Here is a 288,358-nt window from a genome sequence, read left to right on the forward strand (position 1 = left end):
GAGCACTCACTCTTTGCCTTTGTACAATGGCACTATGCAAGCATTCCGCCAATCCTCAGGCACCTCACCATGAATCATCTTTCTTTCTTTCATACTATTCGCCATTTCCCCCATTAGCGAGGTAGCGTTAAGAACAGAGGACTGGGCCTTTGAGGGAATATCCTCACCTGGCCCCCTTCTCGGTTCCTTCTTTTGGAAAATTAAAAAAAAAAAAAAGAGATACATACATTAAATAACCATACCAACCAGTCAACAATACATGTATGAGATACATACATTAAATAACCTTACCAACCAGTCAACAATACAGTCACCCCCTTTTTTAATAAATTTCACTGCAATACCGTCCAAACCCGCTGCCTTGCCGGCTTTTATCTTCAACAAAGCTTTTACTACCTCTTCTCTGTTTACCAAATCATTTTCCTTAACACTCTCACTTTGCACACCACCTCAACGAAAACACCCTATATCTGCCATTCTATCATCAAACACATTTAACAAACCTTCAAAATACTCACTCCATCTCCTTCTCACATCACCACTACTTGTTATCACCTCCACATTAGCCCCCTTCACCGAAGTTCCCATGTCTTACGCACTTTATTCACCTCCTCCCAAAACATCTTTTTATTCTCCCTAAAATTTAATGATACTCTCTCACCCCAACTCTCATTTGCCCTCTTTTTCACCTCGTGCACCTTTCTCTTGACCTTCTGCCTCTTTCTTTTATACATCTCCCACTCATTTGCATAATTTCCCCGCAAAAATCGTCCAAATGCCTCTCTCTTCTCTTTCACTAATAATCTTACTTCTTCATCTCACCACTCACTACACTCTCTAATCTGTCCACCTCCCATGCTTCTCATGCCACAAGCATTTGTGACAGAGCAAAATAAATAAAATAAAATAAAAATAAAAATAAATATATATATATATATATATATATATATATATATATATATATATATATATATATATATATATATATATATATATATGTATATGTATATTATCCCTGAGGATAGGGGATTAAGAATACTTCCCATGTATTCCCTGCGTGTCGTAGAAGGCGACTAAAAGGGGAGGGAGCGGGGGGCTGGAAATCCTCCCCTCTCGTTTTTATTTTAATTTTCCAAAAGAAGGAACAGAGGGGGCCAGGTGAGGATATTCCAAAAAAGGCCCAGTCCTCTGTTCTTAACACTACCTCGCTAATGCGGGAAATGGCAAATAGTTAAAAAAAAGAAAAAAAAAAAAAAAAATATATATATATATATATATATATATATATATATATATATATATATATATATATATATATATATATATATATGTAGGTTTGCGGCAGGGGTGTGTGATGTCTCCATGGTTGTTTAATTTGTTTATGGATGGGGTTGTTAGGAAGGTGAATGCAAGAGTTTTGGAAAGAGGGGCAAGGATGAAGTCTGTTGGGGATGAGAGAGCTTGGGAAGTGAGTCAGTTGTTGTTCGCTGATGATACAGCGCTGGTGGCTGATTCATGTGAGAAACTGCAGAAGCTGGTGACTGAGTTTGGTAAAGTGTGTGAAAGAAGAAAGTTAAGAGTAAATGTGAATAAGAGCAAGGTTATTAGGTACAGTAGGGTTGAGGGTCAAGTCAATTGGGAGGTGAGTTTGAATGGAGAAAAACTGGAGGAAGTGAAGTGTTTTAGATATCTGGGAGTGGATCTGGCAGCGGATGGAAACATGGAAGCGGAAGTGGATCATAGGGTGGGGGAGGGGGCGAAAATTCTGGGAGCCTTGAAAGAATGTGTGGAAGTCGAGAACATTATCTCGGAAAGCAAAAATGGGTATGTTTGAAGGAATAGTGGTTCCAACAATGTTGTATGGTTGCGAGGCGTGGACTATGGATAGAGTTGTGCGCAGGAGGATGGTTGTGCTGGAAATGAGATGTTTGAGGACAATGTGTGGTGTGAGGTGGTTTGATCGAGTAAGTAACGTAAGGGTAAGAGAGATGTGTGGAAATAAAAAGAGCGTGGTTGAGAGAGCAGAAGAGGGTGTTTTGAAATGGTTTGGTCACATGGAGAGAATGAGTGAGGAAAGATTGACCAAGAGGATATATGTGTCGGAGGTGGAGGGAACGAGGAGAAGAGGGAGACCAAATTGGAGGTGGAAAGATGGAGTGAAAAAGATTTTGTGTGAATGGGGCCTGAACATGCAGGAGGGTGAAAGGAGGGCAAGGAATAGAGTGAATTGGAGCGATGTGGTATACCGGGGTTGACGTGCTGTCAGTGGATTGAATCAAGGCATGTGAAGTGTCTGGGGTAAACCATGGAAAGCTGTGTAGGTATGTATATTTGCGTGTGTGGAAGTATGTATATACATGTGTATGGGGGTGGGTTGGGCCATTTCTTTCGTCTGTTTCCTTGCGCTACCTCGCAAACGCGGGAGACAGCGACAAAGCAAAAAAAAATATATATATATATATATATATATATATATATATATATATATATATATATATATATATATATATATATATATATATATATTTTCCAAAAGAAGGAACAGAAAATTGGGCCAGGTGAGGGTATTCCCTCAAAGGCCCAGTCCTCTGTTCTTAACGCTACCTCGCTAATGCGGGAAATGGCAAATAGTTTGAAAGAAAGAAAGATATATATATATACATATATACATATATATACATATATATTTTTTTTTTTTCATACTATTCGCCATTTCCCGCATTAGCGAGGTAGCGTTAAGAACAGAGGACTGGGCCTTTGAGGGAATATCCTCATATGGCCCCCTTCTCTGTTCCTTCTTTTGGAAAATTTAAAAAAAAATGAGAGGGGAGGATTTCCAGCCCCCCGCTCCCTTCCCTTTTAGTCGCCTTCTACGACATGCAGGGAATATATATATATATATATATATATATATATATATATATATATATATATATATATATATATATATAAATAACTTTTCTTTCTTTCTTTCAAACTATTCGCCATTTCCCGCATTAGCGAGGTAGCGTTAAGAACAGAGGACTGGGCCTTGAGGGAATACCCTCACCTGGCCCAATTCTCTGTTCCTTCTTTTGGAAAATTAAAAAAAAAAAGAGAGGGGAGGATTTCCAGCCCCCCGCTCCCTCCCCTTTTAGTCGCCTTCTACGACACGCAGGGAATACGTGGGAAGTATTCTTTCTCCCCTATCCCCAGGGATATATATATATATATATATATATATATATATATATATTATTATTATACTTTGTCACTGTCTCCCACATTAGCGAGGTAGTGCAAGGAAACAGACGAAAGAATGGCCCAACCCACCCACATACACATGTATATACATATACGTCCACACACGCACATATACATACCTATACATCTCAACGTATACATATCTATACACATACAGACAATTGCATGTATACACATGTACATAATTCATACTGTCTGCCCTTATTCATCCCCATCGCCACCCCACCACACATGAAATGACAACCCCTTTCCCTGGCATGTGTGCAAGGTAGTGCTAGGAAAAGACAACAAAAGCCACATTCGTTCACACTCAGTCTCTAGCTGTCATGTATAATGCATTGAAACCACAGCTCCCTTTCCACATCCAGGCCCCACAAAACTTTCCATGGTTTACCCAAGATGCTTGATATGCCCTGGTTCAATCCATTGACATCACGTCAGCCCAGGTATACCACATCGTTCCAATTCACTCTATTCCTTGCATGCCTTTTACCCTCCTGCATGTTCAGGCCCCGATCGCTCAAAATCTTTTTCACTCCATCTTTCCACCTCCAATTTGGTCTTCCACTTCTCCTCATTCCCTCTACCTCTAACACATACATCCTCTTTGTAAATCTTTCCTCAATCATTCTCTCCATGTGACCAAACCATTTCAAAACACCCTCTTTTGCTCTCTCAAAACACTCTTTTTATTACCACACATCTCTCTTACCCTTTCATTACTTACTCGATCAAACCACCTCACACCATATATTGTCCTCAAACATCTCATTTCCAAAACATCCACCCTCCTCCGCACAACTCTATAGCCCACGCTTCGCAACCATATAACATTGTTGGAACCACTATTCCTTCAAACATACCCATTTTTGCTTTCCGAGATAATGTTCCCGCCTTCCACACATTTTTCAACACTCACTAAACTTTCACCCCCTCCCCCACCCTGTGACTCACTTCTGCTTCCATGGTTCCATCCATTGGCAAATCCACATCCAGATATCTAAAACTTCACTTCCTCCAATTTTTCTCCATTCAAACTTACCTCCTAATTAACTTGCCCCTCAACCCTACTGAACGTAATAACCTTGCTCTTATTCACATTTACTCTCAGCTTCCTTCTTTCTCACACTTTACCAAAGTCAGTCACCAACTTCTGCAGTTTCTCACGCGAATCGGCTACCAGCACTGTATCTTCAGCGAACAACAACTGACTCACTTCCCAAGCCCTCTCATCCACAACAGACTACACACTTGCTCCTCTCCAAAATTCTTACATTCACCTCCATAACTACCCCATCCATACACAACTTATACAACCATGGAAACATCATGCACCCCTGCCGCAAACCGATATTCACTGGGAACCAATCACTTTCCTCTTCCTACTCGTACACATGCCTTACATTCTCAATAAAATCTTTTCTCTGCTTCCAGCAACTTACCTCCCACACCATATACTCTTAATACCTTCCATAAAGCAGGTATGTACATACATGTGTATGTGGGTGGGTTGGGCCACTCTTTCGCCTGTTTCCTTGCACTACCTCACTAACGCGGGAGACAGCGACAAAGCATAATAAATAAATAATTAAACCTTCCACAGAGCATCTCTTATCAATCTTATCATGCCTTCTCCAGATCCATAAATGCTACAAACAAATCCATCTGTTTTTCTAAGTATTTCTCACATACATTCCTCAAAGCAAACACCTGATCCACATATCCTCTACCACTTCTGAAACCACACTGCTCCTCCCTAATCTGATGCTCTGTACATGCCTTCACCCTCTCAATCAATACCCTCCCATATAATTTCCCTGGAATACTCAACATGCTTATACCTCTGTCATTTGCACACTAACCTTTATCCCCTTTGCCTTTGTACAATGACACTATGCATGCATTTCACCAATCCTCAGGCACTTCACCATGAACCATACATACAGTGAATATCCACACCAACCAGTCAACAATATAGTCACCCCCGTTTTTATCAAATTCTACTGCAATACCATCCAAATCTACTGCCTTGCCAGCTTTCATCTACCAAAGCATTCTCCCTGACCCTCTCACTTCACGCACCAACTCGACCAAAACACACTATATCTGCCACTCTATCATCAAACACATCCAACAAGCCTTCAAAGTACTCACTCCATCTCCCTCTCACTTCACCACTACTTGTTATCACCTCCTCATTAGCCCCCTTCACTGAAGTTCCCATTTGTTCCAGTGTCTTACACACTTTATTTACCTCCTTCCAAAACATCTTTTTATTCTCCCTAAAATTTAACAATACTCTCTCACCCCAACTCTCATTTGCCCTTTTTCACCTCTTGCACCTTTCTCTTGACCTCTTGCCTCTTTCTTTTACACATCTCCCAGTCATTCGCACTATTTCCCTGCAAAAATCATCCAAATGCCTCCCTTCTCTTTCACTAACAATCTTGATTCTTCATCCTACCACTCACTACCCTTTGTAATCTGTCCACCTCCCACCTTTCTCATGCCACAGGCATCTTCTGTGCAAGCCATCACTGCTTCCCTAAATACATCCAATTTCTCCCCCACTCCCCTTATGTCATTTGCTCTCACCTTTTTCCACTTTGTACTCAATCTCTCTTGACACTTCTTCACACAAGTCTCCTTTCCAAGCTCACTTACTCTCACCACTCTCTTCACCCCAACATTCCCTCTTCTTTTCTGAAAACCTCTACAAATCTTCACCTTTGCCTATACAAGATAATGATCAGACATCCCTCCAGTTGCCTCTCTCAGCACATTAACTTCCAAAAGTCTCTCTTTCACGCGCCTATCAATTAATATGTAATCCAATAACACTCTCTGGCCATCTCTCCAACTTACATATGTATACTTATGTTTATCTCTCTTCTAAAACCAGGTATTCCCAATCACCAGTCCTATTTCAGCACACAAATATACAAGCTCTTTACCATTTCCATTTACAACACTGATCACCCCATGTACACCCATTATACCCTCAACTGCCAATTTACTCACCTTTGCATTCAAATCACCCATCACTATAACCCAGTCTCGTGCATCAAAGCTGCTAACACACTCACTCAGCTGCTCCCAAAACACTTGCCTCTCATGATCTTTCTTCTCATGACCAGGTGCATAGGCACCAATAATCACCCATCTCTCTCCATCCACTTTCAGTTTTACCAATATCAATCTAGAGTTTACTTTCTTACACTCTATCACATACTCCCACAACCCCTGCTTCAGGAGTAGTGCTACTCCTTCCTTTGCTCTTGTCCTCTCACCAACCCCTGACTTTACTCCCAAGACATTCCCAAAACACTCTTCCCCTTTAGCCTTGAGCTTCGTTTCACTCAGAGCCAAAACATCCAGGTTCCTTTCCTCAAACATACTATCTATCTCTCCTTTTTTCTCATCTTAGTTATATCCACACACATTTAGACACCCCAATCTGGGCCTTCGAGGAGGCTGAGCACTCTCCGCATGACTCCTTCTCCTGTTTTCCCTTTTAGAAAGTTAAAATACAAGGAGGGGAGGGTTTCTAGGCCCCGCTCCCGTCCTCTTTAATTGCCTTCTATGACACATAGGGAATGCATGGGTAGTATTTCTCCTCTATGCAAAGGGAGAATATATACATAAATACCCATACATGCACATATACATACATATACATATCAACATATACATACATACATACATATACATATATACACATGTACATATTCATACTTGCTGGCCTTCATCCATTCCTGTTGTCACCCTGCTCCACAGGAAACAGCATCACTACCCTTAGCTTCAGCAAGGTAGTGCCAGGAAAAAGACAAAAAAGGCCACATGCATGCACACTCAGTCTCTAGCTGTCACATGTAATGCACTGAAATCCCTGCACCCTATCCACATCCAGGACCCAGACCTTTCCATGGTTTACTCCAGAAGTTTCACATGCCCTGGTCCAGTCCAATGACAGCACGTCAACTCCGGTATACCATATCGTTCCAATTCACTGTATTCCTTGCACACCTCTCACCCTCCTAAATGTTTAGGCCCCGATCACTCAAAACCTTTTCACTCCATCATTCCACCTCCAATTTGGTCTCCCATTTCTCCTTGTTCCCTTCACCTCTGCCACATATATCCTGTGTCAATCTTTCCTCACTCATTCTTTCCATATGTCCAAACCATTTCAACACATCTTCTTTTGCTCTCTCAACCACACTCTTTTTATTTCCACACATCTCTCTTACCCTTTCATTACTTACTTGATCAAACCACCTCACACCACATACTGTCTTAAAACATTTCATTTCCAACGCATCCATCATCCTCCATAACCTTGTCTCACGACCAATATAACACTGTTGGAACTACTATTCCTTCAAACATACCCATTTTTGCTCTGAGATAACGTTCTCTCCTTCCACACATTCTTCATCACTCCCAGAACCTTCTCCACCTCCTACACCTTGTGACTCACTTCTGCTTCCATGATTCCATTCACTGGTAGGTCCAATCCAAGATATCTAAAATACTTCACTTACTCTAATTTTCCTCCATTTATACTTACATCCCAAGCAACCTGTCCCTCAACCCTATTGAACCTAATAACTTTGCTCTTATTCACAATTACTCTTAACTTTCTCCTTTCACACACTTCTCTAAACTCTGTCGTCAAATTCTGCAGTTTCTCACTTGAATCAGTCACTAGAGCTGTATCATCAGCAAACAACAACTGACACTTCCCAGGTCCTCTCATTCCCAACAGACTTCATACTCACCCCTCTCTCCAAAACTTTTGTTATAACCTCCCTAACCACCCCATCCATAAACAAATTAAACAACCATGGGGACATCACACACCCCCGCCACAGACTGACATTCACTGGGAACCAATCACTCTCCTCTCTTCCTACTCATACACATGCCTTACATCCTTGGTAAAAACACCATATACTCTTAATACCTTCCACAAAGCATCTCTATCAACCCTACCATATGCCTTCTCCAGATCCATAAATGCTATATACAAATCCATCTGCTTTTTCAAGTATTTCTCACACACATTCTTAAAAACAAACACCTGATCCACACATCCCATACCACTTCTGAAACCACACTGCTCTTTCCCAATCTGAAGCTCTGTACTTTCCCTCATCCTTTCAACCAATGCCCTCCCATATAATTTCCCAGGAATACTCAACAAACTTATGCCCCTGTAGTCTGAACACTCATCTTTATCCCTTTTGCCTTTGTACAATGGCACTATGCATGCATTCCACCAATGCTCAGGCACTTCATCATGATCCATATATACAATGAATATCCTTACCAACCAATCAACAACACAGTCACCCCATTTTTTAATAAGTTCTACTGCAATACCATCCAAACCTGCTGCCTTGCTGGATTTCATCCTCTGCAAAGCTTTTACAACTTCTCTCTTAACCAAACCATTCTCCCTGAGACCCTTTCACTTTGTACACCACCCTGACCAAAACACTCCATATCTGCCACTCTATCATCAAACACATTCAACAAACATTGAAAATACTCACTCCATCTCCTTCTCACTTCATCACTACTTGTTCTTACTTCCCCACTTGCTCCCTTCACCGATGTTTCCATTTGTTCTCGTCTTACATATATCATTTACCTCCTTCCAAAACATCTTTTATTCTCCCTAGACTTAATTTATACTTTCTCACCCCAAGTCTCATTTGCCCTCTTTTTCAACCCCTGCACCTTTCTCTTGACATCCTGCAACTTTCTTTTATACCTCTCCCAGTCATTTGCACCCCTTCCTTGCAAAAATTATCCAAATTCCTCTGTTTTCTCCTTCACTAACAACTTTCCATCATCCCACCACTCACTACCCTTTTTAATGTGCCCACTTTCCACCTCTCTCATGCTACATGCATCTTTTGTATAAGCCATCATATAATTCATCCCATTTCTCATCCACTCCCCTCATGTCATTTGCTCTCACATTTTGTTATTCTACACTCAATCTTTCCAGGTAATTCCTCACATAAGACTCCTTTCCAAACTCACTTACTCTCACCACACTCTTCTCCCCAACATTACATATCATACATAATTGCTGTTTCCCGCATCAGCGAGGTAGTGCCAGCAAACAAACAAAGAATGGCCCATCCACTCATATACACATATACATAAATGCCCATAGATGCACATAAACATATACATATATAAAAAAGTACATATTCATATTTGTATGCCTTCATCCATTCCTGGCACTATCCTGCCCCACAGGAAACAGTATCGCTACCCCCTGCTTCAGCAGGGTAGTGCCAGAAAAACAAACAAAAAGGCCACATTTGTTCACACTCAGTCTCTAGCTGTCATGTGTAATGCACTGAAACCACAGCTCCCTATCCACATCCAGGCCCCACAGATGCTTCACATGCCCTGGGTCAATTCAATGACAGTACGTCAACCCCAGTATACCACATCGTTCCAATTCATTACATTCTCCTTGTACCCTTCACCTCTGACACATATATCCTCTTTGTCAATCTTTCTTCACTCATTTTCTCCATATGTCCAAATCATTTTAACACACCCTCTTCTGCTCTCTTAACCACACTCTTTTCATTTCCACACATCTCTCTTACCCTTTTATTACTTAATCAAACCACCTCACACCACATATTGTCCTCAAACATTTCATGTCCAACACATCCACCCTCCTCCATACAACCCTATTTATAGCCCGTGCCTCGCGACCACATAACATTGTTGAATCTACTATTCCTTCAAACATACCTGTATTTGCTCTCTGAGATAACATTCTCTCCTTCCACATATTCCTCATTACTCCCAAAACCTTCGCTCCCTCCCTAACCCTGTGACTCACTTCCGCTTCCATGGTTCCATTCACTGTTTAGTCCACTCCTAGATATCTAAAACACCTCACTTCTTCCAATTTTTCTCCATTCAAACTTACATCCCAATTTCCTTGTCCCTCAACCCTACTGAACCTGATAACCTTGCTCTTTTTTTACATTTACTCTCAACTTTCTCCTTTCCTACAATTTTCCAAACTCAGTGACCAAATTTTGCAGTTTCTCACTCGAATCAGCCACTAGAGCTGTATCCTTGGTGAACAGCAACTGACTCACTTCCCAGGCCCTCTCATCCCCAACTGATTGCATACTCATCCCTCTCTCCAAAACTCTCGCATTTACGTCTCTAACAACCCCATCCATAAACAAATTCAGTAATCATGGGGACATCACACACTCATGCCACAGACTGACATTCACTAAGAACCAAACACTTCCTCTCTTCCTACTCGTTCACATGCCTTATATGCTTGGTAAAAAGTTTTTACTGCTTCTAGCAACTTAGATCCCTCACCATATACTCTTAAGACCTTCCACAAAGCATCTCTATCAACACTATCATATGCCTTCTCCAGATCCATAAATGCTACATACAAATCCATCTGCTTTTCTAAGTATTTTTCACATATTCTTCAAAGCAAACACCTGATCCACACATCCTATAATACTTCGGAAACCACACTGCTCTTCCCCAATCTGATGCCCTGTACATGCCTCTCAATCAATACCCTCCCATATAATTTCCCAGGAATACTCAACAAACTTATGCCTCTGTAGTTTGAACACTCACCTTTATCCCCTTTGCCATTGTACAATGGCACTGTGCATGCATTCCACCAATCCTCAGGCACTTCACCATGATCCATACATACAGTGAATATCCTTACTAACCAATCAACAACACAGTGTGTGTCACAGAAGGCGACTAAAAGGGGTGGGAGCAGGGGTCTGGCAATCCTAGATAGATAGATATGTATGAGTGTATGCTTTATGTTTAATGTGACAGATGATAGGGTGGTGCATATGGTGCATTTTGAACAAGGTAATATATGGAGTAAGTGTCCTAGTGACTGCTTTGGTGAAAAGAACGGAGGTAGTTAAAACTGTACCTGAATCATGAAACTAAGCTGCAGGGAATGGTCACCAGTCATGGACATATTGTATTCACTGTTGAGGAAAGAAAAACATGGGAAGATTTAAGAACACTTTTGAAGTTCCTCAATGGATCTCATGATGATGATATGGAACAATTTCTTGAAAGGGAAGGAGCTATACAACTAGATGGTATTACCAAAAACTCAGCAAGAGAGAGTCAGAATAAATAAAATACTTGTAAGTATTAGGTCAGCAGGTGATCAGAATGAAATACTTGTAAAGTATTAGGTCAGCAGGTGATCAGAATAAGTACAGTGAAGTAGTGAATATGGAGAGACATGAGGTTTAGAAAATTGTATGACAAAATAAAGAGATTGATAAATGAGGCCCCATGAGTGCAAAACTCCTTATCTGTAAGCAAAAATTGATAAAATCTTTTATTTAACCATCCACACACAAAAAACATCTAACTTTTAATTGCATTCAAAATTTATATTGTGCAAATCACTATACAGGTTCACAAGTTATTTCAGCTCTGTAATAACAATCCTACATATACAGCACTATCCCAGCTTGATCACCCTCTTTAAACAATACAATCAGCTATTTTCTACCTTCTTCCACCATCCATGAATTAAAATTTACATATTATAAAATAAATGGAATAAAAGATTATGTGAATAAATTATATCCCTATGTCATTCATTTACAAAAAGAATTGTGCATGAAGCATGAGTGCTTATCAGACCTATATATGCATAAAAAATATACTGATACCTGCCCCAAACACAAAAGAAAAAAGTGATTGAAGAGCACAGTTTCTTACTTAATATAAGCTTGAGATTTAAAGAATTTGGTGTCTGTATTCCAGAAACACAAGTTATCTACACCCTAGAATGGACCTGATAACAAATATCATTCATTAAAACAGTATCTGTGATTTAATAAAACAATGCAGATGCATCTTTGGTGAGAATAATGTCATACAGACCAACATCTACAACACTTTATGTACATCAAGTGCTTTCGTTCCATCACAAAAGTATGCAGACAAAGACCAGTGATTCAATCTTAAGTTCTATAAGTATGTTTCTGCAATAAACATTCATCTACAGTGAATAAACAGGATTATTTTTTTCCACCAATAACAATGTTCTTTGTCTTCTTCTTTTTTCCAACACCAGTGACAAATTTAATTTGTTTTTCTGGTTCACATGGTGTTTTCTCAGGGGTTGTCCAAACTGGCCTAAAACGCAGTTGTGAAGCATCTCGCCGCATGTCTGGCTGATCAAAGTGAATATCACAGTCATTGTTTTCAGTAATTTCATCACAAATGTTACCCACTGTTATGGTTACCTGACTGGTAGCACTGGTATCACAAGACTCACTACTGATCTTATCTGAGCTTATAGTAAGGTCTGATTTCAAATATTTAGATACTTGTTTACTTTTATTCTCATTGATTTCTGGATTTACCTTTTCTAAATTATCTTCTGAAGCACATGGTCTTGATTCATTATTCAAACAAGGTTCAATGTCAGTTTTATCTTGCATTACATTGCTCTCTGTTTCAACTGTTTTTTTTCTCCATGGCCCATTGATAGTCCTTCCCTCCGGCATTTTGTATTTAGGTTCAAAAGTATTGGATGGTTTACGAATAATCCAAACAGGAGTATTTTCTTGATTTTCCCTTGCATGAGAGCTTTTCGTAGGTCCTCGCTGTAATAAAGTGTCAAACAAACTTCGATGTGGATTCTGTTGGTCATCCATGAAGGTTCCAAACCGGTGGGGATTGTTTGGGGCAAATATATGATTTTCATGAAGAAAATCCTGAAATAAACAAAGTTCATCATTGAGTAAGACATGCATACTGTACATTGATATACCATGGATGTATTATGTATAAAATGATGGGGTAATGCACAACATTACATCTAATAAGAATGCACATGCTGGTACAAAATCAATAAATACAAAGAGGATATGGAGTTTTGGATCTTAATTTATGAAGATGATAATAGTGACAAATTGACAACTACCATACAGGAGCTATAAAAAAAGGGCAAAGAAATCTGAAATAGTTTAAATGAAGTCTGTTAATGAACAATAAAAAATTAGATTGAAGTGATTATGTTTAAGAGGAGGTTTTAAAGTATGAATTATGGTTGGATGGACAAGTGATGAGATTAAGAGTTTAAATATGTTCTAACAGTTATGGACATGACAGTAAATATAGATATTGCTAGTGTTGACATTCAGTTTGCTGGAGATTTAAATATATTAGTGAGGATGTACTGGATAATGAACTTTACTATGTGGCAGGTACCAGATTTACTGGATTGTTGCAAATTATCCAGTCAAGATAATCTGGCATGATAGCTCAATCTGATGTACTTGTACTGCATACAATACCTTCAGTTATATCATAACTGAAATAAAGTGGAAGAATACTACAGAGAGAGAAATAGTAAAAGAATGCATGGAATATGAATGGGAGGCATGTAAGGACAAGAATAAGTGGAGACACTTTTGCCATGACCACCCCCTTGATGGAAGTTCCTGAAGAGAATGTGTCAGAGATATAGATGAATAGATAGGTAAGCAAACTTCAAAAGGAGCACTTTAATAAAAAAAAACATACATACTGATGGTAAATTAGTTTTTACTGCTCTACTCCTACTAACTAACTGGTTTTGGTTGAACCGTGATACCTAACAAAACAAACAAATTCTATCATAGTGGTAGATTACAAAGAATTTCCAACTTTGCAATTGAGTTTTCCTTAGTGAAATAAGCACAAAGTTTCAACATCTGTTTAAGATTTTCAAAAAAAGAAAAAAAAAAAGACAAGAAAAGAAATATATGGTTTCATTTTCCAGTCTAAGCAAAGCATCATGCAATAAGTATTTTGTTGCACTGCATATTTCAATATCTGTAATATGGAGAATAAGAAGCGATGAGCTTTTCATGTTAAATTTGGCCATGAATTATTTTTGCTCTTCTAAATAAAGTACCATGGGTCTGCTGAATCTTCAGAAAATGCAATTTTCTGTCATTATGCAACATGAATAATTCTGTAGAGTGTATATTTCACAATTTCATCCATTACAAATACTCCTTATTTTTTTATTATACTTTTCACCAAACCACTTTCCATGACTCTCACTTCACCTACCTCCCAGTCCAAAACATCCTACATTTGACATCCTATCATGAAACATTCAACAGCCCTTCAAAATGCTCACTCCATCTCCTCTTCACTTCATTTCTGCCTATTATTTCTTCCCCATTTACCTCCTTCACATATGTTCCCATTTGTTCTCATTTTTCTCACACTATTAACCTCCCTCCTAAGCATTTTCTTATTCCTCCTTAAGTTTGATGATACTCAATAATCCCAACTCTAATTTGCCCTCATTTTTAGCTCCAGTACCTTCCTCTTAACCTTCTGTTACTTTCTCTTGTACATCTCCCAATCACTTGCACTTCTTCCCAGCAAATAATGCCCATATATCTCTCTTTTCACTTTCACATGCAACTTAAATTGATCATCCTTCCACTTATTATCCTTTCTCATCTGTCCACCATCCACCTCAAACTTGCCACACTCTTCTCTCACACATGTAAACAATGCTTCCCTAAACAACTATTCCTTGTCCGCTTCCCTCACTTCGCCTAATCTCACCTTTTGCCATTCTCCACTCAACCTCTCCTGATGTCCCTTCTACCAAGACTCTTTTCCAAGCTCACATAATTTCACTACTCTCTTCCAACCCATATCATTTCCACTCTTCTTAAAGCCTCTACAAATCTTCAGACAGGCCTCGACCAAGTAATAATCAGACATCCTCTGCGGACCCTCTCAAAACATTCAGGTCCAAGAGTCTCTCCTGTGCACATCTATCAATTAGTACATACTCTAATAACATCATTTCCATCATATTCATGTCCATACTTAAGTAGGTATCTTTTAAATCATGTATTCTTAATCACTAGACCTTTTTTAGCACAAAACTCCAAAAGTTCTTGCCCATTCTCATTCATAACACTAATTACTTAATGCCCCTCAATTATAACCTTATCTGACACAATACCCTCCCTAGCATTCAAATCACCCATAACAAATGCCTGATCCCTTGCATCAGAACTGCTGACACACTTAATAAGCTCCCTCCAACCACTTACTTCTTAAAGTCTCTCTCTCTCTCTCTTTCTCTCTCTCTCTCTCTCTCTCTCTCTCTGTATACATATACATTTTTTCATACATATTCACCTTATCCTGCATTAGCAAGGTAGCGTTAAGAACAGAGGAGTGAGCCTTAGAGGGTATATCCTTAATTGGCCCACCTCTCCGTTCCTTCTTTAGGAAAATCATAAACAGGCGGGGAGAATTTCCAGCCCCCCGCTCCCTCCCCTTTTAGTCGCCTTCTACGACACGCAGGGAATACATTGGAAGTTTTCTTTGTGAGGTGGTTTCATTGAGTAAGTAATGAAAGGGTAAGAGAGGTGTGTGGTAATAAAAAGAGTGTGGTTGAGAGAGCAGAAGAGGGTGTTTTGAAATGATTTGGTCACATGGAGAGAATGAGTAAGGAAAGATTGACAAAGAGGATATATGTGTCAGAGGTGGAGGGAACAAGGAGTGGGACACCAATTGGAGGTGGAAAGATGGAGTGAAAAAGATTTTGAGTGATCAGGGCCTAAACATGCAGGAGGGTGAAAGGCATGCAAGGAATAGAGTGAATTGGAAAGATGTGGTATACCAGGGTCGACATGCTGTCAATGGATTGAACTAGGGCATGTGAAGCGTCTGGGGTAAACCATGGAAAGTTTTGTAGGGCATGGATGTGGAAGGGAGATGTGGTTTCGGTGCATTATACATGAAAGCTAGAGACTGAATGTGATAGAATGTGGCCTTTGTTGTCTTTTCCTAGCGCTACCTCGCACACATGCAGGGGGAGGGGGTTGTCATCTCATGTGTGGCAGGGTGGCGAGGGGAATGAATAGGGGCAGACAGTATGAATTATGTACATGTGTATATATGTATATGTCAGTGTGTGTACATATATGTATACGTTGAGATGTATAGGCATGTATATGTGCGTGTGTGGACGTGTATATACATGTGTATGTGGGTGGGTTAGGCCATCCTTTCGTCTGTTTCCTTGTGTTACCTAGCTAACGTGGGAGACAGCGACAAAGTATAATAAAAAAATTTTTTTTTTTTTTTTTGCTTTGTCGCTGTCTCCCGCGTTTGCGAGGTAGCGCAAGGAAACAGACGAAAGAAATGGCCCAACCCACCCCCATACACATGTGTATACATACGTCCACACACGCAAATATACATACCTACACAGCTTTCCATGGTTTACCCCAGACGCTTCACATGCCCTGATTCAATCCACTGACAGCATGTCAACCCCGGTATACCACATCGATCCAATTCACTCTATTCCTTGCCCTCCTTTCACCCTCCTGCATGTTCAGGCCCCGATCACACAAAATCTTTTTCACTCCATCTTTCCACCTCCAATTTGGTCTCCCACTTCTCCTCGTTCCCTCCACCTCCGACACATATATCCTCTTGGTCAATCTTTCCTTACTCATTCTCTCCATGTGCCCAAACCATTTCAAAACACCCTCTTCTGCTCTCTCAACCACGCTCTTTTTATTTCCACACATCTCTCTTACCCTTACGTTACTTACTCGATCAAACCACCTCACACCACACATTGTCCTCAAAATATATAATATAATATATATGTGGGAGGCAAGTTGTTAGAAGCAGTGAAAAGTTTTTATAGAGGATGTAAGGCATGTGTATGAGTAGGAACAGAGGAAAGTGATTGGTTCTCCGTGAATGTTGGTTTGCGGCTGGGGTGTGTGATGTCTCTATGGTTGTTTGATTTGTTTATGAATGGGGTTGTTAGGAAGATGAATGCAAGAGTTTTGGAGAGAGGGGCAAGTATGAAGTCTGTTGTGGATGAGAGAGCTTGGGAAGTGGGTCAGTTGTTGTTCGCTGATGATACAGCACTGGTGGCTGATTTGGGTGAGAAACTGCAGAAGTTGGTGACTGAGTTTGGTAAAGTGTGTGAAAGAAGAAAGCTGAGAGCAAATGTGAATAAGAGCAAGGTTATTAGGAACAGTAGGGTTGAGGGACAAGTTAATTAGGAGGTAAGTTTGAATGGAGAAAAACTGGAGGAAGTGAAGTGTTTTAGATATCTGGGAGTGAATTTGGCAGCGGATGGAACCATGGAAGCAGAAGTGAGTCACAGGGTGGGGGTTGGGGGTGACAGTTCTGGGAGCATTGAAAAATGTGTGGAAGGTGAGAACATTATCTCTGAAAGCAAAAATGGGTATGTTTGAAGGAATAAAGGTTCCAACAATGCTACATAGTTGCAAGGCATGGTCTACAGATAGAGTTGTGCGGAGGAGGGTGGATGTGTTGGAAATGAGATGTTTGGGGACATGTGAAGTGAGGTGGTTTGATCGAATAAGTAATGAAAGGGTAAGAGAGATGTGTGGTGATAAAAAGAGTGTGGTTGAAAGAGCAGAAGAGGGTGTTTTGAAATGGTTTGGTGACATGGAAAGAATGAGTGAGGAAAGATTGACAAAGAGGATAAATGCGTCAGAGGTGGAGGGAATGAGAAGTGGGTTACCAAATTGGAGTGAAAAAGATTTTGAGAGATCGGGGCCTGAACATGCAGGAGGATGAAAGGCATGCAAGGAATAGAGTGAATTGGAATGATGTGGTCTACTGGGGTCAACGTGCTGTCAATGGATTGAACCGGGGCATGTGAAGCGGTTGGGGTAAACCACACATCTCTCTTACCCTAAGATCACTTACTCAATCAAACTACCTCACACCACATATTGTCCTCAAACATTTCATTTCCATCACATCCACCCTCCTCCTTACAACCCTATCTATGCCCATGCCTCACAACCATATAACATTGTTGGAACTACTATTCCTTCAACCATACCCTTTTTTTCATAAATTCCCCATTTCCCCGCATCAACAAGGTAGCGTTAAGAACAAAGGACTGAGCCTTATAGGGAATATCCTCACTTGGCCCCCTTCTCTGTTCCTTCTTTTGGTAAAGTAAAAACAGGAGGGGAGGATTTCCAGTCCCTCGCTTCGTCCCCTATTAGTTGCCTTCTATGATACACAGGGAATACGTGGGAAGTATTCTTTCTCCCCTATCCTTAGGGATAATATATATGTAAGAACAGACGTCTGGGGTAAACCATGGAAAGTTGTGTGGGGCCTGGATGTGGAAAGGGAGCTGTGGTTTCGGGCATTATTGCGTGACAGCTGGAGACTGAGTGTGAACGAATGGGGCCTTTGTTGTCTTTTTCTAGTGCTACCTCGCACAAATGAGGGGGGAGGGGGATGGTATTCCATGTGTGGCGAGGTGGTGATGGGAATGAATAGGGGCAGACAGTGTGAATTGTGTGCATGGGTATATATGTATGTGTCTGTGTGTGTATATATATGTGTACACTGAGATGTATAGGTATGTATATTTGCGTGTGTGGGCATGTGTGTGTGTACACTGTGTATGGGGGTGGGTTTGGCCATTTCTTTCGTCTGTTTCCTTGTGCTACCTCGCAAACGCGGGAGACAGCGACAAAGCAAAATAAATAAATAAATAAAAGAACAGACGAAATTCAGTTCCAACTGACAAATCTGAAAAATTTTAATCTTTTAACTCAATACCATTAACATCTCTAAAAATGTTTTCTTTTAATGATAAATACTGTGGGTCAACATATTTTGAGGTATTTGTAAACTAGTCATGTAAAACTTAATCATGGCACTGCAATATACAATTCAATTTGTATCCCACTCACAAGAAAAATATGTTCATTGGTGAGCAATATTACCCCATTATTCACCGCACCGTAAGTAAGGGTTTCAATATATTTGGAGGAAAAACTACATGTACTCATGGGAGTTCAGATAATGCAAGGAGTGATGTTGAGTGCACTTTCCTATCCCTCTCAGCATCTTTTAGTATGTTTTCATTCAGTAAAGTCAAAATTACAATGTGAGCATGGAATTACATATATGGGTGGTAATCTATGCTGCTCAGGTACAGTACAGTCAATTCATAAGGGTGAGACTGAGAGAGTGTTTGGTAAGGAATGTAACCTCCCTTACAACATAAGTTTAAGTGGCTTGATTTACAAATGATTTGACTTACAACAAAATTTCTGGAACAAAACCCCACTGTCAGTTGAGGCCCTAGTGTAGTCTGTACCTGGATATTCATACTGTTTACTGACTTTTCATGATTCAGAAAATTCTCTAACCCAACTCCAGTGTGGTCCTGAGGTTGCTGAATTATAGAGGTTCAACCTGTACACAGATGAAATGATAGTTTGCCGTAATTTTTCATGATACACACATGAAGATCATGTATTATTGGGTGTGGCATGTCACTGTCCTTGATACACTTTTACAGTAACTAAGTTCTACTACTTTTAACTATATCTCTGACACCTGTTCCAACTGAAACTCCCTCAAACGGGTGGCCATGGTAACAGATTCTCCATAACTAAAGAACTCTAGTGCCACTTTTTAGCCTTTAGTGCCTGACCCTTAACAGGCCACTGGCAGAGGGCAAGTCTAGCACAGTGTTTGCAAAGACTCTTATCTAATGTTCCTTATGGCAACTTCTGTCTTATGCTCCTAACTACTGCTTCTACCTAATGTTTCTACCTAATAATCCTGCCTAAATGTTCCTACCTACTACTTCTATTTACTGCTCCTACCATTTTGCCCAAAGGCAAGGCTAGTGCATAGTGATCACTGCATGAAAATCTAGAGTTACAAAGAATGAGCTGCATGATTCAAGTGTTGTTGTTAAGTATTACATATGAAAAGGAGAGACTGTATGTTGTGGACAGGGTGCCATTAGTCCAAATGTCAGTGAGGCAGAAAAAAGACAGATAACTGGGTCAGAGGAGCATAACTTGACAACAACTTAAGTCACTAACTCTCCTGATATCCAGGCAGATAGCACTGGTAATATATCTCCCTGGTCATTGGCTGCCTACCAACTACTACCTACAAGAGTACATGCTGTTTCCTGTGGGGTGGGATGGCACCAGGAATGGATGAAGGCAAGCAAGTATGAATATGTATATGTGTAAAAATGCATATGTATGTGTATGTATATGTTGATATGTAAATGTACGTGTATGTGCATGTATGGATATATGTGGATGGGTCTTCCTTAATTTGTTTCATGGCGCTATCTCCCTGACGCAGGAAACAGCAATCGAGTATAATAACAATATCATATACATGTACATACATGCATGTAAACATGAAACACTTACTGTTCCAACAACAAATGTATCAAAATTAGTGATAGGGATGATTTTTGCAATATCCTTTGAATCACTTTTCCAAGAAATTAATTACTGGTGATAAAATTGCAGTTCTCTATAAGTGCAAAGTTTAGTGTTAAGTGAAGATATTGTTTTTATGGGTAAAGATAAGAAATACCACTGAAAATTTCCCAAATATCTACTTGACACTACATTGCTCTGAAAATACTATAGTGATGAATAATATGTATAAAAGGAATACAGCAGTAGCATTGATTCAATAAAAAGTGAGGAGAAAAAGAAATTATGATTAACTTTGGGATAAGTATACAATATTACCATACAATATATAACAAAGTTTGGTAAAAATATTTTGTGGGTAATTTTCTGGCTATTTCCAGGACAATTTCTCAAAACTAGGAAAACAATTATGTCCAACATAACCCTCACCAACATCATACCGACTGGAACTGGGTTGTATGCAAAGAATTAGGTTAATGTCACGTAGGAAGCACACAAACAATACACTTAAGCTCCTCATTTTCAACAAATCTATGAAGCATGAATCACTCTTATCACCATGAAAAATGACCAAAGAAAAATAATGAAAAACTGCCATATGTCCTTTCTGTACCACAAAATACATAAACACTAAACCACAGCAACCAAACAAAGATAAGCACATGAAACATAAAATACTTTAAAAATAACTTACATTACCGATTGGCTCTGGGGCTTGATCACATTCAATCTCATCCTCCTAAATATATACATAAAAACAAATATCAAAATTTGTCATGCAATATTCAGAGAGTTCAAACCTTCACTACTAAAAATTCAACTAACAAAGTACATGGTCTGCATGGAGAATGTATAATCATACCACAAAACTATGAGTGAATTAAATGTTAGCATATTAAGCAAATGTACTGTATGTGAGGATTTAGAAGTGCTTGCAATTTCATGCTTCAATATGCTAGCATATCTATGGCCCTATGATAAAAAGGGCATGAAAATATTACATATGAAGTGAAAGGGACATTACTTGAATAAGAAAAAAAATGATATTATACATATCTATATTAATAAATGATAAACCACACCCAAATTTTGATGCTAAATTACTATAAACAATCTTTCCTAAATTACACTTCATGCCTAAGCATAATTTGGTATCAAATGAATAAATAATAATACTAAGTATAACTGTAAAGAACATAGATGGTAGCTGGTTCTCAGAAAGATGAATAAACCCTTTCTGCACATGAAATGGCTCACAGATTTTCCCATACCATGCAGGTACCTTGCTTTTATTGTTTTAAACTTGGCAATAAACAATCTACCCATTTAAGAGAAAACAAACCAGCCATAATTTGCTAACCACACTGACCAAATTTCATGCTCTTTCACTCAAATTTTACAATTCACTTATGGTTCATGACAAAAATATCCATAGAATTTTACTGAATTGTTAGATCATACAAACTGTGTTGTGAACAGTATACAACAATGACAGTGGTTTTGAAACAGCACATGGAATGTCTACAGATTTACTCTGTAAATGTCTGCATGCCTCCTCCACCCCAATCTCAGACCAGCCAAAAAACAAGTTGATTTTAGTTTGTTAAATCTCTGTTTCATAATTTTGTAGGTATATTTCATATTCATGGTATTGAACGAATGTAATATGAGCTTCTACTGGCTATTAGAAATGCTGGTTTGCTTTTGCGGATGAAATGTAAACAATGGTGCAATACCACTTCTCCCCCACTTTCACCTGAGCAAAGTTTGCATGTAAGCAATATCATATTCTATCTACATCTGTTCTTTCACTGTTTCTCAGTTACAGTGTATTTTACAATTTCTTAAGGTTATCTTGTCAATATTCAAACCCGTATTTACTGTTTCCCCAAATGCAATGGGGGAGGAGGTAGGAGGAACCCATGGCTGCACAGAATGGGTTAATCACATTCTGCTAATGCAACAAGAAATAATCCAATTAAACTATGATAAAACAACTCTTCCATTAAAAAAAGAATGTTAAGATAAATCTGAAACAGTATGGCAAAAAAAGATTCCTATGCAGCTTCAAAATATTATATATTCTAAACACAAGGGATTACACCATACATGAGTTCTAAAAAGCTAATACAGCAAGACATTGATATGCCCACACACACAGAAGGGTACATGAAAGACAAATGTAAAAGAGATAGCAAAGTAGCAATATAATTGGCTCTCTTAATAGTTTAAAGTTTCAAGAAATAAAAGAGGATGGCTCCAAGTATTACATTTCACCCACTCTACAACTTCACAATTCATTCCTCTTGCATTCCCTGCCATATCAAATATCTCACAGACCCCTACGTTACTTTCTTCATTCCATCAAGTCATTGTGCATGGAAATATATAATATAAAAAATGCTGTGGTGGAGAGATTTTGAGCTGGATGCCTTTAAAAATCGGAGACTCAAAATTCATTATGCAAAAAATTGGTGTCTTTGTACTAAAACTGGGACACAACTACCCTTGGAGTGGAAAAATTGGCAGAGATTATAGATGGAAATCCTACAGCAAAGAGGAGAAATAGCTCTGGACAATTGGGTTTCAGAAAGATGATGATCTCAGGAAGAAGTATACAGATGGTGTTCTATGGAGGGAAGGTTATATGTAAGACTGCTGATGCTGAAGAAATGAAGAGACAATGAACCAGGTCTAGGAGATGTGTCCGAATAAGTGGGGTGAGTCCTCGTAGCCTGATGGTGGTGAAGTGGTCCCTGGTAACCATTCAGCCCTACTTGACCGGTGATGCTGTTCCAATTTGGTGTTGAAAAACTGTGTGACCATGAATTTTTGGTTATAATAATTACAAAAAACATGAGAAAACAGCATGGAGATGTAAAAGTTACAATTTATCAACAGCATGAGACTGTGAATTTACTGCCCATAAGGCACATACAGATGTGGCAAAGAGATAAAAGACAGCAACCTAAGGGGCTAGGGAAGGGGAACATAATAAGTACAGCAGTGCTGACTCACTGCACTGCCAATGATATCCCTCCCAATATCCAAGCAGTAGTACCTCCCTGGTCAGTGGTTGTCTAACACTTACAACTAATATTTGTTCTGAATCGTCAAAACTTCTTCAGATAAAAACTACCGTGAAAATTATGAGGATTCTGTCCTCCATTTATTTTTCTCATTACATACTGCTTGAAAGGTCCATCAGCTGCCAGTAATTCTAAAAGTTTCAGGATGTCTTTCAATATACAGCCTCCTCTCCTTCATCTTCCCTTTCTCTTCTTGTCATTGTGCAACCACAGAGAAAAGCTAACTTTAAATTAATTTCCTTTGTAAATTTAACCTCAGTAATGCCAGGAGAATCTGCTGCAGTTGCCATATGCAACTCCATACAAAAATTCTGACACTCATCACATGTACTTTTGCATAGCACTCCCTCTATCTTCATTCTTTATGCTAGTAATTTAAGAAATCTACTTTCTGGTCTAATTCAATATTCATTTTTTTGCTTTTTGGCTGTTTTCTTCATTTTAGAATTACTTATTTATATTTTGCTTTGTCGCTGTCACCCACATTTGTGAGGTAGCGCAAGGAAACAGACGAAAGAAATGGCCCAACCCACCCCCATACACATGTATGTACATACACGTCCACACACGCAAATATACATACATACACATCTCAATGTACACATATATACACACACACAGACATATACATATATACACATGTACATAATTCATACTGTCTGCCTTTATTTATTACCATCGCCACACATGGAATAACATCCCCCTCTCCCCTCATGTGTGCGAGGTAGCGCTAGAAAAAGAGAACAAAGGCCCTATTCGTTCACACTCAGTCTCTAGCTGTCATGTAATAATGCCCGAAACCACAGCTCCCTTTCCACATCCAGGCCCCACACAACTTTCCATGGTTTACCCCAGACGCTTCACATGCCCTGATTCAATCCACTGACAGCACATCGACCCCGGTATACCACATCGATCCAATTCACTCTATTCCTTGCCCGCCTTTCACCCTCCTGCATGTTCAGGCCCCGATCACTCAAAATCTTTTTCACTCCATCTTTCCACCTCCACTTTGGTCTCCCACTTCTCCTCGTTCCCTCCACCTCCGACACATATATCCTCTTAGTCAATCTTTCCTCACTCATTCTCTCCATGTGACCAAACCATTTCAATACACCCTCTTCTGCTCTCTCAACCACGCTCTTTCTATTTCCACATATCTCTCTTACCCTTACATTACTTACTCGATCAAACCACCTCACACCACATATTGTCCTCAAACATCTCATTTCCAGCACATCCACCCTCCTGTGCACAACTCTATCCATAGCCCATGCCTCGCAACCATACAACATTGTTGGAACCACTATTCCTTCAAACATACCCATTTTTGCTTTCCGAGATAATGTTCTCGACTTCCAAACATTCTTCAAGGCTCCCAGGATTTTCGCCCCCTCCCCCACCCTATGATTCACTTCCGCTTCCATGGTTCCATCCGCTGCCAGATCCACTCCCAGATATCAAAAACACTTTACTTCCTCCAGTTTTTCTCCATTCAAACTTACCTCCCAGTTGACTTGACCCTCAACCCTACTGTACCTAATAACCTTGCTCTTATTCACATCTAAATTCACATTATAGAATTGTCTTATCTAATAGATATTCTTTAGTGTTTTTCATGTACAAGTTACACTTTCTTGTCTCACTCTTGATACAACCCATCTCCGCAAAATTACAAACATTGATTGAACATATCACAAAACCCCTCATGCCCTAGTTGCAATGTCCGTATATAAGATTTTGAGCACTTACTCCTAAATTGTCCTGCACTCACTTCACACAGAAATGCATGCATCAGGACACTCTTTGATATCTATCCCCCCCCCCAAAAAAGACACATCTGTCTTCCTGAGCGATGCATGATCTCCAGTGAAGGGGCTCCTTGGGTAGGAACATAAGGCAAGGTATTTTTCATGGGATGAAAGTTCTCTCCTTGCTTTACAATCATCTAGCTACTACATTCAATTATAAATACAACCTTTACAGGTTTTCCCTAAGTTGTGATTAAACAATCACATTCTTTTTGTTCCTTAATTCCACATACTATACTACTTCCCCAATTTCTATCACTTCAAAGTAGAATTCTTATATTTTCTTCATTCTCATCCCTGTTCAAACTCAGTGCAGTCCTCATACAGTCCAATAATATAATTATCAACAATCTAAATGTGTCCTCTTCCCATCTTTCTACCTCCTGCAAAGATGGCTAACTCCTGAACTTCATCTAAAGTGACTGAATATTTTAGGGTCTCACAGAAAGTTCAATAATTGCTCACCTGCATGCACTGATAATGGTTAGCAACACCTTCAGAGTGAATATAATATTCTCTATTACCTTTATATGCTATACCCTTTGTTCTACTTTAACACTGTCCCTTCACTCTTGTTCTTTAGCTCTAGCTGATACTGGTATAGCTGTCTTTGTACTCTTTTAATTTGCACCAGCATTTATCCTTTGTGTCTGATTTTTAACCCAATACAATCACTTGCAAACAAAGATGGAAATGAAATCTTATAGAGATGTATGTGATCAAGGTCTTCAACTATGTAAACAATGAAGAAAAGAGTTAATCTTAACAACTACACTTTGCAGGGGCATTTTACATCAAATCATGAAAAAGAACTAACCTGAGTAAAGTTGTAGTGATCATCATAGTACTTGTTGAAAATTGGCTCACTCTTGACACATTGCATTGCAAACCATGTATGATGCAGTAGCTTCGGAAATCGTTCAGTCCAGTAAGCAACGTACTCATCTGGAATACGGCCAAATACAAGTCGAGCCTCCTCCTTTAGCTCACGGTAATGATTCCTCTGTAATATGAGAGATATGTTGGAAATTATTACTTATTACAGTTAATGAATCTGTTCTATCAGTATGGTAAAATGGTGTGGAAAATGACTATCAAAAATCACATGATTATCTGTTTGGTCAAAAAATATGGCACGTGTCACAGAAAAGAGTTAACAGCCAGTTAAATGAAAGATGGTGTTGGATTTATTCCGAAATGCAGTAGCTGTCTGAAAAGGAGTTTATTCTTTTATTCATCTAAAATTGCCCGAGGATCCCCTTTCTAAAACAGTCCTGGTGTTACTCCAGGAACCCTTTTCCAGGAGCTCCTGCAACTCCAAGGCTATACTACCTCCAGTAGTAGTTAAACAATGGACTCTTCAGGAATTATTTCTGGACAAGAATGTACTACCTTTCACCAACAGATAATGATACAGCTTCACTGAAGGTCACTTTTCACTCAAGGCAAAACCACAAGCAGGTGGAGTCCACTAACACCAAAACTTTCCTCCAAATTAACTTGTCCCTCAACCCTACTGACCCTAATAACCTTGCTCTTATTCACATTTACTCTCAGCTTTCTTCTTTCACACACTTTACCAAACTCAGTCACCAACTTCTGCAGTTTCTCACCTGAATCAGCCACCAGCGATGTGTCATCAGCGAACAACAACTGCCTCACTTCCTAAGCCCTCTCATCCACAACAGACTGCATAGTTGCCCCTCTCTCCAAAACTCCTGCATTCACCTCCCTAACAACCCCATCCATAAACAACTTAAACAACCATGGAGACATCACGCACTGCTGCTGCAAACTGACTTTCACTGGGAACCAATTTCTTTCCTCTCTTCCTACTCATACACAAGCCTTACATCCTTGATAAAAACTTTTCACTGCTTCTAGCAACTCACCTCCCACTCCATATACTCTTAATACCTTCCACAGAGCATCTCTATCAACTCTATCATATGCCTTCTCCAGATCCATAAATGCTACATACAAATCCATTTGCTTTTCTAAGTATTTCTCTCATACATTCTTCATAGCAAATACCTGATCCACACATCCTCTACCACTTCTGAAAGCACACTGCTCTTCCCCAATCTGATGCTCTGTACATGCTTTCACCCTCTCAATCTATACCCTCCCATATAATTTCCCAAGAATACTCAACAAACTTATGCCTCTGTAATTTGAACACTCACCTTTATCCCCTCTGCCTTTGCACAATGGCACTATGCATGCATTTCGCCAATCCTCAAGCACTTCACTATGATTCATACCTACAATGAATATCTTTACCAACCAATCAACAATACAGTCACCCTCTTTTTTGATAAAGTCCACTGCAATACCATCCATACCCGCCACTTTGATGGCTTCATCTTCCACAAAGCTTTCACTACCTCTTCTCTGTTCACCACACCATTTTCCCTGACCCTCTCACTTCGCACACCACCTCAACCAAAACAACCTAAATCTACCATTCTATCATCAAACACATTCAACAAACCTTCAAAATATTTATTCCATCTCCTCACTTCATCAGTACTTACAATTACCTCTCGATTCGCCCCCTTCACCGATGTTCCCATTTGTTCTCTTGTCTTATGCACTTTATTTACCTCCTTCCAAAACATCTTTTTATTCTCCCTAAAATTTCATGATACTCTCTTACCCTAACTTTCATTTCCCTCTTTTTCACCTCTTGCACCTTTCTCTTGACCTGCCACTTTCTATTATACATTTCCCAGTCATTTGCACTACTTCCCTACAAAAATCGTCCAAACGCCTCTCTCTTCTCTTTCACTAACAACCTTACTTCTTCATCCCACCACTCACTACCCTTTCTAATCTACCAATCTCCCACCTTTCTCATGCATCTTTTGCACAAGCTATCACAGTATCTCACGCATCTTTTGCGCAAGTTATCACAGCTTCCCTAAATACATCCCATTCCTCTCCCACTCCCCCTCACATCATTTACTCTCACCTTTTGCCATTCTATGATCAATCTCTCCTGGTATTTCCTCACACAAGTCTCCTTTCCAAGCTCACTTACTCTCACCACTATGTTCTCCCCAACATTCTCTCTTCTCTGAAAACCTCTACAAATCTTCACCTTCGCTTCTACAAGACAGTGATCAGACATCCCTCCAGCTGCCCCCTCAGAACATCTACATCCAAAATCTCTCTTTTACATGCTTATCAATTAACACATAATCCAATAAATCCCCTTTGACCATCTCTCCTACTCACATATGTATACTTACGTATATCTCTTTCTAAACCACGTATTCCCAATCACCAGTCCTTTTTCAGCAAACAAATCCACAAGCTCTTCACCATTTCCATTTACAACACTGAACACCCTATGCACACCAGTTATATCCTAAACCGCTAAATTACTCACCTTCGCATTCAAATCACCCATCACTATAACCCGGTCTCGTGCATCAAAGCTGCTAACACACTCACTCAGCTGCTCCCAAAACACTTGCCTCTCATGATCTTTCTTCTCATGACCAGGTGCATAGGCACTTCCTAATCACTAACTTGATATTTCTACATCTTTCTTGCTGTGATGCTTTCTGATATAAAATGTTACTCCTTGTGCTTTCTAAATGCTACCATGCATATATCATTTTGTATCTTTCTCTTCACCTTTCTAGGTTGTAGAGTTAAAGCTTAATCAAACTCACATGGTAGTTTATATGCTTCAGACCATTAATTTTACTTGTGAAATATTTCTGTATTCCTTCCAACTTGTTTCTTTCCATCTGTCTAACTGGAGACCATACAACACAACAGTATTCTAACCTCTTATAATCATGCTGAATACCTTCATCTGTAGCTTTCTGACTCTTGCTGTGAAAGTTTTCATTACCATACCACTCATTCTTTGGCTCAAAAAATATTACCTTCTCAATATGGTCTTTTATTTTCAAGTTTCTCCTTTATAATAACCCCTTGAGCTTTGACTTTTTTGGTCAAAGAACTCTGAAATATTTGTCATGCATGACCTCTTTTTCCTGAATCAAAGCTGCTACTCTCTTGGTAGTTTCTCCTTGACAAGTAAGCATTCATTTGAATTAATTAATCATCTTTTCCTGTATTTTACAGACCACACTTGCACAAAGATCGGTTCGTACCTTAGTGCAATCTCTCAATTTAAGAGCAGATGTGTTGAATGCATGGTGAATAACATAATGCAACTAGTTGAAGCTTGAGATTATACAAAGAAATAAAGGTAAAGTGAAAATTATCATAAAATTGCCAACGTTTTTCAGACTTTGGATCTTTGATAATAGTAGTGATCATTGCATATGGTACAAAACCATGAAATGCCTACTAATTCTGATTATCCTTATAAAGAATTAATTCACATAAAACATAAAAATGGAGAATCATTACACAGAGTATTTCAAGCAGAAATACTGCCTAATGTAGTATTAATTCCATACTTTCAGTCCCAACATGCAGCATGATCCGAGATATATAATTCAACTCCTTTTGGAACAAAAACCTAATTCAGGTACACCACCGAATTTCCGGCAATTGATGGTTCAGCACGTCATTTAGTCGAGACAAAATTATGTGAGGGAACTTGAAATTACTGCAGCCACCAGACTAGTTTAATGGGCGGCCCCAGACATCGTTGTGTGTAGGGCATGCTTATTTACATTCTTTACACTGCACTCGGTGGTGATACCGCAATTCTGTGAGATTTTTAGCTTATTTTGCTTAAATTCAACCCTAGCTATGGCTTCTAAGACATATGAGAGTGTCAGTCATAGTGTCAAATATCAACACCAATCCATATCGATCCAAGATAAAGTAGAACTGTTGAAAAAATGGACTGTGGTGTTTTGGTGCGTAAACTGTATGACATCTACAGTATTGGTTCATCATGATATAAAAAAGCAAAGGGAGAAAATATTGAAATTCTATACAGACCTCGATTCCAAGCAAATGACGATTAGAAAAACTATGAAAGATGGTAAAGAGTACTGAGTACGATCGAGTGATGATGAAATGGTCTCGACAGCATCGGAGTGATGGAGTGGCCTTGTCAGGTTGCATGATAATGAACCAGGCTAAATTGTTCCATAAAGAACTTGAATTACAACATGAGCATGACTACAGTGAAGGATGGCTTCAAAGATCAAGAAGCATCATGGAATTTCCACAAATAAAGTGTGCGGAGAAAAGTGGTCTGCAAAACATGGCGGAGCTGCCAAGTATGTGGATGAATTTGTGAAACTCGTAGCTGACGAGCACCTCAGTCCTGAGCAGGTGTTTAATGCAGATGAAAACGCGTTATTCTGGCGATGCACACCTAGGAAAACACTACCAACATAAGAAGAAGATGCCACAGGATTCAATCTAAGGACAGACTTACCATCTTAGGTTGCTCAAACATTTAATATTTGTTTAATTTAAATTTTCAGTAGTCCATGGTATACTTTAGACACATGGGAGATGTATAATTAGAGGGTTAGAGGTGTTTTGATGAATTATTATTACATGACCACAGTTGATGCAACAAAATGGTTAATCCGGCAAAGCTTTGGAACCAAGAGTACTGGAAAATCGGTGGTGTACCTATAATATGTAAAAAGCTGAGTTATGAGGATTCAAAGAACACCACTCTAACCCATGAATTAAACATGATACATAGTAACCAACTAAGTCTGCAGTAACAAATGAAAAGATATTTACATATAGAATTCTCATTTGAACAGAGGATAAGCAAGACTGTAACTTCCACACCAAATGCTTTTCCTTTTACAGAAGCTAATGACAAAATTGATCAAACTATAAAGTTTGATTTTATTAAAAGCATGTTTCATGACTGAAGAAACTATATATGATGACAGTGTCTGTTTGATACACATACACTAACTCCCTGCCCTACCTACATGTACACGCAGTTATTGTCAATGTAAACAAAAAGAAAAAATACAACTCTCTGTCTAGGGATGATTCTTAACACATGCTGCTCAATCAGTATTTGTCTGTTGCTGAGAGATAAATGATACACAAAATAATAGCAAAAGAAAATAAAAAAAATCAACAAAATTAAAGTCTATGAACAAATAATGAAAAATATCCTCTTTTACCTTATTCCTAAGGGCACGGAGCAAATCTCTTACAGAGCGTCCCTTGTAGTCTCGAAACCTGCGCAGGTCTTCAGCTATGGTAGGATGCATGTGTTGTCTCCAGTCTCCAAGTACAACATCCACACCACCACGCTCTAGGTTCATTACAATCATACTGTCTCCACCTTCTTTCTCTACACGGTCACTAACATCCTTTAAAAATGAATGAGTAAAATTAACTAATGGATACAAATAAATTTCTGTTGTGGTTTTAAAAATTTCTGATACATAGTAAAAATTTTGAAAATTGATACCAATGATAAAGCTGTTATTTTCTCTCTGAAGTTGAATGACATGTTATCTCCACTTAACAACTGATTCTAAGAAAGAAAAGCTAAATAATGAAGTCTTGCTCATAAATGACCAATCACTTCCTTATTTCTTAGAATTCAACCCAGAAAACCTTGCACAGCTGTGCTTACTGGCACAGTCTGATGTGATTAGTAAGGTCCAGCTTGTTTTAATCAGGTACAACAAAGTAAAAGGGTAGACCTACAAAAAGAAGCAGAAAAGGAAAGTAAGCAAGTGGCATCATTATGGAAGGTCATATCTATTTATCTTTTTATTTATTTTGCTTTGTCACTATCTCCCGTGTTAGCAAGATAGCGCAAGGAAACAGACGAAAGAAATGGCCCAACCCACCCACATACACATGTATATACATACATGTCCACACACACAAATATACATACCTATACATCTCAACGTATACATATATATACATACACAGACATATCCATATATACACATGTACATAATTCATACTGTCTGCCCTTATTCATTCCCATCGCCACCCTGCCACACATGAAATACCAACCCCCTACCCCCAAATGTGCGCGAGGTAGTGCTAGTAAAAGACAACAAAGGCCACATTCATTCACACTCAGTCTCTAGCTGTCGTGTAATAATGTACCGAAACCACAGCTCCCTTTCCACATCCAGGCCCCAAAGAACTTTCCATGGTTTACCCCAGATGCTTCACATGCCCTGGTTCAATCCATTAATAGCACGTGGACCCCGGGATACCACATCGTTCCAATTCACTCTATTCCTTGCACGCCTTTCACCCTCCTGCATGTTCAGGTCTCGATCACTCAAAATCTTTTTCACTCCATCTTTCCACCTCCAATTTGGTCTCCCACTTCTCCTTGTTCCCTTCACCTCCGACACATATATCCTCTTGGTCAATCTTTCCTCACTCATTCTCTCCATGTGACCAAACCATTTCAAAACACCCTCCTCTGCTCTCTCAACCACACTCTTTTTACCACCACACATCTCTCTTACCCTTTCATTACTTACTCAATCAAACCACCTCACACCTTATATTGTCCTCAAACATCTCATTTCCAGCATATCCACCCTCCTGAAAGGGAGGATGAATAATTGGGTTGACTGTGGGCCGATTGTTGCAGCCAGGATTCAAGCCTACATGCTTGGCCCTGGGCGGCCCATGAAAGCATCTTAGTCAGGAACACTAACCCCTGTACCACAAAAGTCTAACTGGAATGATCTACCCATTACAGTGGGTGAAAGCAAGACTATAGCTATGTTGAAGAAGAAACTTAAATATTTCAAGTCAAGTTCTCAACTTACTTTAATTGTCACTAAGTCACTTTGATAGTTTGTAGGTTTTTCTCTTTGAATTATCTGTATGCCCTCTAACTTTCACCACACTAATCTATGAGTTTCTTACATTATCACATCCTAAGCAAAGTGACAGAAAGGGCAATATACTCCTGGAGATTACTCTTACCTGAAAGAAGGTAAGCACCTTCTCAGGGCTCCAGTAAAAAGGATGTTTAAGAATAGCTGATGTGGGTGGGCGCTCAGAAGGTTTGCTACTCAACATCCTCTCAATCAGTGTCCTGCAGATTGCATCCTTCTCTTCATGTAAATCATTAAGTCTGAAATGGAAGTGCCATTCACGTAGGAGAAACTTTTAACTAATAAAGCATCATAAAATAAAAATATTCTGTTAATAAAAGCTGATATAGTTATATGAAAAATAGAAATCTAAAAGTTGATAATGGTTCCTACAGTGAACTTGCTGGGATTCTCTGTCCTAACTTTTACAGACTAACATGAGAACCACTGAGGAGATCATCCTAACACTATCCAACACCTCTGACAAGTGTGACCCAAAGGGCACCATGCTCCCAGCTTAGAAGGAAATTCTCTGCGGACACAATTTGCGTCGATAATTGTCTGTTGATGTTTACCCCTTATCTCTCAAGCAAGGAGGGTGCAAGGTGTAGCAGAGCGCCTTTAGCAAATCTTTGAGCTCTGACTCTCAGTGTCCGCTAGGCTGAGAGGTCTGGGCTTATCTTTATTACCAGTTATTCTGACCTTTCAAAGAACAAACCAACACTGTGGTAATGAAATACATTGCAAGTCTATGAAATTTGCATGGATAAAACAGATCACAGAAATCAATAATAATAACAGAGATTAATTCACAATAACTTAATTATGCTAAGATTCAAACCAAGTTATGGCAGAGTAAAACCTTAGAAAAGTTGTTTTTCTCAATTCTAAATATAACAATATGTAATCATAAGACAAAGGACATGTCTGAAAACACTTAGCATGGAATGACTGTCATTCAAATGAGCTCACAATCACAACATTTAAATAATGACTAATGGAATCCATGAAAGCCAGTGTAAAGATATAACTTAAGCAAAACCCACAGCATTTTGTTGTCTCACAGACAAATTATTTAACTTTTCTTTGTCAAAAAATGCCTTGAAATATTCTGTTCTAGTTTTTGCTTTGCCTTGTACAAATACTCATTTCTCTTTCTGTTCTGTCATTAACAAATCAGCGCGGTGATGCCAGGAACAGACAAAGAAATGGCCTCTTCCACTAACATCCATTTTCTAGCTATCATCTACATGCTTTGCATCCAGAGCTCCCTCTCCACAACCAAGCCCCAAAGACCTTTCTATGGCTTTCCCAAAGCACTTCATATGCCCTACCTTAGCCATGTGAGAGCACGTCTTCTTCTGTAAACTACATTGCTCCTAACTACCTATCTATATCTCTAACACCCAATCCGTCTGGGAACTCCCTCAAGGGGATTGCCAGGGTAGAAGAGCCTCCATAACTGTTGAACTCCAGTGCTGCTTCTTATCCTTTAGTGCCTTACCATCAACAGGTCATCAGGCAAGGGCAACTCTAGCACAGTGTTTTCAGAGGCTCTTACATAATGTTCCTTCCAAGTTCTTCTACCTCATGTTCCAACCTACTATTTCTACCTAATACTCCCAGCTAATTGCTACAATTCACTATATCCCTTCAATGCCTCACACCTTTGTGCATGTTGAGTCCCCTAAGAAATCAAAGCATCTTTCACTCCATCTTTTCACCTTCTCCTTGGTTTCCCCCTCTTCCTTGTTCCTTCCCTTTCCAACATGTATAGCCTCTTAGTCATCCTTTCCTCACTCATTGTCTACATGTGTCCAAACCATTTCAGCTAACCCTCTTTGACTCTCTCATACATACTCCTCTTACTACCACACCCTTCTCTTACAATATCATTTCTTATTTGATCAACCCTCCTTACACCACATGCTGTCCTCACACATTTCATTTCCAACACATTCACCCTATTCTTTACACTTACGTCAAAAGCTCATGCCTCACATCAATATTGCATAAACAGGACTTCTGTACCATCAAAAAAACACTTAAAGACCTCTGCCCCTCACCCACCCTATGGCTAAGTTCAGCTCCCAAGGCTCCATTTGCAGCCATATCCACTTGCCGGTATCTAAAACTACACTTCAAGTCTTTCCATTCAAATTCACTCTCCACACAACCTGTCTCTTTTAACTGCTAAACCTAATCACCTTACTTTTATTCAAATTTACTCTCAACTTTCTCCTTTCACACATTCTACCAAACTAAAACACCAGCTTCTGCAGTTTCTCACTTAAATTTGCCAACAGTGCCATATCATCAGCATAGACAACTGACTCACCTTACAGGCCCTCTTACCCCCAACAGACTGCATACCTACACCTTCCTCCAAAACCTTTGCATTCATCTCCCTCACCAATACATCTAACAAATTAAACAGCCAAAGAATAATCACACTCCCCTGCCACAGACCAACCTTCATCTGTAACTCTCACCCTCTGCACACCTTACTCTCTTGATAGAAGCTTTCCTTCCACACCATTCATCTCTATCAACGCTATCATGTGCTTTCTCTAGCTCCATAAATGCCACTCACTTATCCTTCTGTCTCCCCAAGTATTTCTCATACACATTCTTCATAGCAAACACCTGATCCACACAACCTCTGCCACTCCTGGAGCCACACAGTTCCTCCCCAGCTTTCCTTCCACACCATACATTTGTAGCACCCCTTCCACTGAACATCTCTATCAACCCTATCATGTGCTTTCTCTAGCTCTATAAATGCCACTCACTTATCCTTCTGTTTCCCCAAGTATTTCTCATACATGTTCTTCAAAGCAAACACCTGATCCACACAACCTCTACCACTCCTGGAGCCACACAGTTCCTCCCTAGTCTGTTGCACTGTGCATGCCACCACCCTCTTCATCACTTAATAACAATAATTCTATTTACTGTAAATACTCAATAATTATGGATAATTATGAGTGTCAACATGCAAAGTCAATATACATGCATCATCTATGATAATCTATAGATAATTGAGGCAAGTGATATATTATACAACAATGGCAAGAGGATGCTAGTAGCATCTATTGATAATTGGTGGAAACAAAAATCCTCTGGGAATTCAAATGAGGGGTGGAACCACTAAATCCACATATGAAGACCTGAATAACCTGTAGAAGAATCCACAGTTGAGGATCAGAGCAGGGAAAGAGTTCAAGGTGCACACTCAAAATTATATTTCACGGTTCTTTAATAAGGACAAATTGCACAAGGGCGTGTATTGCCACCATAGCTGTCCAGTTTGTTTAGGGATGGGATGATGAGGGAGATAAATGCAAAAGTCTTGGACAGAGAGGCAAGTTTGCAGTCTGTGGGGGAAGAGAATGCCTGGGAAGTGAATCACTTGTTGTTTGCTGAGGATACAGCCCTGGTGGCAGATCTGAGTATGAAACTGCAAAAGATGGTGACAGTTTGGAAGTATGTGTAAATGGGGGAAGTTGAGAGTAAATGTGAATAAAAGCAAGGTTATTAGGTTTAGCAGGGTTGATGGACAGCTTAGATGGGGTGCAAGTAAGAACGGAGAAAACTCGAAGTGAACATGGTAGTGAATGGAACCATGGAAGCGGAAGTGAGTCACTGGGTCGGGGAGGGGACCTAGGTTCTAGGAGTGCTGAAAAAATGTGTGGAAAGAGAGGGCAACAATGGGCATTTGAGGGTATAGTAGTCCCAGCAGTATCATATGGATGTGAGGTATAGGATATAGATAAGGCTGTGCAGGGGAGGGTGGATATGTTTAAAATAAAATGACTGAGGAGGTGATGTGAGAAATGAAAGGGTAAGAAAGATGTGTGGTAACAAAAAGAATGTGGTTGAGAAAACTGAAGGTGTGCTGAAATGGTTTGGACATATGGAGAGAATGAGTGAGGAAAGGTTGACAGAGAGGACATACATGTCAGAAGAGAAGGGAAGGAGAACAGACAGACCAAACTGAAGGTGAAAACATGGGGTGAAGAAGATTTAGAGCAACTGGGGCCTGAACATACAAGAGAGTGAAAGGCATGCACAGGATAGAGTGAATTGAAATGATGTACACTGGGGTCGAAGTGCTGTCAATGGACTGAACCAGGGCATTTGAAACATCCAGGGTAAATCATGGAATGGTACTGTGAGGCCTGGTTGTGGTTTCGGTGCATTACATTTGACAGCTAGAGAATGGCTGTGAGAAGATGTAGCCTTTCTTCATCTGTTCCTGGAGCTACCTCACTAATGTGGGAAACAGCAACAAAGTATGAAAAAACTGCATTCTTAACTGACATATGTAGAAACAAAAAATACGACAGCGCAATGATTTAGAAACACAAGTTCAGAAGTATAATGAGTTCTTTCTCTCTAATTGGGTTTGGTAAGCCATGACAGATATTTCAGACATCTGCTGGTTAGAAACCTCTTAATCCTATCTTACTTTTGAGACGTATGCTTATCACCCTTGTTAATCACTAATTAGATTGTTAACAGCATGGCTTGGAACAGGCCCACTCTCTGTCCAATTAACAACCCCCATCATCTCAGCCAAGACATAACTCATTATTCTTGTAATGGTGACCAATATCAAAGAAAGGTTTGGTGAAAAAGAAAGAAAAGACAGACAGAAAGGAAAACCAGGAAATACCCACAGGACACCATTCAAGAAAGACAGAATTTTTCATACTTAAGAACTTATATTTCTCTTTGGGGTCAGTCTGTCCCTTGAACCATGAAAAGGGAAGGTTAGAAAAATGAATATTTCAAAAAAGGCTAAGTATATCACTACAGGGGGTCCTTCTGCCCTGGCAACTTCAAGGCCAGAGCATAACAACCCTTTATTCCTAGAGCAGGGTACAATTGATGGATATGTTACAGTAACAAGCAAAGACCTCAATGATAAAAACCTCCAAGGCCATCAGTGGAGGTTACATTATTATTACTTCAGAATATACACAAAAAAGGTTCATGAAAATAAGTCACGTGGTCCTAGGCAGAAATGTTCCCAAAGCAGAGAGGCTCTAAGATGCCTATATATTAACATATTTTCCCCTTAGAATCTCCAATGAACATCATTCACCTGATTTTCACCAAACATAAAAAGCAGTTCTTTATGTGCTGTAACACATTACATTTATCTTTGCATCAGTGGTTGTCAAGAGGGATTTCTCATGATGAACCATAGAGGCACTTTAAGGAAAGAGAAAATATTCACTGATTGTAAGAAAAAATGAGCCCTAAGGCTCTCCTGAAGAATCACTAGCCCCAAAATTCAAAGCAAGGCTACTAAAGAACTCTGAAATATAAAACATTTGAACTTAACCTGAATCTTTCACAACAAAATAGAACAGGTTCCAGTCCAACTGCCAAGGCTCTGAAGCAATAAAGAAAACTATTGAGGTAACAATATATGCTTTTCACATCTCATGCTATTCAAGATCTGAAAACTTGCGTGCTTAAATTCCAAGGACCAGATCTTTGACATATGCTCCTGAATAAAATCTGATGGGTTCTATAAAACTTAAGACAAAAGTTAGAAAGGATAACAAGCTGAAAAGAATTCTAGGCCTCAAGTTTTTCAACTACTTTGGGCTATAAACCTCATATCCCCAAATCCTATTTCTTTTTTATGGGGTGGTTAGAGTGGAAGAAGAGGTGGGACAGAGGAAGGCATAATTTGAAATTGAAGAAAAGACTGAAGTGTGTACATGTGTAAGGTGTATGTTTTTGATGCATTCCCTTGATCTTCTAGAAGCATGTTGTTGGTGCCTTGTCTTTATACACCCAGCAGACATGGGGTGTATATGTATTCATATTGAATCTTTGGTTTTTTAAGGAGATTCATTTAGTGAAACTAAACATTGTTCATTGTATACATTAATGGATGACTGGAGCCTCCCTGAGCACTTACAGGTTTCAAGGGAACCAAGGTTGTTCCATGTTTGTACTCTTGTCAAGACCTTGGATGTGTCTATAGTTTGTATCATCAATGCCTTCAAGTCTCTGCCATGCTTTCCAGGCTGCCCCTCTTATGTATAAACCAACTGCTTAAATCAGAGATCATTCATGCAGATCTAAGGTGTTTTCAATGTGTTGTGTATTTTCAATCAATTAGTGGCCTAAATCCAATAAACGTCTATCTACTTATCTTTATCTATTCATTAATTTATACTATAGGCCATTCATCTACACTTTGTCAAGGATATTCTTATGTCTCTTTATATAATTGTATCGTTTATTCCTCACCCTCTAAAGGTGACAACTCTTTCCACTGCAATCACAGTTACTGAGGTTGCTCTTTTGCCTCTTTAGAAGCCATATTGATTAGAGTTATTGTGGTTATTGTTTTCCAAATATCCTCTTAACCTAAGGATCATTATTCTTTCAAAATGTTTCCCATGGACTTCCAAGAGGGATATGGGGCTGTAGTTCTTTGGGTATGTCTGGCATACCTCATTTCAGTATCAGTGTTACACTGGTTTCTTTGAACCTTTGCAGAAAGTATCCTGTGTCTAGCATTGCATTGTACATGTTGAGAAGGCGCTGAAGTCCTTTTCGAAGTAGCAAGCTGATTTGCCTCTATCTATTCTACTTTTTCCCAAGGTTTAGTTCTTGATTTTCTTTGTGGTTGTTCCAGTAAGTGAACTGCGATTGAAAGGTGGTTGTTCAGGGACAGTCAAGTTAAATCTATGGTTAACTGTGGAATGGTTCTTTCTCTGTTCCAAGTTGCCAGTCAGCTACTTCTTTTTTGTGATTTTGGTTGCAGTTTCTGTCGTTTCCCAATTAGCTGGGAACAGATCCCTTCCATCCAGGAGATAAATGGGGGAGAGAGATAACTGGTTAACTGTTCTAATTAAAGATCACGACATCTGCACAAATTATCCAACCTCTCATTCAAATGAAGCTCCTGTTACATGGAATCATTTTTCAGATGTTGCTGCAGAAGCCATGTTCATGAGGCCCTCTGTCCAAGACTAACAAAGTCCCTTGACTGGAAATCCAGTTATTCAGGCAAATGAGGAATCAAACAACTTACAGCTGACTTGCAAGGATGTTTGCTGCTTCTACCAAAAGGCCATATTTCATGACCTGTAGAGAGGATGCCCATTCCACCGAATTAGCCATCCAAACCATTATGTAGAAGAAAATATCAGACTCAAAGGATCCTGGAAGAAATCCTCATGTGCCAGATCCAGGAAAACAACAGTTCATAGAAAATAGTCCCCTGAAGATTCTGAAAAAGGGAATGGAGATGCCTATTCACTCAAAATGTCATCATCTAGCCAGCAGTCTTGTTATGATCCTAAACTGATCTGCACTGCTGATTCTCCTCCAGAAAGTTCCCTAATCAACATTGATTCCTCTCCCGGGAACCAACTGCTGAGGCACATCAGTAGTCCAACTATTCATTCCCTATAGGAAAGAAACAACCAGGCTGGGCAAATCAGCTAATCCAAGCCAAGTAAAAACCTGAATGGAGCAAGGAAGACTTCTGGACAAAGACAAGAACTACTTGGTATCAGTACCAGTATATCAGGCTAGTAAGGTAGGACTGGTCACTTCTGCGATTTTGAATATCTAAAAAATCTGAGGAGAACTCCTTTTTTAGGATATCTTTCTAGTAAGAAATGGTAATATCATGTACAAGCCAAGTTAATTCCTATGAGAACCAAAACTGTTTCTCACAACAGGATAAATCATATGCCTGTAAGCATCCTTAACTCTTAACTCCTTAATGTCTCACCAAGTATTTCTTTCCAACCCATAAGTTTCACATCTTTGTTTATCTAAAAATTATATCTGACTTTACAATTTAAAAGGAATTCATATAACAATAACTTGTCAACTACTTTCTCTCTAATAATATGTGAAGGTTTTGCAGATGTCTCAGCACAGCATGCTAATAAGTGTGTGGGTTTCCAAAACATGTTTTATCATTTATTTTTCCAACACTGAAAAACTGGTTACAAATTTTCATGACATTCTATAAAACATAATACATCTTTTCTTGCTATAATCAATGTGATTCATCGATAATTTTACATAATACCAAAATCATTAAAGCTTGCAAATTTAGCAGCTTCACCAATCAAATGCAGTGCTGTCAAGGTCAGGAAGATGCTGGCAAAACTTGCTCCAGTTCAGTGAAAAACTTTCTCCTGCATCACCTTTGTCAATCTTAAATGCTAAAAGAGTCAGTGTCTATAAATATTTCTCCACATGACCTAAAGACAGATCACTATCATCAAATAATTCAGAATCATCTGCCTAGCCCAATAAATCTGGCTAAATGCCACTCAAATTCCATCCTAAAAAATCAAAATCTGTTCTCATTGACATGTTTGGAGGATGAATGACTGATGGGAAATTATCGTGCACTCCCAACTTAGCTACTGCATAGACTTGGCACTGTGAAACTCAACATTTATCTATCTATCTATCCATCTAAATCTCTGATGCCTGTTACCTTCGGGAACTCCCTCAAGAGGGTGGCCACTGCAAAAGTCACCATAACTGGTGAATTCCAGTGCCACTTCTTTGCCGCTTCACCCATAACATGCCACTAGCAGAGGGAAACTTCAGTGCAGCATTTTCAGAGGCTTCAAACTAATGTTCCTACCAACTATTTCTACCTAATGTGTCTACTAAAGTTCCTTCTTAATGTTCTAATCTACTACTTCTACCTAATGTTACCAGCTAATGTTTCAACTTACTACTACCTAATGTTTCTATCTAATGCCCCTATCTAATGTTCTTACTACTTCTGTCTATTGCTCCAGCCATTTTGCCAAAAGGCAGGGCTAGCACACAGTACTGAATGCATAAAAATCTTGAGTTACAAAGAATGAGTTGTGTGAATAAATGTTATTAAGTGCTATGTATGACAAAGAGAGACTGTAAGTTTGTAGACAGAATGCCAGCAGCCCACATGTCGGAGAAGCAGAAAGAAAAGATAGCTACCTAGGTCAAAGGAGTGCTACTTGACAACCACTAAAGTGCTGCAATATCAATGTGTATACATCCATCTTGTGGTATTGCTCAGCTAACATAAAAATTCACCTGCAGACATTTGGGGTTAAACAGCAGATGACATCAATTGATGTTCAACAGTAAACAGCAGCTAAAATCAACTGATGTTCTAACTTCACAACTCTGTTTAAATTCCTAGCTTCCTAGGATGTATGATTCCATCTCTAGTTCACAGATGTCACCAGCAACCTAATAACACAGCTGGAAATAGTATCACACATCATCCACAAATCATCAGAATGTAACTCTATCATCCTCATAGGTAACCAAATGCACATGCCTACTAACCACATCAATTTCATATTCTCTTGCAGTGTGATCTTTTATGAAATGTTCTTTATCTATTTATGTGAATAATGAAATGTTCTTTATCTATTTATGTGAATAATGCTATGTGTACAAAAGTGGCCAGTACATACATGAATAATACAAATAATATAAGGAAAATTATGAATAAAATAAATGGGGAGGTGATAACAGGTAGTGGTGATGTGAGAAGGAGATGGAGTATTTTGAAGGTTTGTTGAATGTGTTTGATGATAGAGCGGCAGATATAGGGTGTTTTGGTCGAGGTGGTGTGCAAAGTGAGAGGGTTAGGGAGAATGATTTGGCAAACAGAGAAGAGGTAGTAAAAGCTTTGCAGAAGATGAAAGCTGGCAAGGCAGCGGGTTTGGATGGTACTGCGGTAGAATTTATTAAAAAAGGGGATGGCTGTATTGTTGACTGGTTAGTGAGGGTATTCAATGTAAGTATGACTCATGGTGAGGTGCTTGAGGATTGGCAGAATGCTTGCACAGTGCCATTGTACAAAAGCAAAGGGGATAAAAGTCAGTGCTCAAATTACAGAGGTATAAGTTTGTTGAGTATTCCTGGGAAATTTTATGGGAAGGTATTGATTGAGAGGGAGAAAGCATGTACAGAGCATCAGATTGGGGAAGAGCAGTGTGGTTTCAGAAGTGGTAGAGGATGGGTGGATCAGGTGTTTGCTTTGAAGAATGTATGTGAGAAATACTTAGAAAAGCAAATGGATTTGTATGTGTGTTCAGGACTTGTATAAGCTTAACACTATAACCAGTCCAATAAGCTATTAATGAGAGTGACTGCAAAATGTAGGAGGCAGACAAATCTCTAAATACCAAGTTCAACCTATATTTATCAATCTACATATAATCAATCATATTTTTGATAATCTTCAACAAGAAAACATACATTGATTCCAAACATCTGCATTACAATCTCACTTGCACTTTCTCAAAGTCGTTACTTTACATTTTTTCTCTCTACACATGAGTAGATTAACTTCATATAAAAATGCTTTTAATGGCTTCAAGTTCTTCTTTATTAATTCTCAAAATCCAACAGCCCTCTCTTAAGAATGAGCTGTATTTTTATTGTAAAACTGAACTGTTCTTTTACACCACAAAAGAAGTGTAAGCAGTATCATTTCCTCTTAATTTACTTTTCTCAGCACCTTAAAGCTATAAGAAAAATCTACTTCTGTTAAACAAAACTTGCATCAAAAGCTAAGGGCAAGTTTTGGCAAAGCCTTTTAGAGCAGATGGTTCATTTAAAACTGAAGGAACCATGTACAATCATAGAAAGCCAATGTCACACACCAGCAGGATTTAGATAAAAGAAACAAAAGCAACTCCTTACTTGAATATGCCGGATATGATGTTTGACTGCCGATCCAGCACTGCACCAAAGGGATGCTTTCCTTTAGTTAGCATATAGTAGTAGACACAGCCAAGGGAAAATATGTCAACTTTGCAGGTCTGGAAGTAAGTAAGTCATGATAGTTTCTTATTTTAATACTGATTATATTCAACTACACGATAATAAAATTTACAGTAACTTTTAACATTCTGATAATCAAAACGTACTGGCCTTGAAGTGTTGAGCATCATTTCAGGGGCAATCCAACCTTCTGTTCCTGCAATTCCAGATCTTTTGGAAAATGACATCCGACCAGTTTCTAATCGTTTGCATAAACCAAAGTCAGATATCATAGCTCGTACCTGGCCCCGGCTATTTGGCAATGAAAGCAGTACATTATGAGGCTTAATGTCTCGGTGTACTGGAAAGAGAGATAAGTATGTATAACATATATATAAAACATGGTGCAAAAGCAAAATTGGCAGTTTAATTATCACAATCAGGTGGTGACATGAATGAATGTTTAATAATTGTAAGGTTGAGATCATTTCCAAATAAATGTAGAATACGGAAAATCTGCAATCCTCAGGACCATACAATGTTCAGATTTTGGATCTTTATGGATATTCTGAATATGGGCCAGAGATTGTTGTCTGAATACATCATAACCTTAACAAAGAGTTTTCTGGATTCAATACAGGTTCAAAATGACTATTTTCTTTTTATGTCGGCTGAAATGGCACAGGCAACTGAAGCCTTAACCAAGGTCATCTCACCAACATTATTTTGTTGCTATCATTATCATGCCATTTCTCACATCAGTGAGGTAGCACCAGGAAACACGCAAAGAAAGACCCATCCACTCATATACACCTATATATACATATGCACACATACACATACTATGTCTCAACACATGTCCGAGTTCTGTTCTTACCGACCGGTTGGATCTCGAAATGGATGCAAGTTGGACGTATGTCAGCATGGCATGTAGAATTCGTATATCTGCACAGAATTTTTTATCTATTCAATTTCTATCATGATTATCTCTTTTTATTAACCACCTTTATCATATAATTCTGTAGTTTCTTTTTACTTGCATCTAAGATTCTTTGGTTCATATTTCATCATTTATATATTCTATGTTATGTAAGTTCTATTGTGATTATATCATTTCTACTTAACCAGTTTTATGAAGAAATTTTTTTTTCAAATCACTGGTATATTGGAAAAAAATTTTTGGGTATATCTTTTACCTTTTCGGCAGCTCCTTCATCAGCACTTGCTACTTCATCTGTGACTCAAATGTTGGGCAAGCGATATCTCCTTTTAAATCTACTGAACCAACCATGACCTGCAGTGAAGTTCTCTATGTAATCCTTACCCGCTCGCTCCTTCTAAGTCTCAAAAAGACTTCTAGCTTTCACCTGAATTGTTAGCAAACTTGGAGGTACCCATTTCTGAATTCGGTCTTCCGTCCAGGAAAGCAAAGTACGAATATGTACATGTTGATATATGTATGAGACTGTGTATGTGTATGTATATGAATGTATATGTTGATATGTATATGTATGTATATGAGCATATTTAGGAATTTATGTATGTATATGTGTATACATATACATATTGTACAAAGGCAAAGAGGATAAGAGTGAGTGCTCAAATTTCAGAGGTATAAGTTTGTTGAGTATTGCTGGTAAATTATATGGGAGGGTATTGATTGAGAGGGTGAAGGCATGTACAGAGCATCAGATTGGGGAAGAGCAGTGTGGTTTCAGAAGTGGTAGAGGTTGTGTGGATCAGGTGTTTGCTTTGAAGAATGTATGTGAGAAATACTTAGAAAAGCAAATGGATTTGTATGTAGCATTTATGGATCTGGAGAAGGCATATGATAGAGTTGATAGAGATGCTCTGTGGAAGGTATTAAGAATATATGGTGTGGGAGGCAAGTTGTTAGAAGCAGTGAAAAGTTTTTATCGAGGATGTAAGGCATGTGTACATGTAGGAAGAGAGGAAAGTGATTGGTTCTCAGTGAATGTAGGTTTGCGACAGGGGTGTGTGATGTCTCCATGGTTGTTTAATTTGTTTATGGATGGGGTTGTTAGGGAGGTGAATGCAAGAGTTTTGGAAAGAGGGGCAAGTATGCAGTCTGTTGGGGATGAGAGAGCTTGGGAAGTGAGTCAGTTGTTGTTCGCTGATGGTACAGCGCTGGTGGCTGATTCATGTGAGAAACTGCAGAAGCTGGTGACTGAGTTTGGTAAAGTGTGTGAAAGAAGAAAGTTAAGAGTAAATGTGAATAAGAGCAAGGTTATTAGGTACAGTAGGGTTGAGGGTCAAGTCGATTGGGAGGTAAGTTTGAATGGAGAAAAACTGGAGGAAGTAAAGTGTTTTAGATATCTGGGAGTGGATCTGGCAGCGGATGGAACCATGGAAGCGGAAGTGGATCATAGGGTGGGGGAGGGGGCGAAAATCCTGGGAGCCTTGAAGAATGTGTGGAAGTCGAGAACATTATCTCGGAAAGCAAAAATGGGTATGTTTGAAGGAATAGTGGTTCCAACAATGTTGTATCGTTGCAAGGCGTGGGCTATGGATAGAGTTGTGCGCAGGAGGATGGATGTGCTGGAAATGAGATGTTTGAGGACAATGTGTGGTGTGAGGTGGTTTGATCGAGTAAGTAATGTAAGGGTAAGAGAGATGTGTGGAAATAAAAAGAGCGTGGTTGAGAGAGCAGAAGAGGGTGTTTTGAAATGGTTTGGGCACATGGAGAGAATGAGTTAGGAAAGATTGACCAAGAGGATATATGTGTCAGAGGTGGAGGGAACGAGGAGAAGTGGGAGACCAAACTGGAGGTGGAAAGATGGAGTGAAAAAGATTTTGTGTGATCGGGGCCTGAACATGCAGGAGGGTGAAAGGAGGGCAAGGAATAGAGTGAATTGGATCGATGTGGTATACCGGGGTTGACGTGCCGTCAGTGGATTGAATCAGGGCATGTGAAGCGTCTGGGGTAAACCATGGAAAGCTGTGTAGGTATGTATATTTGCATGTGTGGACGTATGTATATACATGTGTATGGGGGTGGGTTGGGCCATTTCTTTCGTCTGTTTCCTTGCGCTACCTTGCAAACGCGGGAGACAGCGACAAAGCAAAAAAAAAAAAAGAAAAAAAAAAAATATATATATATATATATATATATATATATATATATATATATATATCTCCATGTTTATGGATGGGGTTGTTAGGGAGGTAAATGCAAGAGTTTTGGAAAGAGGGGCAAGTATGAAGTCTGTTGGGGATGAGAGAGCTTGGGAAGTGAGTCAGTTGTTGTTCGCTGATGATACAGCGCTGGTGGCTGATTCATGTGAGAAACTGCAGAAGCTGGTGACTGAGTTTGGAAAAGTGTGTGGAAGAAAAAAGTTAAGAGTAAATGTGAATAAGAGCAAGGTTATTAGGTACAGTAGGGTTGAGGGTCAAGTCAATTGGGAGGTGAGTTTGAATGGAGAAAAACTGGAGGAAGTGAAGTGTTTTAGATATCTGGGAGTGGATCTGGCAGCGGATGGAACCATGGAAGCGGAGGTGGATCATAGGGTGGGGGAGGGGGCGAAAATCCTGGGGGCCTTGAAGAATGTGTGGAAGTCGAGAACATTATCTCGGAAAGCAAAAATGGGTATGTTTGAAGGAATAGTGGTTCCAACAATGTTGTATCGTTGCAAGGCGTGGGCTATGGATAGAGTTGTGCGCAGGAGGATGGATGTGCTGGAAATGAGATGTTTGAGGACAATGTGTGGTGTGAGGTGGTTTGATCGAGTGAGCAACGTAAGGGTAAGAGAGATGTGTGGAAATAAAAAGAGCGTGGTTGAGAGAGCAGAAGAGGGTGTTTTGAAGTGGTTTGGGCATATGGAGAGGATGAGTGAGGAAAGATTGACCAAGAGGATATATGTGTTGGAGGTGGAGGGAACAAGGAGAAGAGGGAGACCAAATTGGAGGTGGAAAGATGGAGTGAAAAAGATTTTGTGTGATCGGGGCCTGAACATGCAGGAGGGTGAAAGGAGGGCAAGGAATAGAGTGAATTGGAGCGATGTGGTATACTGGGGTTGACGTGCTGTCAGTGGATTGAATCAAGGCATGTGAAGCGTCTGGGGTAAACCATGGAAAGCTGTGTAGGTATGTATATTTGCGTGTGTGGGCGTATGTATATACATGTGTATGGGGGGGGGTTGGGCCATTTCTTTCGTCTGTTTCCTTGCGCTACCTCGCAAACGTGGGAGACAGCGACAAAGTATAATAAAAAAAATATCTCCATGGTTGTTTAATTTGTTTATGGATGGGGTTGTTAGGGAGGTGAATGCAAGAGTTTTGGAAAGAGGGGCAAGTATGAAGTCTGGTGGGGATGAGAGAGCTTGGGAAGTGAGTCAGTTGTTGTTCGCTGATGATACAGCGCTGGTGGCTGATTCATGTGAGAAACTGCAGAAGCTGGTGACTGAGTTTGGTAAAGTGTGTGAAAGAAAAAAGTTAAGAGTAAATGTGAATAAGAGCAAGGTAATTACGTACAGTAGGGTTGAGGGTCAAGTCAATTGGGAGGTAAGTTTGAATGGAGAAAAACTGGAGGAAGTAAAGTGTTTTAGATATCTAGTAATGGATCTGGCAACGGATGGAACCATGGAAGCGGAAGTGGATCATAGGGTGGGGGAGGGGGCGAAAATCCTGGGAGCCTTGAAGAATGTGTGGAAGTCGAGAATATTATCTCGGAAAGCAAAAATGGGTATGTTTGAAGGAATAGTGGTTCCAACAATGTTGTATGGTTGCGAGGCGTGGGCTATGGATAGAGTTGTGCGCAGGAGGATGGATGTGCTGGAAATGAGATGTTTGAGGACAATGTGTGGTGTGAGGTGGTTTGATCGAGTAAGTAACGTAAGGGTATGAGAGATGTGTGGAAATAAAAAGAGCGTGGTTGAGAGAGCAGAAGAGGGTGTTTTTAAATGGTTTGGGCACATGGAGAGAATGAGTGAGGAAAGATTGACCAAGAGGATATATGTGTCAGAGGTGGAGGGAACGAGGAGAAGTGGGAGACCAAATTGGAGGTGGAAAGATGGAGTGAAAAAGATTTTGTGTGATCAGGGCCTGAACATGCAGGAGGGTGAAAGGAGGGCAAGGAATAGAGTGAATTGGATCGATGTGGTATACCGGGGTTGACGTGCTGTCAGTGGATTGAACAGGGCATGTGAAGCGTCTGGGGTAAACCATGGAAAGCTGTGTAGGTATGTATATTTGCGTGTGTGGACGTATGTATATACATGTGTATGGGGGTGGGTTGGGCCATTTCTTTCATCTGTTTCCTTGCGCTACCTCGCAAACGCGGGAGACAGCGACAAAGCAAAAAAAAAAAAAAAAAAAAAAAATATATATTCATCTATCAATTTTGCTTTGTCGCTGTCTCCTGCGTTAGCGAGGTAGCGCAAGGAAACAGACGAAAGAATGGCCCAACCCACCCACATACACATGTATATACATACACATCCACACAAGCAAATATACATACCTATACATCTAAACGTATACATATATATACACACACAGACATCTACATATATACACATGTTCATAATTCATACTGTCTGTCTTTATTCATTCCCACTGCCATCCCGCCACACATGAAATAACAACCCCCTCCTATGAGTCCATGGGGAAAATGAAACATGATAAGTTACCAAGTGCACTTTCGTGTAATAATCACATCATCAGGGGAGACACGAGAGAAATATAAGTCAGTTAATATACATCGAAGAGACAAAGCTAGGATGCCATTTGGTAAACATGCAATTGTCCAAGACATACAACAAGCATTCATAAACTTATCATTTTACAAATTTTATCAACAATAAAGTTATCTAATTTATATAGACCATCACTAATATTAAGATTATAATTCTTTGTGTAACTAATAATAGAAGATTCAATGATATTTCTCGTGGTAATAGAGTTAGAGTTAATAACTGAGATGGCATTACTCCAGTTAATAAAATGACCATAGTTTTTAATGTGATTAAACGAGGCATTTGATTCTTGTCCCGTTCTTATACTATATTCATGTTGCTTAAGTCTAACAGAAAGATCCTTACCAGTCTGCCCAACATAAAATTTATCACAATTTCCACATGGCACTTTATAGATGCATCCAAGAGAATTTTACAGTGAATTCCTGATTAAGATATTCTTTAACTTTCTAAAAGGGGAAACAGAAGAAGGAGTTACACGGGAAGTGCTTGTCCTCCGTAAAGGCTCAGATTGGGGTGTCTAAATGTGTGTGGACCTAACCAAGATGAGAAAAAAGGAGAGATAGGTAGTATGTTTGAGGAAAGGAACCTGGATGTTTTGGCTCTGAGTGAAATGAAGCTCAAGGGTAAAGGGGAAGAGTGGTTTGGGAATGTCTTGGGAGTAAAGTCAGGGGTTAGTGAGAGGATGAGAACAAGGGAAGGAGTAGCACTACTCCTGAAACAGGTGTGGTGGAAGTATGTGATTGAGTGTAAGAATGTAAACTCTAGATTGATATGGGTAAAACTGAAAGTGGATGGAGAGAGATGGGTGATTATTGGTGCACTTGCACCTGGGCAGCTGAGTGAGTGTGTTATTACTTCTGATGCATGAGACCGAGTTATAGTGATGGGTGATTTGAATGCAAAGGTGAGTAATGTGGCAGTTGAGGGAATAACTGTTGTACATGGGGTGTTCAGTGTTGTAAATGGAAATGATGAGGAGCTTGTAGATTTATGTGCAGAAAAAGAACTGGTAATTGGGAATAACTGGTTTAAAAAGAGAGATATACATAAGTATACGTATGTACGTAGGAGAGATGGCCAGAGAGCGTTATTGGATTATGTGATAATTGATAGGTGCATGAAAGAGAGACTTTTGGATGTTAATGTGCTGAGAGGTGCAACGGGAGGGATGTCTGATCATTATCTTGTGGAGGCGAAGGTGAAGATTTGTAGAGGTTTTCAGAAAAGAAGAGAGAATGTTGGGGTGAAAAGAATGGTGAGAGTAAGTGAGCTTGGGAAGGAGACTTGTGTGAGGAAGTACCAGGAGAGACTGAGTACAGAATGGAAAAAGGTGAGAACAAAGGACATAAGGGGAGTGAGGGAGGAATGGGATGTATTTAGGGAAGCAGTGATGGATTGCGCAAAAGATGCTTGTGGCATGAGAAGTGTGGGAGGTGGGCAGATTAGAAAGGGTAGTGAGTGGTGGGATGAAGAAGTAAGATTATTAGTGAAAGAGAAGAGAGAGGCATTTGGACGTGTTTTGCAGGGAAATAATGCAAATGAGTGGGAGATGTATAAAAGAAAGAGGCAGGAGGTCAAAAGAAAGGTGCAAGAGGTGAAAAAGAGGGCAAATGATAATTGGGGTGAGAGAGTATCATTAAATTTTAGGGAGAATAAAAAAAATGTTTTGGAAGGAGATAAATAAAGTGCGTAAGATGTGGGAACAAATGGGAACTTCAGTGAAGGCTAATGGGGAGGTGATAACAAGTAGTGGTGATGAGGAGATGGAGTAAGTATTTTGAAGGTTTGTTGAATGTGTTTGATGATAGAGTGGCAGATATATGGCATTTTGGCTGGGGTGGTGTGCAAAGTGAGAGGTTCAGGGAAAATGATTTGGTAAACACAGAGAGGTAGTAAAAACTTTGCAGAAGATGAAAGCCGGCAAGGCAGCAGTTTTGGATGGTACTGCAGTGGAATTTATTAAAAAAGGGAGTGACTGTATTGTTGACTGGTTGGTAAGGTTATTCAATGTATGTATGACTCATGGTGAGGTGCCTGAGGATTGGCAGAATGCTTGCATACTGCCATTGTACAAAGGCAAAGGGGATAAAAGTGAGTACTCAAATTACAGAGGTATAAGTCTCACTGAGTATTCCTGGGGAATAATATGGGAGGGTATTGATTGAGAGGGTGAAGACAAGTACAGAGCATCAGAGTGGGGAACAGCAGTGTGGTTTCAGAAGTGGTAGAGGATGTGTGGATCAAGTGTCTGCTTTGAAGAATGTATGTGAGAAATACTTAGAAAAGCAAATGGATTTGTATGTAGCATTTATGGATCTAGAGAAGGCATATGATAGAGTTGATAGAGATGCTCTGTGGAAAGTATTAAGAATATATGGTGTGGGAAGCAAGTTGTTAGAAGCAGTGAAAAAGTTTTTATCGAGGATGTAAGGCATGTGTACGTGTAGGAAAAGAGGAAAGTGACTGGTTCTCAGTGAATGTAGGTTTGCGGCAGGGGTGTGTTATGTCTCCATGGTTGTTTAATTTGTTTATGGATGGGGTTGTTAGGGAGTTGAATGCAAGAGTTTTGGAGAGAGGGGAAAGTATGCAGTCTGTTGGGGATGAGAGAGCTTGGGAAGTGAGTCAGTTGTTGTTCGCTGATGATACAGCGCTGGTGGCTGATTCATGTGAGAAACTGCAGAAGCTGGTGACTGAGTTTGGTAAAGTGTGTGAAAAAAGAAAGCTGAGAGTAAATGTAAATAAGAGCAAGGTTATTAGGTGCAGTAGGGGTGAGGGACAAGTCAATTGGGAGGTAAGTTTGAATGAAGAAAAACTGGAGGAAGTGAAGTGTTTTAGATATCTGGGAGTGGATTTGGCAGCGGATGGAACCATGGAAGCGGAAGTGAATCATAGGGTGGGGGAGGCGGCAAAAGTTCTAGGAGCGTTGAAAAATGTGTGGAAGTCGAGAACATTATCTCGGAAAGCAAAAATGGGTATGTTTGAAGGAACAGTGGTTCCAACAATGTTATATGGTTGTGAGGCATGGGCTATAGATAGAGTTGTGCGAAGGAGGGTGGATGTGCTGGAAATGAGATGTTTGAGGACAATATGTGGTGTGAGGTGGTTTGATCAAGTAAGTAATGAAAGGGTAAGAGAGATGTGTGCTAATAAAAAGAATGTGGTTGAGAGAGCAGAAGAGGGTGTACTGAAATGGTTTGGTCACATACAGAGAATGAGTGAGGAAAGATTGACAAAGAGGATAAATGTCACAGGTGGAGGGAACGAGGAGAAGTGGGAGACCAAATTGTAGGTGGAAAGATGGAGTGAAAAAGATTTTGAGTGATCGGGGCCTTAACATGCAGGAGGGTGAAAGGTGTGCAAGGAATAGAGTGAATTGGAGCGATGTGGCATACCAGGGTCGATGTGCTGTCATGGATTGAACCAGGGCAAGTGAAGCATCTGGGGTAAACCATGGAAAGTTCTGTGGGGCCTGGATGTGGAAAAGGTGCTGTGGTTTCGGTGCATTATACATAACAGCTAGATAATGAGTGTGAACGAATGTGGCCTTTGTTGTCTTTTCCTAGCACTACCTTGCGCACATGCGGGGGAGGGGGTTTTCATTTCATGAGTGGTGGGGTGGCGACGGGAATGAATAAGGGCAGACAGTATGAATTATGCACATGTGTATATATGTATATGTCTGTGTGTGTATATATATGTATACATTGAGATATGTGCGTGTGTGGACGTGTATATATATACATGTGTATGTGGGTGGGTTGGGCCTTTCTTTCGTTTGTTTCCTTGTGCTACCTCCCTAACACAGGAGACAGTGACAAAGTATAATAAATAAATATATATAAATATATATATGTGGTGTGAGGTGGTTTGATACAGTAAGTTATGAAAGGCTAAGAGAGAGATGTGTGGTAATAAAAAGAGTGCGGTTGAGAGAGCAGAAGAGGGTGTTTTGAAATGGTTTGGTCACATAGAGAGAATGAGTAAGGAAAGATTGACAAAGAGGATATATGTGTCAGAGGCGGAGGGAACGAGGAGAAGTGGGAGACCAAATTGAAGGTGGAAAGATAGAATGAAAAAGATTTTGAGTGATCGGGGCCTGAACATGCAGGAGGGTGAAAGGCGTGCAAGAAATAGAGTGAATTGGAACGATGTGGCATACCGGGGTCAACGTGCTGTCAATGGATTGAACCAGGGCATGTGAAGCGTCTGCGGTAAAACATGGAAAGTTTTGTGGGGCCTGGATGTGGAAGGAAGGAGAGCTGTGGTTACAGTGCATTATACATGACAGCTAGAGACTGAGTGTGAACAAATGAGGCCTTTGTTGTCTTTTCCTAGCGCTACCTCGTGCACGTGGGGGGAGGGGGCTGGTATTTCATGTGTGGCGGGGTGGCGATGGGAATGAATAAGGGCAGACAGTATGAATTATGTACATGGGTATATATGTATATGTCTGAGTGTGTATATATATATATGTATACGTTATGTATAGGTATGTATATGTGCGTGTGTGGACGTGTATGTATATACATGTGTATGTGGGTGGGTTGGGCCATTCTTTCGTCTGTTTCCTTGCGCTACCTGGCTAACACGGGAGACAGCGACAAAGCATAATAAACAAATATATATAGATGATTTATTTTATATTTATACTTATTATAAGTTTGTTGAGTATTCCTGGTAAATTATATGGGAGGGTATTGATTGAGAGGGTGAAGGCATGCACAGAGCATCAGATTGGGGAAGAGCAGTGTGGTTTCAGAAGTGGTAGAGGTGGTGTGGATCAGGTGTTGGCTTTGAAGAATTATGTGAGAAATACTTAGAAAAGCAAATGGATTTGTATGTAGCATTTATGGATCTGGAGAAGGCATATGATAGAGTTGATGGAGATGCTCTGTGGAAGGTATTAAGAATATATGGTGTGGGTGGCAAGTTGTTAGAAGCAGTGAAAAGTTTTTATCGAGGATGTAAGGCATGTGTACGTGTAGGAAGAGAGGAAAGTGATTGGTTCTCAGTGAATGTAGGTTTGCGGCAGGGGTGTGTGATGTCTCCATGGTTGTTTAATTTGTTTATGGATGGGGTTGTTAGGGAGGTGAATGCAAGAGTTTTGGAAAGAGGGGCAAAAATGAAGTCTGTTGTGGATGAGAGAGCTTGGGAAGTGTCAGTTGTTGTTCGCTGATGATACAGCGCTGGTGGCTGATTCATGTGAGAAACAACAGAAGCTGGTGACTGAGTTTGGTAAAGTGTGTGAAAGAAGAAAGTTAAGAGTAAATGTGAATAAGAGCAAGGTTATTAGGTACAGTAGGGTTGAGGGTCAAGTCAATTGGGAGGTAAGTTTGAATGGAGAAAAACTGGAGGAAGTAAAGTGTTTTAGATATCTGGGAGTGGATCTGGCAGCGGATGGAACCATGGAAGCGGAAGTGAATCATAGGGTGGGGGAGGGGGCGAAAATCCTGGGAGCCTTGAAGAATGTGTGGAAGTCGAGAACATTATCTCGGAAAGCAAAAATGGGCATGTTTGAAGGAATAGTGGTTCCAACAATGTTGTATGGTTGCGAGGCGTGGGCTATGGATAGAGTCGTGCACAGGAGGGTGGATGTGCTGGAAATGAGATGTTTGAGGACAATGTGTGGTGTGAGGTGGTTTGATCGAGCAAGTAATGTAAGAGTAAGAGAGATGTGTGGAAATAAAAAGAGCGTGGTTGAGAGAGCAGAAGAGGGTGTTTTGAAATGGTTTGGTCACATGGAGAGAATGAGTGAGGAAAGATTGACCAAGAGGATATATGTGTCGGAGGTGGAGGGAACGAGGAGAAGTGGGAGACCAAACTGGAGGTGGAAAGATGGAGTGAAAAAGATTTTGAGTGATCGGGGCCTGAACATGCAGGAGGGTGAAAGGCAGGCAAGGAATAGAGTGAATTGGATCGATGTGGTATACCGGGGTTGACGTGCTGTCAGTGGACTGAATCAGGGCATGTGAAGCGTCTGGGGTAAACCATGGAAAGCTGTGTGGGGCCTGGATGTGGAAAGGGAGCTGTGGTTTCGGGCATTATTGCATGACAGCTAGAGACTGAGTGTGAACGAATGGGGCCTTTATTGTCTTTTCCTAGCAATACCCCGCACACATGAGAGGGGAGGGGGATGGTATTCCATGTGTTGCGAGGTGGCGATGGAAATGAATAAAGGCAGACAGTGTGAATTGTGTGCATGGGTATATATGTATGTGTCTGTGTGTGTATATATATGTGTACATTGAGATGTATAGGTATGTATATTTGCGTGTGTGGACGTGTGTGTATATACATGTGTATGGGGGTGGGTTGGGCCATTTCTTTCGTCTGTTTCCTTGCGCTACCTTGCAAACGCGGGAGACAGCGACAAAGCAAAATAAATATATATAAATGCTTATCATACTTTGTCGCTGTCTCCCGCATTAGTGAGGTAGCGCCTGGAAACACATGAAAGAATGGCCCAACCCACCCACATACACATGTATATACATACACCCCCACACACGCACATATACATACCTATACATTCCAGTGCATACATACATATACATACACAAACATATACATATATACACAGGTACATTCATACTTGCTGCCTTCATCCATTCCTGTTACCACCCTACCACACATGAAATGACAACCCCTCCCCCCGCACGTGCATGAGGTAGCACTAGGAAAAGACAACAAAGGCCACATTTGTTCACACTCACTCTCTAGCTGTCATGTGTAATGCACCAAAACCACAGCTCCCTTTCCACATCCAGGCCCCACAGAACTTTCCATGGTTTACCCCAGACGCCTCACATGCCCTGGTTCAATCCACTGACAGCATGTCGACCATGGTATACCACATCATTCCAATTGACTCTATTCCTTGCACACCTTTCACCGTCCTCTATGTTCAGGCCCCAATTGCTCAAAATCTTTTTCAATCCGTCATTCCACCTCCAATTTGGTCACCCACTTCTCCTCGTTCCATCCACCTCTGACACATATATCCTCTTTGTCAATCGTTCCTCATTCTCTCTATGTGACCAAACCATTTCAATACACCCTCCTCTGCTCTCTCAACCACACTCTTTTTATTACCACACATCTCTCGTACCCTTTCCTTACTTATTATATCAAACCACCTCACACCACATATTGTCCTCAAACATCTCATTTCCAACACATCCACCCTCCTCCACACAACCCTATCTATAGCCCACGCCTTGCAACCATATAGCATTGTTGGAACGACTATTCCTTCAAAGGTATCCATTTTTGCTCTCTAAGATAATGTTCTCGCCTTCCACACATTCTTCAACGCTCCCAGATACTTCGCCCTCTCTCCCACCCTGTGACTCACTTCCGCTTCCATGGTTCCATCTGCTGCTAAATCCACTCCCAGATATCTAACCACTTCACTTTCTTCCTGATCTAGGTACCCCTTTAGAAAAAGTGTTATGCTGATTATCAATAGTAAGAAACTTAACCACATTTCCATCTTACTATATCAGCTTAATTCAATTAATGTAAGACACACAAAAATGAAACAAAACTAAATTTGATTTACCAATATCAAGGTGGTGTAGATGCTGCAACCCTGATGTAGCTTGGTTAAGAATCGTGAGGATACTGATGTCTGCCTTATACCTGCCTTGAATGAAGTCCTCCAAAGTAGCACTACACAATTCCAATGCAATGTAACGAAACTGACGGCACTTTTTGAGAAGAAAAAATTTTACTTTCAAAATAAATCTTTAGAGTTTTAGAACAATATATTCAAAACATAAATCTTTCAAGTACAATTTCAAACAAATATGATATTCATTCTTTATACAAATTAGAAAATGATACAGAAAAGGATAAAGTATAACGCAGTGTAATACCATCATACCTGCTCAGTGCAGAAGTATCTGATGACATTCGCATGTTGATCACTCTGTCGGAGAAGATCAACTTCACGGTCAGCGATGGAAAAACAATCAGGAAGTACTCGTTTGACAGCCACAGCACGTCCATCAAATGTACCCCTGAAATTCAGTGAAAAATAGTTGCAATTTTGCGCATACAATTTGCTATAAAAAATATCATACAAATTTGAAAGAAGCAAAATATACTTCTGCAAAAATAATTGCAACCATACAAGGAAAAAACTCTTCAGAACTTTTTTGTTATACATTCATAAACTTCAGGTTGTAGAAAGGTTGGCCCAAAATCCCAATGAAGCACTATTGTTAAGCATGTTAAGGGGACTACTATCTCTCACTCGTGGTTCCCTTTTTTGGCCACACTCATAACCCTGCATCAATTAGTAATCAGGTGCACCCCTTTAATTCTTGGCTTTTTTACTTTTCTTTCATACTCGTTCACTGTTTACCGCATTAGTTGAAGAAGCGCTGGGAATAAATGAGGAAACGGACTCATTCACTCACATCCACGCTTTAGCTGCCAAAACCACAGCCCCCATCCATAAACAGGCCCAAGGGACCTTTCCATGGTTTCCCCTAGTTGCTTCATATGCCCTGGTTCAATCCAGAGACATTGCATCACATTCCCCTTTCATTTCATGCCATCTTGTGCATACCGTACATCCTTTTGCATGTTATGACCCAAACATGCAATACATTTTCCACTTCATCTTTCTTAAATTTGATTTCCCTTTTCTCCTTGTCCCCTCCACTTCTAATACATATAATCTCTTTGTAAACCTCTCTTCACTCATTCTCTCCATGAGTCCAAACCATTTCAGAACACCCTTTACAGCTCTTTCAACAATGCTCTTCTTACAATAGAATAAATAAAGCAACAGAGAGTGAGGAAGATCCAAGGAAAATTTCAGAGACTTGGATAATATCTGCATATGAGGAGGTGAGAACTTCATGGAATGAAGAATGAAGAAAAAATCTACTAAATTAGTCATGGGATAGTTAACACTATTGTAGTGGTTGTTAAGTTGCACTCCTCTGACCTAGGTAGCTGTCTTTTCTTTCTGCCTCACAAACATGTGGACTACTGGCATTCTGTCCACAACATAAAATCTCTGTGTCTTATGTAACACTTGACAGCACTTGACTCATGCAGCTCATTCTTCATAACTCTACCTTTTCCTGTGGTGAGCACTATGCACTAGCAGTACCCTTTGGAAAAATGGTAGGAGCAGAAGGAAGATGTAGTAGGTAGGTACATTTAGGCAGGATTATTAGGTAGAAACATTAGGTAGAAGTGGTAGGTACAAGCATTAAACAGAATCAGTATTAGGAACATTAGGTAGGAGACTCCATAAACACTGCATTAGACCTGCCCTCTGCCAGTGGCCAATTAAGGGTGAGGCACTAATGGCTGAGATGCAGCACTGGAGTTCTTAAGTTAAGCTGTGGTCACCCCTTTGAGGGAGTCCCAATTGGAACAGGCATCAGAGATACAGACATACATAGGCCTTACAAGAAAAGAAATAATGTGTGATGGAAACATCAAAGATTTGGGAAAAACAATAGGTGAAAACTTGAATTCAAGGAACATATTGAAAAGACAGTGCTTTCAAGCCAAACAGTGAGAGGAATAATATGACGAACATTTGCAACAAGAGACAGACACTTAATGCTGAAAATGTTTAATGTATACATAAGAACTAAACTTGAATACTGCTGTGCCATATGGTGACCACTAAAGCCGACTGAAATAAAAAATATAGAGTACACAGAAACATTTTACAGGTAAAATAACCAGAATGGAACATGAATTTCTATGAACGATTAAAACAGCTAGAGTGTTACAGTTTCAAACATGAGAGGGAGAGATATATGATAATATGTGTTAGCAACAGATAGCAGGAATAAAGAAAATTTTGAACATTTAGATTGGTGATCCTCTACCTGTATGTGCATTAAAGAAAATCAAAAACACTTACTTAAACACAAAGGTACCATCACAGCCTTTGCCAAGCAACTGTTGTGGATCAAATATGATTTTCCCAACGCTAATAGATCCATTGTCCAATTCCTCTGCAACAGCTGTGATGTTTCCTGAGGAGCCTCCTGTGTTGTTAGATCCTTGTGACCACTGGCGCCTTGATGACATCTCTTGTGTCAATCTTGCATAACCTTGAGCCTGAAGAAAAGACAATATTCACTTGAGTAAAGTTCACATGTGAATCCAAAAACAATGCTGAATGCTTCAAGTCATACCATTCCGATGAAGTATTAAAAATCTTCAATATGAAAGACCCATTACAAAGCTTACAATATATCCACTATCTTTCTGAAAGTCAGAGCAAAAGTCACAGTTTCCATGATGAGGAAGAACTTCATAATAAAACAGGATTACTCACTTAGGCAAAATTAGCGGAACCATTTCTTACAACACACAAAGCAGCCAACAAGGAACAGGCAAACATAAACCTCAAACATGGCTTCTTGGTTCAAAGGCAAAACAATGAATATAAAAGAGTAAGTTTTGAAAATAAAAAAATCTCTCCAAGGTGGTGTCCCACAAGCATGAGCAGTACTCTAGGATATTCTCTAAGTTAGGTTCCCTCAACTCTCAATGTTTCTGAAGAGAAAGCATTGGCCTTCCCTATCCTTAACTTTCTACCCACCCAAGGTAGTGGTGGCTTACTCATTTTGGGCCCACCTTCAGCCAATCAGACTCCCTCCTACTCACTCATGGCTGCCTAACAGATAAGAATTCACAGACAAGGAACCTTAACTAAAGAGTGGTTGAAGATGATACAAAAAAAAAGAGAAAAAAAAAGGGAAAGGCAGAGTAAAAAAAAAAAGAAAATAAAAAAATGCTCTCAGACCACCCCTTCAAAGGAGAAATGTATTTCAAAACCTACATTTCCCTCGTCTGTGGTTTGTCCAAACAGAATGAGAGCAAATCAACATAAAAGAGGAGGGTTTACAGAAAAAATTTCAGAATCTCCTCACTTCATCACTACCTGTTATCATATTCCACATACTAAGACATATACATATGTACATATTCATACTTGCTTGCCTTCATCCATTCCAGATGCTACCCTGCCCTCAAGAAACAGCATTGTTACCCCCTGCTTCAGCGAGGTAGCACCAGGAAAACAGACAAACTAGGCCCCACAAACATTTCCATGATTTAACTCAGACGTTTCACATGCCTTGGTTCAGTCCACTGACAGTATGTCGACTGCGGTATACCACACAACGTGTGATGTCCACATGGTTGTTTAATTGTTTATGGATGGGGTGGTTAGTGAGGTAAATGTAAGATTTTTGAAGAGAGGGGCGAGTATGCAGTCTGTTTGGGATGAGAAAGCCTGGGAAATGAGTCAGTTGTTGCTAGCCGATGATAAAGCACTGGTGGCTGATTCAAATGAGAAACTGCATAAGTAGGTGACAGTTTGAAAAAGTGTGTGAAAGGACAAAGTTGAGAGTAAATGTGACTAAGAGCAAGGTTAATAGGTTCAGCAGGGTTGAGGGACAAGTTAGTTGTGAAGAGAAAAATTGGAGGAAGTATTTTACATATCTGAGAATGGACTTAGCAGTGAATGGAACAATGGAAGTGGAAGTGAGTCATAAGGTGGGGAAGGGGGTGAAAGTTCTAGGAGCGGTGAAGAATGTGTGTAAAGAGAGAACATCAACTTGGAGAGCAAAAATTGGTATGTTTGAAGGAATAGTAGCTGCAACAATATTATACGGTTGCGAGGCATACACTATAGATAGGGTTGTACAGAAAAGGTGGATGTTTTGGGAATGAAATGTCTGAGGTCAATATGTGGCGTGAGGCAGTTTGATCTAGTAAGTAATGAAAGGGTAAGAGAGATGTGTGGTAATAAAAAGTGCAGTTGAGAGAGCAGAAGAGGGTGCATTGAAATGGTTTGGACATATGGATAGAACGAGTGAGAAAAGGTCAATGCTGAAATGGTTTGGACATATGGATAGAATGAATGAGAAAAGGTCAACAAAGAGGATATATGTGTCAGAGGTGAAGGGAACAAGGAGAAACAGAAAAACAGATTGGAGGTGGAAGGATGGAGTGAAAAAGATTTTGAGTGATCAGAGCCTGAACATGCAGGAGGGTGAGAGGTGTGCAAGAAACAGAGTGAATTAGAATGATGTGGTTACCAGGGTTGAAGTGCAGTCAGTGGACTGAAACAGGGCATGTGAAACAAGTGAGTTAAACCAGGGAAAAGTCTGTTGGGCAGGGATGTGGATAGAGAATTGTGATTTCCATGCATTACACATGATAGCTAGAGACTGAATGTGAATGAACGTGGCCTTTTTTGTCTGTTTTTCCTGGTGCTACCTCACTGATGCAGGGGATGATGCTGTTTCCTGTGGGGCAGAGTGGTGCCTAAAATGGATGAAGGCAAGCGAGTATGAAGATGTACATGGGTATATATGTTCTATTCTATTTTGCTTTGTCGCTGTCTCCCGTGTTAGCGAGGTAGCGCAGGGAAACAGACGAAAGAATGGCCCAACCCACCCACATACACATGTATATACATACACGTCCACACACGCAAAAATACATACCTATACATCTCAATGTACACATATATATACACACACAGACATATACATATATACACATGTACATAATTCATACTGTTTGCCTTTATTTATTCCCATTGCCACCTCGCCACACATGGAATAACAACCCCCTCCCCCACATGTGTGCGAGCTAGCGCTAGGAAAAGACAACAAAGGCCCCATTCGTTATCACTCAGTCTCTAGCTGTCATGTAATAATGCACCGAAACAACAGCTCCCTTTCCACATCCAGGCCCCACACAACTTTCCATGGTTTACCCCAGACGCTTCACATGCCCTGGTTCAATCCATTGACAGCACATCGACCCCGGTATACCACATTGTTCCAATTCACTCTATTCCTTGCATGCCTTTCACCCTCCTGCATGTTCAGGCCCCGATCACTCAAAATCTTTTTCACTCCATCTTTCCACCTCCAATTTGGTCTCCCACTTCTTCTCGTTCCCTCCACCTCTGACACATATATCCTCTTGGTCAATCTTTCCTCACTCATTCTCTCCATGTGACCAAACCATTTCAAAACACCCTCTTCTGCTCTCTCAACCACACTCTTTTTATTTCCACACATCTCTCCCTGGGGATAGGGGAGAAAGAATACTTCCCACGTATTCCCTGCGTGTCGTAGAAGGCGACTAAAAGGGAAGGGAGCGGGGGGCTGGAAATCCTCCCCTCTCAGTTTTTTTTTTTTTTTTTTTTTTTTTTTTTTTTTAATTTTCCAAAAGAAGGAACAGAGAAGAGGGCCAGGTGAGGATATTCCCTCAAAGGCCCAGTCCTCTGTTCTTAACGCTACCTCGCTATCGCGGGAAATAGCGAATAGTATGAAAAAAAAAAAAAAAAAATCTCTCTTACCCTTACATTACTTACTCGATTGAACCAGAGCATGTGAAGCGTCTGGGATAACCATGGAAAGTTTTGTGGGGCCTGGATGTGGAAGGGGAGCTGTGGTTTCGGTGCATTATACATGATAGCGAAAGACTGAGTGTAAACAAATGTGGCCTTTGTTGTCTTTTTCAAGCACTACCTCACACACGTGTGGGGGAAAGGGTTGTCATTTCATGTGTGGTGCGATGGCGACGGGAATGAATCACGGCGGCAAGTATGAATTATGTACATGTGTATATATGTACATGTCTGTGTATGTATATATATATGTATACATTGAAATGTATAGGTGGGTATATGTGCGTAAGTGAACATGTATGTATATACATGTGTATGTGGGTGGGTTGGGACATTCTTTCGTCTGTTTCCTTGCCTTACCTTGCTAACATGAAAGACAGCGACAAAGTATAATAAATATTTCTTTTTTTTTTTTTTTGCTTTGTTGCTGTCTCCCGCGTTTGCGAGGTAGCGCAAGGAAACAGATGAAAGAAATGGCCCAACCCACCCCCATACACATGTATACACATACGTCCACACACGCAAATATACATACCTACACAGCTTTCCATGGTTTACCCCAGACGCTTCACATGCCCTGATTCAATCCACTGACAGCACGTCAACCCCGGTATACCACATCGATCCAATTCACTCTATTCCTTGCCCTCCTTTCACCCTCCTGCATGTTCAGGCCCCGATCACACAAAATCTTTTTCACTCCATCTTTCCACCTCCAATTTGGTCTCCCTCTTCTCCTCGTTCCCTCCACCTCCGACACATATATCCTCTTGGTCAATCTTTCCTCACTCATTCTCTCCATGTGCCCAAACCATTTCAAAACACCCTCTTCTGCTCTCTCAACCACGCTCTTTTTATTTCCACACATCTCTCTTACCCTTACGTTACTTACTCGATCAAACCACCTCAAACCACACATTGTCCTCAAACATCTCATTTCCAGCACATCCATCCTCCTGCGCACAACTCTATCCATAGCCCACGCCTCGCAACCATACAACATTGTTGGTACCACTATTTCTTCAAACATACCCACTTTTGCTTTCCGAGATAATGTTCTCGACTTCCACACATTCTTCAAGGCTCCCAGAATTTTCGCCCCCTCCCCCACCCTATGATCCACTTCCGCTTCCATGGTTCCATCCGCTGCCAGATCCACTCCCAGATATCTAAAACACTTCACTTCCTCCAGTTTTTCTCCATTCAAACTCACCTCCCAATTGACTTGACCCTCAACCCTACTGTACCTAATAACCTTGCTCTTATTCACATTTACTCTTAACTTTCTTCTTTCACACACTTTACCAAACTCAGTCACCAGCTTCTGCAGTTTCTCACATGAATCAGCCACCAGCGCTGTATCATCAGCGAACAACAACTGACTCACTTCCCAAGCTCTCTCATCCCCAACAAACTTCATACTTGCCCCTCTTTCCAAAACTCTTTCATTCACCTCCCTAACAACCCCATCCATAAACAAATTAAACAACCATGGAGACATCACACACCCCTGCCGCAAACCTACATTCACTGAGAACCAATCACTCTCCTCTCTTCCTACACGTACACATGCCTTACATCCTCGATAAAAACTTTTCACTGCTTCTAACAACTTGCCTCCCACACCATATATTCTTAATACCTTCCACAGAGCATCTCTATCAACTCTATCATATGCCTTCTCCAGATCCATAAATGCTACATACAAATCCATTTGCTTTTCTAAGTATTTCTCACATACATTCTTCAAAGAATACTTGATTGCTGTATCCCGCGTCAGCAAGGCAGAGCCATGAAATAGATGAAGGAAAACATACATATATATACAAGCTCTCCCATACTTATGAATTATGCGACTTACAACCATCCGTACATATGACAGGAAAAAATATGAATTAAAAAATGTAAATATAAAAATAATAAATAAAAAGAGCATGGTTGAGATAGCAGAAGAGGGTGTTTTGAAATGGTTTGGGCACATAAAGAGAATGAGTGAGGAAAGATTGACCAAGAGGATATATGTGTCGGAGGTGGAGGGAACGAGGAGAAGTGGGAGACCAAATTGGAGGTGGAAAGATGGAGTGAAAAAGATTTTGAGTGATCGGGGCCTGAACATGCAGGAGGGTGAAAGGCGGGCAAGGAATAAAGTGAACTGGATCAATGTGGTATATCGGGGTTGACGTGCTGTCAATGGATTGAATCAGGGTATGTGAAGTGTCTGGGGTAAACCATGGAAACCATGGGAATGAATAAAGGCAGACAGTGTGAATTGTGTGCATGTGTATATATGTATGTGCCTGTGTGTGTATATATATGTGTACATTGAGATGTATGGGTATGTATATTTGCGTATGTGGACGTGTATGTATATAAATGTGTATGGGGGTGGGTTGGGCCATTTCTTTCACCTGTTTCCTTGTGCTACCTCGCAAATGCGGGAGACAGCGACAAAGCAAAATAAAAAAAAATGAAAAAAATAATAAAAATAAAAAAGGAGTGATGATTGGGGATACCTGGTTTAAAAAGAGAGATATATATAAGTATATGTATGTATGATTCATGGTGAGGTGCCTGAGAATTGGCGGAATGCGTGCATAGTGCCATTGTATAAAGGCAAGGGGGATAAAAGTGAGTGCTCAAATTACAGAGGTATAGGTTTGTTGAGTATTCCTGGTAAATTATATGGGAGGGTATTGATTGAGAGGGTGAAGGCATGTACAGAGCATCAGATTGGGGAAGAGCAGTGTGGTTTCAGAAGTGGTAGAGGATGTGTGGATCAGGTGTTTGCTTTGAAGAATGTATGTGAGAAATAATTAGAAAAGCAAATGGATTTGTATGTAGCATTTATGGATCTGGAGAAGGCATATGATAGAGTTGACAGAGATGCTCTGTGGAAGGTACTAAGAATATATGGTGTGGGAGGCAAGGTGTTAGAAGCAGAGAAAAGTTTTTATCGAGGATGTAAGGCATGTGTACGTGTAGGAAGAGAGGAAAGTGATTGGTTCTCAGTGAATGTAGGTTTGAGGCAGGGGTGTGTGATGTCTCCATGGTTGTTTAATTTGTTTATGGATGGGGTTGTTAGGGAGGTGAATGCAAGAGTTTTGGAAAGAGGGGCAAGTATGCAGTCTGTTGGGGATGAGAGAGCTTGGGAAGTGAGTCAGTTGTTGTTCGCTGATGATACAGCGCTGGTGGCTGATTCATGTGAGAAACTGCAGAAGCTGGTGACTGAGTTTGGTAAAGTGTGTGAAAGAAGAAAGTTAAGAGTAAATGTGAATAAGAGCAAGGTTATTAGGTACAGTAGGGTTGAGGGTCAAGTCAATTGGGAGGTGAGTTTGAATGGAGAAAAACTGGAGGAAGTGAAGTGTTTTAGATATCTGGGAGTGGATCTGGCAGCGGATGGAACCATGGAAGCGGAAGTGGATCATAGGGTGGGGGAGGGGGCGAAAATTCTGGGAGCCTTGAAGAATGTGTGGAAGTCGAGAACATTATCTCGGAAAGCAAAAATGGGTATGTTTGAAGGAATAGTGGTTCCAACAATGTTGTATGGTTGCGAGGCGTGGGCTATGGATAGAGTTGTGCGCAGGAGGATAGATGTGCTGGAAATGAGATGTTTGAGGACAATGTGTGGTGTGAGGTGGTTTGATCGAGTAAGTAACTTAAGGGTAAGAGAGATGTGTGGAAATAAAAAGAGCGTGGTTGAGAGAGCAGAAGAGGGTGTTTTGAAATGGTTTGGGCACATGGAGAGAATGAGTGAGGAAAGATTGACCAAGAGGATATATGTGTCGGAGGTGGAGGGAACGAGGAGAAGAGGGAGACCAAATTGGAGGTGGAAAGATGGAGTGAAAAAGATTTTGTGTGATTGGGGCCTGAACATGCAGGAGGGTGAAAGGAGGGCAAGGAATAGAGTGAATTGGAGCGATGTGGTATACTGGGGTTGACGTGCTGTCGGTGGATGGAATCAAGGCATGTGAAGCGTCTGGGGTAAACCATGGAAAGCTGTGAAGGTATGTGTATTTGCGTGTGTGGACGCATGTATATACATGTGTATGGGGGTGGGTTGGGCCATTTCTTTCGTCTGTTTCCTTGCGCTACCTCGCAAACGCGGGAGACAGCGGCAAAAAAAAAAAAAAAAATGTGGTTTGAGGTGGTTTGATCGAGTAAGTAATGAAAGGGTAAGAGAGATGTGTGATAATAAAAAGAGTGTGGTTGAGAGAGCAGAAGAGGGTGTTTTGAAATGGTTTGGTCAACATGGAGAGTATCAGTGAGGAAAGATTGACAAAGAGGATATATGTGTCAGAGGTGGAGGGAACGAGGAGAAGTGGGTGACCAAATTGGAGGTGGAAAGATGGAGTGAAAAGGATTTTGAGTGATTGGGGCCTGAACATACAGAAGGGTGAAAGGCGTGCAAGGAATAGAGTGAACTGGAACGATGTGGTATACTGGGGTCGACGTGCTGTCAATGGATTGAACCAGGGCATGTGAAGCGTCTGGGGTAAACCATGGAAAGTTCTGTGGGGCCTGGACGTGGAAAGGGTGCTGTGGTTTCGGTGCATTATACATGACAGCTAGAGACTGAGTGTGAACGAATGTGGCCCTTGTTGTCTTTTCCAAGTGCTAACTTGCACACATGCGGGGGAGGTGGTTGTCATTTCATGTGTGGCGGGGTGGCAACGGGCAAGAATAAGGGCAGACAGTATGAATTATGTACATGTGTATATCTGTATATGTGCGTGTGTGGATGTGTATGTATATACATGTGTATGTGGGTGGGTGGGGCCATTCTTTCATCTGTTTCCTTGTGCTACCTTGCTAACGCGGGAGACAGCGACTAAGTATAATAAATAAATATAAAATAAAAATTACATTTGGTCATACGTCTTTCAATGCTAATGGCTGTGTGCATACAATAGTGACTATCAAACAATATCCAACATTGTGTACGTCACAGTATTTCCCTCTTGTCATGTCCATTTCGAGATCTGACCATTTGGTCAGAAAAGAGCTCGGACATATTTCGAGGAATGGCTGTATACATAAACACACATACAGATGCTCCCCAACATATGTCTGAGTTCGAGTTGTATCTCAAAATGGACTTAAGTTGGACATATGTCAGTATGGCATGTAGAATTCGTACACCTGCGCAGCATTCCTTTATCATACTCGATATCTATCATGACTATCTCGTTTCTTATTACCCAGCTTTATTATATGATTCTGTAGTTTCTTCTTACCTTTATATCTAAGATTCTTTAATCTACGGATTGTTTCAGCCAATCTTTCAATGAACCTTTTGGCAACTCCTTTGTCAGCATTTCCTGCTTTGCCTGTGACTAGAACAATGTGCAACCTATAACTTCTTTTAATCTATTGAAACAACCATGACTTGCTGTAAAGTTCTTATGTAATCCTTGCCCGCTTGCTCCTTCAAAGTCTCAAGAAGACTTCTAACTTTTGCCTGAATTGTTAGTAAGCTTAGTGGTACACGTTTTTAAATTTGAATTTCCATCCAAAGCATCAACAACTTTTCCATTTCATGGATGGGCCCTTGTCGTTGCTTTGCTATTATCATAGACTTCATACTTGCCTAACCCTTCACTGCTTCATATATCATTTCTCTGTCCTTTAAAATTGTGAAGACTGTCGAATGGGACAACTATACATTATGTGCAATCACATTAACTTTTTCTCCTCGTTCATACTGGGTAATTACCTTCATTTTCAATTCCAAATTGATCATCTTCCTCAGCTTCTTCCCAGATCTATCTATATGTTATGGGCTTTTCCTCTAGCTCAGGATCGTCTGATATTCACAAACATATGCACAAAGCCATTAGCACTGGTAGATGTATGACTAATTGTAATTTTCACATTTACTCAAATCATTTAATATATCTTTTTCCGGTCATATGTATGGATGGTCGTAAGTCACGTAGGTCGTAAGTTAGGGAGCATCTGTATGCGCAGATATATATATACAGACATACATATCTGTATACACACATGTATGTATTCATACTTGCTCGCCTTCCTCCATTTCTGGTGCCACCCCACTCCACAGGATACAGCACCGTCAACCACTGATTACCATCTACAATGTTATGAAGTAATGCCAGGAACAAACAATCTAGTCATCATATCCTTTCTCATGTCATCTTCAATACTACTGAATGTACTTACCTGTTTATAAAGAATAATTCCAATTCCTCCGAGGCAAATCATAAAGATAACAATAAGAAAATTGACAATATCAGCAAAGAGCCAAAGCCACACCATTTGCATTACGGCTCCCCACCATCTCAGTATTCTTCCAGAAGTTACAAAGCTTATATTCATCCTCTTCACCTGATCCACTCCATCTGAGGGAAAGAAAAAATATAATCACCATTCTTTATATATAATATCTAATTCATACAAGCATAACCCTGGAGTTCTCCTTGTTCCCTTCACCTCAAGCATATATATCCTCTTTATCAGTCTTTCCTCACTCATTCTCTCCATATGTCCAAACCATTTCAACACACCCTCTTCTGCTCTCTCAACCATACTTTTGATTTCCATCTGTCTTACCCTTTCATTACTTACTCAATCAAACCACCTGACACCACATATTGTCCTCAAACGTTTCATTTCCAACACATCCACCCTCCTCCATACTACCCTCTCCATAGCCCATGCCTTGCAAGTATATAACATTGTTGGAACTACTATTCCTTCAAACATACCCTTTTTTGCTCTCTGAGATTACATTCTCTCCTTCCACACATTCTTCGTTGCTCCAAGAACCTTCTCCCCCCTCCCCCACCTTGTGGCTCACTCCTGCTTCCATGGTTCCATCCACTGCTAAGTCCACTCCCAGATATCTAAAATACTTCACTTCCTCCGATTTTTCTCCATTCAGACTTGCATCCCAATTAACTTTTCCCTCATCCTTACTGAACCTAATAATCTTACTTTTATTCACATTTACTCTCAACTTTCTCCTTTCACATGCTTTTCCAGAGTCAGTCACCAACCTTTGCAGTTTCTCACCCGAATCAGCCACCAGAGCTGATCATCGGCAAATAACAACTGATTCACAAACCTCATCCGCAACAGTCTGCATACTTGCCCCTCTTTCCAAAACCCATGCATTCACTTCCCTATCCACCCCATCCATAAACAAATTCAATAACCATGGGGACATTACACGCCCCTGCTATAAACTGACATTCACTGGGAACCAATCACTCTCCTTTCTTCCTACTCGTACACATACCTTACATCCTTGGTAAAAACATTGCTTCTGGCAACTTACCTCCCACAACTTATACTCATACGACCTTCCACAAAGCATCTCTATCAACCCTATCTGTGTTTTCTCCAGATCCATAAATGCTACATACAAATCCATCTCTTTTTGTAAGTATTTCTCACATACATTCTTCAAAGCAAACACCTATGTCACTTTTGAAACCACACTGCTTTTCCCCAATCTGATGCTCTGTACATGCCTTTACCCTCTCAATCAATACCCTCCCATATGATTTTCCAGGAATATTCAACAAACTTATGCCTTCGTAATTTGAACACTCACTTTTATACCCTTTGCCTTTGTATGGTGGCACTATGCATGCATTCCACCAATCCTCAGACACTTCATCGTGATCCATACATGCATTGAATATCCTTACCAACCAATCAACAGCAGTCAACCCCTTTCTTAATAAATTCCACAGCAATACCATCCAACCCCGCCGTCTTGCTGGCTTTCATTACCTCTTCTCTCTTTATCAAACCTTTCTTCCTGACCAGGAAACAGACAAAGAATGGCCCTTCCACTCATATACACATATATTTACATAAACACCCATACAGGCAGATATATTTACATATACAAATGCATATCAACATATACACATATGCATACGTATACATACACATACACAGACATATATATATGTGGGGCCTGGATGTGGAAAGGGAGCTGTGGTTTCGGTGCATTATTACATGACAGCTAGAGACTGGGTGTGAACGAATGAGGCCTTTGTTGTCTTTTCCTAGCGCTACCTCGCACACATGAGGGGGGGAGGGGGTTGTTATTCCATGTGTGGTGAGGTGGCGATGGGAATAAATAAAGGCAGACAGTATGAATAATGTACATGTGTATATATGTATATGTCTGTGTGTGTATATATATGGGTACATGGAGATGTATAGGTATGTATATTTGCGTGTGTGGACGTGTATGTATATACATGTGTATGTGGGTGGGATGGGCCATTCTTTTGTCTGCTTCCTTGTGCTACCTCGCTAATGCGGGAGACAGCGACAAAGCAAAATAAATAAATAAATGCTTGTGGCATGAGAAGAGTGGGAGGTGGGTTGATTAGAAAGGGTAGTGAGTGGTGGGATGAAGAAGTAAGATTATTAGTGAAAGAGAAGAGAGAGGCATTTGGACGATTTTTGCAGGGAAAAAATGAAATTGAGTGGGAGATGTATAAAAGAAAGAGACAGGAGGTCAAGAGAAAGGTGCAAGAGGTGAAAAAGAGGGCAAATGAGAGTTGGGGTGAGAGAGTATCATTAAATTTTAGGGAGAATAAAAAGATGTTCTGGAAGGAGGTAAATAAAGTGCGTAAGACAAGGGAGCAAATGGGAACTTCAGTGAAGGGCGCAAATGGGGAGGTGATAACAAGTAGTGGTGATGTGAGAAGGAGATGGAGTGAGTATTTTGAAGGGTTGTTGAATGTGTTTGATGATAGAGTGGCAGATATAGGGTGTTTTGGTCGAGGTGGTGTGCAAAGTGAGAGGGTTAGGGAAAATGATTTGGTAAACAGAGAAGAGGTAGTAAAAGCTTTGCGGAAGATGAAAGCCGGCAAGGCAGCAGGTTTGGATGGTATTGCAGTGGAATTTATTAAAAAAGGGGGTGACTGTATTATTGACTCGTTGGTAAGGTTATTTAATGCATGTATGACTCATGGTGAGGTGCCTGAGGATTGGCGGAATGCGTGCATAGTGCCATTGTACAAAGGCAAAGGGGATAAGAGTGAGTGCTCAAATTTCAGAGGTATAAGTTTGTTGAGTATTCCTGGTAAATTATATGGGAGGGTATTGATTGAGAGGGTGAAGGCATGTACAGAGCATCAGATTGGGGAAGTGCAGTGTGGTTTCAGAAGTGGTAGAGGATGTGTGGATCAGGTGTTTGCTTTGAAGAATGTATGTGAGAAGTACTTAGAAAAGCAAATGGATTTGTATGTAGCATTTATGGATCTGAAGAAGGCATATGATAGAGTTGATGGAGATGCTCTGTGGAAGGTATTAAGAATATATGGTGTGGGAGGCAAGTTGTTAGAAGCAGTGAAAAGTTTTTCTTGAGGATGTAAGGCCTGTGTATGTGTAGGAAGGAAGAGAGGAAAGTGATTGGTTCTCAGTGAATGTAGGTTTGCGACAGGGGTGTGTGATGTCTCCATGGTTGTTTAATTTGTTTATGGATGGGGTTGTTAGGGAGGTGAATGCAAGAGTTTTGGAAAGAGGGGCAAAAATGAAGTCTGTTGTGGATGAGAGAGCTTGGGAAGTGAGTCAGTTGTTGTTCGCTGATGATACAGCGCTGGTGGCTGATTCATGTGAGAAACTGTAGAAGCTGGTGACTGAGTTTGGTAAAGTGTGTGAAAGAAGAAAGTTAAGAGTAAATGTGAATAAGAGCAAGGTTATTAGGTACAGTAGGGTTGAGGGTCAAGTCAATTGGGAGGTAAGTTTGAATGGAGAAAAACTGGAGGAAGTAAAGTGATTTAGATATCTGGGAGTGGATCTGGCAGCGGATGGAACCATGGAAGCGGAAGTGGATCATAGGGTGGGGGAGGGGGCAAAAATCCTGGGAGCCTTGAAGAATGTGTGGAAGTCAAGAACATCATCTCGGAAAGCAAAAATGGGCATGTTTGAAGGAATAGTGGTTCCAACAATGTTGTATGGTTGCGAGGCGTGGGCTATGGATAGAGTTGTGCGCAGGAGGGTGGATGTGCTGGAAATGAGATGTTTGAGGACAATGTGTGGTGTGAGGTGGTTTGATTGAGTAAGTAACGTAAGGGTAAGAGGGATGTGTGGAAATAAAAAGAGCGTGGTTGAGAGAGCAGAGGAGGGTGTTTTGAAATGGTTTGGGCACATGGAGAGAATGAGTGAGGAAAGATTGACCAAGAGGATATATGTGTCGGAGGTGGAGGGAACGAGGAGAAGTGGGAGACCAAATTGGAGGTGGAAAGATGGAGTGAAAAAGATTTTGTGTGATCGGGGCCTGAACATGCAGGAGGGTGAAAGGCAGGCAAGGAATAGAGCGAATTGGATCGATGTGGTATACTGGGGTTGACGTGTTGTCAGTGGATTGAATCAGGGCATGTGAAGCGTTTGGGGTAAACCATGGAAAGTTGTGTGGGGCCTGGATGTGGAAAGGGAGCTGTGGTTTCGGGCATTATTGCATGACAGCTAGAGACTGAGTGTGAACGAATGGGGCCTTTGTTGTCTTTTCCTAGTGCTACTGAGTGTGAACGAATGGGGCCTTTGTTGTCTTTTCCTAGCGCTACCTCGCACACATGAGGGGGGAAGGGGATGGTATTCCATGTGTGGCGAGGTGGCGACGGTAATGAATAAAGGCAGACAGTGTGAATTGTGTGCATGGGTATATATGTATGTGTCTGTGTGTGTATATATATGTGTACATTGAGATGTATAGGTATGTATATTTGCGTGTGTGGACGTGTATGTATATACACGTGTATGGGGGTGGGTTGGGCCATTTCTTTCGTCTGTTTCCTTGCGCTACCTCGCAAACGCGGGAAACAGCGACAAAGCAAAATAAATAAATAAATATATTTTTATATATTTATCTAATCTATCATACTTTGTCGCTGTACATATATACATAATTCATAGTCTGCCCTTATTCATTGCTGTCGCCATCCCGCCACATATAAAATAGCCCCTTCCCCACGTATATGCGCGAGGTAGCGCTAGGAAAAGACAACTAAGGTCACATTCGTTCACACTCAGTCTATAGCTGTCATGTATAATGCACCGAAACCACATCTCCCTTTCTACATCCACGCCCCACAAAACTTTCCATGGTTTACCCCAGATGCTTCACATGCCCTGGTTCAATCCATTGACAGCACGTCGACCCCGATATACTACATCGTTCCAATTCACTCTATTCCTTGCACACCTTTCACCCTTCTGCATGTTCAAGCCCCAATCACTCAAAATCCTTTCTATGTGACCAAGCCATTTCAAAACATCCTCTTCTGCTCTCTCAACCACACTCTTTTTATTACCACACATCTCTCTTACCCTATTATCACTTACTGGATCAAACTACCTCACACCACATACTGTCCTCAAACATCTCATTTCCAGCACAGCCACCCTCCTCCGCACAACTGTATCTATAGCCCACGCCTCTCAACCATATAACATTGTTGGAACCACTATTCCTTCAAACATACCCATTTTTGCTTTCCAAGATAACGTTCTCGACTTCCACACATTTTTCAACGCTCCCAGAACTTATGCCCCCTCCCCAACCCTATGATTCACTTCCGCTTTCCTGGTTTCATCCGCTGCTAAATCCACTCCCAGATATGTAAAACACTTCACTTCCTCCAGTTTTTCTCCATTCAAACTTACCTCCCAATTAACTTGTATCTCAACCCTACTGTACCTAATAACCTTGCTCTTATTCACATTTACTCTCAGCTTTCTTCTTTCACACACTTTACCAAACTCAGTCACCAGCTTCTGTAGTTTCTCACATGAATCAGCTACCAGCGCTGTATCATCAGTGAACAACAACTGACTCACTTCCCAAGCTCTCTCATCCCCAACAGACTGCATACTTGCCACTCTCTCCAAAACTCTTGCATTCACCTCCCTAACAACCCCATCCATAAACAAATTAAACAACCATGCAGACATCACACACCCCTGCCGCAAACCAACATTCACTGAGAACCAATCACTTTCCTCTCTTCCTTCCTACACATACACAGGCCTTACATCCTCGAGAAAAACTTTTCACTGCTTCTAACAACTTGCCTCCCACACCATATATTCTTAATACCTTCCACAGAGCATCTCTATCAACTCTTATCATATGCCTTCTCCAGATCCATAAATGCTACATACAAATCCATTTGCTTTTCTGATCCACACATCCCTACCACTTCTGAAACCACACTGCTCTTCCCTAATCTGATGCTCTGTACATGCCTTCACCCTCTCAATCAATACCCTCCCATATAATATCCCAGGAATACTCAACAAACTTACTCTGTAATTTGAGCACTCACTTTTATCCCCCTTGCCTTTGTACAATGGCACTATACAAGCATTCCACCAAATCTCAGGCACCTCACCATGAGTCATACATACATTAAATAATCTTACCAACCAGTACACACGCGTACATATTCAATGTTATATGGTTGCGAGGCGTGGGCTATAGATAGAGTTGTGCAGAGGAGGGTGGATGTGTTGGTAATGAGATGCTTGAGGATAATATGTGGTGTGAGGTGGTTTGATCGAGTAAGTAATGAAAGGGTAAGAGAGATGTGTGGTAATAAAAAGAGTGTGGTTAAGAAAGCAGAAGAGGGTGTTTTGAAATGGTTCGGTCACATGGAGAGAATGAGTGAGGAGGAAAGATTGACAAAGAGGATATATGTGTCAGAGGTGGAGGGAACAAAGAGAAGTGGGAGACCAAATTGGAGGTGGAAGGAAGGAGTGAAAAAGATTTTGAGCAATTGGGGCCTGAATATGCCCTGGTCAATGGCTGCTTTCCAACTATATACATATACACATAAAGGTGTTGCCACACTGCCTACACATGGTTACACAGTAAGTGAAATGTCTCCTTTGGGGATTATATCAATGTCAGTACATGAAGAAAAGTACTGTTCATATAGATAAATGGTATATAGAGGCAGCATCTAATTCAGTCACCAATGCAGTCTGAGTTACCATGAAAATAAATCATTTTTCTATTCTTTTTTTTTTTTGCTTTGTCGCTGTCTCCCGCGTTTGCGAGGTAGCGCAAGGAAACAGACGAAAGAAATGGCCCAACCCACCCCCATACACATGTATATACATACGTCCACACACGCAAATATACATACCTACACAGCTTTCCATGGTTTACCCCAGACACTTCACATGCCTTGATTCAATCCACTGACAGCACGTCAACCCCGGTATACCACATCGATCCAATTCACTCTATTCCTTGCCCTCCTTTCACCCTCCTGCATGTTCAGGCCCCGATCACACAAAATCTTTTTCACTCCATCTTTCCACCTCCAATTTGGTCTCCCTCTTCTCCTCGTTCCCTCCACCTCCAACACATATATCCTCTTGGTCAATCTTTCCTCACTCATTCTCTCCATGTGCCCAAACCATTTCAAAACACCCTCTTCTGCTCTCTCAACCACGCTCTTTTTATTTCCACACATCTCTCTTACCCTTACGTTACTTACTCGATCAAACCACCTCACACCGCACATTGTCCTCAAACATCTCATTTCCAGCACATCCATCCTCCTGCGCACAACTCTATCCATAGCCCACGCCTCGCAACCATACAACATTGTTGGAACCACTATTCCTTCAAACATACCCATTTTTGCTTTCCGAGATAATGTTCTCGACTTACACACATTCTTCAAGGCTCCTAGAACTTTCGCCCCCTCCCCCACCCTATGATCCACTTCCGCTTCCATGGTTCCATCCGCTGCCAGATCCACTCCCAGATATCTAAAACACTTCACTTCCTCCAGTTTTTCTCCATTCAAACTCACCTCCCAATTTACTTGACCCTCAACCCAACTGTACCTAATAACCTTGCTCTTATTCACATTTACTCTTAACTTTCTTCTTTCACACACTTTACCAAACTCAGTCACCAGCTTCTGCAGTGTCTCACATGAATCAGCCACCAGCGCTGTATCATCAGCGAACAACAACTGACTCTATCAAATATGAAATCCATAAAATACAAACCCCATATTATGGTATCATCATCTTCAGAGTGGTTAACAATACTTTTTTGAGGACTTGTTGACTGGCTGTTATTCTTTTCATGAGTGATGCCAAGACGTACATGGTCAGTTATCTTTGCTACATCCTCCGGACTTGCTTTAACTAAATCAGCCTTCATTTTCTCAGGGATCTCATAGTAGCCTGAAATATCAAAGGAAATTTACAATTTTGTTGTTGTTATTACCTCATCTTACATTATAATATGTATCAAGTCTTAACCAGCATCAAATTCATCCTATTCTAAAGCATATCACTAAAGATTTTTCCTAAATATGGTAAAGCAGCTCCCATAAATGAGGGCTTAAGAAAGTGGGTCAAAGAGAGGGATGGGAAAAAATAGTGCTCCTTTAGTGCATGTACTTTAAAACAGTGATTTCAATGCCACAAATAAACTGAAATCTCGATCAAGAGGTTGCTATACCACTTAACAAGAAAAAATATATCATACACCAACTTCACATCAACAGTGATGCCGAAGGCATTATGGACTATATAATAAAATACATAAATTGGAAAAAGGATTAAAAGGTAAGAAGCACAGTTCCTCTGAAAATGTTAGTGTTTGCTCAGGTGCATTTTCATAATACATGCATACATATGTGACCGACAGTTAATGAATATAAGATATTGATAGATTACTTAATCATGGATACCTATGACTTGTTACTCCACTTTATGATATGACCCATATTCTCATACTACATCTTTTTCCTTACAAAGGTCATATTTTCCATTTCATTGTGTTATTCTTTTATTTTTTCTACAATTGTCCTTTCTTCTACAAGTAGTTCCTTACTCCAGACTTCTTTCTGCATATTTTTGAAACAGGTTATCAATTTTTGTGATGGAGAAAATAAAATGATAACCATCTTCTAAAAAAAGATGGAACAGATGATGGAGCCAAGTAGGGAGTGCAAGGAGTGCTCATCCTCTTTGAAGGCTCAGATTAGGGTGTCTATATGTCTGTGGAAGTAAACAAGATGAGAAGTGAGGAGACATAGATAGTGTACTTGAGTTAAAAACCTAAATGTTCTGGCTCTAAGTAAAACAAAGCTCAAGGGCTACTTAATGCTTGCCTGTATCACAGGCTGTGAAAACATAGGGTCTGAGCACACATAGATATTACTGCACATATCGATGTGCTGGCTGTCAATAGGGAGGGTACTTGCAAGGTTATTTGAGTTGCGAGATGAGATAGGCTCCATTCTACAAGAACATGGATCTCCCTTTGCCACATTTTTTAAAAATACTACTTGGCTTGCACAACTGGCATATCTTGTAGACATATGCAGCAAAGTGAATGAGTTAAATTTGTCTTTGCAAGGCAATGATAGAAAACATTCACAACTTATGTGATAAAGTTGGTGGTTTTCAAAAGAAAATAGAATTGTGGAAGAAGATATGCTCAGGGGGAGATTTTATGTGTTTTCCTGTCAAATGCTCATTTTTTCAATAACTGTGGAACATTTGACCAACCATATCTGTGCTTTTAAATCTCACTTTCCAGACATATATGACACATCTGTACAGCTGGATTGGGTTAGAAATCCGTTCCTCCTATCTGAAAATAATATGAAGAAGCTTCCTATCTGCCTTCAGGAAGCACTGTTAGGAGTGTGTTCAGACTGTGGCCTCAAATTGATATGTGTAAGCTCAACCCTCTCATGGTTTTGGAGCTGTGTAAAGAAGGAGCCCCCTGACCTTGGAAAGAAGGCTTTGAAAAACCTGCCCTTTGGGTCTACCTACCTTTGTGAAGCATTTCTTCCAAATGAGTATTATCAAGTCAAAACAGATAAACAAACTAAATGTAAACCTGGAACAAAGTATGATCACTGCAGTAGCCTCTCTACTGCCTGGAATGGCAAAAATTATCAGTGAATATCAACCACAAATTCCACATGGAGCTGTAATTATCAAGCATTTCTATGTTATTTTGTTTGTCTTTTTCCTTTAGTATACAGAATAATAATGTATTGTCCAGCACTCAAATTATGCAAATTTTTAATATGACTTGCATTGTCTTTCCAAATATTGAGTTTAATCAGTTGTGGGGGTACTTAATGGAAGAAGAAGGTAAGAAGGGGTACAATAGGCAAAAAAGTTTGGACAACACTGCTCTATAGGGCTTTGCAAAATCTATACTTTCACTTTGTTTCCCTTTAAACACCATCACTTTACTTTTACTTGCTTTCATCTACAGTCATCTATGCTCACACACATCTTAAAACACATTTACAACTTTCTACAACTCCTCTTCACTCTCAGCAAACATCAAAGTATCATCCACAAACAGGTTTGTCACTAGCCAGTATACCTCACAAACACACTCTATCTCTACACCTGTTTTCCTTAATTTCTTTCATCTCTCTTATCAATCCATCCATAAATAGTTAAAAAGCCACAGTGATATCACACAGCCCTGCATTACACCCACATGTATACCAAAAAATTAATTCAACGCTCCATCCACTTTGTAGAAGGCTTTCACACCAATACAACTAGGCTAAGCAATGCCTATAATGATTATGAATGATGATATTTTGAGAAAAGAATAAGGATATTTTGAGAGATGTGCTGCAAGAGTTAAGCTACTTCTTAGCAAGCCAGCAAGTTAACCAATATTTTTTGATATCCTATTGAGGCCTGAGAATATTTATTACCCTTGATTTCATTCCAACTTATATAGAGTGAACCAACATTTTGTCAAAAATATCTTGCAGAGCTGGAAAATCCATTCCCAATCATGCAAGATGGCATAAGGAGGGACACCTAATTCCCTCTAGAAAAATTGCAGTCCTAACATCTGAAGGCCTGAGAATATCAAAATGAAAAAATTTCAATAAAGCCATCATGAATAAATCAGTAATCACATCAACAGATGAATCCAATTCAATTCTAAGGATTCCACAAAATATAGCCATCAATATCTACTTAGCTTTTGTATTCCTGTGAGTCCACAGGGAAATTTAACACAAGTTCCCAAGAGCACTTTCGTGTAATAATCACATCATCAGGGGTGATACAAGAAATATAATAAGTCAGCTGATATACAACGAAGAGACATAACTAGGACCAAAACTATATTACATACAGACCATGTTCACAGTTTCAGATTGTTCTCTCCATCTACTAATGAGAAAATAAATACTTCAAAGCTAGCTATACTGATGGTATTTCAATCACAAATGGAAGTTAACTAACCAGCTTATCTTTCTGTTGGGACAATGGGAGTTACATGCAAAAGAGGAATCAGGATAAACTCTGAATGGTTCAACATACCAACATATCATAAGTCAGGTCCTCCCTAACCCTTCAGAAATTTCTGGTTAAGAACAAAAGTGCTCTTCAAGGCCAAGTCAAAAAAAAAAAAAAAATTAAAAGTAATCTAAGAATTCCAGAGAGTGTGGAAAAACCTCCTATGTAAAAAATGGCAGGTCACAGCTATTACGAGAAACAAGGGAAGGTAAAGAATAGGAAAGCTTAGTATTGCAGAAAAAGAAGCAAATAAAATAGCCTGCCCTTGAGCTGCCAATGACCATACAATAATCATGCAATGTAGAAACTTCCTGGGCATTACATGGCCTAGTTGATGGTGGGACACATGTAGCCAATTCTCAGATACAGAAACCAGAGGATTATCTACAAAAGTAAAAAGCCCAGAGGCACTGGGTAAGTTGGTTAAGTCTTGAGGTGAGACAGCATGAGCTGATATACTGGGATGCTTTGGACTTCATTCTGTCAGGTATTTTAAGGTACAACTCCCCAAATGTGACATCAGTTTCTTAAGTAGGCATAGCAATATGTGTGATGTACGGTCTCCCAAATAATTCATATGTTATGATGATATCAACTACAGTATGCTTATTGAGAAAATATTCTGGCAAATACTCAAGGTCTACTACATCCTCCTAAGTCTAATGACGCACGAACATTACATGTAACATGCAAATGAAAAACGTACCAAGCAAGAGGACTTCTGAATTCTTCTCTTCTTTTGCATTACCAGTATGTTTCGTATGACGTGAGCCAAGAGTTCCACGGGAGTCAGGAGGTCCTTCTAGTAACAGCTGAGACCCTCTATGCGAAATGGTAGCTGTGTGTGTATCTACTAATGCAGGTACAGCATACACTCCTGAACTGCACTCTCCAATGTAGATCGTAGGACTGTCAGATATCAAAATGTGTGCATTAGCTCTCTCCATAAGCTCAAACAAAAAGAATCAAGCTTTATGATTTTACACTTAATACATCTATCATTCAAAATAAAAGTACAACACTTATTCAAAGCATTATTGAATTGAAATATGGCACTGTAACTTCTGGGAGTGGACTTGGCAGCGGATGGAACCATGGAAGCAGAAGTGAGTCACAGGGTTGGGGAGGGTGGCAAAGGTTCTGGGAACACTGAAGAATGTGTGGAAGGTGAGAATGTTATCTTGGAGAGCAAAAATGGGTATGTTTGAAGGAATAGTGGTTCCAACAATGTTATATGGTTGCAAGGCATGGGCTACAGACAGGGCTGTGCGGAGGAGGGTGGATGTGTTGGAAATGAAATGTTTGAAGACAATATGTGGTGTGAGGTGGTTTGATCAAGTAAGTAATGAAAGGGTAAGAGAGATGTGTAGTAATAAAAAGAGTGTGGTTGAGAGAGCAGAAGAGGATGTGTTGAAATGGTTTGGTCACATGGAGAGAATGAAGATGGAAAGATTAACAAAGAGGATACATGTGTCAGAGGTGGAGGGAACAAGGAGAAGCAGGAGACCAAATTGGAGGTGGAAGGATGGAGTGAAAAAGATTTTGAGCAATCGGGGCCTGAACATGCAGGAGGGTGAAAGGCATGCAAGGAATAAAGTGAATTGGAATAACATGGTATACCAGGGTGGATGTGCTGTCAATGAATTGAACCCGGGCATGTGAAGCGACTGGGGTAAACCATGGAAAGGTCTGTGAGGCCTGGATGTGGAAAGGGAGCTACAGTTTTGGTGCATTACACATGATGGCTGGAGACTGAGTGAACGAATGTGGCCTTTTCTGTCTGTTCCTGGTGTGTGTGTGTGTGTGTGTGTGTGTGTGTGTGTGTGTGTGTGTGTGTGTGTGTGTGTGTGTGTGTGTGTGTGTGCGTGTGTGTGTGTGTGTGTGTGTGTGGCAGGGTGGTAACAGGAATGGATGAAGACAGCAAATATGAATATGAACAAGAGTATATATGTATATGTCTGTGTATGTATATGTATGTATACACTGAAATGTATATGTATGTGTGGTGGGCGATATGTATATACATGTGTATATGGATGGGTTGGGCCATTCCTCATGTGTTTCCTCTCACTATCTCGCTAACGCAGGAGACCGATTAAGCTGAGTTTTTTACCTTCAGTTATCAGTAGAACGGCAAGCAGAATGTCACTAATGCATACTTCCAAGAATCCATGGTCCAGTGCATTCTGGATTACTAACAACATGGAGCATGTGTTTCCAGTAAGTAATTTCAGTAAGTGTTTGTGAAATATTTTACACAGTACTGTAAGCATACGTACTAAAGACATTTAACATTTAAACCAGCAACAGAAACACAATACACTCTGTTATGGTTACAGTAAAAAAAAAAGTCTTCAAAATTGGACCCGCACATTTCTAATATCCATAAAACTCCAGAATCTTAACATCCCTTGGTCCCAAGTATCATGGATTTTCAATATTCCACCAATGATGAAAATAAAGATCACTATCCTTCGTAATCATAAAGGTTCTTTAAAAGGTTCTCTTCAGGCATAGCCTTAGTGCAAATTAATGTATGCCACATATTCTCATTCACCATATTATTCTTTAAGTGAATATCTTTTTTCCTCATTAACTTACAATCTTTACCCCATGTCATCACAGTGCTTTCTTAGAAAACCTCAATTTTTTACAAACATCATCCCTAATGTAAGCATGTGATAACTGGTTCATATATGTGGGAGGACATCCAATGCTCAGAATTCATAGGAAAATAAGATGACTAGTAATGAAAATCTATGGGGACAATTTCCATAAAACACCAATCTATGACACAAAAGAACACACACACAAAGAAAGTTATTTAATAATATAAATGCTGTGTCTTAAATTCAAAGATAAAGGCTCATCAGTTAATCAAAATATCATATCCACTCAGGCCAACATTTAGGTATGGTTAGGAGTTTGTTACCCACTTGATGTGTCAAAGATGGCCAAATATATCCCATAATCATCTAAAGACTGCAAATGGCATTCTGCATCATGAGATGGGGCTTATTCCATGGTCACAGTATTCCTGCACAAATAATCAACACTTTCAACTACCTGTGGTACAGGATGCTAATAATGAATCATACTATGTAATCTTCATGTGCTTTGTAACTAAGTACACTTCAATGTTCACTTTCATCTCAAAGGGAAATAACTTTATCCATAGTGTACCCTCCATAGAACTTACCTACCAGGTCTGAAGTTGTAAGGCAAATCTCTACCAAAACTTATTCTTTTTTCATTTGTCCACGATATATGATGATATCTTAATGGACTTACTTCCCCCTTTTGATACACATTTGATTTCTACTTCAGGCACAACATAGAATTTCCAGCAACTGATGGTTTGGTACCTCCTGTAGCCTGAACAAAATTACGTGAGGGAACTTGAATTTACCACGGCCACCAGACTAGTTTACTGGGTGGCCACAGATGGTGTTGTGTGTAGGGCACGCTTATTTACATTCTTTATGCTGCAATTGATGGCGAAAATACCGCAATTCTGTGAGATTCTTAGCTTATTTTGCTTAAATTTAACCCTAGCTATGGCTTCTAAGACATATGAGAGTGTCAGTCGTGGTGTCAAACTAAACACCGGTCCATATCAATCCAAGATAAAGTAGAGCTGTTGAAAAAAATGGAATGTGGTGTTTCGGTGCATAAGCTGCGTGACATCTACAGTATTTCTTCGTCATCTGTTTATGATATAAAGAAGCACAGGGAGAAAATACTGAAATTCTATGCACACAGCGATTCCAAGAAGCAAATGACGATTAGAAAAACTATGAAAGATGGTAAGAGTACTGAGCACAATCAAGTGATGATGGAATGGTTTCAACAGCATCAGAGTGATGGAGTGGACTTGTAAGGTAGCATATAATGAACTAGGCTAAGTTGTTCCATAAAGAACTTAAATTACAACATGAGCGTAATTATAGTGAAGGATGGCTTCAAAGATGCAAGAAGCGTCATGGAATTTCCACTGATAAAGTGTGCCAAGAAAACCGGTCTGCAAACCACAAAGGAGCTGCCGAGTATGTGGACGAATTTGTGAAACTCGTGGCTGACAAGCACCTCAGTCCTGAGCAGGTGTATAATGTATTTCATTTATCTATCTAATTTACATTTAATATTTGTGTAATTTAAATTTCTAGCAGTCCATGGTATAATTTAGACACATGGGAGATGTATAATTAATGAGTCAGAGGTGTGTTGATGAATTATTATTACGTGACCACAGTTGGTACAGTAAAATTGTTAATCCGGCAAGGCTTTGGAAACAAGATTGCCGGAAAATCTGTGGTGTACCTGTACTTACACTCAGTGCACAAAATTAAAAAAATCTTTTTCCTTTATTTTTCAATTAATCAATATGTGCATAAAAAAGTAGCAAACATTTACAGCATTTTTTTTCTAATGAATTATGAGTTAACCAACCCAAGTTTTGTAAAAGAAATATTTAATGGAATGGCTAATATTAAGTATAAACATTCCCAAAAAAACTTTTCATTATTTACAATTAAGTGCAGAATAATATCAACACCATTCTATTTTACTTTAATATAAAGTAAGATTCAAGCTTTCTTAGTTAAAGAAAAACATATAATTTCTTAGACTGACCAATCCAAAGTATGTTCTATGGCATGCAAATGATTTTCATAACAATTCACTATGAACATTTCCATATGTCGAACTTGAACTTAATGACACCAGTTTCCATCAAAGCCACAAAACTTTTAATTTCCCTTACCAATATATATATATATATATATATATATATATATATATATATATATATATATATATATATATATATTTTTTTTTTTTTTTTATACTTTGTCGCTGTCTCCCGCGTTTGCGAGGTAGCACAAGGATACAGACGAAAGAAATGGCCCAACCCCCCCCATACACATGTATATACATACGTCCACACACGCAAATATACATACCTACACAGCTTTCCATGGTTTACCCCAGACGCTTCACATGCCTTGATTCAATCCACTGACAGCACATCAACCCCGGTATACCACATCACTCCAATTCACTCTATTCCTTGCCCTCCTTTCACCCTCCTGCATGTTCAGGCCCCGATCACACAAAATCTTTTTCACTCCATCTTTCCACCTCCAATTTGGTCTCCCTCTTCTCCTTGCTCCCTCCACCTCCGACACATATATCCTCTTGGTCAATCTTTCCTCACTCATCCTCTCCAGGTGCCCAAACCACTTCAAAACACCCTCTTCTGCTCTCTCAACCATGCTCTTTTTATTTCCACACATCTCTCTCACCCTTACGTTACTCACTCGATCAAACCACCTCACACCACACATTGTCCTCAAACATCTCATTTCCAGCACATCCATCCTCCTGCGCACAACACTATCCATAGCCCACGCCTCGCAACCATACAACATTGTTGGAACCACTATTCCTTCAAACATACCCATTTTTGCTTTCCGAGATATATATATATATATATATTTTCTTTTTTTTCTTTTAAACTATTCGCTATTTCCCGCGTTAGCGAGGTAGCATTAAGAACAGAGGACTGGGCCTTTGAGGGAATACCCTCACCTGGCCCAATTCTCTGTTCCTTCTTTTGGAAAAAAAAAAAAAAAAAAAAAATTGAGAGGGGAGGATCTCCAGCCCCCGCTCCCTCCCCTTTTAGTTGCCTTCTACGACACGCAGGGAATACGTGGGAAGTATTCTTAAGCCCCTATCCCCAGGGATAATATATATATATATATATATATATATATATATATTTTTTTTTTTTTTTTTTGCTTTGTCGCTGTCTCCCGCGTTTGCGAGGTAGCGCAAGGAAACAGACGAAAGAAATGGCCCAACCCACCCCCATAGACATGTATATACATACGTCCACACACTCAAATATACATACCTACACAGCTTTCCATGGTTTACCCCAGACGCTTCACATGCCCCGATTCAATCCACTGACAGCACGTCAACCCCGGTATACCACATCGTTCCAATTCACTCTATTCCTTGCCCTCCTTTCACCCTCCTGCATGTTCAGGCCCCAATCACACAAAATCTTTTTCACTCCATCTTTCCACCTCCAATTTGGTCTCCCTCTTCTCCTCGTTCCCTCCACCTCCGACACATATATCCTCTTGGTCAATCTTTCCTCACTCATTCTCTCCATGTGCCCAAACCATTTCAAAACACCCTCTTCTGCTCTCTCAACCACGCTCTTTTTATTTCCACACATCTCTCTTACCCTTACGTTACTTATTCGATCAAACCACCTCACACCACACATTGTCCTCAAACACATATATATATATATATATATATATATATATATATATATATATATATATATATATATATATATATATATATTATCCCTGGGGATAGGGGATTAAGAATACTTCCCACGTATTCCCTGCGTGTCGTAGAAGGCGACTAAAAGGGGAGGGAGCGGGGGCTGGAAATCCTCCCCTCTCATTTTTTTTTTTTTTTTCCAAAAGAAGGAACAGAGGGGGGCCAGGTGAGGATATTCCAAAAAAGGCCCAGTCCTCTGTTCTTAACGCTACCTCGCTAACGCGGGAAATGGCGAATAGTTTAAAAGAAAAAAAAAAGAAAATATATATATATATATATATATTTTATTTTTATTTTTTCTATTTTGCTTTGTTGGTCTCCCGCGTTTGCTAGGTAGCGCAAGGAAACAGACGAAAGAAATGGCCAAACCCACCCCCATACACAATGTATATACATACATGTCCACACACGCAAATATACATACCTATACATCTCAATGTACACATATATATACACACACAGACACATACATATATACCCATGCACACAATTCACACTGTCTGCCTTTATTCATTCCCATCGCCACCTCGCCACACATGGAATACCATCCCCCTCCCCCCTCATGTGTGCGAGGTAGCACTAGGAAAAGACAACAAAGGCCCCATTCGTTCACACTCAGTCTCTAGCTGTCATGCAATAATGCCCGAAACCACAGCTCCCTTTCCACATCCAGGCCCCACACAACTTTCCATGGTTTACCCCAGACGCTTCACATGCCCTGATTCAATCCTCTGACAGCACGTCAATGCCGGTATACCACATCGATCCAATTCACTCTATTCCTTGCGCGCCTTTCACCCTCCTGCATGTTCAGGCCCCGATCACACAAAATCTTTTTCACTCCATCTTTCCACCTCCAATTTGGTCTCCCTCTTCTCCTCGTTCCCTCCACCTCCGACACATATATCCTCTTGGTCAATCTTTCCTCACTCATTCTCTCCATGTGCCCAAACCATTTTAAAACACCCTCTTCTGCTCTCTCAACCACGCTCTTTTTATTTCCACACATCTCTCTTACCCTTACGTTACTTACTCGATCAAACCACCTCACACCACACATTGTCCTCAAACATCTCATTTCCAGCACATCCATCCTCCTGCACACAACTCTATCCATAGCCCACGCCTCGCAACCATACAACATTGTTGGAACTACTATTCCTTCAAACATACCCATTTTTGCTTTCCGGGATAATGTTCTCGACTTCCACACATTTTTCAAGGCTCCCAAAATTTTCGCCCCCTCCCCCACCCTATGATCCACTTCCGCTTCCATGGTTCCATCCGCTGACAGATCCACTCCCAGATATCTAAAACACTTCACTTCCTCCAGTTTTTCACCATTCAAACTCACCTCCCAATTGACTTGACCCTCAACCCTACTGTACCTAATAACCTTGCTCTTATTCACATTTACTCTTAACTTTCTTCTTCCACACACTTTACCAAACTCCGTCACCAGCTTCTGCAGTTTCTCACATGAATCCGCCACCAGCGCTGTATCATCAGCGAACAACAACTGACTCACTTCCCAAGCTCTCTCATCCCCAACAGACTTCATACTTGCCCCTCTTTCCAAGACTCTTGCATTTACCTCCCTAACAACCCCATCCATAAACAAATTAAACAACCATGGAGACATCACACACCCCTGCCGCAAACCTACATTCACTGAGAACCAATCACTTTCCTCTCTTCCTACACGTACACATGCCTTACATATATATATATATATCTTTCTTTCTTTCTTTCTTTCAAACTATTCGCCATTTCCCGCATTAGCAAGGTAGCGTTAAGAACAGAGGACTGGGCCTTTGAGGGAATATCCTCACCTGGCCCCCTTCTCTGTTCCTTCTTTTGGAAAATTAAGAAAAAAAAAATGAGAGGGGAGGATTTCCAGCCCCCCGTTGGATAATATATATATTATCCCTGGGGATAGGGGATTAAGAATACTTCCCACATATTCCCTGCGTGTCGTAGAAGGCGACTAAAAGGGGAGGGAGCGGGGGGGCTGGAAATCCTCCCCTCTCGTTTTTCTTTTTTTTTTTTTTTTTGATTTTCCAAAGAAGGAACAGAGGGGGCCAGGTGAGGATATTCCCAAAAATGCCCAGTCCTCTGTTCTTAACACTATCTCGCTAAAGCGGGAAATGGCGAATAGTTTAAAAGAAAAGAAAGATATATATATTACATTCAAGGAGGCAGCAAACTCAACACTAAACAGTTCAGTTTCAAGTTTGTCTTCACAAGTAATGCTGTAACACCTTTAATTTCTTAACCTTCATACAATGGTTTTCCCTCTTGAAATTACCTTTTTTTTAATTATTTGTGCTGAATGGGAAGGGAGTACTGTACTATACTTTTGGGGCTCCATCTCTTAAACAATTTCAGCCAACATACATCTAAAATCTATCAATGCTGTTTGCATTAATCATGTCCTCAGTTATCTTATTCCATTCACCCAACACTCAAATACTATCAAGGCACTTCTTTAAATTTTTTTAACGAGATTCCTCCTTAATTTCATGTTGTGTGCTCTGACTGTTCTAACCCTACATCATTCCAAGAACTGTCAACCGTCTACATCTACGTCACAAATATGATTCAAAACTGAAAGATCATCATAAGATCATCCCTCACTCTCCTCTCTTGCAAGGTGAGAAAATCAAAAGCCTCTAGTCATCCCAGGTAACTCTACTCTTAATCTGGTGCCATCTTTGTTCCTGATCATCATCATGCATTACACATGACAGCTAGTGTATGGAAATGAGTGGAGGTGGCCTTTCTTCATCTGTGTCCAGGCACTACCTTGCTGATGCAGGGGTAGTAATCAGATGTGGGGGAGAACAAAATATATAGGCTATCATTCTTTTTCTTTTAAGCATTTGTGTTGCTGCAGGTGAAGTGGGATGGCATCAGGAATGGATGACAGAGAACAAGTATGAATATGACTATAGGATTATGTTTGTCTGGATAAGTATGTATGTATTCATTCATATTCATTTATCATACTTGATCGCTATTTCCCGTGTCAGCGAGGTAGCGCCAGGACACAGACAATGAATGACCCATCCACTCACATACCGTTACGAACATGTGTGTGGGTGCCCACATGTTCGTATATATGTATGGTGTGTCTTTGTGTATGGTGTGCCTTTGTGTAGGGTGTTGTTACTCTTGGCTCGGACCTCACTTCCCTGACCGAGTTTTTTGTCTTAATAATCCTGTTTTGAAGCAGATGTTGACCAGTCCTCCAGCACCTGAACTTTTATCAGTGGCGTCAGGTCAAGTCGTGGGGCCAGCTACTGGGTATGTCATCCCGTAAACTCGCTGCTGTCATGAACAAGGGAACAAAAAGGAGTTTGAACTCATGCAAGAGGAGGGCCGGACCTTAGGATATTCCAACCAATCACAAGTGCTCTTAGTCCCATAGCCAGTCAAGGGTAGCGTTGTACCAGCAGGGCAGACGCTCATCTTTACTTGTAATAAATACCTGACAACCGCTGAGATTCAATTTCTCTCTCTCTATCCCAGCAAGGTAAGTGGTGTCCCCCCTGCTGTAAGCCTGTTACCTAAGTGCAGTGCGCGATACAGACCCTACATTGTTTTGTCTCAGTCATAGCTGAGTATCATAGAGTTGAACTTGTCATAGAAGGGTCTAACTAAGTGTAATGTTATCGAAGAATTTGTCATAAAGGAAAGAGATCTCCTGGTCTGAAATCTTACCTGGAATGTTAACTCATGTTCAATGTTAACTTCATGTTCAATGTTAAACTCATGTTCAGTGTTCACGTAAATGAGTTGTGCCTTTAGTGTGCTTATCTTTGTACACTTCAATTCCTTTCATCATAAGTAGTTGTAACACTGGTCTTTTATTTAATCCCATAACTTTCAGATAGTGTTATCCTGTGTTGTGAAACATAACAAATCTAACGTCCTTGCAAGACAAGGATCAGTATAGTATTTGTAACATATAAATGTTACTGGCGACCTTGCCCGAAAAAGTATTGAGTTCATAACATATATATATATATATATATATATATATATATATATATATATATATATATATATATATATATATATATAAATGCCCATATACACACATACATATTCATATACATATCAACATATACACATACACATACACAAATTTTTTTTCATACAAATTCATCATTTCCCGCATTAGTGAGGTAGCATTAACACCAGAGGAATGAGCCTTAGAGGAAATATCCTCACTTGGCCCCCTTCTCTATTCCTTCTTTTGGAAAATTAAAAACTGAAGGGGAGGATTTTCAGCCCCTAGCTCCCTCCCCTTTTAGTCGCCTACTATGACATGCAAGGAATACATGAGAAGCATTCTTTCTCCCCTATCCCCAGAGATAACGCATACGCAGATATATACATATAAATACATGTACATATTCATATTTGCTTGCCTTCATCCATTACTGGTGCTACCCCGCCCTGCAGGACACAGCATCATCACCCCCTGCTTCCATGAGGTAGTGCCAGGAAAACACTCAGTCTCTACCTGTCATGTGTAATGCACCAAAACCACAGCTCCCTATCCACATCCAGGCCCTGAGGGCCTTTCCATGGTTTACCCCAGACATTTCACATGCCCTGCTTCAGTCCATTAACAGCAGGTTGACCCCAGTGTACCACATCATTCCAATTCACTTGATTTATTGCAAGCCTTTCACCCTCCTGAAGGTTCAGGCCCCGATTGCTCAAAATCTTTTTCACTCCATCCTTCCATCTCCAATTTCGTCTCCTATTTCTCCTAGTTCCCTCCACCTCTAACACATGTATCCTTGATGTCATCATTTCCTTACTCATTCTCCCCATATGTCAAAACCATTTCAACACATCCTCTTCTGCTCTATCAACCACACGTTTTTAATTACCACATATCTCTTTTACCCTTCCACTACCTACTCAATCAAACTACCTCACACCATATTTTGTCCTAAACACTAAATTTCCAACACATCCACCCTCCTCTGCACAACCCTTTCTGCAGCCCAGACCTTGCAACCATGTAATATTTTTGAAACTACAATTCTTTCAAACATACTCATTTTTGCTCTCTGAGATAACGTTCTTTCTTTCCACATATTCTTCACTGCTCCCAGAACCTTCATCTCTTCCCCCATCCTATGACTCACTTCCACTTCCATGGTACCATTTGCTGCCAAGTCCACTCCCAGATATCTAAAAAAGCCTTAACACCTTTTCCTTTGAATACAGGCAGGCTGAGCCTTGGATACTCTAGAAAACTAGAGTATCTCCTTGAGATACTGAAATTTGAAAACTTTTCCCAATTCTGTGTCAATCACAATAGCAGCATCTTCCCTCTGGTTATGATATTGCCACTATGCAAAGCAGTTATGTGGCACTAATGGAAACACATGACTGGAGAGAACATTCAGTTACAACAGCTGTACTTGAAAAGTTTGGAGATAATTCTTTACAGGGCATCATGAACAATATTTCTTTACTAGGCACCATGAACAATATTAAGGGTCTAACCTCAATTTTTTGTGCACTCTAAAAGTTTAAGTTAATGTGAAGTTCCTGATTTTTCAGTCACATAAACTATGTATCATACCTTAGTTTTTTAATGAGAAGGCCATCAGAACCATCTGCAGATTGATGTGTGAGGTGCATAAACTCTTCAGTAAAATGGGTAAGGGTCTGGGGTGCTACGGTCGTCATGGGGACTGTCAACAGCCCACCTGCAAAGACATATCAATGTACATAAAGTAGAATAAATATATTTGTACATTATTGTGTACAGAGACATTCCCATGGCAATTTTGCTCGTTTAATCATATCCCATTTTTAAAAACTTGTATCAAATAAACATACATGCAAACTGGGTGTAAGGAAAAGAAAAGTGATAGTAATAACATATAAAATCATATACAAGTATGGTGGCTTTTGTTAGTATTTTTCTTCATAATTGTTTGTCATATCCAATCTCCAGCTGTTATATATAATGAACCTAAATCAGAGCTCGAGCCCCATATCTACAACCAACCCCACAGACTATTCTGTGGTTTCCCTTGACTGCATCATATGTCCTGGTTCAGCCCACTGACAGCATGTCCTATCCAGTACACAACTATGCTCCAATTCTCTCTATCCCTGCACATCCCACATCCTTTTAAATGTCCAAACCTCAAACCTTCAAAGCATTTCTAACTCCATCCTTCTGACTCCTAGGTCCCCCCTTTTCTTAATTCTCTCCACTTCTGCCATGTATGCTCTCTTAGTCATCCTCTCCTAAATCATCTCTCCATATGTCCAAACTTTTCCAGCACACTCTTCAGTTTTCTCACACATACTCTTCTCACTACCAACTCTCTCTCTTATCTCACAATTTCTGAGCACCCCTCCTCACAACACACAGTGTCTTCAAACATTCATTTCCAACTCATCCACTCTATTATTTACATTTCTGTGTAAGACCCATGCTCTGCATCTATATGGCACCAATAAGACCATTATAATATCAAACATACCCATCTTTGCCCTAGTAGAGAGTGATATCTCTTTTTATAAATTCCTCAATGCACCCAGGATTTATGCCCCTACACCCTCCCTATGGCTCACTTCAGCTCAATCCAATTCAAGGTATTTCTAACACTTACTTCCCTCCAAGTATTCACCATTAAACTCACACTCCAAGTAACCTGTCTGTCTTCACTGCTAAACACTCTCCTAAACTCAGAAACCAGCTTCTGTAGTTTCTCACTCAAACCTGCCACCAGTGTCATTATCAGCAAACAACTGATGCACCTCCAAGGCCCATCTATTCCCATCAGACAGCATACTTGCTCCTCTTCCCAAGACCCTTGCCTTAACCTCCCTTATCACACAATTCATAAAAAACTAAACAGCCATGGTGATATCAAATGGAACCACCCATCCTCTTCTCTTTTAACTCTCACAAATGCCTTACCTTTTTCATAAAAACTTTTCACAGCTTCTACCAGCTTTCCATTCACACATTATATTCACAACATCTTTCACAGAGCATTTCTATCAACCACATCATATGATCTCTTTAGATCCAAATACAAGTCCTGTTTCTCTAAGTGTATCTCAAACACATTCTTCAGAGACAACACCTGATCTATGCTTCCTCCACACTGTTCCTTCCCAGTCTAAAACTCTGCACATGCCACCACCCTTTCAATAACCACACTCCCATACAACTCATCAGATACAACACACTCAACAAACTTACACCTCTGTAATTTGAACACTCACTTTTCTCCCCCTTACCTTTACAGGCAGTCTGTCAATCCTCAGGCACCTTACCATGAGCCAAACATACTTTGATAATTATAACTGACCTGTTAACAACATAATCATCCCCATTTTTAGGAAATCCAGTTGACAATACCATCCACTCTAGCCACTTTGCACACTTCATCTTATGTAAGGTTTTCACCATCTCTTCTCTTCTCATCAAGCCGCTTCCCATGACTCATTTTACATACATCCACATCTAAGACATACCACATCTGCATCCTTTCATCAAAGACATTTGATAACCCCTCAAAATAATCACTTAATCTCTTCACCTCATTTCTGCATGTTACAGCTTCCCTGTTTGTCCCTTTGCTGATTTCCTGATTTGCTCTCTTATTCTTCTCACATTCTTAACTTCCATCCAAAACATTTTCTTATTGTCCCTAAAGTTTGCTGATACTCACTCACCCCTGCAGCTTCCTCTTGACCTCCTGCCACTTTTTCTTGTACACCTCCCAATTACTAACACTCCTTCCCTACATATATATAATGTCCATAATACTCTTTTCCCTTTCACTAGCACCTTAAATCCCTTATCCCACTACTTACTACCCTTTCTCACATGGCTACCTCACACCTTCCTTAAGCCACACACTTTTCTCTCTGGCAGTATTGTCATAAAATATGAACAGTACACCTAATTCCTTTCTTACCTATGCTTTACTAAGCAGCCCTTTAAGTAGTATGACATAATTTTCCAAAACTTATCTCTATAACTAACAGATTCCTATTTTCTGTACCTGTATCAAATAGTGCAGGGGCAATTTTCCTGAAGGTCTCCTCCCTCTCCTCACCAAGCAGTGATTCTGCTTACCAACAATGATGAATCTTTTCTTTGTTTTACATCCTGAATATTTTCAAGATTTTATTGTAGTATGACATAATTCTCTTCCTTTTTTTTCTTCCTCCTATATTATGGATGCCCTCCCTTCCGCCCAACTAAATATCCATATGGCAGCAAATGGATAATATAAATTTCTTTTCCAAAACTAACCACTATAACTGACAGATACCTATTTTCTGTGCCTGTATCAAATAATGCAGGGGCAACTTTCCTAAAGGTCTCCTCCCTCTCCTCACCAAACAGTAATTCTGCTTAACAACAATGATGAATCGTTTCTTTGTTTTACATCCTGAATATTTTGAAGATTTTGATGTTGTATGGCATAAGCCATTCCTCTTTATAATTCTCTTCCTTTTTTTCTTCCTCCTATTATATCATGGATGCCCTTCCTTCTGTCCAACTAAATATCCATATGGCAGTATATGGATGATATAAAAAAATTCCATTTATGCTCTACCTAACCCTGTCCCTCTTCTTTTTCACATATCAATAAACCTCTTTCAATAACTTAAGACACTCACATGCAAAAGTCACTATTCTCCACAGGACTCTCTTTCAGTACTAAGCACATCATGTCTCAATTCATTTCTCTGCAAACTTTTTAACATTTGTTAACTTCATCTCACATCTAATACAACATGGAAAACTACCTCGGTGATAGTTAATGACTAAGATTAGTCACCAATCATTTCTAGTAAATAAGTCAAATTTCATCTCTCATTCTGAGTAACATCATTGCAACTTCTACTCAAAACATTCTAAAGTTACCCATTAACAACGTTCTCAAGTGAAATTAAAAAATATAGTAAGAAAATTAGAACACCCTTTTCTCTCTGAGGCAGTGCGCCATGGCCATAAGAAATGCTATAGGTTATATTACTAGGATAGTGAAAAGTGAGAGTTAGGACCTCCCAACACAAGGTATTTCTATTAAGGAAGGGCCTGCCCTCCCCATCCTTGATTATCAATTCAACCACAAAAGCAACAGCTCATTCATTAAGGCCCATCCTTCACTAAAAACAGAATTCCAATGAGATAAGTGTCATCAATTCACCCACATCTGGCCACTAGACAGCCCAAAATTTGCAGATCACAGGTGTCAACCCAAAAGTACTTATAGTAAAGTAAAAGGATTTCAAAAGAAAAAAAAAGGCAAGGCATGAAAACAACAAAAAATGCTCAAGGGATATAACCTCAAGGAGAAGTTTTCAAAATTCCAAAATCTATATTTCTATCCTCTGTGGTCTATCCCACAAGCATGAGAGCAAACCCAAGTGAAAAAGGAGGGTCTATGTAGAGTGAAACTTTTAGTAAAAAGACGAAACCCAACAGCAAGAACAGATTCTTGAATGGTGATTCTGAGGCATATTGGAATCCATCTCTCCTAAAGGAGAGATCCCCAGAGCCACACAGAGTAGTTCCACATCTAAATTAAGGTACCAACTAACAATGGCAGTAAATGAAAGCCAAAGACCTCTTTTCTTGATTTCCTCCAACAAAAAGTTTCTGAGGATGGCTAAAATGGATGCTACCCTCCATACACCATTGTTCTCAATCATAAAGTCCAAATTAAGCAAAGAAAACGTTCCTTAATCCAAGTAGAGATATTCTTCAATGAAAGGGGTTTCAAGGTTTCAGGGTGCACAAATAAATGGTCCCTCGATAACCTCTGATGAAGTCCAAAATATCTAAAAGATCTATATGGGCGTATGGCATGATGCTCTGTTCATGAAGTCTTCCAAAGATGAATGAGAACTGGACCATTTCTAAATCAAATAGTTTCATTCTTGGCAAAAAATCTGGGGTCTGGGTTTATCTTAATCCACAAGAGATTATCATCAAAGAGAAGACTCCAGTGTGTGGACATAGTGTGTAATTCATTAAGACTCTTCCTATATCTCAAGACTATAAGAAAAAGGTTTCTGGATAAGACATTGAGGAGCCAAATTACCAGAAAAACTATTACAGCACAAAAGTTCTATGACTTTTGAAGGCTCCCACTTAGCCTGTAGTAAAGAAGCAACCAGTCGCCTTAAAAAGAAAAACTGTAGAAGTCTATCCTAAATAGGGCCTGTCAGATTAATAACAAAGCCCAGGAAATGGGTTCTTGAAGGGTGCTCTTACAATAGGGAATGCAGGATTCATTTGTGGAACAAATCCTATTACTCACTAATGGTGATATCATATGTTTAGCAGCAGACTTCAGTACAGCCTTATAAGTCAGGTAAAATGATATACCACCTCAATCCCCATGGTGCTAAGAGTGGAGGGATGCAACTTCTGTTCACTGTCCTTGTGTTCAGTGATACTTTTGTTTGTGCTGTTCCAAGTGATATCTTTCCTCTAAGAAAAGGTTGAAAGTAGTTTGGTTGTACCTATTCACCCTGTGCAACAAAGATAACATATTTACTATCATCTGAAAGATAACTGTCTGGCCTTTCCAGGACCAAGATTGTATATTCAAAACATATGTAGACAAAGTCAGAAATGGAAATACAATACATAGCACACTTATCAGAAAAGTGGCAATGACACATCACATGTGCAAAGGCGTTGGGGAAGATTCTGACTTGATCAACAAACAGATTCTGATTCCAAGATAAAATAATCATATCAAATCAACATACAGATTCTGATTCCTAAATAAATTAATTATAATAGATCAACAGACAGATTCTGATTCGTACATAAAACAGTACTAAAATACCAGTGTCATAAACTTCCCTTCCAGAGGACACCCCACCTCATAGCATACCTGGCCTACTCTTTCTTTTATATATGTTCATCTTTCACACTTCAGTGAGTTTGCATCAGGAACTGAGCCTTCAAAGAAAAATTTCTTGCTTTGCTTCCCATTCTACCCCTTCATTTAGAAAGGGAAAATACAAGAAGGGAGGATTCCTAGTCTCCTGGCTCCTATCCTTCTTAGATGCCTTCTATGAAACCCTGAATATATGTGGGTGGTATTCTTTAAGCACTGTCCCCAGTGATAACTAAGGTAGTGTAAATAACAGAATCCAAAGAATCTATGAAGGTGATACAATGGACATCTTGAATAGCTCAGTCACAAAGTTCCTCCACCTATAAAATCATAAAGTTTAGGGACAACAAATCTTTAACTCTCACTGAAACAATATCCATATAAAATAAATAAATAATAACCACAGTGTCAGTGGCTGCAAACATACACACCGTTGCTTTTAACCTTTAGGACCCAGACCAGTAAGTACTATATGTCCACTCAACCATACAAGCTAACAGCACTTTAAAGGACACAATTTTTTCTTGATTCAAAGAGATCTTTAAAAATCACAACTCACCTTCAGGACCTAGTAGGTACATGGCTACAAGTGGTGAATCAAGCTCAAGAGTCCAAAGTAAAGAGCCTGTCCGTTGGTCCACAGTAAGAATAGAGCCCTCACCAGTAGAAGTATAGTGGACTAAATCTGTGGAAGATCACATGAGTCACATGAGTTCACTATACTTGCACCAAGTTATGCACATCTGTCTAAACAAATGGTTTCGAGATGGACAGAAAGGTAGTCATAATGGGTGATATGAATGCAAAGGTGGGATGTGATGACATTAGCAAAATAGTTGGTACATAGGGTGCCTAGAGTAAATGAGAATGGAAGTTATCTTGTCACTGCCTGCACTGAGAGGGGTTTGTCCCATGAATACATCCTTTTTCAGCACAAGATTCAAAAGCTTACACAGGAGAGAAATGATGGATTGAAGATAAGAGGAAAGGGGTTTGAATGACTATATGGCAATGGATAAAAGGCTGAGAAAGGCTGTGCTAGATACTAGAGTTGTCAGAGGATTCTTTGGAGACAGACTATTTTGCAGTTCTTGATGGGTTGAGGATCTGGAAAATTTGGGGTATAGTGGAAGGAAGAATGGTGAGGTAAAAGTGTTGGTAAGAGAGAAGATGAATCAGAAAGAATCCAAGGAGGAGTATGAAAGGAGGGTGACTGAAAGTTTAGATGGAAGCACAGTAAATATAGGAATGCATTCATGGATGAATAAAGTGTTTAAAATGTTTAGAGAAAGACTGTTAAGAGTTGTAGAATTAGTCTGTATTCCCAGTGATACAATCTCACCAAAGATGACTTTTCACCCATGGCATAATTCCATGCAATCTCCAATCTCTTCCTACATGACCTTCCATTACCTCAAGCAAACCATAAAATGAAGGTCCTTTCATATGCAGATGACCCCCACAATCACATCACAATATCCTGACATCATAGAAGCAACATGGAGCACATAATCAATTGACTATTATGAGAGCTTACTCAGAAGATCATATCTGCATCTCCAAAAGTCTTCAATCACTTTTTAACCCCAGACAAAACTGAATTCAGCTCACAACCTTCAGTTAACTTGAATGAACAATCACTCCCACGGAACAAAACACCAACATTCAGCACACACATGACATTCACTCCCCGCACCAATTACAACACAAAAGCAACACACAAACTAACTACTCTAAGATCTGGACAAAAAAAACGATTCCTTAACAAATGTCAAATAATTCATCCACTCCACTTTAAGCTACACCTCACCTGCTTGGTCTTCTGTTCTCTTAAAAGGAAATATAAAAATGTTGTAAACCACACAAAATAGTGCACTTGCAAAAAATTACAGCTACCTAGCAAGCACAAAGATTCAACAACTACACAATGAAATAAAAATTCTCCTAATACAGTCCCACCTTAACAGCATCAGACCCCTCTCCTCCACCAACCCCCAAGCAAAAATAAAATGCTTACCCCAACCTCACACTTCAGTAACTCTTATACAATGAAAAAAGCTGGAAAGCAGAAAATAAATTAATCTTTAACAAATACATAAATCAGATCTTTCACACCTACCATAGTTTTCAACAGATGAAGTTGTAGTACTTGTAGCATATTCTGAGAAACTAATATTCCACTTATTACCAGTTGAAGCCTCATAAAGTATAATGTTGTATAGAGTCCGGCCAAAGTAGATGGTATTACGTGAAGGTTTTGGGCATTTACGATCCACTGCATCCACTCCTAGTACAAGCTGCTTTTCACCAGAGATGGAATCAACACCTACCCAAGAGTCAATCTTTTTACCTGAAACAGAAATCAATACCTATCATCTTTTGCATAGTTTTTACTACACCTTCTAACAAATCTAAATGTCAAGTAAATTCTGAATAAAGTCTCATGTCCATGAGTCTAAAGTATATAACATATTCAATTTTATACAAGTTCCCCATGTCCCACATTAGGGAGGTACTGCCAGAAACAGACAAAAAAATGGCCTATTTAGCTAACATCCACTCTCTAGCTCTCATGTATGATGCACCAAAACCAGTGCCCACTATCCACAACTAGGTCCCACAGACCTTTCTATGGTTTCTCCTCACCACATCATATGACTAGGTTAAGCCTATTAACATACACCACAATGCTCCAATTTAATCTTTACATCTTTTGCATGTCCGTACATATTCACGCCCTAAGCATTCAGAGCATATTTCACTTCATTCTTCCACCTCCTTCTTGATTCCCCATTTTCTTTGTTTCCTCCACTTCTGAACTGTATACCCTCTTAGTCATCTTTTCCTTACTTATTTCCTCCATATGCCCAGACAATATCAGCACATCCTCTTCAGCTCTCCTGAAAAAAACATTCAGTCTATCAATCCTTATTACCCTTTTCACTATTTTTTTAGCATCTTTCAATTTCAGTTTTGTGGATAATTCGCAAGGACCCACGAAAGCACTATCATGAATATTATTCCATTTCCAAAAGATGCTTCTTTCCTTTGGCTAAATCTATATGGCACCACATTTGGTGGTCTCCTAGAAATTTTCAAATACACTTTAACAACTTCTATACTTCAGCATGTGCAAATGAACTGATGCTCAGTGAAATGGTACTCATATTTCTTGAGCATGCTGCTCAGTTTTACATGCACTGCCAAAGCCCACATGTGGTTGCTGTACTGCACTCACCACTGGATGGTCATCACAAGGGTAATTATTGTGCGCTATTCAAAGCAGGCAGACTTACACTAAAACTGAGGAAAAGCCTTCTTAAAACTTTCAATTTACTAATGGAAATACCACTCTTGACTCTAGACTTGTACTGTCACTTCATCTGTCTCTCAGCCTTGACGGTCACACATATCCAATTTCATGATTACACCAGGACCAATTTCTATGAAAAAGAGTCCTGGTGTTACCCATGACCTTCCAAAAGGTTTCTACACCTCAAGGCTGTAATACATCCAGTAGCTGGAAAATACTCCTTTGGAGTGACAAGTTCACTGACAAGACAGTACTCTAAATGATGCTGCCTCACCAAAGGCAACTTTTCATTCACGGTGTAACCTCAAGTAGGCAGGATTCAGTAACACTGGTTAGAAATACTCTAAACATTTGTTTGTATAAATATGGTTGAATTTTGTGTTGAGGCCGATAGATATTGGGGGCCTGAGGCAAATGTCCCAAAAGCTGTGTGTTACTCTCCTTTTTTTGATTCCTGCCCATATTTCATTCGAAGGCACACTTTTTTAGTATGCTCAGCTGCTATGTCACAATCAACTATAATTAGCATTAGGAAAAATCTTGCTGTGTCAATTATCTATATAATACAAGAGGAGAGGTACGACCATGCTCATCCCATGCATGTGTGCTCACTAGTTTTTGCAACAGCCCTGTTGCCAAGCATGCTCAGCCCAGTTAATTGGTGATTGTCCATAGGGCACAAATGATAATGATAATGATTCAATGGATGATGAACATGATTTTGATCATAAAAGGAAGGTGATCTTGACTGTGATAAAAGAGAAAATTAGAGTGGATGATTCTAGAGCAAGGTGAGGGCAAGCATAAACATACAGATTGTTCAGGACACTATGCAGAGAATAAAGAGTACTGTACAAAAAACTGCAAATTATGTATATATCATCTGAAAATTATGTAATTAAAATGTAATGAGTAATACTTCAAAAAATTATGTATAAGAACCATATATATATAAACCCTCTAGTGCATAGTAAAACAATTTACATAATCATTATATATTATTAACTAAGTATCATGTTACAAGTCTCCAAAGGTGTGAAATGCTTATGTAATTAAGCACATTGATAATCAGGTGCCAGGGTGATAACATAATCTGTCAAATCAGCAGTGATGACACAGACAGTGCACCAGTGCTTCAGTTGCTTGTGCCATCTGGGTAAAAAAAAATGTTTTGTTAAGGACATACCTAGATAAAAAATGCCATCACTTGAGCGGCACGGAGAGTTAGCCACAAGTTGAGGAATGGTGAAAGGCAGTTTCTTAAGTGGCTCATGGCTGCGACCCAAAGTATAACGGTATAATGATCCATCTTGCGGATTTGGGAAGAACTGTGGCCTGTAGAGAAAAATAAAAATTCAAGCTAAGCAAAGTTTCACATTCACTCATAATTCTCATTTCTTACTGCTTCCTATTCTGAACTATTCACTAACAAAATCAGGGTTAGGAACTTTCAACCTTCAGAGCTACCAACATGGAGGCACAAGCCTTCCTCATAGTTTGCTATCCACTCAGTCATGATAGTGGTAGCTTGCCCAATTTGGGCCTGTCAGCCAACAATTGATTAACACACAGATGATGTTACTAACACACCCTTCCCAGCTGCCCAACTGGTACAGGAAAAGGTTTTCAAGAAAAGGGAGGAAATGACAGGACTAGATAAGAGAACGGAAAAAAATGCTCACATGACACCACTTCAAAGAAAACATTCTTCGATTATCAAAACCTAAAAAAGAAGAAGAAGGATTTGGTGAAAAACTTTCATTAAGAAGACTAAACGAAATAGTGAAAACAGATATCTTCAATGGTGATTCAGAAGGACTTTGGAATCATTTTCCATGATGGAGGAACAACCACACCAATACAGGATAGATCCACAACATCTAAACTAAAGCACCCTCTCATAAGGTGACAAAAACCCATTTTCTTGATTTTCTCTAATGAATAGTTGCTAAGAAGGGGCCACATTCCTAATCATGTGGTGTAACATAAAGCTCAGGTTGAGGTAATAAAAAGAGTTTCTAATCCAAATATGGATATTCCTCGACAAATTGGTTTCAATGTTTCACAGTGCATGAAACATAAAAGGTCACTAAAAGAATAAACTAAGCAAAAGGCATGACATTTTCTTCATGAAGTCTTCCAAAAGTTGATGACAACAGTATTCTTTCTTACTTTATCACTTACACAGAAAAAACTAAGTTTTGGGTTTACTTCAACCTACAAGAGATTGTCATTAGAGAGAAGAATCTTGGGTCTGGACACTGCATGTATAATTCACCAACTTTTTTCCCAGAGAAGAAAACTAAAGGAAAAAGAGTTTTCAAAAGAAGACACTGAGGAACAACAATACCAGATAAATGATCAACCTACAAAAGGTCTAGGAACATTTGGAAGCTCCCAATTGGGATTTGCCAGAGAAGCAACCAGTCTCCTCAGAAAGAGAGACAAGAGAAGTTCTTCCTAAATAGAACCTTGTCAGATTAATATCAAACCCTGATTAATATCAAAATCCAGAGATAAAAGTCCTCATAGGAGGCAATAGCATTCCTAGAATTAAATTTGTGAAATACTGCTAAACAAGAACTCCAACATAAGGCTTCCATCCCATCTGTGACATTAGATTCTTGAAAAAGGAGTGAAAGGCTTTCCAGGTTGACTGGTATCATTTCTGAGTAGAACAATGAATGCTGTGTAAATTATCATTTCTTGGCATTCTCTAATCCTCTACCTTTAGAAGTGTTTGTGAAAATCCATGCATGTATATTCTAGAATCCAAGACTATGGGGGTCAGGGTTTTACAAAAAAAAACCTGATAAACCTGAGATATCAACCAAGGAGTATGGCAGAGTTGAAGGAGTCTCTAGCACCAAATTTCTTTGTCCCACTTTAGGGCTGCTAACATTACTAATTCCAAAATCGAATTAGTTTCAGAAAAACTTCTCAAAGATATACGGGGTGTTTAAAATGAATCAGTTCCCAATAATACTAATCCAATCAAAGAGCATCTGTGCAATTAACTCCATAGCTTAACTTGGGGATATAACTATTACTACTAATGAACTGGTTCTGATTACAAAAAAATCCCACCTGTGATGCACTCTTCAGGAAAGGATTCAACTGAAATCCTCCTTCTCTAAAGGTATTTCTACTAACACTGTCTGATCTCACCAAATCATGTGCCCAGAATTACACACCTCTTGGAGATAAGAAGCTTAGATAGAATGGCACTCGATCAAAGCCAGAGAATCTTAAACTCTAGGAGGGTCAAGGACTTTCAAGAGCCTCCGTCTGGCAGGCAGTGGACAGCCACAGTACAGGCATTCAGAAATAAAATTCCACATCCAAGACTCAAAATATTCTGGGAGATAAAAACCATGGGACCAACAGCCCTAGTTTACTGATGTGAAAGGACTTTTGTACCTCCAACCAAGGGCAAGGCCCACACTTACATGATCCTCCAAAGAATGAAAACCCCATCTTCGATTTAATGCACATATCCATACCACCACAGACTTAACTAGAGGTCTCCAAGGCATGGAATCTGGAGGTTTTCTACTTCTGTCTACCAAACTATAGACTGGAGAAATTCCTGGGAAAATGCTCATGGAGATCTCTGCTTTCTGCAAGAAAGAATCTTTACCCAGAAGGTAACCTTTTCAACCTATAGCCTTTGTATGCCACTGCAAAAGGCTATGAAACTTACCATTCACAGAAGTTACTCCATATCAAAACACCAAGGTCTGGAACAGTAAGCCAATTGCACTATCTGTGTGCTTTGGAGCTTTGTTCCTGGAGAGACGAGGACTGCCAGTCAGAGAGTCCCAACCTAATGCTAACCACATAAAGTTCTGGCCTGGATTAAGGTGGGCTTTTTCCTTAGATAATGATAAAAACCACTTTTTGAAAGGTGTTCAGAGCTAGAAGCCCTTCTTTAACACATTCCTCTTTGAAGTTAAAATCACGAAAAAGTCATGAGGGTAAGTAAGATTTAATGCTTCAGACAACATCAGTTTTGGGAGCAGCAGATACTGGTCTAGAAAAAAATTGGATAGGAAGAATGTAGCTTCAGAAGTGGTGGAGGATGTCTGAATCAGGTGTTTGCTTTGAAAAATCTAACTAAGAAACATTTAAGAGAAAGAGAATGATTTGTATGTGGCATGTATGGATCAGGAAAAGCATATGATGGGGATGATAGATGCTTTGTGGGAGGTTGTTACAAATATATGGTGTGGAAAGAAAGCTAACAGAAGCATTGAGGATTTTCTGTAAAGAGAGTAAGCCAAGTGTGTGAGATGTAAAAGAGGAAGGTGTGTGGTTCCACGTGAAAGTGGGTCTGTGGCATGAATGTGTAAGTCAACATGCTTGTCTGATCTGTTTATGACTGGAGAGAGAGAGAGAGAGAGAGAGAGAGAGAGAGAGAGAGAGAGAGAGAGAGAGAGAGAGAGAGAGAGAGAGAGAGAGAGAGAGAGAGGGGGGGGGGGGGGGGGGCTGGGAGGTGAGTCAGTTGCAGTTTGTTGATGACATAGCTCTGGTGGAAGACTTGATTGAGAAACTGTCTGAGATTGGAAGAGTGTGTGAATGGCGGAAGTTGAGGGTTATTGTGAATAAAAGTACGACTTGGGTTAAGCAGGGAAAGGAGATATATTGGCTAAAGTAGGAATTCAAATGGAAAAGGTCTGGAAGTGGAACTTTTTTGATACTTAGGAGTGGACATCCCTGGGGATAGGGGAATAAGAATACCTCCCACGTATTCCCTGCGTGTCGTAGAAGGCGACTAAAAGGGGAGGGAGCGGGGGGGCTAGAAATCCTCCCCTCTCCCTTTTTTTTTTTTTTTTTTTCCAAAAGAGGGAACAGAGGGGGCCAGGTGAGGATATTCCAAAAAAGGCCCAGTCCTCTGTTCTTAGCGCTACCTCGCTAACGCGGGAAATGGCGAACAGTTTAAAAGAAAGAAAAGAAAGGAGTGGACATGGCAGCAGATGGAACCATGAGAGCAGAAGTAAACTACAGGAGAACCATGAGAGCAGAAGTAAACTACAGGAGAGGTTGGGGAATGAGATGAACAGGGTAAGAAATAAAGACTATGAGGGCACAGATAACCATGTTTGATGGTATAGTAGTTCTTATGGTGTTTTATGGATAGGCATGAGGTGAGGGCCTTGAAAAAAAATATAATTCCTTTCCTTTACCAAAAGAAGACACAACTTGTATCATGCACTGTTGCTTAGATCTGAAGTTACTGAGCTGACAAAATAATCATCTACTGGAGTGGTCGAGACCTTGACCTTTCACCTTTAGACCTCAAAATCAATAGGCACTTTTCTTGTCGTAAGGAGAACACTCATGATAAATGTTCATATCCTGAATATTGCTGTACAGACACGATAGCATCTCTAAGATCAACTCAAAGTGCAGCAGTGACCTTGACTTTTGACCCAAAGCCAGTCTGTGAGGCATCAGAGTAACCTACTTTGGGTGGGATGGCATAACAATCATCATTATGCATATGAAGTTTCATAACAATACATCATATAAAGTCTGATACTGACGACCTAAAACTTAAGCAAGACGACCTCCGAGTCCATAACCAATACTTCAAGCATCAGGGTGACCTACTTTTGGTCAGAGTTTGGATAAGAAGTTTTTCTTGTACACTCCTCTATGCTGAAAGGCTCTCAATGCCCACAGGCCAAAATGATTCCAAAAGGAAAGTTAACTTACCATGTATCAAATTGTAGGTGAGACAGATCTGAGCCAAAGCCTTAACCAAAAGTCAGCCTCTGATCCCAAAACCAGTCAGAGCGGCATTAGGACAACTCACAACTGGTGGGATGCTGAAGCACTCATCAATATACAGTTGCATACAGGGTTACATGACCATGACTCAAATAATTTGGTGAGATGGACTCAGACCTAAAACCTAAGGAAGTTGTGGACATGGACACCTACAGGAGTACTTCAACAGATCTTGCTCTACTTTCTAGAGTCGGACAAAAAACCAGATCCCCTGACCCAACTTCAAAAAGTACAAGATAAGAAACAGCCAGGGAAACATTACTCCTCTTCTTCTCATAACCTTAATCCAAATATCTTAAGGTACCCCTCAGGAGATTAGTAGCCTAATCTGACATTCAACACAGCTGTCCAAACCATTAACAGATTTACAAATGCTCTCCAGGCGCTGAGTTTCGAGAGATTTTCCTTGTTGAATCAACATTCTAGGGCTCTGAAAATCTTTCATGATACATCTTTCGCCAACAGGAAACTATGCAGGGTAGCAAGTCCACCCAATGGAGATGGGTATCACTGCCCTTTTTGCAAACCTGAAGGGCTGGAGTTAGTGACCCCGATCTAGGTCAATATTTCTCATGTGAACTGCATGCAGCCTTAAACCAAAACTGCCATGACTAAAACCATTTTCAAAACATGTAAGTCCAGGGCAATGGATATTTATTCATTTATAATCATCCCACATCCAATATCTGTGAGTCATAATGTTACCCAAGGCCTCTTTCTAAAGGCTTCTGCTCCCCTAGGATGTGCTGCTTTCAGAGGCAGGAAAATGTACACTCCTTTGAAATGAGAAGTTCTTTGACAATACTGTAATCCCAATGATAAAGCCTCACCAAAAGTGACTTTTCACTTACGGAGTAACCTCTAGCAAGCAGAATTCAGCAACACAACAACAGACATGGAGGTTATGATACAAAAAGATGTAATGTGTCTTACAATTTGGATCTTACATCAACTACAATTAGCCCACAAAAAAATGGAGACTGCTGACTATGTCTAATACATTCAATCAGCAACAAAAACTGCAACTGCAGCTGAGACTCTTGCATCTGTGACAACTACCCAAGTTGCAATCCCCATACCTGTAAGGAAACTCCACACTGATTCCCTTGGTACAACAAAAGTATACGTAAAGGAGCATGAGAACCCCAGACTTTGGGTTTGTCTTCAACACTCCTGCCAAATAAACAAGGTCTATCTGTCTATATCTCTGATGCCTGTTCCAATTAGAACTCTTTCAAAGGGGTGGCCATGGCAACAGTCTCCATAACTAAAGAACTCCAGTGCCACTTCTTAGCCTTTATGCCTCATCCTTAACAGGCCAATGGCAGAGGGCAAGTCTAGTACAGTGTTTGCAGAGGCTCCTACCTAATATCCTAATGACTACTTCAATCTAATGCTCATACTTACTACTTCTACCAAACATTTCTACCTAATAATCCTGCAAAAATGTTTCTACCAACTACTTCTACCTACTGCTCCTACCATTTTACCAAAGGCAGGGCTAGCACACTCACACTCAAGTGCTCACTGCAGGAAAATCTAGAGTTACAAAGAATGAGCTGCATGAGTTAAGTACTGTTAAACGTTACATCTGACAAGGAGAGATTGTATGTTTGTGGACAGAATGTCAGTAGTCCACGTTACTGAGGCAGAAAGAAAAGACAGCAACCTGGGTTAGAGCAGTACAACTTGACAACCACTAAGGTGCTGGCTCTCTAAAAAGATGTCACTAACCCTCCTGATACCCAGACAGGCAATACTGGTAATATACATCCCTGGTTGTTGGCTGCCTACCAACTACTACCTACATTTTCATCCCAATATTCATACCTAAGAATAATTTGCTTCCTGTTGTTCAATTTCATAACACCATAATCTAACCCAACCCTATAATAATATAAACATATAGGGCATATCCTCCTCTCCTGCCTGGAAACCCCACATAATCAACATCATAAAGATGTATGAGTGCTTTAAATATTTTTCTGAGAGCAGCTAGTTCATAATTACATGGGTTTTATTCACCCCAGTAAGAAGTACTGCTCACAACTCTAGGGTGGCTCCTCCTTCACCACTATATGAACACCCTTTAATAACACCCTCGCATACCAAACTATTTATAACATCATCCCTCCCCATGCAGAGGATTAGTTGTGACCTTCTGGCACTGTTATTTTTTCTTCAGATAAGTTTTTCTGCAAGAGACTCATTATTTCCCATTACATCCATTACATTCTATGTCAAAGTTGTTCATTTTTCAAAAAAAATAGAAAAAGAAAAAATTCCTGACAACTTCAAGTCACATATACACAAGATTATGATTACAATCTAATTAACATAAATTTCTACATCACTGCAATCAATAGCATTCTAGAAAGCAAGACAATCACTGCTCCATTGCAGTTCTCCAGAAGCTATACAACTGGTACCCTCACAGCATCACTGGTATCAGTCTCAGTGCAATGGCAATTTCACTAAACCAGCATTAGGTCATTAAACAGAAATCTTTACCATCTTAATTCTAACCAAAGTACCTTGGTCTTGAGACCTAGAATTCTAGGACCATCTTCATATCCCCTACCAAAGACACAGGGTTAAGGGATGATCATGACTTAAGCAAGATTTAATCAGTGCATCCACAATTTGACTGATTCCAAGCATAAAAGGCAAATCAAGCTTTGAAGAGGTTCCATCAACTTCACCAGCCCATAAAAATCACCATAATTTCTACTGGAATGACATTCTCCACTTGGTTCAAATTGAGTATCATGGAACACTAGTAATGGCAGAGTACCTTTGCCTCTGAAATAATATTGGGTTTTAACATAATTTTAACTTAAAAATCAAGAAGTTTACAAGTAAACTGATGACCTACACAAAATAATTCACACAAAACACTCTGCATGCTGAAATATATGTTTCAATGTCACACTGCATAAAATACAATCATTATCTATCTATCTATCCCTATCTCTGATGCCTGTCCCCTTGTGGAACTCCCATCAAGGGGTGACTACAGCAAATGAGTCTCCACTTATCCCTGTCCTTATATGTCTCCCATGCATACACTATTCCACACATTCTTCCATTATTTCTCTCCCTCCAGTATTCTTCCACCCTATTTGCCCATGTCACAGGTGGTCTTCCACTCACACCAGCCCCTTTAATTGTACTACCATACACTCTAATGGTATTCTTTCCACATGCACAAACCACTTCAAAGTATTGTTTCACATATTCTACCACTACATAATTCATTCCCTTTGCATTCCCTGCCTTATCACATCTCTCAAACACCCTTTCATTTCTTTCTTCATTCCATCTTGTCATACCACATGCTCTTCTGCAATAGCTCATTCCCACAGCCTGTATTCTTGACCCCTGTGACTCATTCCATGTTGATGTTTTGGCTGCATAGGTTAGGGTTGGGAGGACTATGCTGTCCCTTAATCCTCTCTTCACTTCCATACTTACACCTCTACCTTTCATTATTCTATTAATGTACCCAATGACTCTTCTATCCTGTATTGCTCTCTCCCTTATCTCTCCTTCCATATCACGAAACTTACCCAAAACAGCTCCTAGATAATTAAATTCCCTCACTTCTTTCAGTCTTTTTCCCCCCATATCCAAAGCACAATTTTGTACACTTTCTTCTTTCACTCTATATGATTTTACAAAATCTATACTTTAACTCTGTTCCCTTTCAGGCACCATTACTTTACTTTTACTTGCAATTAACTTCAATTGCCTATGCTTACACGAATTATAAAACACAATTACAACCTTCTGCACTCCTCTTAACTCTCAACAAACAACACAGTATCATCTGCAAATAGGGTTGCCACTAGCCACTATATCTCACAGCCACACTCCATCTCTGTACCCCTTTTTGCTAATTTTGCTTTTATCTCTCTCATCACTCCATCCACATATATATCAAAAGCCATGGTGATATCACACAGCCCTGCCTCACACCTACGTACATCTCAAAACTTTTGCTCAACTCTCCATCCAATCTTACACACACACATTTCCTCCCCTCCAGATCCATAAAAGCTGTATACTACTTCTTACCTTTCGCTAAATACTTTTCCATGGTCATCTTTACTACAAAAATTTGATCCACACATCCCCTACCTTTCCTACAATCCCTTACTCTTCACTTATTCTACATTCAGTCACTTCCATCACTCTATCAATCAATATTCTTGCAGGTACTTTTCCTGGTATACTCAACAGACTTATTCTCCTGTAATAGCTACATAAATCCTTAGAAACTTTCCTTTTGAATAAAGGAATGATAAAAGCTTTCACCTAATCCTTAGGTACAACCTTCTGTTTCCATCCTAAATTACATATAAGATGCATCAACTCTATCACACTTTCTCCTCCATACTTCAGCATTTCAGCCATAATCCTATCCACTCCAGGTGCCTTTCCTACTTTTAGCCCCGTTATTGCCCTTCTTACCCCCCTCTTTGCTATAGGCCCTTGCACTTGCATCCTCTTCCTTCCATCCTTCAAATGCATGCATGTAACAACTGCTGCCTCCCCTTTTCAACGTTCATCAGTTCTTCAAAATACTCTATCTTCCTTTCACTTCCTCCTTTTGATTAAGCAACTCCCCTTCCTTACTTCTCACATTAACATTTCCACTCTTACATCCACATCTTTCCTTTTTCCTTTCCTTCCAGTACAGTTTCTTATCACCCCAAAACTTGTCACTTAACTTCCTACTAAAATCTTCATTTACTCTTTCTTTGCTTTCTTCTATCTGCTTCTTAACATTCTGCTCACATATTTTGTACTCTTCCCTCCTCCTTTGCTGAACTTCCACCAGTACATTCCTATCAAGCAATCTACCATATGCCTTTTTCTTCTTTTCCACAGCATTTCTAATCTCTTGTGTCCACCATGCACTGCCCTTTTTATTCCTTTATCTCACAACCTCGTATCCATCTACTAATTCTTCAACTTTTAGAAGTATTTCTCTAAACATTTTAAACACCTCATTCACACATGAGTGTATCCCATTAATTGCTCTTCCAGCTAAGCTTTCAGTTACCTTCCTTTCTTACTCCTCCCTGCATTTTTTCTGTACCATCTTCATGCTTGCCAACACTTTTAACTTTAAATTCTTCCTTACACCATACCTCCACTTCTCCCTGATCCTCATCCCCACAAGAACTACGAAATGATCAGTCTCCAAACAATCTGCTCACGACTCAAGCATCTACCATGGCCTTTCTCAATCTTTCATCCACTGCCACATAGTCAATCAAAGCCTTTTGCTCTTCTCTTCCATCATTCCTTAGCCATATATATCTGTATATCAGCTTGTGCTGAAAAAAAGGTGTTTGCAAGGAACAGACACCTCAGCACAGATATTTATACTGAAAACTTTTTTTTTCAAATGTAAAATCATCAGCCCAAGATTTCTGGCTTTGGGGCCCTGTCTTTATCTCCTGTACCAATGATACAAGGTTATGAGGTGACTTCAACTTAAAAACTGAGCAAAGCTCCAGTGAACTGACAACCAACAAAACCCACTGAAATTAAAAAAAGAACACAACCCAGATGTAATGCAAGGACTCCCTCTGGGTAGATGTTATTCACCTTGGAACCCCTACTGCAACTGGTACACCAGTTAGGATGGTACTTCATGACTTGGGGTTTGTTTTTGCATCCCTTACTGATGACAGAGGGATATGAGATGAATATGACTTCACGAAAATTTCATTAATATACAAGTAACAATTGGGTTCCACGCTCTAAAAGTGAACAAGCCTTGCAGAGATTCTGCAAAAGATCCATCCCAGGGGGAATAGCTTCAACCTGCTTCCAACTTGGTACCACCAGTGCAACATTAGTAAACAAGTTGAGCCATGAGAACTTATTGCTTAGTGGATCATTCTCATTTCTCCCATCAACATCAAAGGGTTGCAAGCTGTTCTTGAAGAGAGCTGTAAATCAAAAACATCAGTGAAGGAAAAAACAAATGAATAAAGAAATACATCCAAATACATGGAGGAAGCCACCTGGTGAACCATCCCTTTGAGAAGCTAACCTCTCGGTGAGTTAAACTAGTGTCAAACTTCTTATGACACAGTTCAGCACCATCCCTGTCTCATTCATGATCAAATGTCCTTGTCTATACACAAAATTTCCACTATATAAAAAAGTTTCCATTCTGGATTTCCATTTGAAGAACAAAAAACGAAGGTATAAGCACCAACAGATGATCCATACAGTGCCATAAAGAACTAGGAAATAAATGGTTGTGATTAGCACCATTCCTCCAAATAACCTATGTACTTCTGTGCTGTGACTGTATTGGCATAACTCCATTTGAATGAGCATCCACTAACCTTGCAATTTTATAAAGGTCGAAGGGGGATAAATTCTCATGGATCTATCCTATATTGAGGGTAAAACTGTTTTAACCCCAAGCAAGCTAGAGTTCTCTCAGGTGCTCATAAATCTCTGTCTGTATGTGAGAAATCTTTACAAAGAAAACTAGTATTCTTAATCACTTGAACTATTCAATTTTCATGCTCAATGGATAATGCCCTTATAAAGCACTGAGAATCTTGGTATATTACTTACAATGGTGGTTGTGATGAATCAGTTGGATTGATGATTACTGGATCTGAAAAACAAAGGAAACAAGATTAACACTACAACATATATTCTTGCTCTATGTCCACATGCCTCACATGCTGGTGATACATGTGCAATTCAAAGCATATAAATGCTTCATATGCACCATATGCACATACTTCCAAAGACACATTGTCAAAGAAACTGATAATTACACATACTATTTACAATAGCCCTCAGGGGAAAAGTAAAAATGTACAGTAATATTATGAAAGTATGTCACAGAGTACTTTAAGTTTACTTATCTACATGAAAATAATTCTTACACATGAAAAATTTTCTGCTTATATCAATAAGGGTTTCCTTAACAAACAACCTGGAAAAGAAAATAGGACATAAAATGACAGAAAAAGTTTGCTTTGGACTTGTGAAAAAAGCTGTTCTCTGTACTCTTTCCATCACATATGCTGCTGCATTCCCTTAATTTAGCCATCTAGAACATCCACCTCAAAAATATAAGGACCATCATAAAGTGAGTAAATTTCTTTGGGGGAAGGTGAGCTGGTCATGTGAGGGATGAAGAGCAAAAGAAGATACAGCTCATAAGAATATTTTTTCACATGCTGACCGTGAACAAAGCTTTTACTTGACCTTCATCTCTAAAGTTAAGGATAAAAGAGCAGTAAGCTAAATGGGAGGGAGGGCACTACATCAGAAGAAAACTCTATGGTGACCAACAGTAAAAGAAAATGTCTCCAATTGCTCAATCTCCAAAAGATAACCATTAAGAGACTTTTCTCTTATTGAAATATTAGCATTTAAACTTTCCCAGGGTAGCTCCTTCTTACAAATAGAGCAAGTGTTGAATAAGTTTGCCAGATGTACACAAACAGCTAATAAAAATCCTGATCACAAAACAACTTTCTCAATTCATGCAGTTCACATTAAATCCATGACAATGATCTTACATAGTATTCTAATGTCACAAAACTGTCACTAAACTTTCCCAGGGTAGCTCTTTCTTACAAATAGAGCAAGTGTTGAATGAGTTTGCCAGATGTATACAAAAAGCAAATAAAAATCCTTATCACAGAACAATTTTCCCAATTCATGCAGTTTACATTAAATCCATGACAGAATGATCTTGCATAGTATTCTGATGTCTCAAAACTGTCACTAAAAATACATGAAGCAGCATTAATGCAAGCCAAAATAACAGATTTGGTGAAGATTTACCGAACGGTACATAAAAACTCGACACCCTTTGTACAAGAGTCAACTCTAACCCACATCAGCACATAAAAGTGTTAAATTATGCAGCAAAAAGTTAATACTACCTTCCCTACCAACCCACAGATCAACCCAAGCACCAGATTTCAGGAAATAGAGATTTCTCAAAAGACACAACATGGTACATCCAAGATCTCAGTGGCTAACGAATAAACATGATCCCTCAAACAACCTGGGACAGCTTCATAAAGAAAGTTCCGAGGGATTTTCCACACCTCTGCAACTGACTAGGGTGGCTCAACCAGAATGGAAATGTTAACACAACTTGACCAATACAAAGGTTCAGTTAGTCTGAAAACACAGCAAAAATGAATTACCTAGCATAAAACAGGTATAGCAGAGACATAGCTGATTTCTGCCAAATTCAGTGCATCTCATCATGCCTAAACACAAATCTGAAATAGGGAAGTTCATAAACTGGAGATGCAAACAGATCCACCTCTGGTCCAACACATACGTGACCATATTCATATAGTGGTGTCTCACTGTGACCACCACTTTACCTCCATCTGAATTACCAATGACACAGCTACTATAATGACATAATGGGATCCTTTTATGTGAGATGCTGCCAAATATGGAAATTTACTGTAAATCAAATAACATATGAAAAATATCCATAGCCAGAGCATACAAGATTGAGCCATTGAGCCACTTCAGCACTTCACTCTATTTGTAATCACATGCTTAGAGTCCTGTGATGACTTAAACCCTTATTTTTCTCATGGAGATACACTGGCTTCTCCATCAATTGCTATCTCCTCAACTAGGTAGCACAAGCATGCCCCTTTTGGGTCCCCTTTTGGCTACACAGAATCCACCAAAGAGATGATATCATTGACCCACTCACTAGGCAGCTCACAATTTGCAAATGAAGGGCGTCAAGCTAAACACAGTCACATTTAGCAGAAAAAGGTTTATCAAAAAAGAAGAGGGCAAGAGAGGGCAGGTCAAAGAATACAGAAAAACAATTCTTCCTTAACAAAAGGTTTTGCAAAATTCTAGGTGCTCAAACAGACAAGTCCAGAGAGTCTTGAAAAATTTACCTGGACACAAGGGATCAAGCTGTCATAATACTGTCTTCTGTGAGTTGATGATAAAAGGACTCTTTCAAATTTTAACAGTTTCTTACCAAGAATTCAAGGTCTAGGTTCATCTGAACCCCATGAGAGGTTGATACCAATGAAAGGCTGACATCAAAAAGAAGATTCTCTTGACTCTGAATATATTAAGGGATTCAATAGCTCTCCTTCTACAGCCATATGATACGAGAAAATGGAGCTTTCATGAGAAGAAAATGATGAGTTAAACTGCCAGAACTAATTCATTGTAAATGTAGAAAGCTAACTCTTGGGATGCTGTGGAGAGGCAACCAGTCTCCATAAGAATGATTGGAAAAGTTTATCCCATACAGGTCCCAATATATCTATATCAAATCCTAGAGACAGAGTCTTGAAGGGCACCCTTATATGTTTAGAAAGTTTATCCCATACAGGTCCCAATATATCTATATCAAATCCTAGAGACAGAGTCTTGAAGGGCACCCTTATATGTGGCATGAGTGTTACCAGCCTTATTTTTGACATGAAAACCTAGAAAAAAATTCAAAAATAAGGCTTCAATCGCATTCCCATATTTCATTTTAAACACAATCTCCCTCTTCCTTCCTTTGTGTTAAAAGCCTAAGATTCACTTCTGTATATCATACCTATCTCTGCCTTTAGAGACAGTGACCTCTCTTTCCACATGCTCCTTAATGCACCCAGAACTTCATTCATCAATAAAAAAAATCAAATGGTGAGTGCACAGTGCTAACCCTGCCATCATGGCAAAATCTCATCATAGGCACTCATAGATACATCGGTACACAGACAGGCACACCTTATGACTCACCTCAATCCATGTGATTCATCAGCTGCTACATCCACTCCTGAAGCTCTCCAATTCCTCTATGTCCAGCCAATTTCAACTTACACTCAAACCATCTTGTTTCAACCTCCTGATGCACCACATAATCTAACTCATGTGCACATTTACTCTCAACTTTTTCCTTTCTCACACTCTCCCAAACTCTGACATGAGTTTCTGGAGTTCATCTATGAATTTCATCACAAGAGACAGAGCATCTGCAAACAGCAACAAGTTCACTTCCCATGCTCCCCATCTACCCCAAGCACACTGCAAACCTGTCCCTCAATTAAATATCTATGCATATGTCTACTTTCCTTACCAATCTAAGAAAAATAGAACCCCTTTTAATCATTACTCTCACATACATCTTAATATAAACACCAAGCAGCCTTATGCCTATGTAGTTCAAAAATTCATTTTTGTCCCCTAATACCTTTACACAAGACCACTTCACATGCATTTTGCCAGTCTTCAAACATGACATATTGTGTGATACATATATCACACAGCCTAACTAACTAATCAACAGCACCTTCATTGCCTTTGTTGAGAAACTCAACTGCAACCATCCACTTCTGCTGCTATGCCACACTTCGTCTTATGAAAGGTTTTCACTACCTCCTCCCTGCTCACTTTGCTATTCACAATGACCCACACTCTGAAAGCCACCTAATCCCAAATGAAGACACATCTGACCTCATGGCTGCTGAAGGAGATTCAAAACAGGGCAGAAAACATCAGTATATATCTATTATGTGTGTATGACTGTGGTATTAAGTAATTTTAATACAAAAGTAAGAACTAGGTATATCTATGGATTCTTGACCAGACAATAGGCAAGATGTGAAAAATGGACCTGAAACAAAAGAATAATTACTATCTTTGAGTGTCCACTTGATAGCTCCAGAGGATTTGGTGATGGCATGAAGAGCACCATCCAGTGTAGAGACCAACAGAGTTCCATCATCACTCTCAGCTAGGAGTTCAGTGTTTGCAATCTGTTAGAAAGAAAATAAAATGAAATTAATTAGATTTCATATTGGATTTCAATAATGCTAGGAGACTTACAGATAGTGGAATCAATCCTTTTCCTAATTCCAAATTCCATCTTTTTTTTTATAAAAGTACAGGAATGTGCTGAGGACTTTAAAGCTATCTTTATAGCCTAAACAGAATTAAACAATACTGATCTTTCGTGCTTCTTATACTCAAAACTTATGGGTTACCTGTAGTACCCACTGCAATCAAGTAAACCTATGTGCTGTACTCCAATTACCAGCAACCTCCTGGATATATCAACTGACTTTCTGTCCAAAGAATTCCACATCCTGTATTCCTAGTAATGCACAGTTAAGAATTCTTATCTGTCCAGCAATTTAAACTAATGTTTCTTACAAGTAACTTGAACTACCTCTATAATACTCCTGCACAGCTAAATCTTATTTCATTTCCTTTTTTATTTTTGCCCCAAAATATTTCGTATGAAAATTAAATTGGTATCAGAAGAAAAAAAAAAAGATGAATTAAAGTAGTGTCAACAAAACTGTGATGTAACTTGTGATGTATACATCATTCAAATTCACCCTCTTCCATGCATGCCTTTCACCCTCCAGCATGTTCAGACACCGGTCGCTCCAAACATTTTTCACTCCATCCCTCCATCTTTAATTTGGTCTCCCAGTTCTCCTTGTTCCCTCCACTTCTGACACACATATCCTCTTGGTCAATCATTTCTCACTCATTCTCTCCATATGTCCACACCATTTCAACACACCCTCTCCTGCTTTCTCAATCACACTCTTTTTATTACAACACATATCTCTTAAACCTTTCATTACTTACTTTCTCATGCCACCTCACACCACATATTATCTTCAAACATTACATTTCCCACACATCCACCCTCCTCCGTACAACCGTATCCATAGCCCATGCCTCAAAAATACATAATATTGCTGGAACTACTATTCCTTCAAACATACCCATTTTTGCTCTGAGATAATGTTCTCTCCACACATTCTTCATCCCTCCTAGAACCTTCACCCCCTCCCCCACCCTGTGACTCACTTCCACATCCATGGTTCCATTCACTGCTAAGTCCACTCCCAGATATGTAAAACACTTCACTTCCTCCAATTTTTTCTCCATTCAAACTCACATCCCAACTTGCCCCCAAACCCTGCTAAATCTAATAACCTTGCTCTTATTCACACTTACTTGCAACTTTTGTCCTTTCACACACTTTCCCAAACTCAGTCACCAACTTCTGCAGTTTCTCACTCGAATCAGCCACCAGTGCTGTATCATCAATAAACAACAACTGACACTTCCTAGGCCCTCAATTCAGCAACAGACTGCATATCTGCCCCTCTCTCCAAAACTCTTGCATTTACCTCCCAAACCACCCCATCCATAAACAAATTAAACAATCATGGGGACATCACACATACCTGATGCAGACCACCCTTCACTGGGAACCAAACACCCTCCTCTCTTCCTGCTAATACACATGCCTTACATTCTCGATAAAAATTTCTCACTACTTCTAGCAGCTCACTTCCCACACCACAAACTCTTAAAACCTTCCACAAAGTATCTCCATCAATCCTATCATATGCCTTCTCCAGATCCATAAATGCTACATACAAATCTATCTGTTTTTCTAAGTATTTTTCACACACATTCTTCAAAGCAAACACTTGATCCACACATCCACTACCACTGCTGAAACCACACTGCTCTTCCCCAATCTGATGCTCTGTACATGGCTTCACCCTCTCAATCAATACCCTCCCATACAATTTTCCAGGAATATGTAACAAGTTTATGCCTCTGTAGTTTGAATGCTTACCTTTATCCCCCTTGCCTTTGTACAATGGCACTATTCATGCATTCTGCCAATCCTCAGGCACTTCACCATGATCCATACATACAATGAATATCCTTACCAACCAATCTACAACAGTCACTCCCTTTCTTAATAAATTCAACTGCAATACCATCCAAACCTGCCGCCTTGCCTGATTTCATTTTCTAAAAGGCTTTCACCACCTCTTCTCTCTTCACCAAACCACTCTCCATGACTCTCTCACTTCAAACCCCACCTCAACCAAAACATTCTACGTCTGCAACTCTATCATCAACCACATTCAACAAACCTACAAAATATTCATTCCATCTCCTCATTTCATCATCAACTGTTATCACTACCCCCTTGTCCCGTTCACCGATGTTCCCTTTTGTTCTCTTGTCTTACACACATTATTCAACTCCTTCCAAAGCATCTTTTAATTCTCCCTAAAGTTTAATGATACTTTCTCACCCCAACTCTCATTTGCCCTCTTTTTCAACCCTTGCACTTCCTCTTGACATCATGCCACTTTCTTTTATACATCTCAGTCATTTGTGATCCTTCCTTGCAAGTATTGTCCAAGCATCTCTCTTTTCTCTTTCAATAACAACTTTACTTCTTCATCCCACCATTCATTACCCTTTCTAATCCACCCACCTCCCACCTTTCTCATCCCACATGCATCTCTTGCACTTGACATCACTACTCTCCTAAATACATCCCATTCCTCACCCACTCCATCACATCATTTGCTCTCCCCTTTTGCCATTATATTCTCAATCTCCCCTGGTACATCCTCACACAAGTCTCCTTTCCAAGCTCACTCACTCTCACCACTCTCTTCTTCCCGACATTTTCTCTTCCTTTTTGAAAACCTCTACAAGTCTTCACCTTCGCCTCCACAAGATAGTAATCAGACATCCCACCAGCTGCCTCTCTAAGCACATTACTATCCAAAAATCTCTCTTTTGCATGAAGGAATAGCAGTTCCAACAATGTTATACAGTTGCAAGGAATGGAATATAGATAGGGTTGTATGGAGGAGGGTGGATGTGCTAGAAATGAAATGTTTCAGGACAATATGTGGTGTGAAATTATTTGATCGAGTAAGTAATGAAAGGGTAAGAGAGATGTATGGAAATAAAGAGGGTGTGGTTGAGAAAGCAAAAGAAGGTGCGTTGAAATAGTTTGGACGTATGGAGAGAATGAGTGAGGAAAGACTGACAAAGAGGATATATGTGTCAAAGTTGGAGGGAACAAAGAGAAGAGGGAGACTCAACTGGAGGTGGAAGGCTGGAGTGAAAAAGATTTTGAGTGATTGGGGCCTGAACATACAGGAGAGTTAGAGGTGTGAAAGGAAAAGTGTAAATTGGAATGATGTGGTATACAGGGGTCGACATGCTGTCAACCAGGGCATGTGAAGCATCTGGGTTAAACCAAGGAAAGGTCTATGGGGCCTGGAGATGGATGGGGAGCTGTGGTTTTGGTGCATTACATATTACAGCTAGAGACTGAGGGTGAACAAATGAGGCCTTTTATATGTTTTCCTGGTGCTACCTCGCTGAAGCAGGGGGCAGCGATGCTGTTTCCTGTGTGATGGGATAGTGCCAGTAATAGAAGAAGGCAAGCAAATATGAATATGTACATGTGTATATATGTCTGCATATGTATATACATTTATTTATCTATTTTGCTTTGTCGCTGTCTCCCGCGTTAGCGAGGTAGTGCAAGGAAACAGACGAAAGAATGGCCCAACCCACCCACATACACATGTATATACATACAAGTCCACACACGCAAATATACATACCTATACATCTCAACGTATGCATATATATACACAAGCAGACATATACATATATACACAAGTGCATAATTCATAGTCTGCCTTTATCCATTCCCATTGCCACCCCGCCACACATGAAATAACAACCTCCTCCCCCTCATGTGCGCAAGGTAGTGCTACGAAAAGACAACAAAGGCCACATTCGTTCACACTCAGTCTCTAGCTGTCATGTATAATGTACTGAAACCACAGCTCCCTTTCCACATCCAGGTCCCACACAACTTTCCATGGTTTACCCCAGACGCTTCACACGCCCTGGTTCAATCCATTGACAGCACGTCGACCCCGGTATACCACATCGTTCCAACTCACCCTATTCCATGCAGCCTTTCACCCTCCTGCATGTTCAGGCCCCGATCACTCAAAATCTTTTTCACTCCATCTTTCCACCTCCAATTTGGTCTCCCACTTCTCATTCCCTCCACTTCTGACACATATATCCTCTTTGTCAATATTTCCTCACTCATTCTCTCCATGTGACAAAACCATTTCAAAACACCCTCTTCTGCTCTCTCAACCACACTCTTTTTTATTACCACACATCTCTCTTACCCTATTATTACTTACTCAATCAAACCATCTCACACCACATATTGTCCTCAAACATTTCTAGCACATCCACCCTCCTCGGCACAACTCTATCTATAGCCCACGCCTCGCAACCATATAACATTTTTGAAACCACTATTCCTTCAAACATACCCATTTTTGCTTTCCGAGATAATGTTCTCAACTTCCACACATTCTTCAAGGCTCCCAAAACTTTCGCCCCCTCCCCCACCCTATGATTCACTTCCGCTTCCATGGTTCCATTCAATGCCAAATCCACTCCCAGATATCTAAAACACTTCACTTCCTCCAGTTTTTCTCCATTCAAACTTACCTCCCAATGACTTGCCCCTCAACACTACTGTACCTAATAACCTTGCTCTTATTCACATTTACTCTTTAACTTTCTTCTTTCACACACGTTACCAAACTCAGTCACCAGCTTCTGCAGTTTTTCACAAGAATCAGCCACCAGCGCTGTATCATCAGCAAACAACAACTGACTCACTTCCCAAGCTCTCCCATCCACAACAGACTGCATACTTGCCCCTCTTTCCAAAACTCTTGCATTCACCTCCCTAATAACCTCATCCATAAACAAACTAAACAACCATGGAGACATCTCACACCCCTGCCACAAACCAACATTCAGTGAGAACCAATCACTTTCCTCTCTTCCTAAACGTACACATGCCTTACATCCTCAATAAAAACTTTTCACTTCTTCTAACAACTTGCCCCCACACCATATATTCTTAATACCTTCCACAGAGTATCTCAATCAACTCTATCATATGCCTTCTCCAGGTCCATAAATGCTACATACAAATCCATTTGCTTTTCTAAGTATTTCTCACATACATTCTTCAAAGCAAACACCTGATCCACACATCCTCTACCACTTCTGAAACCACACTGCTCTTCCCCAATCTGATGCTCTGTACATGCCTTCACCCTCTCAATCAATACCCTCCTATATAATTTCCCAGGAATACTAAACAAACTTATACCTCTGGAATTTGAGCACTCACTTTTATCCCCTTTGCCTTTGTACAATGGCACTATGCAAGCATTCCGCCAATCCTCAGGCACCTAACCATGAGTCATACACACATTGAATAACCCTACCAACCAGTCAACAATACAGTCACCCCCTTTTTTAATAAATTCCACTGCAATACCATCCAAACCTGCTGCCTTGCCAGCTTTCATCTTCCGCAAAGCTTTTACCACCTCTTCTCTGTTTACCAAATCATTTTCCCTAACCCTCTCACTTTGCACACCACCTCGACCAAAACACCCTATATCTGCCACTCTATATATATATATATATATATGTATATATATGTATATATATATATATATATATATATATATATATATATATATATCATTTCAAGCTAAAAGTTTGTTTCTAAATTGTTCTTACATTTTTCATATGTATATATATGTATGTGTGTGTGTGTGGGTGTATGTGCATATGTGTGTGTGTGTGTGTGTGTGTGTATATGTATATATATATGTATATTATCCCTGGGGATAGGGGTGAAAGAATACTTCCCACGTATTCCTCGCGTGTCGTAGAAAGCGACTAGAGGGGACGGGAGCGGGGGGCCGGAAATCCTCCCCTCCTTGTATTAACTTTCTAAAATGGGAAACAGAAGAAGGAGTCACGCGGGGAGTGATCATCCTCCTCGAAGGCTCAGAGTGGGGTGCCTAAATGTGTGTGGATGTAACCAAGATGTGAAAAAAGGAGAGATAGGTAGTATGTTTGAGGAAAGGAACCTGGATGTTTTGGCTCTGAGTGAAACGAAGCTCAAGGGTAAAGGGGAAGAGTGGTTTGGAAATGTCTGGGGAGTGAAGTCAGGGGTTAGTGAGAGGACAAGAGCAAGGGAAGGAGTAGCAATACTCCTGAAACAGGAGTTGTGGGAGTATGTGATAGAATGTAAGAAAGTAAATTCTCGATTAATATGGGTAAAACTGAAAGTTGATGGGGAGAGGTGGGTGATTATTGGTGCATATGCACCTGGGCATGAGAAGAAAGATCATGAGAGGCAAGTGTTTTGGGAGCAGCTAAATGAGTGTGTTAGCGGTTTTGATGCACGAGACCGGGTTATAGTGATGGGTGATTTGAATGCAAAGGTGAGTAATGTGGCAGTTGAGGGAATAATTGGTATGCATGGGGTGTTCAGTGTTGTAAATGGAAATGGTGAAGAGCTTGTAGATTTATGTGCTGAAAAAGGACTGATGATTGGGAATACCTGGTTTAAAAAGCGAGATATACATAAGTATACTTATGTAAGTAGGAGAGATGGCCAGAGAGCGTTATTGGATTACGTGTTAATTGACAGGCGTGCGAAAGAGAGACTTTTGGATGTTAATGTGCTGAGAGGTGCAACTGGAGGGATGTCTGATCATTATCTTGTGGAGGCTAAGGTGAAGATTAGTATGGGTTTTCAGAAAAGAGGAGTGAATGTTGGGGTGAAGAAGGTGGTGAGAGTAAGTGAGCTTGGGAAGGAGACCTGTGTGGGGAAGTACCAGGAGAGACTGTGTACAGAATGGAAAAAGGTGAGAACAATGGAAGTAAGGGGAGTCGGGGAGGAATGGGATGTATTTAGGGAATCAGTGATGGATTGCGCAAAAGATGCTTGTGGCATGAGAAGAGTGGGAGGTGGGCTGTTTAGAAAGGGTAGTGAGTGGTGGGATGAAGAAGTAAGAGTATTAGTGAAAGAGAAGAGAGAGGCATTTGGACGATTTTTGCAGGGAAAAAATGCAATTGAGTGGGAGAAGTATAAAAGAAAGAGACAGGAGGTCAAGAGAAAGGTGCAAGAGGTGAAAAAAAGGGCAAATGAGAGTTGGGGTGAGAGACTATCAGTAAATTTTAGGGAGAATAAAAAGATGTTCTGGAAGGAGGTAAATAGGGTGCGTAAGACAAGGGAGCAAATGGGAACTTCAGTGAAGGGCGTAAATGGGGAGGTGATAACAAGTAGCGGTGATGTGAGAAGGAGATGGAATGAGTATTTTGAAGGTTTGTTGAATGTGTCTGATGACAGAGTGGCAGATATAGGGTGTTTTGGTCGAGGTGGTGTACAAAGTGAGAGGGTTAGGGAAAATGATTTGGTAAACAGAGAAGAGGTAGTAAAAGCTTTGCGGAAGATGAAAGCCGGCAAGGCAGCAGGTTTGGATGGTATTGCAGTGGAATTTATTAAGAAAGGGGGTGACTGTATTGTTGACTGGTTGGTAAGGTTATTTAATGTATGTATGACTCATGGTGAGGTGCCTGAGGATTGGCGGAATGCGTGCATAGTGCCATTGTACAAAGGCAAAGGGGAAAAGAGTGAGTGCTCAAATTACAGAGGTATAAGTTTGTTGAGTATTCCTGGTAAATTATATGGGAGGGTATTGATTGAGAGGGTGAAGGCATGTACAGAGCATCAGATTGGGGAAGAGCAGTGCGGTTTCAGAAGTGGTAGAGGATGTGTGGATCAGGTGTTTGCTTTGAAGAATGTATGTGAGAAGTACTTAGAAAAGCAAATGGATTTGTATGTAGCATTTATGGATCTGGAGAAGGCATATGATAGAGTTGATAGAGATGCTCTGTGGAAGGTATTAAGAATATATGGGGTGGGAGGCAAGTTGTTAGAAGCAGTGAAAAGTTTTTATCGAGGATGTAAGGCATGTGTACGTGTAGGAAGAGAGGAAAGTGATTGGTTCTCAGTGAATGTAGGTTTGCGGCAGGGGTGTGTGATGTCTCCATGGTTGTTTAATTTGTTTATGGATGGGGTTGTAAAGGAGGTAAATGCAAGAGTCCTGGAAAGAGGGGCAAGTATGAAGTCTGTTGGGGATGAGAGAGCTTGGGAAGTGAGTCAATTGTTGTTCGCTGATGATACAGCGCTGGTGGCTGATTCATGTGAGAAACTGCAGAAGCTGGTGACTGAGTTTGGTAAAGTGTGTGGAAGAAGAAAGTTGAGAGTAAATGTGAATAAGAGCAAGGTTATTAGGTACAGTAGGGGTGAGGGTCAAGTCAATTGGGAGGTGAGTTTGAATGGAGAAAAACTGGAGGAAGTGAAGTGTTTTAGATATCTGGGAGTGGATCTGTCAGCGGATGGAACCATGGAAGCGGAAGTGGATCATAGGGTGGGGGAGGGGGCGAAAATTTTGGGAGCCTTGAAAAATGTGTGGAAGTCGAGAACATTATCTCGGAAAGCAAAAATGGGTATGTTTGAGGGAATAGTGGTTCCAACAATGCTGTATGGTTGCGAGGCGTGGGCTATGGATAGAGATGTGCGCAGGAGGATGGATGTGCTGGAAATGAGATGTTTGAGGACAATGTGTGGTGTGAGGTGGTTTGATCGAGTAAGTAACGTAAGGGTAAGAGAGATGTGTGGAAATAAAAAGAGCGTGGTCGAGAGAGCAGAAGAGGGTGTTTTGAAATGGTTTGGGCACATGGAGAGAATGAGTGAGGAGAGATTGACCAAGAGGATATATGTGTCGGAGGTGGAGGGAACGAGGAGAAGAGGGAGACCAAATTGGAGGTGGAAAGATGGAGTGAAAAAGATTTTGTGTGATCGGGGCCTGAACATGCAGGAGGGTGAAAGGAGGGCAAGAAATAGAGTGAATTGGAGTCATGTGGTATACAGGGGTTGACGTGCTGTCAGTGGATTGAAGCAAGGCATGTGAAGCGTCTGGGGTAAACCATGGAAAGCTGTGTAGGTATGTATATTTGCGTGTGTGGACGTGTGTATGTACATGTGTATGGGGGGGGGGGGTTGGGCCATTTCTTTCGTCTGTTTCCTTGCGCTACCTCGCAAACGCGGGAGACAGCGACAAAGTATAAAAAAAAAAAAAAAAAAAAAAAATATATATATATATATATATATATATATATTATATATATATATTATACTTTTATTTTATTATACTTTGTCGCTGTCTCCTGCGTTTGCGAGGTAGCGCAAGGAAACAGACGAAAGAAATGGCCCAACCACCCCCCCCATACACATGTATATACATACGTCCACACACGCAAATATACATACCTACACAGCTTTCCATGGTTTACCCCAGACACTTCACATGCCCTGCTTCAATCCACTGACAGCACGTCAACCCCGGTATACCACATCGCTCCAATTCACTCTATTCCTTGCCCTCCTTTCACCCTCCTGCATGTTCAGGCCCCGATCACACAAAATCTTTTTCACTCCATCTTTCCACCTCCAATTTGGTCTCCCTCTTCTCCTTGTTCCCTCCACCTCCGACACATATATCCTCTTGGTCAATCTTTCCTCACTCATCCTCTCCATGTGCCCAACCAGTCCATGTGCCCAAACCACTTCAAAACACCCTCTTCTGCTCTCTCAACCACGCTCTTTTTATTTCCACACATCTCTTACCCTTACGTTACTCACTCAATCAAACCACCTCACACCACACATTGTCCTCAAACATCTCATTTCCAGCACATCCATCCTCCTGTGCACAACTCTATCCATAGCCCACGCCTCGCAACCATACAACATTGTTGGAACCACTATTCCTTCAAACATACCCATTTTTGCTTTCCGAGATAATGTTCTCGACTTCCACACATTCTTCAAGGCCCCCAGGATTTTCGCCCCCTCCCCCACCCTATGATCCACTTCCGCTTCCATGGTTCCATCCGCTGCCAGATCCACTCCCAGATATCTAAAACACTTCACTTCCTCCAGTTTTTCTCCATTCAAACTCACCTCCCAATTGACTTGACCCTCAACCCTACTGTACCTAATAACCTTGCTCTTATTCACATTTACTCTTAACTTTCTTCTTCCACACACTTTTCCAAACTCAGTCACCAGCTTCTGCAGTTTCTGACATGAATCAGCCACCAGCGCTGTATCATCAGCGAACAACAACTGACTCACTTCCCAAGCTCTCTCATCCCCAACAGACTTCATACTTGCCCCTCTTTCCAAAACTCTTGCATTTACCTCCCTAACAACCCCATCCATAAACAAATTAAACAACCATGGAGACATCACACACCCCTGCCGCAAACCTACATTCACTGAGAACCAATCACTTTCCTCTCTTCCTACACGTACACATGCCTTACATCCTCGATAAAAACTTTTCACTGCTTCTAACAACTTTCCTCCCACACCATATATTCTTAATACCTTCCACAGAGCATCTCTATCAACTCTATCATATATACATATATACACATATACATATATACTCATAAATATTCATACTTGGCTGCCTTCATCCATTCCCACTGCCACTTCACCACACATGAAATGGCGCCCCCCCCCTCCACCCACGCGCGTGAGGTAGCAATAGGAAAAGACAACAAAGGCCACATTCATTCACACAGTCTCTAGCTGTCATGTGTAATGCACCAAAACCACGACTCCCTTTCCACATCCAGGCTCCACAAAACTTTCCATGGTTTACTCCAGACGCTTCACATGCCCTGGTTCAATCTACTGACAGCACATCCACCCCTGTATACCACACCATTCAACTCATTCTATTCCTTGCACACCTTTCACCCTTCTGCATGTTCAGGCACCAATCGCTTAAAATCTTTTTCACTCCATCCTTCAACCTCCAATTTGGTCTCCCACTTCTTGTTCCCTCCACCTCTGACACAAATATCCTCTTTGTCAATTTTTCCTCACTCATTCTCTCCATGTGACTAAACCATCTCAATACATCCTCTTCTACTCTCTCAACCACACTCTTTTTATTAACCCACATCTCTCTTACCCTTTCATTACTTATAACATTTCATTACTTAAAACCATATAACATTGTTGGAACCACTATTCCTTCAAACATACCCATTTTTGATCTCCGAGATAAAGTTCTCGCCTTCCTCACATTCTTCAATGCTCCCAGAACCTTTACCCAATCCCCCATCCTGTGACTCACTTCCGCTTCCATGGTTCCATCCACTGCTAAATCCACTTCCAGATATCTAAAACATTTCACTTCCTCCAGTTTTTCTCCTTTCAAACTTACCTCCCAATTTACTTGTCCCTCAATCCTACTGAACCTAATAACCTTGCTCTTATTCACATTTACTCTCAGCTTTCTTCTTTCACACACTTTACCAAACTCAGTCACCAACTTCTACGTTTCTCACCCGAATCAGCCATCAGCACTGTATCATCAGCAAACAACAGTTGACTCACTTCCCAGGCCCTCTCATCCACAACAGACTGTATACTTACCCCTCTCTCCAAAACTCTTGCATTCACTTTCCTAAAAATCCCATCCAGAAACAAATAAAACAACCATAGAGACATCACACACCCCTACTGCAAACTGACATTCACAGAGAACCAATCACTTTCCTCTCTTCTTACTCGTACACATGCCTTACATCCTTGATAAAAACATTTCACTGCTTCTAAAAACTTGCCTCCCACACCATATATTCTTAATACCCTCCACAGAGCATCTCTATCAACTCTATCATATGCCTTCTCCAGATCTATAAATGCTACATACAAGTCCATTTGCTTTTCTAAGTATTTCTCAAATACATTCTTCAAAGCAAACATCTGATCCACACCTCCTCTACCACTTCTGAAGCTACACTGCTCTTCCCCAGTCTGATGCTCTGTACATGCCTTCAGCCTCTCAATCAATACCCTCCCATATAATTTCCCAGGAATACTCAACAAACTTATAGCTCTATAATTTAAGCACTCACATTTATCCCCTTTGCCTTTGTACAATGGCACTACGCAAGCATTCCGCCAATCCTCAAGCACCTCACCATGAGTCATACATACATTAAATAACCTTACCAACCAGTCAACAACACAGTCTACCCCTTTTTTAATAAATTCCACTGCAATACCATCCAAACCCTCTGCCTTGCCGGCTTTCATCTTCCACAAAGCTTTTACTACCTCCTCTCTGTTTACCAAATCATTCTCCCTAACCCTCTCACTTTGCACACCACCTCCACCAAAACACCCTATATATAATACCTATAATTAGGACGTACGTCTGAATGCAGAAAAACTGGAGGAAGCGAAGTGTTTTAGATATCTGGGAGTGGACATAGCAGTATATGGATGCATGAAAGCAGAAGTGAGTCACAGAATGGGGGAGGGGGCAAAGGTTCTCGGAGCATTGAAGAATGTGTGGAAGGCAAGGACATTATCTCAGTAAGCAAAAATGGGTATGTTTGAAGGAATATTGGTTCCAACAATGTTATATGGTAGCAAAGCATGGGCTGTAGATAGGGTTGTGCGGACGAGGGTGGATATATATATATATATATATATATATATATATATATCTTTTTTTTTTTTATACTTTGTCGCTGTCTCCCGCGTTTGCGAGGTAGCGCAAGGAAACAGACGAAAGAAATGGCCCAACCCCCCCCATACACATGTATATACATACGTCCACACACGCAAATATACATACCTACACAGCTTTCCATGGTTTACTCCAGACGCTTCACATGCCTTGATTCAATCCACTGACAGCACGTCAACCCCGGTATACCACATCGCTCCAATTCACTCTATTCCTTGCCCTCCTTTCACCCTCCTGCATGTTCAGGCCCCGATCACACAAAATCTTTTTCACTCCATCTTTCCACCTCCAATTTGGTCTCCCTCTTCTCCTCGTTCCCTCCACCTCCGACACATATATCCTCTTGGTCAATCTTTCCTCACTCATTCTCTCCATGTGCCCAAACCACTTCAAAACACCCTCTTCTGCTCTCTCAACCACGCTCTTTTTATTTCCACACATCTCTCTTACCCTTACGTTACTCACTCGATCAAACCACCTCACACCACACATTGTCCTCAAACATCTCATTTCCAGCACATCCATCCTACTGCGCACAACTCTATCCATAGCCCACGCCTCGCAACCATACAACATTGTTGGAACCACTATTCCTTCAAACATACCCATTTTTGCTTTCCGAGATAATGTTCTCGACTTCCACACATTCTTCAAGGCCCCCAGAATTTTCGCCCCCTCCCCCATCCTATGATCCACTTCCGCTTCCATGGTTCCATCCGCTGCCAGATCCACTCCCAGATATCTAAAACACTTCACTTCCTCCAGTTTTTCTCCATTCAAACTCACCTCCCAATTTACTTGACCCTCAACCCTACTGTACCTAATAACCTTGCTCTTATTCACATTTATATATATATATATATATATATATATATATATATATATATATATATATATATATATATATATATTATTCCTGGGGATAGGGGAGGAAAATACTTCCCACGTATTCCCTACATGCCATAGAAGGTGACTTAATGGAGCAGGAGCGGGGAGTTGAAAATCCTTCCCTCCAGTTTAACTTTTCCAAAAGAAGGAATAGACTAGGGGGCTAAATGAGGATAATTCTCAGAATAATCCTAAATAAAGTATAAATCTCACTTTCTGAATTCATGGTGTCTAGTTTAGGCTCTGTCTAGTTTGAATAGGGAAAGATAAGTAAAGTGTAGTATGTCTTGCCTAGATTTGCTTTGGTTAGAACTATTATCATTGTTTTATTCCAATTTTTGCCTTTGTTTCAAAGCCCTGCCCACTTGAAGGGAACTTAATCTTGGGTGTAATAAAATGAATTCACATCGCCTATTTTACATCACTTCTCCTACAGTAATAAATATTCTGATACGAAAATCGTCTAGTTCCACGAATAGAGAAAATGTAAGCTATAAATTGAGGTCTTATTAAGGCCATATTTGAAAATGTCAGATGCTGCGAAATTTGACTAGAACTGTGATTATAGTTTTCCATAATCTTAAAGAACATTTGTTTCAACAAATCTTACCTTATCTTTAATCTGCGCACTCCGATGATTTAATGGAGAGGATAGAGGTAGAAAAACTAAGAAAATACAAAGTACATATGTGAACAGCGTGGGTCGAGGAACAGACTTGTTTGATGCCTCCATCGTGGCCTTGTATTTTCACTCTCAGCAAGTATTATATCATTTTTTTATCCTCGTAAATCTGATTATTCATTCATATCAGATGTTACACAAAGTTTGTCAGCTCATGTGGTACATATCTACTCTTGACATCTTAACATATCCACAATCATTATTAAAAACATATTTTTGTTTCATTTGTCTCAGAACTTCTACTACATGGCACACATTGCTCAGTTGTTGTTGTTATGATACGTCACATCAGACAAGGCAACAAAGACACAAAGCTCAATGTACTTGCTAACAAACGCTTTGAAAGAACGGCCAGATTACACTGCCATCTACCAATTGCAGGGAAACTGCAGTCCTAGGTCATAGAAAATATTTTTAGGGGTAAACTACTTGCAATTCAGTGTTCGCGCGATGAAGGGTTAATACTGTGATCTGAACTCTATAAAAGACAAATACCTTCATGGACCTCAATACTTTAAGACTTTTAAAGCTTACGCCTTCTTACCTCCTCAATTGAAGAGACCAAACGTGGCAAAAATATGGGTGATATGATAGTCCCAATATCTTATTTTTCACTTATTACTATCCTAAGCTTTCTCTATGAAAGGATTCAGGTGTTACCCAGAACCTTGTTTCTAGAGGCTCGAGCAGCCTAAGCAAGATTACTTCTAACAGCTAAGAAATAATGGAGATCCTTGGAATGAGAAGTTCTTTGACGAGATTTCGCGTACAATGATATATAGGCCTCGCCTAAGAGGATTTTTTTTTTTTTTATTATTCGCAGTGTAACTTCATGCAAGCGGAATCTAATAACACTAATGGAACCAATATACAGTGTAGTAAGTCATTTTTTATATGGGCACCCTAAGTCCTTCACCACAGACATTAGAGGATACACCCTGGCCCTGTATTATATGTGTCAACTCTGATGTCTTACCTTTGACAGCAGCAGTGGAAAACTTCTGTTGTATATAGACGACTCAGCTTTGATGTTGTTAAGTAAGAATATATCAGTGATAGAGGAGACTTTGAGTGAGGAGATCTTCTTCAATTGATAGATGATAACATAGAATAAGTTGTCACTACAAGTCCACTTTGATTCAAGGCAACGACTGTATAATGTTGAAGTCATCAAGGTATCTTATAAGGGAAATGGAAGTGAATCAAAGTCATATTCAAAGTATTTAGATGTAACGTTAGACCAGCCATTAGTTGGGTTACATTGCTTCTGACTTATTAGAAGTTAAGTTACATTGAAATTCATCCACAGGTACACCAGGCCTCTTGTATAGGCTTTCACTTGTCATTTCGAATTATGCTGGATCATCACTGTTTAGTAGTTTTCCCAAGAATTTAAAGGGTAAGAAGCAGGTTGTGCAAAATATAAGATATATGCTTTACGCTCCTCCCGGAACTCATATTGGTTTTCATGAAAAAAAAATATATATATGGTGAGCATTCCAGCATACAGAGTAGAACAGTTAAAATATGGACATATGGATATCATCGTGCATGGTAGTGCCCCAAAGTTAAATGGACTATAATCACCACAGGTATAGAACAATGGCTAGTTATTTGTCATATGTTGTATCTATTGTGTTTTGATAGAGTTCGTTTATCTATTGTAGCAGAGGAGGTTATGATGAGAATTCGTTTATATATTGCTGTTTAGCCTCACGAAATGATCTTCAACTTACAGGCAATGTCAACTGCAGTCCTTTTTTTGAAATGAGATCGCTCATAGAATTAGGTGCTAATGATGTAAATGTGCCTATAACTTATATTCAATTCTTCTACTTTGATGCTAGTTACTGTGTTGTTATTCATTGTTAGTTTTTAGTCATTATGAACTCAAATTGATTAATTTTGTATATTATTCAACTGTATTTTTGTACCCCCACCACCCCCCAATGGTTATCCTTTATCTTGTGCCATCAGTCCTTTTGAATGCATTATGAGGACCACACTGGACACCATTGATTTTATATGTCATATGCCTTATGCTCTTCAAGCTGCTTATTTATACTGTCTATGTGTTTTTCCAAATAAATGCAAATCTAAAGCCAGAAGACCTTTCATTTCAATGCTGCTCTCCTTGCTTGAAAGAAGTATGGAAGATGTCTTGTTATTATTCAGTATTCTAGATATAACAATATTTATGTAATACTTTCGAAGGAAACAATACATAATGATTGCAGTTATAAAACTAAGGAATGTAACAGTCTTTGTAAACAGGGCCAGCCCTTCATGTATGCTCTATTTGCTCAGTGTGGAGCCACTGCTGCTAAGAGGGCCCCTTAATCCCGACCGTTGTATGGCAACCATCAGAAAGTAGGAAATATTGTCAGACACCCTACACTTTCAATTTTTTTACTAGGACATTCTCCCACTTAGAGTGTGTGATTTAGAGTGAAGTGTGGTGAGGCCCCCAAATGAGGCTCGGCTTCAGTCCGGCCCCCTACAGTGTAAAAAAAAATAATATTAGAATTTCACAATGATGTGGTCAAATAAGTGAGTGATAACCTGGTAGTAGATTTGTTTTGCAGAAGTAAAAGGTACAGTTGAACATTATCTTCAAGATTATAACACTAACATCGTCGAGAATAAGAGATCTATAATGCTACTTGATCATGAGAATGCATTGATGAGACTTAAGAATCTGGTAATAATGTAACCATAGAAATGTAGTGATGTCTTTATGTGCAGAGCCACTGACACTTGTACTGTTGAAATGCAAACACCTCACTGTATTGAGGATGGAGTCCCTTTTCCCTCGAAAAAGAAATTTTATTGGAATCTTGGGGTGGATGCTAAGTGAGAAAGTAAGAGTTTTAGGACACTAGGTAGTGATTATCCTACTTGCAATCTTCTCTGGTATCAGAGGTGGCTGCAGGCCATTGTCTCTCAGGGAATATAGTTAGGAAGAGCTTCAAAGGCTGTTCAGCTGCTCTGGCACAGAGTTAGCATACATGATCTGCATGTACATCGAAGTCCATTTCCCATTTGCATGGGTAGCCTAATATAGTATGCTCTCCTCCCACCTGTTCATTCCTTCGCACAGTGATAGTCTTTCATAGACAGTTGTCAGAAAGTATCATCTTGCTGACGCTGATTCAAGGATTTGTTTCTTGTAACCTTCTCGTGTTCTCTGTGCATGAACACTATGGTGAATTTCTTGGTCTGTTGTTCATGACTGGTTGACATTTTCATCTCCAAACTGATTCCTCACAGCACCTCTGGCAGCACTGTCAGCTTGTTCATCCCCTTGATTACTTGTGACTGGTAATTCATTAGATGACCACCTGTTAACATTGTTTAAGTCTTTGTAATGTGAGCTATAAGTTACCCTAGATTTGCTGCACTAAAGTGCTTCAGTGGCTCATTGCAAATCTGTGTATACACCAGATTGTTGATTACACGTGGGAGCATATTAAGAGGCCCAAAACATAGTGCATTTATTGATTGGAGCTACTGTCTGAATTCTTCCAGAAGACTGTATCGCCATTTCTTACAATGAAGACTGCATCCTAGACTTTCAGTGTTGCGATCAGTGGATCCATCTGTATACACAGCATTGGCCAGTGCTGTGACAACTTCCATATTTCTTTCTATTTGCTTTGAAGAGTGTGAACAAGTAATACCTTGCGAAACAAAGGGATTTACATGAGACATTTGTGGGTCTGGAGTAGGCATATGATAGGGTTGAAAGAGATGCTTTGTGGAAGGAGTTGCAACTATGTACATGATGTAGCAGGAAAGCTGGTAGGAGCAGTGAAGACTTGAGATTCTAAGGCATGTGTGCAAGTAAGAAGATAGGAGGATGGTTAGTTCCAGATAAAGGTGGGTCTGGAGCAGGGACGTGTGATGTCATCATGGTTGCTTAATTTGTTTATGGATGGGGTGGAGAAGGATATGAGTGCAAGTCTTGAAGAGAGGAGCAGGTATGCAGTCTGTTGAAATTGAAGGGGACTTGGAGGTGAGTTTATTGTTGTTTGCTGATGACACAGCACTGATAGCAGATTCAAAAGAGAAACCGCAAAAGCTGGTTTTGAGATTGAGAACAAGTAAATGAAGATAACTGCAAATGAATGAGAATAAAAGCAAGGTTATTAGATTTAGCAGTGAAGAAACAGGGTTATTTATAGTGAGTTTGAATGGAGAGAATTGGAGAAAGTGAAGCATTTTAAATGTATGGGAGTGGATGTGGCAGCAAATGGAACCATGGGAGTTTAAGTGAGCCATAAAGTGAGTGGTAACTCAAAGAATCCAGGTGCGCTGAGGAGTGTGTGGAAAAAAAGGTCACAATCTTTAAGGGCAAAGAAGGGTTTGTTTGAGGGTATAATAGTCCCATCAGTGCTGTATGGATGCAAGGTGTTGGTCTTAGACAAAAATGTAAAGATGACAAGTGAATATGTTGGAACTGAAATGTAAGAGGACAATATGCAGTGTGAGAAGTTGCTTATAAGAAATTATAGGGTAAGGAAGAGGTATGACAGTAAGAGGAGAATGTATTAGACAGCTGAAGAGGACACACTGAATGGTGTGGACATTTGGAGAGCATGAATGAGGAAAGGATAAGTGAGAGCATACATGTCAGAAGTGGAGAAAGCAAGGAAATGGGGGGAAACTAAGGAAGAGATAGAATAATGCAGGAAAAAATGCTTTGAAGGTAAGGGCCTGAATGTGCAGGAGGGCTGAACCAGGGTATATGAGGCTGTCGGGTGAAACCAAAAGCTGTTGAAGGCCCATCTTCACCTGGAACCATTCACCCTCCTCTCTTCCTACTTACACACATCTTACTCTCTTTAAAAACATGCCGCTTCAAATATCTTTCCTCCTATATCAGGTATTTGTAACATCGTACACAAAGCATCTCCACGAACCCTGCCATATTTTTTCTCTCAATTCATAAATGCCTCTTACATATTCTTTTCTTTCACTAAAACCATATGCTTTCTCCAGATCCATTAATGTCACATACAATTCCTTTCCTTTCTTAGAATTTCTCAAACAATTTCCTCAAAACAAATACCTGAATCACACACCCTCTACCACTCATGAAACTTCACTGTTCCTCCCCAGTCTGATGCTCAGTACATTTTCACCACCCTCTCAGTGGCCACTCACAAATATAACTTTTCAGTTTCATTCAACAAACTTGTATTTATGAATATGAATCATTATTTTTGCTTCTAGTGACTTTATAGAATGGCACTACACAGGCATTCCACTAATTCTCTGCTTCCTCACCATTTATTGAAAATCCTAACTAATTAGTCAACAAAACAAGTGACCCCTTATGAAATTCAACTATAATCCCATCCACTCCAGCAACTTTGTCACACTTTATCATTACACAAGGCTTTCACTACCTTTTCTCTTCTTCAAACCACATCCAAAACATGCCCCATCTGCCATCCTATTATCAAACGCATTCAACAGTTCCACAAAGTCCTCACTACATATGCTCACCTCACCTCACCTCTACCTGTTGCCACTTCCCCATTCGTCCCTTCATTAATGCTTCACTTTCTTCTCATGCTGTTAACCTCCTTCAAAAACATTTTCTTATTTTCCTTACAGTTTGCTGATAACCGCATACCCCAACTCTCATTTGCCCTCTCTCAGCCCATACAACTTCTTGACCTCCAGCCACTCTTTCATATACATCTTCCTTGCAAGTAAAACGTACACACCTCTCTTTTCTCTTATTCTAGCAATGTGATATCCTCATCCCATCACTCATTTTTCTTCTTCACATGCCCACATACCACCTTTCTGCCTGTCACACACTCCTCTTGCACATGTAATCACTGTTTCCCTAAATACCTCCCATTCCCTGCCAAATCCCCAGCTTTATTAATTCTCACCTTCTCCCATCCCAGTACTTCATCACAAAAACCTCTTTTTCAGGCTCACCCACTTTCATCACCTTCCCACTCATATCATTTCTGCTTTTCTTAAAGTTTCTACACACCTTCACCCTTGCCTCCTCAATACAGTGATCAAACATCCCACTAAGTAGCCCTCTCAGCACACTCACAAAGTCTCTCTTGTGCACATCTATTAATTGGTGCATAATCCAACAGTGACCACTTAACTTCCCCATTCAGCCATGTACACTTATGTATGTCCCTCTTTTTAAAACAGGAATTCCCAGTCAATAGTCCTTTTTCAGCACTCATATCCACAAGTTGTGCACCTTTTTCATCAGAATACAGAGTACCCAGTGCCAACCAATGATCCCCTCAACTACCAAATTACCAACTCTCACATTCAAATCACCCATCAATAATACTTCGTCCCTCACATCAAAAATGCTGATATTCTCTCAGCTTCTCCTAAAAGTATTGCCTTTTTTCCTCCCTACTCTCATTGTAGGTTCATAAATATCAACAATCACCCACCTCTCACAATCCACTTTCGGTCCTACACACATCAGTCTGGGGCTTACTTCCTTACACCCGTTCACATATTCCCACAACTCACCTTTCAGCAAAAGTGTTTTCATTTTCTTAGCTCTCACCCATCATCTTCTCACTGTCTAACTATATCTCTGATGTCTGTTCCCTTTATGGAACTCCCTTGAGGGGTTGGCCATAGCAAAAGAGTCTCCATAAATGGTGAACTCTGGTGCTGCTTCTAAGCCATTAGTGCATCACCCTTAACAGGTCATTGGCAGAGGCTCCTGCCTAACATTCCCACCCACTACTTTTACCTAATGCGTCTACCTAATGTTTAAACCTACTACTTTTACCCAATGCTTCCAGCTAATGTTCCTACCTACTTCTTCTACCAAATGCTCCTGTCTAATTTTCCTACCTACTACTTCTGTTCATAGCTCCTACTATTTTCCCAAAAGGCAGGGCTACACACTATGCCCTGACTTTATCCCTGTCACATTTCATAACCATTCTTCCCCTAGTGTTTCATTTCACTTGGAATTATGACATCCAATTTCCCCTTCCCAAACATAGTTATTCTTTATTTTTTCTCGTCCTGGTTACATTCACACTCATTCAGACATTCTATCGTGAACCTTCATGGAGGATAAGCTCTCCTTACTTGATTCATTCTTCTGTTCCAGGTTTTAGAAACTGAACTGAAAGGAGGGGAGGGTTTCCATACCCTGCCCATTTAAGTCACCTGCAACACACAGGGAATACACAGGAATTAAATTTGCTAGTTACACATTTTTTATTTCTTCAAGGGAGACACTTGCTTCTTCATAATGAATCTATTTGTATGGATTTTCATAGCTGCTGTGGCATTAGGCATAAGTACCTATTATATGGCAAAGGTGAGGGGAAAATAATTCCAAGAGATGAAAGAATTACTCCCTTTTCAGACTGTCTACTACAAAGTAGTACAGTATTTCTAAACCTCTTCTGTAAGTGAGATGCAGTTTAATTTATACTAAATACTTCTAATTGTAGGCTCAACATAGATGTGAATGATTAAAGGGTTTGTAATTCAGTGAATATGCATATTTACATAATCCCCACTTACCTTAGTAGGAATATTCAAATGATATGCAAATAATTTTCTGTCCAACCTGAGCCTTAATGATGGAACACCATAGGCATCACTTATGAATGGGACAACCTGGTGAGAAAAAGTCTCTCAATCTTAAAACTGGTTTCTGATGCTTTGTTGTTTTATTCTTGATATAAATACAGTTATACAATATACATTAGAGAAAGCATAAGGACATAATTGAAAGATATGCATGGACTTTTTTTTTATTAAAGAGATAAGTAGAAATACAGTCCAAGATGTATATACCATTTTCCCCTTAAGTAATTCAAAATTAGCATCATGCAGACGTCAACCACTACTTCACTCTTTATTATCAATAAGTTTGATGATTTCCTATACAATACTGCTGCTCAAATATGAAACAATACTGATGTGGTTAAAATGATACATCCAATATGTGATGAAAGCTTTTACATGAACTGCCTACTTCAACTTCTTGTCATGTATCGAGACCAGCATGGCCAGTGTGTACTTTTTCTAGGTGCTTAGTTAAGTCTCTTTTTTCATTATAAGCCTTTGGACATAATCGACATGCATAACGTTTAATTTGTAAATGACGAATCATGTGGTCCTTTAACTTATCTGCTCGAGCAAATGATTTCATACACACATTACAGATGTGGCGCTGCTCCTCATTATTGTGAATCTGTAAGAACAAATGCATAGTTATGAAATATTTACAAAGTCCAATTTCAATATATAATGCAATTTTGTAAACACTGTTTTAGACTTAGTGTGCCTTGGAAGTTCTCAAGGTGAAAAGAGTTACTGACAAAACATTGTTTGTATTACTGTTCATATAATCAGGAAAGAGTAGACACATCCTACATGGATTTAGTACTTTTGAATCTTACTCTTCTACCATCTCCCATATAGAAAAAGTATATAGTGATTCATGGATAATCAATGGATATCCAGCATATTACAGAAAAATGTTATAACCAAAACAGAGAGGATATGGAAAGCAGGAATGTTTCATTATAAGATGGTGTACATCCAAACAATACTCCCACAAACAAGGCACAGAAAAAAAAAGAGAAAATATAAAGTAACAAGTATGAAATACTGAATCTCTCCATCTGAAAAAATGGCTCAATACTGGATGTTTCGCTAATAATGATTCTGATGACAAAAGTGAACTCTAAACATGATCACACTGCCTCCTACAAATAATAAGATGGGAAAGGGTAATTATATATGAATATATCAAAAGGTAAAAAGCTGAAAGATGCTGGAAAGGTGTATTAAAAGATTAAAACCCCAAGGATATTGAAAAGGTGGACACTGCAAGATAAAAACCCTTAAGCGGTCAGAACTGATGGTACAGAGGTTGAGTCAAAGCAAATTGCACTCATTCCATCTTGACCAGGACAAGCACGTTTTAAGTATTATAAACACAAATCAACAGAGGTTTGACTCTATGAGTTTAAAAGTGTTGTGCAAGTGAACAATATGATTGTCACAGCGAATGGCATCGTAGATCTGTCACAAGATGACAAAAATACCATGATGATTTTTTCGCCAATTACGTAAAGTGAAAAAAATGTATGCATGAGTGACAAATGATGCATCCTTACTCTTTGAATACTAACAGATAATGGATGTATGGGCAGCATCGCATGTACAGCATTGGTATTCAAAAGGAGCACAGTCAGTTGGGCTCACATTATATCATGACAGCTCGTGTGAGAATGATATAATGGGAGTAATTTAGGTGCCTGCCCTATATCGAGATCTGTACATCAAATCATGATAAATCAAGACACTACTGTACATGGGTCCACAGATTGTCGTCTGAATATACTGTAACCTTCATAGAATGCATTTTTATACCTAACAAAGGTTAAATGTCAACTTTTAGAATTAAATTGCCATTTCCTGCCTTAGCAAAGTAGTAGCAGGAACAGATGAAAATTGTCTTCACTTGCCTAATCCTTTATCTCTCTATACCTATGATGCCTGTTCCCTCCGGGAACTTGAACCAAGGGGGTGGTCACAGCAAAAGTCCCCTCTTATCCCTGCCCTTACATGCCTCACTTGCATACACCATTCCATGCATTCTTCCATTTCTTTCCCTCAAATACTTTCCCACTCTCATTTCCCCATGCTACAGGTGGCCTTCTTCTTGCACCAACCCCTTTAATCATTTTAACATACACTTTCCTTGTAAACTCCCCATATTTAATTCTTTCCACATGCCCAAACCACCTTAAAGTACTATCTTTCACCAAATCTACCACTTCGCAATTGATTCCCTTTGCATTCCCTTCCATACCATACCTCTCATAAACCTCCTCATTTCTTTCTTCATTCCATGTAGTCATACCACATTCCCCTCTCAAACAGCTAATTTCCATAGCCTACATTCTTGGTCTCTGCAACTCATTCCACATCCATGTTTCAGCTGCAGGGGTCAGGGTCAGGAGGAATATGCTGTCCCTTCATCCTTTCCCTACCCTTCATCATTCTATTAAGGGACCCAGTGAGTCTTCTCCCCTGTACTACTCTTTCCCTTATCTCTTCTTTCATTTCACCAAATTTACCCAAGATAACTGCAAAAGACAAATTCTCTTACCTCTTCCAGTCTTTCTCCACCCATATCTTTCACTCTATACACTTTTGCAAAACCTATACTTTCACTCCTTTTCCTTTCAAACACCATTACTTTCCTTCAATCTCATTATCTCCAATTGCCTATTCTTACAAACATCATAAAACACACTTAAACCCTTCTGCAACTCCTCTTCACTTTCAGCAAACAACACAATATCATCTGCAAATAAGCTAGTCACTAAGCACCATACTTCACCACAAAACTCCATCTCTGCACCCCCTTTACCTACTTTTGCTTTCACCTCTCTTATAACTCTAGCCACAGACCTGCCTCACACCTATGTGTATGTCGAAACTTTCACTCAACTCTCCATTCACTCTTCCACATGCATTTGCTTCTCTACAGAAAGATTTCACACAATCCAACAGTTGTTTCCCTTATCACATATGTCCTTAACACATGCCATACAGCATTCTGCACAACTCTGTCATTTGTTTTCTCCAGATCAATAAGATCAATAAGAAATACCTAAAGAAACATGAATAGAATGGGATGGTGAGGTGATTGCAAGGATCTTAGAGAGAGGAATATGTATGTAGTCTGTTGGTGCTGGGCAGGACCCTAAAGGTAAGTCAAGTTATAGTTTACTGATGACACAGTGCTGGTGGCAAATTCAAGCAAGAAACTACCAGAGCTGGTGTCTGAGTTTGGAAGAGCATGTGAAATGCAAAAGTTGAGAGTAAATGTGAATAAAGAGTCATAGGTTTAATAGAGAAGAGAAACAGGTTATTTGGAATGTCAGTCTGAATGGAGAGAACTTGGATCAACTGCAGTGTTTTAGATACCTGGGACTGGCTATGTCAGCAGATGTGGAACCATGGGAGCAGAAGACAGTCGTACTGTGGGTGAGCGGGTGAAAGTTCTGGGAGCAATGAGAAATGTGTGGAAAGAGAGGTCACTATCTGGGAGAGTGAAGATGGGCATGTTTGTGGGTATAGTAGTCCCCACAGAGTTGTATGGCTGCGAGGCATGGGCTATAGGTAAGCTTCCATGGGAAAGGGTGAATTTGTGACAATAAGTGGTATGAGCAGGGTTGCTCAAGTACGAAATGATACAGTAAGAAAGAAGTGTGGTAATAAGAAGAATGTGATTGAGACAGATGAAGAGATTCTGTTGATATAGTTTGGACATGAAGAGCATAAGTAAGGAAAGGTTGATGAAGAGGATGTAATGTGTCAGCAGTGGAGGGGGCAAAGAAAATGAATAGACTGGAATGGAGACAGAATGATGGTGTGCAAAAGGTTCTGAAAGCTTGGGATCTGGACATGCAGGAGGGAGTAAGGTCTGTATGGGACAAGGTAAATTGGAATGATGTGGGTTACATGGTGTGATGTGCTGTTAGTGGACTTAACTAAGGGATGTTAAGCAATCAGGAGAAACCATGGAAAGGTCTGTGGGTCCTGGTTGTGGTTAGAGGGCTGTGGTCTTGTTGCATTACACATAACAGCTAGAGAGTGAAGGAGGCTACTTCTTTGCCTGTTCCTGGAGCAACTTCACTTGTGTGGGAAATAGCAAATAAGTATCAAAAAGAAAAATTTTGCAAAAGTACCTAGGGGGAATACTTAAACACAAGCATTGAAAATTTACAATCCCCTAAAGATTTTTATGAAGTAAAACTGCAATCTTAAAAATAAGGCAAAATCAGGATGGTAGGGAAAGCAGGAAAGTTCTCAAAATGGGGGATTCTAACATTAATGAAAAAGAATGAGAATACTTGAATTCTCATGGATACAAATTCTGAGGAGTGAGTACAAAAAATCTTTTTGTATCAGCAAGTCAATGAGCATACTTAAGTCAGTGGGAATGATTCATCATCAATGAAGGATCTCATCTTTAAAATTAATATGTTGGAAGTAGAAGATATCACATAAGATACACCGCTTTGAGAAAGTGATTATGTAGTGCTTGAATCTGACGACATGGATAGTGAGTGCAAAACAAAAAATATCTAAGAAACCAGATTCAAAGAGATATTCTAACACCAGAAATTAAAGAGTGGGAGATATTGGTACATAAATTGGTATTGTGTTACCATTACTGATAACTGATCTCTTGGCCTGGGGTTGAACCCTGGGATGGGAAGATGGCACACAGCTCACCAAAGTGTTCATCCTTCCTCTGGCTGGCAGTTAAATGGGTTCCAATTTCAGTAGGTTAACATATCACAGCAGCGACCAGCCTAGCCAGATGACAGCTTATTTTTTGACTCACGTTAATCCAAAAGTGCCTGCCCGCCCATGTCTAGGGACATTGCCCTCACTGACAAGCCATGGTTGGTATTTTTTTCATTCATAAATAACTGGGAAATAGAATTCCATGGTCAGACTACAGAATATTGTTATGGAAAGCTCCATGAAATCTAAAATGAAAAGGACAAGACATGTGTAACTAGAAAGGCAAGGTAAGCAGAAAGGTATGATTACAAAAGAGAGACAAGGCTTAATAAAAGATGTCAAGAAATAAAAGAAAACAGAGATACACTTTGAAGATGATACAAGCAGCACAACAGCCAGGTAGATTTTAAAAGGTATTCAAAAGCAAGGAATGAAAGTAACAAGGAAAGTGGAGGAACTTTGAAAAGAAAACTGCAGCAGGGAAAAATTCATCACTATTTCACATATAAATAAGGGATAAACTGCCAGTTAAACAGAAATAATCAGGTTGAGTGATTCACCAAGATGCATTGTGGAAAATAAGAAAGTATACAAAGAACTAAATGATAAGTTTAAAGGAATATTCAAAGTGAAAGATACTTGGACACCAACTGAGACATGATGGGAGGACAAAATACAAAACTGAAGTTATCTGGAAGTCAACCCACATACAGAATTTGGTTTTGATGAAGTCTCTAAAGGAGTGTGCAGAAACACCTGATTGGTCACCTGAAATACTGTTCAAAAAACCATTGGACAAAGGTGTAGAGCCAAGCAAACAGAAGAGAGGAAATATTGTACCTACCTTTAAAGGAGACGGAAATTACACTGAGCTACAGACCAGTATCTCTGATGAGAGTGGTATGTAAAATGCTGGAAATGGAAGCAAAGAGATGATTACCTGGAAAAGAGAAACTACCCAGGTGAGAGACAACAAAGGTTCTAAGAAAAGGGGCTTCTTTGAAAGAGTGAGCTCTGTTTTAGACCAAAGAAATGTATAGGTGATTTCAGTGTTCTTGGACTGCTAAAAGGCATTTGAGTGTCCCATATAGAAGGAGGGTAAATAAGATGGATTTCCAGGTTGGCATAAGATGAAGCATCTTCTGATGAACCAAACACTACAGGAACTGGAAGGAAATATTAGACGCAGGTCAAAGGAACCTAAGTAAGATGGGGTTATCAGTGACATGCTAAAGGACTGAAAACTAGGTCTATGTAAATGACATGATGGAAAAACCAGATTTATACTTGAAAATGATGGTAGAAGAAACCCAGATCATGAATGAAATAAGGAAAACCAAGGCTTGCATCAACTCAGAAAAGTATCGTCAAAGAAGATGGGACATAATTGAGCAGGAAATAAGCTACACAGATTTGTGAGAAAAGGACTTGGGGGATCAACACTATAACCAAACTATCACCAGAACACCATGACTGGAGAATCTTTAACCCATTCATATACCATATGATGCTTACAGAGATAGGCCTCTACTGTTACACAAGTTGTATGATGTGTTTACCCTTATGATGTTTACATACAGTACCAAATATTAATGTGCAATGAATGGGTTAAGGAAGCAGACTGTCTACTCACTAACATTAGAACTGCAATGAAGAACACAGGGAAAAGTTCAATCCCCTACTTAAAACTTAGACCCAAATTAGAATATGCATCTAAAGTTTCGTCATATTACATGAAGAAATATAAAAACCTTATAGATAAAACTCAGCGAAGGGTAAGATAGGCAGGCCTGGAAATAAGAAAGAGAGCAATGGCTAGAATTTTGCTTACCCTGGAAGAGAAATAATATGGGTATGCTTGATTACAAACTTCAATTTTCTAAATGAAGTTGATAATGTCAACAATTAAAGGTTCAATTAAAGATCCAAAGACACTGGTGAAGAAACAATATAGCAACAAACTAAGCGAGATGCTTCTTAGAAAAAATCTGAAGTACTTACATAGTATTAGTGTTGAGGAAAAATATGAGTATAATAAATGAGGCAACGGTGAATGTAGAATTATACAGAGGCTTAAAAGGTTGTACGACAGTGAAGTAAATAAATTTCAAGAGAATAGGATCTATCAGTATAATCCACTGAAATACCACATAAGTAAGTAACCACACACATACAAATAAAACCCCCCACAAAACTCAATTCTCTCCCCTCAACTCACACACTCTTTCCTTCATTCACTTTCATTATCTGTCTCTCACTCATTCTTTTCATCTTGTTCTCATAAATATTAAAGCAAAAGTATGTGTGTACGATGGGGCAACTCTATTCCTTTCTTATTCATACATCACTCTTCCTTTATTTCACTCCTTACCTTCCACTTCCTCCTCAACCTCTCTACCCTTCACTCTTTTCAAATCCTTATTTTCTTCCTGTATCCTTTTCTTGCTTTCTGCTTCTTTTTCTTTCCACATTTCAAATTCCTTCAACTATTCAGTTATTAGTTATCCTATAATGTTAAGGGAAAAAGGAAGGAAAAGAATAAAGATATAAGGAAATACTGTAATAAAATCAATATGCACAGAGAAAACTCAAGAATAATATACTGTACAGATGTACTTTTACTTACTCTCATATGAGTGTATAAATTACTAGATCTACTAAAGGTTTTCTTGCATGTTTCACATTTGTATGGCTTTTCTCCAGTATGAATCCTTTTGTGCTCTCGGTAATATTCTGTTCGAGAAAAAGTCTGTCCACAAATCTGTCAAAAGTAAAATATCATAGTCAAGCCTGATGACAAGAAATTAATAAAATTGATTGAGTTTAATTCTCAAACTGAATAAAAGTTATCAAAAGATTCTTTAATTCTATCAAATTTAATCCTACATATGAAATATGACATATGCTGTTTACTGAATCAGAGGAGGAGTTGGCGTGAATAATGGACCGCCATAAGGGAATGTACAGAACAAGGATGCAAGTAAAATTAAACTTGTTTCTGAAAGAGATAGGATTTCACAACATAATATCAGTTTAACTGGTGAAGAACTGACAACTACGGACAAGTTTAGATGTTTAGGAATAAAGTTCAATAAACATGACAATGGGAAAGCAGATGATGGCAGCTGAGTTTTGCAAGGGAGAATAATTGAGCGTACACTAAAAGCTTTGATGAGCAGACAAAATCTAAAAGTTAGTGTGCACAGAGAAAAGTATGAAATACTTAGAAAAGTGTGGATTTCATGTTCTATGTTAACATACTGGGCATAGGTTGAGGATGCAGTTAATGAACAATAAGAGAGGTTGTATTTACCACATCCAACTCATGGAAATGGGAGTGATTTAGTAATGAGTGATAGCTAGAGTGATTCTTGTGTTGTGGTATATTCTGAATCTTGAAACTAAGCAAGTCAAATGTGTAACTAGATGAAAGGATATCAGCAACATGGATTACAAGAAAAAAGGTAGCTCCAAATCCATGTTCACTTAGAGCATGAGATAATTTTCTGAAGCTTTCATCCCAGTACAGTAAATTTCAACAGAAAGCACATACCTCACAAGCACTTCCACGTAAACCCTTGTGAATGTCCATGTGTCTCTGGAAAGCTGCATTAGTTCTTAAACTTTGCCCACACATAATACAGATAAAGGGTAAATCTCCATGGCATTCACGAACATGGTCACACATCTCTTCCTCAGAATTTATTGTCTGTAAAGGAAAACATAAAAATTCTATTTACCTTCAATAAGAATGAAAAGTGAGAATCAAGACAGCTTGCAAGACTGTTAGTCAAGCCAGTCTGGGTATATATGAGATATACTGACAACCAAAGAGCTGATATTTCAGAGGTAATAGTTTGACTTTAATGAAATCGTATTTGTTTAAATATCTTACTTTATCATTCAAACAGCATCTCAACCTAACCAGACATCTTTCATTTATCATCTGAGGCTTAGTCAGTTATTGATATACAGTATCTGAAAAAAATAAAACTAGTACCAAACATTACAAGCTGGATCAGTCTATCTATAAACAGTACACACAAACACACATCCATTTCTTCCTAGTATACAACACAGTCACTCATGAAAAATCTTTGTCAAACTCCCAAACTAACAGCAAAATATCTATAATGACTATCTTACTGCACCCATGCACATTTCCTCAAACTGCCTTTCTTCTGCATCTTTCTGTTAGTCATGGCAGTCTAGTTACAAGTGAGATGTACTAGCAGCCAAGAAGGGATATTCTAGAGGTAACAACTTAACTTAAATTAAAATTCATTTACTTAAAATTCTTTACTTTTTCACTAAAAAGCTGTCCCTGCCAAACCAGACATCTTTCATTTATAATCTGAAGCATAGGAAGTTAATGACATACAGTATCTGAAAATATACAACTAGTACCAAACACTACAAGTTTAATCATTCTATCTAAAAACAGCACACACACAACTATTTCTAAATGCTCTACAGCACAGTCACTTATTGAAAACCTTCATCAAACTACCATACTAACTGTAAAATGACCTATGCTGACAATCTTCATATACCTGTGCACCCTTAACAGGTCACTGGCAGAGGGTAGCTCTAGCACAGTGTTTCCAGAGGTTCTTACCTAATGTTCCTACTGGCTACTTCTACCTAATGCTCCTGACTTAAGTTCAAACCTACTACTTCTACCTAATGCTCCAGCCTAAAGTTTAAACCTATTTCTTCTACCTTATGTTTCTACCTAATGCTCCTGCATAATGTTCCTCCCTACTATATTTTCTATCTATTTTTCTATCTATTGCTCCTACCATTTTGCCAAAAGGCAAGGCTAGTACACAATGCTCACCAAAGGAAAATCTAGAGTTACAAAGACTAAGTTGTGTAAGTTAAGTGTTGTCAAATGTTATGTAAGATATAGAGAGAATGTATGTTTGTGCACAGAATGCCAGCAATGCATGAGTGGGAGAGTCAGAAAGAAAAGACAGCTACCTAGATCAAAGGAGTGTAACATGACAACCATTAGAGTGCTGGCTTACTACACAGCCTTCACTAATCATCCTGATAACCAGGTGGTAGTAATGGTAATATACCTCCCTGGTCGGTGGCTGCCTACCAACTACCACCTACTAAGCGTTTAAGGAGATATACCCTTCATCTCATATCTGCAACAGCCTGCAGTCAGGTTAATGACAATAAAAATCCTATAATCATATGAAAATGTGGGAAAATAACAGATTAAACTCAAAGAAATCAACAATGGACTTTTTCCAACTGTGCAAGAACAGTATCAGCTTCCCAGTAAAGATTTAATTGTAAGTTTTATTGTTTGGTTACATTTTAAAAAGTACAAGAACTTATAACATATCAACTGGTGCTCCAAACTAGAGGAACATCATCAGTTTTCTTAATAAAGTATTTCAAAATTAGTGACATAGACTACATCAAACTTAAGCATAGACTAAAAATCTTGATCTGAAGATATGAGCTATGGGGATCAAGATAAAACACTGTCCTGAAAATTCCAAACACACTGTCCAATAAAATCCTTGATCTGAACTTGTCTGGACCTCTGAGACAGCAAAGGAAACCAATAATGAACAGAAAATGCAAGGCAACCACATTCTCTTTCTCTTGCAGTAGATGATCTTCATTTAATTGTATCATAAATGACAAAGAAATAAAAATGTAACCTAGTTTAGACCTGCAGGGTGCACATGTACTCCAGCAAGGATGAACAGGGCAGCAATGAGACTAGATATGGTCTCTATCAGGAGTTTTAGGAGGGTAACGAGATCAATAAATGCCTTGCTGCTACCATCTATTGGTGGTGAAGTTTATGAACCTGAAAGGAAGGGGGGTGTTCAGTACATACCCTGTGAGATTAACAGAGGGTTAGGGGAATGGTTTTTGCTTTTACTTTTATCATTAATTCCATGCCCACTTACACATGGCAGATCAAATGCATATATATTTGCACCATTTGTGGCCATTACTTTGCAGTTCTCCAACCCATCCTGCTTAGTGACAAAAAGCAAGGATATCTGCTTCTCTAATAATCTAAATAATTCCTCAAATTTGGTATTAATTGCAAAGATGGACTAAAAAGCTTCAAAAAGACTCAAGAATGAAATCAATTTTCTGAATCAAAGAATCATCTTTGCAACATGCTAGCAACTTGAGCATTACCTTTAGTTGCCTTAAGATAATGTGGCAAAAATAAGATTCAATGCAATACAAAATAACTCAACATACAACTTGTCCTGCATCAGTATGACTTGCATTCTTATAAAACAGCAGACAATCAATGGTCATCTTTCCAAAAGCAAAATTCAAACAGAGACACCAGTCATATCATCTGCAAGTTTCAGTTCTAAATTGCATTCTAATTTAAAGAAAACAACTGAGGAAATTCAGTGATTCATTTACTTACATCTTGTAATGCTCAATAACTCAAATACCAAAGCTGACCCAACTATCATCAAGCTTCTCACACAGCAGTCAAAGCTGTTAAATTATTCATAGTAAGGTCATAAGTCCAGCAATGCAAGATGGCCAAAAATAAGTATAGGCACAGGAGATGATTGCTTTTAGAGTTAGCAAATTTTCTCCAACTTCTTCAAATATCTGACTTTCTGCCATGAAATATTCTCTTTATATCTATGAGCAGCAATCCTCTAAACAGAGAATTGCAATATCTTAACAATCATGAACAGAAATCTGCTATGAAAGGGAATACAATGAACATCACAACGACAGGCTTGGGATCATCTGGATGGAGTTGAGGCTCTTTCTTTTTCTCTTTTTAATGGACTGGAACAATTAAAAAAAAAAAACCTACACAAGTTCCTGATCATCACAATTGCTCCTCTAACACATTCAACCTAATTGCTTCCCAATGAACCCTCCAACTACAGATACTATAATTATGTCTCTATTGGGGCTTCTAATCACAATCTCATTTCCATCATTTCTAAATGAGCACATCCACCATCTAAAGTCAACTTACACTGTAGGATGGCATTGTCTTCCTTGTGAAACTCTTATCATGACTTTCCTTGGGACTAGCACTACTTCACTAACCAGGATGACTCCAGTTGTGCTGATCATATACCAGGGTCATCTTAGCTGGGATGAAGTCTTATGCCCCTTTTAAACATTAAATCATGGTTTGATTACTCTTGCACTGGCATTTGCCACATTAGGGCCATGAAACTTTTCCTCCTCCTGAATTCCATTCTATTATCTGCTCCAAATCACTGCAAAGCTGTTTCAGTAGAATCAAGTATGCTTTCAAGAACAGAAAGTGTGATGACTTGACTTCTTCTCCAACTAATAAGTCCATATTGTTTTCAATTAAAAGTATCTCCATCAACTATTGTAACACAGTCATTTCCTTCTCTTTTCTGAACTGATCAATTCATACCTAACTGTTCTGATGATAGAGCCAATCATTTTGCATCTAAAACATTTTCCTCTAGCTCTTCTTTAGATTATTCTACTCCTACCTCTTCCAGCCACCTCCTTCTACAGAATCTATATCCACTTCTATACTTTCCTCAAACAAGGTCTGAGTTCTCTCCCAGCTATGGGTGTACAAGGCACATGGACCAGAAGGCATATCTCCTCACATTCTAAAGAGGTGTATCTCTGAGCTAGCTCCAATCTTTGTTTTCTAAATTAATTTCTGTCTAAAAACTTATACTTTCACTTCATCTAGGCAGCATGCCTTCAATCAGCCCATCCCTATAAATGGAGACAAGTCTAATCCTTCTAACAATTGCTTCATTGCTCTCATTTCTACAGTCTCTAAAGTTTTCAAAATTCTCCTTAACTTTCACTTTCTTTAACTCTTAAAATCTCATACCCTTTTTCCTGATCACCAATATGGCTTTTGCAGTGTAAGGTTTACTACTGATCTCTCCTATGTGAACCACCTATGGTCCTTCTCTTCTTGGGATTTTGGTGAATCTTTTGTTATGGCCTTAACATCCCTACAGTATCTGATATGGTACAGCAAATTCAATCACTTTGCTCATCTGCTTCTCTCTCATCTCTGATTGAAAGCTTCATTTTCCAACTGTTCCATTGTAGTATTGCTGATGGAGTGACACATTATCCTGTCAACAGTGGTGTCCTTATGGATTCTTTCCAGCTGTTTTTTTTCCTCCTTATATGATTCTCCTTCAAACTCTAACCCTATTCACTCTTTAGCTGATTATTTCACTTCACATACATTATCTCACTTTCCCTCCTATCTTAACTTCAATTGCCATTCTTTTTCTTGCACTGAATATATTTCATCCCATAATTAGAATCTGCACAACATCATGGAGTTGGGAAATAGTCCAAAAATACATTTTCTGCCTGTATCTCTTTATCAATATCATCCATTCACTATTATCAAGTTTCAAAACTCCATGATTCAACCCTGCAATAGCATAAACATGTTGGGAACAATCATATTCTACATTCTATCCTGGAATACCTACATAATGAACATTTCAAATCTGCTTCCCAAAACCTGGGTGTGTTGTAAAGATGCCACAATTATTTTTCCTCCATTTCTACAATGGTCTCATTTACCCCAGTATGAGGTATTGTTTAAATATCTAGGGTGGATCCTCTTCTGCCTCTTACTTGGCCAGAGTGGCATTAAATGTTTTATGCATTATCAATTCTCCTGCTGCTTCCTCTCTTCAATCATTCCTTTCTAGTCACTGTTATGCTGCTTCCCTCTGTTGTACAGGTTTTATTTCAGCTTCTGTTGTCATGAGCTGTCTGCATGTGTTCTAGTCCCTAAACCTGAATGGGCAGTATGCATCTGGCTGCTACTTCCCATAGTTTGTTTATGGAGCCAAACCACATTCCATGGAAATGTTTTTGTTTGGTGAAACTTTGGTAAGTGAAGCATATTACCCCAGATAAACCTATGTATCAAGGGGGAGGTGCATTCCCAGTCTGGAATTTTGGAAGATCTTTGAGAGTTTGAGAATTCATTACAAAAATTCCACAAATACACCTATCCCTAGTCTTATGTGGGGTTTATGTTATGCAAAAACCTTGCTTAAAGAGAGATCTTATATAGTGAACCAATAAGCCTTCAAAGAAAAATGAAGTTTTGACACTTTCTATCATACACACCCACATAGTAACAAATTTTAACTACATAAAAAGAGGGACTAATGAAAGAAGATTCCTCATAGAACAGCAAAACTGCATATAATGATCCCACATAAAGCAAGCAATGGGTGTAGACACTAAATCATAGTAAACTAGGAAATTCATTCCATTTATCAGACAACTTCAGGACCCCTTTCAAAGGGCTCATGCAGCTTCAAGGCTGTGCTACAATCAGCAACAGGTAAATGATAGACTACTTTGGAGTGAGAAGTTCCTCGACAAGATTGCAGTCCCTTCTGTCCAAGATATAGCCATGCTGAAGGTGACGTTTTACTGTAACACTCTGCAAGTGGAGTCTGGTAAAAAAGACCACTTGGAAATACACACAGAAATACTTTACCTGCACTATAATAAGTACTTTACATATATATAGAACACTCATTAAGTTTTGTACACCAAGCACATGGTAATTCTCATGGAATACTTTGGGCTCTCTGTTCCACTAACTAATTTTCGCCACAATGGATGCACTTAACCCATGCATGCAGCCAATTTCACTTGGACTTTGACCACAGTCATGCCTCTTCGTTATATCAAGTTTCATTAAGCTCACTTTTGTAGCGCTCCTTTGACTATGTGTACCATTGGTGGAAGAAGTTGCAGGTTGTCGGGCACCCATGTTATCACTTAAAGCACTGTGGATATAATGAACGTAATAATGAATGATACTGTTGCTTGTCTACATACATGGAGTGAGCATTCAAAATGAGGATTCAGCTGAAATGAGCCTCCCTCTTCCCAGGGGATGAAGGGATGCATGAGCAGTAGAGCAAGAATGCATCACTGGGCATCCTACACGGTGCTGATTAGCTATCACATGGTTAAAAGTAGTTCATGAACATAATATGAATGTTACCTTATGTATGCCATTCTTTAGTCATAAACCTTTACTTTCACTGAAGTGAATAATTGCAAAGTGAAGCTCTGTATGACAGATACCCCATGTATGTGAAAAAGCTTGTCCCTGCTAGGGGGTTACGTCTCTAACTGCCGTACAGGGAACCCATGGTCCTCTGTTGCTTCATGGTGCAGCAATGGTCAAGGTGTGAGACTGCCATAATAGTAGGCCAAATGATTCTAAAGTGCTCGCTATGACTTAGGTGGGTGATTTAATTCCACAAGTAGCTCCCAATGCCCCTACTCCTGAGAGAGAAACAATCTCTAAGGGAAAAAAATTCCTTCCCCGCAGGGTTGAGCTTTGGTAGCCTCTTGTCTACCAAAATACCCATCAATGTTAACTGGGTGGCACCGGACCAATCGAGGCTCATTTGGCATCACACTAGGGTTTAAATCATTGCTCTCTCACTGGAACAACACCATTCTAGCACTCATTCTAGCCTATACCTCTGTGCCTTCCATCTGTGAGAGGCCAATATATCAAAAGCCTCCAAAACCAAAAAACAGCCCATCCAAGTTCAAAAGAAATGTAAAAGGGGAAGTGGGAGTCATCAACCACTAGAGAAAAAGGTAAAAATTTCAATACATAATGAATTAATAATGGTACAAAGTGGAAATAAAATAAAATACCATACATATGTACAATACATCTTTACCATGACAGAAAAGAATATTCATTCACAGTATGGTGCAGAAGGAAGGATGGAGCTAAACTTCTACAATGCTTGGGGATTCCAAAAATTATCTGCATGAACAGAAGGACTGTCACTGGAACAATGACATAATCATAACATTGAAGTTGAGACTTGCAGGAGGGGAGGCCAACTACAGAAGAGGAAGTTAGCTGGGGATCAAAGGCATTTACCTCACCATAAATAAGGATGTTACAGGCTTAATACTTTTAGGGATATGAGAGACTCTTTCAGCTCAAGGAAAAACTCAACCTTGGTTAGAAAGTTGTATGTTAATTGAGAAAGTTCAGAAGATGATGCCCTATGAGTGTAAAATCCCATCCCATATCATATTAATAGGTGATTACATATACAATATAACTCTCATCATGAAATGCTTGGATATTCCCAGGAAGGTTCAAAATGCTGGGAGGTTAGCAGAAGATTGAAAAAGGTAGTAAGATCAACAGAATATAAAGATATATAAAAATGGTTACTACTATACACTTATGTACAGAAAACTAAATACAGCCAAAGGAAAAAATAAGACCTAAACTAATCTTTGGAAGTTACAGCACAAATTCTCTTATAATTCAAAGGATTATATACACTGCTCACCTTTGTGCATGTATGACACCATTTAACTTGGCTGTGGGTTCGAGAAAGATGAACTTTAAGACTTCCTGCCGATGGAAATTCTTTTTCACAGAATCCACACCATGTAGCACTACTGAGATCCTCAGGTCCCAACTGAAGAAAGAAATGTTGGCTTTGAAGCATGAAAAACCATTTCTCAGGGCCCTATGAGCATCACAGATTGCATTTACTCACATGTATGTCAAAACACCATTTCATCCCACGTCAATCTACAATGAATTTATCATTTTCAACACAGCACAATATCAGTGAGGCACACTAATGTTCACACATTAATGCTAGTGCTAAAACTCAATCAACTTCCAATCAACACTGACACAGAGGTCTAGGTGGCACCTCCTAGTCAGCAACCCATCATCACTCTTTACCTCATGGTATCTGTGTCTTGGGCCTATTACCATACAGGCTTAAGAATTAGTTTTTCAAAATAGCTAGAAAAGGAATGGATGGAAAAATAAATGAATGACCACAAGGCTCTGCCTCTATCAAATATTTTTTGTATCTTAAAACCTTTTCTGCATATCATCTGGCTATACCTTGCAACTGGTGTTCAGCAGTGCTCCCTTCCTGCACCTTACACAATAACTTTTATGCTCATGCACGCACAGTATACAACCGTCCCTTCAAGATGATTCAGAATCAAGTGCAGAAGAACAAGATATTCATGACCCTACTTCTGAAAAAACTCAAAAGGCAAGCAGAAGCAAAGAAAGATCACAAATATCTGCTAGAAAAGCCCTTAACAACAAATAAATTAAAAGAACAAGATATGATCCCCTTCCAAACAGTTAGCAGTATACATCAGTTCCAGCATATATGGCTTTTGATGTATCCATGGTCTCACTAAAATGCAACTATACAAGGCATGCTCCATTTTACATGTACTACAGTTGTACAACAGAACCCTGTTAATCTACCTTAGTATGCTAATGAATGCATTTAATAAAACAGAATACTGAAACTGCAAGGGAAATGGAAGGTTCATCATACAAGTACAGTCATCTACCCATAAGTTAGCCACTGGAAATCTAATATTCCATAAAAAACAAGAAATCACTGCTGCAAAATTAGATATGCAAATTATCATAGAACAAGGAAGCATGAAAAAGCTCCTTTGAAAAATATGTCAGTGATTCAGTACAGCATTCAGATGAACAAGAGCTTAGCTTTTGAAGCAATGATGATCCTAAAGGAAACTACACGCAGATGATGATGAACTGAAAGCTGAGCTGAGATGATAAATGGATTACAGAAGCTAGAAGATACAATACAATTTCTTGGAGATAATAAAAGATATCCAGAGAGTCATTTACTTTAATGTTTATAAAAGAGGAGCCTTTGCTAAAATAATGACAGAACACACAATTCAAATTGGCCAGAACAAGGGTTGATCTGTCTACATTCCATCAATCTTTATTTGGATGTAGTGGAGGATTTTATTGGCCCCTACCAACTGCCATCAACTACTGGTGAGGCATCCTGTAAAATCAAACATGACGTTCTCCTATAACTGCAATTAAACTTCAAGAATCTCAAGGCTCAAACCTAAGATGGTGTAAACAATGTGTCCAGAAAATACATAGGATGCCCAGCTCTAGAAAAAGATATCCAGCAACTAGATAATTATGTGCACTGTGTCGCTCAAGTTACATAGATGATCACGTTAATGAAATACAAGATGATTTATTTATCAGTAATGCATTAAACAATTTTCAAGAATTGGGTAAATTGTATTCTACATTAAGAAAGAGAGGAAAGTGATTGGTTCTCAGTGAATGTAGGTTTGCGGCAGGGGTGTGTGATGTCTCCATGGTCGTTTAATTTGTTTATGGATGGGGTTGTTAGGGAGGTGAATGCAAGAGTTTTGGAAAGAGGGGCAAGTATGAAGTCTGTTGGGGATGAGAGAGCTTGGGAAGTGAGTCAGTTGTTGTTCGCTGATGATACAGCGCTGGTGGCTGATTCATGTGAGAAACTGCAGAAGCTGGTGACTGAGTTTGGTAAAGTGTGTGAAAGAAGAAAGTTAAGAGTAAATGTGAATAAGAGCAAGGTTATTAGGTACAGTAGGGTTGAGGGTCAAGTCAATTGGGAGGTGAGTTTGAATGGAGAAAAACTGGAGGAAGTGAAGTGTTTTAGATATCTGGGAGTGGATCTGGCAGCGGATGGAACCATGGAAGCGGAAGTGGATCATAGGGTGGGGGAGGGGGCGAAAATTCTGGGAGCCTTGAAGAATGTGTGGAAGTCGAGAACATTATCTTGGAAAGCAAAAATGGGTATGTTTGAAGGAATAGTGGTTCCAACAATGATGTATGGTTGCGAGACGTGGGCTATGGATAGAGTTGTGCGCAGGAGGATGGATGTGCTGGAAATGAGATGTTTGAGGACAATATGTGGTGTGAGGTGGTTTGATCGAGTAAGTAACGTAAGGGTAAGAGAGATGTGTGGAAATAAAAAGAGCGTGGCTGAGAAAGCAGAAGAGGGTGTTTTGAAATGGTTCGGGCACATGGAGAGAATGAGTGAGGAAAGATTGACCAAGAGAATATATGTGTCGGAGGTGGAGGGAACGAGGAGAAGAGGGAGACCAAATTGGAGGTGGAAAGATGGAGTGAAAAAGATTTTGTGTGATCGGGGCCTGAACATGCAGGAGGGTGAAAGGAGGGCAAGGAATAGAGTGAATTGGAGCGATGTGGTATACCGGGGTTGACGTGCTGTCAGTGGATTGAATCAAGGCATGTGAAGCGTCTGGGGTAAACCATGAAAGCTGTGTAGGTATGTATATTTGCGTGTGTGGACGTATGTATATACATGTGTATGGGGATGGGTTGGGCCATTTCTTTCGTCTGTTTCCTTGCGCTACCTCGCAAACGCGGGAGACAGCGGCAAAAAAAAAAAAAAAAAAAAAAAAAAAAAAAAGAAAATTCAAACAGCTGTACTTAACCCAAAATTCTGAGGAGAGTGATACAGACATTCCATCTCCAAATAAGATAAAGCTCATATGCCAAACATATTAGCTAACTTGTTTTCCAGTTGTAAGATTTATTCTTACAAATCATTTAGTGGTTCTGAATATCCTAAAAATGCTTTAGAAGATTTTAGAACAAGTATAGCTACACAAAATAATGGCTTGCTTAATTCACTTTCTGCATTAAATTGCACTCTTGGCTTGAGTGTTTGCTGGCCTATTACAAGGTGTCTTGAACAGTTAAACAAAGCTCCTCGGGTTAAGTGTAACTGTATCAGAAACTTGCCACAAAAAAGGTAATGTTGGAAGATCTGAAAATGTTCTGAAGTGAGGATGCTTTTCACAAATCATTTGCACAAGGAGAAAGGGATACAGAAAACCTACATTAGAACTCATTCTCAAAGCCTCACCCATGAAGTGTTTTAAAAAGACTCAATCGTCATCATAACTCACTGTGAACCACAGTATCTTTAAAGAAATTCACTACAATAACTTGTACAAAACAGCTGATTCTGCTCAAGCCAACCTTGATCGATTGTTCTCTTCTGATGACTTAGAGGAATATAAAAGCCTACGTGATGTGTTTCTAAAATGGAAAGATCTTTAAAAATTGTGAAGAAATACCCTGAGCTCTTAAAAACCCTTGCATTGAAATGAGTCTCTTTCACATGCAAATGAGCCTCTTTAACATGCAGTTTCATCTACCAGTGCTGGGGGTTTGTAGATGAACATTTAAAGAAATGACACCCAAAGACCTCTATAAGTTTATCAATACTGAAAAACTATTTTGATTTCTCCTGACTTGTCTAGCAAATTCATGCAAGGAAGAAAGGCTTTTCTGTGCACTAAGAAGGTTAAAACCTGGCTCCACAGTAAAAAGAAAAAATTTATTTCAATTATACCCTGTTACATCCACAAATACCACCTTGCAAGGCATAAAAGCCAGGAAAAGCTAGCCATTAACTTAAAAAATCCCATTCATTTTGATATCTAAATGTACCCCCACGTTTCTGACAAGGATTTGTGCCAATGCAATTCTTAAAATACTAATTTATACATCAAATGTATTCAACTACTATAACAAACATTACCATAAACTGACATACCTTAACAATATCAGTTAGTATTGTTCCACCAGGATTTCCTTGCGAAGCAACAATTTTTCTTGATTTTGTTCTTCTGCTACCGGATTTCATTAACTGTTGCTCTGAAAAGCATGTGTTATTAAATAATACAAAAAGATTCCTAGGACAGTAATCATAAAAAAAAAGAAAAATAAAGAGGTTTGATTTTACAGCAAGAGAGTACATTTACAATCTACTTTTCAAATGTAAAATATGCATTTTTGTAATCTCAAGTGGCATTAAAGTCCATGCATAACTTTTCAGACAAATGCCTAAAAGTTAAGCATTGCAGCTTTTCTCTCACATATATAAAATTTTCTTTTTTATATTAATGACTCCAATCATGGATAGAAGTCCTCATCAAGACCAGGCCTTGAATGAAACACTGAAAAGAGCAAAATAAATATAGAAAAAAGGATAAATACAAACTTCTTAGAACTTTTGATGTGTAGGAAACCTTGTCTTTCAGAAAGGAGCAGGTCATGGTAGTTTGAAAAAGCACATGAAAGTGAAGTTACAAAGCAGTCATCTCTCAGGAGCAAAAACCAAAGTAATACCTGTAGAAGATTGGGGTATAAGGCAAGCAGATTAAGTTTTGAAGTTAGCCTAGGTGAGTTTAAGTTGACTGCCTTCTACTCAACTCTGTCAAGAAGCAATTATAAGGCACTGTGATGTGCTAAGAATTCCATGGTCTACTTATTGATGAAAGCAGACAATCACCCTGCTTTTGGGAGCAGAAACTGAATATCAATAAAAGTGGGAAAGAACAACAGCATGGCACAAAGAGAGTTGGGAAAGGCTAAGGTTACAAAATTGAAGTTGGCAAGTTAGACTATTTCAGACATTTCATTACATGATGAACCTCTGCTATACTTCTACAAATCCTGCACAATTTGCTGTTTCTTTGAAACATGATATACACGGAAGTCAGGTTTTTCATCACCCTCACGAAACATGGTAGGAGACCACAAGTTATGCCATGCATTTTCCAAACTTTCCAAGGGCACCCTGTCTCATGCTCTTGCAGTACGGCAAATAGCACCCTTACTGGAGAACACCTTTTGAAAATCACATGAACTTGTCCTTATACTGGCACTTAAGAGCATTAAAATTCCTCGGTCCATGGGCTGTATAAGAGAAGTACAATCGAGAGGAATATAAACACTATACACACTGTCTTTTACAGGGTTCTGCATAAGGGTGAACAGAGAAATTGTCCATCACTTAAATGCATACTCACATCTCTCTCTTTCTCTCTTAAAGACTGGCAATTACCACCCCCACCACATCCATCCATACACACAATAAACAGCCACTTAAACATCACACACATCTAGAACCACTCACTCTCCTCTCTTCCTACTCATACACATACCTTACACTCTAGATAAAAACTTTTCACTACATCTTTCATCTTTTCTCCCACACCATATATTCGTAAGACTTTCCACAGGGAATCTCTATCAACCCTATCATATGTTCTTTCTAGATCTATAAATGCCACATACAAATCCTGGTGTTTCTTAAAGTATTTCTCACACAGGTACATTTCTTTAAAGCGAATACTTGATCCAAACATCCCCTAACATTTCTGGAACCACACTGTTGCTCTCCAACCTGTTGCTCTGTACATGAACTCACCTTCTCAATCACCACTCTCCACTACAAATACCCAGGTACACTCCATAAACTTATACTCTGTAGTTCAAGCACTCATTTTTGTCCCACTTGCCTTTGCACAATGGCACTATATATGCATTCTGCTAATCCTCTGACACCTCATCAAGGTCCATACATACAGTGAAAATCATAACTAACCAATCAACAACATAGTCACCCACTTTCTTAATTGCAATACCATCCACCCTTGCCACTTTGCCACATATCATCTTATGAAAATAAAATATATCAATGTGAGTGACTTAGTAAAGCTATTTATCTACAATATTACAAATATGATTAAAGAATATGACAGGAAATATCACATGAAATCTACTTATGGCATCCACATTAATACAGGGCTACCAACTCCAGCCTGAATAGCCCTAATATACCAATATTTATCGACCATGGTGTCATATTATTTCCCACAAAGTATGCGCAGATAGTTGTTTTGGCAATTGTACATAACCAATTGTTGCAATCCTTCCCTATAAGTAACACCCATATTCTTCTCTTTAAATAGCAATTTTATTTGGTCATCCCAACATCTACTACCCTTTCTCAACAGCCCTCCTCCCATCTTCTGTATACTATTCATTTCTCTTCCACATGCCAGCACTGCTTCCCTAAATATCTCCTATTTTTCACCCACTCCTCTTGTTTTGTTTACTCTCACCTTTTGCCATCCTACACCCAATCTCTCCTAGTATTTCTTCATAAATGTCTCTTCGCCAAGCTCACTGTCTCTATTCCAAAAACACAAATAAAAGCTCTTATTATTCTTTTATATTTCCTTCCTTAAACAAAACAAGTCAAGATTAATTCTTACTCGAAACTAAAGGTACAACATTATAAATTAAACCTCTTTTGGGAATCACGTACAACAAGAACTGGAAATGTTCCCTTAACCATGGGTTATGCAGTAACATTAGACTACATTACTCCCATCCATCCCATGCCCTTGTTCTGAAGAGGATAGCTTGTTCAGCTGATTGACATAACTACGGTTCTTTAAATCTCTTAAACCATCTCTCATATATAAAGCAATTTGGCTAATGTTGAAATACAAGACACTATCTAACATATATAAAGGTCATAAAAAGGTACCTCTTACTTAGATATGACAAAAAATTTCCTGTACCTTCAAAACCTGGAATGTCAGGGGCCACCACCATCTCTTCCTGATTTGTCTCAGATTCTGAGGTTTGAATGTCTTCTCCTCGTAATGTAAGGGATTCAAGCTGAGCCTGAGTTCTATGGTCATCATCTTTCATATTGTTTATCTTAATTGTAGCCCTCTCAACAGGTTCATCCAATGAATCTCTTGATGAAGTACTTTTGCTGAGAACACGACTTACTAACTGCAAGGATCCACAAGGGTTCATGGTATATACAGAGTACATCAAGCCATCAGAAGGAGTTGCATCAGACCCTTCCTATTTCAGAAACAGAAAAAAAGACAAAGTTAAAAACATATACCTATCAACAGGCTTTCAATACAGCATAGTTACATTACTGCAAAAATGAATGAGCCAAACTGTCTGACTAAATGAAAACGAGGCATAATTCCATCTTCAGTGGGATGACCAGCCATCCAAATTTTGGGGACAAAATGCAGTGAACAAAAAAGAGGATGCTGCATGTTTACGCTCTATATTGTGGACCACAGCCACCACAGGGAATTAGTTACTGATACAGTGTACCTTGTGATCCAAAAGAACAAGACTTACCAGATCATCTAATAGTATCTCTCCTTGAGTATCATCTTCCAGTTGTGAAGATGTTGCATAGTCCAAATCCATGTTATCATCCAAAGGTGCATGTAGTGGAGGTGCTAAAATGCATTTGTCTATCTGAGAGTCTGTACCTACACCACTATCTCTTAACTTTACTGTTTCCTTCGATTTTATCTCTTTGATGTCAACATCACTTACAGCCATTTCCACTTCATGGCACTGTGAAGACCCAGGTGAGACTGAATCTGATACACAAGTTATCTCTTGTTTCAGCTGGATTAATGGGGTTGAACTGAGCAATTGAACAAGTTCAGGTGGTTCATAGGATTTCTCCTGAGGAGCTGCATCTGGTCTGTCTTTGGCATCTTCTAATGTTATGGACTTTAGAGGTGCAGATAAGGACCCATGACACTTACATAAAGAGCACAGGCTAGCATCCTCTGTTTGAACCTCCACATTACATATAGGTAACAAAGAGTCATCTAGTTTCATCAAGAGGCCCTGAAAAAAGAAAAAAAAAATTACCAAAATTTGTGACAAACACACACAAGATTTTCAATCTGTAATAAGAGACAAAAATATCTATATAATATACCCCTGATGCATGATGAGATACAGAGAATTCTCATGAATTCCCCTCAGAATTGTAGGGGGTTAAAGTGTTTTAGTTCCTCACAAGCAGCAGCTTTTTCAGATGTTCACATAAGGCTCCGCCTACAAAATAAGAGTAATTTAAAGTCTTCAAAACCTACAGTTTTTCAGAGATTGTCCTATTATTTATTGAAGCTAATGTACTCAACAATTTTGATATGATTTATTTACGAATTAAATCATATCATCTGAAGGATGTGAGTAATATCACCTTTACTCTCTAGATAATATACGGTATTCCAGAAAAATCTGAACAACTATTAACACTTAAATGTAAATGAAACACACAACAAAAATGCTGTTCTAAGTGAAATACCAACTCAGAAAGTTTTATTGACAACAGTTTTCATTTGTTCAGAGGTAGTTAGCCTAATCAGTGTGATGCTAACACCAGAACATGAAATTTCTAAAAGGAGAGATGCAGTGTGTTGCATGATCATTGAGAGCTAATCTGATGCCCAGACTCAAGGTAACTATCGCACTTTGAACCAAAAATTTATCTCTCACCAGTATTCATGAATGGCATCACAAGCTTAGAGCAAAAGGAACTCTTCTTCATAAGACACATTCCAGTCAGTACAGCACAACTGAAGATATGAACTAAGTGTGAATGGCATTTTGTCTCTCACCAGTATTCATGAATGGCATCACAAGTTTATAGCAAAAGGAACTCTTCTTCATACTCTTCTTCATAAGACACATTCCAGTCAGTACAGCACAACTTAAGATATGAAATAAGTGTGAATGGCATTTTGTCACAGTATTAGAAAATCAAATCAGGACTATAAGATTATATTTACCACTTAACCCAATGTTTGTTTTGCTTTACAGCAACCTGTACTTCAGTTCTTTACAAACTTCACTTATTCTATATCATCTTGTCCTACATACTAAATACATAAAGCAACAGAGTTATAGAGTAAATCAAAGATGAAATGGAAGAGGGGAATAAAGAAAATTGTTAGTGAGAGGGCTGAACGGATAACAAAATGTATGAAGTGCAGCGATAAGTTTACCAACCTTCTGCACAACAGGAAAAACAATTAATAATCCAGTAAAATGTATGTACATGAAGAGGGGAGCAAAGTAATGTGTAGGGCTTTGGAAGCCATAAGATATGGTGATAGGAAAAAGTGAGATGGGTATATGAAATAGCAAGGTAAAACTTCTACATCTGAAAAGAAGTATTGCCCAAAATGCATAATCTTTAAACTACATGAACCAAAACTCCACAGAAATCTAATCAGTGGATAAAGAACTAAAATCCAAAATCACTTCCAATGTCTTACCTTCATATTTGTGACAAGCTGTACCAAATGTGCTGCTAAAGATGTCTGAAGACGCATGCTAAAACTTCTCATTTCCAGAAACTGAACAGTGTAACTACCAATCACACTGCATTCTGACATCTATGATTAAAAAAAAAAGATATTAGCATTAGCAGAAGAGCCATGATCTTCAAAAATCTCAATGGATGGTTACACAAATTTCAAATTATGAAAAACGTAAGGAAAAACCCTACAAGTATAAAATAAGAGTATGTGCTCACAGAGGGTTTACCACACCATTTTACCTCTTTATAAAGTGTATCCATGAGTATTTCATCTTTTAAAGGCACAAAAAATATTATTTATTTATTTATTTTGCTTTGTCGCTGTCTCCCGCATTTGCGAGGTAGCGCAAAGAAACAGAAGAAAGAAATAGCCCAACCCACCCCCATACACATGTATATACACACACATCCACACATGCAAACCTACACACCCATACATCTCAATGTACACATATACATACACACACAGACACATACATATATACCCATGCACACAATTCACACTGCCTGCCTTTATTCATTCCCATCGCCACCTCGCCACACATGGAATACCATCCCCCTCCCCGTCATGTGTGCGAGGTAGCGCTAGGAAAAGATAACAAAGGCCCCATTCGTTCACACTCAGTCTCCAGTAGTCATGCAATAATGCCCGAAACCACAGCTCCCTTTCCACATCCAGGCCCCACACAACTTTCCATGGTTTACCCCAGACGCTTCACATGCCCTGATTCAATCCACTGACAGCACGTCAACCCCGGTATACCACATCGATCCAATTCACTCTATTCCTTGCCGCTGCCAGATCCACTCCCAGATATCTAAAACACTTTACTTCCTCCAGTTTTTCTCCATTCAAACTTACCTCCCAATTGACTTGACCCTCAACCCTACTGTACCTAATAACCTTGCTCTTATTCACATTTACTCTTAACTTTCTTCTTTCACACACTTTACCAAACTCAGTCACCAGCTTCTGCAGTTTCTCACATGAATCAGCCACCAGCGCTGTATCATCAGCGAACAACAACTGACTCACTTCCTAAGCTCTCTCATCCCCAACAGACTTCATACTTGCCCCTCTTTCCAAAACTCTTGCATTCACCTCCCTAACAGCCCCATCCATAAACAAATTAAACAACCACGGAGACATCACACACCCTGCCGCAAACCTACATTCACTGAGAACCAATCACTTTCCTCTCTTCCTACACGTACACATGCCTTACATCCTTGATAAAAACTTTTCACTGCTTCTAACAACTTGCCTCCCACACCATATATTGTTAATACCTTCCACAGAGCATCTCTATCAACTCTATCATATGCCTTCTCCAAATCCATAATAAAATATTTTTTTTTTTTTTTGTCGCTGTCTCCCGCGTTTGCGAGGTAGCGCAAGGAAACAGACGAAAGAAATGGCCCAACCCACCCCATGCACATGTATATACATACGTCCACACACGCAAATATACATACCTACACAGCTTTCCATGGTTTACCCCAGACGCTTCACATGCCTTGATTCAATCCACTGACAGCACATCAACCCCGGTATACCACATCGCTCCAATTCACTCTATTCCTTGCCCTCCTTTCACCCTCCTGCATGTTCAGGCCCCGATCACACAAAATCTTTTTCACTCCATCTTTCCACCTCCAATTTGGTCTCCCTCTTCTCCTCGTTCCCTCCACCTCCGACACATATATCCTCTTGGTCAATCTTTCCTCACTCATTCTCTCCATGTGCCCAAACCATTTCAAAATACCCTCTTCTGCTCTCTCAACCATGCTCTTTTTATTTCCACACATCTCTCTTACCCTTACGTTACTTACTCGATCAAACCACCTCACACCACACATTGTCCTCAAACATCTCATTTCCAGCACATCCATCCTCCTGCGCACAACTCTATCCATAGCCCACGCCTCGCAACCATACAACATTGTTGGAACCACTATTCCTTCAAACATACCCATTTTTGCTTTCCGAGATAATGTTCTCGACTTCCACACATTCTTCAAGGCTCCCAGAATTTTCGCCGCCTCCCCCACCCTATGATCCACTTCCGCTTCCATGGTTCCATCCGCTGCCAGATCCACTCCCAGATATCTATATATATATATATATATATATATATATATATATATATATATATATATATATATATATATATATATTGCTCCCTTGTCTTATGCACTTTATTTACCTCCTTCCAGAACATCTTTTTATTCTCCCTAAAATTTAATGATACTCTCTCACCCCAACTCTCATTTGCCCTCTTTTTCACCTCTTGCACCTTTCTCTTGACCTCCTGCCTCTTTCTTTTATACATCTCCCACTCAGTTGCATTTTTTCCCTGCAAAAATCGTCCAAATGCCTCTCTCTTCTCTTTCACTAATAATCTTACTTCTTCATCCCACCACTCACTACCCTTTCTAATCAACCCACCTCCCACTCTTCTCATGCCACAAGCATCTTTTGTGCAATCCATCACTGATTCCCTAAATATATCCCATTCCTCCCCCACTCCCCTTACTTCCATTGTTCTCACCTTTTTCCATTCTGTACTCAGTCTCTCATGGTACTTCCTCACACAAGTCTCCTTCCCAAGCTCACTTACTCTCACCACTCTCTTCACCCCAACATTCACTCTTCTTTTCTGAAAACCCATACAAATCTTCACCTTAGCCTCCACAAGATAATGATCAGACATCCCTCCAGTTGCACCTCTCAGCACATTAACATCCAAAAGTCTCTCTTTCGCGCGCCTGTCAATTAACACGTAATCCAATAACGCTCTCTGGCCATCTCTTCTACTCACATACGTATACTTATGTATATCTCGCTTTTTAAACCAGGTATTCCCAATCACCAGTCCTTTTTCAGCACATAAATCTACAAGCTCTTCACCATTTCCATTTACAACACTGAACACCCCATGTATACCAATTATTCCCTCAACTGCCACATTACTCACCTTTGCATTCAAATCACCCATCACTATAACCCGGTCTCGTGCATCAAAACCACTAACACACTCATTCAGCTGCTCCCAAAACACTTGCCTCTCATGATCTTTCTTCTCATGCCCAGGTGCATATGCACCAATAATCACCCATCTCTCTCCATCAACATTCAGTTTTACCCATATTAATCGAGAATTTACTTTCTTACATTCTATCACATACTCCCACAACTCCTGTTTCAGGAATACTGCTACTCCTTCCCTTGCTCTTGTCCTCTCATTAACCCCTGACTTTACTCCCAAGACATTCCCAAATAAATATATATATACATATATATACATATATATATATATATATATATATATATATATATATATATATATATATATATATATATATATATATATATATGTATATATTTTTTTTTTTTTGCCGCTGGCTCCCGTGTTTGCGAGGTAGCGCAAGGAAACAGACGAAAGAAATGGCCCAACCCACCCCCATACACATGTATATACATACGTCCACACACGCAAATATACATACCTACACAGCTTTCCATGGTTTACCCCAGACGCTTCACATGCCCTGATTCAATCCACTGACAGCACGTCAACCCCGGTATACCACATCGATCCAATTCACTCTATTCCTTGCCCTCCTTTCACCCTCCTGCACATTCAGGCCCATGGAAGCGGAAGTGGATCATAGGGTGGGGGAGGGGGCGAAAATTCTGGGAGCCTTGAAGAATGTGTGGAAGTCGAGAACATTATCTCCGAAAGCAAAAATGGGTATGTTTGAAGGAATAGTGGTTCCAACAATGGGAGGCTAGTTGTTAGAAGCAGTGAAAAGTTTTTATCGAGGATGTAAGGCATGTGTGTGTGTAGGAAGAGAGGAAAGTGATTGATTCTCAGTGAATGTTGGTTTGCGGCAGGGGTGTGTGATGTCTCCATGGTTGTTTAATTTGTTTATGGATGGGGTTGTTAGGGAGGTGAATGCAAGAGTTTTGGAAAGAGGGGCAAGTATGAAGTCTGTTGTGGATGAGAGAGCTTGGGAAGTGAGTCAGTTGTTGTTCGCTGATGATACAGTGCTGGTGGCTGATTCATGTGAGAAACTATAGAAGCTGGTGACTGAGTTTGGTAAAGTGTGTGAAAGAAGAAAGTTAAGAGTAAATGTGAACAAGAGCAAGGTTATTAGGTACAGTAGGGTTGAGGGTCAAGTCAAATGGGAGGTAAGTTTGAATGGAGAAAAACGGGAGGAAGTAAAGTGTTTAGATATCTGGGAGTGGATTTGGCAGTGGATGGAACCATGGAAGCAGAAGTGAATCATAGGGTGGGGGAGGGGGTGGAAATTCTGGGAGCCTTGAAGAATGTGTGGAAGTCGAGAACATTATCTCCGAAAGCAAAAATGGGTATGTTTGAAGGAATAGTAGTTCCAACAATGTTGTATGGTTGTGAGGTGTGGGCTATGGATAGAGTTGTGCGCAGGAGGGTGGATGTGCTGGAAATGAGATGTTTGAGGACAATATGTGGTGTGAGGTGCTTTGATCGAGTAAGTAATAATAGGGTAAGAGAGATGTTTGGTAATAAAAAGAGCGTGGTTGAGAGAGCAGAAGAGGGTGTTTTGAAATGGTTTGGTCACATGGAGAGAATGAGTGAGGAAAGATTGACAAAGAGGATATATGTGTCAGAGGTGGAGGGAACGAGGAGAAGTGGGAGACCAAATTGGAGGTGGAAAGATGGAGTGAAAAAGATTTTGAGTGATCGGGGCCTGAACATGCAGGAGGGTGAAAGGCGTGCAAGGAATAGAGTGAATTGGAATGATGTGGTATACCAGGGTCGACGTGCTGTCAATGTGGGGCCTGGATGTGGAAAGGGAGCTGTGGTTTTGGTGCATTATTACATGACAGCTAGAGATTGAGCACGAACGAATGGGGCCTGTGTTGTCTTCTCCTAGCGCTACCTCTCGCACACTTGGGGGGAGGGGGTTGTTATTTCATGTGTGGCAAGGTGGCGATGGGAATGAATAAAGGCAGACAGTATGAATTATGTACATGTGTATATATGTATATGTCTGTGTGTGTATATATATGTATACGTTGAGATGTATAGGTATGTATATTTGCAGGTGTGGACGTGTATGTATAAACATGTGTATGTGGGTGGGTTGGGGCATTCTTTCGTCTGTTTCCTTGCGCTACCTCGCTAACACGGGAGACAGTGACAAAGCAAAATAAATAAATAAGAATAGACTTGATAAATACCTCACTTCAAGTCCATGAATTTCATCATTTGCACCTCTATAGTCAAAATGACAATTTGCAAGTTATTCTCTTTGAATTATCTATATATCTTCTAACTTTTACCACACTATTCAGCGAGTTTCCAATATCTTCCATAACCAAAAACAGCCTCAAAAAGGACCCAACAGTCTATTGCTATTTGAATTCCTTTCTATTCCTTCGGAAAAGAGATCAGTAGAGCTCTGCATTGCTTTTAGCTTCAGATACTACATGATTCCATTCTGCATACTGTACCGGTGTAGCATTAAGTAATACATTAAGTTATAGAATATGATTTGAAGCAGTGAATTTTACTGAACGATATGAAATAACATGACACTAGTGAGGTTACGTATGCCTAAGAAAATGTGTGCTTAATTACTATAATATACAATACATTAGTAAAATACCAACAGAATAGACGAAATCTTGTCTTTACTTAGTACCTGAAATGGTAATAGAAATACAACATTAAAGTCATCTGCTGCATTGCTTTTAGCTTCAGATACTACATGATTCCATTCTGCATACTGTACCGGTGTAGCATTAAGTAATACATTAAAAGTTACAGAATATGATTTGAAGCAGTGAATTTTACTGAACGATATGAAATAACATGACACTAGTGAGGTTACGTATGCCTAAGAAAATGTGTGCTTAATTACTATAATATACGATACATTAGTAAAATATCAACAGAATCGACGAAATCTTGTCTTTACTTAGTACCTGAAATGGTAATAGAAATGCAACATTAAAATCATCTGTTGCTGGGGATTGCATGACCATTCACTGTATTGTCTGTATGTCGCCATCAGCCAGTGGTCAATCATGGGTGTGACATATTTTATACTCAATAATGAGGTAAATCTATATTGCTAGGGAGGTTAGGTGCATTTTCATGGGTTCTGTTTGTTATTTTGGAGGAGGTTTTCATAGGTTCTGCTGATGCTTTAAAAGCCTTGTTATCACCACTTATATGTTAATTACCTAAATTTTCTAAAATATACAGCACTCTTCTACAATGGCTTTAGGTAATTCAATTCAATAAAATATACTGAGTTATTGAAAATCATGTTCCAAAACTGTTCATGTATTCTGTAACTGCTACACTAGCATTGGAGTACAAAATCACCCAATATCAATTGCTAAGAGCAATGAGAAGCAAAACCATACTTTTACCTTAATCTGTTAATTGTAATGAAATTTCTAAAGATAAAACTTCCCCGCTTAATATATGAATTTCTTTGACATGCATAACACTGAAGTGCTGCCGACCGACGCCTAGAACAGTCGTCACACAAGAGAGTAACCCTACAGAAGAGTCTGTAAAGAGAGAACTCTAGGCCAATGTTCAGCCTAAGGTTGCGAGGAGGTTGTCGGTGAGGTTGAAAGTAAGGTCAGCGTGAACAATGGCCTGGAATGTTCTCTCAACACGATATCCTTGGGGGTGATTGTCCTCTGGGTCTCCGGTCACACTTCGGCTGCAATGACCACTGTTAAATAAGTGTCAAAACCAAAAAGCTTGTCCCGTTGCGGATAAACTTAAACTTTTAATATGTAATTAATTACCATATGAATTACTAAATTAAGAAGTTAGGTAACGAAATGAAAGGTGAAAAAGATGGCACATCCTTACTCCTTTCAGGAAATATTCTAAGTACAAAGCAGCTTCACGAATGACGTCCGAGGAAGCCATCCTTTATGCATTTCTCCTCTTTCTTCTTGTTTAATGGTGCATGTTATACAAACGTCGTCTGCCTCTAGGTACTGCACATGACTGGTATTTCTCTATTTCTTCAATCAGGTCTTGTTTTGAGAAATCAGGTTGATGCACAAGTTTGTTTACACACAATGTTGCATTCGATTCCCTGAGAAAATTAAAAAAATATTATGAAGAGAAATTTCTTTTGACATTCTTTATTTTTCTCTTTTACTGATGAATTTCTATCTAAAATATACATTCACAATTATATTTACAAGTTCTAAAGAACAAGCAATGTAATTGTTCATAACAGTTCGAACTCTTTAAGAAATATCTAACCTTCTGACTAATAATAAGTCAATCGATTATAATCTTGATCTGCTTTTTCGTGTAGTTTCTCAATGTATATCTACTGCTGATTTAGGTATTGTTAAGCAAATTTTGAGAATAACAAGTTTTGCCCATTAGATAAGGGATCATAATGTCGAGCCACTGGGAAAGAGCCCTATGGACTTACTAGTTGTGCGTAGAGCTACTTAGGACAAGAGAAATGTTAAACAGTCATCTAACACAGGAACTCTTGTTCTTATGTAATATAAAGAAAAAGGAGAGCCAAAGACAGAAATCGGGATGACCATGATATTCGAAAACATCATTTATCCGAATCTACAAATTCTAACCCAATCGTAACTTAGAATTGGGCATGTTCCCTAACCTTACACACAGTAACATACTTTGATTACCGAAATATGAAGCTTCGGAATTATAATGTTTCGCATGCTTATACAGTGTTGACCTCGAAGAGCTAACTCCAAAGCATAGGTACACAATCCACGCTAACACAATCTTACATACATTACCTTCACTCTGTTGAATACTGATGACTACAACTGATATCTTGTCTCCCCATGTGCGTAAGGGCCTTTGGAAAGGGGAGGAGGTTCAGCAAAAACTTGCTCGGATCCTAGGTTAAAAAAATAACTGATTTTGGAAAATACTTCTTATTCGTCCATTGACACTGTAATAAGATACAACCATGGTGTTCCTCCTGAATATAAGGAAAATTATGGACATGAAGTATAGAATGAGAGTGTGAAGAGAACCGGGAAGCAGAGTGATGAGCAAAAATAGATCACACCTCGAGATAATGGATCACATGAAGAAAGCTAATGGATGTAGGACCATTAAAACCTTTTGAGAGCGTTCGGGTAAGATCGGTGAGCCAGACTGATGAACCGGGTAAATCTTGATTTAGATAAAAATTCAACATTGTAGAGAAGTCAAATTAAATTATTTTGCCCCGCTATGAGGCAGCGAAAATATTCACTGGGTGTTTGTGGACGAAGCATCCCCCCCCCCTTTCCCTGAACATTTGAGCTATACAATATACTTAATAATAATGGGGACTGATATATCTTTAAACATTATTCTAACCATTCTAGTCCTTCGAAAGAGAGATATGTACATCTATCTAATCTTGTATCTCACTTCTTTACCTCTCATGATGTGTACTTTGGTCTTGTTTCACTGTTTCCCGTAATTATCAGCAAGTATCTATGTATATTTAAATGTTTCAGTGAATTAAACTAGCCGCAAATGACAAATTCTTCAGTTTCATCATGTTCCCAAATATTCACAAGTTTATAATCATTTTTGTATATCTAGAATATCATATTATCGTATCAAGATGTTTTCTTGATTATAGCTACCAGCTGTTTTATGTTATCAAATATCGTAAAAACATTTTCATCCAAAACTGGTCGGCTGAATTCACTATTATGAAAATAAAACTCAAAAAACCGCTAAAAGCAAGTTACAACACATACTACAACACTTGTCTTAAGCTTTTCATCAACATCTTGATAATCCACCGCCCCCATTGAAAGTTCATAATTCGCCCCAATCCCTTTTTCAAAAGTTCACAATTCTCCTCTGTTGAAACAAGTTTACAATTTTCTCCCTAATCCCTTTGATCAAATATTGAATACATGGCTAAATTCTGAGGAGTCACTTTGGCCAAAACACACGGTCTGCCCAGATTTTCAGACACCAATTTCCCATTCTTCGGCACGTATTCTTAATCTTCAGTTTGCAAATTAGGTTCTTTGATTCAGTATTGAGGGTACCGAAACCAACACCCAGATCCACTTAAACTTCAGTTTGCAAATTAGGGACTTTGATTCAGTATTGAGGGTAACGAAACCAACACCCAGATCCACTTAAACTTCAGTTTGCAAATTAGGTACTTTGTTTCACTATTAAAGGTACCGAAACCGACACCCATATCCAATGATTCCGTAACAGCCTCCATTTCTTTCAGTCACTATCAGTTCCAGAATCAAACCATTCTCTCTGATAGTGTGATATTACTATTGGTTGATATCGCACCAAATGCCAGATTATCTACCTACTTCAAAGTGAGGGATGAGGGAATTACTTATAGCTAGATCATCAACCGTCAAGCATACTTCAAAATACATCCAAGCATTATGTGATCATTTCTTTCAGTTAGTGTATCACATGTGATGGCCTGTTTCCATGCTATTATGCTTAATGTTAAGATCTGACGGTATGAGCCCCTTTAATATGCTCAACATGATGCAACAAGAATAATTTCTGTATACAGTAAAAACTTGTAACTATGAGAATTCAATTTGCCATAGTCTCTCTTTGTATTGATGAAATCCCTCATTATTAGTACTTTATCATCTATGAGAAGTGCCCCATTTATTAGTACTCTATCATCTCTTGAGACATGCATGTTTCCCTGCCAAACGTATAATCCTGATTTTTTTTCCGTATTGTATATTAGATCCAGTTCACTAAAAGTTTTTGTGTATTTTCAACCTCATAATACATGTCTTTCCTGCTGTTACTTTTCCATTATGTAATGTTTGAATAGGGCATCTTCTAGTATTTTAAATCCATTTCTTATTAAGAGAGCCAATCCTCTTCCTCCCTCTTCTCTTTTCTTCCTTGCTCCAATGTATCCCTCTTGGCCGAACTGAGACCTTATATCTTTAGGTCTGCATATCCCACATTGTGTGTTTTTCCAAATTCAATCCTTGAATTCCAGCTCTTTACCATTCACTCTACCCCAAGTCAATCTGCAATACATTACTTCCAGCGTAACATTTCTGTCGCTTTACATTCCTTGCCTCTTTGTGGTATCAGCAAGAATCTTTCTTCACTTTTTATGTCTTGCTTTCAGACTCATACTCTCTCTCTCTCTCTCTTTCTCTCCCTCTCTTTGGTCAATTACCTTTGATGAATAATATACCCTGTTTCGTTCATCATTGTTAAGTTTCTTAGCCCACTTTAGTCTTTCCTGGTTACATAAGTCCATATCAGATGTTCTCATTAAAGCTCGTTCCTTCGTATCTTTCCTACATCCACAAATTCTCATTTATTGTCTGATACTGCATGTGAATGTTCACAGCCTCCTTTCCTCTGTCTAGAATACGGTCTCATAGTTAAAAAATCATCAAAGATTTGTCTCGCCGTCTCCTGCTTGATTAATAGCAGCTGTGTGGAAAGTTAAAGTCTCTTGAAATGATTATAAAGTCATTGGAAGTGGGTTTCCAAGGTCATCATGGCAGGAGTCTTCATTTTCAATTCACCTAAAAAAAGTAACACCATGCAGCTAGAGGGTACATATTCCTGCAGTGGTAAAGCAAGTCTTCAAAAATTGATTACTAACACTTCTCCGTCGCATGAAGAAATCATTAGTTCAGATGGTATGAAGTAGTCTTTGATATACATTCCAACTACGCAACTTTGGTCACAAATGTGCAGGTTATAAATCATCTCGAATGTCAACTTAGACTTTCATGCTGTATTTGTCTGCCAGTACACTGTAATGAACTTTTGCCAAAGGTCAGGCAAATGTGTGCTTCTCACGGCATGTCTTTCTTGAGGATTAAAGTTTGTCTCTGTCACCACGGTCATATTATAATGACGTATCCTGGTAATGACTTCAACCATACATGAAGGTGTTTTGTATGTTCAGATAGTATGCTGAACAGTCTTTCGAACTTTGCCACAGGTTTCTCATGTATTTCTTGTTACATTTTTGGTATGTTCCGTATGTGTCTGTAGGCTTGATAATTGTCTCCCTGTTGAGAATCTTTACATTCCAAGTACTGTCTTGATCCCTTTGATTCCCTTCATCCTGTTCTGGAAAGCTTCAATTCTTTCATCCTCTCATGGTCGTTCAAATGTTCTATTCCTTCAGTTTTACCCAGGAAGTGCTTCTAGATTATCTCTAACTTGTGTATTCCCATTTGTTTAGCTAACCAAATGATAAGATGAAATTTAATTTTACTTATGTATACATCAGATATTCTTATCAAAACTGGTTTGAATGTTGTAGAAATGTTCTCATTATTTGGTTCAATAGTGCTATATTCATAACATGCACATTGATAACCCTTACATCTGAGACATTTGTTTGACTTTCAACTATTGGGCCTTAAATGTTTTAATTCCATGAGTTGCCTGCTCAAATTCATCATTAAATTTCAAGATTCAAAACTCTTCCTATTTGTAGACTGTCTTTATACACTTCTTTTTGATCAACTTCTGATTCTTTTAATCTTTTGTGCCATCAGTAAAACACTTGACTATCCTTTCTTTAATTTCTCCATTGATGTCTGGTAACATCATAAAAAGAATAAAGGGTATAATAAATACTTGTTATCCTCATTGTAAGCTCTTCATCAGACATGATTCTGTCTGCTAGAACAGTACTTTGAATTTTAAGTTAGTTAAAAACTCGCTGATCCGTCCTCCTATCTTACCCTTAATGTTTTGTTCCAACCTTTCTTTGAAAAAAAAAAAAAAAATCTGCTGCTTTGTCATATACCTTAACAAATCAAGAAAGTGTCCATTCTCTTTTCTTGCGTTAAAGTTTCATGTATGTTATTGTAATAAGCCAATCATAGGGCTTGCATTATATTTTTTAATACAAGTCCATATTGATCTGTATCTACATGTAGTTCTTGGGCACATGTTCTATGTGTTCTTTTATGTTTCTCTCAAGGAATTTTATTAACTAAGAAGTCAAGCTAATTGCCTATATTGCTTTAGGGTATTACATAAGCCATTTTATGAATGCCTTCATATTTTGCTTTTATGCTCCTTGTGTTGCTTGCAGTATAATATTTCTATTAGGAATGAAATACAAATGAGTGGAATTATTGATCAAAAATATCAAAATCACCTATATTAGGTGACATAGACAAAGGTGAAATTTTCTTTGAGCCAGATTATTGAATCTTAGTTAGGGGCACAGGTTATGGGTATTCTGCCTTTTAATCTTTTAAATGCTGAGAAACTATAAAAATAATGCTATACAGTTTAATGCATTTGATTTGACCCATATGGGTTACGTAATTTCTTCGTTATTTCGTTATGAGACTAGCTAAGTTACAAGTTAAACAATTTAATAGGGAGATAGCTTTTCGGTTCTATAAATGTTAGGAAATAACTGTATAATGTACAAAGCTAGATGCATTTACCTGGCTCTTTCAAGTCAGGTCAAATGCCACTTTACTATACTAGGTTGCGACTTATGATGATAGATGGGTGAATTGACAAGGGAAATACACCAAAAAGATCAGTAAATGCCTTACATATTACACTGGTGACTTTTTTTTTTGTAAGTTTTGCACAGTTTGCCCCTGTATGATGGCACAGAAAAAATACTATGAATACTATAGTTACAGTAAGAGGAGTGGAAGGGAGGAGTCTGGACCCCACCCTCTCCTTTATCATCAGGAGCCAAGAGAGCATCTCTCCTCAAAAGCTCAGTTGAAACTTTTGGCATATTTGCCAAAGGATGATAGGATGAAGGATGATACATTCCTTGTCGTTGTTTGGAAAAATTTTCAGCTAGTTTGCCATAATTCTATTATCTCCTAACTGTTGTGGGAGTAAAGCTCCTGTTGTGGAAAAAATGCTTTTATTTCCATCATCATTTTGTACTGGTCATTTGTTCCCCAAGATATTCTCTCCTTTCTTCATTTGTTCCACTCTATTCCTAGTAACATTTTAATGGTGTTGCCAGGTTTTATTGTCATTGGTTATGACAGTTTTTCTTGTATGTCTTGAGGTATAAGCAATAAATAATGACGAGAAAAGGTTGCGAAATGTAATCATCAAAAAGGCAAAAGGATGAGTTTTCAGGACTGCATGGCCATGTACATCATATAACAGATGACTGGCTGGTCAAGATGATGTACAGTCCTACAGGAGAGGGTTACAAGGAGGAGAGGTACACCATGAAAGAGACTGAGATACATTGAAAAATTGATTAAGATGAAGATTTAAAAGAATAACTGAGGACCACATGAAACAGAAGGATTTTGAGTGTTTGTCATAATGAATCAAAATAAGAGGGCTACGTGGAAGAGTAAGAAGCTCTTAGTTAATTTCCAAGTTACAATTCAGCACCCTTTCCATGAGTTGAGGATCTCTGTGAACAGTTTTCTGAGACTGTATTTACTTGAGCCTTATCTATCTGTCTATCAATTATATTTCAATTCAGCTACACAGCCTCTGCAACATCAACCCCTCCATGTTCATCCTAAGATAACTGGAAAGAGTTAAAAGCAACTGTAAGCTGATTCACAATGGAAAAAAACACTGAATGGATAGCACAACAGCAAAAATGTTGAAGAGTGGTGGTGAAGTGGTTGCCTGGGTGTACAATACTGCATATGCATGTGTTTATGGAAAAGTGGAAGGGTACCAAATGGTTACACAAATGCAGTGATAGTGTCACTGTACAAATAAAAGCTGATTGTAAAAATTATAGAGGGATCAGGAGAAAGTATAAGGGAAAACTGCTACAGAGACAAGGGAGAAAACAAAGAACAGGATCAGTGAAGAGCAAGGTGGTTTCAACAGATAAATGTGCAACCAAAGGTAAATATGTAAACCAAATTTTCTACATGAAGATGAAATATATTGCCAAAGGGAAAAAGTAATGTGCAGCATTTATGGAATTCAAAAAAGTATATCAAAGTGCACTGCAATACAATGTGGGAAATACTTAAAGTTTGAGGTGTATGAAGGAAGAAGCTAGATGAAAAAAAATTATTCTTCAAAAACAGTACAGCATGTACGGAAGGGGATAGTCGCAGAGTAAAAGTTTTGAGATAGGTAAAAGAATGAGTTGGGTTGTGTGATGTCATTTTGGCTTTTCAATGGTGCAGAGATGAAATCGAGAATAGGAAGAGATGGAGTAAAGGTTAAGTTGGAAAAAGAGATCTGGTCACTGGTGACTAGCTTTTCTGCAAATGATTTAATACTGGCATCAGAGAGAGATAAGAAATTACATGAGATGAATTAGTACTAAACATTGTGAAAAATATGGTAGTTGAAGGTAAATGCCGGAAAGAGTAAGGAGGTAATTTTTGAAAGAAGGAAAAGTGGTAGACTTTGCACTGCCATACATAATCCATTCCAAAAGATAGTAAAGTGGTTGACTCTGCAATTCCAGACACATTCTATTCCATATTAAAAGTACTACCTCCCTATGTATTGGGAAGGTTAGTGATGGCTGCATAGCGAGCTGGCACTTCAGTGAGTCTCAAGGAGCTCTCCTCGGATCCAGGTGGCTGTTGTTCCTTTCTGCCTCACCCACAAATGAACTCCTGGCATTCTGTCCATAAACATACAATCTCTCCCTGTCACAAATAACATGACACCAGAACTCATTCTTCTTAACTTTAAATTTTCCTGTGTTGAGTGCTGAGCACTAGCCCTTCCTTTTGGGAAAATAGTGTAAGTAGGAACATTAGATATAAACATTAGGTAAAAGTAATACACACGAGCATTAGGTGGGAGCATTAGGTAGAAGTACACAGATTTGAACATTAGACACGAACATTAGACACATTAGGTAGAAGCTGGTCAGAACAATAAGTAGGAGACTCTGATAACAATGCACTACAGTTGCCTGTTAAGAGTGAGGCACTAAAGGTTACGAAGCAGCACCAGAGTTTACCAGTTATGGAGACTCTTTTGCTTTGGCCACTCCCTTGAGGGAGTTCACACAGGCAACAGGCATCAGAGATAAGGACAGATAGATTCCATCAGCATTTGCACAAAAAGAAAAAAAAAAGCATACAGGAAAGGGAAAATAAAGAAGAGGGCTGTCTAGGAGAGAAAGGCTACGGGTGATTGAGAGGGGGTGGTATGCACAGACCATCAGGTTAGGGAGGAGCAATGTTGTTTAAGGATAGGAAGATAGATTTTTGCATGGACCATGTATTAGCTTTGACAGCTTTGAAGACTGTGTAAGAAACATTTGGATAAGGAGAATGAAGTGTATGCTACATTTACAAATCTAGAGAAAATGCATGACACAGGCCTTGTAGAGTAGGGTTCTTCAGAGTATGGGCTGTGGCCCAATACTGGGTCGTAAGCTTTTGTTCACTGGGTTGCTATGTCATAAACAGATACATATATAAATAAGTGAAATGCATTAATAACACTACTACTAATAATAATGATCATCAACAACATCATAGGAGTAGTCCGCAAGTAGTCATAAATGAGAGAGAGAGAGAGAGAGAGAGAGAGAGAGAGAGAGAGAGAGAGAGAGAGAGAGAGAGAGAGAGAGAGAGAGAGAGAGAGAGAGATGCACATTCAGAAATAATCTTTGCTCGCCAAAGGAACGAACTTATCCTGTTACGTTTGTACTGTGGGAGCATGAACATTGTCCCTTCTTTAGTCATACGTTATGCCCAGCATTTTGACAGAATGGATCATTTTGTCATAAAAAGTAGAGATGCTGCTTAGCCATCAAGTATGTGTGCACCTGATAAAGATACACAGGTAGAGATGCTTTATCAGGTGAGAACAGGAAAAAGGAGAACCAAGGCCACAGTGTGCGACTTGCAGTGAAGTTCTTGCAAAAGAAAGTTTGAAACCATCAAAATTAAAGAGACATCTTGAGACAAAGCATGTTGATCTCGTCAGAAAACCAGTCGAGTACTTCCAGAGAAAAAAGGAGCTAATGAAAATGTCAGTAAAAGTTCTAAGGAAGGCAACCACTCTTAATGACAAAGTACAACTGGTATCATATTTAGTTATCTATTACACTGCAAAAGAGAAAGTACCATTTATGTACAGTGAGAAATTTATTCTTTCATCTGCTGTGGATATATTGAGAGAGGTTCTTGATGAGAAGTCAGGATCAGAGATATAGTGTTCAATGACTATGTAGTTGGAAAATACAAACTGAACTGGGCCAACTGCAAAAGAATTACAACAGCTGGAGCAGCAAATATGACTGGTTGAAATAGTGGGGTTCCAAGACTAAAATATCAGAAGCAGCTGGTAATGACATTACTTGGAAACACTGCTTCATCCACCGTGAAGTGGTGGCTGCCAAAAATATCCCAGACAGTCTCAGAGGTGTTCTGAATAAGGGGGAGAAAGTTATCAACATAATCAAAGGAAGTTCACTTAACAGTCAGTTGTTTGAAATGTTGTGCCTGGGGATGGGAGCTGATCATTTACACCTGTTTATCATACAGATGTTTGATGGCTTTCCTGTGGCAGAATTTTAAAAAGGGTTCATAAGCAAAGGACGTAAGTTCATATTTTCCTTCTAGAGAAAAATTCCAGCATGGCAGACTTGGTTTGCAATGATGAAAGGATCCTGAAGCTTTTACATTTAGCAGACACTTTCTCAAAGCTAAATGAACTTAATCTGAAACTGCAAGGGAAAGAAAATGATGTAGTCTGACACAGCGAGGAAGTAGAAACATTTATGAAATCAATAATGCTGTGGCAAGCTAAGCTTGATTGCCCTGTTTACTACATGCTCCCAACAATTTTGCAGCATATTTAAGAAAACAGTATCAGTGAAGAAAATCTGAAGAAAAGTGCAATAAACAGCAACACCTCCCTTCTTTGTTGGCAAGTTTTGAACAGTCCTTTCCTAAAGAAAATTTACAAGATATGAGAGAAAAGCACTGGGTAAAAGATCCTTATGCTTTTGAAAGATCAGAGACTGTTGTAGGGCTAAACTTAACACTTGATCAAGAAAATGAGCTTATCATCTCACAAGTGATACATCATTAAGAATCAGGCATAAGTCATCATCTCTGTCATCATTTTGGATACGTGTTTCCAAGGGACATTTACATCTAAGTAAGGAAAGTATCTTGCTTTTGATACCTTTTAAAACTACAAACTTGTGTGAAACTGGTTTCTCAACTCTGACAAAGTTAAAAACAGAGAAAGAAACCGAAAACCCTACAACAGACATGCATGTGACATTACACTCCTGCAAGCCAGATTGGGCTAAGATAACTAGTAACAAGCAGGCATACTGAAGAGGTAATTCTACATATTTTGTAATATCTTTTTATAGATAAAATTTAAATTAGCACACTTTCAACATATGCAAATATTTTGAATCCATAGGCATATGCATGTATGCATGCATGTATGCATATATGTATGTATGTATTGGTAAAAAGTTTCCATACCAGATGTAAAAAGGTACAACAGACATGCAATAGGGTCATGAGGGTTATACATGAGAACAAATTGGGTTACGATGAAAAAGTTTGAAGAAAACTGTTGTAGAGGATGCAGGATAGAGTTTTTTCATAGAGAGTATGGAAGGAGAATGAGAGGGAAAGAGGTGTGAAAAGTTCTAGTTGAAATATAGTATGTTTTACTGTGGAACTTGAAGTAGGGTCTGATTCATGGTGGTGTAATGACACAGTAAGTGCTTAATGTTCATGGAGTGATTGATGAATGAAGTGTATGCAATGGTTTTATAGCAAGGGAAGGTATGCAGTACACTGAGGCATAGGGGTGAATTAGTTGTTGTTTGTAGATGATAAAGCCTTGGTAAAGGACTCGTGAAAAACTTCAGAATCTAGTCACACGTTTGGGAAAGAATGTGAAATGAGAAATATGAGAGAAAATATGAACAAAAGTAATGTGATGAGGTGCAGCAGGGATGTATGAAAGGATGGTATGAGAATGAGATTGAATGGGGAGGCACTTTTGGATGTGGTTTGCTTTATTGACCAAGGAGTATTCTTGGTAGTGGGTGGAATTATGGAGACTGACGTGTTTTAAGGTGAGAAAGTGAGGTAAAGTCATGGGTGCAGTGAAGAATGTGTGGAAGTAGAGGTCAGAATCTGTTATAAAAAGATGGGTATGTCTTAAGGCATAGTAGTACCAACAGTGCTGTATGGATGTGAATCTCGGGTCCTGATTGCAAAAGAATGAAAATGAAATACCTAAGGACAATATGCAATGCGAGGTGGGTTGATTAAGTAAGAAATTATACTGTGAGAGAGAGGTGTGGCAGCAAGTGATATATGCTTGAGAGGGCTGACTAGGGTGTGCTTAAATTGTTTGGACATGTGGAGAGGATTAACCAGGAAAGACTAAAAAGATTTACATATTTACATGTCAGAATTGGAGAGAAGAAGGGGAGGGGATGAGTGAGGTAAGACTAAGTAGGCTTTCAATCATATGTGGAGGAAGGATGTGGGAAGAAAAGACTGAGTGAGGCATGCAAAGGACTCAATGAATTGGATCCATGAGGCACATGAAGTTGATTTGCTTAACAATGGGCAGAACTAAGGCATATGAGGCAGTCAGGATTAACCATGGAACAATTTGTGGTGCTTGCCTGTAGATGGGAGATCCTGGATTCGTTGTATTATGCATGACAACTAGAGAGCATAAGTGTGCAGATGAAGCACTGCTCATCCGTTTCTGATGCTTCCTTACCAAGGAGCGAGAAAAAAGTATGTAAAAAAACCTTAGTGAGGTAGCTAAAGGAACAAAACAACTGCTTAATTTACACACATCCATATTCTGGCTTTTGTGCATACTGTAATGAGATCAGTGCCTATCCCTTAAAGCTAAGTCCCACTCACTGTTCCAAGGCTTCCTTTGATTGCTACATATGCCCTGGTTCAGCCCACTGATAGTATTTTGTTCCCATATGTCATATTGATTCAATGCATTCCATCCCATGTGCAACTCTCACCCTGATACCCCCGAAGTCTCTTTCTCTTTATATTCTGACATGTAGATCATGTTTGCTTGTTTCTTTGCTAATCCACTACATTTGTCCAAACTTCCTCAGCAACACCCTGGTCAGCTCTCCCAATCAGATGAAGCTTACTACACCTTTCTCTTAGTCTGTCATTGATTACATGACCAACCCAACTCACATCAAATATTCTCAGGCATTTTGTTTCCAAAACATCTACTTTTTTCCTTTAAAGGCCAGAGTCACATCCATAAAATACTCTCAAGAATATTATCTCTTCAAACATAATCATTTTTGCCCTAGCAGACAATGACCTATCCTTCCATGTGCTCTTGAATGCACTCAGAACCTTATCCCTCCTCTCCCACTCACTTTAGAACCCATGGTTTCATCTGCTGATAAGTCATCTTCTTAATACCTAAACCACTTTCTCCCGGTCATCCCTATTCAAACCATACTGTATCATCCCCCTGCTGCATCTCATTACCTTGTTTTTATTCACATTTACTCAGAGCCTTCTCCTTTCACAAACTCTGTCATAAGCTTCTGAAGTTTCTCTTTGCCAACAGAGCCAAGTCATCTGCAAATGGTAAAAAATTCACCTTGTATGCCCCCCTAACCCCCAGTATAACCAAAACACATCCCTCATTCTAAGACCCTTGCATTTACCTCCTTCAAGTCAATCCAAAAACAGATATCACATTCACAGTGATGTAAAAAATCCTTGATGAAGACATTTTTTCACCTAGAACAACTCGCTCTCCTTTTTTCCTGCTTGCGCACATGCCTTGCCTTACTCTCCTCACTTCATTTCACACTTTCTTTTTACCTACTTATTCAAAGTACTTTACACAAAGCCTCTATAAATGTTACACAAAATTAACTCTCTCCATGTGTTTATCATATAAATTTCTCAAAGTAAATAACTGGTCCACACATGCTTTCCTTCTTCTTAAGCATACAGCTCCCCCCTAACAAGGTGCTCTGTGTATCTCACTGCCTTCTACTTTTATTTTGGCTAATGCCAGCTCATTTCAATTGGGTTTTTGAGTAATCACTGTTGTTCCCCATTCCTTTAGATAAGGTCCCTCAACATGCACCCTACTTGTTCTTAGACACCTCACCCTGGAACATACAGTCACTGAATAGCCTGATTATTCCCATCTACTAAAATTTCCCATGGGCTATGGATAGAGTTGTGCAGAGGAGGGTGGATGTGTTGGAAATGAGATGTTTGAGGACAATATATGGTGTGAGGTGGTTTGATCGAGTAAGTAATGAAAGGGTAAGAGAGATGTATGGTAATAAAAAGAGTGTGGTTGAGAGAGCAGAAGAGGGTGTTTTGAAATGGTTTGGTCACATGGAGAGAATGAGTGAGGAAATATTGACCAAGAGGATATATGTGTCTGAGGTGGAGGGAACGAGGAGAAGTGGGAGACCAAACTGGAGGTGGAAATATGGAGTGAAAAAGATTTTAAGCGATCGGGGCCTGAACATGCAGGAGGGTGAAAGGCGTGCAAGGAACAGAGTGAATTGGAACGATGTGGTATACCGGGGTCAACGTGCTGTCATTGGATTGAACCAGGGCATGTGAAGCATCTGGGGTAAAACCATGGAAAGTTTTGTGGGGCCTGGATGTGGAAAGGGAGCTGTTATTTTGGTGCATTATACACGACAGCTAGAGACTAAGTGTGGACGAATGTGGCCTTTGTTGTTTTTTCCTAGCACTACAATGCGTATGTATATATATGTATACGTTGAAATGTATAGGTATGTATATGTGCGTGTGTGGACGTGTATGTATATACATGTGTATGTGGGTTGAGCCATTCTTTCGTCTATTTCCTTGCACTACCTCGCTAATGCGGGATACAACGACAAAGTATAATAAAAATAAAATGTAAATGTATAATTCACCCTGTAAAACACAAGCAACAGACTGAAGTAAGGGGATGAAGGCCAGCATCCTTGGAGAGAAAAGAAAAGTAAGATTTTTTTTTTTTGAGAAGACCAAGAAGGTGTGAGGGAGATGGTGCAAGTTGCATTTGAAGAGAAGTACTGAGTTGCGAAGGTAAAGATGCATTAGAGATAGAATCATATAAATGGATAAACACATACATAAAAAAAAAGTCAATAACGTAAGAAAAGAATGCTGTAGGCACTAAGAAGAATACAAATTAAGGCTAAAGCTGCAATTGGCAATCACATGTATAATTCACCTCGTAAAACACAAGCATACTGGAATAAAAAGTATGAATAAATATAAACATTATGATAAAGTCATTCTGAGACCACCAAAACCTCACAAAAATCTTATGCATAGCGATAGTAACACAAGTATGTATCAACATTTTACTTTAACCATCTGTACAATCATTTACATTATCTAACATAAACTATAAAAAACTTTATTACAAGAATCTACAAAAATATCAAATAAATTCTTGTTAATTAATAAGCAAAAATGCATTTATACAACAGAGTTCTGCTTACTTTCATAAAACTATTTCTTTATATATTATGACACAAAATTCAAACTGAGAAAATGAGGGCCAATTTTCGAGAAATATAATATCAATGATAAATGATTATGGTATTCTGGAATGGTATTGCATATTCTTTGCACTAACCACCTCAAGGGCAGAAACAAAGGGATCTCATTAGTAGATGTTTTATCTGTGTGAAAGAACAATTCAGATACTTGTAATAAAAAAGTCTGAAGCACAATGTTTCACTGAAAATTCAGTAAAAATTTTGTTATAGCTAAAAACAATTTCTTGCCACTTTCTCATCTACAAAAATGTGCACCAAAAATTATCCTACAAAACTGCTTTGAGGTATATCACATTACTATACCATGCTTAACAGCAAGAATAATCTGATACCCAAAAATAAAAAGTTCTTTCTTGTGTATTAAATTTTCTACACTGTCTTACCAGGAAGCAACTAAATGACTTATGTTGTGATTTTTCAAATGAGCTATCCTGTATTAAATGCACTATGTTGTATCTGGCATTTCTTCAGGCATGAGGATGACCATTCTAAATTTCTGTACACGATAACTTTGTTCCTAGTTTTGTGTTTTCCTCTCAGCTAACACTATCATTTTTCTGTGAAGGAGCAGATGCTGCTGCTTTTACACCTGCTATGACTGCAGCACTGAACATTGTTTTCTTGTCTTCATGAGCACTTCGCCAAGAAACCTGCAACACAATTAAGGCTATCTTCAATAGCTGTAAGTCTGAGAAAAACAAACCACAAAATTCATCAATATCACTTTGAAAATAAACTTAGTCATGCTTTCCTTTTTCCATGAAGGACAATGTGGCACATATGGGATCTTTCAATCAAATTTGTTACCAGCCATCCCCATCCGTTCAAGTGTCAAAGACCAAACAATGACTTTCTATGTTTTAAAATTTCTGAGTGTTGGTTTAAGAACATGAGAGATTTATTAACATTAATCACAGGAGGTCAAGAGAAAGGTGCAAGAGGTGAAAAAAAGGGCAAATGAGAGTTGGGGTGAGAGACTATCAGTAAATTTTAGGGAGAATAAAAAGATGTTCTGGAAGGAGGTAAATAGGGTGCGTAAGACAAGGGAGCAAATGGGAACTTCAGTGAAGGGCGTAAATGGGGAGGTGATAACAAGTAGTGGTGATGTGAGAAGGAGATGGAATGAGTATTTTGAAGGTTTGTTGAATGTGTCTGATGACAGAGTGGCAGATATAGGGTGTTTGGGTCGAGGTGGTGTGCAAAGTGAGAGGGTTAGGGAAAATGATTTGGTAAACAGAGAAGAGGTAGTAAAAGCTTTGCGGAAGATGAAAGCCGGCAAGGCAGCAGGTTTGGATGGTATTGCAGTGGAATTTATTAAAAAAGGGGGTGACTGTATTGTTGACTGGTTGGTAAGGTTATTTAATGTATGTATGACTCATGGTGAGGTGCCTGAGGATTGGCGGAATGCGTGCATAGTGCCATTGTACAAAGGCAAAGGGGATAAGAGTGAGTGCTCAAATTACAGAGGTATAAGTTTGTTGAGTATTCCTGGTAAATTATATGGGAGGGTATTGATTGAGAGGGTGAAGGCATGTACAGAGCATCAGATTGGGGAAGAGCAGTGTGGTTTCAGAAGTGGTAGAGGATGTGTGGATCAGGTGTTTGCTTTGAAGAATGTATGTGAGAAATACTTAGAAAAGCAAATGGATTTGTATGTAGCATTTATGGATCTGGAGAAGGCATATGATAGAGTTGATAGAGATGCTCTGTGGAAGGTATTAAGAATATATGGTATGGGAGGCAAGTTGTTAGAAGCAGTGAAAAGTTTTTATCGAGGATGTAAGGCATGTGTACGTGTAGGAAGAGAGGAAAGTGATTGGTTCTCAGTGAATGTAGGTTTGCGGCAGGGGTGTGTGATGTCTCCATGGTTGTTTAATTTGTTTATGGATGGGGTTGTTAGGGAGGTAAATGCAAGAGTCTTGGAAAGAGGGGCAAGTATGAAGTCTGTTGGGGATGAGAGAGCTTGGGAAGTGAGTCAGTTGTTGTTCGCTGATGATACAGCGCTGGTGGCGGATTCATGTGAGAAACTGCAGAAGCTGGTGACGGAGTTTGGTAAAGTGTGTGGAAGAAGAAAGTTAAGAGTAAATGTGAATAAGAGCAAGGTTATTAGGTACAGTAGGGTTGAGGGTCAAGTCAATTGGGAGGTGAGTTTGAATGGAGAAAAACTGGAGGAAGTGAAGTGTTTTAGATATCTGGGAGTGGATCTGTCAGCGGATGGAACCATGGAAGCGGAAGTGGATCATAGGGTGGGGGAGGGGGCGAAAATTTTGGGAGCCTTGAAAAATGTGTGGAAGTCGAGAACATTATCCCGGAAAGCAAAAATGGGTATGTTTGAAGGAATAGTAGTTCCAACAATGTTGTATGGTTGCGAGGCGTGGGCTATGGATAGAGTTGTGCGCAGGAGGATGGATGTGCTGGAAATGAGATGTTTGAGGACAATGTGTGGTGTGAGGTGGTTTGATCGAGTGAGTAACGTAAGGGTAAGAGAGATGTGTGGAAATAAAAAGAGCGTGGTTGAGAGAGCAGAAGAGGGTGTTTTGAAATGGTTTGGGCACATGGAGAGAATGAGTGAGGAAAGATTGACCAAGAGGATATATGTGTCGGAGGTGGAGGGAACGAGGAGAAGAGGGAGACCAAATTGGAGGTGGAAAGATGGAGTGAAAAGGATTTTGAGTGATCGGGGCCTGAACATGCAGGAGGGTGAAAGGAGGGCAAGGAATAGAGTGAATTGGAGCGATGTGGTATACAGGGGTTGACGTGCTGTCAGTGGATTGAATCAAGGCATGTGAAGCGTCCGGGGTAAACCAAGGAAAGCTGTGTAGGTATGTATATTTGCGTGTGTGGACGTGTGTATGTACATGTGTATGGGGGGGGGGTTGGGCCATTTCTTTCGTCTGTTTCCTTGCGCTACCCCGCAAACGCGGGAGACAGCGACAGAGTATAAAAAAAAAAAAAAAAAAAAAAAAAAATCACAAATATCTACTTAAAATAAAAAAGAATACAGTTATTAAGATAAGTGGAATAAAACTTAAAACTAGATGTAATACTGGTGTGGGAAAAAGTTTAATTGCATATAGATGGCACAAGTTACCTTCAAAATCTGTTTTCATCACTTCTGGGACCTAACAAATGAACACTGGGAAAAATATATAAATCAGTTCGTTTTTCTCATATCAGGCCCTAAAATTTGAAGTGAAACAAAGGAAGGGATAGTGCATTAAGATTTTAAGGTAGGATTTTGCTTTCGTTCTATCCTGTTAAAGCTCAAGCAGGCTTACTTTAATAAATGCATGGTTTTCTCCCATATTTTTTTGTTACCACCTGTTGTTGTTGCTGGAGGCAGTGGAGGTTGAAGAAAAAGAGGAGGAATGGGTAAAAACACAATAGTTATACTTACCTTATGTTTCTTATGTTGAACTGCTGCTTCTGCTCTATGTAGCATAATGTCTTCAGAGAAAACTCCCTCCAGGGATGCATATGTAGTCATCTGCCAATCTAAAGCCAAGTTGGTGATTTCTCGGCCAGACATACCTTCAGTTATTTTAGCGACGGTTGTACAAGCTGCACTATAGTCAAAATCTGCTACTTTTAATCTCCTGCAAATACACAAGTCATATATGAGTTTTGGAATGCGTCTACAGCAAACATTCTTCCACTCATTTTATTTGGTTTCTCTTTTACTGTCCCATTCTCATACTTGCTGTCACAGCCTTAACCCGTTAGTATGGGATCAGGAGTCTTGATCTGCTTACTTTGTTGTTACAAATGACTCCAATTTTATAAAAAATGAAGCCCCTCGCCTTAAATATCAATTTCCCTACCTTCTATGACAAACCTTACTGGAAGGCTTTGAATATCTGAAATCAAGCGCAACTGGATTCTAACTGCGTAGGGTTATACCATGAGTGGAAAGTCTCCTTTGGTGAAGTTGAATCACTGTCTTGTTGAACTTCTCACCCCAAAGGAGTCCATCATTTCTGTGCTACTGATTGTAGCAGGAACCCCCATTAAAGGGGTCCTTGGGTTATATAATCAAAATAAAATTATAATAAATTGGTCTACAGGGGGTAAAGTGTATACCCTGAATACAACAGACAATAATGTGAGCCACATTCTTTTTCAAATCCGTTGTGTTACCTCTTACAACAGAATTGGCCAGTTCTTTCATTCAATCATTTTATTATTAACAAGGCTGATTGATAGCAGGATGATCAGACAAACCTGGCAGAACAATTAATCTGCCATCTAAATCATTTATGTCATACTTCTGATCCATTCAATCAATATAAATCTTCAGATCAAGTATTTCATATTGTTCTATTTAATTTGCCAAACACTGACTTTCACACCTTTTGACTTTAGCTATCATGAAAATCACTGGTTACCAACAACTAATGGCAAATGACGATCTGACTCAGGCTAACACTTGGTCAAAAATAGCTTTCTAATACACTGCTTCTGACATGTCAAATAAATCTTGTAAACTGCTTTGATGTAAGAAATGATGAACTCACCAACTTAGTTGCAAATGGCACAAAGAAAAGGGGATCTGTCAACTTTTGTTACCAGAGATCATTTGATCAACTTAACATAAGTATCTTCCTTGGATGCTTATTACTGCAACTAGTGGAATTCTTGGCTTTTCACTGGTTATCAAGCTGGCCAGTGTTAGTGAGCAGCCATATACTGAAATTCTTCAAATAGTAAGGGAATAATATCGGTATAGGTGAGGTTGTATGTTACATTCATATACAGTGCTCTATTAAGCTTAAACCTTGAACCTTGCAACCCTAAGACCCCTTCTGAGGCTTCTGTAGCACTCAGGAAGTCAGCCATGTCCAGCAAACTGGGCTCAAAAGTCATGAAGTATTGAGGTATTGTATGTATGTTTGTCTGAAATGGGTAAGTGAAATGCAGCTGAGAAAGAGTTTGATATTTTCAGTGTGGAAGTTCCATCCTGGGGATGAAGGGTTCTGTAATATGTTGATTAGATGTTTATATTTCTGAAGAGATGGGTGGTAACCATAGCATATATGTGCAACTGTAACTAACATCTGATCAAACAGTGCAGTTTCAGATAGGTATATGCATGATGGAAAGGAGATCAAGACTGGGTTTAGGACATTATTTTGTATCTGTTAGGTCATACTGGTGTGAGTGTGTTTTGCCTAGGTGGTGTTTTCTGGATGGTTGGGGAATCTATGAGTAAAGGTAGCTGGATTGAGCTTTTTCCTTCAGCATAGGTATTGGTGAGAGGTTATGAAATGGCTTGTATGGTCAGAGGCTGCTGCTGCTGCTGCTGCACTGCATTGGTACCCAGCATTAGATGAGATTGAACTGGAAATACCTTAAGTTCACTAAGCATGTGATAAATATCATACAAGATGCTGCTTGTGGTAGCTAAGCAGCTTATGAATACTATAAGAGCCCTGTTTTGAGTGATTTTTAGTTGCGTTATGTTTGCTTTAAAAAAGTGGGAGGCCAAGCAGGTGAGGCCTTCTTCAGTGTGGAGTACACTGACTTTCTGTAGAGGATGTTGAGAAATTCTCTTCTCCCATTCAAAACTGGTACAAGAGTGTTTTGAAAGTTTTTAGCATGTCTGTGGACTTCCTATTGATGGATGCCAAGAGTGGTTAAATGTCATGTATATATCTGTGTGATGCCTAGTATGGTTGTCTGCACACACACACACACACACACACACACACACACACACACACACACACACACACACACACACACACACACTCAACCCAAGTAATTGAGGATGGGACACACTGAAGATTATTTAACAGGAATAAGTTGGAGGAATCTGTGAGAGAGGACTTGGGAGTCAATACCACAACCCTATCTTAAGAGAGCTGTAAAGGTGACAAACTGTTTACCAGCAAATATCAGAATTACATTCAAGTATACTGACAGGGAAATGTGATGCACAATGTTAACAAAGTGTATGCAAAAAGTTGAAACTATCTATATCTATACCTCTAATGCCTGTTTTCTCTGGGAACTCCCTCAAGGAGATGGCCATGACAAAGTCTCCATTACTAGTGAACTCCAGTGCCACTTTTAAGCCTTTAACGACTTGCCCTTAACAGGCCACTGGCAGAGGACAAACTCTGGTGAACTGTTTTCAGAGGTGCCTACCTAATGTTCCTTCTGAATACTTCTATCAATCTATCTAATGTGTCCATTTTATGTTTCTGCCTAAAGTTCCAACCTACTATTTCTACCTAATGCTCTTGCCTGATGTTCCTACCTACTACTTCTACTTAACGTTTCTACCTAATATCCCGACTTACTACTTCTATCTACTGCCCCTAACATTCTGCCAAAAAGCAGGGTTAGCACACACCACTCACCAGAGAAAAAGCTAAAGTTACAAAGAATGAGTTGTGTGAATAAAGTGTTGTCAAGTGTTGTGTGAAAAGGTGAGATTGTATGTTTTGGAGAATGCCAGCAATCCACATGAGGGTGAGGCAGAGAGAGAAAAGAAAGCTACCATGCTTAAAGAAGTGCAACTTGATAACCACTGAAATGCTAGCTCACCACACAGCTGTCACTAACCCTTGCAATACCAGGCGGGTAGTATAGGTAATATGGCTGGCTACCAACCACCATTACTACTCAAATTCAGTCAATAGACTTTAAAAAGTATAAAGGATCAATAGAGAAGGTCCAGAGGATGGCACCAAAAAAAGGTGCCATTTGACTGCCATCAAATGAATCTCTAATAATACTGAATGCAATGTTGAAATTTTCTTTGCAGTGAAAAAAAAGCTTCATTATTATAATGTTTGACAACACCCTACAAGACTCTGAAATAACCACTACATCGAATGCAATACCATCTATCTATGCAGGAGGGAATGTGACATCCTGTAAACACAGTCTTCCCACTGATGGCACACCAAACAAAAGAGCAAAGAACTAACAGAGAAGGTCCAAAATAGGGCAACAAAGATGGTAGCAGAATCCAGAAGAGAGGTTAAAGACTTTACATATGTCTACACTAAAGGAGATAAGAGTGAGGGGTGACTTAATCACAACCTTTAACTTTTCACAGATCTTCAACAGTTCTTCAAGTGAAGAAGGGATAAAGCAACCATAGGACGTACAATGAAAATAATAAAGAAACTTGTTAAAAACCGTAAAGAAGTACTATATTGTATCAGAGTGGTGGATGAATGGAATAAAATGACAAAGGACATACTTAATGCAAAGATACAAAAATCAAAGAAGTTTTAGGACAAAAGAGAATGTTTAAGAGATGGGATCACACAACTGTAAACCTAATGCTAAGACAAAGACAGATGGAGTTATGTATATTTTTTTTTACTTTCATGTATTGTTATATTGTTACATGCTTCTATCTAAATGCTTTCTTTTTATGTGGTAGTGCAGTAGCAGTATTTTGATACTCAGGTAAAGACCAGTATCATATTGATGCTATTCAGTATGATAATGGTTTTTCTGCCATGGCCCCTTACATATTTTTCATAAGATTGTTATAATAAAGTGGCATTACTGTAATCTGCTGCTAAAACCACTCCCAGATGTCTAAAACATTTCACTTCCTTCTGTTTTTCTCCATTCAAACTTACCTCCCAATTTACTTGTCCCTCAACCCTAGTGATCCTAATAACCTTGCTCTTATTCACATTTACTCTCAGCTTTCTCACACACTTTATCAAACTCAGTCACCAACTTCTGTAGTTTCTCACCCAAATCAGCCACCAGCCCTGTATCATCAGCGAACAACAACTGACTCACTTCCAAAGCCCTCTAATCCACAACAGATGGCATACTTGCCCCTCTCTCCAAAATTCTTGCATTCACCTCCCTAACCACCCCATCCATAAACAAATCAAATGACCATGGAGACATCACGCACCCCTGCTGCAAATCGACATTCACTGGGAACCAATCACGTTCCTCTCTTCCTACTCATACACATGCCTTACATCCTTGGTAAAAACTTTTCACTGCTTCTAGCAACTTAACTCCCACACCATATACTCTTAATACCTTCCACAAAGCATCTCTATCAACCCTATCATATGCCTTCTCCAGATCCATAAATGCTACATACAAATCCTTCTGTTTATCTAAGTATTTCTCACATACATTCTTCAAAGCAAACACCTGATCCACACATCCTCTACCACTTCTGAAACTACACTGCTCTTCCCCAATCTGATGCTCCGTACATGCCTTTACCCTCTCAATCAATACCCTCCCATATAATTTCCCAGGAATACTTAACAAACTTATACTTCTGTAATTTGAAGACTCACCTTTATCCCCTTTGCCTTTGTACAATGGCAATATACATGCATTACACCAATCCTCAGGCACTTCATCAACAACACAGTCACCCCCTTTTTTAATAAATTTCACTGCAATACCACAAAATATTTTACTGAATAATACAGTACTAAATATAAAACAATTCTCCGAATTTACTGTAAGTTGTTCTGACACTCACCTCTTTCCTTCAGAAGCAGGTAAGAGAATATACTTCTCAAAATAAAGTCTAACCAAACGCTCTCGTTCCACCTCTGTAGGGAGAGGAAACTCTACAGGCTCATGGACACGATCAACTACAGCAAAATCAAGCACCTCAGGAGTATTGGAAGCCAATACCATCATAAACCTGTGTGAATAAAAAAAATCTTTATTTCCAAATTCAATAATTGAAGTTCTTCAGTATGCACATACGCACAAATGTCAACTACCAGTTAATCACATACCTAATGATGATATACCTAATGATGTCATTATTTTCTGCTGAATGACAGTTAATCCAACATGAAAAAGCTTTCCAACAAATATTCAAGGGTCATTAAAAACCCTCAAATCTAGCAGATGTACACACACTGGTATGAGCTCTAAAACCCATGATCTTTGCAAGAACAAAAATTGCTTGGCTATGCTCTTCAGGAGGTTGAATATGCACCAGCTAACAAGTAGCTATCAGTGAGTTCACACGAGTCAGGAACATTTGAAAGAAGTATTCAGTTAATGAGAGCATTATTAAATACCTTTTTCTAGTTGTATATGAAACATTTGTGCTGCAATACAAAGAATGATCATTGCTAACATGTTAAAAGCAGAATCCTGGTTACAGCTAAGTGTTCATGTGGCATTTGCTCTGGTCCATGAGCAAAAATGTGAATTATGCTTTTGCAAGTTTTGTTAAAAAGCATTCATTTTAAAAGCTGTGTAAGATTTAATGGTTGTATGGTAATGAGGTGTATAGATTTCCCAAATAAGAGAGGTAGCATGTAGAACATTTGGCTGATCCATGAAGAAAATTTCTTGGCATGGCTCCTTCCTCCAGAAAAAAATACATGAGGGGAAGATTTCTATCCCCTCTGCTCCTACCACTACTCAGCAAGATGCCCTTCATGTATATCAAAACATGGATGAGTTCATTTTTTTTCCCTAAAATGCTTCAGATTTGCATCACTCCATTTGCAACTGGTGTTGTGGAACTGGCATATATAAACTCTGAAACAGAGGTAAGAGAGATTGACCTAACCTTGAGAACTATTCCTAATAGAAAGAGTACTATTTCATTTATTTATTTATTTTGCTTTGTCGCTGTCTCCCGCATTTGCGAGGTAGCGCAAGGAAACAGATGAAAGAAATGGCCCAACCCACCCTCATACACATTTATATATACACACGTCCACACACGCAAATATACATACCTATACATCTCAATGTACACATATATATACACACACAGACACATACATATATACCCATGCACACAATTCACACTGTCTGCCTTTATTCATTCCCATCGCCACCTCGCCACACATGGAATACCATCCCCCCCCCCCCCTCATGTGTGCGGGGTAGCGCTAGGAAAAGACAACAAAGGCCTCATTCGTTCACACTCAGTCTCTAGCTGTCATGCAATAATGCCCGAAACCACAGCTCCCTTTCCACATCCAGGCCCCACACAGCTTTCCATGGTTTACCCCATACGCTTCACATGCCCTGATTCAATCCACTGACAGCACGTCAACCCCGGTATACCACATCGATCCAATTCACTCTATTCCTTGCCCGCCTTTCACCCTCCTGCATGTTCAGGCCCTGATCACTCAAAATCTTTTTCACTCCATCTTTCCACCTCCAATTTGGTCTCCCACTTCTCCTCGTTCCCTCCACCTCCGACACATATATCCTCTTGGTCAATCTTTCCTCACTCATTCTCTCCATGTGCCCAAACCATTTCAAAACACCCTCTTCTGCTCTCTCAACCACGCTCTTTTTATTTCCACACATCTCTCTTACCCTTACATTACTTACTCGATCAAACCATCTCACACCACACATTGTCCTCAAACATCTCATTTCCAGCACATCCACCCTCCTGCGCACAACTCTATCCATAGCCCACGCCTCGCAACCATACAACATTGTTGGAACCACTATTCCTTCAAACATAGCCATTTTTGCTTTCCGAGATAATGTTCTCGACTTCCACACATTCTTCAAGGCTCCCAGGATTTTCGCCCCCTCCCCCACCCTATGATTCACATCCACTTCCATGGTTCCATCCGCTGCCAGATCCACTCACAGATATCTAAAACACTTTACTTCTTCCAGTTTTTCTCCATTCAAACTTACCTCCCAACTGACTTGACCCTCAACCCTACTGTACCTAATAACCTTGCTCTTATTCACATTTACTCTTCTTCTTTCACACACTTTACCAAACTCAGTGACCAGCTTCTGCAGTTTCTCACATGAATCAGCCACCAGCGCTGTATCATCAGCAAACAATAACTGTAGATCTTTTTTCTAAATTAACCTGAAAAGCTATTCTTTGCCTCATTTCAAAGTTCTCTTACTTTTACAAAGCTTTCTGAAAAATGGAAAATAAAAAACACATATCTATGAACTTTGAGTAGACATGTCAAAAACTGTAATCACTGATTTTCTTGATTTTCATTTATATAATTAAGCCCACGCATCTGGCTATATTTCATATATGTATACATAAAAATATGTCTGTTTTCATGTTTACCTCAGAATCCATTTCCCAAGGGCTACAGCAGCCCATGGATGTGCTACACTCAGTAATATGGACAAGGTGGACTCCTATGAAGTGAGTTCTCTAACAAGACTATACTCTATTGTGCCAACAGATGACAAAGCAGCCATGCCAAAGGTGACTTTAAATGTGTGGTAACCTCAAACAGGCAAACTCCAGTAATACCTATGATTAATAAATCAATAAATGAATAAACATAATACAAACATATGTCAAGGTGGATGTGTTGGAAATGAGATGTTTGAGGACAATATGTGGTGTGAGGTGGTTTGATCGAGTAAGTAATGAAAGGGTAAGAGAGATGTGTGGTAATAAAAAGAGTGTAGTTGAGAGAGCAGAAGGGGGTGTATTGAAATGGTTTGGTCACATGGAGAGAATGAGTGAGGAAAGATTGACAAAAAGGATATATGCGTCAGAGGTGGAGGGAACGAGAAGTGGGAGACCAAATTGGAGGTGGAAGGATGGAGTGAAAAAGATTTTGAGCGATCAGGGCCTGAACATGCAGGAGGGTGAAAGGCGTGCAAGGAATAGAGTGAATTGGAACTATGTGGTATACCGGGGTTGACTTGCTGTCAATGGATTGAACCAGGGCATGTGAAGCATCTGGGGTAAACCATGGAAAGTTTTGTGGGGCCTGGATGTGGAAAGGGAGCTGTGGTTTCAGTGCATTACACATGACAGCTAGAGACTAAGTGTGAAAAAATGTGGCCTTTGTTGTCTTTTCCTAGTGCTACCTCATGCACTTGCGGGGGGAGGGGGTGTCATTTCAAGTGTGGCGGGGTGGCGACGGGAATGAATAAAGGCAGCAAGTATGAATTATGTACAAGTGTATATATGTATATGTCTGTGTATGTATATGTATGTATACGTTGAAATATATGGGTATGTATATGTGCGTGTGTGGACGTGTATGTATATACATGTGTATGTGGGTGGGTTGGGCCATTCTTTCATCTGTTTCCTTGCGCTACCTCTCTAATGTGGGAGACAGCGACAAAGTATAATAATAAAAAAAATGAATATGTCAATGTACAGACTGATATACATACACCAATGGTTGGATGTGTACCCTATGTAGGGTGTCAGGCCATCTTAGCCATATGGAAGTTTAAGAGATATAGCCACCTATTGCCCAGTGTTTTCTCGCTATGTTCCAATATCATCTCAGTGGGATAGCATGGACTGCATGTAGAGTGCCTTGGAAAAGCATCTCCTTAAATGTAAAGTCAAGAGTGTTGAAGTGGCTGGAAGATGGTGATGCTTTCAATTTGGTTACATTAATGGTCAATATCACTATAAAAATGTAGACAAGATAAAAACTTCTGCCATGATTACAATGAAGTTAACAGCAAAGAAAGTGACATGTTCAAGTAGCAGTTTGCTAGAAAAATGGAAGGCAGGCTGAGCATATAAGCAGATGATCAAATGCAACACATTATACCATTAAACCAACTATCAGCATGTTAAAAGCAATGAGGATATTAAGGCACCTGTAGGAGGGAGATGGGATAGAAATATTAACAGATAGTAGAGGTTGATTTGATTAGTTGAAACAGTGAAGAAACTTGTACAGCATCCACATTTGTGGGGATGTTGTGTGTGGGGATACACATCCTGCCCAGGAACTTCCCATAATCCTCAAAGCTATCATCGAGAAAGGCAACTACCCTCCCTAGGTTGCTCAATATCAATGAAATTGGCCTATACAGGAAAAGATTGCCATCCCACACTTTCATCTCTCAAGAAGAGAAGCATACTTCTGGGTTTAAGGTTACAAAAGACCACTTAACACTACCGCTGGAGGGTATTGCTTCAGAAAGCTTCAAGCTGAAACTGATGCTCATCTTCCAATCTGAAACACCATGATCTATGAAGCATGAGCCAAAGCCTGCCATCTCACCCCAGGAGCAGTATCTCCTGTCCCATGTCATCTTCCACTGCTATTGTGATGTGTTGCTGCTTTAGCACTTTTTTTGGTGAGTAACCATGACTACAGTTGATTATTAAATGCTTTATAATCTTATATTAAGCGTGGTGGCTAACAGAAGCACTGGTGTGTGGTGGCAAGTGTGGTGATGGGTTGAACATGGAGCATGAGCTGCATGTTACCACTCCTCTCTGATCACCCCCCACTTTACTGAAACAATGTTGCTCTTCTATAATCATGTGGGCAAACATCAAATTTCAAGAGTATCTGGCAGTGCTGCAGCCAGCTCGTAACAAAAGAAACAGATAAATGCATCATCTCTTCATGGCTTACGACAAAATCTCTCACCACCACCACCTCCTTCATTGCCACTACCTCTATTATTGCCACCTAAATCATAATTTCAGTGATTCAGAGATGGATTAGCTTTAGCCAGAGCAGAGCCATATGATATCCACTGCCTCCTACCTCCATACCACCACTGTGACCCACCCATATGCTGCCTCTCACTCATTCTACATCAATTGTCACTATTCATCAAATGATTGTCATTTGTGATATAATACAGGACATTGTTTATTAGTTATTAAATAATTCTTTTTTTTCTAATTTTCCAAAAGAAGGAACAGAGAAGGGGGCCATGTGAGGATATTCCCTCAAAGGCCCAGTCCTCTGTTCTTAACGCTACCTCGCTAATGCGGGAAATGGCGAACAGTATGAAAAAAAAAAGTTACTGCAATAATCTAGGTTTATTGATACGTATAACCCTCATATGCAATACAGTATATATCTAATAAAAAATGTCATAAGGAATGCATTTCCAAATATGCAATGGTATAATGAACCCTACAGACAGCTGTTTTCTTTAGTGCTCCATTTTCCTTGAAAGCAACCTAAGCATTACTTCATGCTTCCTCTCAATCCATTAATGCCACAGACAGCTGTTTTGCTTAGTACTCCATTTTCCTTGAAAGCAACCTAAGCATTACTTCATGCTTTCTCTTAATCCATTGATGCCACAGACAAATCCCTCTGTTTCTTTAAGTATTTCTCAAACACATACTTCAAAGCAAACACTTTATCCACAAATCCTCTACCACTTTTGAAATCACATTCTTTCTTCCCACTCTGACATATTGTACATGCCTTCATCCTCCCAATCACCACTGTGCTGTACTACTTATCAAGTATTATTTTTTTTTCTTATTATTATACTTTGTCGCTGTATCCTGCATTAGCGAGGTAGCGCAAGGAAACACACGAAAGAATGGCCAAACCCACCCACATACACATGTATATACATACACGTCAACACACGCACACATACATACCTATACATTTCAACGTATACATATATATACATACACAGACATATACATATATACACATGTACATAATTCATACTTGCTGCCTTTATTCATTCCCATCGCCACCCCGCCACACATGAAATGACAACCCCCTCCCCCGCATGCGCAGGAGGTAGTGCTAGGAAAAGAGAACAAAGGCCACATTCATCCACACTCAGTCTCTAGCTGTCATGTATAATGCACAAAAACCACAGCTACTTACCAAGTATACTCAACAAAATCAAAACTCTGTGGTTCGAAGACTTAACTTTGTCTCTCTATTCTTTATGCAATGGGACTATACATGCATTCTGCCAATCCTAAGGCACCTCACCATGATCCATACATACAATGAAAATCCTAACTATCCAATCAACAACACAGTCACCCTCTTTCTTTAGAAATTCAACTGCAATGCCATCCACTCCAGCCACCTTACAACATTTCATTGTATGCATGGTTTTCACTACCTCTACTTTCTTCATCAAACCAACCCTCTCTCACTTTGCATACTTTTCCAACCCAAACACCCTACATTTGTCAACCTACCATCAAATGCATTCAACAATCCCTAAAAACACACATTTCATCTCATTAATACCTGTTACCACTTCTCCATTTGCCCCTTTCACTATTCATCCTAAGTGTTCTAATGTTTTTCTCACACTATTAACCAAATTTAAAAAACTTATCTATATCTTCATTATACTTGATCGCCGTTTCCTGTGTTAGTGAGGTAGTGCCAGGAAACACATGACGAAAACCACATCCACTCACATACAAGTACATATACCTACATATACATATATACATAAATATATTCATGTACATATTCATGCTTGCTTTCATCTATTCCCAGTACCACCCCACCCCACAGGAAACAGCAATGCCACTCCCTGTGTTAGCGAGGCAGCGCCAGGAAACAGACGAAAAAAGGCTACATCCGCTAACACTCATTCTCTAGCTATCATGTGCAATGCATCGAAACCACAGCTCCCTATCCAGATACAGTCTCCACACACCTTTCCATGGTTTACCCCATACGCTTCACATGCCCTGGTTCAGTCCAATGACAGCAAGTTGACCCCAGTATACCACATCATTCCACTTCAATCTATTCCTTGTTTGCCTTTGACCCTCCTGTATGTTCAGGCCCTGATCATTCAAAATCTTTTCCATTCTGTTCTTCCACCTCTAATTTGGTCTCTCGCTTCTCCTTGTTCCCTCCACCTCTGGTACATTTATCCTCTTTGTCAACCTTTCCTCACTCATTCTATCTATAAGTCCAAACCATTTCAACATACCCTCTTCTCCTCTCTCAACCACACCCTTTCTATTACCACAAATCTCTCTTATCCTTTCCTAACTTAATCATACCACCTCACACCACATATCATCAAACATTTCATTTCTAACACATCCACCCTCCTCTGTACAACCCTATTTATAGCCCATGCCTTGCAACCATAAAATATTGTTAGAACTACTATTCCTTCAATCATGCCAATTTTTGCTCTCCAAGATAACGTTGTCTCTTTCCACACGTTCTTCATTGCTCCCACAACCTTTACCCCCTCCCCCACCCTATGACTCATTTTCACTTCCATGGTTCCATTTGCTGCTACGTCCACTCCCAGATATCTAAAACACTTCACTTCCACCAATTTTTCTGCATTCAAACTTACATCCCAACTGACTTGTCTCTCAACCCTGCTGAACCTAATAACCTTGCTCTTATTTACATTTATTCTCAACTCTCCATTCACATACTTTTCCAAACTCAGTCACCAACCTCTGCAGATTCTCACTCGAACCAGCCACCAGTGCAGTATTATTGGTGGACAACAGCTGACTCATTTCTCAGGACTTCTCATCCCAAAAGACTACATAGTTGCCCCTCTCTCCAAAACTCTTGCATCAACCTCCCTAACCACCCCCATAAAAAATTAAACAACCATAGGGATATCACACACCCCTGCTGCAGACCAACCTTCACTGGGAACCAATCACTCTCATCTCTTCCAACTCATACACATGCCTTACACTCTTGATAAAAACTTCTCACTGCTTCTAGCAGCTTACCTCCCACACCATATGTTCTTAAGACCTTCCACACAGCATCTCTATCAACCCTATCATATGCCTTCTCCAGATCCATAAATGCAACATACAGATCCATCTGTTTTTCTACGTATTTCTCACACACATTCTTCAAAGCAAACACCTGACCCCCACATCCTATAGCACTTTTGAAACCACAATGCTCCTCCCTAATCTGATGATCTCTACATGCCTTCACCCTCTCAATCAATACCCACACATATAATTTTCCAGGAATACTCAACAAATTTGTGGCTCTGTGCAAAATACAAGATAACAAATGGGGACATTGGTGATGGAAACAAAAGGGAAAGTGATCACAGGTAGTTATGGAGCGAGAATTTTGAAGGATTGTTAAACATGATTGATGATACAGTGGCAGATGCAGGGCGTTTAGGTTGGGGTGGTATGCGAAGTGAATCGGAGAGTGGTTTGGTGAAAAGAGAAGAGGAGGTGAGAGCCTTGCGGAAGATGAAATCCAGTAAGGCTGCGGGATTGGATGGGTTTGCATTTGAATTTATTAAGGTAGGGGTTGACTGTGTTGGTGATTGGATGGTAAGAATATTCAATGTATGTATGGATTATGGTGACGTGCCTAAGGATTGGAGGAATGCATGTACAGTGCCACTGTATAAAGGCAAAGGGGATAAAGGTGAGCGTTCCAACTACTAAGGCATAAGTCTGTTGAGTATACCTGGAAAATTGTATGGGAGGGTATTGATTGTGAGGATGAAGGCATGTACAGAGCATCAGATTAGAGAGGAGCAGTGTGGTTTCAAAAGTGGTAGAGGATATGTGGATCAGTAGTTGGTATCTTAGATTGGAAATGTGTGTGAAAGAAGAAAGTTGAGACTAAATGTGAATAAATGCAAGGTTATTAGGTTTTGCAGCTACAAAGAAACAAGATAGTGGGGTGAGAGTCTGAATGGAGAAAACCTGGGGATGGAAAGTGTTTTAGATACCTGGGAGTGGGCATGACCTAGGAGATGGCATGACAGCAAATGCAACAATGGGAGCTGAGTTGAGTTAAATGGTGGGTAAGGGGACAAAGGACCTGGAAGCAATAAGAAATGTGTGGAAAGCAACATCATTATCCAGGATTGCAAAGATGGGTATATTTGAAGGTTTAGTAGTCCTGACAGTTTTGTGTGGTTGTGAGGCATGGACTAGAAATGAAAATGTGTGGAGGAGGGTGAATCTGCAACAAATTAAATGTTTCAGGACAATATATATTGTGAGGAGGTTGATCAAGTAAGAAATGATGGGGCAAGAAAGGGGTCTGATAAGAAGTGTATGGTTGACAGAGCTAGCTCAGAAGTGTGTGCTGAAATGGTTTGGACATTTGGAGAGAATGTGAGAGAAGTTGACTAAGAGGACATATGTGTCAGAAAAGGAGTGGGTAAGGAAAAAAAAGGAAAATTAAATATGGGAGGAAAGGTTGGAGTAAACAGGATCTTGAATGCACAGTGCTAAACATGCAGATGGATGAAAGTTGTGCAATGGATAGAGTAAATTGGAGCCATATAGGATACAGAGGGCAATGTACTGTCACTGGACTGAATAAGGGCATATGAAGCAGACAAGGGACATCACAAAAAGATCTGTAGGGCCTGTTAGTGTATAGAAAGCTTCATTTTCAGAGCATTACACATTACAAGAAAAAAATTGATGTGACCAAATGAGGCCTTTTCTTTGTCTATTCCTGGTGCTACCATGCTAATGTGGGAAACAGTGAACAAGTTTGAAAGAAGAAGAAGAAGAAGAAAAAAAGAAATGTATTAGCAGATTATGAGGTGATAGTCTTTGAATCTAATTTTCAGAATCAAACTGAAGCAAAAAGACAAGCCACAAGAGTCTAAATATTCAGCATCAACTACAAGTTTATCTACAGTCTCATTAACAGATGATCATACCCATCTGTCCACCTAATTCTGCCACTCATCTTTCCACCTTAACCCACTTCTTTGAGCAGGATTCATGACTGTATCTGGTAGGTGTTCATAATATTTACACTGTGCTTTATAACAAAATAACATCTATAGACGTAACATGTACTATACTGCACTGCATATCAATGTAATTTTTCTTATTACAGAAACTCAGTACATAAAATAATCTCGACTAAGGTCCCAAGGAACGTAAAAGCCCTCAAATGTTATTTCCTGTGGGAAAGATAGGTTTTCTAAAGGTCATACTGCTTAGAGTCACACTTTCCAGGAATGCAACCTCATTATTAACCAGGGTCCACTAGTACTGTCTTCTGTAAAAGATCTGGCTACCAACACCTACATTAATACTCTTGATTGAAGTGCCTACTGAATACAACTCCCAGATCATAATGTGAAAAAAATTCTGTGTGCTGACACTTACAGCCATCTCTGATTTCTTGTTGATAAATACATGTTAATATAACACTATGAACAACTTACTTATCAGTCTGAGTTCCTGTTCGGTACAAGAATGCACTGATAGCCATTCGCAGCTCTTCACTTATATTCTCATGACGTTTTCGTAGGAAGCCCTCAGCTTCATCAATAAAAAGTACAAGTCCTTTGCCTGATGTTCCTGCCCAGTCAAATACCTGTAATGCAGGAAAAATTTCATTAATATGTGGATACAATGACTGCTCAAAACTGAATAAAAAGGAGATAAAGGGGCAAGAGGCAGAGATGATGAAAGTAAAAGCAGTGACACCAAAATAAGCATCTAAAGAGTCTTCATCTATTAAGATATTCTTATCTCAAAGGCTCACCTTGTGAATAGCACCAACTGATTCTTTGCCAAGCAGTGCAATATCACCCCCAGTCATGATGGCATAGTCCATTCCTGAATGCATTGCAAGTTTCTGAAAAACAAAATCACTAGCATTATCAGTTAGTCAATTTATGCTAACAATACTAAAAATATTCATGTATACATTTACTTATCATCTACTAGAGCCCCAATTTTCATGGGACACATTAAGTACAACAGCACATGGACTTACACAAATTTTTTAACTGATACCCAGGGTATTAAAGCACAACACAAAATTTCAAATACATAAGCATTTCAAATTTCCAACATAGTAAAGTAACCCAGTTGTGTTTACAAACTCCACATGTTTGAGGTTACAGAGCAAGTGATAAATCACCTTTGGCACAGTTGTACCACTGTTAGTTGACGAAACAGAGTACAGTCTCATCAAAAACTTGCTAGTTGGTGTAGCAAAGCCTTGGGCTGTAGGAGCCCCTGAAAAGGGGATCTTTGGTAAAACTAAGAACCCTTCAAAAAGGTGTCCTTGTGTTATCACATAAATATGACTTACATTTGCATGTATGAAACGATTATACTGCATCCAACCCCAAATCATTATCCTGCCAACTTCATCTGAAATATCCCTTTCCTGTTGAATCAATACTATCTATATCTCTGATGCCTGTTCCCACAGGGAACTCTCATCAAGGAGGTGGCCACAGATAGAGTCTCCACTTATCCCTGTCATTACATGTCTCCCTCGCTTACACTATTCCACACATTCTTCCAACATTCTTCTCCCTCTAGTATTCTTTCACTCTACTTACCAATGTTACTGCTGGTCTTCCTCTCACACCAATCCCTTTAACTGTGCTATAATACTCCTTTTAAACTCCCAGTCTTGCATTCTTTCCACATGTCCAAACCACCTTAAAGTATTACACTTCACCCACTCTACTACTCAACAATTCATTTCCTTTGCATTCCCTGTCATACTACATCTCTCATACATTCCTTCATTTCTTCTTACATTCCACCTATACAATACTGTCCCTTAATCATTTCTTCCCTTCCATACAAAGGGACCCAATGACTCTTCTACCCTGTACTGCTCTCTCCCTTATCTCTCCTTCCATATCACCTAACTTACCCAAGACAGCTCCTAAGTACATACTTAAATTCTCTTACCTCTTCAGTCTTTCTCCCCCATGTAAAAAACAAAGTCTAGTACACTTTCTTCTCACTCTAAATGATTTTGCATAATCTATACTTTCACTCTTTTTCCTTTCAAACATCATTACTTTACTTTTACTTGCATTTACTTTCAATCGCCTATGCTTATACACATCATAAAACACACTTACAACCTTCTACAACCCCTCTCCACCATCAGCTAACAACATAATATCATCCTCTAACAGGCTTGCCACTATCCACCATACCTCATTGTCACACTGTCTCTGCAACCTCTTTCCCTAGTTTTGCTTTCATCTCTCTTATTACTCCATTCATAGATATATCAAAAAGCCACAGTGACATAACACAGCCCTACCTCAACACCCACATGTAAACCAAAACTTTCACTTAACTCCATCCACTCTCACGAATGCATTTGCTCCTCTACAGAAGGCTTTCATGCCATCTAACAGTTGTTCCCCTATCCCATATATCCTTAATACATCCCATAGAATATTGTGCTCGACTCTGTCATACACTTTCTCCTCATCCATAAAAGCTGCATACAAATTCTTACCTTATGCTAAATATTTTTCCACAGTCATCTTTACCAAAGAATTCTGATTCACATTTTCCCTAACTTTCTTTAAAAAACACTTGCTCATCACTTATTCTGCTTTTAGTTTCCTCCATAACTCTATCAATAATCATTCTTACAGATACTTTTCCTGGCTTTCTTAAAAGACTTATTTCCCTACAAATGCTACATAAATCCTTAGCAACTTTTCCTCTGAATAAAATTACAATAATAGCCTTCACCCAATCCTCAGGCACAACCTTCTGTTTTCAGGCTAAATCACATAACAGATGCAACCACTCTATCACACATTTTCCTCATACTTTACCATTTCAGCAGTAATCCCATCCACTCCAGGCGCCTTTCTTACCTTCAGTTTCATTATTGCCCTTCTTTCCTCCCAGTGTATACTCTTACTTCATATATCTATATCTTTTGCTTTTACTTCTTGTACCATCTACAGTAATATTTTCTTTATCATCCTATCATATACCATATGTTCTATACAGCTATACCATCCTAATGACTCTCATCTATGCATCTTTCGAGTGATTTCTTCATATCACTTATCTTTCTCATATCTTCATTCTTTATTTTTCCTGTGTTAGTGTTTGACAAGGCACGGATAAAAGTATGCCCTAATCATGGTCATTAGGGAAGAAAGGTGCATGAATGAAAAAAACAAAAAGGAAAACAATCATACCTATCCTTATTCCAACTATACTATCAATCTATCTACTTCTATTCCTTATTTTTTTACATATCCAGACCTATCCAGTACGCTTCTTACACAGTCTAGGCTCATCTTTTTCTCAATCACCAAAGAAAGAAATAATCTCAGCTTTTCAGGTGTTTAGAGGTCTGCTTTTTAAAGACAAAAAGACAAATGATGAAAGAGAATTCTATCAACCCTTATCTTTCACCCTCCCTGACCAGTCAAGTAATCTTCTTGCACAGTGTATGCTTAACTGTATCTCATTTATCAGAGCTTTCAGTACACTTACATTTTTTCCCCTTGCAGGACTCTAATTGAAACCAGTTTTTCAACATCCATCAATGCTGAATGTTACTCCTAAACATCTAAACTCAGCATCAAATTCCAATTCTTCACCATGCAAATCAACATCATACTGTGATCTTTCATCCCATTAAAATCTCATTATCTCATTTGCATTTACTTTCAACCTTGTCCTCTTAAATCACAATTTCAAACCATTCTATTCGACACATATGTACCTTAATTTAGCGAACAATACACAATACAGCAACATTTGCTGACAGTTACTGCAGTATCTTCCACTGTTTCTCAATGATCAAGTATCACAAGACAATCTCTCCACCTCACTCATGTAAAGCCATCTTTCTAAGACAGCCCTGGTGTGACACAACCTCTTTTTAGAGGCCCCTGCAGCCCTAGGCTGTACTAGTTCCAGAAGCTGGGGAATGTGGACTCCCTTGAAGTGAAGTGTTTGACAATGCTGTCTTCCTAATAATAAACCCGACCCAAACATGACTTTTCAAATGCAGTATAACCCAAACCAAAAAAATATCAAATACCCATGATGGCAACACACCACTTATTCATATCATACCATATGATATTATATCATTTACTATCACATATGCATTAATTCCAATAAGAAAATTCTCCAAAACTTCAGAATTCATCCATGTATTTTTTTTCTAGGTTAGCTGAGATGGCACGGGTAACTGAATGCCCTCATCAAGGCCATTTCATTAACACTTTCTATATAAACATTTTTTCATACTTGTGCACTGTTTCCTGTGTTAGTAAGGTAGCACAAGGAACAGATAAAGAAAGGCCACATTCACTTACATAATTTTCTAGCAGTCATATGCAAAGCACTGATACCACAGCACCCCATCCCCAAACAAGCCCCACAGACATTTCCATGGTTTACCCTGACCACTTCCCATGCCCTGGTCCATTCCAATGACAGTATGTTGCCTCCTATACAACACATTGTTTCAATTCACTCTATCCCATGCATGGACTTAACCCTTGCGTATGTTCAGGCCCTGATCACTCAAAATAATTTTCACTCCATCCTTTCATCACTAGTTTGGTCTCCCTTTCTCCTTGTCCCCAATACTTATGTCGAACTTTCCTTACTCTTTCTCTCCATATATCCAAACCATTTCAGCACATCCTCTCCAGATCTCTCAACCACAATGTCCTCAATACCACAACTCTCTCTTACACTTTTATTATTTACTCAATCAAACTACCTCACACCACATACTGTCCTCAAACATTTCATACACAACATCTCCACACATCCTCATCTATAGCCCATGCCTTACATCCAAACATCATTGGGACTATTCAAATATACCTATTTTTGTCCTCCCAGATAATGACCTAACTTTCCACACATTACCCAATACTCCCAGAACATTTGCCCCTTCACCCACTTTATGACACACTTACGCTTCTATGGTTCCATATGCTGCCATGTACACTCCCAGGTGTCTGAAACATCACTTCTTCCAAATTTTCCCTATTCAAACTCACACCCTAACTAACATGTTCTGCCCTGCTAAGCCTTTCTTTTATTCACATTTACTCTCAACTTCCTTTCACATACTCTCCCAAACTCAATAACCAAGTTATGCATTTTCTTATTTGAGTTTGAATCAGTGCTGTGTCATCAGCAAACACCTCTGACAACTTCCCAGACTCCACTCATCCCCTAACGACTGCATACTCGCCCCTCTCTCCGAGTCCCTTAACTCTGACTAGCCTCCCAGACCCCACTCACCCCCTACCAACTGCATACTTGCCCCACTCTTCGAGTCCCTCGCATGTACCTCCCTCACCACCTCATCACTGTACAAATTAAACAGCCATGGTAACATTACATAAACCTGCTGCAGGCCGAACCTTTACATGGAACAACTCACTCTTCTCTCTTCCTATCTGTACACACATCTTACACTCCTAATAGAAACTTCCTATTGCTTATGGTAGCTTTCCCCCTTACACAATATATTCATAAGACCTCTGTACACATAAGTCAACCATATCATACACTTTCTTCAAATCCATTAATGCCATATACTAATCCTGAATCCTGTTTATGTAAGTATTTCTTACACACATTCCTCAAAGCATCCAGCTGATCCATGCATCCTCTACCACTCCTGAAACAACACTCTTCCTCCCCAGTCTGGTGCTTTGTACATGCCTTCACTCTCTCAGTCACTACTCTCTTATACAGCTTACCACATACACCCAACAAACTTATGTAGTTTGAACACTTACATTTGTTGCCCATGTCTTTACACAAAGAAACTATACATGCATTCTGCCTACCCTCAGGCACCTTACCATGATCCACAATCTATCTATCTATATCTCTGATGCCTGTTCCATTCTGAAACTCCCTCAAGGAGGTGGCCATGACAATACAGTCTCCATAAATAGTAAACTCCAGTGCCACTATTTAGCCTATAGTGCAAAATACATCGTAAATCCTAATTGACCAATCAACAACACAGTAACCCCCTTTTTAAGAATTTCAATTGTAATCCCATCTATTCCAGCCACATCACCACATTTCATCTTAAGCAAGGCTCTCATCACCTCTTCACCAAACTACTTCCCATGGCTCACTTTACATACCTCCTTGACCTAAACACCCTTCATTTGCTGCCCTATCTTCAAACACCTTCAAGAATCCTTCAAAATTCTCACTCTATCTTCTCCTCACTTCATTACTATCTATTACAATTTCCCCATCTGCCCCTTTCACTGATGTTCTCATTTGTCCTCTCATTTTTCCCACACTATTAGCCCCTATCCAATACGTCTTATTCTCCCTGAATTATACTGATAATTGCTCACCCCATCACTCATCTGCTCTAACCTCTTTTACAACCCTTGCACCTTCTTGACCTCAGCCCACTTTCTCTTATACATCTGTCAATCATTTGCACTTCTTCCCTATAAGTACCGCCCAAACACCTCTGTTTTCTCTTTCACTCAGAACTATACTTCGTCATTTCACCAATCAATACCCTTTCTCACTTGCTCACCACCCACCTTCCAAGTGACACCCATTTCTCTTGTACATCCCAGCACAGCTTTACTATATATCTCCCATTCCTCACACACTTCCCTTGTCTCTTTATTCTCATCTTTTGTCATTATGTATGCAATCTCTCTTGGTATTTTTTCACACGTATCTCTTTTCCAAATTCACTTTCACTACTACCTTTTCACTCATATGATTTCCTCTTCTCCAAAAATCCCAACAAATCTTTACCTCTACCTCTACCAGATAATAGTTTGACATTCCATTAGCTGCCTCTTTTAACACATATGTAGATATATATCTACTTAAAAATCATGCCTGGAAAAAAAGTTATTATACACTAGCTATCTGCCTGACTCAATGCAGTCCATCCAAATCCCGTCAACCCCGGTATACCACATCGATCCAATTCACTCTATTCCTTGCCTGTCTTTCACCCTCCTGCTTGTTCAGGCCCCGATCACTCAAAATCTTTTTCACTCCATCTTTCCACCTCCAATTTGGTCTCCCACTTCTCCTCGTTCCCTTCACCTCCGACACATATATCCTCTTGGTCAATCTTTCCTCACTCATTCTCTCCATGTGCCCAAACCATTTCAAAACACCCTCTTCTGCTCTCTCAACCACGCTCTTTTTATTTCCACACATCTCTCTTACCCTTACATTACTTACTTGATCAAACCACCTCACACCACACATTGTCCTCAAACATCTCATTTCCAGCACATCCACCCTCCTGCGCACAACTCTATCCATTGCCCACGCCTCGCAACCATACAACATTGTTGGAACCACTATTCCTTCAAAGATACCCATTTTTGCTTTCCGAGATAATGTTCTCGACTTCCACACATTCTTCAAGGCTCCCAGGATTTTCGCCCCCTCCCCCACCCTATGATTCACTTCCGCTTCCATGGTTCCATCCGCTGCCAGATCCACTCCCAGATATCTAAAACACTTTACTTCCTCCAGTTTTTCTCCATTCAAACTTACCTCCCAATTGACTTGACCCTTAACCCTACTGTACCTAATAATCTTGCTCTTATTCACATTTACTCTTAACTTTCTTTTTTCACACACTTTACCAAACTCAGTCACCAGCTTCTGCAGTTTCTCACATGAATCAGCCACCAGCGCTGTATCATCAGCGAACAACAACTGACTCACTTCCCAAGCTCTCTCATCCACAACAGACTTCATACTTGCCCCTCTTTCCAAAACTTGCATTTACCTCCCTAACAACCCCATCCATAAACAAATTAAACAACCATGGAGACATCACACACCCCTGCCGCAAACCTACATTCACTGAGAACCAATCACTTTCCTCTCTTCCTACACGTACACATGCCTTACATCCTCGATAAAAAACAAAATATAATTCTAAATTTTCTATTTTTCTCCATACAGAAAAGAGTGTCTCATGATCAATTGTGCAATTTCAGGATTAACTCTTCAGCCTACCATCCTGTACCTATTTTTTGACAACATATACATGCAATGCTGTACACCACCATGGCAGCCTTCACACCATCTTAACCTCACCTTAGAATGTAGAGGTTCTTTTAGTTTTGTATCAATCTTCCCTCGGTTAAGCTTCACACTTTCATTCCTATGCTTTCCTACTTTTACTCTTCCCTTTTTTTCATTAACTTTCCAAATTTTATACCACCTACAGTAAAAGGACAAACTACATATTACTACCATATTACCTATCAAGCCCAGACAGCCCCTCCCCATACTTTTCTAGACCAAACATTAGGCACACAATACATATTCCTTCTTACCAGAAACAAATCAATCTAAATTTTGTCTACCCTATCATCACAGTATATGTAAATATTCATCATGATTTTATGGTTTTATATATGGATCAATTTATACACAAACTTTGATTTCTCATTATCTGTAAAAGATAAAGAGAAGCTAAAGATCTATCTTGCAAGCAATTACTAGTAACAGAAAGAGGCATACAAGAGTTGACAGAAAAAAGTATTCTTTCATCATACTCATCAGCCTAAACAACAATTACACATACAAATTAAAGCAGCAACTGTAGCTACCTTTGCAAAGAGTGTTTTGCCAGTGCCTGGTGGCCCATGAAGGAGGATGTTACGGTACATGCCTTTATTGAACTTTGTATTCTTAGTAGCTATAGCGATGTCTCTGAAAATGACATAACCACATCAGAAATTCATTCCTGTACATCAAGACTTCTAACTAGTCATTTCTAATTTGCAAAAGAGAGATGCATGCAAAATTTTCTTTGATAGAAATTAGTAATTTTATATCTTAATGACACCTAGTATAGAGAACAGTATAACTCTTCCAATGGCAAAACAGAAACCAAGCAATGTGTTATATAAAAAAAAAAATTATGTTCCACACAAAGGTTATCCTATACACATTCATTATAAAAGCCACAAGTGCAGAGAAGGAAAGAAAAACAGGAAAATAGTAATAATCAAATGATGTGGCTTAATGTGAAAAAAGTACAAATAAATCTCACTTTACAAATGCCACTAAATGAAGTAATTGCAAGAGAATTCAGCACCAAAAAGTTGTGATATATCAAACATTTTTACTTTCTGTCTGCTTAATATAACACCATTTCTTTTAAGTATATAATGGCAAGCCTTAGAATGAGATATTTCATCATTAACATAAATCTATTTATTTATACCTAAAATGCCACTTCTTAGTACTATGCAGGGTGGCCATATATTACCCTTCACAAATGCTCCTCCTTGTTTATTTTAGCAAATGTCAGCATGTTAAAAACTCTCATTGTCTTTAAATCTTCCTCTTAGTTTCCTTAACCTGCCTCTTACACATTCTCATTCATTCTTCCACCATACATTCTTTCCATATGATCAAGATACCTCTGAATTCCACCCTTCCTTTGATATGCTATCCCTTTCTCAATTCCACATCTAAAGGATTCTTAGTATTCACTCTATACCCAAAATTCAATCCAATAATCTACTTGAAAAAACAGAAACTTAATATCTTAAATTTTACTGATAATTTTTTCTTACTTGATCAAAGTTTCCCCCCATTCATGTCTGGAACAGATGAACATCTGCTATCATCCATTCTCTAGCTGTCACATATAATGCAATGAAACCACAGTTTCCCATCCACAACCACAGATCTTTCCATGGTTTATCTCAGATGCTTCATCTGCTGAAAGCATGTTGAACCCCGTATACTACAGGTTGAGCATCCCTAATCCGAAAATCCAAAATCTGAAATGCTCTAAAATCAGAAACTTTTTGAACGGCAATATGACATTACAAGTGGAAAATTCCACACCTGACCTCACCTGCCTATGCTGGGCTTGACACTGCTGGTGCCAGTTTGTTACAAACCAATGTCACTGCCACATCTACATGCATTACTCACTATGTTTTTGCTTATTCTCTGCTCTGTGATACCAAGATATTGTTGAAAATGTCAAAAAAGGCCTCCAGAGTCCATCAGTATGCTAGAAGAAGTGGATAACGAAGAAGGCTTTAACACTGATAATGAGGCTCCAGTAGTTCTGTTCAGTGACCGATAGTGAAATAGCTAAAATGGTTATGAATCAAAGGGATCGTGATAATAGAGACAATGAAGAAGACTTTGTTAACAATGCAGAAAAAGTGCCTATAGATGACAAGGTGAAAATGTGTGATGGACTTATTGAAGGACTAGAATGAAAGACTTATAGGACAAAAACCATTGTTAAGGATGCAGATGATTCTGGAGAAAATATCTAAAAAAGCCATCCAGCAGAATGCCTCCTCATCCGTAGAGGACTCACTTCCTGATCCCTCAACTTCTGATGTTCCTTCTCATGATGATGTCAAGAGTAATGTACCCTGCCCCTCAAGGTTGTCAAGCCATATGAAGTTCTAGTATTTGTTGCTGCATCTATCTTTCTTTGTAAGAAGAGATCTTTCCTTTTGGTAAGTGCAAAATATTATTTTCATGTGAAATCTGAACATCACCTAAAATGCCATGTCTGAGCATAACATGACAGGCAACAAATTTTTGTTATCATTAAATATAAAGCTACCTCTAATTATCTAAATGCTTATTTGTTTTTATATTTCAAATAAAACCTAAAAATGCAATACAGTGTACTGTCACCTTTTAATCAAAACACAGCATCGCAGGTGGAGACTGAAAACCTACAGCTTGTAGTTGTTATTGCTTAACAGCTGATACAAATATTCTGCTGATGCTACTGTGCTGTTTAGTTACCCTAAACACATTATCTTTTATTGTATTAATGGTATTTCATATTTTTTTACTGTTAAGTACTTATGTATGAATAAACGTTAGAAAATGATTGCTTATCAGTCACACATAAATTCAGAGTCAGGAATGAAGGTGATGCCAAACAACCATAGATTGTCCATATGAGTGGCTGAGGTTGTAACACCTTAGCTTTTTGATGGTTCATGTCCAAAACTATTAAAAATATTGTATGAATTACCTTCAGCCTATGTGTATAAGGTGTATGTGAAACTATTTTGTGCTTAGACTTGGGTCCCATCCCCAAGATATCTCATTATGTATATGCAAATATTCCAAAATCAAAAAATTCAAAATTCAAAACACTTCTGGTCCCAGGCCCTCTGGATAAGGGATACCCAACCTGTAAATCATTCCAGTTCACTCTATCCAGTGCAAGCCTTTCATCCTCTTACATGTTCATACCCCTAATACTTAACATCTTGCCTCCATCCTCCCATCTCCAACTTGGTCTTGCCATTCTCCTAATTCCCTCCACTGCTGACACATATATCCTTTATGTCAACCTTTCCTCACTCGTTTTCATGTCCAAACCATTTCAGAACACCCTCTTCAGCTCTCTCATCAACACTTTTTCTTTAACTGCACATCTCTCTTACCCTTTCATTACTTATTCAATCAAACCTTCTCATAACAAATATTATAATATATCCTCAAACATTTCATTCTCAACACATCCACCCTCCTCTGCAAAGCTTCATCTGCAGCCCAAGCCTCACACCCATAAAATACTTCCGGGACTACTATTCCTTCAAATATGCCCCATTTTGCCCTTCCACTGTATGATGGAGTTTTATCATATTGTGATATAACAGCCTTATATTATTCACTGCCATATTTGAAAACACTGCCATGTCCTTTGTAAAGATAAGATTTACTGTACAGTTCAATGCCTCCAGTTGGTCTGTGGTTTGCTTATACAAAACTGAATGATTCAGAAAGATTTATAAGCCTTTCATACTTTGCTCCTTCATCTACTGATACATTATTCCTTCCCTTGTCATTCATCTATATAATTATATGATCCAGTTTCTCCAATCCCTTCAATATTTCTTCAGTTTTTGTTAACATTTCACTCATCATCTAGTTTGATATTTAGTGGTATGTATGATACTAGATTTAGTGTATTAATGGCTGGGATGCTCAGCACAATTATTTCACATCTACTGTGGCTCATCTTTATTATCTGCTTTCCTTCGAGTTTAGTACTTGCACATTTTGCTACACCACCTTGTTTGAGTTTGGTTTTACCTGCTCTGAATGTTTCAAACTGTTCCAAATCTGCTTCATCTATTACTTTCTCAAAGACCCACATCTTTGTCACACTGATTAGGCCTATGTTGTTGTTCCTAGTGTATTAATTGATGGATGTTACTGGACTCCATCTGCATGGGGTTACACCATGAGTCAAAAGTAACCTTTGGTGAGGCTGAAACACTGGAAGTGCAGGTGTCTCATTCCAAAGGAATCCATCATTTCCTTGCTAATGGACACGGTGCACCCTTGAAGCTGCAGTTGCTCCTGGATAAGGAGTCCTGGAGTAACTCCAGGACCCTTTCAAGAAATCAGTGTATATTCAACACTGAAATCCACTTTTATTCTAGAGTTCTCACTGATCAGACTTTGTAAATCTATATATAATATATTTCATGGATTCAATTTTCCTTTATTTGCCTTCTGCAGGTTTCTGGACTTTATATAATAATTCATTTCATTGTCTAACTTTTTCTTCAAAGATGGATTATTCCCGATTTTCTCAGGTTCCTTGTATCATTCATGTTGTGGTTTCACTGTTGTTTTACTCTTATTTCTGCCAAGACTTTCTTTACATGGTTCTCCAATGAAAAAGGATTCCATTGCTTTGGTGTATTTCAGTAGTTGCCATATTATGGTCAATCATTTCCTGGTTCACATTTGCTCCTGGTTTCCCGTTTTGATAAGTCAAATATTTTTCATAGTTTTGCCAATACTAGTTCATACCACAATTCCATTGTGGTCTTATGTTTGATGCTAATCAGCAATTTCTAAATTCATATTCTAGTCATTCCTTGTTTTCTTGTCAGCCTTAGATATGGTCTGAAAGCCAACAAAGACCATCTAAACATAATTCCCCACATCACTAAGTAACTCACCTAACATATACATATACCTATTTGTGGCATACATGTGTGGCATTTATGGATCTAAAGAAAACACATGATAAGGCAGACACAGATGCTCTGTGGAAGGTGTTATGAATAGATAGTGTGGGAGTAAAGTTCCTAGAAAGAGTAATTTTTTTTCCTGCTTGATCACAATTTCTTGTATTAGTGGGGTAGTGCCAGGACAGACAGAAAGGCCACATCTGCTCACATTTGTTCTCTTGCTGGCATGTGTATTGCACTGTAAATAACTACCCATCCATAACCAGGCCACACATACTTTTCAAGACAGGTTTTTCACTTTCTCCAAAATCTGTGAACACTTTCCCTTGTCTTTTCTTTTTCTGTTTCATAATTCTCTCTATATTTCAATTAAGGCCAGGCCTTGATGTGGACTTATGTCCCTGACTGGAGCCTTCAACATGAAAAAAAAAAATTCTCTTGCATTTTGTAGGAGGGGACTGAGATTGACAAGGGTGAAGAGACTGGAAATCCTCCCCTCCTTTGTTAAATCTTTAAAAAGGGGAACAGTAGAGGTAATCAAGCAAGAATTTTTCCTAAAAGGCTCAGTCATTTGTCCCAGGTGCCACCTTGCAAAAGCAGGAAGGTGCAAGCAGGATATTTTACCAAAATTTCGACTTACAGTCTTACATCTTTTGATTCCACTCACTGCACTGGGAGAGGGTGGGAATACAAGGTACTACATGGAATGGATTAAACAGATGAGACACCTTACTAAGTTCATATGATGATTTCATATTCTAATGATGACATTAATGCAATTACAATACATGAATTATTTCTCACCGCACTCTTTCCTCCACACTTGGATTGAGAATAACACCTTCTAAAACATCTTCAGGTTTCTTTTGAATTTTCTTTATAGTTTGTACTGGATGGCGTACAGCATCAAAGGGACTGACCCGTGATGTTTCACGAATTAAAGATGGCTTAGCTGTTGACAAAAACAGTGTTGTTACTTGACTGGACACTACTAACTGCACTGTGTGCACATAATTTGAAAAACAAAAAGGATTAAACTAATTATCTGAGGCATATCATGTTCAAAGATCACTATCAAATCCAGCTTTAATGGATGACAATGCCATCTATCTATCAATTCCTTAATACTAGTTACTATACTAAAAGAAAAGATGCTAATTAAAAACCTTTGTAAAAGAATGCAATCATCAGTCTAAGACACCTATCAAAATATAAACATGTACAAAACAATTTTGCATCCTTTACCTGGGTATTATTAAAACTAAATATTTTCAAACTGTTTGCACAATAACGAACATCAACACATTAAAACATTAGTTCTCTATCCTAAAGTCATCAATTCTTATGATGAGCAATGTCAACACATTAAAACATTAGTTCTCTATCCTAAAGTCATCAATTCTTACACATATCTTTAGAGAATCATGGAATATCTTCTTCAGTGTACATTCTAAGAAATACGTGGGAAGTATTCTTTCACCCTCATCCCCAGGGATAGTATATATACATTCACTGATGCAGGAAACGGCTATCAAGTATCATAATAAAAAATAATATATATATAATTATTTATTTCATTTACCATACTTAATCGTTGTTTCCTATGTCATCGAGGTAGCGCCAGAAAACAGACGAAGAATGGCCTAACCACTCATATACACATAAACATACATTAATGTCCAAACACGCACATATACATTCATATACATGTCAACGTATACATACACAGACACAGACATATATACACACGCACACATTCATACTTGCTGCCTTCATCCATTCCTGTCGCTACCCCTGCCACACAGGAAATATTATTGCTACCCCCCACTCCAGCAAGGTAGTGCCAGGAAAACAGACAAAAAAGGCCACATCTGTCCAAATTCAGTCTCTAGCTGTCATGAGTAATGCACCAAAACCACAGCTCCCTATCCATATCCAGGCCCTACAGACTTTCACATGGTTTACTCCCAGACATTTCACATACCTTGGTTCAGTCCAGTGACAGCATGTCGACCCCAGTATACTAAATCGTTCCAATTCACTCTATTCCTTGCCCACCTCTCACTCTCCTGTATGTTCAGGCCCCGATCACACAAAATCTTTTTCACTCCACCCTTCCACCTCCAATTTGGTCTCATGCTTTTCCATGTTCCCTCAACCTCTGACACATATATCCTCTTTGTTAATCTTTCCTCACTCATTCTCTCCATATGCCCGAACAATTTCAACACACCCTATTCTGCTCACTCAACCATACTCATTATATATTTCCACATACCTCTGTTACCCTTTACTTACTTAATTGGTCAAACCACCTCACACGACATATTGTTCTCAAACATTTCATTTCCAACACTTCCCAGGCCCTCTCATCCACAACAGACTGCATAATTGCCCCTCTCTCCAAAACTCTTGCATTCACCTCCCTAACAACCCCATCCATAAGCAAATTAAGCAACCATGAAGACATCACACACCCCTGCCACAAACCGACATTCACTGAGAAACAATCACATTCCTCTCATCCTACTCGAACATATGCTTTACATCCTTGATAAAAACTTATCACTGCTTCTGGCAACTTACCTCCCACACCATATATTCTTAATACCTTCCACAGAGCATCTCTATCAACTCCATCATAAGCCCTCTCTAGATCCATAAATGCTACATACAAATCCATTTGTTTTACAAAGTATTTCTCACATACAGCGCTGGTGGCTGATTCATGCAGAAGCTGGTGACTGAGTTTGGTAAAGTGTGTGAAAGAAGAAAGTTAAGAGTAAATGTGAATAAGAGCAAGGTTATTAGGTACAGTAGGGTTGACGGTCAAGTCAATTGGGAGGTAAGTTTGAATGGAGAAAAACTGGAGGAAGTAAAGTGTTTTAGATATCTGGGAGTGGATCTGGCAGCGGATGGAACCATGGAAGCGGAAGTGAATCATAGGGTGGGGGAGGGGGCGAAAATCCTGGGAGCCTTGAAGAATGTGTGGAAGTCAAGAACATTATCTCGGAAAGCAAAAATGGCTATGTTTGAAGGAATAATGTTGTATGGTTGCGAGGCGTGGGCTATGGATAGAGTTGTGCGCAGGAGGGTGGATGTGCTGGAAATGAGATGTTTGAGGACAATGTGTGGTGTGAGGTGGTTTGATCGAGTAAGTAATGTAAGGGTAAGAGAGATGTGTGGAAATAAAAAGAGCGTGGTTGAGAGAGCAGAAGAGGGTGTTTTGAAATGGTTTGGGCACATGGAGAGAATGAGTGAGGAAAGATTGACCAAGAGGATATATGTGTCGGAGGTGGAGGGAACGAGGAGAAGTGGGAGACCAAATTGGAGGTGGAAAGATGGAGTGAAAAAGATTTTGTGTGATCGGGGCCTGAACATGCAGGAGGGTGAAAGGAGGGCAAGGAATAGAGTGAATTGGATCGATATGGTATACCGGGGTTGACGTGCTGTCAGTGGATTGAATCAGGGCATGTGAAGCGTCTGGGGTAAACCATGGAAAGTTGTGTGGGGCCTGGATGTGGAAAGGGAGCTGTGGTTTCAGGCATGATTGCATGACAGCTAGAGACTGAGTGTGAAAGAATGGGGCCTTTGTTGTCTTTTCCTAGTGCTACCTCGCACACATGAGGGGGGAGGGGGATGGTATTCCATGTGTGGCGAGGTGGCGATGGGAATGAATAAAGGCAGACAGTGTGAATTGTGTGCATGGGTATATATGTATGTGTCTGTGTGTGTATATATATGTGTACATTGAGATATATAGGCATGTATATTTGCGTGTGTGGACGTGTATGTATATACACTGTGTATGGGGGTGGGTTGGGCCATTTCTTTCGTCTGTTTCCTTGCGCTACCTCGCAAACGCGGGAGACAGCGACAAAGCAAAATAAAATATAATAATATTCTCACATACATTCTTCAAAGCAAATACCTGATCCACACATCCTCTACCATTTCTGAAACCACACTGCTCTTCCCCCTCTTCAATCTTCACCCTCTCAATCAATACCCTCCCATATAATTTCCCATGAATACTCAACAAACTTATACCTCTGTAATTTGAACACTCACCTTTATCCCCTTTGCCTTTGTACAACGGCACTATACATGCATTCCGCCAATTCTCAGGCACTTCACCATGAGCCATACATACATTAAATATCCTTACCAACCAGTCAACAACACATCCACTTTTTTAATAAATTCCACTGCAATACCATCCAAACCCGCTGCCTTGCCGGCTTTCATCTTCCGCAAAAGCTTTTAGTACCTCTTCTCTGTTTACCAAATCCTTCTCCCTAACCCTCTCACTTCGCACACCACCTCGACCAAAACACCCTATATCTGCCACTCTATCACCTAACACATTCAACAAACCTTCAAAATACTCACTCCATCTTCTCACATCACTATTACTTGTTATTACCTCCCCATTAGCCCCCTTCACCGATGTTCCCATTTGTTCTCTTGTCTTGCGCACTTTATTTACCTCCTTCTAAAACATCTTTTTATTCTCCCTAAAATTTAATGATACTCTCTTACCCCAACTCTCATTTGCCCTCTTTTTCACCTCTTGCACCTTTCTCTTGGCCTTCTGCCTCTTTCTTTTATACATCTCCCAGTCATTTGCATTATTTCCCAACAAAAATCATCCAAATGCCTCTCTCTTCTCTTTCACTGATAATCTTACTTCTTCATCCCACCACTCACTACCCTTTCTAATCTGCCGACCTTCCATGCTTCTCGTGCCAAATGTAGCTTTTGCGCAAGCCATCACTGTTTCCCTAAATACATCCCATTTCTCCCCCACTCCCCTTACGTCCTTTGCGGGGAGAGGGGGTGTCATTTCATGTGTGGCAGGGTGGCGACGGGAATGAATAAAGGCAGCAAGTATGAATTATGTGCATGTGTATATATGTATATGTCTGTGTATGTATATACATATATGTATACGTTGAATTGTATAAGTATGTATATGTGCGTGTGTGGATGTGTATGTATATAAATGTGTATGTAGGTGGGTTGGGCCATTCTTTCGTCTGTTTCCTTGTGCTACCTCTGTAACGCGTGAGACAGCAACAAAGTAAAATAAATATAAATGAATAAATCTACATATATATGAGTATTTATCTACATGTCTATATATGTGTATGTACTTATATGTGTATTGTTGATATGTATGTGTATATGTATGTAAATGTTTGATGGCATAGTAGTTCCAATGATGTGTGGGTGTGAGACAATGGCCCTAGATAGAAAAAAAGAACTATGGAAAAGGGTAAATGTGTTGGAAATGACATGTCTGCGGACAATATATGGTACAAAGAAATAAGAAATGAGTAAGAAAGAGGTGTGGTAGTAAGGGAAGTATGAGAGAGCTGAAGAGAGTACGATGAAATGGCTTTGACATATGGAAAGGATGGGAGATGAAAGGATGACTAAGTGGGTATACATGGCAAATATGGAGGAAACAAGGAAAAGGGGGACACTATGGAGATGAAAGGATAGAATGAAAGATGTTTCGAGTGTTCAGAGCCTAAACATGCAAGGTGTGAGGTGTGCCAGGGATATAGTGAATTGGTGTGGTGTATTATACAAGAAGCAATGTGCTGTCAATGGGCTGAACTAGGGTACATGAAACAGTCAGGGTATATGAAAGAGACCTTAATATGTTACATGGAAGTAGGTAAAGTGCTAAGTTATTGTACATCTACCTGTAGTACTTAAGTCATGATTTTACCTAGTCTGGCTTCCACAAATCTGAACATGATGCCCAGTGAACCTTTGGCAGCATAATATCCTGCAGTAAGAGCTACCAACCCTGCAACTGCTGCCTGGATCTTGGCTGGCTCACTAAGAAATGCATCTATGCCAGTTCCAACTGCTGCACCAGCTGTTCTGTAAGATAAATGAAAGACAATTATCAGTTCAACTCTATCTGTATAAACAAGAGTAATCTTTTCTAAATTTATACAGTTGTATTTCAAAATGTACAAAGTGAAAAAGACCCTTCTTTACAAGTTGTTGGCTGATTAACCTGTTTCTTGTTTGTACGTTGTTGGAGTGTGTGACAGAGTGTAAGGAAGTAAATTCTAGATTGATGTGGGCAAAACTGAAAGTGGATTGAGAGAGATGGGTGATTATTGGTGCTTATGTATCTGGTCATGAGAAGAAAGATCACTAGAGTATTGAGTGAGTGTATCAGCAGCTTTGATGCATGAGACCGGATATTAGTGATGGGTGTTTTAAATGCAAAAGTGAGTAATGCGGCAGCTGAGGGTACAGTTGGTGTACATGGGGTATTCACTGTTGTGAATGGAAATGGTGAAGAGCTTGTGGATTTGTGTGCTGAAAAATAGACTAGTGATTGGGAAATCATGGTTTAAAAAGAGAGATACACATAGGGAGAGATGGTCAAAGGACATCATTAGATTACACATTAATTGATAGGCATGTAAAAGAGAGACTTTTGGATGTTAATGTGCTGAGAGGAACAGTTGGTGGAATGTCTGACTGCTATCTTGTGGAGGTAACGGTAAAGATTTGTAGAGGTTTTCAAAAAAGAAGAGAGAATGCTTGGGAAAAGAGAATTGTGAGAGTAAGTGAGCTTGGAAAGGAGACTTTTTTGAGGAAGTACCAGGAGAGATTGAGTGTAGAATGGCAAAAGGAGAGAGCAAATGACGTGAGGGGAGTGGATGAGGAATGGGTTGTAATTAGGGAAGCAGTGATGGCATGTGCATAAGTTGCATGTGGAATGAGAAAGCTGGGATGTGGGCAGATTAGAAAGGGCAGTGAGCAGAGGGATGAGAAGTAAATGAAAGAGAAAAGAGAAGCATTTGCATGATACATACAAGAAGGAGTAAAATTATTGGGAGATGTATGAAAGAAAGTGGCAGGAAGTCAAGAAGAAGGTCAAAGGTTGAAAAAGAGGGCAAACGAGAGCTGGGGTGAGAGAGTATCATTAAACTTTAGGGAGAATAAAAAGATGTTTTGGAAGAAGGTAAATAACATGCATGAGACAGCTTTGATGCATGAGACCGGATATTAGTGATGGGTGTTTTAAAAGCAAAAGTGAGTAATGTGGCAGCTGAGGGTACAGTTGGTGTACATGGGGTATTCACTGTTGTGAATGGAAATGGTGAAGAGCTTGTGGATTTGTGTGCTGAAAAATAGACTAGTGATTGGGAAATCATGGTTTAAAAAGAGAGATACACATAGGGAGAGATGGTCAAAGGACATCATTAGATTACGCATTAATTGATAGGCATGTAAAAGAGAGACTTTTGGATGTTAATGTGCTGAGAGGAACAGTTGGTGGAATGTCTGACTGCTATCTTGTGGAGGTAAGGGTAAAGATTTGTAGAGGTTTTCAAAAAAGAAGAGAGAATGCTTGGGAAAAGAGAATTGTGAGAGTAAGTGAGCTTGGAAAGGAGACTTTTTTGAGGAAGTACCAGGAGAGATTGAGTGTAGAATGGCAAAAGGAGAGAGCAAATGACGTGAGGGGAGTGGATGAGGAATGGGTTGTAATTAGGGAAGCAGTGATGGCATGTGCATAAGTTGCATGTGGAATGAGAAAGCTGGGATGTGGGCAGATTAGAAAGGGCAGTGAGCAGAGGGATGAGAAGTAAATGAAAGAGAAAAGAGAAGCATTTGGATGATACATACAAGAAGGAGTAAAATTATTGGGAGATGTATGAAAGAAAGTGGCAGGAAGTCAAGAAGAAGGTCAAAGGTTGAAAAAGAGGGCAAACGAGAGCTGGGGTGAGAGAGTATCATTAAACTTTAGGGAGAATAAAAAGATGTTTTGGAAGAAGGTAAATAACATGCATGAGACAGCTTTGATGCATGAGACCGGATATTAGTGATGGGTGTTTTAAATGCAAAAGTGAGTAATGTGGCAGCTGAGGGTACAGTTGGTGTACATGGGGTATTCACTGTTGTGAATGGAAATGGTGAAGAGCTTGTGGATTTGTGTGCTGAAAAATAGACTAGTGATTGGGAAATCATGGTTTAAAAAGAGAGATACACATAGGGAGAGATGGTCAAAGGACATCATTAGATTATGCATTAATTGATAAGCATGTAAAAGAGAGACTTTTGGATGTTAATGTGCTGAGAGGAACAGTTGGTGGAATGTCTGACTGCTATCTTGTGGAGGTAAGGGTAAAGATTTGTAGAGGTTTTCAAAAAAGAAGAGAGAATGCTTGGGAAAAGAGAATTGTGAGAGTAAGTGAGCTTGGAAAGGAGACTTTTTTGAGGAAGTACCAGGAGAGATTGAATGTAGAATGGCAAAAGGAGAGAGCAAATGACGTGAGGGGAGTGGATGAGGAATGGGTTGTAATTAGGGAAGCAGTGATGGCATGTGCATAAGTTGCATGTGGAATGAGAAAGCTGGGATGTGGGCAGATTAGAAAGGGCAGTGAGCAGAGGGATGAGAAGTAAATGAAAGAGAAAAGAGAAGCATTTGCATGATACATACAAGAAGGAGTAAAATTATTGGGAGATGTATGAAAGAAAGTGGCAGGAAGTCAAGAAGGTCAAAGGGTGAAAAAGAGGGCAAACGAGAGCTGGGGTGAGAGAGTATCATTAAACTTTAGGGAGAATAAAAAGATGTTTTGGAAGAAGGTAAATAACATGCATGAGACATGAGAAAAAATGGGAACACCAGTGAAGGGGGGAAGGGGGAAAGTGATAACAGGTAGTGATAAAGAGAGGAGATGGAGTGAGTATTTTGAAGGTTTGTTGAATGTGTTTGATGACAGAGTGGCAGATGTAGGGTGTTTTTGGTCAGGGTGGTGGTGTGTGAAGCGAGAGGGATCAGGGAGAATGGTTTGGTTAAGACAGGTGTCGAAAGACTTGTGGAAGATGAACTCCAGCGAGGTGGCAGGTTTGGATGGTATTGAAGTTGAATTCATTAAGAAAAGGGGTGACTGTGTTGTTGTTTGGTTGGTATGGATGGTACTGAAGTAGAATTCATTAAGAAAAGGGGTGACTGTATTGTTGTCTGGTTGGTATGGATATTCAATGTATGTATGGATCATGGTGAAGCGCATGATGATTGACAGAATGCATGCACAGTGCTCCTGTACAAGGTCACAAGGGATAAAGGTGAGTGTTCAGATTACAGAGGCATAAGATTCTTGAGTATTCCTTGAAATTTGTATGGGAGGGTACTGATGGAGAAGGTGAAGGCATGTACAGAGCAACAGATCACGGAGGAGCAGTGTGGTTTCAGAAGTGGTTGAGGATGTGTGGATCAGGTGTTTGCTTTGAAATATGAGAAATACTTAGAAAAACAGATGGAAATGTGTGTAGCAATTATCATGGATCTGAAGAAGGCATATGACAGGGTTGACAGAGATCCTTTGTGGAAGGTCTTAAGAGTATTATGGTGTGGGAGGTAAGCTGTTAGAAGCAGAGATGTTTTTACTGAGGGTGTAAGGCAAGTGTATGAGTAGGAAGAGAGGAGAGTGACTGGTTCCCAGTGAAGGCTGGTCTTTGGCAGGGGTTTGTGATGTCTCCATGGTTGTTTTATATGTTTATGGATGGTGTGGTTGGGAGGTAAATGCAAGAGTTTTGGAGAGAGGGGTGAGTATGCAGTCTATTATGGATGAGAGGGCCTGGGAAGTGAGTCACTTGTTGTTTGCTGAAGATACTGCACTGGTTGCTGAATTAAGAAACTACGGAAGTTGGTGACTGAGTTTGGAAAAGTGCGTGGAAGGAGAAAGTTGAGAGTAAATGTGAATAAGAGCAAGGTTATTATGTTCAGCAGGGTTGACGGGCAAGTTAGTTGGGATGCAAGTTTGAATGGAGAAAAATTGGAGAAAGTGAGGTGTTTTAGATATCTGGGATTGGACTTAGCAGCAAATGAAACCATGGAACCGGAATTGAATCATAGGGTGGGGAAGTGGGAGAAGGTTCTGGGAGCAATAAGGAATGTGTGTAAAGAGAGAATGTTATCTCAGAGAGGAAAAATGGGTATGTTTGAAGGAATAGTAGTTCCAACAATACTACATGGTTGTGAGGCATAGGCTATAGATAGAGTTGTATGGTTCCGTCAATATTATATGGCTGCAAGGAATGGGGTATTGACAGAGTTGTATGAAGGAGGGTGGATGTGTTGGAAATTTAATGGTTGAGGACAATATGTGATGTGAGGTGGTTTGATCAAGTAAGTAAGGAAAGGGTGGGGTCTGAAATGGATGAAGGCAAGCAAGTATGAATATACACTTGTATCTATGTACATATCTGTATATGTGTATGTATATAAGAAAACAGACAAAAGAAATGGCCCAACCCACCCCCATACACAATGTATACACACACACGTCCACACATGCAAATATACATACCTATACATCTCAATGTACACATATATATACATACACAGACACATACATATATACCCATGCACACAATTCACACTGTCTGCCCCCATTCACTCCCATCGCCACCTCGCCACACATGTAATAAAATCTCCCTTCCCCCTCATGTGTGCGAGGTAGTGCTAGGAAAAGACAACAAAGGCCCCATTCGTTCACACTGTCTCTAGCTGTCATGTAATAATGCACTGAAACCACACCTCCCTTTCCACATCCAGGCCTCACAGAACTTTCCATGGTTTACCCCAAATGCTTCACATGCCCTGGTTCAATCCATTGACAGCACGTTGGCCCCAGTATACCACATCGTTCCAATTCACTCTATTCTTTGCACGCCTTTCACCCTCCTGCATATTCAGGTCCCGATCACTCAAAATCTTTTTCACTCCATCTTTCCACCTCCAATTGGGTCTCCCACTTCTCCTCGTTCCCTCCACCTCTGACACATATATCCTCTTTGTCAATCTTTCCTCACTCATTCTCTCCATGTGACAAAACCATTTCAAAACACCATCTTCTGCTCTCTCAACCACACTCTTTTTATTACCACACATCTCTCTTACCCTTTCATTACTTTTTGTCCTCAAACATCTCATTTCTAGCACATCCACCCTTCTCTGCACAACTCTATCTATAGCCCACGCCTCGCAACCATATAACATTGTTGGAACCACTATTCCTTCAAACATACCCATTTCTGCTTTCCAAGATAATGTTCTCGACTTCCACACATTTTCAATGCTCCCAGAACTTTCGCCCCCTCCCCCATCCTATGATTCACTTCTGCTTCCACAGTTCCATCCGCTGCCAAATCCACTCCCAGATATCTAAAACAATTCACTTCCTCCAGTTTTTCTCCATTCAGACTTACCTCCCAACTGACGTCCCTCAACTCTACTATATCTAATAACCTTGCTCTTATTCACATTTACTCTCAGCTTTCTTCTTTCACACACTTCACCAAACTCAGTCACAGCTTCTGCAGTTTCTCACCCGAATCAGCCACCAGCGCTGTATCATCAGCGAGCAACAACTGACTAACTTCCCAAGCTCTCTCACATCCACAACAGACTGCATACTTGCCCCTCTTTCCAAAACTCTTGCATTTACCTCCCCAACAACCCCATCCACAAACAAATTAAACAACCATGGAGACATCACGCACCCCTGCCGCAACACCAACGTTCACTGAGAACCAATCACTTTCCTCTCTTCCTACTCGTACACATGCCTTATATCCTCGATAAAAACTTTTCACTGCTTCTTGTGTGTGTGTGTGTACATAAGAGGATGGTTTGTTCTTCTGTTTCCTGGCACTACCTAGCTAATGAGGGGAACGGCAATCAAGTATAATATAAAAATAAAAATAAAAATATCAAGAAGAAAAGTCATGTCAAACTTACTTTATTGATGAAAGTATAGTTTCTCGTTTTTCTGCCAAAGACTTCAGGGTAGTTTCCCGATCCTCAGCAGCTCGCACTCGTATCTGCTCAAGAGTTAGATCTTGGTTTTCCCGTTCTACCTTAGCTTTGGCTCCCATTTCTGCCTCCAACCTCTTCAAGTCATACTTATGACGCTGTTCCAGTTCATGTTCAATGGTAGCTGAAAAAAGTGAAAAGAATAGGGATTAGAAGATGCAGGATGTGTAAGTCAAGCTATCTCTGTGTAAATAAACAAAGTACTTAGAAAGAGGCGAGTCCCATGAAGCATTCATGGTCATAAATAAGGCATAAGATAAACACTAACATTCAAAATAGGTAACAAGTCCCTATCCAGAAAATATCACTCAATCAGCTTAATCTTTGTAGAAGGTACACACAAGGAAAACATCATTTGAAACAAGATTTCGAAGTCATTTAAAGGATTACCATTCAAACGACAATACTCAGCTAATATAACAACTGGAAAAAGTCACATCGCTCCCATAATAAGCCCTGACAAAAACTCAAAAATGGGAAATGCTGTAGTGGAGAGTGATCTAGGAAACTTTAAATATAAAAATGAGCACAGCAAGTGACAAAGACACTGATCAATGTATGGAAGGAAGAGTAAGTGGAGGCCAGGAAATGGTAAGCACAGACATGAAAACCACATTGCTCCTTCCCAGTCTGATGCTTTCAACATGCCTTCATCTTCTCAATCAATACCATCCCACATAATTTCCCAGGTATACTTAACAAACTTATGCCTCTGTAGTTGGAACACTAATCTTTATCTCCTTTGCCTGTATACAATGGCACTATACACACATTCCTCCAATCCTCAGGTACTTCATCATGATCCATAAAGACACTGAATATCCTTAGCAACCAATCAACAACACAATCAACCCCTTCCTTAATAAATTCAACTGTAATACCATCGAATCCCGCCGTCTTGCCAGATTTTATCTTTCACAAGGCTTTAACCTCCTCTTCTTTTTTCACCAAACCATTTATCTTTCAAAAGGCTTTAACCACCTCTTCTCTTTTCACCAAACCACTCTCCCTGACTCTCTCACCTCGAATACCACCCTGGCCTAAACACCCTACATTTGCCACTCTATCGTCAAACACATTTGACAATCCTCCAAAATACTCGCTCTATTTCCTCCTCTGCATCACTACCTGTTATCACTTCCCCTTCTTCTCCTTTCACCAATATCCCCATTTGATCTCTTGTTTTCGCACATTATTCAACTTTTTCCAAAACATCTTTTTATTCTCCCTAAAGTTTAATAATACTTTCACCTCAACTCTCAATTGCCCTCTTTTTCAACCCCTGCATCTTCCTCTTGACCTCCTGCTGCTTTCTTTTATACATCTCCCAATCATTTGCACTCATTCCTTGTAGTACTGATCAAATGCCTCTCTTTTCTCTTTCACTAGCAACTTTACTTTATTGTCCTACCTACCATCGTCATACATACACATACGTACATACATGCACATACACATCTTTTTTTATCACACTTAGTCGCTGTCCCTCGTGTTAGTGAGGTAGCACAAGGAAACAAACAAGAGAATGGCCCAACCCACCAATATACAAATGTATATACATAAATGCCCACCCACACACATATACATACCTACACATTTCAATGTATACATACATATACATACACAGACATATACATATATACACATATACATATTCATACTTCATGCCTTCATCCATTCCTGTTGTCACCATGCAACACATGAAATGGCACCCCCCTTCCTCTGCGCATGCACAAGGTAGTGCTAGGCAAAGAGAACAAAGGCCACATTCATTCACACTCAGTCTTTAGCTGCCATGTGTAATGCACCGAAACCACAGCTCCCTTTCTACATCCAGGCCCTACAAACCTTTCCATGGTTTACCTCAGACGCTTCACATGCCCTGGTTCCATCCATTGACAGCACATCAACCCCGGTACACCGTATCGTTCAAATTCACTTTATTCCTTGCACGCCTTTTACCCTCCCTGTATGTTCAAGCCCCGATCACTCAGAATCTTTTTCACTACATCCTTTCATCTCCAATTTGGTCTCCCACTTCTCCTCATTCCCTCCACCTCTGACAAATATATCCTCTTTGTCAATCTTTCCTCACTCATTCTCTCCATGTGACCAAACGATTTCAATACACCCTCTTCTGCTCTCTCAACCACACTCTTTTTATTACCACACATCTCCCTTACCCTTTCATTACTTACTTGATCAAATGACCTCACACCACATATTGCCCTCAAACTTCTCATTTCCAACACATCCACCCACCTCCGCACAACCCTATCTATAGCCCATGCCTCACAACAATATAACATTGTTTGAACCACTATTCCCTTAAATATACCCATTTTTGCTCTCTGAGATAACGTTCTCGCCTTCCACACACTCTTCAACGCTCCCAGAACCTTTGCCCCATCCCCCATCCTGTGACTCACTTATGCTTCCATAGTGCCATCCGCTGCCAAATCCACTCCCAGATATCTAAAACAATTCACTTCCTCAAGTTTTTCTCCATTCACACTTACCTCCCAATTTACCTGTCCCTCAACCCTACTGAACCTAATGACCTTGCCCTTATTCACATTTACTCTCATCTTTCTTCTTTCACACATTTTACCAAACTCAGTCACAAACTTCTGCAGTTTCTAACCTGAATCAGCCATCAGCGCTGAATCATCAGCGAACAACAACTGACTCACTTTCCAAGCCCTCTTATACACAACAGAATGCATACTTGCCAGTCTCTCCAAAACTCTTGCATTCACCTCCCTAACAACCCCATCCATAAACAAATTAAACAAACATGGAGACATCATGCACCCCAGCCACAAACCGACATTCACTGGGAACCAATCACTTTCCTCTCTTCCTACTTGTACACATGCCTTACATCCTTGATAAAAACTTTTCACTGCGGCAGATTTGGCTGGTATTGCAGTAGAACTTATTAAAAAAGGGGGTGACTGTGTTGTTGACTGGTTGGTAAGGATATTCAATGTATGTATGGTTCATGGTAAAGTGCCTGAGGATTGGCAGAATGCATGCATAGTGCTATTGTACAAAGGCAATAAATATGAGTGTTCAAATTACAGAGGTATAAGTTTGTTGAGTATTCCTGGGAAATTATATGGGAGGGTATTGATTGAGAGGGTAAAGGCATGTACAGAGCATCAGATTGGGGAAGAGCAGTGTGGTTTCAGAAGTGGTAGAGGATGTGTGGATCAGGTGTTTGCTTTGAAGACTGTATGTGAAAAATACTTAGAAAAACAGATGGATCTGTATGTAGCATTTATGGATCTGGAGAAGGCATATGATACAGATGACAGAGATGCTCTATGGAAGGTATTAAGAGTATATGGTATGGGAGGTAAGTTGCTAGAAGCAGTGTAAAGATTTTATCAAAGATGTAAGGCATGTGTACATTTATTTATCATACTCACTATATATTTTGTCGCTGTCTCCCGCATTAGCGAGGTAGCACAAGGAAACAGACGAAAGAATAGCCCAACCCACCCACATACACATGTATATCCATAAACATCCACATACGCACATATACATACCTATAAATTTCAACATATACATATATATACGTACACAGACATATACATATATACACATGTACAGAATTCATACCTAATGCCTTTATTCATTCCCATCACCACCCGGCCAAACATGAAATGACAACCCCCCTCCCCAACATGCATGCGAGGTAGCACTAGGAAAAGACAACAAAGGCAACACTTGTTCACACTCAGTCTCTAGCTGTCATGTATAATGCACAGAAACCACAGCTCCCTTTCCACATCCAGGCCCCACAAAACTTTCCATGGTTTACCCTAGACACTTCACATGCCTTGGTTCAATCCATTGACAGCACATCAACCTTGGTATACCAAATCGTTCCAATTCACTCTATTCCTTGCACGCCGTTCACCCTCCTGCATGTTTAGGCCCCAATCACTCAAAACCTTTTTCACTCCATCCTTCCACCTCCAATTTGGTCTCCCACTTCTCCTTGTTCCCTCCACCTCTGACACATATATTCTCTTTGTCAATCTTTCCTCACTCATAGTCTCCAAGTAACCAAACCATTTCAATACACCCTTTTCCGCTCTCTCAACCACACTCTTTTTATTACCACACATCTCTCTTATCCTTTCATTACTTACTCAATCAAACCACCTCACACCACGTATTGTCCTCAAACATCTCATTTCCAACAGATACACCCTTCTCCGCACAACCCTATCTATAGCTCATGCCTCACAATCATATAACACTATGGGAACCACTATTCCTTCAAATATACCCATTTTTGCTTTCTGAGATAATGTTCTCACCTTCCACACATTCTTCAACACTCCCAGCACTTTTGCCCCCTCCCCCATCCTGTGACTCAATTCCACTTCCATGGTTCCATCTGCTGCCAAATCCACTCCCAGATATCTAAAACACTTCACTTCCTCCACTTTTTCTCCATTCAAACTCATCTCCCAATTGACTTGTCCCTACCCCCTACTGTACCTAATTACCTTGCTCTTATTCACATTTACTCTCAGCCTTCTTCTTTCACACACTTTCCCAAACTCAGTCACCAGCTTCTGCAGTTTCTCACCCAAATCAGCCACCAGCACTGTATCATCAGCGAACAACAACTAACTCACTTCCCAAGCTCTCTCATCCACAACAGACTGCTTACTTGCCACTCTCTCCAAAACTCTTGCATTTACATCCCTAGCAACCCCATCCATAAACAAATTAAGCAATCATGGAGACAACACGCACCCCTGCCGCAAACCAACATTCACTGAGAAACAATCACTTTCCTCTTTTCCAACTCATTCACATGCCTTACACCCTTGATAAAAACTTTCCACTGCTTCTAACAACTTGCCTCCCACACCATATATTCTTAATACCTTCCACAGAGCATCTATATCAACTCTATCGTATGCCTTCTCCAGATCCATACATGCTACATACAGATCCATTTGTTTTTCTAAGTATTTCTCACATACATTTTTCAAAGCAAACACCTGATCCACACATCCTCTACCACTTCTGAAACCACATTGCTCTTCCCCAATCTGATGCTCTGTACATGCCTTCACCCTCTCAATCAATACCCTCCCATTTAATTTCCCAGGAATACTAAAAAAAACTCATACCTCTGTAATTTGAACACTCATCTTTATCCCCTTTGCCTTTGTACAATGGCACTATGCAAGCATTCTGCCAATCCTCTGGCACTTCACCATGAGCCACACATACATCAAATATCCTTACCAACCAGTCAACAACACAGTCATCCCCTTTTTTAATAAATTCCACTGCAACACCATCAAACCCGCCGCCTTGCTGGCTTTCATCTTCCGTAAAGCTTTCACTACCTCTTCTCTGTTTACCAAATCATTTTCCCTAGCCCTCTCACTTCGCACACCACCTCGACCAAAACACCCTATATCTGCCACTCTATCATCCAACACATTCAACAAACCTTCAAAATACTCACTCCATCTCCTTCTCACATCACCACTACTTGTTATTACCTCCCCATTAGCCCCATTCACTGATGTTCCCATTTGTTCTCTTCTTGTCTTATGCACTTTATTTACCTCCTTCTAAAAGATCTTTTTATTCTCCCTAAAATTTAATGATGCTCTCTCACCCCAACTCTCATTTGCCCTCTTTTTCACCTCTTGCACCTTTCTCTTGGCCTCCTGCCTCCTTCTTTTATACATTACCCACTCATTTGCATTATTTCCCTGCAAAACTCGTCCAGATGCCTCTCTCTTCTCTTTCACTAATAATCTTACTTCTTCATCCCACCACTCACTGCCCTTTCTAATATGCCCACCGCCCATGCTTCTCATGCCACAAACATCTTTTGCACAAGATGTATGTGTGGTGGGGTGGCGACAGGAATGAATAAGGGCAGACAGTATGAATTATGTACATGTGTATATATGTATATGTCTGTGTGTGTATATATATGTATACGTTGAGATGTATAGGTATGTATATGTGCGTGTGTGGCGTGTATGTATATACATGAGTATGTGGGTGCGTTGGGCCATTCTTTTGTCTGTTTCCTTGCGCTACCTCGCTAACGCGGGAGACAGCGACAAAGTATAATAAATAAATAAATAATATATATATATAATCAACATATACATACATATACCTACACATACAGATATACATTTATACACATGCACATATTCATACTTGATTGCCTTCATCTATTGCTGGCACCACCCAGCTCCACAGGAAACATGATCACTGCCCTGTGTCAGTGAGGTAGCTCCCTGGGGATAGGGGAGAAAGAATACTTCCCATGTATTCTCTGCATGTTGTAAAAGGCGACTAAAAGGGGATGAAGCAGGGGGGCTGGAAATCGTTCCCTCCCATTTATAATTTACCAAAATATGAATAGGGGCCTTTGTTGTCTTTTCCTAGTGCTACCTCGCACACATGAGGGGGGAGGGGGATGGTATTCCATGTGTAGCGAGGTGGCGATGGGAATGAATAAAGGCAGACAATGTGAATTGTGTGCATGGGTATATATGTATGTGTCTGTGTGTGTATATATATGTGTACATTGAGATGTACAGGTATGTATATTTGCGTGTGTGGACGTGTACGTATATACATTGTGTATGGGGGTGGGTTGGGCCATTTCTTGCGCTACCTCGCAAACGCGGGAGACAGCGACAAAGCAAAATAAATAAATAAATATGAATAGAGAAAGGAGCCAAGTGTGGAAGTTCTCTCTAAGGCTCAGTCCTTCGTTCTTAATGCTACCTTGCTAATGTGGGAAATGGCGAATATGCATGAATATGAATGTTGGTTTGTGGCAGGGGTGGATGATGTCTCCATGATTGTTTAATTTGTTTATGGATGGGGTGGTTAGGGAGGTGAATGCTAGAGTTTTGGAGAGAAGGGCAAGTATGTAGTGTGTTCTGGAAGAGAGGGCTTGGGAAGCAAGTTAGTTGCTGTTTGCTGATTTGGATGAGATTCTGCAGAAGTTGGTGAATTAGTTTGGTAAATTGTGTGAAAGAAGAGAGTTGAGAGTAAATGTGAATAAGAGCAAGGTTATTAGGTTCAGTAGGGTTAAGGGACAAGTTAACTGGGAGGTAAGTTTGAATGGAGAAAAACTGGAGGAAGTGAAGTGTTTTAGATATCTGGGAGTGGATTTAGCAGTGGATGGAAACATGGAAGTGGAAGTGAGTCACAGGGTGGGGGAGGGGGCGAAGGTTCTGAGAGTGTTGAAGAATGTGTGGAAGGTGAGAACATTATCTCGGAGAGCAAAAATGGGTATGTTTGAAGGAATAGTGGTTCCAACAATGTTATATGGTTGTGATGCATGGGCTATAGATAGGGTTGTGCAGAGGAGGGTAGATGTGTTGGAAATATATATCTGGGCTTTTAAGAGATTTTACTGCACTGTAACACCAACCTTTCCTCATAGCTTCTTGCTTTGCAACAGATTCCTCTTGTCTCCTTAAATTTTCTTCATTCATTCGTTGCTGGTGAGCTAACTGGTCTTCATACCTGCGGAAAATTTTTTACCACTAGTAAGACCTTATAAAAGTCTCTTATCTAAAGAGGCGTAACTCCATTAAAAGAGATGACATTAGAATTCTGAGGTTATGATAAACATATATTTCAAAATAACTTTCAACTCTTCTAGATACTCTTACTGTATGTGGTAATCCACATCAAGTCACTTAAAATGCTTCATACTCTTCCACTGCACTTCATAGTAATAGTTTTGCTTTAACTTATGCCTTTTCTGAAGACACTTCATGTTGGGATGTGCAAAATCTTCCACATTATTTTTGGGTATTGAGATTTTCTCTACCTTCAATTTAGCTATTCTATTTTCATGCTGAAGGCTCCAGTCACAGCAAAAGTATACACCAAGGTCAGGCCTTCATTGAAATATAAAGAGAATTAAGGAAGGGAAAATGAAAAGGGAAAGTATTTACGAATTTTGAAGGAAGTGAAAAACCTATCTTTTAAAATGTGTCAAGTCATAGTTATTGGGAAAGACTTGAAGAAGTAGAGAGCTCTAAAGCCTTACAGTGTAGGGAAAGAAACAGTTATCAAAATGGCCCATCATGAGTTGCTGACAGCCACACAGTAATCATGTCAAGCAGCAGCTTGCCGGATATTGTGTGGTCTACTTAGTGGTGGGGGCACACAAGCAGCCAGTTCTCGGGAGCAAAAACCAAAGTAATATCAATAAAAGAGGGAAACTGAACCAACATTGCAGCATAGGCTAAGAGGGGTCAAGTTTGGTAGTTGGCCTGGGACAGCTTATAAGTCGGCCTGCTTTTAACTCAACTCTGTCAACTAAGGACGTAGAGCTTTAACCATCCCAGATGTGACAGCAGTACTCCATACTAGGATGAATCAATCCTTTGTATGAACAGAGCAACTGTTCAGAAGAAAAGAAGTTTTTAATCTAAACAGGATGCCAAGTTTCTTAGAGATAGACTTAACTATACCTATAATGTGGGGTTTCCAAGAAGGAGTGGATGTTACAGTAATACCAAGTATGTTCATGAGTCATTACTCATCACTCTACTTATCTATTCATCTATCTTTCACAACAACTCTGTTCTTGTTTCTGTGGGGTAGGGGTAGAACTGTAGGATGGTATGAAAGCCTTCTATATATAAGCAAATGCATGGGTAGAGGATGGAGAGTTGAGTGAAAGTTTCGTTATGCATGTAGGTGTGAGGCAGGGCTGTGTGATGTCAATGTGGCTTTTTAATATATATATATATATAGGGATGGAGCAATCATAACTGTTCACATGACTTAAGTTTATCTAACTACTGCTAGACTTACTATAATAAACAAAATTCAATAAAACAGCAACTTACAATATTAATTCCAAGAAATATTACATGAACTCACAATATCAAGTGTAACAGTTTCATAAAGTAATGAGGATTATTCAGCATTCATGCTTCATTCAAATTCAAATATACTCAAACTGTATTCATAACTCTATAAATCAACAACTTTTAAAACTAACCGCTTGCGAGCTAGTTGGTCTTGGTACTGTGCTTTCTGCTGGTCCAGTTTAGACTGTTCTTGAAGAGTTTTACGTCTTTCCTCCTGTTCAATTCTTTTTCCCTCAGACTTTGCTGCTTCTATTCTTAACTGGAAAGGAAATAACAAATGAGAAATGTATGTTATGGAAGTTGAAAAACCCTTTCTTACTGTGGCAGTCTCACAAGTACTGAGATACTCTCTGTGGTAAACACAGGCTAGGACCTTGTCCATCCTCATGCTCAATGAAGAGGCAGCAGCCTTTGCTCAACCTATGTAAAGGATTATATGGTGTCTCCTAAACTGCTTATCAACAGGTGCAACCTCAGTCATGAAGCATCTGCCATCAAGCTAACATCACAGACTCGCCTCCTACCGTCTACGTGGAGCTAATATTCTTACAGGTTGTGGGTTGGCACCCACAATCTGTAGAAAAAATGTGCTCCAGCATGATGGAGGAAGGGGAGGAAACTTAAAGTAAAGACCTGTAATTCTGTCAAGTGGATTGGGGAAAGCAAACACAGTACACTAAGAGTCATCTTGTATCATACTAAAATCCTGTCCTAATGGTGGCAACCCAAAGGTCACATTATGCTGTCCCTTGAAATCTACGGTAGGGTACTGTTAACAGATATGAGACAAGTGCCAAGCACCTCTACAATTAATTTCCACTATTGAATGGCTCCTAAAAAGAGCTATGAATGAAAGTTACCTTCCCAAATTCATGGATTCTGATATACAGGCCAGACTGGGTCAACAAAATAAGTCACTCTGTCTGAAGAGGGGTAGATGTGTCCATCAATAATCTATGGTAATACAAGTTTATCTGAAATGCCTGGGCCAGAAGTGTTTTGGATTTTTAATTTTTTCAGATTTTGGAATATCTGCATATACAGGTACCCTATCGATTTTCCGGTACTCTTGGTTCCAAAGCCTTGCCGGATTAACCATTTTGCTGGTCCAACCATGGTCATGTAATAATAATTCATCAATGCACCTCTAACTCACTAATAATACATCCCCCATGTGTCTAAAGTACACCATGGACTGCTTGAAATTAAAATTAAACAAATATCAAATGTAAAATGAATAAATAAATGAAATACATTATACACCTGCTCGGGACTGGGGTGCTCATCAGCTATGAGTTTCGCAAATTCCTCCACATACTCAGCAGCTCATTTGTGGTTTGCAGACTGCTTTTCTCAGCACAACTTTATTCACGGAAATCCTACGACACTTCTTGAATCTTTGAAACCATCCTTCACTATAGTCACACTCATGTTGAAATTTAAGTTCTTTATGGAACAACTTAGCCTGGTCCATTATCATGCCACCTAACAAGTCCACTCCATCACTCCAATGCTGGTGAAACCATTCCATCATCAGTTGATCGTGCTCAGTACTCTTACCATCCTTCATAGTTTTTCTAATTGTCATTTGCTTCTTGGAATCGCTGTCTGCAGAGAAATTCCATATTTTCTCCCATTACTTCTTTATATCATAAACAGTCGATGACCCAATACTGTAGATGTCACACAGCTTACACACCACGGTCCATTTTTTCAACAGTTCTACTTTATCTTGGATCGATATGGACTGGTGTTTACATCTGACACTCTCATATGTCTTAGAGGCCATAGATAGGGTTGAATTTAAGCAAAATAAGCTAAGAAACTCAGAACTGCAGAATCACCACCAACAAAAGCAGTGTAAAGAATGTAAATAAGTGCACCCTACACACAACGCCAATTGTGGCCACCCAGTAAACTAGTCCGGTGGCAGGGGTAATTTCAAGTTCCCTCAAACCATTTTGGGAGTTGCCGAAGTACTGACAAAGTTGTCTATATCAATGGGAGGAAGGGGTGGGTTACATACAATAAGTTAGTTCCAATGAGCAGCTCCATGATGAATTCATGCTCATCCATAGAGGGTTAATCATTGCTGATATATTTTGCACAAACATATCTGTGCAGAAAGTAGAGGCACAAGAGGGCCAATGACTATGCTTTCAGCCAAAACCATTTCGTTTGCATTCTTAAGCTTTCCAGGATACAAGACGTTCAGTTGCATATTAGGCAGCAATGTGGAGAAACCTGGCCACTCAGCACACGTCACATGGGTCCACCAGTGTGCTTCCAGCAGCTGCAAGAGGAGGAGTTATATTGTTTTGTGTATGGCATGTGGCCATTTTTCTTTTTTTGCTCTGTTCCCAGTGCCTGACTTTGCTATTGTGGCCACCAGATATGCCTCAGAGAGTTACCATCATGGAAGACACAACAGCAGTGATAGACTTATTCAAAGAAAAGTTTGAGTTAAGGATACTGCAACCCAGACAGGTGTGTGCTTGTGTAGTGTACAGGGAATGGTGAACTGTACAAGGAGGTTGGAGAGGATGCGTTACTAGCTCCTCTCTCTAAGTCTGGTAGGCCAAAATTATCATCTCCAAGGACCCTTAGAGTGATTTCTTCCAAGGTTAAGGTCGGCCCTGCACTTACAGCAGGAGAATGAGGGAAAAACTCATGTCTCCTCAACCATGTCTCACTGAGGTGGGCACCAACAGGTCCTCCATGATGACCAGAAATTCAAGAGTTATCATACCCACAAAAAGCCACTCCTAACAGTGTGGCAGATGGGGAACAAAGCTAAGTTTTGTAAAAAGTAGTGTTTGGGATTTAGAAACAAGAGGTAATGTTTTGTGGTTGGATCAGGCCACTTTTACCATACCTGGTAGCTGTGGAGGAAGGGTGTATATGCAACCACGCTTAAAATCACACCTCCCTAAGTACACATTAACACCTTGCATTGCTAATGGTTTTGGGGTGTGTCAGCTATTATGGTGTTGGGAGCTAGTAATTCTTTCTAAACATGCCATTTTGAATCAGCAAAAATATATGGCACTACTGAGTGATTTTTCACATGATACATTTGATATAGCTCAAGCCAAGATTTGAAACAGGATGGTGTTCCTTGTCACACTGCTGAAAGTGTTACCCAGTGGTTAAAAGACTGTGAAGTGCTGTAATCTAGGGATTGGTCAGATCTGGTACTAGCCCATATCTCAACCCTAATGAGAATCTATGGTCTATCTTAGAATGATGCTTACATGGCTGTGACAATTCATCCATCCTTAGTTAAAAGCAGCCATTATTAAAGAGGTCTGTGCTTCTCAATCACCTGACCTCCTCCACAACCTAGCAAACAGCATTCCTTGAAAGCCCAAGAACTGCCTGATGTTCCAAACAAAATATTAACTAAAGGGGTAAGTGTTGTCTTTCTTGATTTATGTAAACAAATCATACAAAAAGTATTTTTTCAGCCCTCAGAACCACACCCTATTATCCAGAGGGAACTTCTAATGTTAGTAATGCAACAAGACTATGAATCTATCAAGAACTCAAGAACTCTTCTAGCTGAAAAGAAATGCTTACAACATTTCCATAAAATAATTTGTAGATACAACTGGACTTTAAGTTTTGTCAATGGATTTGTACAGCACTAGTAACTGCTGTTTTATAAAGCACCCATATCATTGTTGATTTCTTGTGAAACTTTCTAATTGGAGAGAAAGAACACAAAGATGGAGAAGTAGTCTTTAAGAGTGCAATTAAATAAAGTCTATGGTCTTGCATGCATATAGTTCCAAAAAGAAATGCTGAGAAAGATGGAGGTGTAAGAAACAAAGGCTGTCATATAAACTCAAGGTAGGATATAAGGTTTTGCTGATTAACAATCATGTTTGAAGATGAAACAAAATTCAACACTTGTGATACCCGAAATACCTAACCCCTTAAGTGGGGCAGAGTACATACACTAAAGCTATAAGTGCAGAGTGACGAGGGGTTGTTCATGGTGCAAAGTTTAGGAAGCTTCAGAACAGGATGGATATTGCATTCAAGAAAAGTGCCAAAAAGATCCAAAGGGATATTCAGGCAATTTCTCTTTTTCAAGCTGAATGCTTCTGTCATGGAGATGCTTCTGTCCACATCAAGGCCAGGCCTTAATTGAATATAGACAATAATGAAAAGGGAAAAAAATGACAAAGGAAAGTATTTAAGAATTTTGAAGGAAGTGAAGAACCTGTCTTTTAAAATGTGCCAGGTCATAGTAATTGGGAAAGACATGAGAAAGTAGGGCCTTGGCAGCCCAGAGAAACATGAGAGTAAAAAAATTTAATCTTTCACATCTAAAACATTCAATCAGTCTACCATACATCCTGAATTTCCACATTTCTCAATAAATAAAATGGATCTCTACATTTCTCAATGAATAAAATGTATCTCATTTTGACATTTTCTAGTATTTTCACATACTTCAGTTTTGCTATGCATTTCTGCTTCCACTTTTTATGGCCTTTTTACACATTCTTAAGAATATGTGTGGCATCCATTTAACAGATAAGAATATCCAAACATGAAGGGTTCTTTAAAGATTTGAGGGTGTCAAACAGATCTGCAACCACAATTTCCAGAAAAAATCCTGCATGCATCATCTATCTATGATACTGAAAAAGATGTATGCAGTACAAAGAATAAATACATTACGAACCTCCATTTCTTTTGCAGCTCCTAGCAGTTCCTTCTGTTTTGTTTCTTCTTGCATTCTTGTCAATTCCAAAGCTTCTTTAGCAAATGCTGAAAAATATATCACCTCAAAATACACTTACTTATTTTCAATCATTTATTTCATTATGCAAATGTACTGGCTTACATGAAAAAGAGCAAAAATCTTAAAAAAACATACAATTCTATGAAACTTACATGATAACAAGTTTTCACACGGCAGTTAAAATGTTTGTCCAAAATACATAACCATATATCGCATTTCACTGAGAAACGTGAAAAACAAAGTGGCTTTAAGTAATTTTTTCTTAAAAAGACAAAGACACCAGTGAACTAACTAACAACAACAGCTGACCATAGCTAAAGCTAGTAGACAGCACATCCAAACTAGTGAAAAAACATCATGCCAATTGCTAACTACAGGTTATAATTCAAAACTGTAACTAATGGAGAAGCTTTACAACACTATGCCTGCATCCTAATATTGTTACACCAAACTAATTAACCTTAAGGGAGACCATAGCATTCACAATCAGGAGTAGAAACAGTAAAAGGATGGCCCCAGTCAAATGACTACCACTGGTTCTGTGGAGAAGGAAGTTTCTCCAGCCCTAGTGAGTTTTTTTTCATAAGAAATCACTGATAATCATTAATCCTTCCCTGGCTTCCACACCCTTCCTAATGATAACCAAGGCCTCCCCTCTCCTTCGCCACCACACCCTCCCTCACAACCACCACTCCCTCTCTTCCTGGTTATAACACCCCCCGACCACCACCACACCTTCCTTCGCAATTAACACTTCCTACCTCCGGTTCCATCACACCCTGAACAGCAGATGGCATTTCTGTGGTACAATCATTCACCCTGTCATTTTCCTTTTCCATACTTTCTATATTCCTGGCAAAGCACTCCCATTAAACAACACAATATTTTTCTGATATACTTTAGCCCAGCAGCCAGCACCTTCTATCCTGTATAGGAAAAGGATTAACTACAATTGAATATAAGGGTCAGTTATCATGCATCTGGCAACTTCCTCACCATAACTACAGACCAAGGATGGACAGGTAGGAGTGCTCTTTTTACAGTGAGGATTAGTATAGGCTACTAGGTCACTTCCCAAACAGAAGCAGTGTAAATAGCGACTCAATAACATCTCACACTGTGCCAACAGCCAACGCACACCCTTCTCTATCATCCCTTCATGGCATATATGGGTCAACTTCACCACTACAGCACTACCACATAAAATACCTTGGCCCACTATTTTGTACATCTTAAACTTTTACATGCATTTCCTTCACTTCATAGTGCAATACAATAAAACTGAATCACAAACTCTCCAGGGGATCTACACATCAACTTCAATGTTAAAACATAGCCAAAAATATATATTTGCACATTAACTTTACCTTTACAAGTATTTCTTTCATCCCATATGAGAGGAAACAATATATGGGCGATGCACAGCCTCTTCCACCACCCGGGATATAGATATTAACTTCAGCACCCTACTACAACTGTATGTGGTATGTCAGCTCATTTGGTTGTCCATATACTTTACTTTTATGTGAATTTTTTTCGTGTCATAATGGGAAACATATAATCTGAATAAGCAAACCCTTCCTCCAACACCCCTCTGGGGATTAATGTGTTAACTTCAGAGCCATACCATAACCATTTAAGTATATTGGCCTACATTTTTGGACATATCCTTTCCTTTTACATGTACTTCTTTCATTTCATGACGGTAAACACAAGAAATCTAAAGACTTTTTTATTTGCCTAAATCATGGGTGGCCTTTGGCATGCCACTAGGCATTTAAGGGTTAGGCTCATCCTCCATCAATAAATCACATCCTAAAAGTCATTTTTTTTCATGAAATATGTACTACTGTAATTACATGAATTCATCTAAGGTTCAATGTCATAGTCCCACAACATATCATTCACATAACTGATCTGTCTGTTATCTTTTTTTATGTTGGAGGCTCCAGTCACGGACAAAAGTCCACATCAAGACCAAACCTTAACTGAAATACTGAGATGATTACGAAAGGGAAAAAGACAAGACAAGGGAAAGTATTTATGAATTTTGGAGGATGTGGAAAAACCTGTTTTTTAAAATGTGCCATGCCATAGTTATTTAGAAAGACATGAGGAGGTAGAGTTCCAAAACTTCAAGGTATAGGAAAAGGAACAGTTATCAAAATGGCTCACCCTTAGTTGCCAACAAGAATCATGTGATGCAACAGCTTGCAGAGTATTGCTTGGTCTAACTAGTGGTGGGAGCACACAAGTAACTAGCTCTTGGCAGCAAAACCTAACTCTATTCCTGCTTACACAACAGTGAATCATAAGCATACAGCCTCTATGTACAGAGCAACATGCGCTTGAATTAGAAACTAAATTTGCACAACTGCACAAGCTGCAGCCTCACTGTAATCACATGCACCTGCTTTATGAATTGATTTTGCACAACTGGGGACTCCATCACCATCTACATGATTAGAAAAGGCAGAATCTTCAGACAAAAAATTACCAGATTTTTCTAGATCTTTAGCAGCTTTGGCAGCACGTTCCAAGGCAGCCGAGTCAAACCGATAGGCTTCCATAGAACCATTTTTGCCCTTGCCATCTCCTGAGTCACCTGATCCATCTGCACCCTCTCCACCCACAACACCCGGTGGTGGTATAAACTGAGAAAAGTCCTGTGGCCGCTGGTTTGTGCCAAATAGCCATGACATTTTTAATCTGTGAAGAGAGAAAAAGAAATCTTATAAACTCATACAAATACACAACATTAATATTGTGCAAACTAAATACAAAAACTTTTCAAACAAATGATTCACTGCATATTCTTCTTCCCTACTAAAATCAAGTAAACACAGCAAAGTGGACACTCACATCCTCAACAATAAGCATGTCTTATCACTGTACCTATCTTTTCAGTATGAGGAAGGAGTTCTACAGATGTAATGCCCTATCTCTAGACCTGCATCACCGTACATATTTTCAAACAATTATTGCATCTGGTTGCTTGATCACTGCATCTTTCAAAGAACTGTCCACTGTTGCCATCGAACTGGTTCAAAAATCTGACGTTTGTGATCAAGTCACCCATTACCCTTCTCTTTTCCATGGTAGGCAAACTTACAACATCTACCCTGTTACTATAACCCAGCTTTCTTCTCTCATGTAAAATCTTTTTAGCCCTCCTTTGGATCTATTCTGTGCTTCCCCAAGAGCAGAGACAACTTGAGAAGCAAATTCTAGCTAGCCCTTGTATAACATACCAGGGCTGAACACTTCCTTACTCAAAATCTTGAATGCAATCTTTATACTTTTCTGCAAAGTTTGTCTCCATTACAATGCTTCAAAGGTAATACTCAAGTGACAGGCACTAAATGACAAGGTCCCTCTTAAACATGAATTTCCTGCTAGAATTCATTTATCTCTTTCCCTTTTTTTTTTTTTTTTTTTTTTTTTTTTTGCTGACCTCTATCCTCAGTACTTTGCATTCCCAGGCTGAATTTCATAAACCATGTTACAGGCCAGCTAGTCTGGAGTCCCTTAAAAAGTTGAAACAATCTTCATCTTTCTTTACTCTTCTTGTGACCTTGGCACCATCCACAACTTGTGAGATCCTTCCAGCAAGTCACACAAATTTGGAAGAGCAAACCCAAAGATTGAGTTCTGCGGTCAATCACTGTTAATGCCAACCCATTTCTGGATGGCTTCTTTGACAAGTGCCCTTTGTTCTCTTTCCCTAAATAATTTTCCAACCATCAAAAGAGTTTCCCTCATATGCCTGCCTGAAGCTGCAGCTTCTTTACCACCTTTCTATATGGCACTGTGTCAGTATAGCCACGGACAGAAGCAGCCCAACAAGTCAAGATCCTTGACCTGATCAGGCAAGATTTCAAACCCCCAGCATCTGATTACTCTCTAGTTTACAAGTTACTAGCTGCAAGAGCTCAGAATCTTCAGACAACTATCATAGTTGGTGCACTTCATGTTGAGTACTCAGGGTTCATGGTTTCTTTACAATGACTACTTAGGGTTCATGGGTTTTATATTAAACATTAAAGTTACCAGGTATAAATACATTTGTGAAAAATGTTATGAGGAAAAACTCTTTACCTCAATGACAACATTTGCTCTTAGAGTTTCATCAAGTCACTGAAAGACAAAACAAACCAAAACACTTGCTGGGTTGCGATTGGTGTAGTAGGTGGAGAGAGGGAATGGGTTTGAGGGACTGGTGAAGAAGGGGAACTGTATGGGTAGTGTGGTAAAGGGAAGGGCAAGGGTATGGTACATTTGGGGTGAAGGAAGGCTTTGAGTGGTGTGGCAGGGAAGGGGCATGGGAATAGTTAAGGTTGGGTAAGGAAGGAGAATAAGAAAGGGTACTGTGGCAAAAAGAGGGGGAGAAGGGAAATGGTAAGGTTGGGTGAAAATGGGGAGCTGTAGTGATAGTGGGGCAGAGAGAGGGGCAGAAGGGGAATAGTAAGGCTGGGTGAGCAAGGGGGGTGGGGGCTCAGAGATGTGGTCGACCAGTGAGGAGACAGGCAGAAGGGAAATGGCAAGGTTGGGTGAAGAAGAGGAAGTATAGGAGAAGTATGAGGAGGAAGGAGATTGGTAAGGTTGGGTGAAGAAGGGTAGGGGTTATGTAGCAGGAAGAGGGATGGAAAGGGAATGGTAAGGTTGGGTGAAGAAAAGGGAGGTGTAAGTACAGTGTGATGGAGGGAGGGGCAGTAAAATTGTAAGTCTGAGTAAGGAAGGGGGAATGGTGTTGGAAGAGTGTGGCAGTGATAGAGACAAGGGAATGATAAGGTTGGGTGAGGAAAGGGCAGACGTAGATGTAGGGGTAGTGTGGAGGGGGAGGGGGAAATGGTGAGGTTGGGTGAAGAAGGAAAGGTGTATGGGAACAGTCATGTGGGAACATTATGGAGAGCAATGATGTAGGGAGAGAACAAGGATGAATAAGAGATCAAGGAAAGAAAGCAGAAGGGTGTTTGGGTGATACAAAAAAAAATTGAAAAGAAAAGAGAGATGGGTGTAAGTGAGGGAATGAGAGGAACTGAGATAAAGAAGAGAGGATGAGCAAAGTGGAAAGGGTCTGAAGGAAGAGAAGGAGAGTGTGAGGGAGAGACAAAAGGTTAGGGAGAAGGGAATGGAAAGAAGTTAATGAAGAGGAACGTTAGGTGTGGAGAAAAAAATGTATGGGAGCAGATATGAACTAGGTAAGTGAGGAGGTAGAAAGGACAGCATAAGGGTGGACATAAGAAAAATGGGGAGAGGGGATGAAACAGAAGGATTCTACAGTTTGTAGCAGGGGTTGCATTTCCATCTTTTATTCTTTATAGGTATTCCACTTTCAGCTACCCACAACAACAGCTGTTTTATCATGCATTTCTTTAATAGTTTTTGGGGCATATATCAATATTTGTGCACTACGTACAAACATTTAAGCTCCATAAATTATAGTAAATATGTTGAAAATATACTCTGCACATATTCTTGCTGAATGGCCAAATTTTCAATAAAACTATAGCAATATTTCATAAATCACATCAGGAAATCAGCCAGGAAGTTCAAATCCTTATAGCACATCTATAGCACCATGAAAAATGCTTCTCCTTGGATGTGAAATTAGAAATGTTGAGGCAGTTGGAAGCTGGTGAGCATAAGGTCAACCTCAATGATGCTTCCAAACTGGCTACAATGACATAAAAATCATGAAGTCAACAGCATTAAAACAATTTGTTAAAAAACTGGAGGGTACACTAAGTTATGCTAGGCTAAGTAGCAGGTGCAGTTGTGGCTTGAAGATCAGCTTTTGTGAAGTGCTTAACAACATCCCTGATGACTGTCTTGTTACCATTCCCTTTCACTTCACCTCTCTAATCATCCCCACCTTTCTCCATTCTCACTTCATATTTCAAAAAGTTATGCGATATAATGAAGGAATACAAAGTTGCATATCTATACTTACACTCAATTTTGTGGGTAGACATAAGTTATTCAATGGTGTCTGACAGGACTGTGGCCAGTGGTCAAAGACACCCACATGTGTTACCTCCTCACCTTTTTCCACAACCTTTCTCACCACCTAAGTCAAAATTTCAGATATGCAGAGATGGATTAGCTTCAGCCAGACCAGAGCTGTACAGTATCCACTGCCTCCTGCCTCCCACGCACTGCATCTCATCGACATGCTGCCTCTCTCACTCATTCTACTACAATCGTCATTGTTCATCAAATGACTCATTGATGATACCATGTTGTACATCATTTGTTATTCATTACTAAGTAAAGATGCAACGCTGAAATAATCTGCATTTATCAATAACTGTCATATACAAAACTGTGTGTATATATATATATATATATATATATATATATATATATATATTTTTTTTTTTGCCGCTGTCTCCCGCGTTTGTGAGGTAGCGCAAGGAAACAGACGAAAGAAATGGCCCAACCCACCCCCATACACATGTATATACATACGTCCACACACGCAAATATACATACCTACACAGCTTTCCATGGTTTACCCCAGACGCTTCACATGCCTTGATTCAATCCACTGACAGCACGTCAACCCCGGTATACCACATCACTCCAATTCACTCTATTCCTTGCCCTCCTTTCACCCTCCTGCATGTTCAGGCCCCGATCACACAAAATCTTTTTCACTCCATCTTTCCACCTCCAATTTGGTCTCCCTCTTCTCCTCGTTCCCTCCACCTCCGACACATATATTCTCTTGGTCAATCTTTCCTCACTCATTCTCTCCATGTGCCCGAACCATTTCAAAACACCCTCTTCTGCTCTCTCAACCACGCTCTTTTTATTTCCTTACATCTCTGTTACCCTTACGTTACTTACTCGATCAAACCACCTCACACCACACATTGTCCTCAAACATCTCATTTCCAGCACATCCATCCTCCTGCACACAACTCTATCCATAGCCCACGCCTCGCAACCATACAACATTGTTGGAACCACTATTCCTTCAAACATACCCATTTTTGCTTTCCGAGATAATGTTCTCGACTTCCACACATTCTTCAAGGCTCCCAGAATTTTCGCCCCCTCCCCCACCCTATGATCCACTTCCGCTTCCATGGTTCCATCCGCTGCCAGATCCACTCCCAGATATCTAAAACACTTCACTTCCTCCAGTTTTTCTCCATTCAAACTCACCTCCCAATTGACTTGACCCTCAACCCTACTGTACCTAATAACCTTGCTCTTATTCACATTTACTCTTAACTTTCTTCTTTCACACACTTTACCAAACTCAGTCACCAGCTTCTGCAGTTTCTCACATGAATCAGCCACCAGCGCTGTATCATCAGCGAACAACAACTGACTCACTTCCCAAGCTCTCTCATCCCCAACAGACTTCATACTTGCCCCTCTTTCCAAAACTCTTGCATTCACCTCCCTAACAATCCCATCCATAAACAAATTAAACAACCATATATATATATATATATATATATATATATATATATATCATAGGGTGGGGGAGGGGGCGAAAATCCTGGGAGCCTTGAAGAATGTGTGGAAGTCGAGAACATTATCTCGGAAAGCAAAAATGGGTATGTTTGAAGGAATAGTTGTTCCAACAATGTTGTATGGTTGCGAGGCGTGGGCTATGGATAGAGTGGTGCGCAGGAGGATGGATGTGCTGGAAATGAGATGTTTGAGGACAATGTGTGGTGTGAGGTGGTTTGATCGAGTGAGTAACGTAAGGGTAAGAGAGATGTGTGGAAATAAAAAGAGCGTGGTTGAGAGAGCAGAAGAGGGTGTTTTGAAGTGGTTTGGGCACATGGAGAGGATGAGTGAGGAAAGATTGACCAAGAGGATATATGTGTCGGAGGTGGAGGGAACAAGGAGAAGAGGGAGACCAAATTGGAGGTGGAAAGATGGAGTGAAAAAGATTTTGTGTGATCGGGGCCTGAACATGCAGGAGGGTGAAAGGAGGGCAAGGAATAGAGTGAATTGGAGCGATGTGGTATACCGGGGTTGACGTGCTGTCAGTGGATTGAAGCAGGGCATGTGAAGCGTCTGGGGTAAACCATGGAAAGCTGTGTAGGTATGTATATTTGCGTGTGTGGACGTATGTATATACATGTGTATGGGGGGGGGGGTTGGGCCATTTCTTTCGTCTGTTTCCTTGCGCTACCTCGCAAACGCGGGAGACAGCGACAAAGTATAAAAAAAAAAAAAAATATATATATATATATATATATATATATATATATATATATATATATATATATATATATATATATATATATATATATCTATTTTCCTAGCGCTACCTCGCACACATGAGGGTGGAGGGGGTTGTTATTCCATGTGTGGCGAGGTGGCGATGGGAACAAACAAAGGCAGACAGTATGAATTATGTACATGTGTATATATGTATATGTCTGTGTGTCAATGTGTATATTGAGATGTATAGGTATGTATATTGTGCGTGTGTGGACATATATATATATATATATATATATATATATATATATATATATATATATATATATATATATATATATATATGTGCGTGTGAAGTAGTGCTAGGAAAGGACAACAAAGCCACATTCATTCAAACAGTCTCTAGCTGTCATGTATATTTCATCATACTGTATTAGGTAAACTGTTAGGCTAATTAGTATAATCAATGACAAAACACATGTAAAAAAAAATAAAAAACTAAAACTGTAAAACTCTCGCAACCATCCTAGCAGTAGAGATTTATTATATATTCAATATTCTAGTTGAAACATACAAGTCACACCTGTCAATAAGCATTATGCATCTGTCGACTCATGTCAACTAAAGTTGACAAACCAAGTGGCCACTTATGCCACCATGAAACCTCCCCTCCCCACAAGCACCAAGTATCATGCAATACCTGCAGCAGACTAATTCAATATTAGTATGTGTTGATTTTCATTACATATCAGCTACTAAGGAAGTTAAGAGAAGTTTTTACATTAAAATTCATCTGAATTCTTGTAATACCTATTTCTAAAATCAATCAACTTCTAACTTTCCCTGATAATTATAAACTTCATTACTACTACCTATTTGATATTCTAAATTATGCTCTGTAACTATTGCTGTATCATCTGTACACTACACCAGCACTGCAGTACAAATTCACTCAATATCTGAAGCTATTCTTTATATTTAGGGTAACCTAAACATATACCCTTTCTAGTACAACAATACCATTTGCTGATGAGAATGTGTTTTACATATGTCAATAAATCAATAAATCTAGTAACAAACTGGAAATAGAGGATAATAAACCAGTCAGCAATTACTGCATTTAGATTTTTGTAAGGTCAATAAAGGACAGTGCACTGCTAAATCACACTTTCAAAAACAATTTCATATATTCTTGAGAAATACTAGAAAGCCATTCACAGTGCTGTGAAGGAGAGTAAAACCTTTAGGATTTGTTAACATATACGTTTTAACATAATAAAAAAAATAACATTCGCAAAATGAAAGAGACAAATAGTTATATTCTTCAGGTAAGATACTTCAATACAGTTTCACTTTAGGGCACCACAGAAATTACTTATGAACTTGGATGAAAAGCATAACAATGGAGTCCTGATACTTAGTAGAAGTCAATTATATTAAGGAGCATGGTATGGAACAATACTGTTTCCCCCCAAACAAAACATAAGTGGTAGAACGGCTATGATCAGGAAAAGCTTGAAGCTAAATCAAGTATAATCTAGGATACATCAACATAAATGAAAACATATACTTTCGTCCAGGATGTCAAGATTTATCACAATATTCAGTATTATACTCAAAATGTTTCTAAAGGCACTATCGTCACCTCTCTACCCACATATCAGGAGCATGCAGTGAATAAAATCCCTGGCAGCTGAATGCCCTCTAAATCATAAAATTCATTCTTTTCTAAGTACCTCTCAAAGTATAGTACATCTAACTTCTAAGGGCAGTTAAGTGAGGCTTTCATAAGTTCTGTTGATTTCTTATGGTGTTTACCTTAATTTCACTGCATTTTCTCTGATTATCTAGTAAAACAGAATAAAAGAAGTGATGCTCCAAATCATGATCCGGTCGTCTAAATTAATTGCACTATATGTAAGGAGTTCATTGATATGTATATTTTCGTAATGATTAAGTTGCGTCTCTGGTGCCCCTAAACTGAAACTTTCTAATATTTCCCACAACGTTCAAGTAATCTGAAAATCGTAAAATTTAATACATTTGCGTGGTCCTGGTACTCAAAACTGGAAATTGAACTAACAGAAGCAATGGCAAATGTGATTTGGAACGATAATTTGTGAATTAAGTTGGGCTGGGTTCGTTAAAAATAGTTGGACTGTTAGAAAGGTAGTAATAATTGCCTTAAACTGGGTCTGAATAAATTTTTACTTATCTTTGCAGTTCCAGACACACTAACAGTGGAATGAAAAGGTCAGCAGAAACTTTGATAACTTATCTATGACTATGTGATCTCCATTCATCTTTAACCTAACCAGATTTTGGATATCTAAATCTTGGAGCTGTCAGATCAAATCATATTTCTAAATCTATATAATTCACATAATCTTATGTTATAAACCATACTATGAGCTGATCAAGGTTTCTTAAAACACAAGTACTAACAAGTAGCAATGACTGTGGAACTATACACACAAAAAATTATGGTACTGCATTCTCAAAGTCTAAGGTTTCCAGCACCTGTGAAATGTTTTTTTTAACACAAAACATGTACATTGTACTTGCCTCAATCAAATAAGCTTGTGCAATAACAATACTATTTAGTTTTCAGTGCACCGCTTTAGCTACTGTTATTTATCTAGCAGACGCTTTTCAGCACGTGTGGTTGATGACGTAACAGGTGACGAATAGAACCCGCAGGACAAACCTTAAACTTTAAATGCCAATATTGTCTCCTTGACGAGTGCTGGGGTGTTGAATTTAAGGATAAGGTACAAATAATTTTTTTGGGGTTCACAATCATACCGGTATTATACTATAAATCATCGTGAAAAAAAGTTATCATGGGTTAAATAAAATAAAATATTTTGATATATAATGAAATTATTAGTTTACCTACCAACATTACATTCCTAAGGTCCTCAAATGATAATAATATAATTGGTGATTCATATAATGAAACTGGACATATTCTACAAGTTCTCTATCAAAGGCATATCACCACTCATTATAGTATTTTTAGATAGATATTTACTTAACTATATTGTCTAGAACCAAATTATAACGTTCGGATCTTTTCTGTTCGTATTGTAGCTTGTATTAACAGGAGCCTGTAAAGATGTCATTGTCGAGGGTTATGTTTTGGTATAATCTTATTAAAACGCTGAAATTTTAAGACCATGACTTGCTAGTAAATGTCAAAGAAGCATATAACTAATGTAACAAAGCCGCTAACAAACGATTATACAAAAAATTGCTCCATTTTGCACGTAGATGGAGCTGATATCACTACTCACACACCAAGTTATACATATTCTGAAACTTCCATGAAAAGAACATGTCCGAATTGCTCTTCTCACACGTTGTGCGATCAGTAAGGGAAAATTTTGCACAATCCTAAATAGATGAGACGCCATTACCTGTTGTCATATCACTTACCCGATGCGACATGTCAGATACGTGCTCCCAAGTCCAGATGACCGTGGGCAATGTGTTTAACTTACGCATATAAGTAATAAATCAGTTTTGCCGTCCATATCGAAGTGGGTTGCGGCTCTCCCTAAATCCACCAACGTGTGCAGTGATGCAGTCGTGTGGCACGTCTAATTTATTTCGTAGTATGAGGAATGAGAAAACGTCTAACGTAAAAGTGCTATGTTGATATGTACGAGGGCATGAAACTACAAGAGCAGTAGCTGTTGGTCATGCAGAAACACGTAGAGACATGAGGCAATAGTCCGGCAGTGAATTTACAGAAGCCATTAGTATCTTGGCCTCATGGCATTGTCGCAGGACAAGTCGTCACTGCTGCAGCAGGAAGAAAGCTTTCATTACAAGTACCGTAGTGCTGCTTCAGGAAAGTGTGACCAAGTTCCGTGGTTGTATTGCAATGAGAGGCGTGCCCAAGTTCCGTGGTTTTTTTTGGAAGGGGAAGGCGTTGCTGAGTTGCTCTGGTAATGCTGCAGAAAGCATTGCCAAGAATCCGTGCTGCTATATAAGAGGGAGAACACGTTACCTGAGTTCTGTGGTTGTGCCGCAGGAGAAAAGACGCGTTGTCGAAGTCCCATGGTGTTGCTGCAAGAGAGATGGGGCGTCTCTCTAGTCCCTTGCTTGTACTGGAGGAAGTAGGCTTTGTCAATTTCCCATGGTACTGCTGCAACAAGATGGAAGAGGTGTTACCGAGATTTCGTGTTTGTGCTGCAGGAAAAAGGAGGCGTTGTCCATGTCCCGTAGCGCAAGCTTCAAGAAGGAAGAGGCATTTCAAAAATTGACAATACTGAAACAAGTTGTAGGAGGTGTTGCTGAGGTCCGGACGTGCTGCTGCTGAAGGGATGAGGTGAGGCTGAGATAACATTTCTCGAGATGTTCTTAGGCGCTGTTTGTGCCTTGATGGAAGTCATCGAGAATGACATGACGATGACACCCGGCTTGTAAGGGCCCTTTGACATAGGCGCTTGATGCACTAAAGGTGTGCAAGGCAACAGAGTCATTCATGCCATATGGGATGTGACATATAGTAGTTCACATCTTTTATGCTGCCATGTGCGCAGCCCTACCTAAACTATGCTTGGAAGAAGGACTGTGAAACATGGAGTGACGTGATGCATGCAAGATGGAGTTCTGGAGCGACGTAGGAAGAATATCGCCGTTGGGGCTTAGGGTGTGCTTAAAGTGAGCAATCAGCTAGGATACAATGAGGATGACAGTATAGATGTACATTTTAAAAAGATTATTATCTGTCGTTAGCTCTACACCTGTAATTTGTTCTCTGCGAGGTTATAGTCACCTGGCTTTCTTTCACTGTCTTCTATCTTCATCACTTTGAACTAGTTTGGGGTGAATTTCATTAATCATGTGCCACATCAAATCAGCTGTTATATGCCTCTGCCTTGAACGGTTACACCAAAAGCAAGAAGTCACCTTCGGTAAGAGTTTGGTATCGTCAGCGTGTCCGGTACCTTCTCGCTCATAAGGGGTCTACCATTTTCCTGCTTCGGTGGAGTGCATCAATGGTTACTTAAATTTAGTTTGAAATAGAAAAAATCCAGATGTGTGTCCTTTAGTTGAGACAATGCAATTTTTAATCCACCCCATGGAATCCCACTCTCCAGCCTATTTGAATGCTCTACAACCCACTCTCTGTAGAGAACAATATCAAATCCTTCAAGCAGTCCACTATGAAACATACAATCTAAGCACTTTCATATATCTTACGTATTAACTTTTTGTTCTTTTTAAGCCAGTGTTGCCGTAAAAGTCTGTGCGATCTTTGACCCCTCTTCCATCTTAGTAATTTTCCTTTTGTCAGTATTCATTCATTTCAGATTATCTCTCAAATACAAATAGTAAAATAACTGAAATACTGCCGTTCCACATAATTTGTAATGAAATATATTTATGAAATTGACCTTAAGGAAATTAATTCAGTTATATAAGATATAATTTCCAGTTATATAATCTTACTTGTATAACTATTATTACAACATTATCAGAATTTTACATGAATCAAATTGTTTCCAAGAAAAAGAATGCAGTTATAGCTAAATCATCTCCGTTTTCTCATTCTTTTCAAAAGTTTCGCGCTAGATGGCGATACTTTACACGTTAGATGAGTCGGGAGAACAGATGCTTTTCTTATCTAATATTTAAGTCTAGCTGGTGAACTTGGTGAAGCAGCCAAGGATACCTTAGTTCCGAGTAACTGGTGTATTGGTACGCTCTCACTCAGCAACAAGCAGAACAGGAGTGAGGTTCAGTGAACAAGCAATCGACAATGTCATTGCCAGTCGAATTTAAGCCCCTGCATATTCCGCCCTTGGAAGAGGTGGCGGAAGTGTTACAAAAGGCTTTGCAAAAGAACTTTGCTGAGGTTGAAGTAACTGTAGTTAACTGTCCTGACCTTACCAAAGAGCCTTTCTGTCTGAAAGCAAGAGGTTTATGTGGGTCTCCGCGGCTAGCTGATGTAGGTGGAGTACCACATCTCATGCCTCACGTGCAGAAGGACAAGCTTTATGACATTAAGACTTTAGCAGTGTCAGTTGACTTACCTGACGCGTTTGTAGTGGGTGCAGGTGCCGGTCCGTACCCGGCGGTTGGTGTCAACAGTGAATTAATGGCAAACATTGTGACCGGTGACAACTGTGCAAATGGGTCCCACATTGCCAAGATTGATTCATCTGGAAACTCCCAGCTGATGAAGTTACCTGAATCTGCAACTGGTTGTGCTCTTATGCTGAACATGTTCGCCAGCGAAGGACTGCCAGGTAAAGTTTTGCGGGTGTGGGCGAAGAAACGCACTGGCAACATTAACCTGGTGACATGCATCCGCCAGGCATTGTTAAGTCACTACAGCGAGAAACCCATAGGTTTAGGAGGAACATTCCGACTAGTGAATGGCCACGCTAAGTGCCATGTAATGCCAGACTTCTCCACCGTGCCCCTGACCTGCACCGAGGACGTCAACGAGTGGTTACGTTTCTTTGACATGCAGGCTCCCATGGTGTTCTTGTCAACGCTGATTACCAAAGATCATGGATTAGATCTTCGCCTGGAACATTCCCACGGGTACGGAAGCAACTGTGGTGGCCACTACCACTACGACACCACTCCAGAGATAGTTGAGTATGAGGCATTTTACAATGTGGCGGAATTTATTTACCGTGTGGACAGACCGAAAATTACTCATAACTTGGGTAGAAACTAGTGAGGAATGTAGTCTACGTACACCAATGCCATTCAGGTGAAATCCGATGAAAGTGCAAAAGTTGACTTTTTTAATTTTTATTCAGCTGTTTACTTCGAAGGATATACATAGACTATAAATCTACAGTGTACAGTAGTGTACGTTCTTCAGAATGGTTTCAAGTTTAAAGCAACTTGTAACTTTTTAATGGTTATCCAATATTGCCTCAAGACTTTGTGACTTGTTGATGAAGGTTGTTTGTTGGGATTTTTCGTGTGAAAAGGGTATCTGTTGTGCCATCTAATTTAGTGTAACCTTTTATCAGTAAAATGTTTATTTTTGGGGTAATATGTATTTTCTTTTCCTTTGTCTTGGCCAAGAAATGTGGAAAGGAATTTTAAATGAACTTACTGATACGTAAGCCAGGTTTTACCAGGTGCATGTAAAATAAAAAAAATCAAACTATTGCAAAGTTTGGAAATGAACTGATTGGGAAGGGCTCAATTCATTACACCCATATACTGTGACACAACCATATGATAAAACATTTGGCTGAAAGTGTTTAACTGATACTGAAAAAAGTTTAAAGGTACTACAAAAATATCTTGTGGATCGAAGAAATTCGTAGTGTACTCTTTATACTTAGTAGTTTAGATGAATGTATTTTAATATCCGTTCATAAATGTGATAAGAAAAAGGTAGCATGATCAAGGGAAAATGGGTCCAAATAAGTAAGCACATATAGAATCCTCAAAACCCAAGAGAACCTCAACTTCTTTCCTCTAACAACCCAAAATTATATTTACGATATCTGAAAAATTCGTGTATATGTTTCACATGCCTGAGGCTGACTTTGCAGTGTTCCCTGAGTGTGGTTACTTTTCTCCCTCTAGTTTGAATATTTTGACCACTGAAGTTAGGTGAGGTTTTCTTAGCGCTATTTTCTAGTACCGATTCACTACGTTTTCCAGGATCTTCATAACCCTCCCGACTATCACGATGTTGCTCTCTCTCGCTTCCCACGTTTTCTATGCGTGTCATCGAAGGCGACTCATTGGGGTGGGAGCAAGGGGCTGGAAATCCTCCCCTCCAGTTTTTATTTTTGCAAAACAAGGAACAGAGAAGTGGTCCAAGTGAGCATTTTCCCTCTGGGGCTCAGTCCTCTGTTCTCGAGGCAACCTTGCTCACTTTTTAGGTTCTCGAGGCAACCTTGCTCGCTTTCTAGGCACCTTCACCCTCTACTACAGACTACATACTCGCCGCTATCTCCAAGATCCTTGCATTTACCTCCTTTGCCACCTCATCCATAAGCATATTAAACAGTCATAGTGACCACACATCCATGACGCAGACCAGCCTTCACTTGAGCCACTCACTCTTCGCTCTACGTATTTGCACACATGCCTTACACACTTGATAAAAACTTCTCTCCATAAATGCTACATACAAGACCTTTTATCTAATTACTTCTCACACATTATTCAAACACCCGATCCATACTTCCTCTGGCTCTTCTGAAACCACATTGCTCCCACCCAGTTTGACGCGGTGTACTTGCCTTCATCTTCTCAGTAACCACTTCCCCGTGCAACGTATCAGGTACACTAAAAAACTAATATCTCAGTAATTCGAACACTCGTCATGTCCCCTTGCCTTTATACAATGGTACTATACATGCTTTTCGCCAATCCTCAGGCACCTCACCATGATCCATACATATACACTGAAAAGCCTAACTAACCAATCAGCAACACAATTATCCTCTTTAGAAATTCAGCTACAGTGCCGAACACCCTACATCTGCCATGCAATCATCAAACACATTCAACAAATCCTTAAAATTATTCACTCTATCTCCAATTCTCCTCACTACTTGTTACCACTTCCCCATTTGACCCCGTCGTCGATCTTCCATTTGTTCCCGTCTTTCACTATTAATCTCATTATACATCTTATTCTCCCTGAATTTTACTGGTACTCGTTCACACCAACTCTTATACGCCTGTACTTTTTTTTTTTTTTACCAACACCTGCACCGTGATCTCCCTACGCTATCTCTTGTGCATCTATCAATCATTTGTACTTCCCAGCACGCACCACCCTCACTTTTCTTTTCTTTTTCACAAGCAGCTTTGCTTTGTTATTCCACCACTCACTCTCCTCTCTTACCTGCATATCCACCAAATTCCGCATGCCCCACACACTTTTCTCGAACATGCCTGCATTACTTAAGATATTTCCCATTCCTCACTTTGACCAACCATATTCCTCTTTCCATAGATTATCACAATTTACTCACGTGAATGCATTAAAAATCATACCAAGGGCATTATTCTGAATTCTATCTCGTGGTAAACAGTTCGCAAAGTTTCGTCACCTCACACCAACACCTTACACACCCCTGTACACCATCTTACCGCCATGCCGGAGTAGATACTGGCCTAGCCGATAAAGGGAAAGTGAAGGGTGTCCTGTGGTTAAGGTGCGATGGTGTTTGGCATGGATAGCGAGATGCGCGTTCAACTACTCCCCTCATCATCAACTACATCACTCATTACGAAAAAACTATTAGGACAAGATAACATAAGAAGAGTTGTTGAACACGCATCTTGCTACCCAGGCCAGCTTCCCCGACACAACCCACTTAATCTCAGGGCATCCCCCACTTTCCCTGTAACGGCCAGGCCAGTGCGCCTTTTTTTTTTTTTCTCAAAAACTTTGTGAAGTACCTCTTAAAGACTGTGAAAAGAAGAATCTGTCACGGAAGAATGGGTTTGACATCCAGATTACAATTGTGCATCAAAGCAACAGCAGCGGTTAGACAAGAAGATATACAGCAGTGCAGTAGATGGTACAAGGAGGAGGAGAGGTAGACCGCAGAGGAGCTGGCTGGGTGTAGTGAGAGATGTGACTGCCACTGGGGATGTTTCACCTGATGTTACGAGAATGACGGGTTCGGAAGCACTGGGCATGTGTTCATGTGATGTGGTAGCGTCTAACTTGTTTAGTCTAAGCCATAAAAATAAGAATAAACGAATAATATATATATTGAGTGGGAGATGTATAAAAGAAAGAGACAGGAGGTCAAGAGAAAGGTGCAAGAGGTGAAAAAAAGGGCAAATGAGAGTTGGGGTGAGAGAGTATCATTAAATTTTAGGGAGAATAAAAAGATGTTCTAGAAGGAGGTAAATAAAGTGCATAAGACAAGGGAGCAAATGGGAACTTCAGTGAAGGGCGCAAATGGGGAGGTGATAACAAGTAGTGGTGATGTGAGAAGGAGATGGAGTGAGTATTTTGAAGGTTTGTTGAATGTGTTTGATGATAGAGTGGCAGATATAGGGTGTTTTGGTCGATGTGGTGTGCAAAGTGAGAGGGTTAGGGAAAATGATTTGGTAAACAGAGAAGAGGTAGTAAAAGCTTTGCGGAAGATGAAAGCCGGCAAGGCAGCAGGTTTGGATGGTATTGCAGTGGAATTTATTAAAAAAGGGGGTGACTGTATTGTTGACTGGTTGGTAAGGTTATTTAATGTATGTATGACTCATGGTGAGGTGCCTGAGGATTGGCGGAATGCGTGCATAGTGCCATTGTACAAAGGCAAAGGGGATAAGAGTGAGTGCTCAAATTACAGAGGTATAAGTTTGTTGAGTATTCCTGGTAAATTATATGGGAGGGTATTGATTGAGAGGGTGAAGGCATGTACAGAGCATCAGATTGGGGAAGAGCAGTGTGGTTTCAGAAGTGGTAGAGGATGTGTGGATCAGGTGTTTGCTTTGAAGAATGTATGTGAGAAATACTTAGAAAAGCAAATGGATTTGTATGTAGCATTTATGGATCTGGAGAAGGCATATGATAGAGTTGATAGAGATGCTCTGTGGAAGGTATTAAGAATATATGGTGTGGGAGGAAAGTTGTTAGAAGCAGTGAAAAGTTTTTATCGAGGATGTAAGGCATGTGTACGTGTAGGAAGAGAGGAAAGTGATTGGTTCTCAGTGAATGTAGGTTTGCGGCATGGGTGTGTGATGTCTCCATGGTTGTTTAATTTGTTTATGGATGGGGTTGTTAGGGAGGTGAATGCAAGAGTTTTGGAAAGAGGGGCAAGTATGAAGTCTGTTGGGGTTGAGAGAGCTTGGGAAGTGAGTCAGTTGTTGTTCGCTGATGATATAGCGCTGGTGGCTGATTCATGTGAGAAACTGCAGAAGCTGGTGACTGAGTTTGGTAAAGTGTGTGAAAGAAGAAAGTTAAGAGTAAATGTGAATAAGAGCAAGGTTATTAGGTACAGTAGGGTTGAGGGTCAAGTCAATTGGGAGGTGAGTTTGAATGGAGAAAAACTGGAGGAAGTGAAGTGTTTTAGATATCTGGGAGTGGATCTGGCAGCGGATGGAACCATGGAAGCGGAAGTGGATCATAGGGTGGGGGAGGGGGCGAAAATTCTGGGAGCCTTGAAGAATGTGTGGAAGTCGAGAACATTATCTCGGAAAGCAAAAATGGGTATGTTTGAAGGAATAGTGGTTCCAACAATGTTGTATGGTTGCGAGGCGTGGGCTATGGATAGAGTGGTGCGCAGGAGGATGGATGTGCTGGAAATGAGATGTTTGAGGACAATGTGTGGTGTGCGGTGGTTTGATCGAGTAAGTAACGTAAGGGTAAGAGAGATGTGTGGAAATAAAAAGAGCGTGGTTGAGAGAGCAGAAGAGGGTGTTTTGAAATGGTTTGGGCACATGGAGAGAATGAGTGAGGAAAGATTGACCAAGAGGATATATGTGTCGGAGGTGGAGGGAACGAGGAGAAGAGGGAGACCAAATTGGAGGTGGAAAGATGGAGTGAAAAAGATTTTGTGTGATCGGGGCCTGAACATGCAGGAGGGTGAAAGGAGGGCAAGGAATAGAGTGAATTGGAGCGATGTGGTATACCGGGGTTGACGTGCTGTCAGTGGATTGAATCAGGGCATGTGAAGCGTCTGGGGTAAACCATGGAAAGCTGTGTAGGTATGTATATTTGCGTGTGTGGACGTATGTATATACATGTGTATGGGGGTGGGTTGGGCCATTTCTTTCGTCTGTTTCCTTGCGCTACCTCGCAAACGCGGGAGACAGCGGCAAAAAAAAAAAAAAAAAAAAGAAAAAAAAAAAAAAAAAAAATATATATATATATATATATATATATATATATATATATATATATATATATATATATATATATATATAGTGATAGTGGTTGTTGTGTCACAAGATATCTAATATCAAGTATAAATTCACTATGCTAAGGCATTGCGGTGTGTTCCATGTGATCTGGGTTTTGATAAATTGCAGGTGAATTACACTGATGTACGATAATGTGTCCGTTTTAGTGTTGCTAACAGTATAGTTGCCAGCTGTCTGTAGCAGGTCCCGTTTTTATAGAATATATGATCGTTTGGCTGCTAATATACCAACAAATATGCGTAAATTGCCATATTTGTCGACCTTGGTAAAGTTACTTATTTCACTGATATTTGTCAAAATGGATATCATTGTCATCCATTTCCAGCTGCTTGATATAATTTCTAAACCAAGTAAGCAAGTTTTGGTTGTTTTAGTTCAGGATTTAACATCCAAGAAGTAAAGTCTTGAAAACTAATGATTAATCCATCAACATGAAGCTTCCTCAAGTGTAACGTAGTTACTGTATATAATGTAAGGTGGTTATAAGTTATTCATGAATCTCTTGGTTGTTGTATGAGATAGTATTCCGCATCAAGTTTGGGTACAGGACACTGGTGAAACCTGGCAGTCAGCCAAGACTCTGGGCTGCTATGCCAGCTCTCCACAGGTCGAATATCACAATTGTAAACTCAGTCCTGAGTTTTCCATGAAAGAATCGTGAGACAGTATTCCTTCTTGTCCGAAACCTCACCAGATTCTTTCTGCATAGGCCTCGTGTGTACGAAGCCAACAGTTAATTGTTTATTCACCAATATTCGTGGGAACATTGGGTTGGGGTGGAGTTGGTGATAGTGGGAGGAGATAGGGCGGTGTGTGGGGGGAGGGGAAGCCTACATTGGACATGTACATACCTCACGACCTTGTGACCGCCACCAGACACGATCCTCATGATGCTGTATCCATTTAAGGGACACAGAGCTACAACCTAAAAATCAGACACCAGCATTCCGGGGAATGAGGAAAGAGGAAGTCCTAGTTGTTTTCCCCAGGGGAGGTGGAAGTCCTAGCTTGAACCCGGGGAAAGAAGGATCTTGGCATTAACACTCAGGGTCCTAGATAAACATATGGGGAGGGTAGAGTCCTTGCTCCAACCCCCGGGGGTGAGGAAGTCCTTGGGATGGGAAGAGTCGTAGCTCCAGTCCCAGAGGAGGGGGGACTCTTAACAACAATCACTGGGGAGGGTAGAGCCTTAGCTTCATCTCCTGGGAGGTTAGAGTCTTAGCTCCAACCCCTGGAGAGGGGAGAGTCCTAGCTCCATCCCTGGGAAGGAGAACAGTCTTAGATACATCCTTAGGGAGGAGAGAGTCCTATTCCCATCCGTGGGGAGAAGAGACTGAAGTTCTAGCTTCAACCCCTAGGACGGGAGGAATCCTAACTCCAACCTTGGAGAGAAGAGAATCTTGACTCCAGCTCCTTTGGAGGTGGAGTCTTGGTTCCAGCCACTGGGTAGAGAGAGTCCTAGCTGCAATTCCTGGGGGAGGGAGATTCTTACCCCCAAATACTGGGGAGGGGAGAGTCCTAGCTCCAACCTCTGACCCTAGGCTGGTGAGGAGCTAGACTGGTGAGGACCCAGACTAAGGAGAAACTGAAACAGCTATGAACATATCTCAGGTATTGGACGCTACATGGTTTTGTTCTCTGGCCAGAAGGGTGTCCTGAGTGCAACCCCACGACGGTATGAGGCTGATTTCCATCCCAGACGTTTCCGTTCTGCCCCTCAGGTGGTGGGTGTGTGGTGCAGTGTGGAGGCAGGTGGAGGGTGGAGTGTGGAGGCAGGTGGAGGGTGGAGTGTGGAGGCAGGTGTACGTTTGGGGTGGAGGCAGATGTGTTGTGGAGGGTAGAAACAGGTGTACGGTGGAGGTTGGAGATAGGTGTATGGTGGATGGTAGAGGCAAATGTGTGGTAGGGGAGTGGGTGGAAGCAGGTGTCTAGGTTTAGAGTGCAGGTCTAACCTGGAGGAAGTAGACAGGTGCAAGACCTTGGACTCTCCTGGAACCAGCCAGTTCGTCGTGGCCAATAAGGTAGTTGGTCTTAACTCCTTGTAGAGACTGTTTAGGGAACCAGCCAAGTGTGGAGGGTCTGTGTTGAGGGAACCAGCCAAGTGTGGAGGGTTTGTGTTGAGGGAACCAGCCAAGTGTGGAGGTCTGTGTTGAGGGAACCAGCCAAGTGTGGAGGGTCTATGTTGAGGGAACCAGCCAAGTTTGGAGGGTCCGTGTTGAGGGAACCTGCCAAGCGTGGGGGTCTGTGTTGAGGGAACCAGCCAAGTGTGGAGGGTCTGTGTTGAGGGAACCAGCCAAGTGTGGAGGGTCTGTGTTGAGGGAACCAGCCAATGTGGAGGGTCTGGAGTACAGTCAGGCTGGGTGACGCTGCTTCTCAGAACTAGACGGGCGAGAATCGTGTTCGCCTCTGGCTGCATCCCGTCAAAGAACTAACCTCAGCCCTTCTGAAACTGTGTGACACCTGTGAGGTCACAAGTGAGAGCCCTTGTGCTGTCAGGTGTTACATGGTGGTGGGTGGAGGCTGGTGTGTCGTGGAGGGTGGAGGCTGCTGTATAGTGGTTGGAAGTCGGTGTATGATGAAGGATGGAGGTAGGTGTGTGTTGGAGGTAGAAGTGTGATGATGGATTGGGCAGGTGTGTAATAAGGGAAGTTCTACACTCTTGAGGCTTCATCTCTTGAACTTTTTTAACCAATGATTAGCTCTTTGAACATTTGTATATTGCCAGCGTTTAAAGTGTCACTTATTCTTCTATCCCCACCATCTATCACCTTTCCACTAAAGTAATATACCATCACGACCTTTCCAAAAGTCTCATTGCTAAGTTTCTTTTCATGGCTTCTGGTTGTTCTCTAAACATCTGATGTTCTTGACGTCGTCTGAATGATTTAAGAACCTGAAGTTTGTACTCGTCACCCTAATCTCTTCTCTCCTCCATGGTGGGTAAAGCAGGTACACTTGTGGTCCTCAATCTCTCATTGTAGCTAAGCTTTCTTTAAGTACCGTCTCGGCGGCCCTTCTCTGGCCTCATCTTATCCTTGTGCTTCTTCAAACGCAATGACCAAACTATCGCGAGCGCTGGCGATGGGTTAGACACAATGTCGGCCCCAGAGTCGCTCATAAACAGATTCCTGTAGCTATTATCTGCTTGGTGATGATCATGTCGAGGCCTTCTTTCACAGTGTCCCATCCTCATCAAACACTATTTACTCTGATTTTCACAAATCATTTATCAGACCAGCATCGTCGAAGTCCCACTGTAAGTCGATGCAATCATCATCATTAGTCTTTTACTTCTCTCGTGACCTTGGTATTGACTGTCAACATAAACAGGCAGGAGTCTATCCATCAGGCAGGTCACCTGCTGCGTCTTCACAGTCTTGTTCTACCAGTCTCTTGCTGCTCCTCCATAGACCGTTGTTCTGCCAGACACACTCGCTTCTCTGGATACAACAAACAACAGGATGACCCTGGCAGTTGTAGGAACGAATGCTAATGATCCTGGGAAAACCTTGAGCATGGCAGGGAAGGGGAGGCCAGCTGCACCATCACACCTGCTCCACCACACTTGCACCACCGTACCTGCTCCTACATACCAACTCTACCACAAGTGCTCCACTACACATGCTCCACCGTGCCTGCATTTGCATACCTGCTGCACCATAAGGGAACAAGTATGTGACAACAACAACAATGAAGGAACGATCAGGATGAGACATAAAGCGGTAAAACACGCACTTCCCTGAAATAGTAAAGTAATGATAACGGAGAACTTCAGTCATGTTGAGAGAGTCTGGAGGATCTTGGATTATCATGGAGACGCTAATTATCAGCGCGAATACATGAACATGTTCTGTGAGAGACGCTAATGTGCCATCATGACTGTTATCTCTATACGCGTTGGTGTGGACAGGCTAGCATGGATACTGATGATATCATATTATACATAGTATAACTTGAGAAAGAGATCATCTGGTGCTTGAGTTTGATTATGTGATAAATGAGGATGTGAAAAGCGCAGAGATGACACCGGAATCAAAGAGGACATGCAATCGCGAAAACTGCACACGACTCAATCATTTCTACGGTAAAATAAATTAGATAAATGTATGTCAGTGGTCAGGAATCAAGGCAGTGTACTGGATGGTTCAGTGATATTTGCAGTGAAGGAGCAGGAGCATGGGTACATATGCCTCAGAAACACAGGGAAGGTTTAGAATAAGGGAGGAATGGTTCAATGAAAGATATTAATAAGCAAAGGAGCTTCGCGACCTGTAATTATACACAATCTTTCGTGTGAACCATACGGGGCGAGATTGTGTATTTACAGATCGAGAATATTAGGAGAGTGGTCACAGTGGTCAGGTGTATGGGTGAGGTAGGAGGTATTTGGCTCTAGATTAGTGGGAACGAAGAACGTGATGGCGCCACTCCCCCATCCAAATGGGAGGAATTCAACTATGGCGAACGTTGATATACACTGGGTAAGAGGATCTCGTCTCTCGGGTGAGATGACAACACAGTCTCATGGCATGGGTTTAGATAGTCGAAGAACGATGTAACATTTGTAGACTTCGGAAAGCAGTAGGCGAAACAAGAGGACAAGTGTGGTAGTTGGGAAACAGACTCAGAGTCACATAACTTCAAAGTTTGGGGACACCACCTCTGAACCGGGATAGTGAGTGGAGGTTATAGTTGGATATGAAAAAAGGGGCGAGCGAGAACATCACATTAGACAATTGCGTCTCAGAGGGAAGTAAGATATTAGGAGATGTACTAGACAGATGGTGATCAACAGAAGAAAGGTACTAGAGGGACCATGAATGTTGGTACAGTGAATAGAAAAAGAGGCAGGTGCACCAGAGAGGGAAAGGTCGTGGGAAGGGCTGGTACAACTGCTGTCTAAACCCTCCCTTTCATTAGCAGTAGTCAGACGAAAACAACAGGGAGTCTTAGCATCCCATGCAAATGCAGCGGAGCAGCACGTCCTCTCTCCCCTTGCTCGTCTATTCTGTCTGAAAAATGTCCCTCCAATTTAGTGTCTGAATCATTATGAGAAAATCCATCATCCTATTGTCCACAAAAGAAAAGTGAAAGAGAGGAAAAACTGGAAGTTTTATTCAGTGCTTACCTTTTCCTAAGCCGATGAGTTTACAAACAAATTCTCTGAAATTTCGTCCAAAGATATCCATTTTCTAACTTCATATATATCTAATGCTTTCTGATATACGTTATTCATCTCATCTCTTGTTTCTATTTAGGATTTATCATTTGCAATATACTTTTCCAGCGATATCTACTACACCGAGGAACTTGCTCACAATTTGTTCACACAAACGGTCCAACACTTAACTGTCTCAGTTTACAGAAGTCTGAATAGCCGCACACTAATGTCAGTAGTGTCTTGTAATGTACCAGCACTTAGAGCTTTACCTCGTTCGAAAGTAATTCATTACACACCAGATATATAATGTACTGCTTGTGTCCTCTCTCCAGCAAGTTCTGGAATGAACTAAGGCTGTTAAGTTTACCCTACGGGCGGTAACAACAGGTCGTAACCAGCCGTGTCGTGATTTTTCGAAGAATAACATGTTGTGGTAAAAGGACTGTGCTCAATTATAGATCAGTAGCGTAAGACAATGATTTTACCCAATTTTTTCGAGAATAGGTTAATGTCTAAGCAACAACACTCGCTTAAAAGAATATAGAAATGTGGCTGGAGTGGCGACAATGTGAGTGTGGAGGGAGGGAAGGAAGGAAGTGTCATTATGGCAGTAGCAGTAGTGATGTGTGTCGGGGACGGGGGGTGCAGGGCATTGGGGTGTCTCTGGATGGAGGAGCTAATACCTAATACAACTTACCATTCGCTACGGTAAGTTGTAATGGGAGGGTAGCGATTGAGAGAGTGAAGGCATGTACAGAGCATCGGACTGGGGAGGAGCAGTGTGGTTTCAGAAGTGGTAGAGGATGTGGGGATCAGGTGTTTGCTTTGAATAATGTGGGCACTATTAGATTACATATTAATTGATAGGCAGGCCAAAGAGACTTTTGGAAGTGAATGTGCTGAGAGGGGCGAGAGGATGTCGAAAATGAGGAAAAGTTATAGGTAAGAAAAGAGTAACGAAAGAAGGTGAAAGTAAACGAAGCGAGGGGAGTGGGTGAGTGATGGTGAGGTGTTTCGGCACGCAATAATGACATGCGCGAGAGATGCAAGTGACATGCTTCAGGTTGGAGGTGGGTAGGCTAAAAAGGGTAGTGAATCGTGGGATGACGACGTAAAGTTGCGAGTGAAAAAAGATAAAAGTATACGGGTGGTGATCACGGAGAAGGGGTGCAAATGACTGGGAGATGTACAAGAGAAAGCGGCAGAATAATAAATGGGAAAATCAGTGAAGGGAGCGAATGGGGAACTGGGACCAGAAGTGATGAAGTGAAGAGGAGATGGACTGAGTATTGTGGCAGACTGTTAAATGTTTTTGATTCTAGGATGACAGATGTAGGATGTCTGGGTCTGAGCGGTTTGCGAAGTGTCATGGGGAGTGGTTTGATAGGGAAAGAAGAAGTAGTTAAGGCCTTGCGTGGGATGAAATATGGCAAGGCAGTCGGAGTCGATAACACTGCAATGAATTTCTAAAGAAAGGGGGTGACTGTGTTGTCGACTGGCTAGTTAAGATGTTTGATGTATGTATGGATCATGGTGAGGTGCCTGAGGATTAGAGGAATGCATGTACAGTGCCATAATAAAAAGGCAAAGGGGGACAAAGATGAGTGAGTATTCGAACTGTAGAGGTATAAGTTTATCGAGTGTACCTTAAACGTTTTTATGAGAGATAATAAAAGAGTGTGAAGGGATGTACAGAAAGCATCAAGTAGGGGAGAGGTGTGGTTTCAAAAGTGGCATAGGATGTGTGGATTAGGTGTATGCTATGGTGAGTATTTGTGGGATATATTCAGAAAAACAGGAGGAATTGTTTGTGGCATCTGTGGATCAGGAAAGTTGCTAGAAGCAGAGAAGTTTTTTTTTTTTATCAAGGCTGTAAGGTGTATGGAAGAGTAGGAAGAGAGGAGATTGAGTGGTCCCAAGTGGAGATTAGTCTGCGGCAGGGGTGTGTGATGTCATCATGAGTGTAATTTGTTTATGGCTGGGATGGTGAGGGAGGCAAATGCAAGGGTCTTGGAGAAAATATATATATTATTGTGCAAGTGATTAGGTTTCAAGAAAAACAAGAAATGGAGTGAATAATGTATATCAGAAAGCATTAGATGCGTGTGAGGTTACACAAAGAAAAAAAAGAATTGCATACTAATCAAGCTCAGGGTAAGGTGAGTAGCGAGGACGATCTCATCCCCCCCACCGTTCTCTTTTGTGGACATAGGATGACTGATTACCTCATAATGATTGAGTCATCAACTCGGAGCAACACTTTTCAAACGAGGGAAACCGCGAGAGAGGAAAGGAAGACGTGGTGTGCTTGGGTTGGCTTAAACATGTTAGGAAGCTTTGTTGTGATTTCCCAGAAGGCCTCATGTTGCAGCTCTCATTAGTTTATGGTCCTTCCCCCGTTCTTATTAATCCTCAACACACACACACACACACACACACATATATATATATTCGCCATTTCCCGCGTTAGCAAGGTAGCGTTAAGAACAGAGGACTGGGCCTCTGAGGGAATATCCTCACCTGGCCCCCTTCTCTGTTCCTTCTTTTGGAAAATTAAAAAAAAAAAAAACGCAGTTTCCCGCGTCAGCGAGGTAGCGCCAGGAAACATGAAGAACGACCCATCCACTCATATTCACATGCATATACATGAACACCCATGAACACACGTATATATACATAAACATACATATCAACATATACACATGTACATACACATTCACAGCTTATACATACATACATTCCCAGCGCCACCCCGACCCTCAGGAAACAGCATCGCTACCCCCTTCTTCGGCGGGGTAGCGCCAGGAAACCGACAAAAAAGGCCACGTTCGTTCACACTCAGTCTCTAGCTGTCATGTATAATGCAATGAAAATACAGCTCCTTATCCATATCCAGGCTCCACAGACCTTTTCATGGTTTACCCCAGGCGTTTCACATGCCCTAGTTCAGTCCACTGACAGCACGTCGACCCCGGTACACCACATCGTTCCCACTCACTCTGTTCCGGGCACATTTTTCATCCTCCAGCATGTTCAGGCCCCGATCGCTTCAACTCTTTTTCAATCCATCCTTCCACGTCTAATTTGGTCTCCCGCTTTTTGTTCCCTCCACCTCTGACACATATGTCCTCTTTGTCAACCTTTCTTCACTCATTCTCCTCAAATGTTCAAACTATTTCAACACACCCTCTTCTGCTGCCTTAACAACACTCCTCCGTACAACCCTATCTATAACCAATACCTATATTGTTGGAATTACTAATGCCTTAAACATATCCATTTTGCTCTCCCAGATAACGTTCTTTCTTTCCAAACATTCTTCATGGCTCCCAGAACCTTCACCCTCTCCCTTCCATGGCTCCATCCACTGCCAAGTCCGCTCCCAGATATCTAAAGCATTTCACTTTCTCTAATTTTTCTCCATTCAAAAATACATCCCAGCTAACTTGTCTCTCAACCCTGAACGACCGAACAGAAAATGCATGAGAAAATATCTATGATATACATAAGTCCATTAGTCTAATACATGTTATGTTTACACTTGTTATGCAATAAGATCCACACTGAGTTTAGAAGAAAATTAAAAAAAAAAACCATTATGCAACAACAATCGCCACTAGTTTTTTTTGAATGCTTCATTATGACAGCACAACACCTACACAAGTATGGATAAGACTGATCCTGCAGATTCGTTCTGGCCATATAGTACTTGGCAGAAACAATAGTACGATTGAAAAGGAAATACAGAAGAAATCATGGCAAAAATTTTATCAAGAAGTCTAACAAATGTATTCTTAATGATTCTATGAGCATACACAATATGAAAATTATACTGTAAGCATACATGATATACACTGACGTATATTACCGAGGTAATAATATCGATAATATCATATAACATTTGTTGAATATATCCAGCAAACAATTCTGTCGATAGAACAGAGAAAAAAAACAAATATACACCTAAAGTACTCACACAAATGTAAAGCTAATTTACTTCTCCATGAAGATTGAAAATACCAACTGATAATCATCGTCACAATAGAGTGACACTGGAAAGTATGTCCATTTCCAAATTACATTAAGTTTCACCATCACTTATCATATACTAAATAAGTTGTAGCCATTACATTGGTGCTGGAATTCTAGTCAACTCATAACAAGCCATTACTGACCTTTGGCGCGGCAGAGGATTTTAAATGAGTCAATCGACTTATACAGAGAACCTAATTCTTTTTCTGGATTTCTGGAAAGTAATTTCATAGAGGAATTCAGTGCTCACTTTAACCAGTCTCTATACATTATCGTCATGACTCGACTGTCAATAGATGTGACAGTGTGCCCGATGGCTAGTTTTCCCGTCCTGCATGAAGCCGCCACCCAACTTTCCCTGCACACTACAAATATTACCTCTATCGACAACAGGCAGTCATCTGAGAGTGCTGTTGTCGCACGCGCATAAATTTTACTCTTGAATTTGATATGTGGCGGTATCACCAGCTAATTTGCTCTGGGCCACAAGTTCATCCTTAAACGGTAGCGCAAAATGATTATGTTCTGAGGAAAAGGACACCCAATCCAGATATATATATATATATATATATATATATATATATATATATATATATATATATATATATATATATATATAAAGAGAGAGAGAGAGAGAGAGAGAGAGAGAGAGAGAGAGAGAGAGAGAGAGAGAGAGAGAGAGAGAGAGAGAGAGAGAGAGAGAGAGAGAGAGAATGCCGGCGTCTGAATTCAGCCATCCACGGGATTTTTCTAAGGCTATGATACCCGCATTTGTACGTCAGGGTACGTGTAGACAGTATGCTGAAGCAACCCGTGGATTCCTGAACACCGCAAGAATGAAGGCATTTTACTGATGGCATTTACTCTGTACAATTTATATAAAGCAATACAACCTTAGGATAATTTTTTTTTCCTAAAAAAAAAAAAGATTAGGTGGTCGGAAAAAAAGTACATTAGGTTCATTTGAAGTCCCAGTAACATAATATATTCCCATCTAACTTCAAGTTTCTCGTAGATCTTCAGGGTTTCAAATTCTTCTCGATCCAGTCCCTGTAGTAACTGACGGAGGTGTAGACGCTAGGAAAAGCCTCCAAACCGCAGATGGCCGAACCGTAGGACACAATTCCAATCTGCATGAAGGGCGGACCACGGGGGCCTGCCATCACCACAGGACTGCCAGAGTCACCTCTACAAGAATCCTGACCAGCCCGACCACCGAGACACAGCTGAAAAACAAGCCAATCCCACAAAGATCAATGTCAACAGTTCTTAGTGAAGTATTTGGTGAGATCGCCACTGGCTTCTCGTACGTTATTAGCCGTCTCTCATTTCAACATAAAGGTGCCGTTGATCATCATATCGACTGGGAAGGAGCTAAGACCGTAGCTAAATCAAATTGTTTCAGTAGAAGAAATGTAATTGAATCATGTTTGATCTCTGGCACATTTGATCATAATGTAAATATGTCTTCTACTCAACTTAAATGTGACAAACTGTTAACTGAGATAATTATTAAGAAGTATCCCCCAGAATAACCCAGTCCACACACAATGACAATGTAGAGAGGAAGGTCAGATGTCAGGTCACGTAATTAGTGCCCACCTGCACTCCACGGTCATTATGATGTCCCGCCTCATTGCTACCTCTGTGCTTTTAAGGATCTCAATACTTGTATTTCCCCCACTCTGTCTGAGGACGTAATAAACGACAGTACTCACTGTCTTTATTTTCTCTTTCCAGTGGTGATTGTCGCATTTATCTCTTCACGGTGAAGTGAAGGTTCTGCATATATATATATATATATATATATATATATATATATATATATATATATATATATATATTTCTTTTCTTTCATACTATTCGCCATTTCCCACGTCCGCGAGGTAGCGTTAAGAACAGAGGACTGGGCCTCTGAGGAAACATCCTCATCCAGCCCCCTTCTCTGTTCCTTCCTTTGGAAAAGAAAAAAAAAAAAAAAGAGGGGAGGATTCCCTGCGTGTCGTAGAAGGCGACTAAAAAGGGGGGGGGGGAGCGGGGGGCTGGAAATCCTCCCCTCTCGTTTTTTTTTTAATTTTCCAAAAGAAGGAACAGAGTGGGGCCAGGTGAGGATATTCCAAAAAAGGCCCAGTCCTCTGTTCTTAACGCTACCTCGCTAACGCGGGTAATGGCGAATAGTTTAAAAGAAAAAAAAAAATATATATATATATTTGCATCTTCTTAATGACTATATCCTTTTACGTTTGTTTTAAAAGGAGGCCAATTAAGTAAGCCAGCGCCTGCAAGATGGTTGCATCTGTATATTACAATTTGCATGTAAGAGTTCACTCATAACAGAAGGATATTGTTGAAGTTAGGTGGTGCTGAGAATGATGTTCACCGAATGTTTATCATGTTGAAAAGTAATTGATACATTCTGTGGAAAGAGATCTTGTAAAATTTTAGCTTGGGCAGAGAAACATGCAAATGACAAGCAAAGTTAACATCTAAAACATTTTGGATCACTAAATTAAAAAGTCTAAAACTTCTGAGATAATAAACATAGCTTTTTTTTCTGATACGTACCTGTCCATCAACGATGTCTCCTTTGTAGGTAACATTGCACTGTTTCTCGTCAAAAAAAGGCAAAGAAACATGTTGCAGCTTCTCACTGATGCTGTCATTCTCTGTGTACCCCCAGCCAGCCACCAGTACTTCTTTCGTGCCAGCTGCTTTGCGGACGTCCAGACCCTGAGGTGGCAGACACACTGGCTGGATCCAATCTGGAGTGTAAACATGACTCAACTATCATGATCAGCCTAACAACAATAATGATATGACGTGTGTGTGTGTGTGTGTGTGTGTGTGGTATAGTGTGCGAAGCATACATATCATTTTTCCTAGCAGACGTGCATGCTGTGTGCTCCTACACCAACAGAATCTAGGTTGATATCATACCTCTTTACTTATATTCTCCCCAAAATCTTTTTTTTAATGCTAACTGAAAAGACACGGGCAATTGAGGTCCTAATCAAGGCCATCTTGTTAACGCTATATATATATATATATATATATATATATATACGAATAAAGTGTATATGAACGCGCACCTTCATAGAACATACAAAGCTCCATCAGCCAGGATCGAACCTGGGACCCCTTGTGCAAGAGGCAGGCATGCTAACCGCTAGGCTAAGGGACTGTATAATAGGAAACAACTATTCGAAATACTAAGTACTCGAATACCCTTCGTCTCACTATGGTGAGCAACGGGTCTATCGGTTGTTTCCGAACAGAACACATAGCCAGCTGAGAGCGTTTTACCGAACCTGACTGTACAACGCGGAGTTATATGAATACGAATAAAGTGTATATGAACGCGCACCTTCATAGAACATACAAAGCTCCATTAGCCAGGATCGAACCTGGGACCCCTTGTGCAAGAGGCAGGCATGCTAACCGCTAGGCTAAGGGACTGTATAATAGGAAACAACTATTCGAAATACTAAGTACTCGAATACCCTTCGTCTCACTATGGTGAGCAACGGGGTCTATCGGTTGTTTCCGAACAGAACACAGCCAGCTGAGAGCGTTTTACCGAACCTGACTGTACAACGCGGAGTTATATGAATACGAATAAAGTGTATATGAACGCGCACCTTCATAGAACATACAAAGCTCCATCAGCCAGGATCGAACCTGGGACCCCTTGTGCAAGAGGCAGGCATGCTAACCGCTAGGCTAATGGACTGTATAATAGGAAACAACTATTCGAAATACTAAGTACTCGAATACCCTTCGTCTCACTATGGTGAGCAACGGGGTCTATCGGTTGTTTCCGAACAGAACACAGCCAGCTGAGAGCGTTTTACCTAACCTGACTGTACAACGCGGAGTTCTATTTGACTGTACAACGCGGAGTTCTATTAATACGAATAAAGTGTATATGAACGCGCACCTTCATAGAACATACAAAGCTCCATCAGCCAGGATCGAACCTGGGACCCCTTGTGCAAGAGGCAGGCATGCTAACCGCTAGGCTAAGGGACTGTATAATAGGAAACAACTATTCGAAATACTAAGTACTCGAATACCCTTCGTCTCACTATGGTGAGCAACGGGTTCTATCGGTTGTTTCCGAACAGAACACATAGCCAGCTGAGAGCGTTTTACCGAACCTGACTGTACAACGCGGATTTATATGAATACGAATAAAGTGTATATGAACGCGCACCTTTCTTCTTTCACACACTTTACCAAAGTCAGTTACCAACTTCTGCAGTTTCTTACCTGAATCAGCCACCAGCGCTGCATCATCAGTGATTAACAACTGACTCACTTCCCAAACCCTCTCATCCACAACAGTCTGCATACTTACCCCTCTCTCCAAAACTCTTGCATTCACCTCTCTAACAACCCCATCCACAAACAAATTAAACAACCATGGAGACATCATGCACCTCTGCCGCAAACCGACATTCACTGGGAACCAGTCAGTCACCTTCCTCTCTTCCTATTCGTACATATGCCTTACATCCTTGATAAAAACTTTTCACTGCTTCTAGCAACTTACTTTCCACACCATATTCTCTTAATACCTTTCACAGAGCATCTCTATCAACTCTTATCATTTGCCTTCTCCAGATCCATGAATGCTACATACAAATCCATCTATGTTTCTAAGTATTTCTCGCATACATTCTTCACACATAAAACTTATCACAATTTCTACGTGGCACTTTGTAAATGCACCCAGGAGAATTTTCTGGTGAGTTCTTGATTAAGATATTCTTTATAGTATTATTGTTGCTGAAGGCAACATTTACATTAAAGGATTTAAGCAACATGGGAAGTAAAGTAAAATCATTATTAAAAGGGAGAACTAAAAGATTCTTGGTGTCAACGGGAGGTTTGGGCTCAACTCTATAAAATGATTTCTTTGCTAACTTAAGGGATCTATTAATGAAAGATCTAGGATACTTTAACTTGGATCCAATAGACTGATAATTCGAAGACGAAGTTCGTCTCTTCGTTGTATATCAACTGACTGTTATATTTCTCTCTTGTGTCTCCCCTGATGATGTGATCATTACACAAAAGTGCACTTGGGAACTTATCGTGTTTCATTTTCCCTGTGGACTCTTAGGAATATACTTGATCACGCATAAAATTGTGATCCTTTCCAATATATATATATATATATATATATATATATATATATATATATATATATATATATATATATATATATATTTATTTATTTATTTATTTTGCTTTGTCGCTGTGTCCCGCGTTAGCGAGGTAGCGCAAGGAAACAGACGAAAGAATGGCCCAACCCGCCCACATACACATGTATATACATACACGTCCACACACGCAAATATACATACCTATAAATCTCAATGTACGCATATATACACACACACAGACATATACATATATACACATGTACATAATTCATACTGTCTGCCTTTATTTGTTCCCATCGCCACCCCGCCACACATGGAATAACAACCCCCTCCCCCCTCATGTGTGCCAGGTAGCGCTAGGAAAAGACACCAAAGGCCCCATTCGTTCACATTCAGTCTCTAGCTGTCATGTAATAATGCCCGAAACCACAGCTCCCTTTCCACATCCAGGCCCCACACAACTTTCCATAGTTTACCCCAGACGCTTCACATGCCGTGGTTCATTCCATTGACAGCACGTCGACCCCGGTATACCACATCGTTCCAGTTCACTCTATTCCTTGCACGCCTTTCACCCTTCTGCATGTTCAGGCCCCGATCACTCAAAATCTTTTTCACTCCATCTTTCGACCTCCAATTTGGTCTCCCACTTCTCCTCGTTCCCTCCACCTCCGACACATATATCCTCTTGGTCAATATTTCCTCACTCATTCTCTCCATGTGCCCAAACCATTTCAAAACACCCTCTTCTGATCTCTCAACCACGCTCTTTTTATTTCCACACATCTCTCTTACCATTACATTACTTACTCGATCAAACCACCTCACACCACACATTGTCCTCAAACATCTCATTTCCAGCACATCCACCCTCCTGCGCACAACTCTATCCATAGCCCACGCCTCGCAACCATACAACACTGTTGGAACCACTATTCCTTCAAACATACCCATTTTTGCTTTCCGAGATAATGTTCTCGACTTCCACACATTCTTCAAAGCTCCCAGGATTTTCGCCCCCTCCCCCACCCTATGATTCACTTCCGCTTCCATGGTTCCATCCGCTGCCAGATCGACTCCCAGATATCTAAAACACTTTACTTCCTCCATTTTTTCTCCATTCAAACTTACCTCCCAATTGACTTGACCATCAACCCTACTGTACCTAATAACCTTGCTCGTATTCACATTTACTCTTAACTTTCTTCTTTCACACACTTTACCAAACTCAGTCACCAGCTTCTGCAGTTTCTCACATGAATCAGCCACCAGCGCTGTATCATCAGCGAACAACAACTGACTCACTTCCCAAGCTCTCTTATCCACAACAGACTTCATACTTGCCCCTCTTTCCAAAACTCTTGCATTCACCTCCCTAACAACCCCATCCATAAACAAATTAAACAACCATGGAGACATCACACACCCCTGCCGCAAACCTACATTCACTGAGAACCAATCACTTTCCTCTCTTCCTACACGTACACATGCCTTACATCCTCGATAAAAACTTTTCACTGCTTCTAACAGCTTGCCTCCCACACCATATATTCTTAATACCTTCCACAGAGCATCTCTATCAACTCTATCATATGCCTTCTCCAGATCCATATATATATATATATATATATATATATATATATATATATATATATATATATATATATATATATATATATACACACATAGCGTTTATGGGATGGCCTTGATTAGGTCTCAGCTGCCCGTGCCGTGCCTTCTAACATAAGAAAAAGACATCAACCTTTTTACTTTCGTCATACGTTTTGATTATATCATAAAAGAAACCAGGCAGATCCGTCAGACTCTAGCGATTTCGTAGAGAACCATGCTAAGAATTGTTTATCAAGAGGGGGTTTTCTAAATGGTTTACAATCCTAGTTCGAATGATAGCTTCCATAAGTTTTCCAACTACAGACGTCATGATAATTCTATGATAACTCCCGGGCATTGACTTACTACCTCTTATGAATACCGGTATTGCACTGGCAAACCTTCATCCATGTAGAATTTATTCCGTAGCAAGTGACATTGAAAAGGGCAGTGAATGGCTGAACTAGTCAACAATATAGATAATGCTTAAAGAACTAACAAAATAATTAAGGTGATTTACTTACGTCCAGAGAAGTCTATTGGGCTACTGAGTCTAATGAGAGCAATGTCATCAGAAGACCGTTTCCGAGCGCTATCATCAGGGTGAATAATGATCTCCTCGTAGGTGAAGTCCTGGGCGGGAGGAGCACAGATCTGAAAGCCTTGGGTAGACACCTCGCAGTCGACGTCGGTGCTCAGGTCCCTCTCTCCCAAGCGGATCATACTAAAGGAATGAAGAGATGATAACAGAATTGTAATATGTCATGTTGTATGTTAACATATTAACATACAACATATTTCAACTACTATCTGCTATATTCTTTTCATTTCTGTAGATCTAATATACACTTTTTCACACTTTAAGAACCTTAAATAACTCTTACTTAAAACATTGGGTACATGAATTTTAGTCAACTACACTGTTTTCACCTCTGTATCTGTCACTGAGAAATCAATATATCATTGCTTACATTTTCCTCTCAGTTGGATTCTTAACACACGAAGCGGTTGTCATCACGTATCTATTGTTGATGACAGACCCACTACATATGACTGAGAAGCCGCTAGCATCTGCGTATGTGAAGAAACATATTGTAAAGAAACATGTTTGTAGGCATAGCTCGCTCGGACCTATCCTATATTTAACAGTCGATTTATAATTTTCGATGATCAATAGTTTCTCCACATTTGTAAAAAATGGTCGTTACAATTACTCTTTAGGCTCCATAACTCTTATGCAAGTTACAGGAGACCCTCCAGATTACATAATAAGCCCAAAGCACATCATTCTATTTAGTCCACTAGTGAGCTCAGAAATTGCAAGTTGATGGTGAACCACAGCCTATGTTCTATTATAAGCCACAACGTTAAATGCCAGTTACAGATATACAGTTGTCATCCCTATCATTACTAGTCTCCATGTCGTAGGCAAGTAATATGTTCAGCTTACCTAAGTATCCTAACGCAGCAATCCAGGGATGACTGTATATTGGTGCCTGTGTTCCCCCGAAGATCAAGTCAAGCTGAGAACTTTGACCACAGTCTTTGGGCAATAGACTGGAGGAAGATGCCACAGTAGTTTGGGGGCAACAGACCTGTTGTAGGGAAAAATGTCTCACTCATGAGTCGAGAGAATCAACAATTGTCATGGCGTATTCATAACAACAGTAGATGTGGGTTACTTACTAAGGGGTCATCTCCTTTGGAGCATGTCCTCTGCCGAAGGTAAAGGATGTTCTCCCTCGTGGGGTTCTTAATTAGTTGTGCAAGGTCAGGACACTGTGACAGTGGGGTACACTGGTAGGAGCACTGTGCATCTGTCGGGACAAAAAGTTTGTACTAAGATTTTAGGGTTGATAAATTATGGTTTGTATTATTACTACACTGTTAACTTTCTTGCCGGTAATGTGAGGAGGATCAGGTAGATAACTACCTCTTGATTTACTTACATCCACCCTCAACCCAGGGCCAGCCTTTTGTAGTGAAACAAGAACATTCATTCTAATATCCTTGCGTTTTACTTTTCCTATTTGTATAATTAAACGATTAGTCAAACATAATATCACATACAGGCAAATACTGATATCGAAGAGGGAAACTTTAACATAAAAGAAAAATGCAAGGGTAATTTCATGACAAAAGTTACAGTATTTAGTTTATCAGTGTTCCTAGACTTTGCTGACATCCATATCTTATGTTGGCAGATGTTACAAATGTCCATCTCAGTTTTTAAGTTATGTACTGATGTCAAGTTTATGTGCTGATCCTACGAGGAATAAAGTGAGATTTCTTCCTATGAGGCTGGACTGGGTGATATGAAGGTTCAACTGCTTTGTTTTTTCTGTCAAAGGCCCTAGTCCTCGAACAGTTCTCATCAAAGCCCTGCCTTGAATGAAACATAAAAGAAAAAAAATAAAGATTCAAATGAGGACAAAAGGGTGAATAAATTTAAGAGGTTTGAAAGAAAAAAAAAAAAATTCTCATAAAAATGGTCGAATCGCAGTTCTGAAGAAAAACATACGACAATAAGGAGTTCAGAAACTTAGTGATGCAGGGAAAGATGCACACATCATAGCAGCCCGTCTTTGAACTGTTAACGGCCATGCAGTAACCATCATCTGAGGAAGTGGCAGCGGCACACAAGAGGCCGATTTTCAGCAGAAAACGGAATAATATTCATAGAAAGGGGAGAGAGAATCAACACTGAGGATCAAGTTTTAAGGTCACATTGGGAGAGTTAAGCATACGGCTTGCTCAAACTCTGAAGCTTGACTAGTTCTGAGAACGGGAATGAATCAACTTGACTAGCCTCGAATCGTTTGGAGTAAACCAAGCTTTTGATAGACTTATGCAAAGCGCGAAACTCGCAAGATGTGATGGCACTACACCATGCGAAATCATGTCCCATGTATTGTATAATAGGAACAGTTGTTCGGAACAGAAATATCTTCAACATCTAACAGGACGAGTGTTTCTTGGAGACACTCAAACATTTGTTTGATGTTGGGTTTCTGACAAGTTTTTTAAACTACTATTATGGTGTCTGGATGTGTCCTCTCATCTTTCAAAAAAAACTGTTCACTAAGTCAAACTGGCTTAAAATCATAAAGGATCTCATCAAGTCACAAGTTACTCCTCTCTCTTCCATGGTGAAGAAGATCAAGACCTCTCTAACTCCTGAGCTGGCATAAGGGTTAACATCCCAACCAGGAGTCATGGATCGACTCCTGTGTATGCAGGATCAGCTCTGCATCCATGCATTTAGTTGATCTAACCTTTACAGAAAGCGAGAGGAGGAGCTTTACACAAAAGAAAATGAGAAGTGTGGACGACTTAAAATAAAACAAGTAAAATTCATGATTTGACAGTAAAAAGTCTCGTTTTCTTTAACGTTAAGGGTAAATGCTGTCCTAAACCTTATATACCCCTTGGCCCTACCAACACCTACCTCTCCCTACCACAGTGTAGTTCCCAAACTACCACCATCTACCCCTCCCCACCAAAGTGTAGTTCCTAAACTACCACCACCTACCCGTCCCTACCATAGTGTAGTTCCCAAACTACCACCACCTACCTCTCCCTACCATAGTGTAGTTCCCAAACTACCACCACCTACCCGTCCCCACCAAAGTGTAGTTCCCAAACTACCACCACCTACCTCTCCCTACCATAGTGTAGTTCCCAAACTACCACCATCTACCCCTCCCCACCAAAGTGTAGTTCCCAAACTACCACCACCTACCCTACCCTACCATAGTGTAGTTCCCAAACTACCACCACCTACCTCTCCCTACCATAGTGTAGTTCCCAAACTACCACCACCTACCTCTCCCTACCATAGTGTAGTTCCCAAACTACCACCATCTACCCCTCCCCACCAAAGTGTAGTTCCCAAACTACCACCACCTACCCGTCCCTACCATAGTGTAGTTCCCAAACTACCACCACCTACCTCTCCCTACCATAGTGTAGTTCCCAAACTACCACCACCTACCCGTCCCCACCAAAGTGTAGTTCCCAAACTACCACCACCTACCCGTCCCCACCAAAGTGTAGTTCCCAAACTACCACCACCTACCTCTCCCTACCATAGTGTAGTTCCCAAACTACCACCACCTACCCGTCCCCACCAAAGTGTAGTTCCTAAACTACCACCACCTACCCCTCCCTACCATAGCCTAGCCTTAACTCGTCCCGCACCACACGTCACTGGCGAAGGTGACAAGTGTACTTACTCTGTGTTGCGGCCAGCTGGACCAGCAGCAGCAGCAGCAACAGCAGCAGGAGAGGAGCTTGGCGCCTTGGACCAAGGCCACATCTTGTTCTCTGATGGGGAATACACATATATTTTATGTTGCTCATCTCTCTCTCTCTCTCTCTCTCTCTCTCTGACGAGCTCACACTCCACAAATGAGCCAAGATGCAACACTAATCTTAACATATACGAAAGTCACTCACACTATACATTTACTACAAGCAGCGCCACCAGTGACATCAATATGGTCCTAGTATTGTCCAGTGAGGTACTGAGGCAGCGTTCTTAGGCGTGGCTGTGGGCTCGTCTTTTATGCCATTATGACGACACCTATCACCCTCACCCCAGGAATATATCTAACACCATGAAACATGACCTTACGACCCTTGGATATGATCCTGTCAAGTTAAAGGTTAGACCATAACACTCATGAATCGCACCATCTTGCTTAACGTTAATCATGATTATTTCATATAATTTCTAACTACAATCGGGACTCTTTCTTAACAAACTGTATTTTGTGAAATTACATCACCATGATCGTAGCCAACATTTCTACACACCTGAAGCACCATAACTATCGATATGATTCGGTTATCCTGGGACACACAGATGAAGTTCGCTAAAAAAAACAAACTGGGCGACACCCTGAGTATAGGAGCAGCACCGTATACCAGCACTCAGTGTGTTAGGTGAAGACTGGCTGGTGGTCAGGACTCCAAGCAGAGTTGCCAGCTCAAAAGATTTCAGATAGCGCTACATTCACGTCCGAAAAGCGCTAAGAACTAGAATTACTAAAGTGACAGCGGAAAAATGTTTTTCGAATCATTTCTGCTCTTTGACGTGCCAAATTATTAATAACATGTACAACTGGCTGCTTTGACACTAAAACATTCACCATTATTTCAGATCTGCTCATTCCTTATCCACAATCTCTTCGTCCCCGGTGTCCTTGTGTGTGCGAGAGTCCTGGTTACGGTTGCGATGACTCGTATGCTTTCAATGACCTAATGTTTTTCAGTACATCCTTTGGCAGTTTATAATCATAACAGAAATTTCCATTTCTTCTTAGACCATACCTGATAGTATTGTATTTAAGCTTCTGATGGTCTATTTTCAAGCTTTGACTGCACGATGTTCATAAGATACATTCTACATCAGCGATGGAGAGGCAATGCCAGCACAGTCAAAGCCAAAGAGGTCACTGAGGGGATTTTCTCCTGAATGACGCTATTTCAGCCCAGAGTGCTAGGGTATCAGTGTTCTGTTTCCACAGTGCATGATGAAGCTTCTTCCTCCACTGTAACTCAATGCGTGTGAGAATTTCTTCGTTATCAGTAATCATTTCTTATTCCAGTACTCCAGGCTTTATGGGTTACAGTCATTCACTTGCACTCAGTGATGACATTGACTGTACCACTTGGACATTGTCTGGCAAACGTTGACGAAGCTGTTTCATTAACTGTATGCATCTTCCTCGAATATCCTCTTCATCAGGAAACTTACATGGTGCCATCTCCGTTCCAATCTCGTATCCCAAGTACGGATGTGGATCTAAGTAGTTCTCTACTGAATCTCCTTCCCTTAATTTCCTTTCTGGGATGAGGAGCTTAGAACTTATGGAATCAAGTCACTCAGAAGTTTGGTTGGGTCCTGTACCTCCGCTTCACATTTCTCATTTACACGCTGAACATCTAGATCATACTGCAGAATATCAGTTAGGCATAGTTTTTCTTGTCACAAAACATGTCATAGAGGATCTGATCTGAGCTGTGTAACGCCTTTCACCATTTCTTGCTATCTCAAAATGAGTCTTACGTTCAACTCAGTGCTGCAGTAGTTTGACAACTGCTGATTCACTCGATACTTATCGAGTCTAGCTTAGCTGTATTGATTTCAATGAAGCTTGACCATCTTTGATCAAAGAAAAGATCTCCTTGCGTGTACTTTGCTTGGCGAATGGTAGAGTGGGAGAACCAATTATAGCTCTCTCTGGTCATAAAATCCAGGTTCCTAGGGAGACACTCTGCTGCAGCATGAGACACAGCTAAGACACACACACTTGATCAGGACCAGATAAGGAAATTCTAACTTGAGTTTAGCATACACTCCACTGTTAACACCTGTCATCACAGAAGCATTGTCGGTGCCATTTACAACTCCAACCCATTATTTTTCAATGACTTCTTGATTGCATCACATATCCCATTAGCATTCCAGTCAGGCAGCTCAACAAGGTCCAAGAAAATCATTACAATATTCTCATTTTCGGAATAGAACCGGATAGCGATACGATACCCAATAGTTTCGTTTCCTTATTGTCTTTACTCTCATCAGGTAAAAGACTAAACTTCTGATTGTCTGTATCACTTTTCAAGTCACTGTTAAAATGCGGGGCAATCCCACTGCACACAATTACACTACATTTCGACCTTTTTAACTTGAAATTCTTGCATCCTTTACTGTCTGCAAATCGTGTTTTGCACAGCCCACCGAGATGATCAACAACACGTAATGAACAGTGTTCTGCAATGAATAGTGATACATTTCCTTCAGTCTCCCGTGCGTCATCACTCACTTTTTCAAATGGAATTGTGGTTTGTCTGAGTGCTGAATAGCTCTTCAGCTCTCTTGTATTTAGCTGTTTTGCTGTGTCTTTCAATGTCACTAAGTTTGGCACACAGTGGACAATGGTAGTACTTGCAAAACCATCTTGTATCATCCCCCTCTACAAAATTTTCTTAGCCCTTTTCATATTTGGGGTCTTTCCACCACTCTACTCTAAAATGTTGAGTGTATTTCTGACTGTCCTTCATGGCCCACGGATAGTTCTGTCACCATCGAGAGTACGACTGAACCTGAACTGAAAAGGGGACCTGAGGAGGGGAAGACCGCGGAATACACCCGAACTGAACCTGCTCAAAGAATTTTCGATCATGTTCATTTCGATGAAAATTGATTACGCGCAATATTTGTATTGTTTTGCTTGTTATATTAATAGGTTTCGATTAAACTTCCTAAATCACACTAACGTATCTTAATACATGTTTAAATGTCCTCATATACTGACATAGCACTGTTTGACGCTAAATGATAATAAGAAAAGCTCCGAAAAACGCGCTACATACGAAATGTAGGCTCTAGATCCAGCACCAGAAGCGCTAATTTAGGAACTCTACAGGGGGCAGTGGTATCGGCCGGGCTGTTTGATACACTAATTGAACTATCCTGACGTACCTGTACTTTTCAGTACTGAAAACCTTTTATTTTGATATTTACCGTATATTCGTGGTCATCAAAACATCATGAAAACATTCTCATGTCTTATTGAATATCGTTTCTTCTCATAAAGCCAACTGTATGTTTGTATCACCGCAGTTCCTACAGTATGCAGTCAAGGAAATATGTTCTTCCAGTAACGCTCTAAGAGTTCTCTTGAACAAGTATCAGTAATACCACACTTGTTTTTCAAAAAAAAGGCCTTATGTGAGAAACAGTTCCTGAGGTGGTATTTGAGGTGAAGGCTGGACGGGGCAGCGCTCGTTGCCGCTAAATGAATAAATATTCAATATTGGACAAATGTACTGCAACATCTTTATTCTTTCGTGAATGCATTCTCAGTATAAAAAGACCTCTCTATATAAAGCTTTGAAAGACATATTCCCGATCATCCTTGGGTAGAGGTCAGTGATGTGATTTTCATCAGCTGGTGAAACGTGGCACCACCAGGGAGGGAGTCGTGGAATTTTGTGGGGAGTTCCACTATACTGACTGCTGTTGCCACAGTTATGAAGTTATGGATACTTAATGTTTATGGGGGTTTTTTTTGGCGTTCGCAGCAGCGAATAGTTTCCATTTATATTTCCATCAATTCTACCTCAGTAGCCTGCTCTTCTTACAGAGGTGACCAATAGACCACTTGTACAGCGGAGTTGGGTCCGGACAAGGACAGAACCAGGCATGACGCGTGTTTGGAAAGTCCGTTTTCCAGCTAATGAAGGAGTGGCACACTCCGCACATGGTAGGTGACGAGAATCGGACAGAGACTAATCAACGCCGTAAAAGATTTCAGCACAATGTAACTATGTTACACGAGACAGGACGTAAAGACAAGCATATCTTAGAGGAAGTCTAAGCGAAACCATAGTTAACCGTTTGCAAGACTGGTTCCTGTACTCATGAAAATGACGTCTCAGCATATTGGATGAATCCAGAGACAAGGGACCTCTAGAGACAGCTGAGCTGACTGTAAAGTCGTGTATGTGAGATCTCACTGGAGAAAGGTTCAGCTCCCGCATGCGCGCGAGGAAGCGCTAGGAAAAGAAAACAAAGGCCACATTCGTTCACACTCAGTCTCTAGCTGTCATGTGTAATACACCGAAACTACAGCTCCTTTCCACATCCATGCCACGCAAAACTTTCCATGGTTTACCCCAGACCCTTCACATGCCCTGGTTCAATCCATTGACAGCCACGTCGGCCCCGGCAAACCAAATCGTTCCAATTCACTCTATTCCTTGCACGCCTCTCACCCTCTTGTATATTC

At 39.9% G+C, this 288,358-nt stretch overlaps 5 protein-coding genes across 9 annotated transcripts; 1 reads left to right on the plus strand and 4 right to left on the minus strand.

Moving 5' to 3' along the window:
• Positions 1-12,186: 12,186 nt before the first annotated feature.
• On the minus strand, positions 12,187-132,099 carry Ire1 (serine/threonine-protein kinase/endoribonuclease Ire1). 4 transcript variants are annotated; one of them, XM_071688891.1, is made up of 20 exons: positions 131,751-132,019; positions 117,556-117,676; positions 113,484-113,526; positions 102,268-102,416; positions 99,888-100,118; positions 98,328-98,453; positions 92,452-92,578; positions 81,184-81,386; positions 77,184-77,363; positions 69,348-69,526; positions 59,649-59,848; positions 57,636-57,771; positions 57,312-57,459; positions 44,201-44,394; positions 43,974-44,092; positions 33,367-33,517; positions 31,572-31,763; positions 26,285-26,470; positions 21,262-21,306; positions 12,187-13,037 (listed from the first exon to the last, which is right to left on the minus strand). In XM_071688891.1, the coding sequence occupies exons 1-20, from the start codon at positions 131,871-131,873 to the stop codon at positions 12,336-12,338; spliced, it is 3,555 nt and encodes a 1,184-aa protein (XP_071544992.1). In that variant the 5' UTR covers positions 131,874-132,019; the 3' UTR covers positions 12,187-12,335. The 4 variants fall into 4 exon arrangements, with proteins under 4 accessions (XP_071544992.1, XP_071545079.1, XP_071545270.1 ...); XM_071689169.1 differs by having other exon boundaries at positions 12,888-13,037; positions 21,267-21,306; XM_071688978.1 differs by lacking the exon at positions 21,262-21,306 and having other exon boundaries at positions 131,751-132,099.
• Positions 132,100-139,591: 7,492 nt separating this feature from the next.
• LOC139763276 (uncharacterized) lies at positions 139,592-172,108 on the minus strand. Of its 2 annotated transcripts, XM_071689272.1 has the most exons (9): positions 171,877-172,108; positions 164,949-165,068; positions 163,003-163,509; positions 162,414-162,708; positions 159,593-159,693; positions 155,489-155,620; positions 147,682-147,837; positions 146,755-146,889; positions 139,592-140,046 (listed from the first exon to the last, which is right to left on the minus strand). In XM_071689272.1, exons 1-9 carry the CDS (start codon positions 171,934-171,936, stop codon positions 139,840-139,842), a joined length of 1,713 nt encoding a protein of 570 aa, XP_071545373.1. In that variant the 5' UTR covers positions 171,937-172,108; the 3' UTR covers positions 139,592-139,839. The 2 variants fall into 2 exon arrangements, with proteins under 2 accessions (XP_071545373.1, XP_071545460.1); XM_071689359.1 differs by lacking the exon at positions 155,489-155,620 and having other exon boundaries at positions 171,877-172,090.
• Positions 172,109-186,323: 14,215 nt separating this feature from the next.
• On the minus strand, positions 186,324-254,405 carry bor (ATPase family AAA domain containing bor). Its single transcript, XM_071689462.1, has 14 exons — positions 254,268-254,405; positions 246,007-246,218; positions 243,450-243,535; positions 238,885-239,012; positions 237,295-237,389; positions 229,764-229,962; positions 223,719-223,876; positions 218,783-218,930; positions 213,596-213,698; positions 205,738-205,830; positions 205,415-205,566; positions 195,027-195,194; positions 189,936-190,134; positions 186,324-187,188 (listed from the first exon to the last, which is right to left on the minus strand). Exons 2-14 carry the CDS (start codon positions 246,209-246,211, stop codon positions 187,075-187,077), a joined length of 1,848 nt encoding a protein of 615 aa, XP_071545563.1. The 5' UTR covers positions 246,212-246,218; positions 254,268-254,405; the 3' UTR covers positions 186,324-187,074.
• Positions 254,406-257,345: 2,940 nt separating this feature from the next.
• On the plus strand, positions 257,346-258,732 carry LOC139763462 (ester hydrolase C11orf54 homolog). The gene has a single exon (XM_071689580.1). The coding sequence runs from the start codon at positions 257,476-257,478 to the stop codon at positions 258,403-258,405; it is 930 nt and encodes a 309-aa protein (XP_071545681.1). The 5' UTR covers positions 257,346-257,475; the 3' UTR covers positions 258,406-258,732.
• Positions 258,733-272,499: 13,767 nt separating this feature from the next.
• Positions 272,500-284,533, minus strand: LOC139763629 (phenoloxidase-activating factor 1-like). The gene is made up of 8 exons (XM_071689916.1): positions 284,376-284,533; positions 283,793-283,883; positions 281,244-281,374; positions 281,008-281,152; positions 280,529-280,628; positions 280,082-280,281; positions 275,344-275,540; positions 272,500-274,004 (listed from the first exon to the last, which is right to left on the minus strand). The coding sequence occupies exons 1-8, from the start codon at positions 284,385-284,387 to the stop codon at positions 273,798-273,800; spliced, it is 1,083 nt and encodes a 360-aa protein (XP_071546017.1). The 5' UTR covers positions 284,388-284,533; the 3' UTR covers positions 272,500-273,797.
• Between the last annotated feature and the right edge of the window lie 3,825 nt (positions 284,534-288,358).

This window comes from Panulirus ornatus, chromosome 1, assembly GCF_036320965.1.
Source record: "Panulirus ornatus isolate Po-2019 chromosome 1, ASM3632096v1, whole genome shotgun sequence".
Classification (NCBI taxonomy): domain Eukaryota; kingdom Metazoa; phylum Arthropoda; class Malacostraca; order Decapoda; family Palinuridae; genus Panulirus; species Panulirus ornatus.

What these genes read in the sequence shown, in the direction of transcription:
- Ire1 (XM_071688891.1), bottom strand. Translation starts at nt 131,873, where the DNA reads ATGGAGGCATCAAACAAGTCTGTTCCTCGACCCACGCTGTTCACATAT. An exon ending in TCTACACCACCTTGATATTG is followed by an intron (nt 44,395 to 57,311) that starts GTAAATCAAATT and finishes CTCTCTTTCCAG; the next exon opens with TACACCGAGACATTAAGCCT. An exon ending in AGGTGCTTACCTTCTTTCAG is followed by an intron (nt 31,764 to 33,366) that starts GTAAGAGTAATC and finishes TCATTTTTAAAG; the next exon opens with GATGTTAGTGACCGTGTAGA.
- bor (XM_071689462.1), bottom strand. Translation starts at nt 246,211, where the DNA reads ATGTCATGGCTATTTGGCACAAACCAGCGGCCACAGGACTTTTCTCAG. An exon ending in GCAAGAAGCTATGAGGAAAG is followed by an intron (nt 229,963 to 237,294) that starts GTTGGTGTTACA and finishes CACTTTTTTCAG; the next exon opens with CTACCATTGAACATGAACTG. An exon ending in GCAAAACACTCTTTGCAAAG is followed by an intron (nt 205,831 to 213,595) that starts GTAGCTACAGTT and finishes TTTGTTTTTCAG; the next exon opens with AAACTTGCAATGCATTCAGG.
- LOC139763462 (XM_071689580.1), top strand. Translation starts at nt 257,476, where the DNA reads ATGTCATTGCCAGTCGAATTTAAGCCCCTGCATATTCCGCCCTTGGAA.
- LOC139763276 (XM_071689272.1), bottom strand. Translation starts at nt 171,936, where the DNA reads ATGGCTTCCTCGGACGTCATTCGTGAAGCTGCTTTGTACTTAGAATAT. An exon ending in TACTAACTGATATTGTTAAG is followed by an intron (nt 155,621 to 159,592) that starts GTATGTCAGTTT and finishes TTCTTTCTTCAG; the next exon opens with TTGGGACCTGAGGATCTCAG. An exon ending in GGTGTCATACATGCACAAAG is followed by an intron (nt 147,838 to 155,488) that starts GTGAGCAGTGTA and finishes TTTCCTTTACAG; the next exon opens with ACAATAAATTCTGAGGAAGA.
- LOC139763629 (XM_071689916.1), bottom strand. An exon ending in CCAAAGGAGATGACCCCTTA is followed by an intron (nt 281,153 to 281,243) that starts GTAAGTAACCCA and finishes TCCCTACAACAG; the next exon opens with GTCTGTTGCCCCCAAACTAC. An exon ending in TGCTGCGTTAGGATACTTAG is followed by an intron (nt 280,629 to 281,007) that starts GTAAGCTGAACA and finishes TCACATACGCAG; the next exon opens with ATGCTAGCGGCTTCTCAGTC.